General features: G+C 42.8%; 1 protein-coding gene, 1 long non-coding RNA gene and 1 pseudogene across 3 annotated transcripts; all 3 read right to left on the reverse strand.

Annotated features, from left to right (window-relative positions):
• Nucleotides 1-15,200: 15,200 nt before the first annotated feature.
• Nucleotides 15,201-215,662, reverse strand: cacul1 (CDK2 associated cullin domain 1). 2 transcript variants are annotated; one of them, XM_073027865.1, is made up of 9 exons: nt 215,131-215,662; nt 200,050-200,176; nt 177,168-177,270; nt 126,154-126,249; nt 102,630-102,732; nt 55,926-56,015; nt 35,916-36,054; nt 27,604-27,647; nt 15,201-25,703 (listed from the first exon to the last, which is right to left on the reverse strand). In XM_073027865.1, exons 1-9 carry the CDS (start codon nt 215,438-215,440, stop codon nt 25,651-25,653), a joined length of 1,065 nt encoding a protein of 354 aa, XP_072883966.1. In that variant the 5' UTR covers nt 215,441-215,662; the 3' UTR covers nt 15,201-25,650. The 2 variants fall into 2 exon arrangements, with proteins under 2 accessions (XP_072883966.1, XP_072883967.1); XM_073027866.1 differs by lacking the exon at nt 35,916-36,054.
• On the reverse strand, nt 142,431-143,266 carry LOC140715269 (Y-box-binding protein 1-like; annotated as a pseudogene).
• A 63,624-nt stretch (nt 215,663-279,286) lies between the features above and the next one.
• Nucleotides 279,287-288,189, reverse strand: LOC140715110 (uncharacterized). The gene is made up of 3 exons (XR_012096063.1): nt 288,099-288,189; nt 283,608-283,717; nt 279,287-282,717 (listed from the first exon to the last, which is right to left on the reverse strand). It is a non-coding gene; the product is annotated as an uncharacterized lncRNA (long non-coding RNA).
• Nucleotides 288,190-288,358: the final 169 nt, after the last annotated feature.

The raw sequence follows: 288,358 nt of genomic DNA on the forward strand, positions 1-288,358 counted from the left end.
CACAAACAAGAGGTGAGAATGGAGAGATTTAATAGGAACTCAAGGGGCAACAGCTTATCTTTATACACCGATGTTAAGAGATATATGGAATGAGCTATCAGAGGAGTTGAAGGGTCCATGGTTAGAAAAGGTTTAGAAGGTTATGTGGCAACGCCAGTACGTGGGACTAGTTTGGATGGGCATTTTAGTCAGCACAAACCAGTTGTGCTAAATGGCAGAATAATTAGAAACATAGAAAGAACCAAAGAAAAACCTACAGCACAATACAGATGCTTCGGCCCACAATGCTGTGCTGAATATGGACTTACTTTAGAAATTACTTAGGGTTACCTAAAGCCCTCTATTTTTTCTAAGCTCCATGTACCTATCCAGGAGTCTCTTAAAAGACCCAACTGTATCCACCTCCACCACCATCGCTGGCAGCATATTCCACTCACTCACCGCTCTCTGTGTAAAAGAATTTACCCCTGACATCTCCCCGTACCTACTTACAAGCACCTTAAAACTGTGCCCTCCCGTGAGAGCCATTTCAGCCCTGGGAAAAAGTCTCTGACTATTCACATGATCAATGCCTCTCATCATCTTATACACCTCTACCAGGATACCTCTCATCCTCTGTCGCTCCAAGGAGAAAAGGCCAAGTTCTCTAAATCTATTTTCATGTCATGCTCCCCAATCCAGACACCATCCTTGTAAATCTCCTCTGCACCCTTTCTATAGTTTCCACATCCTACCTGTAGTGAGGTGACCAGAACTGAGCACAGTACTCCAAGTCGGGTCTGACCAGGGTTCTATAAAGCTGTAACATTACCTCTCGGCTCTTAAACCCAATTCCGCAGTTGATGAAGTCCAATGCACTGTATGCCTTCTTAACCACAGAGTCAACCTGCACAGCAGCTTTGAGTGTCCTATGGACTAGGACCCCAAGATCTCTCTGATCCTCCATACTGCCAGGAGTCTTACCATTAATACTGTATTCTGTCTGTTACATACCCCGTAACTGGGTCACTTACCAGCAAAGATAGAGAGGTCCGTTGAAGTCTGATGGCACTAATTTTAACAGTATTTATTAGTAAAGATTCACAAAAATAATATCAATGCAAACATACAGATAATATACATTGTCAATACTAAATCTAAAGGTGCGGGTATAATAATGATCAATAAGAAATAAGCTCTATCGTTGTCTAGGGGATAATGAATTGTCCAATGGAAATGTACAGTTCACTGCAGTTCCACAAGCTGCCGTCTTTTGGTTGTCGCTGTGTTGCACTTTGTTGGAGAGAGAGAGAAATAGGAATAGAATGGGAACAGTTACCCTGCGGGTTTTCCAACCTTTATGAGTTCAATCCGTCGGAGTCTCGTTGGGGGTGGCCGTTCACTTGTGGCCTCTCCTTTAGCTAAAGCTGTTCTTCCATGGTAAGGCCGCCAATCCCAGGCAAGGGAAGGACGCACACGAGCCCCCCACCGGCTGTCGCTATTAAACGCTGTCACAGGATTTCTAGCGTGTGCTCTGGTGCGTCTGAGGGGCTGTTCCCACAGACCCTCTTTTTATCCTGACTCACAGGGTCTCAGGTGTCAATCAGGTTGGGGATGATGCAATCCCTCCACCAACCTCCTCCTTGGTTCATTGCCTGGGGCTTTGATGGCATCGTACAGGATGCAATACACAAGTCCGTCTCCAAGGGACAATAGCTGGTATCAATGGGTCCGCCTTTCGGAGGCCAGGACACATTCTAACCCTTTTGTGGATTCTGCATGTCTTTCTCTCATTTCCTGTGTCTCCTGCATTGACTCAATAGTGATCTTGCGTTTCTCACAAAGGAGGGGGCTACCCCGCACCCTTCGGCCCCTCAGATCTTTGGTACATTCATAACATGTCATCATATTTGACCTACCAAAATGAACCATCTCACACTGCTCTGGGTTGAATTCCATCTGCCACTTCTCAGCTGAGTTTTGGATCCTGTCGATGACCTGATGTAACCTCTGACAGCCCTCCACACTATCCACAACACCTCCAACCTTTGTGTCATCAGCAAACTTACTAACCCATCCCTCCACTTCCTCATCTATGTCACATAAAAATCACGAGGAGAAGGAGTCACAGAACAGATCCGAGGCACACCACTGCTCACCAACCTCCATGCAGAATATGACCTGTCCACAACCACTCTTTGCCTTCTCTGGGCAAGCCAATTCTGGATCCACAAAGTAATGTCCCCTTGGATCTCATGCCTCCTTACTTTCTCAATAAGCCTTGCATGGGGTACCTTATCAAATGCTGTGCTGAATTCCATATACACATCTGCTGCTCTATCTTCATCATTGTGTTTAGTCACATCCTCAAAGGCATGACCTGCCTTTGGCATAGCCATGCTGACTATCCCTGATCATATTATGCCTTTCCAAATGTTCATAAATCCTGCCTCTCAGGATCTTTTAAATCAGATTACCAACCACTTAAGTAAGACTCATTGGTCTATAATTTCATAGGGTATCTCTACTCCCTTTCGTGAATAAGGGAACAACATCTGCAACCCTCCAATCCTCCAGAACCTCCCCATCCCCATTGATGGTGCAAGGATCATTGCCACAGGCTCAGCAATCTCCTCCATCACCTACAGTAGCCTGGGTTACATCCCGTCCAGTCCCGGTGACTTATCCAACTTGATGCTTTCCAAAAGCTCCAACACATCCTCTTTCTTAATGTCTATACACTCAAGCTTTACAATCCACTGTACGTCATCCCTACAATCGCCAAGATCCTTTTCTGTAGTGAATACTGAAGCAAAGTATTCATTAAGTATCTCTGCTATCTCCTTAGGTTCCATACACACTTTTCCGTTGTCACAGTTGATTGGTCCTATTCTCTCATGCCTTATTCTTTTGCTCTTCACATACTTGTAGAATACTTTGGGGGTTTCTTTAATCCTGCTAGCCAAGGCCTTCTCATGGCCCCTTCTGGCTATCCTAATTTCGTTCTCAAGTCCCTTCCTGCTGGCCTTATAATTTTTAGATCTCTATCATTACCTAGTTTTTTGAACCTTTCGTAAGCTTTTCTTTTCTTCTTGACTAGATCTTCAACAACCTTTATACACCACGATTCCTGTACTTTACCATCCTTACCAATGCTGAATGTCGCTCAAATATCCCTTGAACATTTGCCACATTTTTTCTGTACTTCTCCCTGAGAACATCCGTTCCCAATTTATCCTTCCAAGTTCCTTCCTGATAGCCTCATATTTCCCCTTACTTCAATTAAACATGTCCCTAACTTATCTGCTCCTATCCTTCTCCAATGCTATGGTAAAGGAGATAGAATTGTGATCACTATCTCCAAAATGCTCTCCCATTGAGAGACTTGACACCTGAGCAGGCTCATTTCCCAATACTAGATCAAGCACAGCCTCTCCTCTTGCAGGCTTATCTACATATGGATTCAAGAACACACCTAACACACCTTCCTGAACACACCTAACAAACTCCAGCCCATCTAAATCCCTTGCTCCAGGGAGATGCCAATCAATATTGGGGAAAATAAAATCTCCCACCATAACAACCCTGTTATTATCACACCTTTCCAGAATCTATCTCCCTATCTGCTCCTCGATATCTCTGTTACTATTGGTCAGTCTATAAAAAACACACAGTAGAGTTATTCTGTGAATAACTACAATCTAAACTCTTTTGCTCTGCAAGGATGCTCAAAAGCCCTGTGAAGCCAACCAGTTGGTTTCCAAGTTAACACACACAAAACACTTGAAGAACTCATCAGGTCAGGCAGCCTCTAAGGAGAGGAATGAACAGTTCATGTTTCAGGTTGAGACTTTTCATTAGGACTGGAAAGGAAGGGGAAACAACCAGAATAAGAAGGTGCAGGGAGGGTTGGAGATGATAGGTAAAACTAGATGATGAGTAAATACAAGTGAGGGTGAGGGAGAGAGTAGGTGAATGGGGAGGGGGAGTGAAGTAAAGAGCTGCAAGGATACACACTATGTATCTTAGAAACAGCTCCTTCCCTTCTGCCATCAGATTTTTGAACTTTCCATCAACACATCTCAATATTTTGCTCTTTTTGCACTATTTAAAAGGTATTTCTTATTGTAACAGTATTTTCATGCATTGTATTGTACTGGTATATCTAAAGAACATATGTCTTTTTACAATATTTTTATTCAGAAGAAAAAACAAGATTTACAGAGTGCAACACATAGATACATCTCAACATAACTTGTGTACGTTCATATATTGTAATAAAACTGATCAAACTGTTATAGCATAACACATAAATGTATACCACTCTGTAATCAAAAATTTAAAGATAGGTCATACATCATAAAAGAAATTTTTTATATAAAAAAGTCAACCCCCTACCAACTACCAAAGAAAAAAGCTGGATGATAATGGATAATTAGAAAAAAAAACATTCACTTAAGAAGAGAAGATAAAAATATACATAAAAGTCTGTGCACTGTTAAACTTTATAAATTGGAAAAGTAATTTAGGAAAGGTTCCCAGATATCATAAAAAGATTGTTTCGAATTTAAGACTGAGCAGCGGATCTTTTCTAAATTTAAATAAGACATAATATCACATAAAGAACATATGTGAGTGGTAATAAATGTGATTCTGTTTCTGAGAGAGAACATGCAATTTCCACACAGGTAGCTACCAAGATCAGGATGGAACTGCAAAGTAGCAGTTCTATGAACTGCACCACAGTGCCACAGAGTGCTTCACACCAAGCCCGACACTGGCGTATTCATTTGATGGCAGACTCTGCACAGCTCAGTCTTCACAGCAAGCCTGGCACTGGCCCATAAAGGCTTCATTTCTTAGTGAGGAGCAATCCCCAGGCTAACCAAGCATTGACTGAGATATTTTCATGTTTTTGATACCTGCTCAAAAATGCTCATCTAGTTGCAAAATCATTTCCCAAGTGGATCTTATATACTTGATATCTGATATGTCCTTTCTTGTTCACAGACACAAGCATTCACTGCTCCCAACTCCATTCCCAGATTCTGACCAGCCAGACTACCCCATATTGGTTGCTATGGTCTTTGCCGAAATTCCATGCCAAAGGTTAGCCAGCAAGACAAAGCAATCTAATAAGCCCCCATTGTGTGGCTGCAAAGCCCAGCCCAGACCAGCATGTTTTTGGTGGCCAACAAGCACCAACATGTCTCCCACCATTCAGTAGAGGGCAGCACATGGGGTCATGCTGGCTGGATGGTTGATGGTGGGCTGAGAGATTCTATGGACACCCAAGAACTGTGGAAGTTAATCCAGTGGAGATTTCTGCTGGATCAACGGAACAACAAACGTGAAGTAAATACCTATCTTCTTGATAGGCTAAATTGGTTAATTCTGCTCCTGTATCTATCTTGATGATGACATCTTGAAAAGTACAGGGAATAAATTCATCCAGGGCCGAAACTCAAAAAGAAGAATGCAAATATAAATAAATAACAATAACTAATGAGAATATGAGATGAAGATAGATAGATAGATAGATAGATAGATACTTTATTCATCCCCATGGGGAAATTCCAACTTTTTTACCAATGTCCCATACACTTGTTGTAGCAAAACTAATTACATACAATACTTAACTCAGTAAAAAAAATATGATATGCATCTAAATCACTATCTCAAAAGCATTAATAATAGCTTTTAAAAAGTTCTTAAGTCCTGGCGGTAGAATTGTAAAGCCTAATGGCATTGGGGAGTATTGACCTCTTCATCCTGTCTGAGGAGCATTGCATCGATAGTAACCTATCTCTGGATGGTGCTATGTAGAGGATGTTCAGAGTTATCCATAATTGACCGTAGCCTACTCAGTGCCCTTCGCTCAGCTACCGATGTTAAACTCTCCAGTACTTTGCCCACAACAGAGCCCGCCTTCCTTACCAGCTTATTAAGATGTGAGGCGTCCCTCTTCTTAATGCTTCCCCCCCAACACGCCACCACAAAGAAGAGGGCGCTCTCCACAACTGACCTATAGAACATCTTCAGCATCTCACCACAGACATTGAATGACGCCAACCTTCTTAGGAAGTACAGTCGCCTCTGTGCCTTCCTGCACAAGGCATCTGTGTTGGCAGTCCAGTCTAGCTTCTCGTCTAACTGTACTCCCAGATACTTGTAGGTCTTAACCTGCTCCACACATTCTCCATTAATGATCACTGGCTCCATATGAGGCCTAGATCTCCTAAAGTCCACCACCATCTCCTTGGTCTTGGTGATATTGAGACGCAGGTAGTTTGAGTTGCACCATATCACAAAGTCCTGTATCAGTTTCCTTTACTCCTCCTCCTGTCCATTCCTGACACACCCCACTATGGCCGTGTCATCAGCGAACTTCTGCACATGGCAGGACTCCGAGTTATATTGGAAGTCTGATGTGTACAGGGTGAACAGGACCGGAGAGAGTACGGTTCCCTGCGGCGCCCCTGTGCTGCTGACCACCGTGTCAGACCTACAGTCTCCCAACCGCACATACTGAGTCCTTGAAAGTGAGATCATTGGTTATGGGAACATTTCAATAATAGGGCAAGTGAGTGTAGTTATACCACTTTATTCAAGAGCCTGACAGCTGAGGGGTAGTAACCGTTCTTGATGCTGGTGGTGCAAGTCCTGAGGATCTTTAATACAATGTTCAGATCTTCTAAAAGTCTAAACCATTTTTTGCTGAATTTTTCAGTACACATATAATTCTGTAACTAAAATATCAAAAATTTATCCTTATAGACAATGTTTCTCTCATAGAAACTGAAAAGGCTAAAAGCAGTAACAAGTGGGCAAAGTGAAAACTATTTTGGTTTCTTTCTCCACATTTTTAACTGATACGCAGAGCATTTTCAGCAATTTCTCATTTTTTCATACTAATGTTACACGTGACCCGTGTCAAAGTCATTTAAACATTCAGTTGAAAGCAATGCTGTTTATGATAAATGTCTAAAGAACACCTGAATCAACAGAATTTTATCTTGAGTTCTGCTCTCCAGATTTATTCCTCTGAAGGAAAATTCAAGATAAATAATGCTCACTTTTAACATTTTCTAAAATAATTCTTAAAGGTTTATATATTTATCTCCTCTGCTCAAATCTTGCCTATTGTTTTGGAATTAGGATAGGACTATGCCCCTTCCTGCAACTCTTCACTCACTCCAATGTTAATTGTCCTCAACCAGTAGTTATCATCTCGATTTCAGTATACACTTCTCTGTAGCCATTTCCAGTCCATCAGTTAGAAACACTATTCAAAATCCACTTCAAAGTATCCAAATAAAATGTTTGTACTTGTAAATAAAATTAGAAAACATAATATTGCACAGGAAAGTTTCTGCAATAAATTGAAATTTTATTTGATCCTTTTAATTACTGCTGGAATTGGATTTATTGAAGCAGCTCATTTCTATGGCTCAAGAATGTAAACAACTGTCAAATGATTTTCAATTACTGAAGAACATTTGGTATCTTGTTTAAAATTGTGAAATTAATTTGCATAGGATCTGGACTCAAATCTAATTTGTAACTTTTATCCTTTCAAATTACCATTATCACTCCTGACCCAAGTCTCACACATTTGGCATTCCTCACTGATAAAATGATAGGAATTTATTTTTACTGTCTTAGAAATTTATAATAGAGTAGACTGTTCACCCCAGCTAATATTCATGTGGGGTGGTGGTGTGGAGATACATCTCTACCAAAGGAGGCGTAAGGTGCTCCTCTCCACTAGCCTACAGCTCACCTTTGAGCAAGGAGTAGCACCTGCTTAGCTCCCAATCAGGGTCACGTGAAGCATGGGAGGAAGTGGTGGATTGCTGTACTAGCAGCTGGTACATATCATAAATCCTGGTTATGAGACCACTGATGCCAGGCAGATAATCTCTGAAGAGTATTTATAATGGCTGGGGTCACCCAGCTTCTAAAGACACTACCCAGAAGGCAATGGCAAACCACCTCTGCAGAAAAATGTGCCAAGAACAATCATAGTCACGATGATTGCCTACATCATACAACACAGCACAAATGATGATGTGATGATGTAGAATATTCATGCATTAAACATTGGACATTCTCTCATTGATTTCCCACTTAACATCCAAACCTACAGTTTAAGGCTCTTCAAACACTCATCCAGGTGAAATGTGGAGAATGTGCCCTCTTTTACCCCCTTTCTCTTTGAGGAAATTATTTTCTACTCATTTCCAGTGTAATCCTAAATATTCAATTATATAACAAGTTCACACTGAATTCTCATTTTAAAACTAAATCAATTCATTCAGGAGCAAAAGCCGACATTCAGGTCAATTAAATGTTTATAGAGAAAGAGTTTACATCTGCTGACTCTGTTAACTAACCAGTTAGCTGGTTATCCAACATATCCAGGAAACAGAAGGCTAATGTCACCACAATGCTGCCCTCTTTCTCATGTCTTCAAAGGGTTTTTTGCCTTGAGGATGCATTTGCAAATAGCTATGAGAAAAGTGCAGGAAAATCTTCTGAAACAATCATTTCCTAATATATTGGACATCACCATTTGAGAGATGTTTCTTTTGTTGATTTCAATTATAAAGCCTGATTTTTAAATTAACAAAAGTGAATTAGATACATTTTACATTACAGGTAGATGTGGAGAATCATCTTGGTGCACATCAAGTAATATTAATTTCCATGTATTGCTATTATAGCCTTCACCAGCACTAGTTCTTTTAAAGGAAAGGTTTTATTTAACAGCTAAGGGAACAACCGAGTGTTTCTTTTGTTTACTGAATCGCGTGACACTGTTAGTTTCGGTGTAGCGGGGTCCCCAGTTTCGCTCCCCCCACCCTCTCATTACGTGAGCCACTCCTGACCTGTAATGGCAGTCTCGAATTAACCCTAACATTAACCCTAACAACCCTTAACCCATAAACTGTTTGTAGTACCAGCCAGCCTCAGTGAAAAAGCCTATTTGCATTAACCTTATCTATACCCCTCATAATTTTGTATACCTCTATCAAATCTCCTCTTAATCTTTGACATTCTAGCAAATGAAGTTCTAACCTATTCAATCTTTCCTTATAACTCAGGTCCTTCAAACCCAGCAACATCATTGTAAATTTTCTCTGTACTCTTTCAACTTTGTGTACATCTTTCCTGTAGGTGTGTGACCAAAACTGTACACATACTTCGTGTAACATGCTGTAAGGTTTCACTGTTAATATAATGGTTTCCCTGTAGCAGCAATGTTTGGGTAATGACTAGAGTTATGACCTCGGCCCCCTCCTTTGTGAGAATCGCAAGAGCCCTAGTCAAGAGGGGGTCAACTGACCCAAGAGGGGGAGAGACGTGCTGAATAGACACAGGAAAATGGGAGAGAGAGAGGGAGACGTGCGGAAGACCGCGTTCTCCCGAGAAGCAGAATAAAGGCGACATTGACTATTGTCTCATGGAGACCACGTGAAAAGCCCTCGGGCAAAGCTGGTTGAGAGAGAGATCGCATCACCTGCAACCTGATTGACACCTGCGATCCCGTGAAGAAGTATAAAGGAGGGTCTGAGGGGGGGGGACAACCCTCAGACGCACCAAGGAGACACCAAGGAAGCACGATACCGATTCCCGTGGGAGCGGGAAGCCATTTTGAAGGAAGCCACATGCATTAGATTCCAAATTTTGAATCTGTGGCTAGAACCAACGGAAGACCGCTTTTAACTAACAACGGGGAAGCCTGCTCCCCTGATTCCAAGGATTTGCTCTGTAAAGACAACGGGCAAGTGTTTATCCTTTCTCAACCATCTCTCTCTCTCCACAACGTGAAACCCCAGCGGTTCCCAAAAGGGAAAAGCCTGCAGACTTCTGAGTGACTCTTTATATTTCAATTGGACTCAGTATTATCCCCTAGACAACGGTAGAGCTTATTTCTGATTGATTATTACTATACCTGTGTTTTGGATTGAGGTTTGACGATGTATATGATCTGAATGTTTTGTATTAACCATACGTTTGTGCCCCTTTATAAATAAAAACGTTTGAAAATAGTAGCATCCGACTCAGCTGATCCCGCTATCTTTGCTGGTAAGTTACCTGGTTACGAAGTTACGTAACACTAGAGATAACAGGATTTGGAATGCTGTTTTTCTTTCTTGAGTCTGGAAAGAGATTTTCAAGGCCTTTTGCCAGGAAGAGATGAGGAGAGGACACGAATGGAGAGAATTGGTAGACCACCAGATGGAGTGGACTTGGAGTGAAGGTCCGAGGGGCAACGACAATCGGAGGAGGTCAATGATGGATGAACAGCTTATCAGTGAGCTCCAACTTTGCGCAATACACTGTTTCATAAGAATTGGCCCTTCTTTTTTTTACTAACCATATAGTCAAAGTAAAAACTATAAAGCTTAATCGTTTAATTGCATATTGTGTACAATTTGTTATTTCAGAGAACGAATTTATAACAGGGGACACATCGCACAGCATCCACCAAATGAGATTTCTTAAGTTTGGATGGGCCAGGGGCTATCACCCCCTAAAATAAGTTGCTAGCCAAAGTGAGAGTTACACCCATACTAGGCCTCACGTCTTATACAAGTTTAACATCATACCCCAACTCCTGCACTGAATACTTTGATTTACGAAGACCAAACGTGCAAAAGCTTTTTTTATGACCCTATCTACCTGTGCTGCCACTTACAACAAATTACGGACCTGTATTCCCAGATCCCTTTGTTCTAACACATTTCTCAGTGCCCGACTACTCAGCCCATTTTTCCAGCTGATCCAGATCCTGCTGCAAGTTTTGATAGCCTTCCTCACTGTCCAATATCCCCCAATCTTAGTGTTATCCACAAACTTGCGGATCCAGTTAATCACACTACCATCCAGATCATTGATGTAGATGACAAACAGCATAAGACCATAAGATATAGGAGCAGAAGTAGGCCATTCGGCCCATCGAGTCTGCTCTGCCGTTCAATCATGGCTGATCCAATTCTTCCAGTCATCCCAACTCCCTGCCTCTCCCCATACTCTTTGACTCCCTGGGACAATGTAGTTCTTCAAGTCTGTTGGTAAAATGTGTAGACTTATCTAAGATAAGTGTGAGGTGGTTCATTTTGGTAGGTTAAATATGACAGAATATAATATTAATGGTAAGACTCATGGCAGAATGGATAATCAGAGGGATCTTGGGGTCCAAGTCCATAGGACACTCAAAGCTACTGCGCAGGTAGACTCTGTGATTAAGAAAGCATTCGGTACATTGGCCTTCATCAATAATGGGATTGAGTTTAGGAACCAAGAGGTAATGTTGCAGCTATACCTGGATGAGGAAGTGGAGGGATGGATTAGTAAATTTGCTGATGACACAAAGGTTGCGGTTGTTGTGGATAGTGTGGAGGGCTGTCAGAGGTTACAGCAGGACATTGATAGGATGCAAATCTGGGCTGAGAAGTGGCAGATGGAGTTCAACCCAGATAAGTCTTAAGTAGTTCATTTTGGTAGGTCAAATATGATAGCAGAATATAGTATTAATGGTAAGACTCTTGGCCGTGTGGAGGATCAGAGGTATCTTGGGATCCGAGTCCATAGGATGCTCAAAGCAGCTGCGCAGGTTGACTCTGTGGTTAAGAAGGCATATGCTGCATTGGCCTTCATCAATCATGGAACTGAATTTAGGAGCTGAGAGGTAATGTTGCAGCTATATAGGACCCTAGTCAGACACCACTTGGAGTACTGTGCTCAGTTCTGGTCACCTCACTACAGGAAGGATGTGGAAACCCTAGAAAGGGTGCAGAGGAGTTTTACAAGGATGTTGTCTGGATTGGGGAGTATGCCTTATGACGATAGGTTGAGTGAACTCGGCCTTTTTTCCTTGGAGCAACAGAAGATGAGAGGTGACCTGATAGAGGTGTATAAGATGACAGGCATTAATCATGTGGATAGTCCGAGGTTTTTCCCTCCAAGGCTGAAATGGCTAGCACAAGAGAGCACAGTTTTAAGATGCTTGGAAGTAGGTACAGAGGAGTTGTCAGGGTAAATTTTTTTTACACAGAGTGGTGAGTGTGTGGAATGGCAACGGTGGTGAAGGCAGGTACGATAGGGTCTTTTAAGAGACTCCTGGACAGGTTAATGGAGCTCAGAAAATTAGAGGGCTATGGGTAACTTTAGGTAATTTCTCGGTTAAGTACCTGTTCGGCACAGCTTTGTGGGCTGAAGGGCCTGTATTGTGCTGTAGGTTTTCTATGTTGCTATCTAAATTCTTCCTTATATAACATACATGGCCCTGAAGGGCTTTACTATGCTCACACTAATAGCTTTTATAAAATTGGGTTTGCTAATAGACTCTATGAAAGAATAACCCAACTCTGCTATCTCAATTTAACCTCAAAACTCTTAGTTCCCTCCACCAAATGTGGGTGACTAAAGTGCAAGCCCCCCAAATCCCTGTTTGTGTAGATGCTGCGTGATTTGTTACCGTTACAAATAAGCACCACAGAATAACAGACTGCATACAATTAAAAGATTATAATTCTTAATTTGACTAAAGACTTAATTGGAAAACCCTAAACATCCTCTGCATAGCACCATCCAGAGACAGAGAAGCAGTTTCAGCGGCAGGTTGCTATCGATGCAATGCTCCTCAGACAGGATGAAGAGATCATTACTCCCCAATGCCATTCAGCTTTACAATTCAACCGCCAGGGGTAAAATATGTTAAAGTGCCGGGGTTAGGACTGAGCTTAAGTTACCATTCAATGTATTTTAGTAAACTATTTAAGAACTTTTTAAAAGCTATTTATTAATGCTTTTTGAGAGGGTGATTTTAGATGCATATCATATTATACTGAGTTAAGTATTGTATGTAATTAGTTTTGCTACAATAAGTGTATGGGACATTGGAAAAAATGTTGAATTTCCCCATGGGGATGAATAAAGTATCTATCTATCTATCTAAAGGGTTAGTAAAAAAAAAGCAAAAATAGAAAAGGGCCCATTTTAAATAAAACAGTCTAGAGTGCACAAGTTGGAGCTCAGTTTGCCCTTCGCCAATCCTCCTCGAATTCCGGCCCAACTCTGGGTCAATTCCTCTGACTTCTTTTCTCGGGTGTCTTCTCTCTTCACCCCTCTCAAAAGCCCCAAGTCCAACCTTAGTGTCCCTCACCAGAGAAACCTCCCTGAATCCGTTCATCCCGATTGGATGGTACACTATCTCTCATCTTCTACAGTAACCTGAACAAGTAGCTTACACTGAAAACAGAAAAGCAGAACAGAAAAAAAACCATATGAACCATGTGAACCAGGGCATTACATTACAATAATGTTCAATTGAAACCTCAGCTTCAATGATGCTTTTAGTGCTTGGTTTATATATGACCTTAATGCCTTTTCAATCCATTAAAAATCATCTTGAATATATCTGTGAAACAAGAAAGGAGATTAGCATACAGATGGAGGGCAAGAACCAAGCAGCAGAAAATAAAGGTGAGTAATTTCAGGCCAAGAAATGGAAAGAACAATGAATGGAAGACAACTGAAATTAAGGATATAGTAGGTAAAAGGTAAATGGGAACTGGAAGCTGAGATCTTAGTAAGTAGATGGAGACAGCAACAAAATATTCACTGCAAAAAGAAAAATAAATACGAAGTAGATAAACAAGGTGAGGAAATGAGATTTTATTTGGACAAGGTGGATAAAAAGCAGAAGCATGATCATAAGTTAGCAAAAATTAAAATTAAAATATGGATTGTGTAGCTTGAGTGATTAGCAAACTGTCCCATAACATTGACAAGGTACCACACGGTAGGCTTATTCAGAAAGTCAGAAGGCATGGGATGCAGGGATGTTTGGCCAGGTGGATTCAGAATTGGCTTGCCTGAAGAAAGCAGAGGGTCGTGGTGGAGGCAGCACATTCAGATTGGAGGGTTGTGACTAGTGGTGTCCCACAAGGATCGGTTCTGGGACCTCTACTTTTCGTGATTTTTATTAACAACCTGGATGTGGGGGTAGAAGGGTGGGTTGGCAAGTTTGCAGATGACAAAGGTTGGTGTTGTTGTGGATAGTGTTGAGGATTGTCAAAGATTGCAGATAGTCATTGATAGGATGCAGAAGTGGGCAGAGAAGTGGCAGATGGTGTTCAACCCAGAGAAGTGTGAGGTGGTACACCTTGGAAGGACAAACTCCAAGGCAGAGTACAAAGTAAATGACAGAATACTTGGAAGTGTGGAGGAGCAGAGAAATCTGGGAGTGCATGTCCACAGATCCCTGAAAGTTGCCTCACAGGTAGATAGGATAGTTAAGAAAGCTTATGGAGTGTTAGCTTTCATAAGTCAAGGGATAGAGTTTAAGAGTCGCGGGGTAATGATGCAGCTCTATAAAACTCAGGTTAGGCCACACTTGGAGTACTGTGTCCAGTTCTGGTCGCCTCACTATAGGAAGGATGTGGAAGCATGGGAAGGGTACAGAGGAGATTTACCAGGATGCTGCCTGGTTTTGAGAGTATGGATTATGATCAGAGATTAAGGGAGCTAGGGCTTTACTCTCTGGAGAGGAGGATGAGGGGAGACATGATAGAGGTATACAAGATATTAAGAGGAATAGATAGAGTGGACAGCCAGTGCCTCTCCCCAGGGCACTACTGCTCAATTCAAGAGGACATGGCTTTAAGGTAAGGGGAGGGAAGTTCAAGGGGGATATTAGAGGAAGGTTTTTTACTCAGAGAGTGGTTCGTGAGTGGAATGCACTGCCTGAGTCAGTGGTGGAGGCAGATACACTAGTAAAATTTAAGAGACTACCAGACAGGTATACGGAAGAATTTAAGGTGGAGGGTTATATGGGGGGCAGGGTTTAAGGGTCAGCACAACATTGTGAGCCGAAAGGCCTGTATTCTGCTGTATTGTTCTTTATTCTTATTTCCACGATTTCTTGATAGACTTGAAATGCAATTCACTTGTTATCATCTGTTTACAATCCTTCATGACATCACATAGATAGCTAAGTAGACTTAATCAGAACTGTCTCAGAAAACAGAGAAACCAGCAATTGTTGTTAAACTGGACAAATGACTATTTTAGCTGTTGACACTACACTAGAGAAATAATGCTTCTAGATTCTATCACATATGATAGAAGCTAAAACTACACAAGTGTGTGAATTGTCACACAATTTATGAATAGTTTTGGAAAGTTAAGAGACCAAACCACAACTCAGATTATGGTAGTGCTCAGTGTCATAAAAATTAATTTAATGTAAAATACAAGCAACACATACATGTATCAAGCTACAGCTTTTGAAAAGAGACAACTAATCAAACATTCTGAAATAGAAATAAATGCAATGACTTATATATATAACATAATTACAAAAATAAATCCTGGTATCTTTGCAGCAAACTGAATAACTTTATTGGAAGAGGGGTACATACCCAAGGTTATGAAGATCACAAACTGACATCCATTACTAAATAATTAATCACTTCTCTTTTGACAAAATAGGTGACTTTACCAAACATCATCATAGTGCAAAAATGAATTTATTTATAGTCATCTTATGCAACATATTGCCTTTCGTTTCTTAAAATGTTTATTAATAAAGTGAACCATTTTCATTGGTTTCCACAGGTTTAATTTTTTAAACTAATTAAACCCATGCACAATTCTGCTTTACTTGCATCAGTTCTCTGCTCCAAGTATATTAAACATGTTAACAGGACTACATTATCAGAGCAACATCTTTATTTGAAGACACACTAAGCAATCCTACTACAGAAATCAAGATTTTCACAGAAACTACTTGAATTATATTTTTTTAATGTTTGAGCACTTTGAATAGAAAAATGTGCAAAGATTTAATTTTTAGTTTTGAATAGCTTAGTTAGCCATGACAAAAGAAAACCATCTCACTGCAACTTAAAACAAGAGAGATAATACACATCATACTTACTTCCTGTGCCCGAATGTCCGAGAAAAGATTGCCAAGTTTGGCGTGGGGAGGAGTCCAAGGGTTTGGGCTCAAACCCTGTTGATTGAAGTACACATATGGTACCAATTTAATTGCACTATTAGAAGAATGAGCCCAATTTACCAATGGCTTGTATTTAACTTGGAAATGCTTATTCATTTCATTCACACAGTAAGTTCTACTTGAATCCAATTTGATAATAACCTTTGTATATTTTCTAATTATTGGAAAAGATAATTACCATCCATGAAAAACAAAGTTATACAATTCCAATACTGGTTTGCCTGGTTCTCCCTCTGCCAGGTGCTTTAGAAAGGGTAGTATCACCACTTCCTCACCCTACATCATTCCATTCAAGTTAAACATCAGACACATGCATGTATTTGTGAAGTGATCACGTTTCATGGGGACATCTAGCTAGACTACTAAACTGGCACAATCTTTGGCTCTGAGGAGCACAATGCTCAAGCCTTACTGTGTCCTCAATCAATGTCCATATTAACAGTCACTAATATCAGCTTAAATGAAACCCTAGGCTAATTTATTGATAAAAAATAGTCTGACTCTTACAAGTAGCCAAGCTTACATCAAATTGAGCAAAGTCTGGATACCGAGCCCAGCATTTTCAGATTTACATCAAACAAGGTACCCATTAAGCAAATGGAAGAGCTCCTGGTGGTCAGCTGGATCACTAATGATCTCAATGAGGAATAATACTAACCTTGACTCAGTACAGCAACAGCTAATTGGAGGTGCACCAGACTGGAAATCTTCCAAATGAGGGGCCGGGTGAAATAATGTCAGAATACCTTCTGGCTGACATTATTCAAATCATTTTTTTTCCAATTTTTGGGAGTACAGCCTTTTACAGATGTGTAGAACACTAGAATATAATGAGCAAATGCTCGAAACAAAAATCCCATGATCAAAGTCAAAATTTATTGTCATCTGCTAAGAAAAACTTCCTTGCAGCAGCATTAGCAACTGCTGAGTTAAGGTTATTCAGTGTTCAGGTGGGGATAAAGCTGGCATATAGACCATAAGCCAAGAAGACATAGGAGCAGAATTAGGCCATCTGGCGCATTGAGTCTGCTCTGCCATTCAATCATGGCTGTTCCTTTTTCCTCTCCTCAGTCCTCAGCCTTCTGCCTGTAACCTTTGACACCGTGTCCAATCAAGAACCTATCAATCTCTGCCTTAAATACAGCCAACAACCTGGCCACCACAACTGCATGTGGCCACAAATTAACCACCCTTTGGCTAAAGAAATTTCTCCACATCTCTGTCCTGAGGCTGAGGCTGTGCACTCTTGTCCTAGACTCTCCCACTATGGGAAACATCCTTTCCACATCTACTCTGTCTAGGCCTTTCAACATTCGAAAAGTTTCAATGAGATCCCCCCCATTGTTCTGAATTCCAGCGAATACAAACCCAGAGCCATCAAACATTTCTCGTATGATAACACTTTCATTCCTGGAATCATCCCTGTGAATCTCCTTTGACCCGTCCATAGCCAGCACATCTTTTCTAAGATCAGGGGCCCAAAATTGTTCCCAATACTCAAGGTGAGGCCTCACCAGTGAAGGTTAGGTTTCCTGATTATACAAACGTTTGTACAATACAGAGCTACACAGAAAAACTGGCTTACGCTTGGGAGCTTAATATGGTCTTTGGACTCATCTCTATCAGCCAAACACTATAAATTCTCTAAGTATAATCAAGAAGCATATTAGAGAATAGGAGGGTCAGTCAAGTTATCCAACAGTTTTTAAGCATATATCACTGAAATACCTTCACGTTGGTGCCTTTCCCTTCTGCATGTTGGGTAGTCTCTTTTAGAAAGGAACTACCTACCCAACATGCAGCTTGGTAAGATTTTCAGAGGTTGCTCATTCATAAGGCATCACTGACCTTTGAGTTACTGTTTGGGTGGTACATCAAGTGGTAACTCGGTGAAATTTTTGGATGAGGGACAAGATCATCATATATTTTTGGGCAAGGTACCTGCTGTGTTCTGCCAGAATTTTGTGTGCTTTTCATTTCCAGCATCTGCAGGATCTTGTGTGTTTGCATTTGTGTGTTTGTTTTTCTTTTTTCAGATGCAGCAATATTGTTACATGCTTGTAACATTTCACAGCAAGATCTACCACTCTGCCCAAGTCATTTTTGAGACGAAGAAATAATTTTCCCCGAAAATTTATAGCCAGATAGAAATGCAGCCTGGAGTATTTTGTGGGATGGGATATGTTAGAGGGTAGAAACATTAGACTGGGACTTGTGGGTCAATATAAATACCAACCTGAAATCCCTGAACAAGATGCTGCATATTATCTTTTCTGTTTACTGCCATGATCATGCTAAATACACACTAAATAGTTAAATCTGACATTTCAAAAAACAATAACTGCTTTGCACAAGCGGTAATTTAACAGTCTTACTACATCTAAAACATCTAGCAAATGATTCCAGAATTTTAGTCAACCTGATTTCTGCTGTGTATTTACAACTAAAATGAGAAACTCATTTCTTAAACGATTGCTGATTTCAGTACAACTGATGTAGTCTAGACCTGCCCTAGATAGGTATATGGACAGGAAAGGAATGGAAGGTTATGGGCTGAGTGCAGGTAGGTGGGACTACGTAACAGTAAGCATTTGGCACAGACTACAAGGGCCGAGATGGCCTGTTTCCGTGCTGTAATTGTTATATGGTTACCCAGACTTCATAAATGAACCTATCAAATATATCAAATTAAAGTTAATTATGTCTAAATAAGCATTGGCCCAATCAATCAGACTGGGACTTTACATGAATGTTCATTTCTATTTATACAAGAAGCACTAGAATTTATGCCTGGAATATATATTTCAACATCAATGATTCCCGTTAAAGTTTTACCAGAAATAGTACAATGAACAAATCATAGGGGTAAGTTTATTTTGTTTATAATGACTGAATTAACAATCAACCCGGAGAAGTGTGAGGTGGTACACTTTGGAAGGACAAACTCCAAGGCAGAGTACAAAGTAAATGGCAGGATACTTGGTAGTGTGGAGGAGCAGAGAGATCTGGGGGTACATGTCCACAGATCCCTGAAAGTTGCCTCACAGGTAAGTAGGGTAGTTAAGAAAGCTTATGGGGTGTTAGCTTTCATAAGTTGAGGGATAGAGTTTAAGAGACGTGATGTAATGATGCAGCTCTATAAAACTCTAGTTAGGCCACACTTGGAGTACTGTGTCCAGTTCTGGTCGCCTCACTAAAGGAAGGATGTGGAAGCATTGGAAAGGGTACAGAGGAGATTTACCAGGATGCTGGCTGGTTTAGAGAGTATGGATTATGATCAGAGATTAAGGGAGCTAGGGCTTTACTCTTTGGAGAGAAGGAGAATGAGAGGAGACATGATAGAGGTATACAAGATATTAAGAGGAAACAGACAAAGTGGACAGCCAGCGCCTCTTCCCCAGGGCACCACTGCTCAGTACAAGAAGACATGGCTTTAAGGTAAGGGGAGGGAGGTTCAAGGGGGATATTAGAGGAAGGTTTTTCACTCAGAGAGTGGTTGGTGCGTGGAATGCACTGCCTGAGTCAGTGGTGGAGGCAGATACACTAGTGAAATTTAAGAGACTACTGGACAGGTATATGGAGGAATATGGGAGGCAGGGTTTGACGGTCGGCACAACATTGTGGGCCGAAGGGCCTGTAATATGCTGTACTATTCTATGTTCTATGTTCTAACATGGGTAATCATAATCTCTTGGACTAATTGAAGGCCCAGGTTTTAGTTTAGCAAGTAGGCTGCACATGACAAATTAAGTCTTTTTTCCAAGGCAGAGGAGCCTGAAACTAGAGAAAATAGTTTTAAGGTGACAAGGGAAAGATTTAAATGGGCCCCAGCAGGACAACCTCCCTCCTCCCTAACACACACACAGGATGATGGGTATATGGAACAAGCTGCTAGGGGTGGGAGAGGTAGGTACAATGACAACATATAAAAATAAATATTTGAACAGGTACAGTTGCAAGAAAAAGTCTGTGAACCCTTTGCAATTACTTGGTTTTCTGCATTAATTATTCATAAAATGTGGGCTGATCTTCATCTAAGTCATAATAATAAACAAACACAATATGCCTAAACTAACAACACACAAACAATTGTACTTTCATGTCTTCATTAAACAAATTGTTTAATCATCTACAATCCAGGCTGGATAAAGTATGTAAACCCTTGTATTCAATAACTGGTAGAAACTCCTTCAGCAGAAAAACCTCCACCAAATTTTTCCTGTAGCCGCTGTTCACCTTGCATGACATAGTATCTCAATTGGGTTAAGTCTGGACTCTGTCTTAACTTCCAAAACACAAATTTTCTTCTCTCTAAACCATTCTGTTATTGATTTATTCTTATCTTTTGGATCATTGTCTTGTTGTATCATCCAACTTCTCTTAAGCTTCAGGTGATAGATTGCTACCTTGACATTCTCCTGTAAAATGTCTTGATACAATTTTGAATTCATTGTTCCCTCAACAACTGCAACCTGTCAAAGCCCTGACACAGCAAAGCAGCCCCAAATCATGATGCTCCTTCCACCATGCTTCACAGTTGGGATGAGGTATTGGTGGACAGCATCCTTTATCCTCCAAACATAGCATTGTGCGTTTCTGCCAAAGTGTTCAACTTTTTATCTGTCTACAGAACATTGTCCCAAAAGCATTGTGGAACATCCAGGTGGTCTTTTGCAAACCTGAGCATGCAGCAATGTTTTCTTTTGGAGAGCAGTAGTTTCTTCCATGGTGTCCTTCTATGAACACTATTCCGTATTCAGTGGTTTTCTTATAGTGGAGACATGAACAGCGACTTTAGCAAGTCCTAGAGATTTCTGCATGCCTTTAGCTGTTTGTTACCCTTGAGTTTTTTTTTCCACCTCCTTTAGCATTGCATGTTATGCTCTTGGTATGATCTTTGGAGGAAACCCATTCCTAGGCAGAGTAGCAACAGTACTGAATTTCCTCCATTTGTAGACAATTTCTCGTACTACAGACAGATGAATGTTCAGGGTCTTAGAAATGCTCTTGTAGCCTTTTCCAGTTTCATGCAATCTCTATAATTCTTCTAAGGTCCTGTGAAAGTTGTTTTGATTGTGGCATGGTGCACATAAACAGATCTTCTTGAGAAGAGCAGACTCTGTGAGTAACCTATGTGTCTTTTTTCCTAGGGCAGGGCACCTCTAGAACCCACACCTCTAATCTCATGTCATTGACTGGAGCACCTGATTCCAAATAGCTTTTGCAGAAGGCATTACCCCAGAGGTTCACATACTTTCTTGAGCCTAGACTGATTGTTTCAATGTTGTACTCAGTATTGACAAGAAGTAGTACAATTGTTTGTGTGTTATTAATTTAGGCAGGTTGTGTTTGTCTATTATGGTGACTTACATGAAGATCAAACCAAACTTAGGAGTAATTAATGCAGAAAACTAGGTACTTGCAAAGGGTTCACAATCTTTTTCTTGCAACTATACATGGATAGGAAATGTTTAGTAAGGATATGGGCCAAATACATTTAAGCATTTTGACCTGCACTGATCTTTTCACTAAAGGACTTAATACAGTGTAGCTTTATGAATCTATGTGAAATATGATTATTAAAATATTTATATTGTTTGCACAGATCATGGCTGTAATGGAATTAACTTAAAACTTCTTTTTAAAAATTAACACCCAGAGCAGAAAGCACAAACTTTAACCTTCCTATTAGATGGGTAACCCCTATACCAAAGCACAACAGTACTAGTTTGTAATAAATCCAATAAAGAATGCATGGGAAACTGACAGTGGTTAATAAAAACTATTGATTTACAGCCCCTTTCATAACCTTAATACAAAATGTTATCCAGACAGTGAAACATTTTTACCATACTCATTGTTAATGCAGGAAATATTAGGTTCAAAGCAAAATAGTATACTCCGATGTAAAATAATAGCAAACAATATGTTTTAATAAAGTGCTGCTTATTAAAGGCCTGGGTGTAATTTCTTTTGCCATGCTCTAAAATAATGTTATAGGATCATTTATATCCATATGGATAAGCAGGCAGAGGCCTCAGAATAATATCAGATGCCAAAGCAGCCACCTCTAACAGTGGACTACTCCCTCAGTGGTGCACATTACCAGGTCAGCTCTCTGGAACCCAAGCCCAAAAGTTTCTGACTGACGCAAAAGTCAAACCAAGCCACAGAATTGCCAGATTCAAATTGAATGTGGCACGTGAACCATAAGACCGAAGATATAGAAGCAGAATTAGGTAATTTGGCCCATGAGTCTGCTCCGCCATTTCATCGTGGGTGATCTGTTTTCCCTCAGCCCCAATCTTCTGCCTTCTCCCCATATCCCTTCATGCCCTGATTAATCAAAAATCTATCAACCTCTGCCTTAAATTTACTGAATGACTTGGCCTCCACAGCTGCCTATGGCAATGATACCATGTGGGATATCTGTTTGGTGAATTTTAGGGCAGGTACAGTACATTATACTACGTAAAGCAGAAAGGTCAAATAGCCTTTTACAGTACTGTAATGTCTCCATAATTGTTATGTAACACATAAGGAGCCCAATCACACTCCACAATTACCACTATTTATATAAAAATTAAAATAGCAAGGGCCCATTCAGAGCCTCAGCTTTGTAAAGGCAAAGTGTATGACAATAAAGAGAACAGATACAGCATGAGAATTCCACAATAACAAAAGTGAGCACTGGACTAGCAAAGATGGGAACAATCATTCTTAGAAATTGCTTTCAAAAGAGTGTTAGAAACTTAGGAAGACCTGGAACAGAAGTAAAGTTTTTCTGTTGGTCTGCTACGATCTTAAGTTTATTCAAATCTACCCAGAAGACTCAAGTGCTCACTTCTGTTGTGTTCACTGACAGCTCCCTATTGTTATGCTCAAAGTGATAACCGAAACTTGGGATATATACCACAATTTTTCATATTAAGAATAGCTCATTCACAAATTTAAAACTCGTCCTATGCTTTAGAAAAGTGAGCAAGTTGAGAGAATTATTAGAGTAGTTGCATCATAGCAATAATTTCAGCATTTGCCCTGCATATCACTATCTACAATGCTCACTAAGTATATTAATTTAACAAGGCTTGTACTCTCAACTCTGCCAACATTTTCAGTTCTTACCCACTTTTAAGATATGGAGAAAAAGTCCCTTTAAATTTTCTTTTCTCTCTGTTTGACTCTTACACCTTGAAGATTCGATACATATGTAAACAGACTGGTGTTTGGATGAGTTATTAAAATGGTTATATACGTGAACGTAAATGTGCCATAATATCCATAATATCCAAAGTCAATTTTGGGTTTTATTGCACAATTGGAATAATCTTTATAGGCAGGTGAGGAAGAGTTGGTCAATTCCCAAGATACTAATCATAATTTCTTATACCTTTTTCCTAAAAAGAATTTTACAATCCTATGAAATCAGCTTAGAAAGTTATACATCAACCATGATTACTATATGTGTAATTAACAGTACACCTTCATTCATGCTTTTCAAAGTTTCAAGTTTTAAGTTTCAAAGTGCATTTATTATCAAAGAATGTATAAATTATACAACCTTAAGATTTGTTTGCTTACAGGCAGTTGCAAAGCAAGGAACCTGAAAGAACCCAATTAAAAAAATAAGACCAAACCCTCAGTACCCACAGAGAAGGAGAAAAAAAACAACAAAACATGTTATATAAAAAAGTGAAGCGAGCAACAACAGCATTCCGAACCAAACTGAGTCTTTAGATCCAAATCCCCAGACAGCTCAGAGTAGGCCCAAAGCCTCGGTATTCAGTACATCATATTAGTGTGGCAAATCACTGCAAAGTTTGCAGGAAGCACAGCATCTGAGGGCAGGCTCACAGCCTTGGCATGACAGAGAGAGAAGCCCCCAGACTATCTGGGCCAGCGTTTTAAATTGTCTGAACTTCGTACTAGGACCTGGGCTCCACTGTCGGTGAATCACTACAGGCCTGGATTTCACTGCTGAAGGAGCTGTTCTCAACCCCTGCAAATAGGCTCGGCACCCAGAACAATCCAACCATGTCTGACTCTCGAGACCCTGACTTTCCAATCTAAATGGGCCAGCATTCAGATTTTCCAAACAGTGGACTGTACCTCATATTAGACCTGAGCTTCGCTGCGGTGAATCGTTCCTTGACATACTGCCAGTCGATTTGCTTTTGACCTAGATTTCACTGTCGAAGAAGCCGCTTGATCTCTCCAATCAGCTCAGTGTTTAGAGCAATCCACCTTCGTACCCAGGTTATTTGGACTGGCATAAGGGCTCCTCTGTCCGTCTTCTCCCCTCCAAATCATTTACTCCAACCAGCAAGGTTCCAACTGCGTCAAACTTGCAGCGCACCAGTAGGGCACACCCCACGAATTCATTTTGCTACACTCACTTTATTGCTTGCAGTGATAGGTTACCACCATTTACTTCAAAAAAAGTGTCATTAGTAATGGTTTTAATTGAATTCTTTTGCTCTTGAACTACCAGTAAGCTGTCGCATGTCTTCAGTAGCGCCATCTTAAACAGGAAGTCCCATCTTAACTTGGCCTCTGCATTCCTTTTCTCTAGATGACTAACCTTAATAGTGAAAATGGGTGAAATTGAAAGCGATCTCAATACATGCAATACCACTTTAATAAACTCAAATTTAAACTAACAAACTGTGCAGGTGAAAAAGTATATATTCTAGAGTCACTTGATCTACCAGATGAGGTGACCATGAAGGAAATAATCTAATAAATAATATGGCAGATCTTTCACACAGCCAAAATAACTTCAATAGCAAGATTAATCATTATGACACTCTGCAATGTTAATTATTTAGTAATGTTAATATAAATTGAGTGGTACTGGACTCAATTAAAACAATGTTGTTGGGTTTTCCTATACAAGCTATGACAATTGCTAAGCAAGCTACATTGAATAATCCTCTCAAACCTTTTATTGGATAAATTATTTTGAGGTCAACATACTTAGGATGTGACAGGTTTTCACAATTGTGCAATAATTATGCCCACAGAAAAAGAATCTCAGGATTGCATGTGGTGAAATGTATGTTCTCTGATAATAAATTTAACTTTGAACTTTAATTTCATCAAATGAAATTGCATGGACATTGGAATTAAATTTAGTTGAGATATTATCAGGATATTTGTTTAATACTTTAGGAGCAATTTGATGAAGATGTGATTCCCGTGTAATAACCAATTCCAGTACCACCTTACCTAGATGTAATGACTTAGAAATAAAAAAAATCAAATTCTGAAAGATGTTGAAAAATAGGGAGTATTTTAGATGACAAACAGCAGTCACAAACATGGTTAAAGTGGGAGAAAACTGAGCTTCTTACAAAAAAAGACTACACCCCATTTTAAAATCATTGGCAGAGTGCTGGATTTTGTTTAAGGGGAACCAGTATGGAAGAGGTCCAGGTAAGGGGACCACATTATGAGCCAGTGGAAAGAGTCTATTAGCAGCATGATCTTCAGGAACAAAAAACTTAAAAGATGGCATCTGTTTTAAGGGCAAGATGAAAACAGGCCTAAGCTTCCATTCTCCTCATTGCGTTACTCCTCTACAGTCCTTGCACCTTCACGTTCAGTCCTTCCAAGGCAATACAAAAAACAGGTCTTCACTATCTGAATCCTCTAGCATTTGCACATGACGATGATAAAGATGATGACCCATCTAAAATAAAATAGGAACAAGTAACAATAAGCACATAACTGACATTTTGTAGTATTCTAATATATCCAAGAGATTGTTCTGATGGAAACCAAATTAACTCAATTGCCAAAAATTTGAGGTTGAAGAAAGATTAGAAATCCAAACTCAAATCGTGCTCAAAAATACAGTAGTTCTCAGAAAGATCTGCTCTATTTTCTATTCAAGTTCATTTGCCAGAATTCTGAATACAGGATCTTCCTGGAACCAGCTTAATGAGACTTTTATGAGTCATTTTTAAAAATTATTTTCTCGATACAACTAAGAATGACATGCCCAGTGCAATTTTATTAACACCAGTGAGGTGAGATTATAAGAAATAAAAAGACATTTTCAATTGACAATCCTCCACCACTGCAAAGTCTTGTCTACTCCTAATAAGACAAGGTATTTACTTCAGTGGTTGGTAAGTTGATGGAGAAGATCCCGAGAAGCAGGATTTATGAACATTTGGAGAGGCACAATATGGTTAGGAATAGTCAGCATGGCTTTGTCAAAGGCAGGTCGTGCCTTACAAGCCTGATTGAATTTTGAGGATATGACTAAACACATTGATGTAGCTAGAGCAGTAGATGTAACATATATGGATTTCAGCAAAGCATTTGATAAGGTACCCCATGCAAGGCTTATTCAGAAAGTAAGGAGGCATGGGATCCAAGGGGACATTGCTTTGTGGATCCAGAACTGGCTTGCCCACAGAAGGCACAGAGTGGTTGTAGACGGGTCATATTCTGCATGGAGGTCAGTGACCAGTTGTGTGCCACAGGGATCTGTTCTGGGACCCCTACTCTTTCTGATTTTTATAAATGACCTGGATGAGGAAGTGAAGGGATGGGTTAGTAAATTGCTGATAACACAAAGGTTGGGGGTGTTGTGGATAGTGTGGAGGGCTGTCAGAGGTTACAGCAGGACATTGATAGGATCCAAAACTGGGCTGAGAAGTGGCAGATGGAGTTCAAACCAGATAAGTGTGAAGTGGTTCATTTTGGTAGGTCAAATATGGCAGAATATAGTATTAATGGTAAGACTCTTGGGGTCCAAGTCCATAGGACACTCAATGCTGCTGCGCAGGTTGACTCTGTGGTTAAGAAGGCATACGATGCATTGGTCTTCATCAACCATGGGATAGAGTTTTGATGCCAAGAGGTAATATTGCAGCTATATAGGACCCTGGTCAGACCTCACTTGGAGTACTGTGCTCAGTTCTGGTTGCCTCACTACAGGAAGGATGTGGAAGCCATAGAAAGGGTGCAGAGGAGATTTACAAGGATGTTGCCTGGATTTGGGAGCACGTCTTATCAGAATAGGTTGAGTGAACTCGGCCTTTTCTCCTTGGAGTGACAGAAGATGAGAGGTGACCTGATAGATGTACATAAGATGATGAGAGGCATTGATCGGGTGGATAGTCAGAGGCTTTTTCTCAGGGCTGAAATGGCTAGCACAAGAGGGCACAGTTTTAAGGTGCTTGGAAGTAAGTACAGAGGAGATGTCACGGATAAGTTTTTTTTTAAAACGCAGAGAGTGGTGAGTGCATGGAATGGTCTGCCAGCGACGGTGGTGGAGGTGGATACAATAAGGTCATGTATAAGGTTCCTGGATAGGCACATGAAAATTCAAAAACTAGAGGGCTATAGGTAACCCTAGGTAATTTCTAAGGAAAGGACATGTTCGGCACAGCTTTGTGCTGTAGGTTTTCTATGTTTCTATGTATTTAGAAATCATGTACTGCACAATCTTAAAGTTTGTAATCTTTTGCAGTGAATGAAAAGGGTGCAAACTGGTGGAAGTTATGTATAATTTACATACCACATAAAGCCATTAGAACAAACTTTGAAAACTCATATTCAAGATTTGAGTTACTCACTGAATATTAGCTCCTCTCCAGCTCTTTTTCGTGATTGGTCCCCTCTAATGAAACGAGAAACCAGAAAATTAACATTAAAAAACCCTCCCTGATCAGAACAGCTCAATCTCTTGTATGAATGAAAATAAATACCATGTTTGCATAAATTAATTGAATACTTGTTATGAGTGCAGCTTTGAGAAATTTGACATCCATTTCCTTATTGAAAGGAAGGACATTGGATACAAATAGAAAGAGAAATGTTGGAAGTGCTCCAGAGGTCAGGCCTATGACATGGCTTTGTCAGTACCATCTTGCCTTCATCCTCCTCCCTCCTAAGACCAGTAGGACAAAAGGGAACAAACAGGTAGTCAACTATTGAAGTGCTAAGGAGTAAAACAAATATAACTGGCATAGGAACCTTGAGTGATGCAACAAGCCTTAAAGTGAGGTATCAAGTTACAAAGGATGAAGAATTGACCCTCACTAAATAACAGTTTAAATATCCATGTGCTCTTGTCATACTAACATCATTTTTAACATTCTCAAATTCATCAAGAACATGAATCTTGCATAAAGTGATGAAACATATATTCTGGTTTGTATTTTCATTATTTCAAAATGACAAATGCCTCACTCACAAACTCTCACTGAGTTAAAAACTAATGTTGCAATCTTGAATAGGATGTACAATCAACTCTTTGTTTTGGCCTAAATATATCACATTTTTAGCAGCTGACTGATGTTCTTCTAAATTATCAAATCTGTAATTGATAAAATTTGGTCAGTCGTTACTTTATTAGGCCCACCAGTACACCTACCCAATAATGTGAATCTCTAATCAGCCAATCATGTGGCAGCAACTCAATACACAAAAGCATGCAGACATGGCCAAGAGGTTCAGTTGTTGTTCAGATCAAACATCAGAACGGGGAAGAAATGTGATTTAAGTGACTTTGATTGTGGAATGATCATTGGTGCCAGACGGTGGTTTGAAACTGGTCTCCTGAGATTTTCATGCACAACATCCTTTAGAGTTTACAGAGAATGGTGTGAAAGAGCCTTGTTAGCAAGAAAGATCTGAGGAAAGTAGCCAAACTGGTTCAAGCTGATAGGAAGATGACAGTAACTCAGGTGTGCAAAAGAGCATCTCTGAATGCACAACACATTGAATCTTAAAGTGGATGACCTACAGCAACAAAATACCACAAACATGCACTCAGGGGGACTTCCGGTAAGATGGCGATTGTTTAGCTGCTCCGAACTTTTGTTCCGTTACTGTCACTACCTTTGCACTAAATGTCTCAATTTTTTAAACCTTAGTTAGGAATTATTTCGGTATCTCTTACTTGCCTGTGAATATATCTAACTTACAATGTCTAGCAAGAGTTCTAAATCCGGGAGAAATGAAGCTATGACCCCTTCGGACGAGATGCTGGTTGCGCTGGGAAAGCTCCGAGACGAAATCTTAAAGGAATTTAAAACCGCTTTCAAACAGTTAGAAGACAAACTGGATCGGATCAATGATAAAGTGGACAAACATGCTGAACACTTATCTCGCATCGATTCGACTTCTGAAGATTTAGAAAGTCGTGTTCGATACTTGGAGACTCTCTGTTCCAGCTTAGAGGAAAAATCTAATAAACTTCTTTCCAAAATGGTGGATCTCGAAAATCGTAGCAGGCGATGCAACCTCAGAATTCTGGGATTATCAGAGGCGACTGAAAAGGGATCGACCGTGAAGTTTTTCACCGTGTTTCTCTGTGAGTTATTCGGGAAAGATTTGCTTCCGAAGCCGCCTGAGCTCGAACGGGCACACAGAGTTTACGTTCCCCCTGGAATTCTGGGCTCCCGTCCACGACCAGTAGTCTTGTGTTTCCATCAATACCAGGTAAAACACAGTCTGATTGTGGAGGCATGTCGCAGAGGTTCTTTTTCTTTCCAGGATACAACCATTCGCTTTGTGGAAGATTTTGCACCCCAGACCTTAAAGATGCGCGCTGAGTTTAAAGGCGTAATGAAAGTGCTTTTTGATCATGGTTTCAAACCTTCCCTTCGTAACCCTGCTGATCTACGAATCAAGCTTAATACCAGGGAATTCAAGTGGTTCAAATCAGCAAAGGAAGCTGAAGCGTTTGTGGCAAGTCTTCCGGCTATCCAGTCACCTTCGGAATCTGATCGGACCTCCTAAAATGGTGGATAAGCACTCCTCGTAGTAAAATTACTTTCTCTGGACTCGGAATTCACTTGAATCACTCAAACATTATTCATTGAAACTTTAAGGGCTGTTGGCAATCTCTCCCGGGATTTGGTGTGTGTGTAACCTATTTTTATTCTTGTATAACTTTACCTACAGAGTTCTACAACTAATTCTAACTTGTTTTGGAGGTTCGAAGTCTTTAGTGAAGGCCTCCCTGTTTGTCGGTTCACAGTTCAACTGCTGATTTATTTTTCCTTTGCTTTAAATATTTATCTATTTTATCTTTTTCTTTTCTTCACCCCTTTTTTCTAATCTCTGAATTTTTCTCTCCCTTTTCTGTAAATGGTTGATAAATACTCATCTTGAATTTATAATTTTCCCCTTCCTCTTCTTTTTTCTTTTTCCTTCTTACCTTTTTTTTCCCCTTTCTCTTACTTTATTCTTCTATAATTTTTCACGGGTAGGTTAGTTTTGGTTTTCTTCTGATTTTCTCTGTATTAAGTTGTATATTTCTGCAGAAGGTGTTCTAATCTGTAGTTATGTTTTCTAGTGCATAAACTAGTTATTATTTGCTATAGTATTTAAACAGAACTGTTGTTAATGATACAGATCTGGAAGTTGTATTTGGGTTAATTTTTTTGGTAGAGCTAGCTACTTGTTTTGGTAGCCGTCTAGTTTTGGGTTGTGCGGGTGGGGTGCATTTTCCAGTTCCAACATCTCTTTATTGCTTAGGACATGTTTATATTTTGACCTTACGAATCAATGTTTACATCTCTGCTCCCAGACTGCTATTGTACTGCTTGACTTTTTATATGCCTGCTGCCTTTTATGCATTAGTAATTGATAATGGCTAGTGCACTTAAATTCGTGAGCTGGAATGTAAAGGGACTGAACCACCCTGTTAAAAGGAGGAAGGTATTCTCACATATTAAACAACTCAAAGCTGACATTGCTTTCCTCCAAGAAACTCATATTCGTTGTTTTGATAACTCCCGGCTTCTGTCAAAGTGGGCGGGTCAGCATTTTCATTCATCCTTTGCCGCTAAAGCTAGGGGAGTTTCCATTCTTATTAACTCAAATATTCCTTTTGAACTCCATAATAATATCTGATACAAATGGCCGTTTTATTATTGTTTCTGGTAAACTATACAACACTAAAGTTGCACTAGCAAACCTGTATGCCCCCAACTTTGATGATGTTAACTTTTTTGAACGGTTTTTTTCCTCACTACCAGACTTAAACTCATACTCTCTTACATTGGGTGGTGACTTCAACTGTTGGTTGGATCCTAAACTGGACCAATCGTCCTCTGTTACCAGATCACCTACTAAATCTGCCTTAGCTATTCAATCGTTTCTCTCTAATTTTGGTATCTCTGATATATGGCGTTTCCTCCATCCTACGGAGAGAGATTATTCTTTTTTCTCACATGTTCACCATACCTTCACTAGAATTGACTATTTCTTACTCGATAACCAACTTATCCCATTTGCCCACTCTTGTGACTATCAGAGTACACTGATCTCTGACCATGCCCCAATTACCCTCTCTCTGAACTTTCCTGGTCTCCCTCAGAGGAACAAACACTGGCGGTTTGATTCAACTTTACTATCGGATGATGATTTCGTAAAATTTATTAAGGACCAGATAACCTTTTATTTTAACACTAATACATCACCTGAAGTGCCATCCCAGATTGTCTGGGATGCCATGAAAGCATATCTGAGGGGTCAAATAATCTCTTACACAGCAAATCTCAATAGAAGATCCCGTGCAGATCGAGCAGACCTCATTAACCAGATTAAAGATTTGGATCAAATATATGCCCAAACTAAGAACCCTGAATTATACAAGAAGCGCGTTGAACTCCAAACTAAATTTAACCTTCTGTCCACTCAACCTGTCGAACGCCAACTTCTCGAAAGCAAGAGCCGCTTTTACATTCATGGGGATAAGTCTGGTAAATTCCTAGCCAATCAGCTGAGGCGTTCCAAAGCCAAACAACATATTACAAAGATCCGGAAGGAGAACGGAGACTTTACATCGGATCATTTAGAAATTAATGACGCACTTAAAAATTTTTATTCTCAGCTTTATTCCTCTGAATCCCTGAATGACAATATCTCTGTGGATCAATTTTTACAGAATCTGAATATCCCCTCACTTTCATCTGATTTCAAAGCCAAACTCAATGCGCCTATATCACCAGAAGAAATATCTTTTGCAATTTCTGCACTGTCCTCAGGGAAATCTCCTGGACCTGATGGGTTCCCTGTGGAATTTTATAAATCTTTCTCCTCAGTTACTTTCAGTATTATCTGACTCGTTTAATTATGGCAAATTGCCACCCTCTTTCAATGAGGCATCTATTATTCTTCTTTTAAAAAAGGGCAAAGACCCAACAGAGTGCTCCTCGTACAGGCCGATCTCTCTGCTCAATGTTGATGTAAAGATCTTAGCTAAAGTGTTGGCTCATAGATTAGAAACCGTTATTCCCTCCATTATCTCTGATGACCAAACAGACTTTATTAAAAACTGTCTCCCTTTTTTTAACATTCGGCGTCTATTTAATATTTTATACTCAGTTCCAACTGGGACTCCTGAATGTGTTATCTCCCTTGATGCGGAGAAAGCATTTGACCGTATAGAGTGGAACTACCTTTTTGCAGTCTTAGAAAAATTTGACCTCGGCCAAAGTTTCATCTCTTGGATCCAATTGCTGTACCTGTGTCCTACTGCTTCTGTTCTAACTAATTTTCAGAAATCCCAAGTATTTAATCTCAAACGTGGCACCCGTCAGGGATGCCCCTTAAGTCCCTTTCTCTTTGATTTGGCTATAGAACCTCTGACGATAGCATTTCGAAATTGTCCTGAATTGACCGGGATTTGGAGAGGGGGTGTTGAGCATAAAGTTTCTCTCTATGCTGATGACTTATTACTCTTTCTCTCAAATCCGTCTACATCCTTACCTCTAATGTTTTCACTTCTTGACCAGCTTAGCCAGATCTCTGGCTATAAACTCAACTTACATAAGAGTGAACTTTTCCCAATTAATAAAGAAGCACAAGAACTAATATTTCGTGATCTCCCTTTTAAAGTAGTCCATAATCAATTTACTTATCTTGGAATTACAGTCACAAGGAAGTTTAAAGATCTCTTTCGTGAAAACTTTGTCAGTCTTTCATATGCTATAAAACAGAGTCTGGTACAATGGTCACCTCTATCTATGTCCTTGGTAGGTCGTATTAATGTTGTTAAAATGTATGTTCTCCCCAAATTTTTATAATTATTTCAATCTATCCCAATTTTTATTCCTAAATCTTTCTTTGATTCCTTAGACTCTATTATTTTGTCATATCTGTGGCAGAATAAGCGCTCTAGAATTAATAAAATCCACCTCCAAAAATCTAAAAAAGAGGGTGGCATGGCTTTACCTAACTTTCACTTATATTACTGGGCAGCTAATATATTTTGTGCTGCCTTCTGGTCTTTCTTCCACGGTCAACCTGAGTGCCCTAACTGGGTGGCAATGGAGTTGAGCTCACTAAAGAATTATCTATATCTGCACTTCTTGGCTCTGCACTCCCTAGCAGTCTGCCCAGATCAATAGCTAATCCTCTGGTTAGACACACTTTGCGTATATGGGCTCAGTTCAGGAAATGCTATGGTTTCCAGGGGTTTTCCGCTTCTAGCCTTGTCGCACATAATCACCTTTTTTTACCTACTACGTACGATTCAGCATTCCATGTTTGGTACAGGAAGGGCATTAGACATTTTGAAGATCTCTTCATTGATAATCGCTTCACTTCTTTTCAGCAGCTCTGCGTTAAGTTCAACCTGCCTAACGCTCACTTTTTCAGATATCTCCAAATCTGACACTTTACTGCTCCTTTAATTCCTAACTTTCCTGAAATGCCTGCGAAAAATGCTATGGACCTATTTCTTTCCATTAGTCCACTAGGTAAAGGTTTAATTTCAATTATCCGAGATAAACTAGCAGCCTTACGACGGGCCCCTGTGGATAAAATTAAAATGGCCTGGGAGCAGGATTTAAATATCTCCTTATCCGAGGAGAGCTGGGACTCAGTTCTCAAATCGGTTAACTCAACCTCCCTTTGTGCTCGCCATTGCCTTTTACAGTTTAAGATTGTTCATAGAGCCCATATGTCTAAATCTAAACTATCTCGATTCTACCCTGGCATTAGTCCGCTCTGTGATAAATGCAAGAGGGGCGTGGCCTCTCTCATCCATATGTACTGGCTCTGTCCTAGCTTGGAGAAATTCTGGAAAGATGTCTTCACTACATTATCGGGTATTCTGAATCAGCACCTAGAACCTAACCCCTTAATTGCTCTGTTCGGTTTTTGGGGCGAGACAGATTTATGTCTGGGTCCGACCAAATGCCGAATACTATCCTTTGCCTCTCTCCTGGCGAGACGCTTGATCCTCCTTAGATGGAGAGATGTTGCCCCGCCCACTCATGCGCAATGGCTTAACGACATTATGGCCTGCTTGGACCTCGAAAAAATTCATTATTTAGTTCTTAATTCTGATCTAAAGTTCCATAAGGTCTGGGGACCTTTTATCGAGTACTTTCATAACCTTCCTCTTGACTAGGGTTTGTTTTTTTTTTCTTTTTTTTTCTTTTTTTCGGTCCCTTGCTTTCAGCTCCCTTTTTTTTCTGGTAGCAGGCATTATTATCCTCTGTTACGAAGTGTATTCACAGTCTGGGAGTTTGACTGTTCGGACTTATACTCTTTATACTCTGTGGTGGTTGGTCTGGAGTTGTTGTTTTTTTCTTGTGTTGTGGGGCTTGGGGAGGACACTAAGCTCACTTGTCTTTAATTTAGGTGCTTTTTTGTTAAATTCTCTTCCTTTGTAGCATATTGTTATTGTATGCTTAATCTTGCTCTGTATTAATGCTCCCCATTGGGATTTGGGGTTTTTAATTTTGTAAAATGTTTTGAAAAACTAATAAAAATTTTTTTTAAAAAAACATGCACTCAGATGCTGCTTTATAAGGTACAGGAAGTACCTAATAAAATGGCCACTGAGTGTATATTCTCTTGCATATTTCAGTAAACTTAAGGAGACTGCAATGTAGTACAATGTTTTAGTTTTAGGATTTATGGCCTTGAGTGCTATGACAGGTGCACTGTGTGTTATTGTTTGTTACTTCCAAAACGTCCTTCTGGCTGTAAGTCTATTACTGCAAACTTTAAGAGGGCTGCATCATTTCCTTCAATTGGTATCCAGTGTACAGAGAAAAATCTGCCTTTGAGGACTGACCCTCACAGAGACCATATCAGACACCTAAGTAACCTCAAGTGGGTTGGGACTGATGTGCAGTAAGTCAGGGTATACAACTGGAAGGTTATGAAGTTTTGCTTTGGTGGTGCAGTGGGGTGGGAGCAGATGGAAGAGGAGATGTGCAAAAGGAAGCAAATACAAGTTTCAGTTTAGCAGGGTCCCAGTCCAGTACCATGTAACAAAAAACATAGTAACCTCTAAGAGTGACCAAAGATGGGGCACTTCCCAAATTAACAGGGACTAATTTTTGTCCACTTTAAACATCCTCTTATTGAATTCTTAGGTTTTCTAAAATTACATTGAAAATGAGCATAAAATCACATTAATGGTAAATTTGGTCACTACAGTAAGGCACATTGCTCATAGCAAAATCACTGAAAGTGAAAAACTCAGGAAACAAACTTTTGGATGGATGTCTCGATTACATCCAAATTATTTCCTGTGATAGCCAGCAAGCTGGTCAATATTACTCATAAACAAATTACCTTTAATATTTAATTGCAAAAATGAATACTGCCTGTAGTTCAAATGGCTAGTGAAGCAAAAAACAGAACAATCATGAATTTATTCTATAATTATGCCAGTATGCAGAAGACAAAAATCAGAATTCCCATCTCCCATAATGGTTGCAGATTTCAAACAGAATAAAAATGTTTTCAAAGAGTGCTGCTGTTATGTGGGAGTTGGCAGTGAACCTGTATAGTTTGGCTTGGCATCACACTGGAGCACTGACACAATAGCACCATGAACAGAGCACACTATCTTTGCATTAATAAGGATTATTATTAATGAAGGATTTGTAGACCAGTGCCCTTATGTTACCTTGCAAAGCCATTCTGTATTAATTCGCGCTGGAGTTTTTGGTCTTCAGCGGCATATTCTGACAGTTTGGATTCCAATGCAGGGGGAAGGATATTTGGGATGAATTTAGAAAAGAGACTTGGTGCCAGCTGTGCCCAATCTAAAAGAAAAATACACTTACAATAAACAAGATCATTATTGAACAGCATAGTCAGTATTAAATGTGATTTGTTATAAAATAACAGCATAAAATGTATTTTTTTCTGGTTTTGCATGAAGACTACATGCCTTTGACAACTTCTCTGAAATAATATGGGTATGAAAAATTCATCAGGTTTCCCCCTCCACATCTCCTTTTGAAATGGAGACAAGATGAAATTCCCATGAATTATATCACATTTCATATTTGCAAACACCTTACTCAACTTAGCGCTTAGAAATAAAGTATGCGAAAAAAGAAAACAAATTCATATAGCTAATGGAATGCATTACATTTCACATGCGAGGCTGTCTACCTTGTAATAACTGAAGAGACAGCCATAATAAAACTTAAGATTTATTTTCTAAATTAATATTGAAACAAATAAAAATAGTAATTGAATACCAATTAGCTACAGGTTTCATAGCTTGAGCAACTGGAAAAAGATGGTTTTTGCTATATGGAGTTTTGCTATATAAAGAGTTATTGTCTCTGAGCTTTGTACTTATCACACTGATTTTGCTATCAGCATCAAGGGTCAAAAAGCCTCCTCTGGTATTGTCATCTCTAGTTTCTATTCTAACTTAACATTAAATGATTCTCCAAAAGATACAAAACATCAAATTCAGTGCATTCTCATTAACACAGCTATTGTAGCAACTGTACAAAGCATGCTTTGCACTGTTCCAAAAAATGCAATAATTTTGAATGAGAGATAATTTGAAATAATGTAAATATTTTAAATGATCAGAAATTCTGCCTGCCTTAGCACAATTAAGACTTCTTTTGGGAATTTAATATTTTGCTCATTTTGCATCCTTCCTCTTTCTGAGAAGCTCACAATTTGCCCTGCAAACATGGGAAGGAATTTCAATGAATTAAGATTGTCATCATGAGTTATTCATTATTTAATAACAGCAAAAAATAAAACAGGTGAACCATAAAAGAAAAAGTAACTCCCAGAAAAGAAAGGGTCATGATCTCTGTGCAGGTTGGGTCTGTGGTGAGGAAGGCAAATGCAATGTTAGCAAGACGACTAGACAAGGATAAAAGCGAGGATGTAATGTTGAGACTTTATAGAACACTGGTGAGACTCACTTGGAGTACTGTGAGCAGTTTTGGGCCCCTTATCTTAGAAAGGATGTGCTGAAACTGGAGAGGGCTCAAAAAAAGAGGTTCAGGAAAATGACTGCAGGACTGATTGGCTTGTCATATGAAGAGCATCTGATGACACAGGATCGGTCCGAGTCAGCATGGATTTACGAAGGGGAAATCATGCTTGACTAATCTGGAATTTTTTGAGGATGTAACCATGAAAGGGAGAGCCAGTGGATGTAGTGTACCTGGACTTTCAGAAAGACTTTGATAAGGTCCCACATAGGAGATTAGTGGTCAAAATTAGAGCACATGGTATTGGGGGTAGGGTACTGACGTGGATAGAAAATTGGTTGGCAGACAGGAAACAAAGAGTAAGGATTAACGGGTCCCTTTCAGAATGGCAGGCAGTGACTAGTGGGGTACCGCAAGGCTCGGTGCTGGGACCACAGCTATTTACAATGTACATTAATGATTTAGGTGAAGGGATTAAAAGTAACATTAGCAAATTTGCAGATGACACAAAACTGGGTGGCAGTGTGAAATGTGAGGAGGATGTTATGAGAATTCAGGACGACTTGGACAGGTTGGTTGAGTTGACAGATGCATGACAGATGCAGTTTAATGTGGATAAATGTGAGGTTATCCACTTTGGTGGCAAGGACAGGAAGGCAGATTACTATCTGAATGGTGTCAAGTTAGGAAAAGGGGAAGTACAGTGAGATCTAGGGGTCCTTGTTCATCAGTCACTGAAAATAAGCATGCAGGTACAGCAAGCAGTGAAGAAAGCTAATGGCATGTTGGCCTTCATAACAAGGGGAGTTGAGTATAGGAGCCAAGAGGTCCTTCTGCAGTTGTATAGGGTCCTGGTGAGACCACACCTGGAGTAGTGTGTGCAGTTTTGGTCATTCTTGCTATTGAGGGAGTGCAGCGTAGGTTCACGAGGTTAATTCCAGGGATGGCAGGGCTGTCATATGTTGAAAGATTGGAGTGATTGGGCTTGTATACACTGGAATTTAGAAGGATGAGAGGGGATCTGATTGAAACATATAAGCTTAAGGGATTGGACATGCTAGAGGCAGGAAACATGTTCCCGATTGGGGGAGTCCAGAACCAGAGACCACAGTTTAAGAATAAGGGGTAGGCTATTTAGAACGGAGTTGAGGAAAAACTTTTTCACCCAGAGAGTAGTGGATCTGTGGAATGCTCTGCCTCAGAAGGCAGTGGAGGCCAAATCTCTGGATGCTTTCGAGAAAGAGTTAGATAGAGCTCTTTAAGATAGCGGAGTCAAGAGATATGGGGAGAAGGCAGGAACGAAGTACTGATTGTGGATGATCAGCCATGATCACAGTGAATGGAGGTGCTGGCTCGAAGGGCCAAATGGCTTACTCCTGCACCTATTGTTTATTCGCTGAAATTCAGAAGAATGAGGGGTGACCTCATTGAACCCTGTCAAATGGTGAAAGGTCTTGACAGAATGATGTTGAGAGGATATTTCCTATGTTGGGAAAGTCTAAGACCAGAGAGGACTGCTTCAGAAAAGAGGGGTGTCCTTCCAGAACAGGGTGAGGAGGAATTTCTTTAGCCAGAGAGTGCTGAATCTGTGGTATTCTTTGCCACAGGGAGCTGTGGAGGCCAAGTCTTTATGTATAGTTAAGGCAGATGTTGATAAGATTCATGATTGATCAGGGAACAAAGAGATATGAAGAGAAGACGGGAGACTGGGGCTGAGAGAAAAAATGGATCAGCCATGATGAAATAGCAGAGCAGACTCAATGATTTGAGTTGAATTGAATTGACTTTATTACTTACATCCTTCACATACATGAGGAGTAAAAATCTTTACGTTACATCTCCATTTATAATAAATAGTATGTACAACAGGATAGTCAATATAACATAGAAATATAGTTGTGTCAATATGAGTTAAGCAGTCTGATGGCCTGGTGGAAGAAGCTGCCCCGGAGCCTGTTGGTCCTGGCTTTTATGCTGTGGTACCGTTTCCCAGATGGTAGCAGCTGGAACAGTTGTGGTTGGGGTAACTCAGGTCCCCAATGATCCTTCGGGCCCTTTTCACACACCTGTCTTTGTAAATGTCCTGAATAGCAAGAAGTTCACATCTACAGATTCATGAGCTGTCCGCACACCTCTCTCACAAAAATCTGAGTCCTGCGATTGAGGGAAGTACAGTTCCCATACCAGGCAGTGATGCAGCCAGTCAGCATGCTCTCAATTGTGCCCCTATAGAAAGTTTTTAGGATTTGGGGGCCCACACCAAACTCTTTCAACCGTCTGAGGTGAAAGAGGTGCTGCTGTGACTTTTTCACCACACAGCTGGTACGTTCAGACCACGAGATCCTCAGCGATCTGTATGCTGAGGAACTTAAAGTTGTTCACCCTCTCAATCCCAGATACATTGATGTCAATAGAGGCTAGCCTGTCTCCATTCATTCTGTAATCCACAATCAGCTCCTTTGTTTTTGCGACATTGAGGGAGAGGTTGTTTTCTTGACACCACTGTGTTAGGGTGAAGACTTCTTCTCTGTAGGCTGCCTCATTATTATTTGAGATTAGCCCAATCAGTGTAGTGTCATCAGCAAATTTAATCAGCAGATTGAAGCTGTGGGTGGTGACCCAGTCATGGGTATACAGAGAGTAAAGGAGGGGCTTAGGACAGCCCTGAGGGGCACCTGTGTGGAGGGTCAGAGGGGCAGAGGTGAAGGAGCCCACTCTTACCACCTGCCAGCAATCTGACAGGAAGTCCAGGATCCAGCTGCACAAGGCAGGTGAAGACCGAGGTCTCTGAGCTTCTTGTCAAGCCTGGAGGGAATTATGGTGTTGAATGCTGAACTGTCGTTCAAGAACAGCATTCTCACATAAGCATCCTTCACCAGATCTGTAAGGACGGTGTGCAGAGCTGTGGCTAATGCATCATCTGTCGATCAGTTCTATTGGTAGGTGAATTGTAAGGGGTCCAATGTGGGTTAGAATGTAGTCCTTGATCAGCCTCTCAAAGCATTTGTTTATTATTGAGGTGAGTGTGACAGGAGGCCAGTCGTTCAGACATGTTACCCTGGTCTTTTTAGGTATAGAACAATGGTGGATGTTTTGAAGCAGGAGAACATTCAATATTGGGAGAGTGAGAGATTAAAAATGTCTGTAAACACACTTGCCAGTTGTGCCACACACATCCTGAGTACCTGTCCTGGGATGCCGTCCGGTCCTGCAGCCATGCAACTGTCCACTCGTTGGATACACCTGTGTACTTCAGCCTCAGAGATGACCAAGCTGAAGGTCTCCTCAGGGGCCCAGTGTTGGCAACATTGAATCAAGTGTAAAAAAGATTTAGCTCGTCTGGGAGAGAAGCAACTATGTTGGAAACTCCACTGCGTTTAGCTTTGAAGTCTTTGATGGTGTGCAGACCTTGTCATAAGTTGCATGTGTTGTTGGTGGAAGTTGAGTCTGAATCTCGTTCCTGTATTGTTCTTTCATTGCCTTGATGGCTTTGCACAGATCGTAGCTACATTTCTTGTGCTGCAGCTGATTACCAGCAATGTAAGCTCTGTGTCGCGCCATAAGTGCTGCTTGCACAGAATTGCTGATCCAGGATTTCTGGTTTGGATAGACCCTGACCAATTTCTGAAGGACAACATTCCTCAATGCACTTCCGTTTGAAACTCATGACCCCATTCGTGAATTCAGAGATATTCTCATCATGGAAGACATTCCAGTTGACATCATCAAAGCAGTCCTGTAGCATGGAGGCTGAATGGTTGAACCAACAGTGGCCACCTCTTGTTTCAGCTTCTGCTTGTACTTAGGCAGTAGCAAAATGCAGGAATGTTCTGATTTTCCACATGGGGGCAAAGGTGCGCTTTTTAAGCATTGCAAAAGGGAGACTAGCAGGGGTCAGGTATGCTTTCCCTGTGTGCTCACCTGGATGTGTTGGCAAAACTTCAGAGAGACCTTATACAGTGATGCTCAAGTCACTGGCGATGATGAAGGCAGCCTCCGGGTGTGCAGTCTCCAGGGTGCTGATGGTCTCATACAGTTGCTTGAGACTCAGGTCAGTATTAGTCTGCAGCAGAATATACAGAGCTGTGATAATAACAGCTGTGAAATCCGCAGGCAGCCAGAAAGGTTCACACAGCAGCACCAGGTATTCCAGATCTGGGGAACAAAAGGATTTGAGGGCATGCATGTTCCAGGGTCACACCAGGCATTACTGACCATGAAGCATACCCCACCTCCTTTAATCTTCCCAGAGAGGTTTTTTGACCTGAAAGCCCAGAACAGGAAGAACCTAGAGAGTTCGATGGCGTGACCGGTATCTCCTCCGTCAGCCAGGTCTCAACAAAGCACAAAACATTACATTCCTTTGTAGCATTCCAATGAGCCAAATGGCCTAATTCTGCTCCTATATCTTATGGTTTTATAAGACCATAAAACGTGAGAGCAGAATTAGGCCACCTGGCCCATCGAGTCTGCTCCTCCATTCAATCATGGCTGAGCCCTTTTTTTTTAAATCTCTTCCTCAACCCCAGTTTCCAGCCTTCTCCCCATAAACCTTTAATTTCATCCCCAATCAAGAACCTATCAATCTCTTCCTTGAAATACACCCAATGACCTGGCCTCCACAGCTGCATGTGGCAACAAATTCCACAAATTCACAACAGTTTGGTAAAAGAAATTTCTCCGCATCTCTGTTTTAAAAGGGCTTCCTCTATCCTGAGACTGTGTCCTCTTGTCCTAGACTCTCCCCACCATGAGAAACATCCGTTCAACATCTACTCTGTCTAGGCCTTTCAGCATTCAAAAGGTTTCAATGAGATACCTCTCATCCTTCTGAATTCCAGCTAGTACAGGCCTAGGGCCATCAAACATTCCTCGTATGATAACCCTTTCATTCCTGGAATTATCCTTGTGAACCTCCTCTGGACCCTCTCCAAAGTCAGCACATCTTTTCTAAGATGAGGGGGCCCAAAACTGTTCACAATACTCAAGGTGAAGCCTCACCAGTGCCTTATAAAGCCTTAGCACCACATCCTGAGTGGTTATTCGTCATTACACATATTTCATATAATTTATGAAAAGCTTTAGTAAGACTTACTCAAAGCTACAGTACAGTATACCCCCATGTTATAGAGGGATTATGTTCCTGGAAAACTATAGCACAATTTTCTGCAATGTGAACTCTTGAAAACATTTTCAAAATTTGTTGTTTCATTTGCACTTCATCTATTTTTTTGTCTTAAATATGTTAAGTGCAAAATTTTTATTCTATATCTCAATTTTTTGTGTAGTGATTTGAGAGCTCTAAGGGAAAACTCCATTTTGCAAACTGCCATGACGGGGGGTACACTGTAATTTCAAAACTATTCTTATTGCTGGAAATTCTTGCAAAATATAGAGGAAAGGTCACCAACTATATTAATTCTAAGGTGAAACATCTATTGAGTCAAGCTCTTAACAGGACCAGTCTTTTCACCTCATAACAGAAGTGGGAGTTTGAATATGGTTACAATTGTCTCATTTCTTGAGGTTCTCAACTAACAGGTTTGGTTTAGGAGCATGAGAAATACTGTCGGTTACTTAGATGGTCACCATCAAAAGAATACTGAACAAGGCTGTTGTCCACTTAACAGAGTACTTTTCTTACTTGCCTGTTCCACTGGATTTAAAATTCATCTCTTTGTCAGAACATTGTAGCAAAAGTATATACAATCCACATGGCATGGATTAGTTAATGGAAAACATTAAGATTATATGGATAATTTTCAGTTTGGCTATTAGGAACTAATGAGTTCTGGAGTTCATCTGCTTACAATGTGACAGACAGGCAGACAGACATACTTTATTGATCCCGAGGAAAATTGCGTTTCGTTACAGTCACACCAAGAATAGTGTAGAAATATAGCAATATAAAACCATAAATAATTAAATAATAATAAGTTAATCTTGCCAAGTGGAAATAAGTACAGGACCAGCCTATTGGCTCAGGGTGTTTGACACTCCGAGGGAAGAGTTGTAAAGTTTGATGGCCACAGGTAGGAATGACTTCCTATGACGCTCAGTGTTGCATCTCGGTGGAATGAGTCTCTGGCTGAACGTACTCCTGTGCCTAACCAGTACATTATGGAGTGGATGGGAGACATTGTCCAAGATGGCATGCAACTTGGACAGCAGCCCCTTTTCAGACACCACCGTCAGAGAGTCCAGTTCCACCCCCACAACATCACTGGCCTTACAAATGAGTTTGTTGATTCTGTTGGTGCCTGCTGCCCCAGCACACAACAGCAAACATGATAGCACTGGCCACCACAGACTCGTTGAACATCCTCAGCATTGTCCAGCAGATGTTAAAGGACCTCAGTCTCCTCAGGAAGTAGAGACGGCTCTGACCCTTCTTGTAGACAGCCTCAGTGTTCTTTGACCAGTCCAGTTTATTGTCAATTCGTATCCCCAGGTATCTGTAATCCTCCACCATGTCCACACTGACCCCTTGGATGGAAACAGGGGTCACCGGTGCCTTAGCCCTCCTCAGGTACACCACCAGCTCCTTATTCTTTTCCACATTAAGCTGCAGGTGATTCTGCTCACACCATGTGACAAAGTTTCCCACCGTAGCCCTGTACTCCACCTCATCTCCCTTGCTGATGCATCCAACTATGGCAGAGTCATCAGAAAACTTCTGAAGATGGCAAGACTGTGCAGCAGTTGAAGTCCGAGGTGTAGATGGTGAAGAGAAAGGGAGACAGGACAGTCCCCTGTGGAGCCCCATTGCTGCTGACCACTCTGTCTGACGCACAGTGTTGCAAGAGCAAGTACTGTGGTCTGCCAGTCAGGTAATCAATAATCCATGACACCAGGGAAGCATCCACCTGCATCACTGGTGAATTGACAATGTACACAGAGATTAAATTTATTTAATGCATGGGAAATGCCACCTCAGATTTTACTAAATTTTTCTTTGATAAGGGGAGTATGCTAGATGTTATCTATGTGGACTTTCATGAGGCCTTTTGACAAGATATCACGTGGTAAGCTGGCCCACAAGTTTGAGCTTATGGCATTGAGGACAGGCTGGCAAATTGGTATCAAAAATTGGCTTAGCAATAGGTGTCAATAATGGAAAGTTGTTTTTTCCATTGGAACCTTGTGGCCAGTGATAGTGCTGCCACCTTTAATGTTAACGTGTTGCATTATGAACAGACAAGGTATGGTGAGGAAGATTACAGATGATCGAAAAAGTGTTAGTGTTGTATATGGAGAGGAAGTTTGCTTAAAGCTGCAGGGTGATGTAGACAAGCTAAAAAGTTAGAGGTGTACAAGATAATGAGAGGCATTGATCGTGTGGATAGTCAGAGGCTTTTCCCCAGGGCTGAAATGTATAGCACAAGAGAGCATAGTTTTAAGGTGTTTGGAAATAGGAGAGGAGATGTCAGGGGTAAGTTTCTTAGCCAGAGAGTGGTGAATGCATGGAATGGGCTGCCGGCAGTGGTAGGAGGTGGAAATGATAGGGTCTTTTAAGAGACTCCTGGATGGCTACATGGAGCTTAGAAAAATAGAGGGCTTTGGGTAAAGCTTAGGTAGTTCTAAGGTAGGGACATGTTCGGCACAGCTTTGTGGGCCAAAGGGCCTGTATTGTGCTGTATGTTTCTATGTTTCTATCCTTGCTCTTGTATTCTAGACCTCTTGAAATGAATGCTAACATGGAATTTGCCTTCCTCACCACCGACTCAACCTGCAAGTTAACCTTCAGGGTGTTCTGCACAAGGTCTCCCAAGTCCCTCTGCACCTCAGTTTCCTGGATTTTCTCCCCCTTTAGAAAATAGTTTGCACATTTATTTCTACTACCAAAGTGCATGACCATGCATTTTCCAACATTGTATTTCATTTGCCACTTTCTTGCCTATTCTCCCAATCTGCATCCTACCTGTTTCCTCAACACTACCTGCCCCTCTACCAATCATATGCAAACTTGGCAACAAAGCCATATATTTCATCATTTAATTCATTGATATACAGCATAAAAAGAAGTGATACCAGCACCAACCCCTGTGGAATACCACTAATCACTGGCAGCCAATCCAGAAAAGGATCCTTTTATTCCCACTCGCTGCCTCCTACCAATCAGCCAATGCTCTAACCATGTTAGTAACTTTCCTGTAATACCATGAGCTCTTAACTTGGTAAGCAGCCTCATGAGTGGCACCTTGTCAAAGGCCTTCTGAAAGTCCAAATATACAACATCCACTGCATCCCCTTTATCTATCCTACTTGTAATCTCCTCAAAGAATTCCAACAGTTTCTTAAGGCAGGATTTTCCCTGAAGGAAACCATGCTGACTTTGTTATACCTTGTCCTGTGTCACCAAGTACTCCATCACCTCATCCTTAACAATTGACTCTAACATCTTCCCAAACACTAAGGTTGGCTAACTGGTCTATAGTTCCCTTTTTGTTGCCTTCCTCCTTTCTTAAAGAGTGGAGTGACATTTGCTATTTTCCAGTCCTCTGGCACCATGCCAGTGATCCAAAAATCCAGTGATTTTTGAAAGATTATTTCCAATGCCTCCACAATCTCTAACACTACCTCTTTCAGAACCCTAGGGTGCAGTTCCTCTGGTCCAAGTGACTTATGTACCTTTAGGTCTTTTAGCTTTTCGATTACCTTCCCGCTTGTAATAGTAACTCCACCCACTTCTCTTCCTTCACACGGTACAACATCAGGCATACTGCTAGTGTCTTCCACAGTGAACAATGATGCAAAATACTCACTTAAATCATCAGCCATCCACTTGTCCCCCATTAAAACTGCTTTTCTTGCTCTTTCCCAAAGCACTGTTCCCTTTACCCCTGTGGCTGCTGCCCTTGCCCTTTCCCAAAGGAGCATCCCTTTTCCCCTGCCCCTGCTGCCCTTGCCCTTTCCCAAAGGAGCATCCCTTTTCCCTTGCCACTGCTGCCCCTTGCCCTTTCCCAAAGGAGCATCCCTTTTCCCTTGCCGCTGCTGCTCCTTGCCCTTTCCCAAAAGCAGTGTTCCCTTTTCCCATGTGGCTGCTTCCCTTGTATTTGAAAATTCTTGGAACTGTGTTGCTGTAATAACCATGGCAAAATACTATAACGTAGCTTAAAGATGTTAAGATGCTTAGAGCATTAGTGTAAGTAGTAAATATTTAGCATGATGGAAGAAGTATTGATCAAGTAAACTGCTTTCTCTGATATATAGTGTTGCTCTGATTGTGCCTAGTTGGAGCTGCATATATCCAGGCAAATGAAGCGTATTCAAAAACATGATGAGCTTGTGCCTTGTAGATACTAAAAAGTTTTTGGAGAACTACTCACCACATGATATCCAGGTTCCGGCCTGTTCATGTAGCTACAGTATTTGGATGACTGGTCTAGGTAAAGATTTGGGTCAGTGATTACGCTGGGATATTGATAAATTGTTGAATGTCAGTGGCAGCAAAGTTCTCTTTTATTACAGGCTGCTCATTGCCTCCTCTGCTATAGATGTTACATGCCACACTAACTCAAACTGGGAGCCATGCTACAAGGTGCTGTCGTCATTGAACATCCAGATTTCCGACAAAATGAAGCAGGAAGATGCAGGTCTGGTTGCCAAGTCCAGGACATTTTTTGCAGTAGGTTCTCAATTAAGTTTCCCAGCCAACCTTGATCAGGCGACAGCTCCCCGCCACGCCCGGTCAGGCGACAGCTCCCCACCACACTCAGGCAAATGATGCCATATCAAACGACAGTTCTGGAACTCTTGCATTTCTCTTTTACATTTGAGAGACGTGGGCTTTGCAGGCTGAGCAAGCGTTTAATTGTCCATCTCTAGATGCCCTTGAGAAGTCGTAAGAGAGATAGCTTCTTAAACTGTTGTGGGCCTTCAAACATAGCTACACCTAAAATGCAGCTTAAGAGGTACAGAAGCCTTGGATACCACACCATCAGCTTCAGGAACAGTTATTAACATATAATCATTAGTCTCCTGAACTGGCATGGATAATTTTATTCACCACTACTCTTAACTGACTCCACAATCTACAAACTCACTTTCAAGGTCTCACATTGTCAGTATTACTTTCATTTGCAGTTTGTCTTCTTTTGTACATTGGCTGCTTGTCAGTATTTATGGGTAGTTTTTCATAAAATTATACCATATCTTTTTCCCTGTTAATGCCCACAAGTAAATCAATCCTAAGGTAGCAAATAATAACATATATGTACACTGATAATAAATGTAATTTGAACTTTGAGGTCAGAAATTGCCCCTCAATGTCTGGTTGCAGGCAGTGCAAAGCAGCTGTACGATCGGGGTTCAATTCTCACCACAGACGGTAAGGAGTCTGTACGTTCTCCCCGTGACCATGTGGATTTCTTCTCACATTCTACAGACATATGGTTAGGGTTAATGAATCGTGGGCATGCTCTGTTGGTGCCAGAAGGGTGGCGACATCTGCGGGCTGGCCCACAATACTCGCTGATTTGATTTGACGCAAACAACACAATATATGTATGTGACAAATAAAGATAAATGGGAGGGGTTGGGAGAGGGGTCGGGAGAGGGAGGGGGTGAGAGGGAGGGGGTGGGAGGGAGAGGGGGGAGGGAGAGGGGGGAGGGAGAGGGGGGGAGGGAGAGGGGGGGAGGGAGAGGGGGGGAGGGAGGGGGGGAGGGAGGGGGGGAGGGAGGGGGGGAGGGAGAGGGGGAGGGGTCGGGAGAGGGAGAGGGAGAAGTTCGCACAGGTCAGGAAGAATTTTAAAAGGGAATGTTTTGCAGGGCTCAGCGTACTTGCGGCGGACCAATCTATTCACGATTCATTAGCAGGAGCAAATAAAAGTACAGCAGGGCCAAAGCGGAGCAGCTACTGTGTGAGTGGACCAGTGTAGGAGTGGGAACTTGATGCTTTGGCAGGGAGGCACAGGTAAATATCAGGTAAGGCTGTTGCAAGGTTGAATAAAACGTCACTCAATTGCAGCTAATTAAATAAGTTTGGGATGTTGCAGAATCAGGTGATGTGCTGTAGCTGCATGATGTGGGAGCTGGTGGATTCCACTGTGGCTCCTGGTGACCACATCTATAAGACCATAACTCTTACATTCTATACCTCTAGAAATGAATGCCAACATTACATTCACCTTCTTCACAATCGACTCAACCTGCAGGTTAACTTTTAGGGTATCTTTCACAAGGACTCCCAAGTCCCTTTGCATCTCTGCATTTTGAATTCTCTCCCCATCTAAATAATAGTCTGCCCATTTATTTCTTCCACCAAAATGTATGACCATACACTTTCTAACATTGTATTTCATTTGCCACTTCTTTGCCCATTCCCCTAAACTATCTAAGTCGCTCTGCAGGCTCTCTGTTTCCTCAACACTACACGCTACTCCACCTATCTTTGTATCATCGGCAAACTTAGCCACAAATCCATTAATACCGTAGTCCAAATCATTGATATACATCGTAAAAAGCAGCGGCCCCAACACCAACCCGAGTAACTCCGCTGGTAACTGGCAGCCAGCCAGAATAGGATCCCTTTATTCTCACTCTGTTTTCTGTCGACCGGCCAATGGTCCACCCATGCTAGTAACTTCCCTGTAATTCCAAGGGCTCTTATCTTGCTAAGCAGCCTCATGTGCAGCACCTTTTCAAAGGTCTTCTAAAAATCCATGTACACCATGTCTACTGTATCTCCTTTGTCTATCCTGCTTGTAACTTCCTCAAAGAATTGCAGTAGGTTTGTCAGGCAGGATTTTCCTTTCAGGAAACTATGCTGGCTTTTGGCTTATCTTGTCAAGTGCCTCCAGGTACTCCATAATCTCATCCCTAACAATCGATTCCACCAACTTTCCAACCACTGATGTCAGGCTAACAGGTCTATAGTTTCCTTTCTTCTGCCTCCCACCCTTCTTAAATAGCAGAGTACCTTTTGCAATTTTCCAGTCATCCGCTACAATGCCAGAATCTATCGACTCTTGAAAGATCATTGTTAATGCCTCCGCAATCTCTTCAGCTACTTTTTTCAGAACCCAGGGGTGCACCCCATCAGGTTCAGGAGATTTATCCAACCTCAGATCATTAAGCTTCCTGAGCACCTTCTCAGTCGTAATTTTCACTGCACAAACTTTACTTCCCTGACACTCTTGAATGTCTGATATACTGCAGACGTCTTCCACTGTGAAGACAAATGCAAAATACGCATAAAGTTCCTCTGCCATATCTGCATCTCTCATTACAATATCTCCAGCGTCATTTTGTATTGGTCTTATATCTACGCTCAACTCTCTTTTATCTACAGCAAGTGTTGGGGGCTCGAGGAACTCCAAGTTGATGACCTGGATTCTGAGCTTCAAACACTGTGGCACATCAGCGAGGGGGAGAGGTACCTGGATTCTCTGTTTCAGGAGTCAGTCACACCCATTAAATTAGCTGCCTCAAATTTGCTCTGTGATCAGGGACAAGAGCGTGTAAATGCAAGTGAAGTGGGTAGTGGGAATCCAAGAGACAGTGCAGCAGGAGTCTCAGCCCTTGAGCTTGTCCAACAGGTCTGAGATTCTTGCTCCCTGTGTGGATGAGAGTGGGGGCTATAGGAAGAATGAGCAACCTAACTGTGGCACTGTAGTTCAGAGAGGAAAGTAAAGCAAAATATAGTGGTAACTGGGGATAGTATAGTCAGGGGAATAGCCAGAGTTTTCTGTCATGAGGAGAGAGTGTCCCGAAGGCTGTGTTACCTGCCTGGGGTCCAGGTTCTGGACATCTTACCTGACCTGCAGAGAAATTTGGAGTGGGAGGGGAAAGCAGCTGTTGCTGTGGTCCATGTGAGTACCAATGACATAGACAGAACAAGGAAACGGGTTCTGCTGAGGGAATTTGAGCAGCTAGGGAATAAATTAAAAAGCAGAACCAAAAAGGTGTTAATCTCTGGATTAGTACCTGAACCACCTGCAAATTGGCATTGTGTCAAGAAGATTAGAGAGTTAAATATGTGACTCAAGGATTGGTGTGGGAGAAGTGGGTTTGAATTCATGTGAGATTGGCACCAGTACTGGGGAAGGAGGGAGTTTCACCAATGGGACGGGCTCCACCTGAACCGTGATGGGTCCTGGTTCCTAGCAAATCGCATAACTGGGGCAATGGATAGGGCTTTAAACTAAATAGTAGGGGGGTGGGTTCAACAGATTAAAGAAGCATGGATGAAGTAAAAGAGGAAGAGTGTGGCTAAAGATAAAGACAAAGCAAAAGATAAAAAAAGAAAAAAGTAAAGAAAGGTCAAGTGCAAAAGAGAAAAAGATACAAGATTTTAAAAGCACAATGAGTGTAAGGGCACTTTATCTGAATGTCTGTAGCATTCGAAATAAGTGAAACTGTGGCACAAATAAGTACAAAGGGATATGATTTAGTGGCCATTACAGAAACGTGGTAGCAAGGTGGAGAGAATTGGGAATTAAATATCCAAGGATATCAAGTGATATGGAAGGATAGGCAGGAATGTAAGGGAGGTGGGGTAGCACTCTTAATTAAGGATGAGATCAGGGTGATAGTGAGAGATGCTACAAGATCTAAGGAGTGGAATGTTGAATCCACCTTCATGGAGATTAGGTATAGTAAAGGGGAAAACAAAATCACTGGTGGGAGTTACTTGAAAAATGTTATTTATGACCAGCAAGTGATAACAGACCTACTCAACTGTAACATCAGCTGATTGTCAAAATCTATGAATTTTCACAGTAAGTTTAGGTACCACGTTACCAACTTCACCACAAAAATATGTTAGACAATTTCATGCCAATTTCAATGGGACCAAAAAGGTGACAAGATGTTTGTAAGAAGTAGAATCTTTGTGGATAGAGTTAAGAAACTACAGGGGTAAAAAGACCCTGATGGGAGTTATATACAGGCCTCTGAACAGGAGCCAGGATGTGGGTTACAAATTACACTGGGACATAGAAAAGGCATGTCAAAAGGGCAATGTTATGATAGTCATTCAAAATACAGGTAGATTTGGAATATCAGGTTGGTGCTGATTTTGGATCCCAAGAGTGAGGATTTGCAGAATGCCTATAAAATGGTGGACCATGCTTGTATTTATTGAATCGAATTGACTTTTTTTACTTACATCCTTCACATACATGAGGAGTAAAAATCTTTATATTACGTCTCCATCTAAATGTGCAATGTGCAATTTATATTCATATGTAATAAATAGTATGTACAGCAGGACAGTCAATATAACATAGAAATACAATTGTATCAGCATGAATTATCAGTCTGGTGGGCTGGTGGAAGAAGCGGTCCTGGAGCCTGTTGGTCCTGGCTTTTATGCTGCGGTACCTTTTCCTGGATGGTAGCAGCTGCTGGAATAGTTTATGGCTGGGGTGACTCATGTCCCCAATGATCCTTTGGGCCCTTCTTACACATCTGTCTTTGTAGATGTCCTGAATAATGGGAAGTTAACATCTACAGAACCACTGGGCTTTCCGCACCACTCTCTGCAGAATCCAGCAATTGAGGGAAGTACTGTTCCCATACCAGGCAGTAATGCAATCAGTCAAGATGCTCTCAATTATGCTCCTGTAGAAAGTTCTTAGGGTTTAGGGGCCCATACCAAACTTGTTCAACCGTCTGAGATGAAAGAAGCACTGTTGTGCTTTTTCCACCACACAGCCGGTACGTACAGACCACGTGATGTGTATGCCAAGGATCTTTTTCCCAGGGCTGAAATGGTTGCCACAAGAGGACACAAGTTTAAGGTGCTAGGGAGTAGGTACCGAGGAGATGTCAGGGTTAAGTTTTTTACTCAGAGAGTGGTGGGTGTGTGGAATGGGCTGCTGGTAACGGTGGTGGAGGTGGATACGATAGGGTCTTTTAACAGGCTTTTAGATAGGTACATGGAGCTTAGTAAAATAAAGGGCTATAGGTAAGCCTAGTAATTTTTAAGGTAGGGACATGTTCAGCACAACGTTATGGGCCAAAGGGCCTGTATTGTGCTGTAGGTTTTCTATGTTTCTAACTTAAAGCTGTTCACCTCCCAACCTCAAATCCATTGAGGTCAATAGGGGTCAGCCTGTCTCCATTACTCCATGTGGTCCTCAACCAGCTCTTTTGTTTTTGTGACATGAGGGAGTTATTCTGGATTGGGTGTTGTGTAATGAACCAGATTTGATTAGGGAGCTTAAGGTAAAGAAACCTTCAGGAGTGAGTGATCATATTATGATAGAATTCACCCTGCAATTTGGCTGGCAGTAGCTAAAGTCAGAAATATCAGTAATATAATGTAAAGGTAATTACTGAGACATGAAAGAGCAGCTGTCCAAAGTTGATTGGAAGGGGACACTACCAGGGATGACGGCAGAGCACCAATGGCTGGGTTTCTGGGATCAATTTGGAAGGTGCAGGATAGATACATCCCAAAGAAGTAGTAGTATTCTAAAGGCAGGATGATGCAACTGTAGCTGATAAGGGAAGTCAAGGCCAACAAAAAATGCAAGAATGAGTGCATATAATAGAGCAAAGATTAATGGAATATTAGAGGATTGGGAAACTTAAAAAACAACAGATGGCAAATGTTTTTCAGATATATAAAGAGTAAAAATGAGGCAAGAGTAGATATTGGACCACAGGACAAGGTCTGAAGGTAGGTAAGTCACCTGCACCAGATGGACTACAGCACAGCATTTTGAAATAGATTGTGGAGGAATTAGTAATGATCTTTCAAGAATCAATAGATTCTAGCATGGTTCTGGAGAAATGGAAAATTATAGTCAGTTAGCCTGACCTCAGTGGGTGGGAAGATGTTAGTGTCAATTGTTAAGGAGGTGGTTTCAGCATACATGAAGGCACATAATAAAATAGATCAAAGACAATGGCTTTCTTAAGGGAAAATCTTGCTTGACAAATCTGTTGGAATTCTTTTTGAGGAAGTAACAAGCAGGATAGACAAAGGAGAATTGGTTGATGTTGTGTACTTGGATTTTCTGAAAGCCTTTGACAAGGTGCCCGCGCAAGGTATTACCAGAAAGCTACTAGTATGGATAGAGCAGTGGCTGATTGGTAGGAGGTTAGAGTGCTAATAAATGGTAGGAGGTCAGAGAGCCTTTTCTGATTGTTTGCCAGTGGATAGTGGTGTTCCACAGGGGTCAGTGCTAAGACCACTTCCATTACATTGTATGTCAATGATTTGGATGACGGATTTGATGACTTTGAGGCAAAGTTTGCGTACAATATGAAAATAAGTAGAGGTACAGGCAGTGTTGAGGAAGCAGGAAGGTTGCAGAGAGGGGCAGAAAATGTTTAGAAGCAAGAAGTTCTTATGCAGGATCTCCTAAATGTTAACTTACAGGCTGAGTTGGTGGTGAGGAAGGTAAATGCAATGTTAGCATCTACTTCAAGAGGACTAGAATATAAAAGCAAAGATGTAATGCTGAAGCTTTATAAGGCCTTAGTGAGGCATTACTTGGGAGTATTGTGAGCAGCTTTGGGCCCCTTATTTAAGAAAGGGTGTGCTAACATCAGAAAGGATTTTTCAACCTGGAGGTTAGTGAAGAAGGCGAATGCAATGTTGGCATTCATTTCTAGAGGTATGGAGTATAAGAGCAGGGATGTGATGTTGAGGCTCTATGAGGGACTTATGAGACCACACTTGGAGTATTGTGTGCAGTTTTGGGCTTCTTATTTTAGGAAAGGATATACTGACATTGGAGAGGGTACAGAGAAGATCCACAAGAATGATTCCAGGAATGAAAGGGTTACCATATGAGGAACGTCTGGCAGCTCTTGGGCTAGAGCTCAAGAGAATGAGAGCTCCTAGAGTTCAGGAGAATGAGAGGGGATCTCATAGAAATATTCCGAATATTAAAAGACCTGAACAGATTAGATATGACAAAGCTATTTCCCATGGTAGGGAATTCTAGGACAAGAGGGCACAGCTTCAGGATTGAAGGACGTCCATTTAGAACTGAGATGCAGAGAAATTACTTTAGTCAAAGGGTGATAAAACTGTGGAATTTGTTGCCACAAGTGGCTGTGGAGAACAAGTCATTGGGTGTATTTAAGGCAGCGATAGATAGGTTCTTTATTAGCCAGGGCATCAAAGGGTATGGGGAGAAGGCAGGGGAGTGGGGATGACTGGAAGAATTGGATCAGCCCATGATTGAATGGCGGAGCAGACTCAATGGGCCAAATGGCCTACTTCTGCTCCTATATCTTATGATCTTATGATTCAGAGGAAGTTCACAAGAATTACTATGGGAATGAAAGGCTTATCCTATGAGGAACAATCGATGGCTCTGGGTCTTTACTCACTGGAATTTAGAAGATTGATGGGGGATCTCATTGAAACCCATCGAATGCTGAAAGGCCTAGATAGAGTGGATGTAGAGAGGATGTTTCTTATGGTGGGGAAGTCTAATACCAGAGGACACAGTCTCAGAATTGAGGCGTCCATTTGGGATGGAGAATAGAAGGAATTTCTTTAGCTAGAGGATGGGGAATCTGTACATTTAATTACCACGGGCAGCTGTCTAGGCCAGGTCAATGGGTGTATTTAAGGCAGAGGTTGATAGGTTCTTGAAGTCAGGACATGAAAGGATATGGAGAAAAGGGGATATGAAAAGATATGGAAAAAAGGATATGAAGAATGGGGTTGAGAAGGAAATGGATCCGTCATGATGAAATGGTGGAGCAGACTCGAAACGTCCTGATTCTGCTGCTATATCTTATGGTCTAAAAACCATTCAGCTTTACAAGCCAAAACAGAATACTTAAATTGAGACCCATGTACTAAAGCTTTACATGTTTTATCTAATTAACCCCTTCAGTAATATATAGTGTACTTGATTAACCAACTTTTGTTTGTGGTTGCTAAGGCCAAGTTGAATGCCAAGGTCAAGCAAGGTGATAATGCAGAATCTTTATAAGACACTAGTCAAGCTGCACTTGGAGTATCATCAATAGTTTTGGGTCCCATATCTCAGAAAGGATGTGTTGTCATTGGAGAGAGTCCAGAGGAGGTTCACCAGGATGATTCCAAGAATGAAGGGGTTAACATATGAGGAGCGTTTGGCAGTTTTGAGCCTGTACTCACTAGATGCAGGGGCTATCTTATTGAAACCTACCAAATGTTGAAAGGACTTAGGGTGGATGTGGAGAGGGCATTTCCTATGGTGGGGGGTATCCAAAACTAGAGGGCCCAGTCTCACAATTGAGGGGCAACCTTCAAGAACAGAGATAAGGGGGAACTTTTTCAGCCAGAGAGTAGTGTATTTGTGGAATGCTCTGCCACAGGCTGTGGTGGAGTCCAAGTCCGTGGGTATACTTAACTTGGCAGTTGATTATTTTCTGATTGGTCAGGGCATCAAAGGATGTGGTGAGAAGTCAGGTGTAAAGGGTTGAGTATGATCCAGGATCAGCCATGACGGAATGGCAAAGCAGACTCAATGGGCTGAATGGCCTAATTCTGCTCCTATGTCTTATGGTCACTTGCAGTATTGCATAAGTATTGCCTGAGGGCAAAAAGCAATAAATTAACCCTGGAAATAAGACTATGATTTAAAAAGATATTATAAAGTGTAAGGGTGCAAGATACAGGAATAAAAGAACTTTACAATTGTGAAGGATAGTGTATTCAGAGCTTCAGAATAATGCTTTGCAACATTACTTCAAAATGTAAAAAAAATCTTCAATGAGCCTTGAATAATGTATTTTTTTAAAACAAAGCAAAAGGCACTTACCAGGTCTAAGCGTATATAAGCCTTTAACTATATTTGCCATGGTTGAAGGAGTGATCTTAAATGGAGTTGACTGAGCTTCTATTAGTAAAGCTGAAACAAATTTTTAAAAGATAATATTAAGTTAAAGGACAACCATTATTCTTAAATTGTAAATTATCCAAATATTTATTCACTGAGTGAAAGAAACCAGTTACATTAATTTTAAACACTCATTCACATCTTGACCTTATTGGCAAGGCTAGAATTTTTAATTCATTGTATGAAAGTGAGGTGCATCTCCTTGATCATAGATGAAGTTATGCCAAGAAGTTTAGACTGCAGCTGTCTTGAAATGCAATAGTAAACTGATTCCAATGTGAAACACTACTGTACTGAAGAGATCAGTTCAAATCAGTTTAATATTGCTTGATGCACTTTTATTGCAACACCAAACAAGGCTGCATTGTAACCTTTCTATTCAGCCATTTCAAATACTACTATAAACTGAATGTTTTCACATTAAAACAACACACGCAAAATCCTGGAGGAAATCCTGGTGGTCATTTACTCTTTTCCATAGATGGTGCCACACCAACTGAGTTCCTCCAATATCTTATGTGTGTTGCTTTGGATTTCCAGCATATGTAGATTTTCTTGTGTTTGTATTCTCATGTTAAAAACTATTTACTTTTTGCTAATCTGTGCAAATTAAGGAGACAATGCCAACTGGGGCATTAAACGGGCAAATACACATTTCATAGCAGTACTCGTCGAGCAAAAGTTATAGATGGAAAAGGCAATTTACTTTGTTTTGTTTATTTCATTCACTTAAGGGATGAGGGCATTGCCAGTTAAGTCAGTATTTATTGCCCATCCCTAGTTGCCCTTGAGAAGGTGGTGATGAGCTGCCTTCTTGAACCGCTGCAGTCCCTGAGGTGTAGGTACAGATACAGTGCTGTTAGGGAGGGAATTCCATGATTTTGACCCAGTGACAATGAAGGAACAATGATATGCTTCCAAGTTAGGATGGTGAGTGACTTGGAGGGGGATTTCCTAGTGGTGGTGTTCCAGGTATCTGCTGTTCTCTTCCTTCTAGATGGTGGTGGTTGTGGGTCTGGAAGGTACACTTTGGTGTGTTGTTGCAGTGCACCTTATAGATAGTACACCCTGCTTTAACTGTTCGTCAATGGTGGAGGGATTAGATGCTTGTGGAAGGGGTACCAATCAAGTGGGCTGCCTTGTACTGGATGGTGTCAAGCTTCTTGAGTGTTAATGGAGCTGTACTCATCCAGGCGAGTAGCAACTATTCCATTACACTCCAGACCCAAGCCTTGTAGATGGTCGACATGCCTTGGGGAGTCAGGAGGTGAGTTACATGCAGCAGGATTTCTAGCCTTTGACCTGTTCTGGTAGCCACAGTGTTGTGATGCCATGATGGTGAATGTCAAGGGACAATAGTTAGAGCCTCTCTTGTTGGGAGATGGTCATTGCCTGGCACTAGCGTGATTCAAATGTTGGCACTTGTCAGCCCAAGCCTGGATACTGACCAAGTCCTGCTGCATTTGGGTATGAACTTTTGTGCGTGGAATGCACTGCCTGAGTCAGTGGTGGAGGCAGATACACTAGTGAAGTTTAAGAGACTACTAGACAGGTATATGGAGGAATTTAAGGTGGGGGGTTATATGGGAGGCAGGGATTGAGGGTCGGCACAACATTGTGGGCCGAAGGGCCTGTAATGTGCTGTACTGTTCTATGTTCTAAATTCTTCACTACCTGAGGAGTCAAAAATGGTGCAGAATATTGTGTAGTCATCTGTGAACATTCCCTCTTCTGACCTTATGACGGAAGGAAGGTCATTGATGAAGTAGCTGAAAAAGGTTGGTCCTAGGACACTTCCCTGAGGAACTCCTGCAGTGATGTCGTGAGAATGAGATGATTGACCTCCAAACACTACAACCACCTTCCTTTGTGTCAGGTATGATTCCAATCATATTCCTAATTCCTATTGACTCCATTTTAGCTAGGGCACCTTGATGCCATTCTCAGTCAAATGCTGCCTTGATGTCGAGGGCCATCACTCTTATCTCACCTCTGGTATTTAACTCTTTGGTCCATGTTTGGACCAAGGAGGTGATGAGGTCAGGAGCTGAGTGGCCTTGACGGAACACAAACTGGGCATCTGGGCACAAACTGATGAGTAAGTGCTGCATAATAGTACTGTTTTAACTATGTACTCTCAAACTCTCTGTATTCATGTTTCATTTATGTTTGCTTAAAAATTAATAAAAAGATTTAAAAAGAAAAGAATAGTACTGTTGATGGCCCGTTCCATTACTTTGCTGATGATTGGGTGGTAATTGGCTGGGTTGGACTTGTCCTGTTTCGTGTGTACAGGACATACCTGCTTTGCCCCATTTCAACTCAGTACAAATCACCTAACAAAGAAAATTTATTCACATCATTTCATGAAATATAGCAAAGCCCATAAGACTAACATCTCAAGCTGTTTTGAAACATGCATGTTTCATAGAAGGGACATAATTTACACCATCACATATCAAATGTTTACAAAATGCTCTAAAATCAAATCATTCATTTTGAAATGCAGCCACTTATAGAAGTAAGTATGAAGTACAGAAATATCTGATATAAAGATGTTGGACATAAAGCTATTATAAAGTTGTCCAGATGGTTGATATTCTGGAAGAATACTTTAGAAAGACAACATATAGGTGATCTGGTCAGCTGGAAGAATAAGTATTAAATGAAATTCAATCTCGAGAAGTGAGATAACACATTTAAGAAAATGCAATAAGAGAAATCATGACAGGGTCACTGAGAGAGCTGTGGAGAAATGAGGAAAGCACGACAGGACACTACAGAGAAATGTGGAAAGGATGATACAGTCACTGAGAAGAGTTGTGGAAATATGAGGAAACATGATGGGTCATTAAAGAGAGATGTGGGTAAACAAGGACAGCATGATGGGATCACAGAGAGGTGTGGGGAAATGAAGACAGGACGTTACAGAAAGGTGTGCAGAAATGAGAAGAGCATGACAGGGGCACTGAGAGAGGTGTGGAGAAATGAAGAGAGCACAATGGGACCTTAAAGTGAGGTGTGGGGAAATGGGCAAGGACAATGGGACGTTACAGAGAGGTTCGGAGAAATGAGAAAAGCACAACAGGACGTTACAGAGAGGTGTGGGAAATGAGGAAAGGACAATGGGACATTACAGAGAGGTGTGGGAAATGAGGAAAGGACAATGGGACGTTACAGAGAGGTGTGGGAAATGAGGAAAGCACAACAGGACATTACAGTGAGGTGTGGGGAAATGAGGCAAGGACAATGGGACATTACAGAGAGGTTCGGAGAAATGAGGAAGGCACAAAAGGATATTACAGCAAAGTGGGGAGAAATGAGGAAAGTTCGACAGGAGCACTGAGAGAGGTGTGGAGAGATGAGGAAACATGACAGGTTATTATAGAGAGGAAGAGAGGTGTGGTAAAACCAGCACAACATTTACATTTCATTGAATTCATAAGACTGAACCCATGTCCACAGTCGGCACTAGAAGCTTGAAATGTTCCAACGATGTCAAGAAGAATTGACAGTTCTTCAAATTCTGTTTCTAAGAATGCAGTTCAACATATCAATGAATGCCTTAATTGAACTAGTTTTAACTTTTTCAGAAACAACAAATTTAAAATCAAAATCTTGCTGCAACACTTTTGAGGGACGCTTTTGTCATAGTTCATAATATCTGAGTATTGATTGTCATTTTTCATTTCTAGAATCTTTTATTGGTACATAATCTTCTACAGCTATAAAATGATACAAAACGTCAACAAATTAATGTGTATACAATTAATAAAGTTGAAGAAAAAAGAGTTGATCGTAATATATAAAAATGAAAGAAAAAATTTTATATAAAAGGAAAAGGAAAAAAAAAGAACCACATCTAACTAAGAAAAAAAACCCACTGACTACAAAAAAATAGGGGGGGAACCCATTAGGAATCAACCCCCGAAGCAATACGTCTTACCATAATCTATATATATATATATATATATATATAAAGAAAAAGTATTATCAACCGCCAATTCATATTTATATAGAATAAGATTGGAAGGGAACCATATAAAATAATTCAAATTAAATGGCAAAAGAGCCCCACCTTCTCTCAAAATCGAATTGGGGATCAAAAGTTCTACTTCTAATTTTTTCCAAACTGAGACATAACATTACCTGAGAAAACCATTCAATTAAGGTAGGGACAGAGGTATCTTTCCATTTTAATAAAATAGCCCTTCTTGCCAATAATGTAACAAATGCAATTACATGTTGATCTGAAGATGAAATACCCTGACCCCTCACCTAGAGGGGGTCAGTTGTGCTGTGAGGATTACATTCCTTGACTTCTCTAGTGCCTTTAACACCATCCAGCCCAAGATCTTAAGGCACAAACTAACGGAGATGGGAGTAGACTCTCACATGGTGGATTGGATAGTGGACTACTTGACAGATAGACCTCAGTATGTGCGGTTGGGAGACTGTAGGTCTGACACGGTGGTCAGCAGCACAGGGGCGCCGCAGGGAACCGTACTCTCTCCGGTCCTGTTCACCCTGTACACATCAGACTTCCAATATAACTCGGAGTCCTGCCATGTGCAGAAGTTCGCTGATGACACGGCCATAGTGGGGTGTGTCAGGAATGGACAGGAGGAGGAGTATAGGAAACTGATACAGGACTTTGTGATATGGTGCAACTCAAACTACCTGCGTCTCAATATCACCAAGACCAAGGAGATGGTGGTGGACTTTAGGAGATCTAGTCCTCATATGGAGCCAGTGATCATTAATGGAGAATGTGTGGAGCAGGTTAAGACCTACAAGTACCTGGGAGTACAGTTAGACGAGAAGCTAGACTGGACTGCCAACACAGATGCCTTGTGCAGGAAGGCACAGAGTCGACTGTACTTCCTAAGAAGGTTGGCGTCATTCAATGTCTGTAGTGAGATGCTGAAGATGTTCTATAGGTCAGTTGTGGAGAGCGCCCTCTTCTTTGTGGTGGCGTGTTGGGGAGGAAGCATTAAGAAGAGGGACGCTTCACGTCTTAATAAGCTGGTAAGGAAGGCGGGCTCTGTCGTGGGCAAAGTACTGGAGGGTTTAACATCGGTAGCTGAGCGAAGGGCGCTGAGTAGGCTACGGTCAATTATGGATAACTCTGAACATCCTCTACATAGCACCATCCAGAGACAGAGAAGCTGTTTCAGCGACAGGTTACTATCGATGCAATGCTCCTCAGACAGGATGAAGAGGTCAATACTCCCCAATGCCATTAGGCTTTACAATTCTACCGCCAGGACTTAAGAACTTTTTAAAAGCTATTATTAATGCTTTTTGAGATAGTGATTTAGATGCATATCATATTTTTTTACTGAGTTAAGTATTGTATGTAATTAGTTTTGCTACAACATGTGTATGGGACATTGGAAAAAAAGTTGAATTTCCCCATGGGGATGAATAAAGTATCCATCTATCTATCTATCCATCTATCTGAATATGATTCGGAACTATTCCAAATAGAACAGTCAATCTATCAGGTTGTAAATTAATTTTCAGAGCTTTAGAAATTGTAGAAAATAAAGATTTCCAAAATGATTTTAATGAAGAACATGACCAGAACATATGTGACAAAGTAGCTACTTCAGTTTTATACCTATCGCAATAGTTGTCTATACTAGGAAATATTTTAGATAGTCTCTCCTTTGTTAAATAATAACGGTGAACAATTTTAAACTGAATTAAACAGTGATTGGCACATATAGAAGAAGAATTTACGTTTTTCAAAACTTGCAGCCAATCTTCATTAACTAAGGTCATATTAAGTTCTCTCTCCCAATCTTGTTTAATCTTTAGTGAGAGGTTCTCTTTTTGTAACAAAAATAAATTATAAATTCTGTTAATGGTACCTCTCACTAAAGGATTCAACTTCAAAATGGTATCCAACAAATCAGATTCTTGCAAATATGGAAACTTAGATAAATATTGTTGTAAAAAATGTCTAACCTGAAGATTTTGCAGAAAATGTGTATGAGCGAGAGAATATTTGTTAATTAGCTCTTCAAAAGTCATCAATCGACCATCACAAAATAAATCTGTAAAAGAACGAATCCCTTTATTTCTCCATAGGAGAAAAATGGGATCAGTTATTGAAGGTTTAAATAAAAAGTTTCGATATAAAAAACTAGACAACTTAAGTTATTTAAAACTTTAAAAATTGCGAAACTGAAACCAAATCCGTAAGGACTGTTTAATAACAGGGTAAAGATTTAAATTTAAATTTGGAACTTTAGAGAGCTATAAAGGTAATGGAGCTCCTAAAGTTGAAGTAATGAAATTGTTCAACAGCTTTTAATTCCAAATCAACCCATAGTGGTTTTTGGCTCTTGTCGAGCAAATACAGCCAAAAACATAATTGTCTGATATTAACAGCCCAATAATAGTCTTAAATTAAGAAGTGCAACTCCACCATCTTTTTTAGATTTTTGTAAATGATACTTATTAATACTTGGTCTCTTATTGTTCCAAATAAAGGAAGAAATAAGAAAGTCAGTTTGATCAAAAAAATTTTAGTTAAAAAGATAGGTATATTTTGGAAAATATATAAAAATCTAGGTAAAATCATCACTTTCACAGCATGGATACGACCTATTAAAGAGAGAGTAAGTGGATTCCATCTAGAAAATAGTTGTTTCATGGAGTCCATTAAAGGAACTATATTAGTTTTATAAAGATCTTTATATTTTTTGGTAATTATAATACCTAAATATTTAAAAGTGTTAACAATTCTAAAAATATCATTATATATAAAAACAGGGGCATTTAATGGAAACAATTCACTTTTATTCAAGTTAAATTTATATCCTGAAAATTTACCAAAATCTTTTAGTGTAAGATTCTAAAAGATTAGAATTGATTCCTCAGGATTCAAAACCAAAAGATCATCTGCATAAAGAGAAATCTTTTTTTAAAAACTTTTTTATTGAATTTTCAAATTGGTTACACAAAATAGAATAGAATAATATCACCCCTCCCCCCATAACATATCCCTGTCTGAAAAAAAAGAGAGAAAAAAAGAAAGAAAGAAAAAAAAGTAAGAAGAAAGACTGTCTGGATATCGGAAGATCCCCACATGCTCCATGGAATTCAAAATAACTTTAACATATGTATTTGTTTCTTTCCCCAGAGGATCAACATCTTTATCATCGGAGCACCTATATATACAATCCTATCTTTTGTAAATAAGGGCACCAAATACTCAGAAATGTGTCATATTTATTCCTTAATTTTTTCAAGTGGAATATAGCTAAAAATTTCATTATTCCAACGACCCATACTTAAGTATGAATCCGATTTCCAAGTAACTGTAATAGACTTTTTGGCTACTGCCAATGCAATTTTTATAAAGTCATTCTGATATTTGTTCAATTTAAGTTTCAGTTTTATCCCTTCAATATCACCTAGTAAAAATAATATTGGATTATGTGGAAGTTGTGTTCCAATAATTTGTTCCAATAAAACTCTTAAATTTATCCAAAAAGGTTGAATTTTAAAACAAGACCAAGTAGAATGTAAGAAAGTACCAATTTCCTGATTACATCGAAAACATTGATCAGATAAGTTTGGGTTTAATCTTTTTTTTTGTGGTGTAATATATAATTGATGTAAAAAATTATATTGTACTAGTCTAAGTCGAACGTTTATTGTATTTGTCATATTTTCAAGACATAGTCTTGACCAACTTGCTTCATCAATTTTAATATTCAAATCTGTTTCCCATTTTTGTCTTGACTTATGAATTCCTTGTTTAAGTGTCTGTTTTTGAATCAGATTATACATAAAAGAAGTAAACTTTTTAATTTTTCCTTTTTGAATTAAAGTTTCAATTTCATTAGGTTTCGGCAATAACATTGTTTGACCCAGTTTATCTCTTAAGTAAGCACTTAATTGAAAATAACAAAAAAAAGTGTTATTTGATATTTTATATTTATTCTTTAATTGTTCAAATGACATCAATATACCTCCTTCCTAACAGTCTCCTATACATCCAATCCCTTTTTGGTACCAATTATATAAAAGTTGATTATCCATTGTAAAAGGAATAAGTCTATTTTGAATCAGGGGTCTCCATGCTGATAAAGATTTCTTTATCTCATCATCAACATTTATCTTATTCCATAAATCAATCAAATGTTTTATTATAAGGGATTCTTTCTTTTCCTGTATCCATTTAGATTCCCATTTATATATAAAATCTTCTGAGGTTTTTTCTCCTATCTTATCTAACTCTATTCTAATCCATGCCGGTTTATCTTCGTCAAAAAAGATGCAATAAATCTAAATTGATTTGCTTTATAATAATTCTTAAAGTTTGGAAGTTGTAAAAGGTCAAATTTCCATGTCAGTTTTTCCAACGATATTCTTGACATCTTACCTTTCCAAAGAAATTTCCTCACACACTTATTTAACTCTTGAAAATACTTCTGCGGCAGATGTATTGGTAATGTTTGAAATAAATACTGTAATCTAGGGAATATATTCATTTTTACAGCATTAACTCTACCCACTAATGTTATTGGTAGCGTCATCCATTTATCAAGATCTTCTTGAATTTTTTTTCAATAGTGATAAATAATTTAATTTATATAAATTCTTTATATCATTATCAACTCTTATACCTAAATACCTTATACCATTTATTGGCCATCTAAATTGAGTTACTAATCAACATTGACTATAATCTCCTTTAGTAAGGGGTAAAATTTCACTTTTATCCCAGTTTATTTTATACCCTGATACTTTCCCATATTCTTCCAGTCCAGAAGACAATATACGCAACGAATGCAATGGGTTTGTTAAATAGATCAAAACATCATCAGCAAATAAATTAATCTTTTATTCCTCCCAGTTAACTCTAAAACCTGTAATATCTGAATCAGTTCTAATTAATTCAGCTAATGGTTCTATTGCCAATACAAATAAGACAGGCGATAATGGACAACCTTGTCTAGTTGACCTTTTTAACTGGAATGGTGTTGAAATTTGGCCATTTGTCACTACTTCAGCATTGGGATTAGTATTTAAGGTTTTAATCCAGTTTATAAAAGGTATTCCTAACCCATATTTTTCCAATACCTTAAATAAAAAATCCCATTCCAATCTATCAAATGCTTTTTCTGCATCCAAAACTACGGCCACGCTCATTTCCTCCCTCTTTTATGCCAAATGATTATGCTAAGTAACCGAGTTACATTATCTGCCAATTGTCTATTTTTAATAAATCCTGTTTGATCCATATGTCTAACCATCTCGACATCACCACACCGTTCCAATTCCAACCTCACTCCTTCCGAATGCTCTGCTCTCCGCTCCCTCGGCACCAATCCCAACCTCACTATAAAACCCGCTGATAAGGGGGGAGCTGTTGTTGTCTGGCGTACTGACCTCTACCTGGTCGAGGCACAGCGACAACTCTCCGATACCTCCTCTTATTTACCCCTTGATCATGACCCCACTAAGGAGCACCAGGCCACTGTCTCCTATACCATCACCAACCTTGGCAGCTCTGGGGATCTACCATCCACTGCCACCAACCTCATAGTTCCCACACCCTGCACTTCCTGTTTTGACCTTCTACCCAAGATCCACAAACCTGCCTGTCCAGGTAGACCTATTGTCTCAGCTTGCTCCTGCCCCACCAAACTCATTTCTGCATACCTTGACACTGTTTTATCCCCCCTTGTTCAATCTCTTCCCACCTATGTTCGTGACACTTCTCACGCTTTGAATTTTTTCAATGATTTTAAGTTCCCTGGCCCACACGGCCTTATTTTCACCATGGACGTCCAGTCCCTATATACCTCCATCCCCCACCCGGACAGTCTCAAAGCTCTTCGCTTCTTTTTGGATTCCAGACCTAACCAATTCCCCTCTACCACCACTCTCCTCCGTCTAGAGGAATTAGTTCTTACTCTCAATAATTTCTCCTTTGGCTCCTCCCTCTTCCTCCAAACCAGGGGTGTAGCCATGGGCACCTGCATGGATCCCAGTTATGCCTGCCTTTTTGTTGGCTTTGTGGAACAGTCCATGTTCCAACTCTATACAGGTATCCGTCCCCTTCTTTTCCTTTGCTACAGCGATGACTGCATTGGTGCTGCCTCCTGCACGCATGCTGAGCTCGTTGACTTCATTAACTTTGCCTCCAACTTTCACCCTGCCCTCAAATTTACCTGGTCCATTTCTGACACCTCCCTCCCCTTTCTTGATCTTTCTGCCTCCATCTCTGGAGACAGTTTATATACTGATATCTACTATAAGCCTACAGACTCTCATAGCTACCTGGACTATTCCTCTTCCCACCCTGTCTCTTGCAAAAATGCTATCCCCTTCTCACAATTCCTCCGTCTCCGCCGCATCTGCTCTCAGGATGAGGCTTTTCATTCCAGGACGAAGGAGATGTCTTCCTTTGTTAAACAAAGGAGCTTCCCTTCTTCCACCATCAACTCTGCTCTCAAACGCATCTCTCCCATTTCCCGCACATCTGCCCTCACCTCATCCACCCGCCATCCCACTCGGGATAGGGTTCCCCTTGTCCTCATCTACCACCCCACCAGCCTCCAGGTCCAGCATATAATTCTCCGTAACTTCCACCACCTCCAATGGGATCCCACTACCAAGCACATCTTTCCCTCCCCCCTCTTTCTGCTTTTTGCAGGGATCGCTCCCTACGCGACTCCCTTGTCCACTCGTCCCCCCCATCCTTCCCACTGATCTCCCTCCTGGCACTTATCCTTGTAAGCGAAACAAGTGCTACACCTGCCCTTACACTTCCTCCCTCACCACCATTCAGGGCCCCAGACAGTCCTTCCAGGTGAGGTGACACTTCACCTGTGAGTCGGCTGGTGTGGTATACTGTGTCTGGTGCTCCCGGTGTGGCCTTTTATATATTGAGGAGACCTGACGCAGACTGGGAGACCGTTTAGACAATAGACAATAGGTGCAGAGGTAGACCATTCGGCCCTTCAAGCCTGCACCGCCATTCTGAGATCATGGCTGATCATCTACTATCAATACCCGCTTCCTGCCTTGTCCCCATATCCCTTGATACCCCTATCCATAAGATACCTATCTAGCTCCTTCTTGAAAGCATCCAGCCTTCTGAGGCAGTGCATTCCAGACCCCCACAACTCTCTGGGAGAAGAAGTTTTTCCTTAACTCTGTCCTAAATGACCTACCCCTTATTCTCAAACCATGCCCTCTGGTACTGGACTCTCCCAGCATCTGGAACATATTTCCTGCCTCTATCTTGTCCAATCACTTAATAATCTTATATGTTTCAATCAGATCCCCTCTCAATCTCCTTAATTCCAGCGTGTACAAGCCCAGTCTCTCTAACCTCTCTGCGTAAGACAGTCCGGACATCCCAGGAGTTAACCTCGTGAATCTACGCTGCACTTCCTCTATCGCCAGGATGTCCTTCCTTAACCCTGGAGACCAAAACTGTACACAATACTCCAGGTGTGGTCTCACCAGGGCCCTGTACAAATGCAAAAGGATTTCCTTGCTCTTGTACTCAATTCCCTTTGTAATAAAGGCCAACATTCCATTAGCCTTCTTCACTGCCTGCTGCACTTGCTCATTCACCTTCAGTGACTGATGAACAAGTACTCCTAGACCTCTTTGTATTTCTCCCTTACCTAACTCTACACCGTTCAGATAATAATCTGCCTTTCTGTTCTTATTCCCAAAGTGGATCACCTCACACTTCTTCACATTAAACATCATCTGCCAAGTATCTGCCCACTCACTCAGCCTATCCAAGTCACCCTGAATTCTCCTAACATCCTCATCACATGTCACACTGCCACCCAGCTTAGTATCATCAGCAAACTTGCTGATATTATTCTCAATGCATTCATCTAAATCGTTTATGTAAATCATAAACAGCTGTGGTCCCAATACCGAGCCCTGTGGCACCCCACTAGTCACCACCTGCCATTCCAAGAAACACCCATTCACCATTACCCTTTGCTTTCTTTCTGCCAACCAGTTTTCTATCCATGTCAATATCTTCCCCCCAATGCCATGAGCTCTGATTTTACCCACCAATCTCCTATGTGGGACCTTATCAGATGCCTTCTGAAAATCGAGGTACACTACATCCACTGGATCTCCCTTGTCTAATTTCCTGGTTACATCCTCAAAAAACTCGAATAGATTAGTCAAGCATGATTTGCCCTTGGTAAATCCATGCTGGCTCGGCCCAATCCTATCACTGCTATCTAGATATGCCACTATTTCATCTTTAATAATGGACTCTAGCATCTTCCCCACTACTGATGTTAGGCTGATAGGATGATAGTTCTCTGTTTTCTCCCTCCCTCCTTTCTTAAAAAGTGGGATAACATTAGCCATTCTCCAATCCTCAGGAACTGATCCTGAATCTAAGGAACATTGGAAAATGATTACCAATACATCTGCAATTTCCAGGGCCACCTCCTTTAGTACCCTAGGATGCAGACCATCTGGACCTGGGGATTCGTCAGCCTTCAGTCTCATCAGTCTACTCATCACCGTTTCCTTCCTAATGTCAATCTGTTTCATTTCCTCTGTTACCCTTTGTCCTTGGCCCATCCATATATCTGGGAGATTGCTTGTGTCTTCCCTAGTGAAGACAGATCTAAAGTACTTATTAAATTCTTCTGCCATTTCTCTGTTTCCCATAACAATTTCACCCAATTCATTCTTCAAGGGCCCAACATTGTTCTTAACTATCTTCTTTCTCTTCACATACCTAAATAAGCTTTTGCTATCCTCCTTTATATTCCTGGCTAGCTTGCGTTCATATCTCATTTTTTCTCCCCGTAATGCCTTTTTAGTTAAGTTCTGTTGTTCCTTAAAAATTTCCCAATCATCTGTCCTCCCACTCACCTTAGCTCTGTCATACTTCCTTTTTTTTAATGCAATGCAATCTCTGACCTCCTTTGTCAACCATTGTGGCCTCTTTCCCCACTTTGAATCCTTCTTTCTCCGGGGGACGAACTGATTTTGCACCTTGTGCATTATTCCCAAGACTACCTGCCATTGCTGTTCCACTGTCTTTTCTGCTAGGATATCCATCCAGTTAACTTTGGCCAGCTCCTCCCTCATGGGTCCACAGTCTCCCCTGTTCAACTGCAACAATGACACCTCCAATCTGCCCTTATCCTTCTCAAATTGCAGATAAAAACTTATCATATTATGGTCACTACCTCCTAATGGCTCCTTTACTTCAAGATTGCTTATCAAATCCTGTTCATTACACAAGACTAGATCCAGAATAGCCTTGTCCCTGGTCGGCTCCCGTACAAGCTGTTCCAAGAATGCATCCTGTAGGCACTCTACAAACTCCCTATCCTGGGGTCCAGCACCAACCTGATACTCCCAATTCACCTGCATGTTGAAATCCCCCATAACTACTGCGACATTACCTTTGCCACATACCAATGTTAACTCCCTATTCAACTTGCACCCAATATCCATGCTACTGTTTGGTGGCCTGTAGACAACACCCATTAGGGTCTTTTTGCCCTTACTGTTCCTCAGTTCTATCCACACAGACTCTACTTCTCCTGATCCTATGTCCCCCCTTGCAAAGGACTGAATCTCATTCCTCACCAACAGGGCCACCCCACCCCCTCTGCCCACATTTCTGTCCCTACAATAGCACGTATACCCTTGTATATTCATTTCCCAGGTCTGATCTCCCTGCAGCCATGTCTGCGTTATCCCAACAACATCATAGTTACCCATTCGCACCTGAACTTCAAGCTCATCCGCCTTATTTCTGACACTTCGTGCATTCAAATATAGAATTTTTAGCCCATTTCTCCTCTCTCTGTTTAAATCGCTGCCTATTGTGCTTAACCCAGCTCCCCGAACTCCCATCGGGCTATACGCCTCATGAATTTTGTTGTCCTTCCTAAATTTACTTATTCTTTCTGCACATTTAACTCCATGTTCCGTCAGACCACCCCTCTGTACATGTGTCCTCCTTATCACTTGTTCCGCCTCACCTTTCTCTACTACACACTTAATATTCCAGAACCGTGTAGTCCCCACCTGTGATTTATTCTTCATCTCGCTATCTTCTTTCGCATTCTGGATCCCTGTCCCCTGCAAATTTAGTTTAACCCCCCCCCCCCCGAGAAGCACTAGCAAACTTTCCTGCAAGAATGTTAGTACCGCTCGTAGGTGTTTCGCTGAACACCTACGCTCGATCCACCAGAGAAAATAGGATCTCCCAGTAGCCACACATTTTAATTCCACGTCCCATTCCCATTCTGAAATGTCTATCCATGGCCTCATCTACTGTCAAGATGAAGCCACACTCTGGTTGGAGGAACAACACCTTATATACCAGCTGGGTAGCCTCCAACCTAATGGCATGAACATTGACTTCTCTAACTTCTGTTAATGTCCCTCCTCCCCTTACCCCATCCCTGACATATTTGTTTGTTTTTTTTCCTCTCTCTTTGCCCATCACTCTGCCTGTTCTCCATCTCCCTCTGGTGCTCCCCCCTCCCCCTTTCTTTCTCCCGAGGCCTCCCGTCCCATGATCCTTTCCCTTCTCCAGCTCTGTATCACTTTCACCAATCACCTTTCCAGCTCTTAGCTTCATCCCACCCCCTCCAGTCTTCTCCTATCATTTCGCATTTCCCCCTCTCCCCACTACTTTCAAATCTCTTAGTATCTTTCCTTTCAGTTAGTCCTGACAAAGGGTCTCGGCCCGAAATATCCTTATAGATGCTGCCGGGCCCACTGTGTTCCACCAGCATTTTGTGTGTGTTGTTTGAATTTCCAGCATCTGCAGATTTCCTCGTGTTTGATCTATATGTATTAATTTTGGTAAATATTTAGATAATCTATCATATAAAATTTTTGCTATTATTTTATAGTCTGTGTTCAACAAAGAAATAGGCCTATATGATGCTGGTTTTAAAGGATCTCTATATTTTTTTGGCAATACTATTAAAATCGCTGTCGAAAAAGATTCTGGAAGTTTATGTGTTCTTTCCGCTTGACGTATTAACTCCATAAAAGGAGGAATCAATAAATCTTTAAACTTTTTGTAAAATTCAGGCAGAAAACCATCCTCTCCTGGAGATTTATTACTCTGGAGTGATTCTAAAGCTTCTTCAACCTCTTTTGATATAAAAGGCATATCTAATCCCTTCTGTTCTTCCGAATTCAATTTTAGGAGAGTTATTTGTGATAAAAATCTTTCTATCTCATTAACATCATTTTCTGATTCCAATTGATATAATTCAGAGTAAAAACTTTTGAAGGTTTTGTTAATTTCTAAAGGTTTATAAGTAATTTTATTTGCTCTTGTTCTAATTGCATTTATCGTTTTGGAAGCCTGTTCTGTTTTCAACTGCCAGGCAAGAATCTTGTGTGATCTCTCACCTAACTCATAATACCTCTGTTTAGTTCTCATAATTGCTTTTTCTGTTCAATATATCTGAAACATATTATATTGTAGCTTCTTATTGACAAGTTGTCTTCGCTTTTCTTCTGTCATATGCCTTTGAGATTCTTTTACTAATTTTGTAATCTCTTTTTCCAGTTGATCTATTTCTACCATATATTCCTTCTTAATTTTAGAAGTATAACTTATTATCTGACCCCTCAAATATGCTTTCATCGCTTCCCATAATACAAATTTATCATCAACTGAATAAGAATTTGTATCCAAAAAAAATTGAATCTGTTTTTTCATAAAATCACAAAAATCTTGACATTTTAATAATACTGAGTTAAATCTCCACCTATAAATCGGTTCCTCTTTTCCGTCATTATCAAAGGAGAATGGTCTGACAATATTCTGGCTTTCTATTCCATATTTTTCACTCTATCCTGAATATTCGTTGATAATTTAAAAAAATCTATCCTTGAGTAAGTTTTATGTCTATTTGAATAACACAAATAATCTCTTTCTCTTGGGTTAATTCTTCTCCATATATCAATCAAATTTAAATCTTCCATCAATGATAAAGTTAATTTTACTACTTTCGATTTTGTAACAGCCTTAGTTGATCTATCTAAAACTGGGTCTAGACAAAAGTTAAAGTCTCCACCTATTAATATTTTATCATGTGCATGAGCCAAATTCAAAAAGGTTTCTTGTATAAATTTTGCATCATTTTCATTTGGTGCATAAATATTCACAAGGGTCCATAATTCCGTAAAGAGTTGACAATGTATAATCACATATCTCCTGGCAGAATCAATTAATACATTTTGTATTTTAATTTGTAACATTTTATTGACCAGAATTGCAACTCCCCTCGCCTTTGAATTAAATGAAGCTGCAATAACATTTCCGACCCAATCTCTCTTTAATTTTTGATGTTCTATCTCTGTTAAATGTGTTTCCTGCAAGAAGGATATATCTACCTTCATTTTCTTAATGTGTGTTAAAATTCTTTTTCTTTTCACCGGTCCATTAAGCCCATTAACATTAAAACTTTTAAAATTCAGTAAGTTAGTCATTATTTTTAACAAGATTACTCCAATCTATAACACTACGTAACATCTCAGGTCTCACAGTTCCTTGGGGAATCTCTTTAAAATTTTCCAAGTTGCTATGTGTCTCCCCTCCCAATCATCCAGGCAAAGAGAAAGAAATAAATGAAGAATAGATTATATAAAAAAAGATAACCCCCTACTAATGTTGCGAATGAAAAAACCCACAACATTACCCCCCTCCGTTTTACGGGTCATGGCTACCACCATGATTACACACATGAACCAGCTCCCCCGTAACAAAAAAAATAAGAAGAAAAGAAACTTTAATATTACTACTCCCGACTAGTATTCCTCAAACTTTTACATTTCTCCCCCATCACATAATTAAGAATATATTTATATATTCTTCTACCCTTAAAGATCCATCAAATCTATTCCCTATCCCAGTCTTCATCTTTAATCCATCTCACTCCCGTAAATTCCCTCCTGTGTCTAGCGAATATTCAAGGATTCTTGTACAAACTACTCTGCCTTCCGATAATCAGTAAAAAATCTTTTTTTTCGTCATCCAAAAAAATTATGAGCGTTGCAGGATAGCGCAGTATCAATTTATAACCATTTTCCCATAAGACTTTTTCACTGGGTTGAATTCCTTCCTCCTCTTCAAAAAATTATAACTTATGTCAGGATAGAAAAGAACTCTTTTCCCTTCTATCATCAATGGCCTGTTTCTCTTTTTGGCACCTTGGGCAGCCGCCTACAGAATCCTTTCTTTGTCTTGATATCTTAAGCATTTTATTAAGATAGATCGCGGATTTTGGTCATGTTGTGGTTTTGGTCTTAAAGCTCTATGTGCCCTTTCAATTTCAATTAACCAATTTCCCTCTTCCATTTCCATGATTTGAGAGTTAGGGGGCAAAAGTTTAAGGGAAACACGAGGGGGTATTTCTTTACTCAGAGAGTGATAGCTGTGTGGAATGAGCTTCCTGTAGAAGTAGTAGAGGCCAGTTCAGTTGTGTCATTTAAGGTAAAATTGGATAGGTATATGGATAGGAAAGGAGTGGAGGGTTATGGGCTGAGTGCGGGTAGGTGGGACTAGGTGAGATTAAGAGTTCGGCACGGACTAGGAGGGCCGGAATGGCCTGTTTCCGTGCTGTGATTGTTATATGGTTATATGGTTATATTTCCAAAGTCTCCAGGATCCATTTTTGAAAATTTTTTATTGGATCTTCTCCTTCTATACCTTCTTTAAGACCAACAATTTTAATATTATTTCACCTGCTAAAATTTTCCAGCACATCCACTTTTACCAACAACCATTTTCTTTCTGTTGTCCAGGCAAGGATATTATCTTCTATCTTGTCCACTCTGTTTTTGGTGTCTTCCGTTATTTCTTCCAACTTTTTAACTTTCTTATCCGTTTTCTCCTGTTTTTTCATAACATTATCAAACATAGTCTTCATGTTTTTAACATCTGTTTTTATTGCTTTTAATTCAATCATTATTTGCACTAAGACCTCTCTTATGTCTCCACGATGTCTTTCACTTTTAATCTCTTCTTGTTCTTCTTCCTCCTTTTCTTCATCTGTATTCTCCAGGGAGTCTGATTCTAACTCTGAATCACTTTCACTTTCAATAGCAGCTGGGACTTGTAGTTTGGCTTGCACCGATTTGCGCATGCCCGCTTCTTCACGCATGTGCAGTTCCTGCTTCTTCTTCTTAAGGACTGCTGCAGTTGCTGCAGTTTCCTGTTCTTCACCGCCAGAGACAGAACGTGCCTCACCGAAAGGAGATCCAACCTGAGTACGAGGTTCCATCGTAGTAGTAGGCCCTTTTTTCTTCCCAACTCGTGATGTCGTCAAAGCAGTAGTTTTCTTCTGCTTCTGTTTAGGAGGCATATCTAAAAATAGTCTTGAGTAGTTTATAAGTAGTTTTCAGAAAATATTTATTAACTTTTCTTCATTTAAGTGGTACTTCACTGATTTTTTACAGGAGCGCTGGATTTCCATGTCTTGATCTTACGTCATCACGTGACGTCCCCCAAGAGATATCTTATGTATGGTTCCATTCATAGAGATACCATGAATATTTTTAGCTTCACGTAGTGTTATGGCCAAAGGCTCCAATGCAAGATTAAATAATAAAGAGCTTAATGGACATCCCTGTCTAGTACCACGAGAAAGTGAATAAAAAGGACCTGAAATTATTAGTAATAACTGTGGCAATAGGATTCTTATAAATCATTTGAATCCAAATATTGAAATTATTACCAAAACCAAATTTTTCTAATACTTTAAACAAATATGGCCACTCAACTCTATCAAATGCCTTTTCTGCATTGAGAGAGATAACACATTGAGGTTGCTTAGATAATGGTGAATATATAATGTTCATCAATCTCCGAACATTAGAGAAAGTGTAACGGCCTTTAATAAAGCCTGTTTGATCCATAGAGATGATTTTAGTTAAAATATTTTCCAAGTGGTTAACCATTATCATAGAGAGAATTTTTGCATCCACATTTAATAGCGAAATAGGTCTATATGATAAACATTCAGTAGGGTCTTTATCTGTCTTAAGGATTAAAGGAATAGATGCTTCATAAAAAAAAGCATCCTTTCTCAAAGGATTCATGAAATATTTCCAAAAGATACGGAGAAAGTAATCTTTCAAATTTTTTGTAAAATCCTACCGAATAACCATCAAGTCCAGGAGCTTTACCTGATTGCATTAATAAAATAGCTTTCTGAATTTCATGCTCGGTAATTGGACCATCAAGCAACTGTTGATCTTCAACAGAAATTTGAGGAAATTTAATCTTATGTAAAAAAAAGCCTTCATTTTGGAAGAATGTGCAGGAAATTGAGATCTATAAAGATCAGAATAAAAATCTTGAAAACTATTAACGTCTTCATGGTTACTTGCTATATCTCCATTATTTTTACGAATCTTTAAAATTTGTCTTTTAGCTCTAGCTGCTCTTAATTGGGAAGCTAACAGCTTATTATTTTTATTCCCAAAAATATAAAACTGACTTTTCAATATAAGCAAATATCCTTCAATAGGATATGTTAATAATAAATTATATTGTGATTGTAATTCTACTCTTCTTTTAAATGAAACAACATTTGGAGAGATTGCTTTGATGTTATCTAATTCTTTAATTTGTTTAGAGATTTTATCTAATTCCATTCTTGTTTGTTTCTTCAGTTTAGCTATATACAAAATAATCTGACCACGTAAACAGGCTTTTAATGTATCCCAAATTACTAACTTTGAGACAGTTCCTGTATTATTAAAGAGAAAAAACTCTTTTATCTGAGTTTCAATAAACTCAACAAATTCTGAACTTTGTAACAAGTGTTCTGGAAAACACCGAAATGGTCTGGTAGAAGCAACATCTTTCAGTTCAAATATTAGGTTTAAAGGAGCATGATCAGAGATAACAATTGCATCATACTCACATTTCTGAACATTTGAATAAAAGTCGAGAGTCGAATATAAAATAGTCGATTCTCGAATATTTATTATGAACATATGAGAAAAAAGAGTATTCTCTATCACTAGGATGCATATGCCTCCAAACTTCAATTAAACCCTAATCAATTAAAAAGGAATTAATAAGTGATGCAGAACGATTAAGGAGTTGATGTTTGGATGATGACTTATCCATTAAAGGATTTAAGCAAGTATTAAAATCACCACCTATTAATAACATATATTCATTTAAATCAGGTAATAGAGCAAAGACAGCTTTAAAAAATGAGGGATCATCAACATTTGGTCCATAAATATTAACCAAAACCATTTTCCTATTATAAATTATTCCTTTAACAATCAAAAATCTACCATTAATATCGGCTATAATATCCTACTGATTAAAAGGGATATTAGAATCAATAAAAATAGAAACACCTCTAATTTTACTCTGAGAGTCTGCATGAAACTGAGAACCCTACCAAGATTTAAGAAATCGATTTTTAATCACATAACCTGATATGTGTCTTTTCCACAAAGATTATATCATGTTGGAATCGGTTAATAATTTTAAATGTTTTCTTATGCTTAATAGGATGATTCCAACCACAGACATTCCAACTTAAAACATTTAACTGTTTAGATATCGTCATGAGACTTTGTATCTAAAAAGAGTAGGTAGATGCATATAAGGATAAAGTAGTCGAAAATGGCTGAGATGAACAACAATAATAAATTTGCATATGCTCCGGGATTCCATAATGGGGATAAAAAAAGAAAAAAAAACCCACCCAAACTACAAAGCCCGGAAATAAGTCGATATCGATCGCCGCAAGCCGCAAGAAAAGCACAGTAAGCAAATATAAACTCCACCTACCTAAATAAAAAAAAATGAAAAAGTAATTTCTGTCTCCCTCTACCGAACATAAAACTCGCTACAGTCGACATATATCTCAATATAATTAAATTGGAAGGAACTGTTTTTTTTTGTAAAACAAAATGACCTTCAATTTTGAAAGTAACCTTCATAATATTAGATAAGGGAAGAAAAACACATCCAAAACAATTCTTGAAATATTTGCACAAAAGAAAAACAATTGCCATCTTTAAATTATCCAATCTACCTTTAAAACGTAAGGAAATCCAAATAATTATTTAAAAGATCTTTACAAAAGCATACAGAACAGAAAAAAAAACAATTAGTTCATTTACATGTTGCAGAGAAAAAATTCTAGATGGTTCAAAATTACCTACAGTCTTTCAACAGTTCTCCCGCTATGTCTTCTGAGGTTAAAACCATCCAAACCAGTCTTTTTCAGAGATAAAAATACATTTTAAGGTAAAGACTTTCTATAACCATCAGATCTTCCAATTTCATCACTCTTTACACCGCGAGACAATCAAACCGTTGTAAATCATCCAAACTTCAGGCTTTAGACTCATCATCAGACTTGTCAGGTCAACAGTTAATAAAACGCAATGCTTCAGCTGGGTCATCAAAAATACGAGCCCCAAAATTTTTGACAAAAAGCCTTAATTTAGCTGGATATTGGAGCGATGGAAAGAGCTTTTTTTGGTAAGCTAATTTCATGGCCGAGGCAAATTCAGCATGCTTCTTAGTAATTTTGCGTGGCAAATCTTCAAAAAAGTGAATCTTCGAACCCTAAAATTGAAACAACCTTTGTTTTCTTGCAAGCTTAATAATGCGGTCTTTGTCTCTAAAACGGAGAAAACGCACAACAATATGTCTGTTTTTACCTTGATCCAAAAGTTTTAAAGCACCGGTTCTGTGAGCCATTTCAATATCCGGAGGTTGTTCACAACCTCCGGAAATAAACACTGAAACATTTTTGCAAAATAATCCAGTGTGTCAGCAAATTCTGATTTCTCTTTTAATCCAACAATTCGAATATTATTCCGACGCAACCGAGCTTCTAGATCAACGATTCGTTGTTGACCCTTTTCCAAATGAGAAGAAAGGTCAGCCACATTTCTTCTAACTTCTTTAAGATCGAGACTCAGAGAGTCAATTTTTTCTTCAAATTTCTCTTTTAGCTGAGTTATTTCAGTGCCGATACTGCTGATTTGAGACTCTAATCTCTTCAACCAAGGGGGTTCCTCTGAGAACTCGTCAGCTGTTTTAGGCTTTCCGTTGCCTGGGTCCGGGTTCCTTTTGGTGCTTCTTAGAGTAGCCATAATTATAACTGTTGCTCTACAGATCCGACTGAATAAAGTTGAAATTTCAAAGTTTAAGTAGGAAAAGGGAGAGATTAAAGGCGGACAGAAACAAACTATGTCTTACATGTCTGTGAGCGGAAGGCGGAGTCTTTGATTGTCAATCATACAACATACTCTTTTCCAAATTCAAAATTAGTTACATCTGAAATAGCAAAAAGGTCAAAAGCTTGGCATTCTCTTAACTCATTGTCAGGAAATTTATTGCCCATGTGATTACACACACATTGAGTGAACAGTATTGACATCAGAACTTATAGATCCAGCAGATTTTTCACTTTGTTACTCCAATAAAAGGTATTGCCATCTTGAAACACTGACAATATAAATACACTGAAGCTCTAAAATGTTTCAAAGTAAAGGTTGCAGTATTTTTATTGGCTAGAAAATTTACAGATTATGCTCATTCACTCATTATTAATGACAGATTATTTCAGAATTATATTAATATAGATTCTGAAGGTATATTAACATAATTTAAAAATTATTTGACATTATATTTTAAAAATTCCAACTGCGCAGCAAAAGCTGTGTGCACAGGAGCGTTTCAGTTACTGCACGGCTATGCACCTGCGCAAATTAGAGGAGACGTTGCTAGATAGGCTGAGGTTGTTTGCCTTGGAATCTGAAGGGAATAAATAGTACTATCCACTTCATTTTGCAACAAGGCCCAAACTGAGAGTACCGGTAACTCATGGAAGGAAAAATATTTTCCTGGAGATCCTGAACTCATTCCCAAAACTGTGGCGGAGGCATAAGACCCCAGCACATTTGTAAAACATTGGATCGATACAGTGATTGAGATACAGCGCAGTGTAGGCCCTTACAGCCCTTTGAGTTGTGCCACCCAGCAACACCTGATCTGAACTTAGCCTAATCATGGGACAATTTACAATGACCAATTAACCTACCAACCAGTAAGCCTTTGGGCTGTGGAGCACCCAGAGGAACCTACGCAGTCACAGGAAGAACATACAAACTTCTTACAGACAGCGGCAGGAACAGAACCCAGGTCACCGGTACTGTAAAGAACATAGAACAGTACAGCACAGTACAGGCCCTTCAGCCCACAATGTTGTGCCGACCCTTAAACCCTGCCTCCCATATATCCCTTCACCTTAAATTCTTCCATATATCTGTCTAGTAGTCTCTAAAATTTCACTAGTGTATCTGCCTCCACCACTGACTCAGGCAGTGCATTCCACGCACCAACCACTCTGAGTAAAAAACCTTCCTCTAATATCTCCCTTGAACTTCCCTCCCCCTACCTTAAAAGCCACGTCCTCTTGTATTGAGCAGTGGTGCCCTGGGGAAGAGGCGCTGGCTGTCCACTCTATCTATTCCTCTTAATATCTTGTATACCTCTATCATGTCTCTTCTCATCCTCCTCCTCTCCAAAGAGTAAAGTTCTTGCTCTCTTAATCTCTGATCATAATGCATACTCTCTAAACCAGGCAGCATCCTGGTAAATCTCCTCTGTACCCTTTCCAATGCTTCCACATCCTTATAGTGAGGCGACCAGAACTGGACACAGTACTCCAAGTGTGGCCTAACCAGAGTTTTATAGAGCTTTATAAAGCATTGAGCTAAACACTACACTACCGTGCCACCCCACATTTCTTTGTTCTACTGAGAATGCCTGCAAGAAAATGAATCTCAGGGACGTACGTGGTGCTGTATAACATACTTTGATAATAAATTTACTTTAAACCTTGGATCTCAAGGCACTAATTCTTATAACAGTGGGGTAGAAGCTGCCCCTGAACCTGCTGGGACATGCCTTCAGGCTTTTGTATCTTCAGCCCATCAGAAGGAGGGAGGAAGGATAAGAAAGAATGTCTGAGGAGGGTGGGGAGTGGGTCTTTGATAATGCTGGCTGCTTTATCGAGGCAACAAGAAATGTAGACAGAGCCTGTGAAGGGGAGGCTAGTTTCTGTGATATGCTGAGCTGTGCCCACGATTCCCACCCCCCCGGTTTCTTGCAGTCACAGGCAGAGCAATTGCCATACCAATTTGTTATGCATCTGGATTGGTTTCATTCTGTGTACCTAATATACTGTTGGCCAAAAAGAATGACAGTCTACAAATCACTGAATTCAAATAAATCAAGGACAGTGGATTCAGGCAGACTAATTGTCTTTGTCTTGTCATGTGCTTGGGGATGGAGGGTGCCATTTTGTGAAGGCACTCTGTTCTCCATGCTGTGAGCCTGAAGCGCTTGGCTTGATCAATGTTTTAAAGAAGATACAAAGATACTTTAGGTAATCTGCTGGACTGGAGTTCATTTCCAAATAAGAAGTTATTTGCAAGACATTCTTTGGTTGGATATAACATGCTGGTTTGTAAATGTTGGGGTTGGTGCCTGCCTGGAGTGATTGGAGGTCATTGCTGATTGAGTACAAACAGCAATAAATTATCAGCTGTCACTTGATGGGAAGGCAGCAACAAATGGATGCTGGCTTGGAGCAGAGCCAATAACAAGGTGTTAAAGGTCAGACACATGACCTGTGGCCAATGAAACTGGAATGCAATATTTGAATTGATAAGGAATGGATATAAAAATGGATGCTTTGTGCATGCTGGCAGCGGTAAGTTTGAAGAATAACCATCGCAGATACAAGCATGAACAACTCCGCATGAAACACACAGTGACTGAATCAGGACTATGAGGAATGTGTGGCAGCATAGACTCCTTTGCCTGGGTAATACCTTTGCTATTATTCAGGAGAGTCAGGGATACTTAGTGGGTGTGCACACTAGGCATTTAGTGCATGAATCCATGTACTTGTTAGTTTAAACAATAAAGGTACTTATTGATAAATACAGATCTCTTTGTGCTTCATTGATCATTGTTACAAGGGCTAATTTTTACAACAGAATTGGCGTCCCTGTTGTGGGCTCGAGGATAAATCTCCTGTTGAGTCAGCAAGGGACTCGAGGCGGACCACATGTGTGAGAAACAGAGAGATCTGGGGACTGGGTAGCTAGTTAGTACTGACCCAGGATGTAAATCTCAGGTAATTCTGAAGGACTTGGATTGTTTTGATTGGAGGGACATTTTGGGGAAATGAAGAACATTTTGGGGAAATGGCTACAATACGGGGAGTATGCTGGACACACTAGCAGTGAAGGTGGCAAACCTGTTTTTATAATACCAAAAGAAAATTGGCAGAAAGGGAATTTAAGTGGCTACTGAAGCCAATAGCGGTCACCTGCCTCATTAAGGAGTTAACATGAAATTGGCAAAAGGCTGACACCGAGTGACATAAGTTAGAAGATGAAAACAAAGGTCTCCAAAAGTAGTTAGTAACCCTCAAGAGAAATGTTAGATTTACAAGATCAAAAAAATATGGATTTGGTGCATATGAATCAACTTCAGCTGAAATACTAGAAATTGGTTCATGAACAAGGTAAACAGGAAGAGGCAGCTAATTTAGACAAGAGCCAGATGGAGGAATTATAGAAACAGTGCAGAGATTTAAAAGCAGCTATAATTGTGATACAGAAATCAGCTTCTGAAAAAAGAAATAACATTAGTGATCATACAAAGTGTTTAAAACAGATACAAAAGCTGCAGGAACTTGCTGCACAGAAAGGAATCATACGTGCTTTTGGATCTGAAAGAGGGGAGGAGAGTAAATATGTAGATACAGATTGTAACGCTTTAGCAGATGATGTGACCAGATATTGGTTATGATAATGATGAAGCGCTTTTTCCTGAGAATCCTCCATCCGCATACAATGCTAAGGAATCATCGGTGCCTATGGTACCACTGCTATCCCCCCCTACCCCCCCACCGTTACTTTCAGAGAGTGAGTAGCTGGTACAGGAAATCAAAGCCAGAATATAACATTCACTACTTTGTTTGGGGTACAGCAGCTGAGAGACAATGGCAAAGACATCAGGATTTGTGGGTTCGAAGATGACCCTTGGAACTGTTTCAAGCAACTAGTCATCAGAGAGTAGATGACGCAGAGGAAAGGAAATTGATCATAATGTGTTTGCAGAGGGGACCCAGTAGATGCGCTAGCCAAATGTTACCAAAGGGAAAATCCCACTGCGTTTGCATTGCAATTATGGACAGTGTTTCAAAGATTATATGGAACAGCATTAGATCAAGACCACTTAGGACCAGAGCTCTCAAACAGATGATGAAGGACATTGGTGTCTCACTCTACTGACTAATCTAAAAAGGTATTAGAAATGTTTGATCACACTGAACCTACACATAATGAGGCATGATACTGAGGAAAATGACAGATTCCAGTAGGTGAATATCAGGATAGAATATGCACTGTGGATAAAACCAGAGGAGCTGAGCAGTAATCACACGGTACTGCAAATCATTGCATAGAACTCAGGGGCATTTGCACAGTACAAGCACGACTACAGAAAGATGGCTCACAGTGTGTGCATACAAGGTCCAGAACCCAAACCACAGGAGCAATATGGGTTTCCCAAAAAAAGCAGAGGAAGATGTCGGTAAGGTAATACAGAGTCTGGTACAACAAGGGGTACTGAGGCCAGTAGCCTTCACTAGTAACTCACCCATGTGGTCAGTAAGGAAACCAGATGGTAGTTGGAGATTGACAATAGACTATTGAGAACTGAATAAACTAATATTGTTAACATAGAACATAGAAATCTACAGCACAATACAGGCCCTTCGGCCCACAATGTTGACCCAACCATGTAACCTATTCTAGAAACTACCTAGAATTACCCTACTGCATAGCCCTCTATTTTCCTAAGCTCCACTTACCTATCTAAGAGTCTCTTAGAAGACCCTACAGTATCTGCCTTTACCATCATCATTGGCAGTGCATTCCATACACCCACCACTCTCTATGTGAAAAACTTAACCCTGTCATCCTCTCTGTGCCTACTTCCAAGCACCTGAAAACTATGCCTTCTCATGTTAGCCATTTCAGCCCTGGGGAAAAAAGCCTCTGACTATCCACACTATCAATGCTTCTTATTAACTTATACACCTCTATCAGGTCACCTCTCATTCTCCAACACTCCAAGGAGAAAAGCCCAAGTTCCAATCCAGGCAACATCCTTGTAAATCTCCTCTGCACTCTCTCTATAGTATCCACATCCTTCCTGTAGTGAGGTGACCAGAAATGAACACAGTACTCCCAGTGGGATCTGACCTAGGTCTTATATAGTTGTAACATTACCTCTCAGCTCTTGAACTCAATCCTGCACTTGATGAATGCCAACATACCATACGCCTTCTTAACAACACTGTCAACCTGTACAGCAGCTTTGAGTGTCCTATGGAGAAAGACCCAAGATCTCTCCGATCCTCAACACTGCCAACAGTCTTACCATCAATACTATATCCTGTCTTCAAATTTGACCAACCAAAATGAAGCACTTCACACTTATTTGGGCTGCACTCCACCTTCTCATCGTAGTTTTGCATCCTATTGATGTCCCACTGTAACCTCTGACAACCCTTCACATTATCCACAACACCCTCAACCTTGTATCATCAGCAAATTTATTAACACACCCTTCTATTTCTTCATCCAGGTCATACATGAAAATCACAAAGAGGAGGGGTCTCAAAACAGATCCCCACAGAACACCAACCTTGATGCACAATACAAACTATCTACAACCACTCTTTGCCTTCTGTGTGCAAGCCAATTCTGGATCCAGAAAGCAAATTCTCCTTGGATCCCATGCCTGCGTATTTTCTGAATGAGCCTTGCATGGGAACCTTCTCAAATGCCTTACTAAAATCCATATACACTACATCCACTGTTCTACCTTCACCAATGTGTTTTGTTACATCCTCAAAGAATTCAGTCTCGTAAGGCATGACCTGCCCTTAACAAAGCCACGTTGACTACCCCTACAGCCCCAACTGTAGCAACTACCCCGGAAACAGTAGATAAACAGAATGAAAAAAATCAATGGCTCACAGTTTCAGATATAAATAATAGTTTTTGGTTTATCCCACAAGAGAGAGCCAATACAAGTTTGCATTAAGTCAAGTCACTTTTTTTTGTCATTTTGACCATAACTGCTGGTACAGTACACAGTAAAAACTAGAACATTTTTCAGTACCATGGTGCTACATGAAACAGTACAAAAACTACACTGAACTACATAAAAACAACACAGAAAAAAAACTATACTAGACTACAGACCTACCCAGGACTGCATAAAGTGCACAAAACAGTGCAGGCATTACAATAAATAATAAACAAGACAATAGGCACAGTAGAGGGCAGTAAATTGGTGTCAGTCCAGGCTCTGGGCATTGAGGAGTCTGATGGCTTGGGGGAAGAAACTGTTACATAGTCTGGTTGTGAGAGCCTGAATTCTTCGGTGCCTTTTCCCAGATGGCAGGAGGGAGAAGAGTTTGTATGAGGGATGAGAGGGGTCCTTCATAATGCTGTTTGCTTTGCGAATGCAGCGTGTAGTGTAAATGTCCGTAATGGCGGGAAGAGAGACCCCGATGATCTTCTCAGCTGACCTCACTATCCGCTGCAGGGTCTTGCGATTCAAGGACAACAGTATACATCTACTGCCCTCATCTCAGGTTCCATAATTCCTCATCTATAATTCACCAGCATTTAGGAGAAGGGTTAAAATGGTTTTCAAAGCCTGAGTGCTTGGTACAATACTACTGCAGACTGAAACCAAGAAGGAACATTATCAACTATTGGCAGAACCGCTGCAATTATTACATGCACTGAGACTAAAGGTAAACCATTAAAAAAAAGCACAGGTGATGAAACAGGTGATGGAAAAAGAGAAACTGATAAGTGAAGAGTAGAATTGGTTATGAAACTGCCTATTCCCCAAGATGGGAAAGGGCTGAGGTCCTTTCTGGGGCTGGTAGGATACTGTAGGGATCACATTGATGGATTTCTCGCTAAGGCAGCCCCTTTAATGGAGTTATTGAAAAAGAATGTGGTGTGGGGATGGAAATCAGAGCACACCCAGGCCATTACAACTCTAAAGAAAGCATTAGCTACTGCGCCTGCTCTAAAAAGTCCAAATCTGAATGAGCCATTCTTGTTGGAGGTGGCCACAACTGACTGCTCTCTGAGCAGTGCTACTGGAAAGTTAAGACCAGTAGCGTATGCTTCACACATGCTCTCAGCAGTAGAACAGGAGTGTATTGTATGTGAAAAACACTTGTTAGCTGTTTCCTGGGTGGTACAACATTTTCCCTACATAGTGGGACTTAATCCACTTACAATATAGACAGAACATATCCCCATACGGCTACTGCTAGATGGAAGGATTAAAGATGGTTCAGTAAGCTAAAACAGAATTATTAGATGGACATTGCTGTTGATATAAAACAAGCATGTACCACCATTATGTTAGTTAGCAACCTGGTGTACCAAGGAGATGAATATGAGTGTTAAGTTATGATAGCAAATTATCCTAAGGGACCTTTTGTATCAAAACAAAAAGGAGGGTATAGGGGCAGATCAGATAAAGTAATGACTGAAAACAAAGATACAAAGGAGAAGAAAAAAGCCTCTTTAAAGATTTTTGCAGAAACTTCTGGGTTGAGCATGGAGTGAGTAGGTGCGTGTGAGTGTGGCTCCCGATTTTTATTGAAAATCTACCTGTTTATCTTTGCCGTATGCTTGAGATAACTGAATATTTAACATTGTGAACAACCTGGGACATTGCTGGACACTGAAATGGCAAATAAAATGCACCTTCGAAGTAAAACTGGGGAAAAAGATAGCGGAGCCTCGAGCAAGAAAGCTGATGTTACGGTTATGGCGATATTGCACAGTGCTGGACCTGCGTTACCTGATTACCTCGAGAGGCTTCATTTAATACTTCTTACTGACATGACACAAGCGGTGCATTCTGCCCTAAAAAGAGAATTTGAAGATGCTTTGTCACCAGTGAATACTAACATGGAACAAATTATGTCTTATTACGAGTCGCACGATGAACACATTCGTGAGGTTGAAGATGGCCTGAATGATTATAGTGACCGACTGGCGAGCGCCAAAGAGTTGCAGAGCAAAAACGCATTACTGAAGGGGAAGCTAGATGACCTCGAAAATCGGTCACGGAGATCCAATTTGGAGTAGTCAGCATTCCTGAAAATTTGGAAGGTTCGGACCCTGTTAAATTTATGACTGAGTTTTTGATGAAGTGCTGGGGACAAATTTCTTCCCAAGGCCTCTCATGCTTTTGTGTGCTCAACAAGCCAGGCCTAAACCATCCGGCTTCCCTGAAGCCAAGCAAACAAGACCAAGAATGTTCCTGGTTCTCTTTCACTTCTTTCAAGATAAGCAACGCATCATCAGTAGACGGAAGCAGGAGCTGTATTTCTGCGGGCATCGGGTTTTTTTCCCATGAAGAAGTTAGAGCGGAGTTGGGGAAAAAACAAGCAGCATTCAAGGAAGTGAAATCCCTGCTTTACGGGAAAGGGGTCAGGTTCAGCCTCTTGTATCCTGCCCAGTTCCGGGTCATCCATGAAGGTAAACAGCATTATTTTGATATACAAGAGGCGGCCAAAGAGTTTTACCATTCGCACTGGGGAGAAGAACAAGAAAAGCAATGACTTTTTTCTTTGGTTATTCATGCAGCATTGAAGGGGCCTCCCGTTGAGGTAAAGTGTTAATTTTCACAATTCATTTCTTTGTTCATTTTTTCCGGTTTAATTTGTGGAATGCGATCGGGTTGAACTGCTATGCTGCGGAATCTGATTAACAAAAATTTTTAACCAGCAAAATGTATATATTTGGGATTTGCATCTCCGGCGTTTAGTTTCCTAGTTTTTTTTGTTTTTAATGCTTTGCTTGACATGTGTTATCTTTAGCATATATATATATTAAAGGTAGAATAAGTGATTGTATAAATTTTAAGCAGGGGAGCCACCCTAGATTAGATTGAAAGTTTTGGTTGTATGGGGAACGCTTTGGAAGTTTTTTTGTTTGGTAATGCCTGCAATCATCCTCAGTTGGGGAGGTAGTTTTAGGTTTCGGGGGTTAATTGTTTTTTCTTATTTGTGTAAAAGGGTGGGGGGAGTGTTTTGGGGGATTACCATGGCAGCTTATTTTTTTGTGTGTTATGGATTGGCCAGACTTTTTATTCATTTTGCATTATTGTGTGAGGCTTGTGCCCTCGCACTGTTTTGGATTGTGGGCCCTGTGTGTCTTTTGATATGGTTAACATGGGTGATGCTGATGGAGGCCACCCTGTGAGGTTTATTTCTTGGAATGTAAAAGTTCGGTGACTAGTGGAGTGCCACAGGGATCTGTCCTGGGACCCCTGCTATTTGTGATTTTTATAAATGACCTGGATGTAGAGGCGGAAGGATGGGTGAGTAAGTTTCAGATGACATGAAGATTTGAGGAGTTGTGAATGGAGCTGAAGGTTGTCGAAGGTTACAAGAGGATATAGACAGGCTGCAGAGTTGAGCAGAAAAATGGCAAATGGAGTTCAATCTGGATAAGTGTGAGGTGATGCATTTTAGAAGGCCAAACCAGAAAACTGAGTACAGGATTAATGGTTAGTTACTTAAGAATGTGGTTGAACAAAGGGACCTTGGGGTCAAATCCATACATCCCTCAAGGTCGCTGCGCAGGTTGATAGGGTAGTTAAGAAGGCCTATGGGATGCTAGGCTTCATTAACAGGGGGATTGAGTTCAAGAGTAGAGAGGTCATGTTGCAACTCTACAAATCTCTGGTGAGACCGCACTTAAAGAGTATTGTGTTCAACTCTGGTCACCTCATTATAGGAAGGATGTGGAAGCTATGGAGAGGGTGCAGAGGAGATCTACCAGGATGTTGCCTGGTTTGGAGAACAAGTCATATGAAGCAAGGTTAGCAGAGCTGGGACTTTTCTCTTTGAAGCGTAGAAGAATGAGAGGGGACTTGATAGAGGTCTACAAGATTAGGAGAGGCATAGATAGGGTGGGTAGTCAGTACCTGTTTCCCAGTGAACCAATAGCAAACACCAAAGGGCATATGTACAAAATTAAGGGAGGGAAGTTTAGGGGAGACATCAGGGGTAAGTTTTTTTTACACAGAGGGTTGTGAGTGCCTGAAATGACTTGCCAGGGATGGTGGTGGAGGTTAAAACATTAGGGGTATTTAAGAGCCTCTTGGACAGGCACATGGATGAAAGAAAAATAGAAGGTTATGGGGTAGTGTGGCTTTAGTACTTTTTTTTTTAAGTACTTAAAAAGTTTAAGTACTTTAAGTTTTTAAGGTCGGCACAACATGGAGGGCTGAAGGGCCTGTACTGTGCTGTAATGTTCTATGGTTCTATGGCTCGATGGTCCTGTTAAAAGAGCTGAAGTTTTCTCTCATCTGAAACAATTAAAAGCAGATATACTATTTCTACAAGAGACACATTTAAGAGTGGAAGACCATAATAGACTCCATAAAGCATGGATTAGTCAGGTTTTTCATTCCAGATTTAATGGCAGGTCCAGAGGGGTGGCAATGTTAATCACCAAAAGAATGCAGTTTACACCATCTGATGTGATCAGTGACCCTAGCGGTCGCTTTATTATAGTCTCTGGATCTCTTTTTCAGATACCTATCATTTTGGTAAATGTTTATGCCCTAATTGGGACGACGCCCACTTTGCAAATCAGGTTTTGTCATTAATACCTAACCTGAATACACACCTGCTAACCTTTTCAGGAGATTTGAACTGTGCTATTGACCAACTGCTTGACAGGTCTAGCTCTAGGGGAACATCTTCTGGTATGGCAAAGGCCTTCTCGATGTTTATGCAACAAAATGGTTATATGGATCCTTGGAAATTTGATTGTACTCGGGAAGTTGCCTCCCTTTTACACGCATATGGTTTACCTCACAGGGTGGTTGATGAATTGTAATATGAGTGTATTCTGGATCATCTGACATGTTGTGGATGCGAGTGGGCCTTCGTCTTGAAGTAGTGTGGGGGTATGGCTGTAAAATGTTCATACTTGTACTTGTGAATTGTTGTACTGTAAATACACTAGTTGCTATGGTATGTTCGGGAAGGGCAGGTGAGGGGAGTTTTGGTTAGGGGTAAGATATAAAAGCAAAATGGAGGAAAATGTAATGCATTACGTATTCTGTATTGTGTCATTCCTTCAATAAAGATTAAATTTAAAAAATTTTTGCAGATGGCTCCTCATCAGTACAGGATGGTGAGAAGAGAACTGGGTGTGCCACATATGTAGTGGATGAACATGGCCAGGAAAGGTACAATATAGCTTTAAAGTTTGCTAAAATCATGAGTGCATGGGCAGCAGAATTAACAGCTGTAGCATATGTGGTTAGCCACCCAGAATGTTTTCCACATGGACCAGTCATACACTGATAGTATGTACGTTTGTAACAGAACATTTGCCTCTGTGGGAAGCAAGAGGGTTTGTTTCAGCTGACGGAAAGCCCCTCCCAACTGCTGCTCTGTTGCGGTACATATTTGAAGAAGCAAAGAGGAAAGAATATGGAATAAAATTGAAAGCCCACTTAAATTGTCCCCTGAGGAGAATAGTAAGGCTAATGAGTTAGCGAAGCAAGGTGAGCAGGAATGGCAGCCGCAAACTGGGGAGATGGGAAGGCAGAAGGAACAACAGGTTAAGGTTATGGATTTCACTGAGGAGCAGAAGAAAATTAAAGAATTTTTTTAAATTAATAGAAGGAGCAGCGTCAGAAATGTATAAAGGGCATAAGGGTGTACATGTTAAGGAAGGAGTAGTCCAATATTAAAGAAAGTTTGTGGTTCTAGAGGGAGTAAGATGATTCACTGATACCATGATTTATGGGGACACCAGGGAGCCAAAAGCACTCTGGAAAAGATAATGGAGGTGTGTTGCTGGCCTAAGATGAAGGACGATGTGGAAAACTATGTCAAGAATTGGTTGACTTCAATATAATCCTGACAGAAATGTGAACAAAGGAGCCCTCTGACGTACCAGACCAGCGGAAGGGCCTTGAACTAATTTGCAGATAGATTATGTTGGGATCCTTACCATCCATGCCAGAAGAGTACAAATATATTTGTATAGTAGTAGGTACTTTCACGAAGTAGGTGGAAGTTTGTATGACGATGACCAAAACAGCCAAAGCCACCACAAAAACATTATTGCAAAGGGTTTTTACTTGCTGGGAATTACCTCGGAGAATAGAGGCGGATCAAGGCACACATTTTACAGCCCAGATAATGCAAAATGCCATGACACTTTCAAGGATTAAACATAGATTTCATATACCCTATAGACCACAGTCTAGTGGAATTATGGAAATGGTGAACCGAACATTAAAAAATATGATGGCCAAAATGATGGTCAGAAAAGTGGGTAAAACAATTGGTAGAGACAGTGAAAGAGGTCAATTATGTGGCAGCCTATCAACAAGGAAAAAAGAAGCAACAGAGTAAAATTTTAGATGACATTGTTTAGTAACCCAGAGGGGATCTGGACCAGCTGGAAAAATGGGCTGAAAAATGGCAGATGGAGTTTAATACAGACAATTGTGAGGTATTGCACTTTGGAAGGAAAAACCAAGGTAGAATGGAGGTAAATGGTAGGGCACTGAGGAGTGCAGTAGAACAGAGGGATTTAGGAATACAGATACAAAATTCCCTAAAAGTGGTGTCACGCGTAGATAGGGTAGTAAAGACAGCTTTTGGTACATTATAAATCAAAGTATTGAGAACAAGAGTTGGAATGTTATGGTGAGGTATAAGGCATTGGTGAGGCCAAATTTGGAGTATTGTGTGCAGTTTTGGTCACCGAATTACAGGAAGGATATTAATAAGGTTGAAAGAGTGCAGAGAAGGTTTACAAGGATGTTGCCAGGATTTGAGAAACTGAGTTATAGAGAAAGGTTGAATAGGTTAGGACTTTATTCCCTGGAGCGTAGGAGAATGAGGGGAGACTTGATAGAGGTATATAAAATTATGATGGGTACAGGTAGAGTGAATGCAAGCAGGCTTTTTCCATTGAGGCTAGGGGAGAAAAAAAAACAGAGGACATGGGTTAAGGGTGAAGGGGGAAAAGTTTAAAGGGAACATTAGGGAAGGGCTTCTTCACACAGAGAGTGGTAGGAGTATGGAATGAGCTGCCAGATGAAGTGGTAATTGCGGGCTCACTTTTAACATTTAAGAAAAACTTGGGACAGGTACATGGCTGAGAGGTATATGGAGGGATATGGGCCGGGTGCAGGTCAGTTGGACTAAGCAGAAAAATGGTTCAGCACAGCCAAGAGGGGCCAAAAGGCCTGTTTCTGTGCTGTAATGTTCTATGGATAATCATTAGTTAGCTTATAGGCCCAATTACTGAGCAAACTTCAGGTGATAATGGCCATGGTAAAATTACGGTTCTGTGGAATCACACTCATATGGATACTGAGTGCGGTAGTAATCTACACAAGAGATATATCGATTGGGGTGGCTACATCAAGCGTTTCTTGAAGGTTGTTTCTATAGTTAAAAATTGTCCACAGGAGGATATAGTACATGAGGAGAGCAGAATGGGAAGGACACTAAGGACACAGGCTATGTTCCCTCTAAGCTGTGTGCGTGCACATACGTTTTTCAACAAGCGCACAAAGGAAATTAATGTGTGCACAAAAGGTTAATTACCTAAAATAATGTATTAATTAATAATTATACTTACTGAAAATAATCTTTTAACTAAATGTTTCTGTTAACTAGTTAGTCCGTTTTTCCAAATACCACAATGCACGTCAGTAATTTATGTCATCTCACCTGGCCTGGTCCAGTTTGTACAGCTGCATCACAGCGGCAGCCATCTTTGGTGGACAGTGTTCATATCGTAAACTTCACATTTTGCGATGAACAAGTTAATGCCTTATGTCTAAAATATCATGATTTTCTAGCTGAAAATACTGTTAGAGTTAGACAGTTTAATGATTTCAAATTTTCAGTGCAAGAAAAAAAATTAAATGCAAACTGATTTCAAACTTTGTTCAAATGGTGGCATTTGTACTTCAAAATGAATACTTTTGCGACCTTGCACACTTGATGGACATTGGGGGAACCTTTCTTGCATCTGGTGCAGACTGTGAGCAAGGTTTTAGCCTAATAAATCAACTCAAAAACAAGCTGAGAAACCGTTTAGGTGAATGTCATTTGGATATGTTAATGAGAATCAAAAGCTATCAATTGGATGTAAGTTCTATTAGTCTAGATAGAGTTTACAAAGAATGGGTAAATGCCAAAGACAGGAGAGAAAAAAATAACTGAGTGACTTAAATATGTATGTTATTTTGTTGTTATTCTGTGCAGTTTTATGTCAAACATTTTTTAAACCTAGATAAACTGTGCCATGTGTGCATTCAGTGCGCACATACTTTTGTCATATGAAAAAAATTTGCACAACATAAGATTTTTGCGTACACTGACTACTAAAAATTAGAGGGAACATTGGACACGGGTAAGAGTTGCTGTCAGGGTCCAGGTCATTTCAGGGTTTTTCAAAACTAATAGTAAATAGGCCACTCCACAACCCCAATTAACTAAAACTGCACCAGAGCCTAAATATAGTGAAACTCAGCATAACACAAATGGGGTAGGATTAGTGTTAGAAGATACAGGGGAGTTTATCACTTTGGTAGCAAGGTACCAGCATGTGCAGGTAATTTTTAAATTAACTGAAATAATGGTGCCTGAATGGTGCTCACCTACAACAAAACGATTATTTACTCACTTCTTGGGAGACAACTAAGCAGGAGTGAGTTTACGCCAATCAAAAACAGAAAGAAGGGAGGACTATTGGAACTGGTGGGAGTAGGTTACGCATCAGGGGTAGCAACAGTCAATACCTCAGATAGAGCAGAAATGGAAAATCAGGTACAATCTCTTCAGCTGAAAATGCAGGACATTACTGAAGAAAATTATTGAGATCAAATGCAAATTAGTCAAATTGTTCGGAGTACATCACAGGTTAATCTGGATTCACTAAGTTTCTGAAACCCCTTCAGAATACAACAAATTTGATAACTGACTGCACAGACCTCATATCTTAAGGAACACATAAAGCGGAGATCTGTGCTACATATACTAGTTGGTTGCTTGCCATGATTGGTACGAATTTATTACAACTTGATGCACATCAAGTACCAAATTGGGTATCAAATGAGCAAATAATAGAATGGATGGGAGAAGAGGTTCCCTTGTGTCATATTAGAAACATAGAAAATCCACAGCACAATACAAGCCCTTCCGCCCACAATGCTGTGTTAAACATGTACTTACATGAAAATTACCCAAGGTTATACATAGCCCTCTATTTTTCTAAGCTCCATGCACCTGTCCAAGAGTCTCCTAAAAGACCCTATTGAATCCGTCTCCACCACCGTCGCTGGCAGCCAATCCCATGCACTCACCACTCTGCGCAAAAATCTTACACCCGACATTTCCTCTGTACCTCCTTCCAAGCACCTTAAAACTGTGCCCCCTGATGTTAACCATTCCAGCCCTGGAAAAAAGCCTCTGACTATCCACACAATGTCTCTCATCATCTTATACACCTCTAATCAGGTCACCTCTCATCCTCCTTCGCTCCAAGGAGAAAAGGCCAAGTTCACTTAACCTATTCTCATAAGGCATGCTCCCCAATCCAGATAACATCCTTGTAAATCTCTTCTGCACCCTTTCTATGGCTTCCACATCCTTCCTGTAATGAGGTGACCAGAACTGAGTGTAGTACTCCAAGTGGGGTCTGACCAGGGTCCTATATAGCTGCAACATTACCTCTCGGCTCCTAAATTCAATTCCACGATTCATGAAGGTCAATACACCATACACCTTCTTAACCACAGAGCCAAACTGTGCAGCTGCTTTGAGCGTCCTATGGACTCAGACCCCGAAATCCCTCTGATCCTCCACACTGCCAAGAGTCTTACCATTAATATTATATTCTGCCATCATATCTGACCTACCAAAATGAAACACTTCACACTTATCTGGGTTGAACTCCATGTGCCACTTCTCAGCCCAGCTGTGCATCCTATCAATGTCCCGCTGCAAACTCTGACAGACCTCCACACTATCCTCAACCCCTCCAACTTTTGTGTCATCAGCAAACTTACTAACCCATCCCTCCACCTCCTCATCCAGGTCATTTATAAAAATCATGAAGTAAGGGTCCCAGAACAGATCCCTGAGGCACTCCACTGGTGACCAACCTCCATGCAGAACATGATCTGTCTACAACCACTCTTTGCCTCCTGTGGGCAAGCCAGTTCTGGATCCACAAAGCAATGGCCCCTTGAATCCCATGCCTCCTTACTTTCTCAGTAAGCCTTGCATGTGGTACTTTATCAAATGCCTTGCTGAAATCCATATACACTACATCTACTGCTCTTCCTTCATTAATGTGTTTAGTCACATCCTCAAAAAATGCAATCAGGCTCGTAAGGCACCACAAAGCCATGCCGAGTACTCCTAATTATATTATACCTCTCCAAATGTTCATAAATCCTGCCTCTCACGATCTTCTCCATCAACTTACCAACCACTAAAGTAAGACCCATTGGTCTATAACTTCCTGGGCTATCTTCTACTCCCTTTCTTGAATAAAGGAACAAAATCCACAACCCTCCAATCCTCCAGAACCTTTCCCGTCCCCATTGATGATGCAAAGATCATCGTCAGAGGCTCAGCAATCTCCACCCTCGCCTCCCACAGTAGCCTGGGGTACATTTCATCCGGTCCCAGCCACTTATAACCATATAACAATTACTGCACGGAAACAAGCTATCTCGGCCCTTCTAGTCCGTGCCGAATGCTTACTCTCACCTAGTTCCACCAACCTGCACGCAGCCCATAACCCTCCATTCCTTTCCTGTCCATATACCTATCCAATCTTAATTTAAGTAACAGTATCAAACCTGCCTCTACCACTTCTACTGGAAACTTGTTCCACACAGCTACCACTCTCTGAGTAAAGAAGTTCCCCCTCGTGTTACCCCTAAACTTTTGCCCCCTAACTCTCAACTCATGTCCTCTTGTTTGAATCTCCCCTACTCTCAATGGAAAAAGACTATCCATGTCAACTCAATCTATCCCCCTCATTATTTTAAATACCTCTATCAAGTCCCCCTTCAACCTTCTACGCTCCAAAAAATAAAGATCTAACTTGTTCAACCTTTCTCTGTAATTTAGGTGCTGAAACCCAGGTAACATTCTAGTAAATCTTCTCTGTACTCTATTTCGTTGACATCTTTCCTATAATTCGGTGACCAGAACTGTACACAATACTCCAAATTTGGCCTCACCAATGCCTTGTCCAATTTTTACATTACATCCCAACTCCTATACTCAATGCTCTGATTTATAAAGGCCAGCATACCAAAAGCTTTCTTCACCACCCTATCCACGAGATTCCAACTTCAGGGAACTATGCACCATTATTCCTAGATCACTCTGTTCTACTGCATTCTTCAATGCCCTACCATTTACCATGTATGTCCCATTTGGATTATTCCTACCAAAATATAGCACCTCACACTTATCAGCATTAAACTCCATCTGCCATCTTTCAGCCCACTCTTCTAACTGGCCTAAATCTCTCTGCAAGCTTTGAAAACCTACTTCATTATCCACAACGCCACCTATCTTAGTATCATCTACATAATTACTAATCCAATTTACCACCCCATCATCCAGATCATTAATGTATATGACAAACAACATTGGACCCAGTACAGATCCCTGAGGCACACCACTAGTCACTGGCCTCCAACCTGACAAACAGTTATCCACCACTACTCTCTGGCATCTCTCATCCAGCCACTGTTGAATCCATTTTACTACTTCAATATTAATACCTAACAATTGAACCTTCCAAACTAACCTTCCATGTGGAACCTTGTCAAAGGCCTTACTGAAGTCCACATAGACAATATCCACTGCTTTACCCTCGTCAACTTCCCTAGTAACCTCTTCAAAAAATTCAATAAGATTTGTCAAACATGAACTTCCATGCACAAATCCATGTTGACTGTTCCTAATCAGACCCTGTCTATCCAGATAATTATATATACCATCTCTAAGAATACTTTCCATTAATTTACCCACCACTGACGTCAAACTTACAGGCCGATAATTGCTAGGTTTACTCTTAGAACCCTTTTTAAACAATGGAACTACATGAGCAATATGCCAATCCTCCGGCACCATCCCCATTTCTAATAACATTTGAAATATTTCTGTCAGAGCCCCTGCTATTTCTATACTAACTTCCCTCAAGGTCCTAGGGAATATCCTGTCAGGACCCAGAGATTTATTTTATATTCCTTAACAGCGCCAGTACTTCCTCCTCTTTAATCATCATAGCTTCCACAACTTCCCTACTTGTTTCCCTTACCTTACACAATTCAATATCCTTCTCCTTAGTGAATACCAAAGAAAAGAAATTATTCAAAATCTCCCCCATCTCTTTTGGCTCCACACATAGCTGTCCACTCTGATTCTCTAAGGGACCAATTTTATCCCTCACTATCCTTTCGCTATTAATATAACTGTAGAATCCCTTTGGATTTATTTTCACCGTACTTGCCACCAAAGCAACCTCATATCTTCTTTTAGCTTTTCTAATTTCTTTCTTAAGATTCTTTTTACATTCTTTATATTCCTCGAGCACCTCATTTACTCCATGCTGCCTATATTTATTGTAGATATCTCTTTTTTTCCAAACCAAGTTTCCAATATCTCTTAAAAACCATGGATCTCTCAAACTTTTAACCTTTCCTTTCAACCTAACAGGAACACAAAGATTCTGTACCCTCAAAATTTCACCTTTAAATGACCTCCAGTTCTCTATTACATCCTTCCCATAAAACAAATTGTCCCAATCCATTCCTTCTAAATCATCCAACTTGATGTTTTCCAAAAGCTCCAGCACATCCTCTTTCTTAATATCTACATACTCAAGCTTATCAGTCTGCTGCAAGTCATCACTACAATCACTAAGTTCCTTTTCCATAGTGAATACTGAAGTATTCATTAAGTACCTCTGCTATTTCCTCCGGTTCCATACACACTTTCCCACTGTCACACTTGATAGGTCCTATTCTTTCACATCTTACCCTCTTGCTCTTCACATACTTGTAGAATGCCTTGGGGTTTTCCTTAATTCTGCCTGCCAAGGCCTTCTCATTGCCCCTTCTGGCTCTCCTAATTTCCTTCTTAAGCTCCTTCCTGTTAGCCTTATAATCTTCTGGATCTCTAACATTACCTAGTTCTCTGAACTTTTTGTAAGCTTTTCTTTTCTTCTTGACTAGATTTGAATAGACTCCATTAGAAGTCTTACACTAACCAACAGAGCACTGTGTACTTATGATGATGGTAAAGGGAGGTTTTATGTTGGTGCAGTATTTCACATTCCCCATCATGGAAGTAATTTAACTTACTCCTTGAAAAGAGTTCACAATGTGGGTAAATATTATGAGAATACTTCAAGATCTTTAAGTAACCCACCAAAACATGCTATTGTTATGAATGGTACCGGGAAAGGAAAAAACTTAATCAGTATGTCATCAAGGGGGAAACTACTGGGCTTGTCCAGAAGGGGTGACAGAAACTTCTGGATTGTGGTTTCAATGCTTACGAGAATTGTTTGTTGTCTATTTTGCCTGTTAATAAAGATTCTTTTCTGCAGTATGCATTGGTGGGATGAACTGGTTATATAGCAACAGCAGCCATAAGTTGTACCAAGGGTTAGAAAGAGTGTCTTTTGGAAAGTCACAATGTTGCAATTGGGGATGTGACTTTAAATTTGACTATTGGAGGATGAACTTTGCCTCAACCAGCAGTGGAGAAGGTGGCGGAGAACCTTGCAATCCAACGAACTGATAGATTGATATTTGTGCGACTATGTTGTTACTAAGTTGCCATTGATTCCTCATTTAACTGCAGACTAGACACGAGTTGTGGAGGAGGCAAAGAAGATAATCCATCAATGGACTAAACATACAGAAGTTATTAAGATGCATGTTGATAAGGCAAATTAAATACCGAGTGACTCAGACTTTTGAGATAAGATTTGGAATTGGGGATCAAATGTTCAAATACATCCATGAGTGAGGATAATATCACATGCAGCTGTACTACTAACTTTATGTATACTGATAATTGTATTGTTTAATGGGTATCAACTTAGAAAATGGAAGTCTGAAATTATGCAAAAGGTACAGGGTAATGATTTTTGTAATATCGAGAAAAGAGTGACCGGTATAAGAATTGTATGAATTTAATAAATAAATATTATAATGTAAGTGCAGCATGTCTACTGGGGATCCATAGCAATCCATGGCAATCCTACAGTTAATCAACAGAATAGAGGAGGATAGTGATCCTAAGAGGAGGGAGATGTTAAGAAAGAACAACAGTCTACAAATCAGCGAATTTGAATCAATCAAGGACAGTGGAAGCAGACAGATTAATTGCCTTTGTTCTTGCTGTGTGCTTGGAGATGGAGGCTGCCATTTTGTGAAGAGACACTGTTCTCCATTTCGTGAGCTTGACGTGCTGGGCTTGATCAATGTTTTAAAAAAGACACAATGATTCCTCAGGTAATCTCCTGGACTGGTTCCAAATAAGAAGTTGAGATGTTCTTTGATTGGATATAACATACAGGCTTGTAAATGTTGAGGTTGGTGCCTGCCTGAAGTGATCTGAGCTTGTTGCTGATTGAAACAAACAGCCATAAATTATCAATTGTCATTCGCTGGGAAGATGGCTTGGAGCAGAGCCAATAACAAGGTGTTAAAGGTCAGACACATGACCTGTGGCCAATGACACTGGAATGCAATATTTGAATTGATAAGAACAGATGCTTCAAGTATGCTGGCAGCGGTAACCATCGCAGATACAAGTGTGAGCGATCCTGCGTGGAACACACGGCAAATTAATCAGGACTACGAGGAATGCCTGGGCAGCATAGACTCCTTTGCCCGGGTAATACCTTTGCTATTCTTTGACTATTCAGGAGAGTCGGGGATACTTAGTGGGTGTACACACAAGGTATTTAGTACATGAATCCATGCACTGAATTTAAACAATAAAGGTACTTGTCTGTAAGTACAGATCTCTCTGTGCTTCATTGATCATTGTTACAAGGGGTAATTCTTAAAACAAAACCATCCTATCAACTTGTGATGATAACGATCTACAGAATTTAGTGCTGGAAAATAGAATTAAAATGGCTCTTTCTTGACCACACAGACATGTTAGCTACTTCTGTCATACATTTTTTATGTTCCTACGAGATTAAAGACTTTTTCAGAAACTGAAGTGAAATTTGGAGCTGAAAATAAGAATGCATTGCCCTCTGGGATCTTTAACATCCATCTGAACTATTAAATCAAACAACCACCTGCAAATTGAAGTTTCATTCAATTGATTACACTACTTTATCATTTAATATCTCCTCACTGGTACATTAAAATGCCATCCTATATTAAGCAGTCAAAGCTATAGTGTATTGAACTCAAGCTTCCAAGTTGTAGTCACAGTGTAACTGTCTCAGACAAATTAATACACCAGACAGCCAAGGAAAGGGTCAATTCACTCCAGTGGTCATCTTTACAACATTAAGGACCCTCTGCATTGCAGCCAAATCTTACTGGAGCTTGAAGATGCAGGACAATCAAACTACCTCATCTGCCAAATTATTTCATATGTTTATATGGCAAAAGTATCCATGTTTTCACTTAATTTGTGCATAATAATTCAGCTACATTTATCAATACATATTTTGTTAACACATCCTCAATCGACTGTAGACTGTATCCTAGTTTTCCTTTCAGTAGAACCACTTCTGTCCATCTTATCTGTACATTGTCTTTAATACAGGCACTTCTCTTCTGAAATGTAATGGACAAAATTGTGCACCAAATTTGGATGCTTTATTTTTAAGCCCTTAGCAAAACCACTAAAGATATTTTCTCAACAATTCTGATATTGTACTCAGTTTTTCAACCTTATCGTAATAGCTTTCTAAAGTTATAATGTGACTAGTATTGTCAAGCTATTATTTCCTCTCAAACTATCTAATACCACGGCTAAACCTTTCACTACTGACTTATTTTTGCCAGCATACAATATTTTACATTTGGTGCCAAATACAATACCGACCCAAATCCATCTTTGAAATACTGAGTACATCTCCTGCTCTCTTTCCTTTCAGTTACAGAGAAAATAAACCTGCAATACAGTGATCAGGAGACTTGTCATTTATTTGGAAGATATCCTTCTTGCTTCTAATTTACAGTGAAATTTAGATCATTTTTGTCACAATAGCAAATATATAGCTAATCTTTTAGATCTAGAGGTACATCAATAAGTGTATGGGACATTGGAAAAAAATGTTGAATTTCCCCATGGGGATGAATAAAGTATCTATCTATCTACACACTAAATGAACAGCAATTTTAGTTTAGAGAAGGAATCCAACTGGTAAAATGGAAGCCAGGTCAAATGAAAGCTCACTAACTAGTTTTCTTTTCTAAATGTGATCTATTTTTGTAGCATAGTAATTTTTATACCTTGCACAGTACTGCTTCCACAAAACAATAAATCTCATGACACATATCGATGATAATGAACCTGATTCTGATTCTGATTCTAATGAAAGAAGCAAAGCAAACTGATACAAGTGATTACATAAACTGAAATATCTAACTTTTTGTTAACAAGGTGGTACTTCAAATTGATGCAAATCCCACAAGTAGTATTACTGCGTCTTGGCAAGCATACAGTGGTATGCAAAAGTTTGGGCACCCCGGTCAAAATTTCTGTTACTGTGAATAGTTGAGTGAGTAGAAGATGAACTGAACTCCAATCCAAGTCATAAAGTTAAAGATGAAACATTCTTTTCAACATTTTAAGCAAGATTACTGTATTTTTTTGTTTTGTACAATTTTAGAGTGAAAAAAAGGAAAGGAGCACCATGCAAAGGTTTGGGTACCCCAAGAGATTAGAGCTCCCAGATAACTTTTACCAAGGTTTCAGACCTTAAATAGCTTGTTAGGGCTATGACTTGTTCACAGTCATCGTTATAAAGGCCAGGTGATGCAAATTTCTAAGCTTTGTAAATACCCTGACTCCTCAAACCTTGTCCCAACAATCAGCAGCCATGGGCTCCTGTAAGCAACTGCCTAGCACTCTGAAAATTAAAATAAATGATGCCCACAAAGCAGGAGAAGGCTATAAGAAGATAACAAAGCGTTTGCAGGCAGCCGTTTCCTCAGTTTGTAATGTAATTAAGAAATGGCAGTTAACAGGAACGGTGGATGTCAAGTAGAGGTCTGGAAGACCAAGAAAACTTTGCGAGAGAACTGCTCATAGGATTGCTGGAAAGGTAAATCAACACCCCTGTTTGACTGCAAAAGACCTTCAGGAAGATTTAGCAGACTCTGGAGCGGTGGTACACTGTTCTAATGTGCAGTGACACCTGCACAAATATGACCTTCATGGAAGAGTCATCAAAAGAAAATCTTTCCTGCATCCTCACCACAAAATTCAGCGTCAGAAGTTTGCAAAGGAACATCCAAACAAGCCTGCTGCATTTTGGAAACAAGTCCTGTGGACTGAAGTTAAAATAGAACTTTTTGGCTGCAATGAGCAAAGGTTTGTTTGGAGAAAAAAGGGTTCAGAATTTCATGAAAACAACACCTCTCTAACTGTTAAGCACAGTGGTGGATTGATCGTGCTTTAGTCTTGTGTTGCAGCCAGTGGCACAGGGAAAATTTAGAAATAGAGGGAAAATTTAGAAAAATAGAGGGAAGAATGAATTCAATTAAATACCAGCAAATTCTGGAAGCAAACATCACACTGTCTGTAAAAAAGCTGAAGCTGAAGATGAAAAGAGGATGGCTTCTACAACAGGATAACAATCCTAAACACACCTCAAAATCCACAATGGACTACCTCAAGAGGCGCAAGCTGAAGGTTTTACCATGGCCCTCACAGTCCCCTGACCTAAACATCATCAAAAATCTGTGGATAGACCTCAAAAGAGCAGAGCATGCAAGACGGCCCAAGAATCTCACAGAACTAGAAGCCTTTTGCAAGGAAGAATGGGCGAAAATCCCCCAAACAAGAATTGAAAGACTCTTAGCTGGCTACAGAAAGTGTTTACAAGCTGTGATACTTGCCAAAGGGGGTGTTTCTAAGTACTGATCATGTAGGGTGCCCAAACTTTTGCTTCAGGCCCTTTTCCTTTTTTGTTATTTTGAAACTGTAAAAGATGGAAATAAAAAAAGTAATCTTGCTTAAAATATTAAAGAAATGTATCATAATTAATTTTATGCCTTTTGGAAATCAGGCCACCTTTTACTTGCTTAGCTATTCACAGTAAGAGAAATTTTGACCAGGGGTGCCCAAACTTTTGCATGCCTTTAGAATTAACCCAAATCTGCCATAAAACAAAGATACAAGAATTATCAACACTACTTACGCATTAAGGTAGGAACGTGCTTTTCTGCAACCTGTTCTGTAAACAATTTTATGAGGTCATCTCTCAAATCTCTGTTAAGTTTGGTTTCAATGTAAAATTTGTTCTGCAAAGTGAGAAAAAAGTTGTCAGCAGGATTCAATGTTGTAAGTAAAGAGAGCAGTTTTGTAAGTGGCTCATTAACATGGGCCTCTGTCTTTTTATGACTGGCATACATTTTAGAAGTTCTGGAAATTTCTGCATGATTTTCTAGCCATCGATTTATCAAAGTTCAAAGTAAATTTATTAACACGGTACATAAACCGTAAGTAACCATATACAGCCAGAGATTTATTTTCTTGTGGGCATACTCAGAAAATCTAAGAACCAAACTAGAATCAATGAAAGACTGCACTCAATAAGATGGGCAGACAATCAATGTGCAAATACAAAAGGATAAAGAAATAGGAATAATAAATAAATAACAAAAACATGAAATGAAGAGTCCTTGAAAGTGAGTCCATAGGTTCTGGAACAGTTCAGTGATGGGGCAAGTGAAGCTGAGTGAAGTTAACCACTCTGGTTCAAGAGCCTAATGGTTGAGTAGTAATAACTGTTCCTGAACCTGGTGGTGTGAGTCCTGAGGCTCCTGTACCTCCTTCCTGATGGCAGCAGTGAGATGAAAGCATGACCTTGGTCATACTGGGTCATGCAGGCATTTCCTTCCTTTAAATGCCTCACTACTTCATGCCAGTCCATTCTCTACTGCCCATGAACATCAGTTTGGCCAACAATAACAGTGATTAATTCCACAGCTCTTCAAGTGTTTTGTTCTCATTTCCCCAATACCATCCAAAAAAGGCATTCAATGTATTGACTCATAGGTTGAGTGACCAGTAGATACTTTAGCATGATGTTTCTTTAGCTTTCTTTAATGTGAAGGCATTAGATATGCAAGATGGAGAGCAATTACTTAACATTCTAATATGACTTTATTTATTGAGATACAGTGCAGAAAAGGCCTTTCCAGCCCTTCGAGTTGTGCTGCCCAACAAGCCCTGATTTAACCCTAACCTACTCACAGGACATTTTATAAACCTACTTACCAGTATGTCTTTGGACTATGGAAGGACACTGGAGAAGCTATATAAACCCACACACACCATGGTTAGGACGTAGAGACTCCTTACAAATGACTCCAGAACTGAACTCTGAACTCCAATACTCTGAACCGTAATACTGTCACGCTAACCACTATACTACCGTGGCGATCTCCACCATCCTGTCTTACCATAGAGTGTTGGGCAAAGAGACTAGAATGTTAGCTAAGAGTTTTATATCCAGGTTCTGAACATTATATCAGGGCATCAAAGGTTACAAGAAAAAGGCAGGAGAATGGGGTTGAAAGGGATAATAAATCAGCCATGATGGAATGGCAGAGCAGAGTCAATCGGCTGAATGGCCTAATTCTACTCCAAGGTCTATGGTTTTGCTTGACTAATCTGTGGAATATACTTAAATCTTGGAAATAAATCCCAAATTGTTGAAGGGGACTTTGCAGGTTCAACTAAATGGGAACTTCCCAAATCTTCTCTAGTGCCTGGGAGAAAATGACAAATTTCTTTGCCCAGATCTTCAGCAAGCCTACTAGATGTCAAGAGACAGATTCTCATTAAAGAGACATTTGAATTTTTATACAATGAAAATTATTTCACTTGTGTAGATATGAAATTTGAATCTGCTTTCCCATTTGCCAAAACTATGTTACACCTTTAACAACTTAGATTCAACATTACTGCACAAACTACGGCTATAACTTTATAGAAAGTGTGCTGACTGGCTGCATTACAGCCTGTACTGGAACACCAATGCCTGAGTGGAAAATCCTACAAAAGTTAATGGATTCAGCCCAGTACATCATGGGTAAAACCCTCCCATTCATTGAGCAAATCTAAATGAAATGTTGCCACAGGAAAGCAGCATCCATTATCAAAAATCTTCACCACCGAGGCCATGCTTGTTTCTTGTTGCTGCCATCGGGTAGAAGGTACAAGTGCCTCACGACTTGCGCCACCAGGTTCAAGAGCAGTTACTACCCCTCAACCACCAGGCTTTTGAACAAAAGGGGATAACCACTCATTTATTTTATGTCCGTTATTTATTGCTATTTAACTAGTATGCCCACAGAAGAATCATCTCAGGGTTGTATGTGGTGACATGAATGTACTCTGATAATAAATTTTACTTTGATTAGAATTCTGATGAAGCCCATGAATGGGTGTGAAAGACTTCACACTAAACAAAGATTAAAAAACTAAAACTAAATGAATTCCTACTGTATAATTCTAGATTTCAACAATCCAGAATTGATTTACCTGTACCATAACACAGATGAAATACTAATGTTTAGTTTTAGAAAGATTAACATCTTGATGTGATTAATTAAAAGTACATGATTGTGTTTAGATATTGAACTCTTTGACCCTATTCTGCTATTCTACTAGAACATGCCCTATTGTACTGCAGGAGAATTAAACAATTTGTAGGAAAATTAACTTAGGTGCACGTAAGGTAATTGGTGCCTAACTAATTATTGGTCTTTCCATGAAATCATATGGTCTTTCCATCGTCACATTAACAACAAACTTTTAAAGACCTAGCAAAGAGAAAGATTTTCATACTTGACTTCAGGGTACTTGCTTCAACATTAAATAGTGGTTTCAAATTATCCTATCAGCAATAGTTTCTTCACTAGTACTTTTAACATTTCCTTCCTTTTGACTACTCAGTACTACAAGTTCTTTTTTAAAAGGCACAAGGTAGGTTGCCAGTTCTACCGGTCTGTTAATGTACTGTAGTTCATAAATTTGACAAATGCGTTCAGACCATCTTGTTCCCAGATATCTGTAAGAACTCCAAAAATCTCATTGGAGAATCTGAGGTGGAGCTTTAAATTCCTAGGTATTATTATTTCAAACGACCTATCCAGGGCCAACACGTAAATGTAATTACAAAGAAAGCAAGGCAGTGTCTCTACTTTCTTAGGAGTTTGTGGAGATTCAGCATGACACCTAAAACTCTGATAAACCTATAGATGTGCAGTGCAAAGTAAATTGACAGCCTGCATCATAGTCTAGAATAAAAATACCAATGCCTTTGAATGGAACTTCCTACAAAAAGTAGTGGATATAACCAGTCCATCATGAGTAAAAACCCTCCCAACTACTGAGCACATCTACATAAAACGCTGTCGCAGGAAAGCAGCATCCATCATCAGGGGCGCCCACCACCCAGGTCATGCTGCCTTCCTACTGGAAGGAGGTACAGGAGCCTCAAGTCTCATGCCACTAGGTTCAGCAACAGTTATTAGCCCTCAGCTATCAGGCTCTTAAACCAAAAGGGATAACTTCACTCAACCTCACTTGCTCCATCATTGAAACGTTCCTACAACCAATGGACTCACTTTCAAGGACTCTTCATCGCATGTTCTCAATATTTATTGCTTATTTACTTATTATTATTGTTTCTTCATTCTGCATTTGCACAGTTTGTTGCCTTCTGTACTCTGGGTTGAACACCCTAATTGGGTGGTCTTTCACTGATTCTGTTAATAATTATTTTTCTATAGATTTGCTGTGTATATCAAAAAGAAAATGAATCTCAAGGTTGTATATGGTGACATACATGTACTTTGATAATAAAATTTACTTTGAACTTTGAAATCGGGCTTCAATGTTTGTATGCTTTTCATGGACTATCAGAATACTGTTCATTTTACTTTATAGAACATTTGCATTTTTGTAATAAAATTGGACACCATTGCCTTTGAAACACATTATGTTCGAGCAAAGAAAGGAATAGAGCAAAAGGATTTTAAAACCGCACTACAGATGAAGACTTCACGATCCAAATCAATTACAAGCAATCTGAAATAATCAACAAGTATTATTTTTTTCTGAGCCTTGCAAACTGAAAGGATTACTAGAGCTTTTGCCTGCAACAGTATTTGGATTCGACACTGACAGGCAAAAGCAGGACTGTGTCAGTTTGGAGTGGGGAACAATAAAGAGCTCATAAGTCAAGCAAAACTATAAATGGAGAAAAAATAAGCTCAAATTCCAACATCTTACAAAAGAAGTTACAATGAAAGTTCACTGGAATTTGGCAATTGTTGAATATCACACTTCTGACTGTCACAAAACCACAATAACCTTCTACTTGGGAATGCAGGAAAACACATAGTCTTAACAGAGATTTAAAATGGTCCAACTGCAAGTCAGTAGTCCTGCAATATTCACTCTATTCTATAAACAATGATCTGATAACACATGGGATCGAAGAGTTGAACAATATTGCCCCTGTGGCCATTCCCCTCAATAATATGTACACTGCTTTGGATACTGTTGAGGGGCTGATCACTGGGGGAAGCTGCAGGGACTGGGTCTTCGGCACTGAGTCTGGTGCAGTAACTCAGAAGGGAAGGGGAGAGAAGAGGACTGCAGTAGTGAGGGGGGACTCCAGTGCAAGAGAAATAGAGACAAGATTCTGTGGACATGATAGAGACACACGGGTGGTATGTTGCCTCCCAGGTGCCCAGAGTCAAGGATGTCTCGGATTGGGTCCATGGCATTCTGAAGGGGGGAGGGTGAGCAGCCAGATGTCCTGATACATATCGGCACCAATGACATAAGTAAGAAAAGGTAGGAGGGGGGGTCCTGAAGAGAGAATTTAAGGAGCTAGGTAGCAAGCTGAAAACCAGGACCTACTGAAAATAATCTTGGAATTGCTGCATGCGTCATGCACCAGTGAGGATAAGAATTGGATGATTTGGCAAATTAATGTGTAACTGAGAAACTGGTACAGGCATTAGGGGCTCAGATTTATGGATCACTCGGATCTCTTCTGTGGAAAGTATAACCTGTACAAAAGGGACAGGTTACACCTAAGCCACAGGAAGACCAAAATTCTTGTGGTCTGTTTTACTAGAACTGTTGGGGAGGGTTTACACTAATCTGACAAGGGGATGGGAAACTGAATGATAGAACTGAGGATGGGGCAGATGGTATACAAGCAGAGACAGTGTATAATGAGACCATCAGGAAGGACAAGCAGATGTTAAGTCAAAATTGTACACCATCTGGTCCAGGTGACTTATCTACCTTCAGACCTTTTAGTTTCATAGAACACAGAACAATACAGCACAGTACAGGCCCTTCGGCCCACAATGCACTGCCGACCCTTAAAACCTGCCTCCTATATAACCGTCCACCTTAAATTCATCCATATACCTGTCTAGCAGTCTCTTAAATTTCACTAGTGTATCTGCGCCTCCACCACTGACTCAGGCAGTGCATTCCACGCACCAACCACTCTCTGAGTAAAAAACCTTCCTCTAATATCCCCCTTGAACTTCCCACCCCTTACCTGAAAACCATGTCCTCTTGTATTAAGCAGTGGTGCCCTGGGGAAGAGGCACTGGCTGTCCACTCTATCTATTCCTCTTAATATCTTGTATACCTCTATCATGTCTCCTCTCATCCTCCTTCTCTCCAAAGAGTAAACCCTAGCTCCCTTAATCTCTGATCATAATGCATACTCTCTAAACCAGGCAACATCCTGGTAAATCTCCTCTGTACCCTTTCCAATGCTTCCACGTCCTTCCTATATTGAGGCGACCAGAACTGGACACAGTACTCCAAGTGTGGCCTAACCAGAGATTTATAGAGCATCATTACCCCGTGGCTCTTAAACTCTATCCCTCAACTTATGAAAGCTAACACTCCATAAGCTTTCTTAACTACCCTATCTACCTGTGAGGCAACTTTCAGGGATCTGTGGACATGTACCCCCAGATCCCTCTGCTCCTCCACACTTCCAAGTATCCTGCCATTTACTTTGTACTCTGCCTTGAAGTTTGTCCTTCCAAAGTGTACCACCTCACACTGTCAGGAAGCTGTCCTGACAAAGGGTTTCGGCCCGAAATGTCAACAGCGCTTCTCCCTATAGTTGCTGCCTGGCCTGCTGTGTTCCACCAGCATTTTGTGTGTGTTGTTGTTTGAATTTCCAGCATCTGCAGATTTCCTCATGTTTGCACCTCACACTTCTCTGGGTTGAACTCCATCTGCCACTTCTCAGCCCACTTCTATATCCTATCAATGTCCCCCTGCAATCTTAAACAATCCTCTACACTATCCACACCACCACCAACCTTTTTGTTGTCAGCAAACTTGCCAACCCACCATTCCACCCCCACATCCAGGTCATTAGTAAAAATTACGAAAAGTATAGGTCTCAGAACCGATCCTTGTGGGACACCACTAGTCACAACCCTCCAATCTGAATGTACTCCCTCCACCACGACCCTCTGCCTTCTGCAGGGAAGCCAATTCTGAATCCACCTGGCCAAACTTCCCTAGATCCCATGCCTTCTGACTTTCTGAGTAAGCCTACCATGTGGAACCTTGTCAAATGCCTTACTAAAATCCATGTAGATCACATCCACTGCACTACCCTCATCTATATGCCTGGTCACCTCCTCAAAGAACTCTAACAGGCTTGTTAGACATGATCTGCCCTTCACAAAGCCATGCTGACTGTCCCTGATCAGACCATGATTCTCTAAATGCCTATAGATCCTATCTCTAAGAATCTTTTCCAACAGCTTTCCCACCACAGACACAAGGCTCACTGGACTATAATTACCCAGACTATCTCTACTACCTTCTTTGAATAAGGGGACAACATTCGCCTCCCTTCAATCCTCCGATACCATTCCTGTGGACAACGAGGACATAAAGATCCTAGCCAGAGGCTCAGCAATCTCTTCCCTTGCCTCGTGGAGCAGCCTGGGGAATATTCCGTCAGGCCCCGGGGACTTATCCATCCTAATGTATTTTAACAACTCCAACACCTCCTCTCCCTTAATATCAACATGCTCCAGAACATCAACCTCACTCATATTGTCCTCACCGTCATCAAGTTTCCTCTCATTGGTGAATACTGAAGAGAAGTATTCATTGAGGACCTCGCTCACTTCCACAGCCTCCAGGCACATCTCCCCACCTTTATCTCTAGTCGGTCCTACCTTCACTCCTGTCAACCTTTTGTTCTTCACATAATTGAAGAATGCCTTGGGGTTTTCCTTTACCCTACTCACCAAAGCCTTCTCATGCCCTCTTCTTGCTCTCCTCAGCCCCTTCTTAAACTCCTTTCTTGCCACCCTATATTCCTCAATAGACTCATCTGATCCTTGCTTCCTAAACCTCACGTATGCTGCCTTCTTCCATCTGACCTGATTCTCCACCTCACTTGTCACCCATGGTTCCTTCACCCTACCATTCTTTATCTTCCTCACTGGGACAAATTTATCCGTAAGATTATTTTTTTAATTTTTTTTTTATTTTCCCAATAATCCTCTCTCTAGTAATGGTAACTTCACACATTTCATGACCCCTGACAGCTGGAAGTGCACAATACTGCTGCTGTCTTCTACAGTGAAGACAGATGCAAAATACTTACGCAGTTTGTCGGCTGTTTCATTGTCCCACTTTACTACCTCTCCAGCATTGTTTTCAATATCTATTCTCTTCTCTCTTTTACATTTTATGTGTCTGAAGGAACTTTTGGTATCCTCTTTATTATTGGCTAGTTTACTTTCATATTTCATCTTTACCTTCTTAATGACTTTTTAGTTACCTTCTGTTAGTTTTTAAAAGCTTCCCTATCCTTTAACTTTCCACTAAAGGAACCCTTACGAGGCAGTGATTGAATTCACCCCGTAATTTGAGAGGAAGAAGCTAATGTCAAACGTATCAGCATTAAAGTGGAATCAAGAGAATTACAAAGGCATGGGAGAGGAGTTGGCCAAAGTTCATTGGAAGTGGCATTGGCATGGATGATGGCAGACCAGCAATGGTTGGAGTTTCTGGGAGCAATTCAGATAGCGCAGATACATCCTAAAGAAGTATTCTATAAGGTAGGATAACCCAACCACATCTGACAAAGGAAGTCAAAGCCAACATAAAAGCAAAAGAGAGGGCATATAATAGAGCAAAAATTTGTGGGGAAAGTTTTCAAAAACCAACAGAAGGCAACTAAAAAAGCTATAAGGAGGGAAATGATGAAATATGAAGCTGGCCAATAATATCAGAGGACAGGAAAAGCTTTGTCAGGGATATAAAGAGTAAAAGACAGGCAAGAGTAGATATCAGATCGCTGAAAATTGATGCTGGAGAGGTAGTAATGGGGGACAAGGAAGGAAATAGAAGACAAAATGAATATGCATGTTGCATCACTCTTCACTGTGGAAGACACTAACAGTATGCCGGAGTTTGAGTGTCAGGGGTTATAAGTGAGTGCAGTTGCTATTACCAAGGAGAACATGCTTGGAAAGTTAAAAGGTCTGAAGGTAGATAAAGTCACCTGGACAAGATGGACTACACCCAAGCATTCTAAACAGATTAAATTAAGAGATTGTGGAAGCATTAGTAAAGATCTTTCAAGAATCACTAGATTCTGGCAAGATTCCACAGAGTGGACAATTGCAAATGTCACTCCACTCTTCAAGAGGGGAAGGAGGCAGAAGAAATGAAGTTATTGTCCAGTTTTCCTGACCTCAGTAGTTGGGAAGATGTTGGAGTCGATTGTTAAGGATGTGGTTTTGGAGTATTGTAGGCACATGATAAAATAGGCCAAAAACAACATGGTTTCCTTAAGGAAAAACCTTCCCTGACAAATTTATTGGAATTCTTTGAGGAAGTAACAAGGAGGACAGACAATGGAGAATCGGTAGGCCTTTGATAAGGTGGCACACTTAAATTGGCAAATTGTTATGTTTCCCCTCTCACTGTGAAATAGAGACATGTCTTTCTCCCTTATTAGGGAGAGAGAGAGCCTGTGGTATGTCAAATACCGGGTGAACAAGTAGTCTTTGGGGTACTGTGAGTCTGTGTCTTTATTGATGCTTTGCTGCACGCTTGAATGCTCGGTGGTGGGTGCCGATGTTTTTATTTGCTGGTAGGAGAGGGGGGATTGTTGCTTTGCTGCTGCTTATGCATGGAGGAGAAGCTGGCGGGGGAGGGCTTGGGGGTTCTAACATTTAACTGTCATTCATTCTTTGGGGGCACTTCTCTTCTTTCGAGGAGAAAAAATATTTCAGGGTGTATATTGGATACAGTTCTCTGACATTAAATGTACCTTTGAAACCTTGCTGAGGCCCAGCAACAACTCTCAAGACACCTCCTCCTACTTACCCCTCAAACAAGATCCCACTAAGGAGCATCAGGCCATTGCCTCCCACACCATCACTGACCTTATTAGCTCTGAGGATCTCCCATCCACTGCCACCATCCTCATAGTTCCATCATCCCCCATTTCTACCTCCTACCCAAGATCCATAAACCCACTTGTTCAGGTAGACCCATTGTTTCAGCTTGTCCCTGCCCCTCTGAACACATATCTGCATACTTCGACTCTGTTTTATTCCCCCCCCCCCCCAGTTCAGTCCCTTCCTACTTACATCTGTGATACTTCACACACTCTGGATCTTTTCAATGATTTCAGGTTCCCTGGTCCCCATCATCTTATTTTCACTATAGATGTCCAGTCCCTACACAGTTCCATCCCCAACCAGGAAGGCCTCAAAGATTTCTGTTTCTTTCTGGACATTAGTCCCAACCAGTTCCCCTCGAACCCCCACTCTCTGTCTAGTGGAACTTGGCCTCGCTATATATAATTTCTCCTTTGGTTTCTCTCATTTCCTTCAAACAAAAGGTGTAGCCATGGGCAGTCACATTGGTGTCAGCTATATATGCCATTTTGTTGGCTATGATTATGTCTTGAAACAGCCCATGTTTCAAGCCTACATTGGTGTCCGTCCCACACTTCTCCTTTGCTACATTGATGTCTGCATTGGTGCTGCTTCCTGCACCCTGCAGAGCTCGATGTCATCATCAACTTTGCCTCCAACTTCCACCCTGCCCTCAAATTTACCTGGCCAATCTCTGAAACCTCCCTCCTCTTTCTTGATCTCACTGTCTCTATCACTGGAGACAGCTTATCTACTGATGTCTATTATAACCCCGCAGACTCCAACAGCTACCTGGATTGTACCTCTCCCCACCCTATTACTTGTAAAAATGCCATCCTTTTCTTTCAATTCCTCCATCTCCGCTGCATATGCTTCCAGGATGAGGCTTTTCACTCGAGGATGAAGGAGGTGTCCTCCTTTTTCAAATAAAGGAGCTTCCTTTCCTCCCCCCGTCAACGTGGCCCTCAACCGCATCTCTTCCATTTCCCACACATCTGTTCTTACCCCATCCTCCCACCACCCTAGCAGGGATAGGGTTCCTCTTGTCCTCACTTACCACCCCACCAGCGTCCACGTCCAGCACATATTTCTCCAAAACTTCTGCCATCTCCAACAGGATCCCACCAAACACATCTTTCCCTCCCCCCACATTACGCTTTCCATAGGGATCACTCACTACGTGACTCCCTTGTCCATTCGTCCCTCCTGTATATCAGTTTGACCCAAAGTAGATTGGAAAACTTCTTCATGAAGAATACAGTGTCGGGAAGTGTATGGTCACGCACATTGGTAGAAGGAATAAAAGCATAGACTATTTTCTAAACGGGAAGAAAATTCAAAAATGCAAATTCAGAAGGACTTGAGACTACTTGTGCAGGATGTCTTAAGTGTTAACTTGCAGGCTGAGTCAGTGGTGATGAAGGCAAGTGCAATATTAGCATTCATTTCAACAAGTCTGGAATATAAAAGCAAGTATGTAATATGGAGGTTTTAAGGCACAGGTGAGGCCTCAATTGGAGTACTGAGAGCAGTTTTGCGCCCTTATCTAAGAAACAATATGCTGACATTGGACAAGGTTCAAAGAAGGTTAACAAAAATGATTCCAGGATTGAAAAGCTTATCATATGAGGAAAGTTTGATGGCTCTGGGGCTGTACTCACTGGAATTTAGAAGATTGAGAGGTGACCTCATTGAGACCTATGAAATGTTGAAAGGCCTAAATAGAGTGGATGTGGAGAGGATATTTCCTACAGTGTGGAAATTTAGGACCAAAAGGCACAACCTCAGAATAGAAGTACGTCCATTTAGAATGGTGATGAGGAGGAATTTCATTAACCAGAGGGTGGTGAATCTGTGGTATTTGTTGCCACAGGCGACTGTGGAAGCCAGGATATTTGGTGTATTTGTGGCGGAGGTTGATAGATTCTTGATAAGTTAAGGTGTGAAAAGTTACAGAGAGAAGGCAAGAGAATGGGATTGAGGGGGGAATGAAGTGGTAGAGCAAACTCGATGGGTCAAATGGCCTAATTCTGCTTATATGGCTTTTGGTCATATATCTAACATAAAATCTACATCCTGCAGTATTTAGACTCTAATTACATGTAAAGTAACAAGTGTAAATTATTTCTAAAATCTGCAGGGCAGTGCATGGCCTCTGATAGAGCAGATTAACTAATAAATATACAGGAAGATAGGTACAACAAATTATCCATTTAGCCTTGCCTTTTATAAGACAGGAGCTGATTCACATCAACTGAACTTGTCCCTTCTGCCCAGCTAATACTTCAACATAAATCTATGTAATCCTAAGAACAAAAATGAGAAATAGACTATGAACTCTTAAACCTGTTCTCTTACAAAGTAAGATTACGGATAAACTCAGACCTTGTAGCCCTTCCCAATACCCATAGTGTGGTAACTCCTACTTTACAAAAAGACCACTCGACAACTTGATGGCCAAAAGAGCATCTTTATCTGGGACGGCAAATGATATTTAAATACAGAGGCTTCCAGGTACCTCGTGCGGCATGGGTGACGGAACTATATACAATGCATACTGGGTGTAAAAAGAACGGAAGTAAAGACCCCACCAACCCCAGATCCCACCTCTTGCTACCAACAGCTTCCCGATTAGTATTAACTTACTTTTAATAATACTCACATTACAACACACAGCACTTAATCCCCTTACAAGTTTAAAAGGTCTATTTCAATTTTGAACATTAATGATGCATCTGTAGTTCTCTGGAGTATAGAATTGTGAAGAGTCTCTACCCCCAAAGAGATTCTTCTTCACATCAGTTATAAATTGCCAACCCCATAATCTGTGATTGCTACATTTGGTTCTGGATTCTCCCCACATTATCTATCCTTAAAACACCCTCAGATGAACTCATCTCTTACGAGGGGTGATTGATAAGTTTGTGGCCTAAGGTAGACGGAGATGAGTTATACAGCTCTCATTACATGCACATGCAAGTCAACTGTGAGTGATTATGCAAAAAGTTTGAAGTTAATAACTTATCTCCTTCTACCTTAGGCCACAAACTTATCAATCACCCCTGATGAGTACACTTTCTGGAGGTCCAAGATTTGTATGTTCCACAACTGCTGGACTAAGTGTGTAAATGTAGGAGGGGATTATATTGAAAAATAAATGTGCTAGGTTTTCTAAAATTAACTCCTTCTACCCTAGGCCACGAACTTATCAATCACCCCTTGTATTCTTCTAAGCTACAGAAAGTACAGGGCCAATCGATTCAATCTTTCCTCATTCAGAAGCTACTCTAGCACTGGCTGCTTTGAAGAGTTCAAAATTGTATGCAATTCACCAAATGTGGCCTCACAGCCCTGTACAGTTGGATCAAGATTTCTACATTTGTATTCCATTACTCTTACAATGAAGTTCAACATTCTACTTGGTGTCTTTATCACTTGATGTACACATACCAAATACTTCTTTCATAACATGACATTAATGATTTAGAGCAACTTCTCAATTTATTTACTGTCATATATTTATATAATTTGGTATATTCAAGTACATTTCATTCTATATAATGATTGACTTATGTATGATTTTTAATCTTGTCTCGTATTGTTATGCCTCTATTGATTTCTCTTTACAATCTATGTAAAGCACGTTGAGCCTGCAATTTAATGTATGAAAGGTGCTATATAAATAATGTTATTGTTATAATATTTCTATTCTTCCTACAAAGTGGGTAACTTCAGATCCCTATATTATACTCCAACTGAATTGTTTTCCCACTCACTGACTATTCTCATATCCTTTTATAGATTCTGTTTCCTCATCACAACTTACTTTTCCAATTTGTTTTGTAGTATTAGCACGTTCAGTTCCAGCAGTTAAGAAAATGAGAACCTCTAAGCAGCTTTGGCAATAGTTAGTTTATCAACCCGCAAATGATTCACTTATCTCTACTCCATTATTTCTGTAATCCAACCAATCCCACTTCAAACTAATGGCTAACCACCTTACAGTGACCTTTATTGTGATACTTTGTCAAATGCTTTTGGAAATTTCAATACATTGCAAAAACTGGTTCCGCTTTAACTACCGTACTAATGGCATTAGAAATAGCTCCAATATTTTGTCAAGTAGATACTAGATTCAAGCACTTTTCCAATGACAGATATTAGCCTAATTAGCCTACACTTAACTGTTCCACAATCCCTCCATCTCTGAATAGCAGTGCTCATTTACTGCTTGCTAATTCACAAAGCTTTTCAAGAATCTGATCAATTTTCAAAGATCGCAACCAATGGACACATAATTTCGACAGCCACTCCTTAAAAATAACATGGTTAAAATTAATGATCTACCTAGTATCAATGGTGGTTTTACAGAAGAGAGATGTACATTTTGAACAAACAAAATATACAACTTTACTCTTATTCCTATGGTATTATGGTGGGGCTGAGAGGTAAATAGATCAGGCAAGATTAAATGACAGAGAAGACAAGATGGGCCAAATGGCTTAATTCTGTTCCTATATCTTATGGTCTACTCCTGAAAGGCCGTCTTCTAATCTTTGGATTATATTCTTTAAATCAAAGTTCAAATTAAATTTATTATCAAAGGAAATATATATAACCATATACAACCCTGAGATTAGTTTTCTTATGAGCAATCACAGTAGAATCAATGAAGTACGGACAAACAACCAATGTGTAAAAGACAACAAACTGTACAAATAAACAAATAATAGCGATAATTAAATAAGCAATAAATATCAAGAACATGAGATGAAGAGTCCTTGAAAGTGAGTCCATTGGTTGTGCGGCGTTTCAATGATGGAGCAAGTGAGAACAGTTCAGCGATGGGGTGAGTGAAGCTATCCCCACTGATTCAAGAACCTGATAGTTGAGGGGTATTAATTGTCCCTGAACATGGTGGGAGTCCTGAGGCTCCTGTACCTCCTTCTTGATGGCAGCATTGAGAAGCTCTGGCTAAAAAAATTCCCCCTCATACCCATTCTAAAAGTATGCCCCTCTACTCTAAGGCAGTGTCCTCCAGTCTTAGACTGTCCCACCATAGGAAACATCCACTGTATCAAGGCCTTTCACCATTTGATAGGTTTCAATGAGGTCACCCCTCATTCTTCTGAATTCCAGTGAATACAGGCCCAGAGCTATCAAACGCTCTTCATTTGACAAGCCATTCAATCCTGGAATCAATTTCATGAACCTCCTTTGAACCCTCTCCAGTTTCAGCACATCATTTCAAAGATTAGGGTCCAAACTTGCTCACAATACTCCAAGTGGAGCCTCATCAGTGCTTTATAAAGACTCAACATTACATCCCCGCCCTCTTGACATTGCATCGCATTTGCCTTCCTCACCACAGACTCAACCTGCAAATTAACCTTTAGGGAATCCTGCGCAAGGACTCCTAATTCCTTTTGCAACTCAGTTTTTTGTATTTACACTCCATTGTCTTTCATAGTCATGCCTTTTATTTCTTCTACTAAAATGCGTAACCATACACCTACTAATACTGTATTTGATCTGCCATGTCTTTGCTCATTTTCCTAATCTGTCTGTCCTTCTATAGCCTCTCTACTTTCTCAAAGCTACCTGCCACTCTACCTATTTTCATATCATCTGCAAACTACAATGAAACTATCAATTCCAACATCCAAATCATTGACATGTAACATAAAAAGAATCAATCCAAACACAGGCTCCCATGGAACATCACTAGTTACTGGCAGCCAGCCAGAAAAGTTCCCTTCATTTTGACTCTTTGCCTCCTCCAATCTGCCACTGCTTTATCCATGCTAGTAACGTTACTGTAATACCATGTACTCATAGCTTGTTACGCAGTCTCATACGTGGCACCTTATCAAAGGTCTTCTGAAAATCCAAGTACACAACATCCACTGATTCTTCATTGTCTACTTCTGTTTATTATTTCTTCCAATAATTCCAACAGATTTGTTGGGCAAAATTTTCCCCTGAGGAAACCATGCTGACTGTGGCCTATTTTAATATACGCCTTCAAGTAGCCTGAGACCTCATCCTAAAAATCAACTCTAACATCTTCCCAACCACTGAGGTTAGACTAACTGACCTATAGTTTCCTTTCTTCTGTCTTTTTCCAGTCTTCTGGAATCATTCCAGAATCTCGTGATTCTTGAAAGATGATTCCTAATAGCACCACCTCTTTCAGAACTCTAGGGTGCACACCATCTGATCCAGGTGACTTAACTACCTTCAGACCTTTCAGTTTCCCAAGAACCTTTCTTCTAGTTAAGGTAATTTCACACCCATTATGCCCGATACCTAGAATTTCCACCATACGGCTAATGTCTTCAACAGTGAAGATATTGTCCGTCATTTTGTTGTCCTCCATTACTACCTTTCCAGCATCATTTTCCAGTGGTCTCATATCCACTCTCACCTCTGTTTTACAATTATGTATCTGAAGAAAATGTAAGTATCGTCTTTGATTTTATTGGTTAGCTTACTTTCATATTCTGATTAAGAAGTTACAGAACCTGGACCTCTGTACCTCCCTCTGCAATTGGATCCACAACTTCCTAACCAGAAGACCACAATCTGTGCAGATTGGTGATAATATCACTTCTTCCCTAACTATCAACACTGATGCACCTCAGTTGTGTGTGCTTAGCCCACTGCTCTACTCTCCCTATTCAATGACTATGTGGCTAGGCATAGCTCAAATACCACCTATAAATTTGCTGATGATACAACCATTAGAACCATAGAACATTACAGCACAGAAACAGGCCTTTTGGCCCTTCTTGGCTGTGCTGAACCATTTTTCTGCCTAGTCCCACTGACCTGCATCCAGGCCATATCTCTCCAAACCCCTGTCATCCATATACCTGTCCAAGTTTTTCTTAAATGTCAAAAGTGAGCCCGCATTCACCACTTCATCTGGCAGCTCATTCCACACTCCCACCACTCTCTGTGTGAAGAAGCCCCTCCCTAATGTTCCCTTTAAACTTTTTCCCCTTCACACTTAACCCACGACCTCTGTTTTTATTCTCCCCTGGCCTCAGTGGAAAAAGCCTGCTTGCATTCACTCTATCTATACCCATCATAATTTTATACAACTCTATCAACTCACCCCTCATTCTCCTACCCTCCAGGGAATAAAGTCCTAACCTATTCAACCTTTCTCTGTAACTCAGTTTCTCAAGTCCCGGCAACATCCTTGTAAACCTTCTCTGCACTCTTTCAACCTTATTAATATCCGTTCTGTAATTAGGTGACCAAAACTGCACACAATACTCCAAATTCGGTCTCACCAATGTCTTATACAACCTCACCATTACATCCCAACTCTTATACTCAATAATTTGATTTATAAAGGCCAATGTACTGTTATGAGTGATGGACAGACCTGATGGACAATGGGGTGCAGAGTTAACCATTCCCCCCCCCCACCCCGAGATCTACGAACTATTGCTGTTGCTGTGCTGCTCGTGAGAGAGAGAGATAAAGCCCAGGCAAGAACATCTGCTACAGATAAGAGAGGGGAGAGAGACTGTTGATTTACTGTATTATGACTCTTTCTGGATTATTTACCTTCCACTACAAGGACTGTACTTTGCTCGTTAACATTCCTCATGAGATAGCAGGAGTGGCCTGATTTGATGGACATGGTCATTCAGAGTTGATGGATAGCTGAGACCCCGTGAGTGGGGATAAAAGACAGGTCTGGAGAGACACCCTTCAGACACCCTTCACCCTACTGACTGAGTGTTGGGAACCCACAGAAAGGTGGGGGCTTCAGAGACCGAACAGGAGATCGGTCAGTAAAACTCAGAGTGTTACAGCAGGCCAGTGGGGACTTGTGCGTGTGTCCACTCATGCCAGAGTGACGAGTCCACCACAGAACAGCGGTCTAGCTGAAGACCAGAGGGGTCATAACTGAATGGCCACAACGACACAACGGATTAAGAAAGCCACAAGAGGTTTGCCTGCCGCAGCAGCTGTTGCTGTTACATCTCGCTCGCTCTCTCTCTCTCCAATGATTTCAATACAACAGCCATTACTACTTCAGCATTTATGAACTGAACTCTATACTTTCCTATGACAATTCATTTACCCCTAGACATCGATACAGCTTGTTTATTATTGATTATTATTATTCCTACACTTTTAGGTTTATTACTGCTAACTTGTTTTATATGTATATTTGCATTTTTGATATTGTATTGTGTAGTTTACTAATAAACACCTTTAGTTTGGTACCACCAGACTCCAACGGATTCTTCTTTCTCTGCTGGTCAGACACCCAGTTATGGGGTATGTAACAGTACCAAAAGCTCTCTTTACAACCCTATCTACTTGTGACGCCACTTTTAGGGAATTATGTATCTGTACTCCCAGATCCCTCTGTTCTACACTGTTGGTAGAATCTCAGATGGTGACTAGAGGGCGTACAGGAGTGAGATATGCCAACTAGTGGAGTGGTGTCACAGCAACAACCTTGCACTCAACCTCAGTAAGATGAAAGAACTGACTGGCAAGTTGATGGAGAAGATCCTGTGAGGCAGGATTTATGAACATTTGGAGAGGTATAATATGATTAAGAATAGTCAGCATGGCTTTGTGAAAGGCAGGTCATGCCTTACGAGCCTGACTGAATTTTTGAGGATGTGACTAAACACATTGATGAAGGTAGAGCGGTAAATGTAGTGTATATGGATTTCAGGAAGGCATTTGACAAGGTACCCCATGTAAGGCTTAATCAGAAAGTAAGGAGACATGGGATCTAAGGGGACATGGCTTTGTGGATCCAGTACTGGCTTGCCCACAGAAGGCAAGGAGGTCGGTGACCAGTGGTGTGCCTCAGGGATCTGTTCTGGGACCTCTACTCTTCATGATTTTTATAAATAACCTGGATGAAAAAGCGGAGGGATGGGTTAGTAAATTTGCTGATGACACAAAGGTTAGAGCATTGGCTGATTGGTAGAAGGCAGCAAGTGGGAATAAAAGGATCCCTTTTGGTTGGCAGCCACTGACAAGTGGTGTTCCACAGTGGTCAGTATTCACATCATTTCTTTTTATGCTGTATTTCAATGATTTAGATGATGGAATAGATGGCTTTGATGCCAAGTTTGCAGATGATACGAAGCTTGGTGGAAGGTAGGTAGTGTTGAGGAAACAGGAAGGCTACAGAAGGACTTAGATTAAGAGAAGGGGCAAGAAAGTGGCAAATGAAATACAATGTGGGAAAATGCATGGTCATGCACTTTTGTAGTAGAAATTAATGTGCAGACTATTTTCTATACAGAGAGGAAATCCAAAATACTGAGAAGCAAAGGGACTTGGGAGCCCTTGTGGAAAACACCCTGAAGGTTAACTTAAAGGTTGAGTCAGTGGTGAGGAAAGCAAATGCAATGTTAACGTTCATTTCAAGAGGTCTAGAATACAAGAGCAGGGATGTGATGCTAAGGCTTTATAAGGCACTGGTGAAGCCTCACCTTGAGTACTGTGAACAGTTTTAGGCTCCTCATCTTAGAAAAGATGTGCTGGCTTTGGAGGGGTTTCAGAGGGGGTTCACAAGGATGATTCCAGAAATGAAAGGGTTATCTTATGAGGAACGTTTGATGGGTCTGGGTCTGTACGTGCTGAAATTTAGAAGGATGGTGGGGGGGGGTCCTCATTGAAACCTTTTGAATGTCGAAAGCCCTAGAGTGAGTAGTTGTGGAAAGAATGCTTCCAATGGTGGGGGAGTCTAGGACAAGAGGGTACAGTCTCAGGATAGAAGGTCAGCCATTTAAAACAGAGATGTGGAGAAATTTCTTTAGCCAGAGGGTGGTGAATTGGCAGAATTTGTTACCAAAGGTAGCTATCAAGGCAAGGTCATTGGGTGTATTTACGTCAGAGATTAGTAAATTCTTAAATGGCCATGACATCAAAGGTTATGGGGAGAAGGTCCGGAAGTGGGACTGAGGAGAGGTAAAAAAATAATCAGCCATGAGGGAATGGCAGAGCAGACTTGATGGGCCAAATGGCCCAATTCTGCTCCTATGTCTTATGATCTAATATTTCCCACTGAGCTGCAAGACAAACAGACAAATCCAAGCCATTCAGAATCAGAATCAAGTTTATTATCACCGGCATGTGACGTGAAATTTGTTAGCTTAGCAACAGTAGTTCAATGCAATACATAATCTAGCAGAGAGTAAAAATAAGTAAATCAATTACGTATATTGAATAGATTAAAAATGTGCAAATACAGAAATACTGTACATTAATAAAAAAAAGTGAGTTAGTGTCCAAAGCTTCAATGTCCATTTAAAAATCAGATGGCAGAGGGGAAGAAGCTGTTCCTGAAACGCTGAGCATGTGCCTTCATGCTTCTGTATCTCTTATCTGATGGTAACAGTGAGAAAAGTGCTTGCCCTGGGTGCTGGAGGTCCTTAATAATGGTCATGGCCTTTCTGAGATACTGTTCCCTAAAGATGTCCTGGGTACTTTGTAGGTTAGTGCCAAGATGGAGCTGACTTGATTTACAAGCTTTTGCAGCTTCTTTCACTCCTGTGCAGTAGCCCCTCCTTACCAGACAGTGATGCAGCCTGTCAGAATGCTCTCCACGGTACAACTATAGAAGATTTTGAGTGTAATTGTTGACATACCAAATCTCTTCAAACTCCTAATAAAGTATAGTTGCTGTCTTGCCTTCTTTATGACAACATCGATATGCTGGGACCAGGTTAGATCCTCCAAGGTCTTGACACCCAGGAACTTGAAGCTGCTCACTCTCTCCACTTCTGATCCCTCTAGGAGGATTTGTATGTGTTCCTTCGTCTTACCCTTCCTGAAATCCACAATCAGCTCTTTCGCCTTACTGACATTGAGTGCCAGATTGTTTTTGTGGCACCACTCCACTAGTTGGCATATCTCACTCCGGTACGCCCTCTCGTCACCACCTGAGATTCTACCAACAATGGTTGCATCGTCAGCAAATTTATAGATGGTATTTGAGCTATGCCTAGCCACACAGTCATCTGTATACAGAGAGTAGAGCAGTGGGCTAAGCACACACCCGAGGTGCGCCAGTGTTGATCATTAGCGAGGAGGATATGTTATCACCAATCTGCACAGACTGGGGCTTTCTGGTTAAGAAGTTGAGAATCCAATTGCAGAGGGAGGTACAGAGGCCCAGGTTCTGCAACTTCTCAATCAGGATTGTGAGAATGATGGTATTAAATGCTGAGGTATAGTCTAATAACAGCATCCTGAGATAGGTGTTTGTGTTGTCCAGATGGTCTAAAGCCACGTGGAGAGCCATTGGGATTACGTCTGACATTGATCTATTGTGGCAATAGGCAAATTGCAATGGGTTCAGGTCCTTGCTGATGCAGGAGTTCAGTCTAATTATGACTAACCTCTCAAAGCATTTCATCACTGTCGTTGTGAGTGCTACTGGGCGATAGTCATTAAAGCAGCCCACATTATTTTTCTTAGGAACTGGTATAATTGTTGCCTTTTTGAAGTGGGAACTTCCGCCCATAGCAGTGAGAGGTTAAAAATGTCCTTGAATACTCCAGCTAGTTGGTTGGCACAGGTTTTCAGAACCTTACCAGGTACTCCATTGAGATCTTCCACCCTGCGAGGGTTCACTCTCTTTAAAGACAGTCTAACATTGGCCTCTGAGGTGGAGATCATAGGGTCATCAGGTGCAGCAGAGATCTGCACAGCTGTAGTTGTGTTCTCCCTTTCAAAGTGTGAATAGAAGGCGTTGAGTTCATCTGGTAGTGAAACATCACTGCCATTCATACTATTGGGTTTTGCTTTGTAAGTAGTAAGACCTTGCAGACCCTGCCAGAGTTGCCGTTGGAGATGTCACCTCCAATCTCATTCGAAATTGTCCTCTGCAAATAATACCCGGTTTTCTGGTACAAGCTTGGGTTGCCAGACTTGAATACCACAGATCTTGCCTTGAGCAGACAATTTACAGGCAGTCCCCGGGTTACGTACGAGTTCCGTTCCTGAGTCCATCTTTAAGTTGGATTTGTATGCAAGTCGGAACAAGTACATCCGATATTATTTAGCGTCAGTTAGTCAAACGTTTGTCTTAGTATATAGCATATATTTTACCTTTCTTTGCATATAAAACACTTAAGAAACATAAGTATTCCAATAATTAAACCACTACATTGCTTAGTAATAATTGTAGCTTTCATCAGGGTAGGGCCTTTCACATGCTCCATTATTCTCACTTTATCCTTTAAAATTGTTCCAATCATTGACCAACTGTAGCCTAACGCTTTTCCAATGACGTTTCACCTCTTTCCAAACGCTTTATTATTTCCACTTTATTTTCAATCGAGATCGTTTCCCGTCAATGGAGAAACACTGTGGGCGGTGGGTCCCGCGCTCCACCTGGTCCTAAGGACCCCTGCACTGAATTCCCCAGGTCCTAAAGTCCACTGCACTGAGTCAGGTTAAATGAGACAAATGGGGGCTATGTTGGGTTTGGGTATTTGATCCTCCACAATATTCCGCATTTAAACTGGAGGTGGCAGTGTGTTTTTTTTTAAATATCGAGTTGCGAGCTCAACATCAACCCAGCATGGATGGGGAGCGGTCTGTCACTGGATCAAACTCGGGAACCTCTGTTCTCAAGCCCGGCGCTGATCTCACTGCGCCACCAGCTGACCAGAAAAGGGAGGGGGGGGTCAGGGTGAATCTTGCTAAGAAAAATACAAGTCAAATACAAAGTTACACACTCAACACAGTTACAATGGCAACAACTTAGAATGGTGGATGGCGTCATGATCCGACTTAAAATGGCGGACGGCATCATGATCCAACTTAAAATGGCAGACGGCGTTCTCCTTCCTCAGTTCGTGTTGTTCATAAGTTGAACATTCATAACTCGGGGACTACCTGTACCTCCTGGTTAATCCACAGCTTTTGGTTTGGGAATGTACAGTAAGTCTTCGTGGGCACATACTCACCAACACAGATTTAAATGAAGTTGGTAACAACTGCAGCATACTAATCCATGCTCGAAGATGAATCCCTGAATACAGTCAAAGCAGTCCTGTAGGCGCTCCTATGCTTCCCTTGGCAATACCTTCTTGGTCCTCATTGCTGGTGCTAGTCTTCAGTCTCTGCCTATACTCAGGGAGTAGAAGTACAGTTCAGTGATCAGACTTCCTGAAATGAGGGCGTGGAATAGCATGGTAGGTATTCTTGATGGTGATGTAGCAATGGTCCAGTGTGTTGTTTCCTCTAGTATTGCAAGTGATCTGTTGATCATAGTTGCTTAGTGATTTTTTCAGACTAGCCTGGTTAAAATCTCCCAAAACGATTGTGAAGGCGTTAGGGTGCTCTGTTTCGTGCATGTTGATCCCATTACACAGATCATCTAAAGCCTGCTTGACATGGACCTGAGGTGGAATGTAAACTGCTACCAAAATGATCGCACAGAACTCCTGTGGTAGGTATAAAGGACGGCACTTTACTGCTAGATATTCCAGGTCTGGCAAGCAGAATTGGGACAGCACTGATATATTTGTGCACCAAGAAGAGTTGATCATGAGGCATACTCCTCCAACTCTGCTTTTGAAAGACTCTATAGATCTATACTGACGCTGTAGTAAACCCGTCGATCTGAATCACTGCATCCTGTACAAAAGGGGTAAACAAAGGACACACGCGGTCCTAATATCCCTCTGATTCAGCACCCTGGCTCTGAGATCATCGATTTTATTCACTAGAGACTGCACGTTCACCAGCAAGAAAGATAGTATAGGGAGTTTAAAACCCCGTTTCTTTAAACATATTTGTAATCCTGATTTACACCTGTACTTCCCCCGAGCTTTCCTCCGTAGGCATTTCCAACCACATCGGTGTTGCTTCCATTGGGTTTAAGCAGTGATAGTTCATTTAAACACATTAAGGCATCTTTGTTGACTGTACTGACCTTGGAAGCAGTTGTGCTTTTCAGCTGTATCAGGCTGAAATGGGAATATTCATTCGTATCTATTGAGAGTACTGCTGCTACTCAAGTTGCGCCTAGGTGGCCCAAAAGTAATTCATGCAGAATTAAATTCATGGCTGGAGAGTTCTGGAGTCTGTAATAGATTCACTTAGAAGAGTAATATCCTTTTGATTAACCAAGTATATGAATAGGTAGAGAAAGCATTTTGCTAGATTTATAAATAGAAAAACAGTCTGCTCCACCCTATTTAATGACAACAGTCTAGGTGCACAGATACTCACCATGTAAATGAACAGAGGCACAATGCTCTGTAGAGCTCCCATGTACTGGCTGAGTGCTGCATTAAACCTCTCAATGTAAGCATCTGGACAGCTGACCTGCAAAAAGTATTTAGGACAGTGTTAAAGTATCATGCATGTCTAAGTAAATTAATATAAGTACATTAATATACAAACCCTGTATTGCTGCATTATACTGTATGTTCTATTTGTTTGATTTGCAATTGATGGTGTTTCAGATAGTGTGGAAGGTTATGAAAAATTAAAGATCTTTATCAGAAGATAAGTGAGTTTAGGATTGGCAAATTACTTTCAATCCAGATAATTGAGGTATTGCTATTATGGAAGATCAAACCAGGTAGGACTTGTGCAGTGACCGATACTGCTCCAGGGAATGTTATGAATCAGAGGAAGTGCAAATGCAGAGTTCACTGGAAGCGATGTAACAGGCAGATAAGTGGTAAAGAAGGCACTTGGTATGCTGGCCTTCATCAGTCAGAGCATTCAGTATAGGTGTAGACATGGTGAATCATATAATATGTTGACAAGGCTGCACGAGCAATGAGTACATTTTGGTTACCCCATTATAAGGAAAGACATTGTTAAACTAGAAAGAGTACATATGAGATTTACCAGGATGTTGCCCGTTTTGGCAGCCAGAGTTACAAGAGGCTGTGTAGACTGGGATTTTACTTTTACAAAAATTTTTCCCATATAAATTAATGGTTCTTCGCTTTATGCCATTTCCGCTTAAGAAAGGTTTCAGAGGAACGCTCTACCTTTGTAAAAGGGGGGGGGGGGGGAAGGGGAACACCTGTATTGGCCCATGACCTCTCCCTCCCAGGAAGGAGAGGAGGAAGAGAATCAGAAACATGTGGGAAGTAGTGCAATGGGCCCCTCTGTGACAACAGAGATCAGGGAGTTCTCTGGTAAGAAGTTGGTAGGATTAGGGGAGAGGCACAGAGAGAAGCCAGGAGAGCCTCTTGTCACATGGTTTTAGTGGGTATGGGATGAGTGGGGTACTGGAGTGAGCCTGTCTAATAGAAATAGGCATTTTAAGGAGGGGGAGTGTCAGCTGTCCCAAAATGCGATCAGTAATGCCATAAGGACAGTACTCGTTTCCCAAAAAGGTAATGAATCATTATGGGATTGGTGCTCAGGATCATGTACCCTTCCCTCCTTGTGTGGAATATAAAACTCCTGGCAGAGTGTAGCATAGTGGAGGAATGGACCAAAGCCCTTTGCCAGTGGGCTCTAATTACAAGGTTATACATTGATAGTGATAGTTGGCCAGAAGATTCTGAACTAACCCATACCAAGATTGTGCATTTGGTTACAGCTGTAGCTCCTTACTTGAAGCTGATGCTATCTTTAATGGGACCAGCAGTCGGGCGTACTGTAAATGCAGCTATTTGATTACTGGAAGGCTTGGAGTACATGAGGGAGGGTCCTTACAGTTGGGTTCACAGATTAGACAAGCGGCTCAGGGGTGGCGGGCTGTGTGACTTTTAAGAAAGTACTTTTGCCATTATTCATAGTTGAGGTCCTGAAGGAACACGTAAATGGAGTACCCATTCTCACCCTCTATGCCACATGAAGGAGCACTGCCGGGGAAGAGAGGGCAGGAGGCTGTAGAGGGAGGTGGGTCATTCTTCAAGCCTTCTTCTGATAAGGACTCCTTTGTTCTCCTAGAATTCCTCCATATTCTGTTCAGGATTCCCTATATCTCTTGCCGAAGGCTCTGCAAAGGATACCAGTGGACCTTCAGTGACAGCAGGGTTGGGAGGGTGGGGTGACACCTTCCCACCCCAGCGCTGTAGAGATAGGGTCTCTCACCCTGCAGCCCTTTTGGAGAGTTACTGAATGCTTATCGTCATAGTTTTCAATACTTAGGGTGGCTTTGATGAGCATTTATTTGACATAAAAGTTTGGTCAAATGTTCTAATATTTGTCTGTAAACAAATGGTTAATGTGCTTACTCATAATTAGTGGCTTCTGCCCCACTTACTGAAACCTTGAACCTACATTCCCCATAACAACAGTGTGCACTTGGAAAGGAGCTGTCAGAAATTATGGTCAAGGTGGGCACATTAGCAACATTCAAAAGCCAGCTAGGTAAATTCAGAGTACATTTATTATCAAAGTATGTACACAGTAGAGATTTGTCTTCTTGCAGGCTGCCACAAAACAAAGAAACACTACAGAACCCATTTAAAAAAACACACGCACACAACAAAGATCATAAAACACCCAATGGGTGAAAGAAAGCACATGGAACATGAACTGCAGTGTCCCCAAAAGTGAGTCCACAGCTATGAAGCCTGTACAGTGCTGAGGCCAGTGAAGCCCATCCAGGAGCCCAATGGCTGTAGGACAACTCTGCTCCTGAGCCTGACGGTATGGGACACAACACTCCTGCATCTTCTGCCCAATGGCAGCAGCGAGAATAGGGGGAGACTGGTCAAATAAAGGCAGGCAGCACTAAACACCTATTCTTTTTCTGCTCTCATCCTTGATTTTAATCTTGCTCGAAGCTTTAAATCGGCATGGAGTAATGGAACCGACCATGGGTTTATGTTCTGCCACCAGGAATTGATGCAGCCACCCACAGCAATGGTTGCCCTGGCCATTGCTGCACTCTCTGCTCCACTCCCATCCACAGTGAGTTCCCCAGGTGATCGCACAAGTGCCGATCATTTAGTCAGTTCAAAATTTCATCCTTAAAAGAGGAATTACAAGTTGCAATTGATCACAGTTCAGAAGTTTATCAAGAAGAGTATCTACCGTAGATTCCGGACTACAGAGCGCACCTGATTAAAAGCCGCTGGCTCTAATTTTAGAAATAAAATCAATTTTTTACTTGTACAGGCCGCACCGGATTTTAGGCCGCACCGGATTTTCGGCCGCAGGTGTCCCACGTTGTAATATGAGATATTTACACAGAAAGATATTACACGTGAGGATTTTTTAACTTTTAATTAAATCCATATGGTAACATAAACAAATACATATTGCAAATGCTTTTTTTCGAACCGTGCCTGTAACGCGGCTACTTTTAAATATACGTTGCGTATACTTTTTTACTGAACAACATTCCAATATCTCCTAACGACTGGTAAAAAATATATATACTGCAGCCTACCAGGAAAAGTTATTGATCGCCTTTAACTTAAAAGCAGCGTTCGCTCAGATCCAAAGCCGCTCCGCCGCTCCCCCCCGTGGTCCCGTTTATCGCAAACGGCATTTTTCCCACAAGACGCGGCAAAACCGGGTGTGACGTCATAGCATCCCGCGATGTAGTACAGAAAACAAATATAGTTAAAACAGTTCTAACTTTAACTAGAAAATGAATTACTAAGCGAAAATATTATAAACTAAATAACTGCCATAAAGGCAGCACAATGCTTTTCTTCGAGTGTTTTCCATGTTGATGAGGGTGAGTACAAATGACTGATTTACAATAATTTAATTGTGAAAGTGCGCTTGATTTATCGTACAATTTCATTGGACCTCTGTGAACTACTCATCAATTTTATTGGTCTACTGTTACGAGGCAAAATGTTTTTGGCGGCATGAAAAAAATCATGTATTAGCCGCTCCGTATTAAAGGCCGCAGAGTTCAAAGCTGTTCAAAATGTGGGAAAAAAGTAGCGGCTTAAAATCCGGAATCTACGGTAATTGTTTTGTGAACTGTCAGTATTTTGTACCTTTACCCTCCCCCAGAAATTCTCATCTTTTTTTAAAAATATTATTCCACCCAAGTATGGCAAAATACAATCATTTCAATTCCAAGTGCCAACTCCAATTCAGCATCCTCAATGGGAAAGCACCAGTGGGAAATGCGAGCCATATAACTGTTGAAGTGTTTGAAAACTCCTCAGTGCAAAAGCAGATGCTGGCTTCACAGAATAGCCCACACTTAGACAAATGTACAGTCAAATTATGCTGGTTGTGGGAACCACCAACATGTAGCCACTCCACCTTAATTCAGTGGAATTCTGTCTTGCTAAGATTCCTCAGCTTTACACTGGGGGGAAAAAAATCACTGACACAAAGGAGGCAAAAATGTCTTTGCACTGAAAACAACAATATTTGAATAGAGATTACCCAATTTTATTTTTGTTAACAATGTAATGCACAATTCTTTTCTTACTGTTTTTTAAGACCACAAGATATAGGAGCAGAATTGGGTCATTAGGCCAATCGATCTGCTCCACCATTTCATCGTGCCTGATTCAAATTTCCACTCATCCCCAGTCTCCTACTACCTCCTGTATGCCTTCATGCCCTGACCAATCAAGAATCTATTAACCTCAGCCTTAAATATAAAGACTTTACCTCCACAGATGTCCAAGGCAAAAAGTTCTACAGATAATGTGACTTAAATCCATAAATTAAATTTCATAGAGTCCTAGAGAAGTACAGCACAGAAACAGGCTCTTTGACTCATCTAGTCCATGACTAACCATTTAGGCTATCTATTCCCATCGACCTGCAGCAGGACCATAGCCCTCCATACCCTCATCATCCACGTACTTATCCAAACTTCTCTTAAATGTTGAAATCAAGCTCGTATGCACCACTTGTGCTGGCAGCTCATTCCATACTGTTACAACCGTTTGAGCGAAGTTTCCAGAGTTCCCAATCTCATGGAAAAGCCTGCTTGCATTTACCCTATTTATAGCCCTCATAATTTTGTATACCTCGATCAAGTTTCCTCTCAATCTTCTAATTTCCAAGGAATAAAGTCCTAACCTATTCAATCTTTCCTTATCAGGTCCTCCAGACACGGCAACATCCTTGATTTTCTTCTGTACTCTTTCAACCTTGTTTACATCTTTTTTCCATTAAAGAGCTTGACTTTATTAACACACACACACCCCCCCCCCCACTGCTTGCAACAGGGACTCTACTTTAAACAGCATCTCCCCTCCTGTCCCACACCACAGCTCCCACCAAAGGACCCCCAACTGGACTACTGCCCATCACAAACTCTTTCGACCGCACTTTCTCCAGATCCCACCATCCTCATTAGCTGACACCACATTTCTAAGTTGAACATGCAGGGCTTCTCATCTTTAGCCAAAAACCAAAACATTTTACCAGCAGGACACATTGCCTTTGCAGAAAACTGCTAAAATGAAATACCTACAGCATGGCAGTAGAAATCTTAACCTGCCATTACAACGAGAACTGAGTAAAAGTAATTAGTGATGGGAGAAGAACGAAGCTAACAAGGATTGATAAACATGGAGCTGGAGAGCACCTGTACCTGATTGTTCACATAGACAAAGAATTGATGTAATAGTCTTGTGGTAAATTCCAGTGCAGGTCTCCCCCCCAATTCAAAGGTAGAGCGTTCCTATGAAACCGTTTGTAAACCAAAATGTCGTAAAGCGAAGAGCAATTAGCATTAATTTATATGGGAAAAATTTTTGAGCATTCCCAGACCCAAAATAAACCTACCAAATCAAACCAAATAACACATAAAACCTAATAACACAAATATATAGTAAAAGCTGGAATGATATGATAAATATACACCCTATATAAAGTAGAAATATTGTATGTACGGTGTAGTTTCACTTATCAAAATCAGGAAGACAGCGAGCCAAAATCAATTTGGAGAAAAAAAAATTGGCACGTACACGCATACGTACGCACAAACACGCATGCGCAAACAACTGCCTGCACAAGGTTTCACAGTCATTGTAGTCTTTCTCAGGGTAAATACACGTATAAAGCAGACGTCTTTTTTTCGTAAAAGCGAAATTCCTCTTCGGTTAGCGAAAACAGGTACTAATGTAGGTCTTTCGTAACAGCGAGTTGTCGTAAAGCGAACGTTCAAAAAACGGGGGACACCTGTAAAACTTAGTAACATTGTCCTGACTGTATTACATTCTGAACTGGATTCCAATTGGACAATTAGCAATGATCCATGAAACTGATGGACAAGGAGTTGCTCAGGAGTAATCCATTCATTTGCCAGATCCATTAAGTATTACAGGCATGAGGCACTGTTAAAGGAATACCATTGCACCTGCTGAGATTTTGAGCATTATCAGTAGTCTGAATCTATCTTCTCACTGCTGTGGCAGTTCTCCTTATTAATGTACATGTTATCAACTAGCTCCAAAGCACTCTATCATTAAATCATTGCATTTCACTGGGAAATGATAAAGATGTTTCCTTTGTCAAAAATGGAATCACTTAGTCACTTGCAATCACTTTCACATAGTATTTTAGTATAAATCAGAAAATACCTGCAAGGAGATCTAAAAACACACATACCTACAGATACAAGAGAAGGTAGTGGAAACAGTTCCCATTCCCATATTGACCTAGCTGAGTGATCTACAGTACAACGATGTGAACACAGCATTTACCAATTTCAGCAACCCTATTTCCTATACTCCCTTTTGACTCTTTCTATTCCCTTTTCCATACCTCCCTTCCCCTCACCAATCAGCCATTATTGTTTCCCTTCTTGGTTCCCAGTATCTTTACCACACATTTGACCCACTGGATCCCCTCCCCCATTTGGCTCCCTTTTCCATTTATCTCACCCTTAATGGCTCCTATTGCACTTTGCAACACACACAAAATGATGGAGGAACTCAGCAGGCCAGGCAGCATCTAGGAAAAGAGTACAGTCGACATTTCGGTCCTACCAAAAGGGTTTTGGCCTGAAACATCGACTGTACTCTTTTCCTAGATGCTGCCTGCCTGCTGAATTCCTCCAGAATTGTGAGTGTTGTTTGGATTTCCAGCATCTGCAAATTTTCTCTTGTTTCCTATTGTCATCTTATCAGATTGGAAGCACTTTTAGCATTTCTGATCCAGCTCATTGCCCACCAGTCTCTGTCTGCACCTTCACCTTCCTCTCCACCAATGTGGCTCCATCTGTCATTGCTCCTCACTCCACCTACTATCCCTTTCTCACCCCTCCCCTTCTCTTGATACTGCCTATCTTCCCTTTCCACTTTCAGTCCTGCGGCAGGATCACCACATACAAAGCATTTTTCTTTGTATTCATAACATTTGTTAACACAAAATGCTTCTTAACATTACATTAAGCCAATTCTCCCTGTGAAAAAGATTAACAGTAGCAATGTTTATTGTCTTGAATAAAATTGTTCTATTTTAGAATCAAAAAGGCCGTCTTCTACAATCTTCCTTGAATATAAAATAGAGCAAGTTAGAGATATTGATGTTTTGGAAATTTGTCCTAATGTTTTGTGATCACTAATCTGGAGTTGTGAATAAATTTCAGTAGAATTGTTTACAATCAGATCCAGGAAAAGCTTTGATTTTACAGTATAACTTTCTCACAGAAAACTTTTCAATATAGTTATTATCATCACATTTATAAATTCAACTCATTGCAATGGCCAAATAACTAGAGTATCATTGATGCCAAGAATTGACATCACTGTCCAGAGAGAGTTACAAGTGGTGAGTTGAAAGAAACACTTTTGTACAATCAGTGATCAGACACTGCTACTTCTGTTATTTATTACAAATATTACTTTTCAAAGAAATTAACCCATAAAACACAGAGACAGCAAAACATGCCCCACCATTCCATCATGGTTGATTTATTTTCCTTTTCAACCCCACTCTCTTGCCTTCTTCCCATAACATTTGACATCCTTACTAAGAACCTATCCAATCACTTGGCCTCTACAGCTGTCCCCAGCTATCAATTCCATAGATTCACCACCTCTTGGCTAAAAGAATTCCTCATCTCTATTAGGCCACAAGACCATAAAATATAGGAGCAAAATTAGGCAACTTGGCCTATCGAGTCTGCTCTGCCATTTCATAGAAACATGGAAAAATTACAGCACAATACAGCAATACAGACCCTTCGGCCCACAATGCTGTGCCGAACATTGTGGGCCAAAGGGTACCTATTCTGGAGTCTCTTCAAAGACCTTATCGTATCTTTCTCCACCACCATTACCGGCAGCCCATTCAACGCACTCACTACTCTCTGCAACGTACTTACTTTAGAAATTACTTAGGGTTACCCATAGCCCTCTATTTTTCTAAGCTCCTTGTACCTATTCTGGAGTCTCTTCAAAGACCTTATCGTATCTTTCTCCACCACCATTACTGGCAGCCCATTCAACGCACTTACTACTCTCTGCAAAAAAAAACTTACTCCTGACATCTCCTCTGTAACTACTTCCAAGCACCTCAAAACTGTGCTCTCTCGTGATAGCCATTTCATCCCTGGGAAAAAGCCTCTCACTATCCACACAATCAATGCCTCTCATCATCTTATATACCTCTATCAGGTCACCTCTCGTCCTCCACTGCTCCAAGGAGAAAAGGCCGAGTTCACTCAGCCTATTCTCGTAAGGCATGCTCCCCAATCCAGACAACATCTTTGTAAATCTCCTCTGCACCCTTTCTATAGTGAGGTCACCAGAACTGAGCACAGTACTCCAAGTGGGGTCTGACCAGGGTCCTATATAGCTGTAACATTACCTCTCCGCTCTTAAACTCAGTTCGATGGTTGATGAAGGCCAATGCACCATATGCCTTCTTAAGCACAGAGTCAACCTGCGTAGCATCTTTGAGCATCCTATGGACTCAGACCCCAAGATCCCTCTGATCTTCCACACTGCCAAGAGTCTTATCATTAATACTATATACTGTCATTATATTTGACCTACCAAAATGAACCACCTCACACTTACCTGGGCTGAACTCCATTCTTCCACTTATCACCCCAGTTTTGCATCCTATCGATGTCCTGCTGTAACCACTGACAGCCCTCCACACTATCCACAACACCTCCAACCTTTGTGTCCTCAGCAAATTTAATAACCCATTCTTCCACTTCCTCATCCAGGTCATTTATAAAACTCATGAAGAGTAAGGGTCCCAGAACAGATCCCTCAGGTACACCACTGGTCACCAACCTCCATGCAGAAAATAACCCGTCTAGAACCACTCTTTGCCTTCTGTGGGCAAGCCAGTTCTGGATCCACAAAGAAAGGTCCCCTTGGATCCCATGCCTCCTTACTTTCTCAATAAGTCTTGCATGGGGTTCCTTATTAAATGCCTCGATGAAATCCATATACACTACATCTACTGCTCTACCTTCATCAACATGTTTAGTCACATCCTCAAAAAATTTAATCAGGCTCCTAAGGCACGACCTGCCTTTAACAACACTGTGTTGACTATTCCTAATCATATTATGCCTCTCCAAATGTTCATAATCCTGCCTCTCAGGATCTTTTGTATCAACTTACCAATGTTGAAGTAAGATAGACTCACTGGTCTATAATTTCCTGTGCTATTTCTATTCCCTTTCTTGAATAAGGGAACAACATCTGCAACCCTCCAATCCTCCAGAACCTTCCCTGTCCCTATTGGTGATGCAAAGATCATTGCCAGAGGCTCAGCAAACTCCTCCCTCACCTCCCACGGTAGCCTGGGGTACTTCTTGTCTATTTAAGAGATGTTTTAAACAAAGGAATACTAGAAATAAGCGAAACGTCCGGATTGTATTGCTATCACCGTTATAAACTCAGTATGATATCTCATACATCACTTTCCTCACTAGATGTGACAATTTAGATAAGGTGTAATTACAATTATCCAGGCATGGAACAATGAATGTAAAGACTGGCCACTGAGTCTACACAATGCAATACTATCCAAGAAATTGCAATGGTAAACTTCTGAAGATGTGCAGAAATTACATCAAGTTTTAAATAGGCTTTTATTTAAACGATTAGCTGGTTTTCTCACATCTTTGGTTTTCAGAAAAAACAAACACAATTATAGGAAATACTCATGCATCATTTGTGGAAAAAGAGATAACATCTCAGGTCAAACATTTTTCATTGGAGCTGATATGGCCACATGGAAGTCGAATCTGGATGAGTCACTCAGAGACCGAATAAGTACAAACTCTTTATTCAAAGCTTCCAGCGCACTTCAGTAAGTTGCTCACACAGGAACAGTCTGTGACTGTTTCTGTTCGGTCCAACAACTAACAGTTCCCCTTACAGAAGGGATATAGTTGCTCAGATACCCCCACACATACCAAGCTGGAGACAGACTTATCTATGTGCTTGACAGTACCGAGAGACAAATTACAGAACAGATATAATGGCCACGTACACAGGACAGGTTGGAGCTGATCCTAATCTATGTGCATGACTGCACAAAGAAACAAGGTTCTTGAAATACAGCTCTGACTTTGGTAGTAGGTTTGGATTTTTTTTCTGTATAACAAAATTATTATATTTCAATATTACAATTTAATTTAATTTTTATGAATACAGGGTTTTGTGATTGTAACTGTATGTTTAATACATGTATTTGGTACTTTTTTTTTCTTTTGACTTATGATACACATCTTTTTGTACTCTGTATTCTTTTATGCAGAAACTAATAAAAATATTGAAAGAGAAACACTAACTCCAGGAAGAAATATGGCTCAGCATGGCTTAGCACATCTGTTGATCGTCAGCAGTTTCTTTCAGAAAAACAGGTTGCTATTGTTTAAATGACCGTGTTAACCCTTTTACAAGCAGTTCCCAGGTTACATACGAGTTCCGTTCCTGAGTCCGTCTTTAAGTCGGATTTGTACGGAAGTCAGAACAAGTACTTCTGGTATTATTTAGTGTCAATTAGTCAAACATTTGTCTTAGTAAATAGTATATATTTTACTTTTCTATGCATATAAAACACTTAAGAAACATATGCATTCCAATAATTAAACCACTGCACTGCTTAGTACTAATTGTAGCTTTCATCGGGGCAGCGCCTTTCACATGCTCCATTATTCTCACTTTATCCGTTATCCTTTAAAATTGTTCCAATCGTTGACCGACTGTAGCCTAATGCTTTTCCAATGACTAATGGCGTTTCACCTCTTTCCAAACGCTTTATTATTTCCACTTTATTTTCAATCGCGATCGCTTCCCGTCAATGGAAGAGAAACACTGCGGGCGGCGGCTCCTGAGGTCCGCTGGGTCCTTAGGACCACCGCATTGAGACAAGCTAAATGGGACAAGTGGGGGCTGTGCTGGGTTTGGGTATTTGATCATCCACAATATTCCACATAGGAATTTAAACTGGAGGTGGCAGTGCCTTGTCCGTAATAGCCTTAACAGAAGTTAGAGAGTAGCTGGCTCTGCTGGCCTGCAGTTAACGTTAACTGATGCCTCTAATCACTACCCAAAATGCTCTTCAAAAATCAAATATATAAAGAAATTTGGAGCCAGTTGATCTACTCTGTTGTGTATGTGGCCATTTACACAACAATATCATTAATAAAAACGCCAGAGACAGGAGCTACGTTAACAGGGTTCTTTACTAATTGAAACTGAACAGAACACATATACAGATCAATACATGCCCAATAGCGCATGCTCAATAACGTGGTACTACGACATAAACTAGCCCCATATTATACAGTAGGCTATATGGTACACTCCTCCCCTTTTATTTAAAAAGTGTATCAACTTTATTTTACGCTAAACAAATACTGTATGTGTACCCTTAAGATACAAACACCCACCTACTATGTAATTATTAACTTAATAATATGAAATATAAGAAAGTAACATAATAACAATAATAATTATTATAACTCAAGTCTTTTGGGGGGCTGGGGTCCTCTGAGTAACATATGTCAATAAACTTGTTTGTTTTAATACAGATTTCCATATAAATCATGAAAAGTTGACCTCTGAGCATAGGGAGTTTCCATGGTCTGCTTCAAAGATGACTTGCCACCAACAAAAGAAGTGGTTGGTGATCTGTTGTCTCTACTAGTTATTCAAAAGTCAGGGCAATCCAATGACTCACAGAAAGATCAGTACTTTACCAGTAATCTTTCACCATTTGGTGCAGCAGTTGATCAAAATCCTGTTGTTCATTCCATTGTTCTTAAGCTGCTGTTAAGTACAGTTTTGCTGATATTAAAGATTACCTGCAGTGCTATCTGTCTACCTCAAGAGGGAGAATTCCTTCAGATGCACATTCAGCACAAGTATGAAAGTACAACAATAGAAACCTTACAGTGTAGCGACCCACTTTCTGCGCAGGCGAACCGGCTCATAAATAGCCCACGCGCGGGGTGAGACTTTGGTAATGCACCTCTGACGTCATTTCCACCCGGAGAGGGCAGGCGCTAGGGATTAAAAGCCAGCGCCACAAAGTTTGAATAAACTAGTCTCAAAACGACTTACCGACTGCGTGTCATTGTCTCTAGCTCTGTATGTAGTACATCACTACATTGGTGACCCCGACAGTCCAAACAGGATTTGGAACAAAGATGACCGACTCTTCACTTGTTCATGCAGTTTCGCTAAAACTGCCGACTTTCTGGACGCTGCGACCACGCGTGTGGTTTAGCCAAGCAGAAGCCCAGTTCCAGATTCGGCAGATATCTTCTGATTCCAGGCATTACTATTACGTGGTGAGCTCCCTTGACCAGGAGACAGCTGCCCAAGTTGTGGATTTCATACAGTCGCCCCCGGAAGAAGACAAATATGAAGCATTCAAAGCGCTGCTCATTGGGAACTTTGGCCTCTCACGCAGATTTCAGTGACCCCCGGAAAGTGGCAGCCCAGGCAGACGTGCTGTGGAAAACCAAGAGGGAGAGCATGGCGTCCGTTGGTCAGATTACCAAGCCACGCGCCCAACAGCAGACGAGACCAAGCCCAGCGGGGGGGGCACACACAAGACAGAGGCAGGAGTGAGGAGGACAGTGAACAGTGGTGTTTCTACCACCAGTGGTGGGGCACAGAAGCCCACTGTTGTCGCCCGCCCTGCAAGGGTCAGGGCCAGGGCCAGGGCCAACTGCCGCTAATGGCTATTGCGGCTGGCCAACAGGACAGCCTCTTATACGTCTGGGACAAACAGTCAGGGCACCGCTTCTTGGTCAACACCGGAGCAGAAATCAACGTCTTACCCCCAACGAGGTATGACACCAGCAACAGGAAGCCAGGACCCACCCTGAGGGCCGCAAACGGCAGCACGATACGGACCTACGGCACCCGCACAGTGCAGCTGCAGTTCGGCGCCAGCCAGTTCACGTGGGACTTCACGCTGGCCGCCGTGGCCCAACCACTCCTGGGGGCGGACTTCTTGCGAGCTCACAGCCTGCTGGTCGACTTGCAAGGGAAAAGACTGGTACATGCCGAGACTTTCCAGACGTTCTCCCTGGGTGAAGCCAAGTTGCCGGCCCCACACCTGGACTCCATCACACTGTTGAACAATGAATTCACCAGAATTCTGGCGGGCTTTCCAATGATTCTGGCACCACAGTTCACAGCAGCCATGCCCAGACACGGAGCACAGCACCACATCCCGACCCAGGGAACACCCCTCCACGCCTGTGCACGAAGGCTCCCCCCAGAAAAGTTCTGCCTGGCGAAGGAGGAGTTCAAGAGGATGGAGGAATTGGGGATCGTACGGAGGTCCGACAGCCTATGGGCCTCCCCTCTGCACATGGTGCCCGAAGCAGCCGGGGGCTGGAGACCATGTGGCGACAACCGCAGACTGAACGAGGCTACAACTCCAGACCGCTACCCCGTGCCACACATACAGGACTTTGCAGCAAACCTGCACGGGGCAAGAATCTTTTCTAAGGTAGACCTCGTCCGGGGATACCATCAAATTCTGGTACACCCTGAAGACATCCCCAAAACAGCACTCATAACCCCGTTCAGCCTGTTCGAATTCCTCCAAATGCCGTTTGGCTTGAAGAACGCCGCACTGACGTTCCAGCGGCTAATGGATGCGGTGGGCCGCAACCTGGACTTTGCGTTCATCTATTTGGACGACATCCTCATAGCCAACCGCAGTCGTCAGGAGCATCTGTCCCACCTCCGCCAGCTGTACTCCCGCCTGAGTGATTTCGGCCTCACGATCAATCTGGTCAAATGCCAGTTTGGTCTCGACACCATCGACTTCCTGGGCCACAGGGTTACCAAAGACGGGGCAACACCTCTGCCCGCTAAGGTAGACCCCATTCGCCACTTTGCCTGGCCCAACACAGTCAAAGGCCTGCAGGAGTTCGTTGGTATAGTGAACTTCTACCACCGTTTCCTCCCCTCAGCAGTCCGTATCATGCACCCTTTGTACACCCTGATGTCAGGTAAAGGCAAGGACATTACTTGGGACGATGAGGCCGCGGCTGCTTCCGTTAAAGCCAAGGAAGCCTTGGCAGATGCCGCGATGCTGGTGCACCCCAGAACGGACGTTCCGACCGCCCTCACAGTAGACGCATCTGACACAGCAGTCGGTGGGGTGCTGGAGCAACTCATCGAGGGGCGCTGGCAACCCCTGGCGTTCTTCAGCAAGCACCTACGACCACCCGAACTCAAGTACAGTGCCTTCGACTGGGAGCTGTTGGCACTGTATCTGGCAATCCGGCATTTCAGGTACTTCTTAGAAGGCAGGCCGTTCACCGCGTTCACGGACCACAAACTGTTGGCCTTCGCGTTCACGAAGGTGTCCGATCCCTGGTCGGCTCGCCAGCAGCGACATCTGTCCTACATCTCCAAGTACACGACGGACATCCAGCATGTCTCGGGAAAGGACAAAGTTGTGGCGGACGCACTCTCCAGACCAGCTATCCAGGCCCTGTCCCTGGGGGTGGACTATACAGCACTGGCGGAGGCGCAGCAGGCAGACGACGAGATGCCCAGCTACAGGACCGCAGTCTTGAGTTTGCAGCTGCAAGACTTCCTCATAGGCCCAGGTGAGAGGACCCTCATGTGCAACATGGCTACCGGCCAACCTCGCCCCATCATTCCGGCAGCCTGGTGGCGGCGAGTTTTCAACTCCATACACGGTTTGGTGTACCCATCTATCAGGACAACCGTCCAGCTGGTCTCCAGTAAGTTCGCGTGGCACAGACTTCGTAAACAGGTCAGCGAATGGGCCAGAACGTGCATGCAGTGCCAAACAGCCAAAGTGCAGTGGCACACTAAAGCCCCGCCGCAGCAGTTCGAACCCACCCACCGGAGGTTCACCCACATTCATGTGGATATCGTGGGCCCCCTACCAGTGTCACGAGGAGCGCGGTACCTCCTAACTATGGTAGGCCAGTTCACGAGATGGCCAGAGGCGGTCCCGCTCACCTACACCTCTGCCGATTCCTGCGCCCGAGTGTTGATTGCAACCTGGGTAGCACACTTCGGGGTAACGGCCCACATTACCTCCAACAGAGGCGCCCAGTTCACCTCCAGCCTGTGGTCGGCTGTGGCAAGCTTGTTGGGAATGCAGCTATACCACACAATTGCCTACCACCCACAGTCGAACGGACTAGTGGAACGCTTCCATCGTCACTTGAAGTCGGCTCTCATGGTCTGCCTGAGAGGACCTAACTGGGTGGACGAGCTTCCCTGGGTCCTGCTTGGACTTCGCACAGCGCCCAAAGAGGATCTGCACGCCTCGTCGGCCGAGTTGATGTACAGCACATCCCTGGTCGTCCCAGGAGAGTTCATACCAGCCCCATGGGGGCAAGAGGAAGAACCCGCAGCAGTCCTGGACAGACTACACGAAAGGCTCAGCAACCTGGCCCCCGTACCGACTTCACAGCACTGACAGACCCCGACCTACATACCCAAAGACCTGCAGAACTGTAAGTTTGTGTTTGTACGAAGGGGCACACACCGGGCACCGCTACAGTGGCCGTACGAGGGGCCGTTCAAGGTGCTCAAGAACAACAGGTCCACGTACGTTCTGGACATCGGGGGGAAAGAGGTTTTCACGGTGGACCGACTCAAACCAGCCCATGTGGACTTGGCGCAGCCGGTCGAGTTTCAGACACCGCGGCACACAGGCAGACGGCCAAACAGAGACTGATCCAGACTGTGGACATTGGGGGGTGTATCGCCGGTTCTGGGGGGGTGGGGGAGGGTTATGTGGCGACCCACTTTCTGCGCAGGCGAACCGGCTCACAAATAGCCCACACGCGGGGAGAGACTTTGGTAATGAACCTCTGACGTCATTTCCACCTAAAGAGGGCGGAACTAGGGATTAAAAACCAGCGCCGCGAAGTTTGAATAAACTAGTCTCAAAACGACTTACCGACTGTGACGTTGTCTCTAGCTCTGCATGTAGTACATCACTACAACAGTTTGTTGCCAGAATTCGCCTCTGTTTTGATGCTGTTTCCCAACTTCTTTGTGAAAAACAAGACACATTGGCTGAGGATTCAAAATATGTTCGTGCAAAAGAAACTTTCCTGCAAAGGATTAAGTGTATGATTCCCAATGGTGGAAAAAATTGGTTCAAGATTTACCTTGTGCGAAAGCTGTTCTGTTTGAATGGAATTGATTTTGTCCTCTAATAAGTTTACCTTCTTCCCCAGCAACCTGGTTTTCATTTATTTCACCACCCTCAGTAATTTCTCCCTGAGTGTGGTTGCTATATTGTGGGCAGCGACCACAGCGACGACGAACAAAGTAAGGTGGGTAACACTGTCTTCTGTAAGGAGGACGATGGTGCATATTTTGATAACCTTGGTTTTCTCCAACTGTTGCTGACTCTGCTCCATCTCCTTTCTCTCCACCTTCAATGTTCTGTTGGTAATTACGTGGTGGACCTTGGTGGCGAGGGTTGCAGCAACAATAACGATTTCTGTCAGTGACATATCGGCTTCCTTGGACTGGAACTCCTCTGAAACCAGTTACATTTGCTGCTTCTACACCCTTTTCACCTTCCACTATGTCAAATTCCACAGTTTCACCACCTTCATCACTGTGGAGGTACTTCCATGGGTTATTCTTTTTTTTATAGCAGTCTGATGGACAAACACATCTTCCTTTGTATCATTCCTGTTGATGAATTCATATCCATTTCATACACTGAACAACTTTACTGTTCCAAGCTTTGTTGCGATGACTTTCTTCTCCCCGGGGAATTTGGGTTTGTCTGGCTGATGCTGCTGCTGCTGTAGCTGTCTTTTGAGAGGTATCAATTTCTCCTGGTACTTCTGCTCTTTTACTTCCAGGTAGTCTTCATCATCCTGCTTATTGGCAATATCTGTCTCCTTGTCGATGCAGTCTAGCTCCTCCTTGTTGTTGTTGTAATAGCAGACAACGGGTGAGAGAAGAGCTGCGGACATCTTCCCCGCCCAGCTGCCCTCCTTTGTTGATATATCTAGTGCCTTGATAGTGTGCCAATCCAACTGGATTTTCCTGAGCCATTCACGCCCCAACAACAGTGGTCCTCCATTTTCCAGTACATAGAGGTTCAGCTGCTGTGTTTTGTCCCCACACTGTCACTTTAATTTTACCTTTGGGATGCACTTTCTGTCCTGTGTTAAGTCTTTAGCAGTAGTTTAGTTCATTTCAGAGGTATGTAAGAAAGCAGTCGTTTGTAGTCGTGTACAGAGACCCCTGTTAAAGTTGAGCCTGCATCCAATTCCATTTTCAGTCTCACGCCTGCCACTTTTTATTCTTCGATCATCTATCTCTTTCACGCTGTGAAGTTGCAGACAAGACAATTCACTTTCATCTGAGTCGTTTTCATCAGAACTGCTTTCTTCAAAACTGCCTTCTCTCATTTTGTGTACCTTGTTGTATTTTCCTTCCTGGGGTTTCTTGTTTCTCTGTATTTTGCCCTTTTCCTGCTGTTTACTAGCTTTGCATACTCTGCCAGCATGGCCGTTTGCCACAGTTCCTGCATGTCTTTAAACCAACAGTCCTCAGGGTCATGTGACCTGTTCCCACAACGGTAATATTTCTTTCCTTCATTTCTGCTCAGTGACATTTTATTTGTGGCATATTCCAGAGATTTTTGTTGCATCTCGAAAGCTCCTCGTGGGGCTATTTCTAATGATATTGAGATGTTTAGCGCTTTCTAGAATGTAAGGTCTTTTTCACACAGGAGCTTCTTCTGTGTGGTTTCACAGTGTATGCCACACACTAACCTGTCCCTCAATGCGTCTGACAGACCAGCTCCAAATTGACAATAGAACCATAGATCATTACAGCACAGAAACAGGCCTTTTGGCCCTTCTTGGCTGTGCTGAACCATTTTTCTGCCTAGTCCCACTGTCCTGCACACACCTCTCATCCACCTCTCATCCATGTACCTGTCCAAGTTTTTCTTAAATGTTAAAAGTGCACCCGCAATTACCACTTCATCTGGCAGCTCATTCCACACTCCCACCACTCTCTGTGTGAAGAAGCCCCCCTAATGTTCCCTTTAAACTTTTCCCCCTTCACCCTTAACCCATGTCCTCTGGTTTTTCTCTCCCCTAGCCTCAGTGGAAAAAGCCTGCTTGCATTCACTCTATCTATAACCATCATAATTTTATATACCTCTATCAAATCTCCCCTCATTCTTCTACACTCCAGGGAATAAAGTCCTAACCTATTCAACCTTTCTCTGTAACTCATGTGATGAGTAAACCAAGTGGAGATGGGGTCCAGAGTTGACCCCCCCCCCCCCCCAGTGAACTATGCTGTTATAACGAGAGAGAGAGAGAAGAAGAGGGGGGAGGCATCCTGCTGCGGGGGAGGGGGAGGGGGAGAGGGAATGATTTAGTATTATAACTTCTTCGCTAATTGTTTACCTTGCTTCAAGGACAATTTCTTTGCCTGCTTGTATGGATTCTTGCTGAGACAGCAAGGCAGGACCAGGTGATGGACAGCTGATGGACGGCCGGTACCCAACAAGGGGAGATAAAAAGGTCTGCGAAGACACAAGCAGACACGCCATGGGACACTGAAAGAGCATTGTGCACCCACGTGAAGGTGGGGGTTTGGAGGATCGAATCGGGGGGGGGGGGGGGGGGGGAATCAATCAGAGGCTCACAGTGTGGGAAGGCAGACCGGTGGAGGCTTCTGTGTGTGTCCACCCTTGGCTGGGTGACAGGCTTACCACTGAAGAATGGTCGTGCCTGGTACGGGGTCACAGTGGGTGACCATAACAGGACAGGAGGGCAACAGAAGGTTTGACAGCAACTGCATGCATATAGATATATTTATTTTTTTCTCTCTCTCTTCCCCCCCCCCCCCAATGTTACACCAGCAACTACCTTGACCTAAACTAAACTGAACTGAACTCTGCATCATCATAAGACTATTCATTTACCCCTAGACTTTTAAAGAGCTTGGTTTTGATTCCTGTTTCCACACTACTGTATATATCATTGCTAACCTGTTTTATATACATTTGCATTTTCTAGTACTGTATTACTTACTTTACTTATAAACACTATTAGTTACAGTAATACCAAACTCCAATGTGTATTCCATTTCTGCTGGTTCGGTAACCTGGTCACGGGGTACGTGACACTCAGTTTCTCAAGTCCCAGCAACATCTTTGTAAACCTTCTTTGCACTCTTTCAACCTTATTAATATCCTTCCTGCAATTCGGTGACCAAAACTGCACACAATACTCCCAATTCGGCCTCACCAATGCCTTACACAACCTCACCATAACATTCCAACTCTTATACTCAATACTTTTATTTATAAAGGCTTATGTACCAAAAGCTCTCTTTACTACCCTATCTACCTTTGACGCCACTTGTAGGGAATTATATATCTGTATTCCCAGATCCCTCTGTTCTACTGCACTCCTCAGTGCCTTACCATTTACCTTGTATGTTCTACCTTGGTGTTTCCTTCCAAAGTGCAATACCTCACAATTGTCTGCATTAAACTCCATCTGCCATTTTTCAGCCCATTTTTTCAGCTTGTCCAAATCCCTCTGCAAGCTTTGAAAACCTTCCTCACTGTCCATTACATCTCCAATCTTTGTATTGTTAGGGTTAATGTTAGGGTTAATTCGAGACTGCCATTACAGGTCAGGAGTGGCTCACGTAATATTAGGAGACCGGAATGCGAGGGAGGGGGGGAAGCGAAACTGGGGATTCCGCTACACCGAAACTACTAGTGTCACGCGATTCAGTAAACAAAACAAACAGGTAACTCGTGAGTGTATGGCATCGGGCCAATAAGATGGACACAAGTGCCCGATATTACCTAATATGTAGCGGGGGGGTTGTGCTGGGGGGAAAAGGGGTATAAATAAGAGCAGATTGTAAGGGGAAGTCGGAACGCGCCTTCTCCAGCGACTCCGTGGATTCGCTGTGCCAGTTACAAATTCTGCAATAAACCCAAGTTTTGTAATATTCCGGTGTTGGTTGTCTCTCTTCCTAAACGAACACAGGGCAGAATTTCAAGCCCAACAGTATCATCAGCAAATTTGCTGATCCAATTTACCATATTATCATCCAGATCATTGATATAGATGTTAAATAACAATGGACCCCAGCACTGATCCCTGTGGCACACCACCAGTCACAGGCCTCCACTCAGAGAAGCAATCCTCCACTACCACTCTCTAACTTCTCCCATTGAGCCAATGTCTAATCCAATTTACTACCTCACCATGTATACCTAGCAACTAAATCATCCTAACTAACCTCCCATGCAGGATCTTGTCAAAGGCCTTACTGAAGTCCAAGTAGTCAACATCCACTGCCTTCCCTTCATCCACTTTCCTGGTAACCTCCTCGAAAAACTCTAATAGATTTGTTAAACATGACCTACCACACACAAAGCCATGTTGACTCTCCCTAATAAGTCCCTGTCTATCTAAATACTTGTTGATCCCATCTCTTATTACTCCTTCCAATGTTCTGAAAATATGCGTAATTCAGCACAATATTCAAAAATGTTTTCATTTTTGCTCTGATTTCATTTATGGAATTTGAATCTTTCAGCAATGACCAGCAGCTTGGGGTTTAAATACTGTTGGAGGGGGTCTACTATTTGCTTGAACATTTTGTCAGCTGGCTTTTCAGGGGTTAACAAGCTCTCTAGCAGGCTATATGTTTTCGTGCCCATTACACTAAGTAAGATGCTGACTTTCTTTTCTTCATTAACACTGTTAGCATCACAATATAACTGTATTCTTTCGATATGTCGCCCAGTCTTCAACGCCACTATCAAATGGTGTATTGGTTCCAATTAACGCCATCCTTGTTATGTGAATTTAGTAGCCCCGGTCCCTTGTTTTCTTTGTGAATCACATGACCTTTCTTTTTTTGCTAGCATCATGAGCATACTCTGGCTTGATGCGTGTATCACTCCTTGTCGCCATTTTGTTTTGTATGAGGCCATTTACACATCAATATCATTAATAAAATCGCCGGAGATGGGAGATACGTTAACAGGGTTCTTTACTAATTGAAACTAAACTGAACACACATATACAGATCAATACACGCCCAACAGCACATGCTGAATAATGTATTACTACAACATAAAATAGTCCCATATTATACAGTAGGCTATATGGTACAAACTCAATAGCAGCAATTTTCAATATACTCAATGTACACAAATGTATACAAATGTACTCAATGATGGTGCATATCAACTGTAGACTCTGTCCCCACTTTGCTCCCATCTTGCTTTCAAGCAGATTCTAGTGTCCACAAGTGATGTGGCGTCAGATTACTTCTGGTTCATAGTTTAGCTCAGTGTTCCAGAGACAGTAAGCTGTTTCACTGGACAATAGAGCTGGATTAACAGACAATGCTTGTAATGCCACACTTTAATGGAAAGTTTGTGGAGATCGGATTTTGCAAATCGTCTCTAAGATGGAGAGGAGGAGATGCTTTTTGATCACTCTGCTGCTGGAGACAGGAGACTACCTTTTGATTGCTGGTAGGATCACTCTGCTGCCAGAGGGGAGAGGCTGCCACTATGCCTGAGGAATGTTAGCCAGGTTTTCTGCATTTTGGATATGGACTTGGCCGATGGACTCTCCCCCCCCCCCCCCCCCCCCCCAGTCTTAAGAGTTTTCTCATATTGTGTCTTTTCGCACGATCTTTCTCATTTTTTGTGTGTGGGGGGGATAGGGATTTGAGGGGTCGATGTGCCTGATTTTGTTATTTTTGTTTGGGGAGAGGGGGATTTGGAGTTTGATGATCATGCTGCTGCTCTTTTCTTTCTTGGCTTCATGGCTATCTGGAGAAGGAGAATTTCAGAGGTGTACACTTGGATAATAAATTAATTTTTGAACCTTTGTTCCATTTACACTGGCTTGCAATCAAACTTCGGAGTTTGTACCCTTTGTCTTTGCAAATCAGCTTGGTGATCCATAGGGCAAGAAATTGAGAAGACATGGATGTGACTCATGCTATACAGAAGTCCAGGTATACTGACTCAGCTAATCAACCTAGATCTCTATTTACGCAACACTAATAAGCAGTCTTTAACTACTGACTTGTGAAAGCAATTGCTGACAGGCTATCATCAGATGTGTCTTGAAGAGTGCAACTAAAAAAAACTCATTCTATTAATATTGCCCATTCAGTCCAATAACATAGAAACATAGAAAACCTACAGCACAATACAGGCCCTTCAGCCCACAAAGCTGTGCCAAACATGTCCTTACCTTAGAAATAACCTAGGGTTACCCATAGCCCTCTATTTTTCTAAACTCCCTGTACCTATCCAAGAGTCTCTTAAAAGACCCTATTGTATCCACCTTCACCAGCCCATTCCATGCACTCACCACTCTCTGCGTAAAAAAACTTACCCCTGACATCTCCTCTGTACCTACTTCCAAGCACCTTAAAACTGTGCCCTCTCATGTTAGCCACCTCAGCTCTGGGAAAAAGCCTGACTATCCACACGATCAATGCCTCTCATCATCAACTTTCTTCCACAAATGGAAATCTATCTAACCCCTAACAAAAGATAATCTTACAGTGATACTGGCCTGCTTTAAATATGGTAAAATCAAACCACAAGTGATACTCACTCACTGGTATCTGTAACTGTGGATATGACATTAAAGAGAGATTGAGTAGGCTGGGTCGACTCATACTAGAATGTAGGAAGCAGAGGAATTACCTTAGACATTTATAACATTAGGAGTGGCTAATACAGTGTAGGGGTGTCTAGAAATAGAGGGTATGAATTTATGTTAATAGGAGAGAAATTTAAATACAGATCTGAGGTCTAAGCTTTTCTACAAGGAAGATGGTGAATCAGGAAGAAGCTGCCAGGAGGTGGTGGAGACAATCTACTTACACAAGCTATTTACATCAATGTAAAGGTTTTCTGACTTTGCACTGATGTAAACTATTTACATTTTATACCTGTGCAGAGCAGATGCCAGAGGACTGGAAAATTGCAAATGTCACTCCACTCTTTAAGAAAGGAGGAAGGCAGCATAAAGGAAATTATGGATCAGTTAGCCTGACATCAGTGGTTGGGAGGATATTAGTCAATTGTTAAGGATGAGGTGATGAAGTATTTGGTGACACAGGACAAGATGGTACAAAGCCAGCATGGTTTCCTTCGGAGAAAATCTTGCCTGACAAATCTGTTGGAATTCTTGGAGGAGATTACACGTAGAATAGATAAAGAGGATGCAGTCGATGTTGTATAGTTGGACTTTCAAAAGGCCTTTGACAAGTGCTGCACATGAAGCTGCTTTCCAAGTTAAGAGCCCATGGTATTACAGGAAATTTACCAACATGGTTAGAGCATTGGCTGATTGGTAGGAGGCAGCAAGTGGGAATAAAAGGATTTTTTCTGGTTGGCTGTCAGTGACTAGTGGTGTTCCACAGGGTCAGTTTTGGGACTTCTTTTAATGTTGTACATAAATGATTTAGATTATGGAATAGATCGCTTTGTTGCCAAGTTTGCATATGATATTAAGATTGGTGGAGGGGCAGGTAGTGTTAAGGAAACAGGTAGGATGCAGAAGGACTTAGACAGATTTGGAGAATGGGCAAGTAAGTAGCAAATGAAATACAATGTTGGAGAATTCATGGTCAGGCACTTGGTAGAAGAATTAATTTGCCGACTATTTTCTAAATGGTGAGAAAATCCAGGAAACTGAAATGCAGAGGGACTTGGGAGACCTTGTGCAGAACACTCTGAAGGTTAATTTGCAGGTTGAGTTGGTGGTGAGGAAGGCAAATGCCACATCAGCATTCATTTCAAGAGGTCCAGAATACAAGAGCAAGGAAGTGATGCTGAGGTTTTATAAGGTACTGATGAGGCCTCACCTTGAGTATTGTGAACAGTTTTGGGCCCCTCATCTTAGAAAAGATGTGCTGGCATTGAAGACGGTCCAGAGGGGGTTCACAAGGATGCTTCCAGGAATGAAAGGGTTATCACACAAGGAACATTTGATAGCTCTGGGTCTGTACTCGCTGGAATTTAGAAGGATGGTGGGGGGGGGGGGGGATCTCACTGAAACCTTTTGAGAGACCTAGACAGAGTGGATGTGGAAAGGATGTTTCCCATGGTGGGAGAGTCTAGGACAAGAGGGCACAGCCTCAGGGTAGAGGGGAACCCTTTCAAAACAGAGATGCAGAGAAATTCCTTTAGCCAAAGGGTGGTGAATTTTTTATCACGTGCAGCTGTGGTGGCCAGGTTGTTGGGTGTATTTAAGGTAGAGATTGATAGCTTCTTGACTTGGACATGGCATCAAAGGTTACGGGGAGAAGGCTGGGAAATGAGGTCGAGGAGGACATAGAAAAAAAAATCAGCCATGATTGAATGGTGGAGCAGACTCAAGGGACCAGATGGCCTAATTCTGTGCCTATGTCTTAAGGTCTATGGTCTTATATTGGATTGCAGGATTATTACCCAACAGCAACTTCAAATCAATATCATTACATTCAAAAGATGGTCAACAGTAGACCTGGTATGGTTTCATCATTTCTCACTGGAGCCAAGAGCCACACCATGCAATACAAAACTGTGTTCTGTCCTTACATACAGTGGCAGTCGAAAATCTGAGAACCCTGTAGAATTTTCACTATTCCTACACAAATATGACTTAAAATGTGATTAGATCTTCACACAAGTCCAAAAACTAGATAAAGAGAACCCAATTAAATAAATAACACAAAAAACATTATACTTGTTCATTTATTTACTGAGAAAAATTATCTAATATTACAAGTATTTGTTGGAAAATGTCTGTGAACCTCTGGGGTAACAACTTCTACAGAAGCTATTTAAATTCAGGTGTTCCAATCAACGAAATTAGATTGGAGGTGAGAGTTGTAGAGGTGCCATACTGCACATGCACACCCACACACGACTCTCAAGAAAAATCTGTTTTTATCCACCATGCCTCATTCAAAACAACTTTCAGAGGATCTTAGAAGAATTGTAGAGACGCATGAAGCTGGAAAGGCTACAAATGCATTTCTAAAGACCTGACTGACTGTCAGTCCAAAGCAAGAGAAATTGTCTACAAATGGAGGAAACTCAGTACTGTTGCTACTCTCCCCCCGGAGTGGACATCCTGCAAAGATCACACCAAGAGCAATGCTGAAGGAGGTGAAAAAGAACCCAAGGGTAAAAGCAAAAGGCCTGCAGAAATCTCTGGAACTTGCTAAAGTCTCTATTCATGTGCCCACACACTGAACAAGAATGGTGTTCATGGAAGGACACCATGGAGGAAACCACTGCTCTGGGACAATATTCTATGGACAGGTGAGACAAAAGTTGAACTTTCCGGCAGAAATACACATTGCTATGTTTGGAGGAAAAGGGGCACTGCACACCAACATCCCAACTGTTAAACATGGTGGATGGATAATTATGATTTGGGGCTGCTTTGCTGCCTCAAGGCATGGACAGCTTGCAATCGTTAAAGGAACAAGACATTTTACAGGAGGATATCAGGATAGTGGTCCGTCACCTGAAGCTTGACAGAGTTGGATAATGCAACAAGACAATGATTTGAAAGTCAAGAGTAAATCAACAACAGAATGGTTTAAAAAGGAAAATATTTGTATTTTGGAATGGCCGAGTCAAAGTACTGACCTTAATCCTATAGAAATGTTGTGGAAGGATCCAAAGCAAACTGTTCATACAAGGAAGCCCATCAACATCCCAGAGTTGAAGTAGTTTTTTTAAAGGAGGAATTGCGTAAAACTCCTCCAAGCTGATGTACAAGACCAATGAACAGTTACCAAAAATGTTTCGTTGAAGTTATTGCTGTACAAGGGGGTCAAACCAGTTACTGAAACAAAGGTTCACATACTTTTTCCAACTAATATATTTAATATTGGATCATTTTTCCTCGATAAATAAATAAGTATAAATTTTCTGTGTTATTTATTTAATTGGGTTCTCATTATCTAGTTTCAGATGTGATCACACTTTAGGTCATATTTATGCAGAAATAGAGAAAATTCTACAGGGTTCACAAACTTTCTAGAACCACTGTATTTGATTTCAGTAAATTGAAATTAGATTAGATTCAACTTTATTGCCATTGTGCCAAGTACAGATACAAAGCCAATGAAATGCAATTAGCATCTAACCAGAAGTGCAAAAGAATAGTATTATTTACAAAATAACTGCGAATAAAAAGTAAGTGTTACAGCCTACAAATATAAAAGTACTGAGACAGTCCAGTATGGGTGTAATCCTGCTTAGTGCTGTGATGTGAGGTTCAGCAAGGTCACAGCCTCAGGGAATAAGCTCTTCCTGAGCCTGCTGGGGCGGGAGCGGAGGCTCCTGTAGCACCTACCGGATGGGAGGAGAATAAAAAGTCCATGGTTAGGGTGAGATGCATCCTTGATAATACTTTTCACCCTGACCAGGCAGCGTTTATGGTAGAAGTTCTCAATGGTGGGCAATTGGGTGCCGATAATCCACTGGGCAGTTTTCACCACCTGCTGGAGTGCTTTGCAGTCTGATACAGGACAACTGCCATACCAAACTGAGATGCAATTGGTGAGTATGCTCTCAATGGTCAACTGTCATATGAATCAGGCTTCAATAACGTATGCAGAATACCTGTGCAAAGTTATGCACTCAATATCTAGCAACCATCTTTGAAAGGCGGCTCAAACCATCCAATGACAAGAATTTCCACTGTAGTGGCTGAAGAAGCTTCTAGGTCTTAATTCTTAAAAAAAAAATGCAACTAAGATTAACCAGGAACCACAAACAGAACTGTTTGACCATTTAAAAAAAAACTTTACCAGTTAAATGCACAAATTAGAAATAAAAACTTAAGTACATATACATTTTGAAAATTTTATCCCATCAATTCTTAAATACAATGCTACAGACCTGAGGCAAACAGTGGCCCAAGCCAGGCCATCAGCCTATAGAAGAAATCGGATTGGGTTCAGAAGAGTTGACCTGAGTGCAGACCACATGCTGCTACCTGCTACTTGGAGGCACTGGAGTTGGTGCCTTCCAGCTGGCACGAAGACTGCATGCAGTGAAACCATGAGTGACTGTCTTGGATATTTCTTTTGATATCGCAAGACCCTGTTGGACATTGATTGCTGCAGGCCTGCTTCCCTTGTTTGGTGGAAAGACAGATAATGAGGCCATGTTGTAGCTAGGACTGGGCTTATCCTCAGGCTTGCGTTGTATCGTGGTGTCCAGGCTCGGTAGGGAGGGGTGGCTTCTGCCAGTGCTGTCCTCCAGTGGTGGATCGGTGGAAGTAAATGCTGGACTGCTGAGAACCATCAGTTTTCAGGACTTGTTGCTCAGGGACTTGGACTAAGAGTTTGTTTTCTTATGTGACTATGTTCTTTCTCATTATTTTGAATCCGTGTGTATGATTTTGCATCTTAAGCCCAGAGAAATGCTGTCTCATTCAGCTATATCCATTCACAAACACTAAGAAATGCCAGGCCATTTTGCCCCACACCATCACCAACCTTATTGACATTAGGGATCTCCCATCCACTGCCACAAACCTCATAGGTCCCGCACTCTCCAACTTCTGTTTCTACTTCCTACCCAAGATCCACAAACTCGCTTATCCAGGTAGACTGATTATTTCAACTTGTTCCTGCCCCACTGAACTGATATTTGTATACCTCAACTCTTTCATCTCCCGAGTTTAGTCCCTTCCTACCTACATCCGTGACAAATCACACACTCTGGATCTTTTTCAATGATTTCAGGTTCCCTGGACCCAACATCTTATCTTTACTATCTAATCTAATCTTTACTAATCTTTACTACAGGACTGCGTTCCTGTACAAGGTTCTAATTCCATAATTAAGTTTGCAGACGACACCACGGTGGCTGGCCTGATCAGAGGGGATAACAAGATGGCCTACAGGGACGAGGTCCAGCACCTGGCCGCATGGTATGCCAATAACAACCTGGCCCTTATCACCCAGAAAACCAAGGAGATTATTGTGGACTTCACGCATGCTAGGAGCCACACTCATGTCCTCATCTACATCAACAGAGCTGTAGTGGAGCGTGTTATCAAGCTTCAAATTCCTTGGTGTCCACATTTCTGATGATCTCACCTGGTCCCTGAACTCCTCCATCCTGATCAAAAAGGCGCAACAGCGCCTTTATTTCCTGTGGAGCATCAAGCAAGCTCACCTCTGTCCCAGGATACTGACGGACTTTTACCGCTGTACAATTGAGAGCATACTCACCAACTGCATCTCAGTGTGGTATGGCAATTGTCCCTCCCCCATATCTTAAATCTACTCTTCAGCTTTTTTTCTCCAGACCTGTTGTGCTAAACATGTACTTACTTCAGAAATTACCTATGATTACCCAGGGCCCTCTATTTTTCTAAGCGCCATGTACCTATCGAGGAGTCTCTTCAAAGACCCTATCGTATCTGCCTCCACCACAGTCGCTGGCAGCCCATTCCACGCACTCACCACTCACTACGTAAAAAAAAAAACACTTACCCCTGACATTCCCTCTGTACCTACTTCCAAGCACTTTAAAACTGTGCCCTCTCGTGTTAGCCATTTCTACCCTGGGAAAAAAACCTCTGACTATCCACAGGATCAATACCTCTCATTATCTTATACACCTCTATCAGGTCACCTCTCATCCTCTGCCAAGTTCACTCAACCTATTCCCGTAAGGCATCCTCCCCAACCCAGGCAACATCCTCATAAATCTCCTCTGCACCCTTTCTATAGTTTCCACATCCTTCCTGTAGTGAGGTGACCAGAACTGAGCACAGTACTCAAGTGGGGTATAACTGGGGTTCTATACAGCTGCAAACATTACCCCTCAGCTCCTGAACTCAATCCCACAGTCGATGAAAGCCAATGCACCATACGCCTTCTGAACCACACAGTCAACCTGCACAGCAGCTTTGAGTGCCCTATGGATATGGAACCCCAGAACCCTCTGATCCTCCACACTGCCAAGAGTCTTACCATTAATACTATATTCTGCCATCATATTTGACCTACCAAAATGAACCACCTCACACTTATCTGGGTTGAACTCCATCCACCACTTCTCAACCCAGTTTTACATCCTATCAATGTACCACTGTAACCTCTGACAGCCCTCTACACTATCCACAACACACCCAACCTTAGTGTCATCAGCAAATTTACTAACCCATCTCTCCACTTCCTCATCCAGGTCATTTATAAAAATCACAAAGAGAAAGGGTCCCAGAACAGATTCCTGAGGCACATCACTGTTCACCAACCTCTATGCAGAATATGACCCATCTACAACCACTCTTTGCCTTCTGTGGGCAAGCCAATTCTGGATCCACAAGGCAAGGTCCCCTTGGATCTCATGCCTCCTTACTTTCTCAATAAACCTTGCATGGGGTAACTTACAAAAGCCTTGCTGAAATACATATACACTAGCTCTACTGCTCCACCTTCATCAATGTGTTTAGTCATATCCTCAAAAAATTCAATCAGGCTCGTAAGGCACGATCTGCCTTTGACAAAGCTATGCTGACTATTCCTAATCATATTATGCCTCTCCATATGTTCATAAATCCTGCCTCTCAGGATCTTTTCCATCAACTTACCAGCCAATGAAGTAAGACTCACTGGTCTGTAATTTCCTAGGGTATCTCTACCCCTTTTCTTGAATAAGGGAACAACCTCTTCAACCCTCCAATCCTCCAGAACCTCTCTTGTCCCATGCAATCATGCAAAGATCATTGCCAAGGTCTCAGCAATCTCCTCCCTCGCCTTCCACAGTAGCCTGAGGTAGATCTCATCCAGTCCCGGTAACTTATCCAATGATACTTTCCAAAAGCTCTAGCACATGTCTATCCATGGCCTCCTCTACTGTCAAGATGAAGCCACACTCAGGTTGGAAGAACACCACCTTATAAACTGGCTGGGTAGCCTCCAACCTGATGACATGAACACTGATTTCTCTAACTTCCGTTAATGCCCCTCCTCCCCTTCTTACCCCATCCCTGATATATTTAGTTTTTTTTCCCCCCTCCTTTTTATTCCTCTCTTTCTGCCCATCACTCTGCCTGTTCTCCATCTCCCTCTGGTGCTCCCCTCCCTCTTTCTTTCTCCCTAGGCCTCCCATCCCATGATCCTTTCACTTCTCCAACTCTGTATCCCTTTTGCCAATCACCTTTCCGGCTCTCAGCTTCACCCCACCCCTCCAGTCTCCTCCTATCAATTCGCATTTTCCCCTCCCCCTCCCACTTTCAAATCTCTTAACTATTTTTCCTTTCAGTTAATCCTGACGAAGGGACTCCGCCCAAAACATCGACAGTGCTTCTCCCTATAGATGCTGCCTGGCCTGCTGCGTTCCACCAGCATTTTGCGTGTGTTGCTTGAATTTCCAGCATCTGCAGATTTCCTCATGTTAGCTCTAGCACATCCTCTTTCATAATGTCTACATAGCATTTCATTCTGCTCTAAGTCATCCCTACAATCGTCAAGATCCTCTTCCATAGTGAATACTGAAGCAAAGTATTCATTAAGCACCTCTGCTACCTCCTCTGGTTCCATACACACTTTTCCACTGTCACACTTGATTGGTCCTATTCTCTCACGTCTTATCCTCTTGCTCTTCACATGCTTGTAGAATGCCTTGGGGCTTTCCTCAATCCTGCTCACCAAGGCCTTCTCATGGCCCCTTCCGGCTCTCCTAATTTCATTCTCAAGCTCCATCCTTCTAGCCTTATAATTTTCTAGATCGCTATCATTACCTAGATTTTTTTTGAATCTTTCATAAGCTTTTCTTTTCTTTGTGACTAGATTTTCAAAAGCCTTTGGACACCATGGTTCCTGTGCCTTACCATCCTTTCCCTGTCTCAATGGAGCGTATCTATGCAGAACACCACGAAAATATCTCCTGAACATTTGCCATGTTCCTGCCGTAAATTTCCCTGAGAACATCTGTTATAGGAATATTAATAACAACACTCTTGGTAGTCTGGAGGATCAGAGGGTCTTGGGGTCAGAGTCCATAGGACACTCAAAGCAGCTGCGCAGGTTGACTCTGTGGTTAAGGCGGCGTACGGCGTATTAACCTTCATCAATCGTGGAATTGAATTTAGGAACCAAGAGGTAATATTGCAGCTATTTAGGATCCTGGTAAGACCCCACTTGGAGTACTGTGCTCAGTTCTGGTTGCCTCACTACAGGAAGGACGAGGAAGCCATGGAAAGGGTGCAGAGGAGATTTACAAGGATGTTGCCTAGATTGGGGAGCATGCCTTATGAGAACAGGTTGACTGAACTCGGCTTTTTCTCCTTGGAGCAACGGAGGGTGAGAGGAGATCTGATAGGGGTGTATAAGATGATGAGAGGCATTAATAGTGTGGATAGTCAGAGGCTTTTTCCCCAGGGCTGAAATGGTTGCCACAAAAGGACACAGTTTTAAGGTGCTGGGGAGTAGGTACAGAGGAGATGTCAGGGGTAAGTTTTTTTTACTCAGAGAGTGGTGAGTGTGTGGAATGGGCTGCCAGCAACGGTGGTGGAGGTAGACACGGTAGGGTCTTTTAAGAGACTTTTGGATAGGTGCATGGAGCTTAGAAAAAAAGGCTATGGGTAAGCCTTGTAAGTTCTAAGGTAGGGACATGTTCAGCACAACTTTGTGGGCTGAATGGCCTGTAATGTGCTGCAGGTTTTCTATGAGAACATCTTTTTCCACTTCATGCTTCCAAGTTCCTGCCTGATAGCTTCATATGTCCCCTTACTCCAATTAAATGCTTTCCTAACTTGTCTGGTCCTATCCCTCTCTAATGCTATGGCAAAGAAGATAGAATTGTAATCATTATCTCCAAAATGCTCTCCAACTGAGAGATCTGACACCTGACCAGGTTCATTTCCCAATACCAGATCAAGCACAGCCTCTCCTCTTGTAGGCTTATCTACATAGTGTCATGACCACAGCCCCCTCCTTTGTGAGAATCACAAGAGCCCTAGTGGAGGGGGGGGGGTCAGTAGACTCAGGAAATGGGAGAGCGACGTGCTGGATGCCTCATCCCCCCCCAGAGATGCAAAATAACGTGACATTGGCCATTGTTTCTTGGAGACACCTTTGTGGATTGGGGACTGGGCTACGTGCACACCCTCGGGCAATGTGGGCTGGAGATTGCATCACCCCACCCTGATTGACATCTACAACCCTGCAAGTCAAGATAAAAGAGGGGCTGCAGGGGGCAGTCCCCTAGCGACGCACCAGAAGGAGACACCATCGCTCCCGTGATAACGGGAAGCTATTCGGAAGCCACGTGCATTCCGTTTCCCCTGGCCTGGGGAGCGGGTGGCTGATAACACCGAAAAGGACTTCAAACTAACAACGGGGAACCAACGTTCCCGATTCAACGGTTTTGCGTCCTAAAAGACTGGGCAAGTTTCTTTTCTCACAAAATCTCTCTCTCACTCTCTCTCTCCAACAAGTGAAACCCAGCGGTCCCCAAAAGGCTAAAGCCTGCATGAACTTGAGAGACTTTTATATTTCCATCGGACAATATTTTTACCCCTAGACAAAACGATAGAGCTACTTCTTATTGATGATTATTACTATACCCGCGCTTTAGATTGAGTATTGACGACGTATATTATCTGAATGTTTGTATTAACCTTACTTTTGTGCCCCTTTATAAATAAAAACTTTTAAAAATAGTACCATCAGACTTCAACGGACCTCTCTATCTTTGCTGGTAAGTGACCCAGTTACGGGGTACGTAACAATAGTGTGTCAGGAAACTTTCCTGAACACACCTAACAAACTTCAGCCCAACTAAACCCCTCAATCTAGGGAGATGTCAATCAATACTGGGGAAGTTAAAATCTCCCACCAGAACAACCCTGTTATTATTGCATCTTTCCAGAAGCTGTCTCCCTATCTGCACCTCAATGACCCTGTTACTACTGGGTGGTCTATAAAAAACACCCAGTAGAGTTATTGACCCCTTGCTGTTCCTACCTTCTACCCAGAGACTCAGAAGACAATCCCTCCATGACTTCCTCCTTTTCTGCAGCCATGACACTATCTCTGATCAGCAGTGCCACACCCCCACCTCTTTTGCCTCCCTCCCTGTCCTTTCTGAAACATCTAAAGCCTGACACTCTAAGTAACCATTCCTACCTGAGCCATCTAAGTTTCTGTAATGGCCAGAACATCATAGATCCAAGTACTGATCTATGGTCTAAGCTCATCTGCTTTGTTCATGATACTTATGTTTTTAATCAAGCATTTCCAGCATTCTGTTTGTGCTTCAGATTTCCAGTTTCTTTTTGATTTTCAAAATCTTACTTTATTGAGCAAAAAAAGCTTAAGAGTCAGAATACACCAGTGAAACAGATTGTTTTGCCCAATCTTTCCATGCCAACTGGGATGCCCATATGCCCACGTCAAACCCAAATACATCTCTAAGTCACCTCTCAGTCTTCTACTTTTCAAGGAATAAAGTCCTGGGTTTCCAAACCTCTCCCCATAATTCAGGCCCTCAATTCCAGGCAACGTTGTCATAAACCTTTGTTGTATTCAGAGAGTAATACAGCATGGAATCAGGCCCTTCTGTCTAGCTTACGCATACCAAACCTGGTGCTCATCAAGCTAGTCCCATTTGCCCACATTTGACCTTTATTCTTCTCTCTCCTATGCAAATGTTTTTAAATATTATTTTGCCCAATTCAATTACTTTCTTTCTCTGGACATTCCGAACAACACAACTCCCTGCATAAGGTTTCCCGTGATTCCCTTTTAAATCTCCCCCCCCCCCCACCTAAAATCTATGCTCTCTAGTTTTTAGCTCTCCTCTTCTGCATATTCAGTCTATCTACACTTTCACTATTTTATACACGTTTATAAGGATAACCCTCAATGCCTTCATTTCAAGGAAAAAGTCCTAGCCTACGCAACCTCTCCATTTAACTCAGGTCCTCAAGTTCTGACAGCATCCTCAGATTTCTTTCCAGATTAATGAGGTCTTTCCCATAATAAGGCAACCAAAACCATACAACATGATACTCCAAGTGCAGTCTCACCTATATCCTGTGTACAAATTAACTGAGCAATATCTTATTCTCATCTTCAAAAAAAAATGCAACTCAACAGTAACCAGCAAAGATAAACCTAAAGGAATGTCTTCATTCAAACAATCAAGTTCAAAATTCCAGATAAATCTAATGCAAATTCTCCATTCTTTTGAATTACATATACATTATTATACTCAGACCCCGCTTAATGATGATGTTCCTCAGAGGGGGTGTGCTAAGTAAATCAGCCCTATGCGGAGTCATCTTAGCATTACATAAATGGACATGTGTGCCTGATTTAAAAACAAATCAAACCCGAGATATATATTGTTTTACATATACACAGTAATTCGAGGAGTAACAAACATGCAAGTAGGCCTAACCCGTACATCAGTGGAGCAGCAGCAGTGGAGGGAAGCAGCTGCTGGTTACATCTTCGATGAGAGACCAGGTGGTGGGTCTTTCTCTAACTCTGGCTTCTTCAAATAGGTTTCAAGATTTGAGAGCCTCAAGTTTCCTCCCCTGAAGCAGTTCTTACTAGCAAGAAATCATGTCGAGAACACCTCTCTTTGCCTTATTGATTTACTCCCAGTCAGGGTCATTATCAATCAACATTGCAAACTTCAGAGAGGCGCCAACTTCAATCTGATGCTCACCAGCTACCAAACGCTGTATTACTTGCAGTTTCACATCTGTGCTAATGCTTTTTCTAGACATCTTAGATGTACTACCCTCACTGGAAGTTGCAAGCCATTTTTCAGACATCATAGTTGAAAACAATGGAATAAATTGGTGAACGAGCAAGAACATTTACACATGCAAGGGAGGCAGAGTGTGAACTAATACATGAACGGTTACAAATGGCTCAGAGTCCATATAAAGTACTCTCATTGGCTGATTGAATGTTTATCGCAATGGCAGCCACTTGAGAAGTTTGTAGTGTTCATTAGAATGAACTTCTGTCATTTAAAAAAATTTCATAAAGAATTGAATAACCACGCTTTTTTTTTAAAGCTATTATTAATGCTTTTTGAGTTAGTGATTTAGATGCATATCATATTATTACTGAGTTAAGTACTGTATGTAATGAGTTTTTGCTACAACAAGTGTATGGGACATTGGAAAAAATGTTGAATTTCCCCATGGGGATGAATAAAGTATCTATCTATCTATCTATCTATCTAACCTATCAGCACTATCCAGTGTACGTGTGTGCGCATGTGCACATGCGTGCACCCCATTTTTATTTATATATATACACACACATATACACACAAAAATAATTCTTACTGCAGCTCATGTTCATTTTATTGTCAAAATATACATGTACAATACAACTCCAATATTTGTCTTCTCCAGATAGCCATGAAAAACACAAGTAAAAGAAAAACTTAGACTCCAGAATCCCCCAACCCCTACCCTGCAGAAAAAACAGCAACAATACAAGCCCCAATTTCCTTCTCAGCAGAAGAAAAACCCAGCAATAATACAATCCCTGACTCCCTCTCCTGCAGAAAAAAAAACTGCAAGGAAACAATCCCTAACCACCTCACTTGCAAAAAAGAACAATGATAGTAGAATCAAAACTCACCCCCCCCCCCCCACAGAACTTACAGATCACCCATCCACCAATCAGCCACAAGAAATGCCAAAAAACCGAAGGAGACCAATACAAAGTACAGTCCAAGTACTTAAATGTCAGAACATTGAACGGTCCTTCTGTGAGTCAGAACTCACACCTGGTCTAAATGGTGGCTTCCTTCAGGAGCGATCTATAACTGGATACAAATATTGGCGGCCTCTCTTGGGAGCACTCACTGACCAGGTCCAAACACCATCGTCCCTGCAGCCTCCATCAGGAGCACTCACTGATCGGGAATGAATGCCTTCAACTTGATGCATCAATCTTCCTCGCCGCTTAGAGATGGAGTCGTTCGTGAGTGTTCTGTCTTTTTTGGGTTCGTGCACTGATCTGGAGGCAGCTCTCCAGACATAGCATAGTGCTGAATCTTTTGATTGAGATCCAAACTACACATCACAGGCAAGAACCATTTCCATGATACAAACAATATATTTTTTTTAAAAGCAGGTGGTGTAGAAAAAGTGAAATAATTTACAAGATTTGCTATCTGAAAAATGTTACACAAGGAATCATTGTTTGCTGGTGCTATCTTGATCGTAAGTAGTTTTTAGCACAAGGTTTTAAATATGTATTGCATTGTGCTGCTCCCGCATAACAAATTTCACAACCTAGCCAGTGATATTAAACATGATTCTCATTCCTGAGCACCATCATGTCTAGGAGGACAAAATAAATACAAATCAAAGAAGATGCTGTCATGATAGTGATGGACATCTGAGCCTACAAGTAATACCCTGGAGAAGTCAGTTGAAAAATAGTCAAATATACACCATGTGAAAATGCTGCAAATTTCTTTCCAAGCTGATGGTATGTGTGTTCTGTACAAGTGCAAGAAAAAACTACCAATGCAGATAACAGTCAGAGGCATCACAAGTAAAACTAAAACAAGGTCTGTTTCACACTTTCTGAAAATAAAAGCACCCATTACATATGTAAATAATCTGCAATTCTTATTTATTTTACCTTATTTAGAGAAACAGTGTGGAACAGCAAGGTGCACTGCCCAGTAACCCACTGATTTAACCCTTGCCTAATCACAGGACAATATACAAAAACTTTGTATATATAAAAAACCTTTGGACTGTGGGAGGAAACTGGAGCACTGAAACCCTTATGCTCATGAGGGAGACATACAAACTCTTTAGAGAGGACACTGAAACTGAATTCCGACTCCCTGAGCCGCAACAGCATCGGGCTAACTGCTATGCTACCATGGCACCCCACTGTATCTTTTTAAAATGTTTCACTCAATATAGATTCAGTTAAATTGAATAAGCAGCTGTATTTAAGTCTTGTTTTGGTCAAACTGTTCTGTAGCCAGCTTTAAACTAGAACCAGTTTGAAAAAGGGAAACAGAGACAAGATGAGTAGTCAAAAGATGCTTTGTTGTGCACTTTTTTTAAACATACTATATACTCACTAGAAAAGTTTTAACAGATGTCCAATGTGGCAGATTTCAATAACGTAGTTTAGGCAAAGATTTACTCTCAATATATTTCTAATACCTTAAACTACTTCATCACGGTGTCAGTTCTACACCTAAATAATGCTAGGGAAGTTTTGGAAAAGAACTGTAACAGACAAGGCACCAGTTAAATAAAAATCACAGCAAAATAGAGAGTGTACACACTGGTATACAGAGTACAGTTAAGGAAAAAATAAATAAAATGAATCACACTACAAGCTGTTGCACAACAGAGATCTGTGATCACAGAATACAACTGCCCTTGAAATCGCCAAGTTATAGAATTCAGATCTTCACTATTGATCGATATACCATTGACCCTCACTATTCTACACAGGCCGTTGGGAAGCAGCCTGGTCGAGGGAAGTGCCTGGTGTGAAAAGTGCTAATCTTTGGCTCAAGAGTCTTCGGCGAGGAGGCTGAGGGAGGAGACTACACCACAACTGGAGAGGGTGAAGGCATGACCGCTAAGCTGATTCAGTGTGCTACGTGCATGATGTGGGAGGTCAGGGACACTGATGGTGCCCCCGGCTGCTACAGCTGTGGAAAATGTGTCCAGATTCAGCTTCTGAAGGAGCATGTTGCAGCACTGAAGAAAGAACTAGATGACCTCAGGTTCATCCGCGAAAACGAGAGTTTTCTGGACAGGACCTACAGTGAGGTTGTTGCACCGAGGATATTGGAAGACAGAAAGAGGGGCGACGATGAGGAAGGAAAAGATGCTTGAAGTACAGGAGACCCCGGGGATGTACCTCTCATAAACAGGTTCACCTTCTTGGAAGCTGTCAGGACAAAAGATACTGACAGTCTGAGACGCGGATAGGTCTGCGAGTCGAAAATTGGTGCAGAAGCAGAGCCGAGGAGTCAGACATCAGGAAGAGCCGTGGTAGTAGGGGACTCCATTGTAAGAGGTACGGAAAGGGGTTTCTGCGGCAACAGGCGAGATTTAAGGATAGTGTGTTGCCTCCCTGGTGCTAGGATCCAGGACATCACGGACCGATTGCAGGGAATCCTCAAGGGTGAAGGTGAACAGCCGGAAGTGGTAGTGCATGTCGGCACAAATGACATCGGGAAGAAGAGGAAGGACATTCTGCAGCGGGACTTCAGAGAACTCGGAAGAAGACTGAAAAGCAGGACTTCCAGGGTGGTTATTTCCGGTTTGCTTCCAGTTCCTCGTGCTGGAGAGGGCAGGAACAGGGAGATAATGGATCTGAATGTGTGTAATGGATCTGAATGTGTGGCTGAGGACCTGGTGCAGGAAGCAAGGATTTACATTCTTGGACCACTGGGGTATGTTTTGGGGTAAGGATAAATTGTACAAAAGGGATGGGTTGCACCTTAATAGGCGGGGGACCAGCATTCTGGCAGGCAGGTTTGCCACTGCAACACGGATGCGTTTAAACTACCGTAAGTAGTGGGGGGGAGGGGATAAACTGGAAATATAAAGAAGGAGTTAAAGGGAAAGTGAAAAGAAGAAAAGTTAAAGGACAACAGAATCAATGGAGCAGAAAGCTCAAGAAGAGATCATACAGTATGGCCAAGTGAAATAGGAATTGATATGAAAGGTGAGGGGAGTAACAAATTAAAAGTATTATATACGAATGCACGAAGTATAAGGAATAAAGTAGATGAGCTTGAGGCTCAGTTGGAAATTGGCAAGTACGATGTTGTGGGAATAACAGAGACATGGCTTCAAGCAGACAGGGCCTGGGAAATGAATATTCAAGGATATATGTCTTATCGAAAGGACAAACAGACGGGCAGAGGGGGTGGGGTGGCTCTGTTGGTGGGGAATGATATTCAGTCCCTTGCGAGGGGGGACAGAGAATCAGGGGATGTAGAGTCAGTATGGATAGAACTGAGAAATTCTAAGGGTAGAAAGACACTAATGGGAGTTATCTACAGGCCCCCAAACAGTAGTCTGGATGTAGGGTGTAAGTTGAATGAAGAGTTAAAATTGGCATGCTGCAAAGGTTGTCATGGGGTATTTCAACATGCAGGTAGACTGGGAGAATCAGAATGGTACTGGACCCCAAGAAAGGGAGTTTGTGGAGTGCCTCCGAGATGGATTCTTAGAACAGCTTGTACTGGAGCCTACCAAGGAGAAGGCAATTCTAGATTTAGTGTTGTGCAATGAACTGGATTTGATCAGGGACCTCGAGGTAAAGGAGCCATTAGGAGGTAGTGACCATAATATGATATGTTTTAACCTACAATTTGAGAAGGAGAAGGGAAAATTGGATGTGTCAGTATTACAGTTGAACAAAGGGAACTATGGAGCTATGAGGGAGGAGCTGGCCAAAGTTCAATGGAACAATACCCTAGCAGGGAAGACAGTGGAACAACAATGGCAGGTATTTCTGGGAATAATGCAGAAGGTGCAGGATCGGTTCATTCCAAAGAGGAAGAAAGATCCTAAAAGGGAGTAAGGGGCAGCCGTGGCTGACGAGGGAAGTAAAGGACAGTATAAAAATAAAAGAGAAGTATAACATAGCAAAGATGAGCGGGAAGCCGGAGGACTGAGAAGCTTTTAAAGAACAGAAAATAACAAAAAAGGCAATACGCGGAGAAAAAATGAGGTACGAAGGTAAACTAGCCAAGAATATAAAGGAGGATAGTAAAAGCTTCTTTAGGTATGTGAAAAGCAAAAAAAAGTTAAAACCAAAATTGGGCCATTGAAGACAGAAACGGGTGAATTTATTATGGGGAACAAGGAAATGGCAGATGAGTTGAACAGGTACTTTGGATCTGTCTTCACTAGGGAAGACACAAACCATCTCCCAGATGTAATAGTGGTCAAAGGAACTACGGTAATGGATAAACTGAAGGAAATTTATATTAGGCAAGAAACGGTGTTGGATAGACTGTTGAGTCTGAAGGCTGCTAAGTCCCCAGGACCTAATGGTCTGCATCCCAGGGTACAAGAAGGTGGCTCTAGAAATCGTGGACGCATTGGTAATCAGTTTCCAATGTTCTATAGATTCAGGATCAGTTCCTGCAGATTGGAGGGTGGCTAATGTTGTCCCACTTTTCAAGAAAGGAGGGAAGAGAGAAAACAGGGAATTATAGACCGGTTAGCCTGACGTCAGTAGTGGGAAAGATGCTGGAGTCAATTATAAAAGATGAAATTATGACACATTTGGATAGCAGTAGAAGGATCAGTCCGAGTCAGCATGGATTTACAAAGGGAAAATCATGCTTGACTAATCTTCTGAAGTTTTTTGAGGATGTAACTATGAAAATGGACAAGGGAGAGCCAGTGGATGTAGTGTATCTAGACTTTCGGAAAGCTTTTGATAAAGTCCCACATAGGAAATTAGTGGGCAAAATTAGGGCACATGGTATTGGGGGCAGAGTACTGACATGGATTGAAAATTGGCTGGCTGACAGGAAACAAAGAGTAGCGATTAACAGGTCCCTTTCGGAATGTCAGGCTGTGACCAGTGGGGTACCGCAAGCTTCAGTGCTGGGACCGCAGCTGTTTACAATATACATTAATGATTTAGATGAAGGGATTAAAAGTAACATTAGCAAATTTGCTGATGACACAAAGCTGGGTGGCAGTGTGAAATGTCAGGAGGATGTTATGAGAATGCAGGGTGACTTGGACAGGCCAGGTGAGTGGGCAAATGTATGGCAGATGCAGTTCAATGTGGATAAATGTGAGGTTATCCACTTTGGTGGCAAGAACAGGAAGGCAGATTACTATCTAAATGGAGTCAAGTTAGGAAAAGGGGAAGTACAACAAAATCTAGGTGTTCTTGAACATCAGTCAATGAAAGCAAGCATGCAGGTACAGCAGGCAGTGAAGAAAGCTAATGGCATGCTGGCCTTTATAACAAGAGGAATTGAGTCTGGGAGTAAAGAGGTCCTTCTGCAGCTGTTCAGGGCCCTGGTGAGACCCCACCTGGAGTACTGTGTGCAGTTTTGGTCTCCAAATTGGAGGAAAGACATTCTTGTTGTTATTGAGGGAGTACAGCGTAGGTTCACAAGGTTAATTCCCGGAATGGCAGGACAGTCATGTTGAAAGATTGGAGCGACTGGGCTTGTACACACTGGAATTTAGAAGGATGAGAGGGGATCTGATTGAAACATATAAGATTATTAATGGATTAGACACGCTGGAGGCAGGAAGCATGTTCCCGCTGATGGGTGAGTCCAGAACTAGAGGCCAAAGTTTAAGAATAAGGGGTAGGCCATTTAGAACAGAGATTCGGAAAAACCTTTTCACCCAGAGAGTGGTGGATATGTGGAATGCTCTGCCCCAGAAGGCAGTGGAGGCCAAGTCTCTGGATGCATTCAAGAGAGAGTTAGATAGAGCTCTTATAGATAGCGGGGTCAAGGGATATGGGGAGAGGGCAGGAACGGGGTACTGATTGTGGATGATCAGCCATGTTCACATTGAATGGCAGTGCTGGCTTGAAGGGCCAAATGGCCTACTCCTGTACCTACTGTCTATTATCCCTCCCCTCTCTCTCCAGTACTAGAAGCTTGTAAGTAGCTGATCACCGAGGCACCTGTAAATCCCAGTTCACTGCAGGTGACCTCTTTCAAGAGTCTTTCAACACACTTCATTTTATATCAGACTACACTGACATCTTCTGGCTTTGTTAGTGTTTTACCAGAAGGCTGTGCATGATGAAAAATCATTTTTCACTGCCATCAACTGTACATTGAACAGCAATAAAAAAAACACTGAGCAAATTAGCATATATCAAATCCGCAGCATGCTGTGTAAATGTTCCTGAAATGTTTAGTATAAAATAAATTCATGAAAAAGCACAGCACTAAGAATAAAAGACCAGATAATGTAATGGAAGTAAGGACTACCTCAAACAAATGATATTACAATGTTCCATAGTACTTACAATTAATGTAAATCAATTCATCTTCATGCAAAAAAATCTCAATGTCTGTGCACCACTTCATAGCCTCAAAGTCTCCATCTATGCAATAACCTAAAGTATTTTCCTCTACACACCCAATCTTGTGATTACAAGGACAAGGAGGATATGGAATCTTCACACATTATGGAGCAATTACAAAAGAAGTACAATAATCTTGAACAAAACCTCTAAATTCACTTTAAATATGTAATTTCAGTAGTGTACATTAGAGTTGCAATGGTGTAGGAGGCTATTCAGCACATCAAATCTTGCCAGTCCTCTGCAGAGCTATGCAGTCAGACATTCTATGGCCCTGCATGTCTAATTTTCCTATTTGGAACAAATTCAAAGCTGTAGTAAAGAATTAATCTGTCAACTTAAAAACTGAATTGAAAAAACTAGTAACCTCCAACTTGTGGAACTCCACAGAGTGTAATTCAACACTCTGAACCTCAGTAGGAAACCCACAGCCTCACTGGGAGGAATAAAATGTAGAAAAAAGTTTCTTTAGCATAAATAAAATGAAACAGTAGTTATTGGGGTATAAAGTAATCATTAAATCCATGCATCCAGCAAGTAAAATTATTCTTAATGACTCCAATGGTAGCTCCTCAACCATATACATGTATTCCTAAACAGCTGAGGGATATTTTGTTAACATGTAGAATTAGACCAAACATTGCAGGATTATCGATAAATGCTTGACGTGCTGCAGTGCAATCCCTTGGAGAGAGGCATTCAGAGAAGCTTAACATACTGAACAAAAAGGAACATTGTCCGACCACAGTCATCAGCCAGTTCTCAGAGGAGAATAATACCTACATTTCATAATGTCCTAACAGCCATTTCATCACAAACGCAGCTATGGTTGCTATTCAATTGAAGCAGCAACCTATTTGCACATGCACAATTAAGCAAATGATTGACAAATGTGGTGTTAATAATGCTTAGAAGTAATATTAATCAAATCACTTGCAAAGGTCATTATGAGAAATATTAAAAGATCCAAATGAACAGCCAACACAGACAAAATGCTGGAGGAGCTCAGCAGGCCAGACAGCATCCATGGAAATGAGTACAGCTGATGTTTTGGGCCGAGGTCCTTCCTCAGGACTGTTCTCCTTTCCACAGATACTGCCTGCCTGCCGAGTTCCTCCAGCATTTTATGCGTGTTGCTTGGATTTCTAGCATCTGTAGATTTTCTCTTGTTTGCAAATGACCAGGCAGTTTAGTGATTGTCACTCCAGGGCAGTGTTTGCACTGTGTGTGAGATGTGGGAAGTCTGGGAGACATCCACTTTCCCAAATAAACACATCTGCAGCAGGTGCACCAAGCTGCAGCTTCTGAGAGAATGTATTAAGGAATTGGATCTGCAGCTTGATGACTTTCAACTCACTCGGGAGAATTGAGGTGGTGATACAAGGAGATAGTCATCCTTAGACTGCAGTAGACAGGTAATCAGATGACTGTCAGGAGAAACAAAGGAAATGCACAGCCAGTACAAATACACCTGTGGATGTTCCCCCTCTATAATACGTACACAACTTCAGATACTGTTGAGGGGAATGACCTAAAGGGGAGGACCACAGCGATTGCGTCTCGGGCAACGAGTTTGATACTGTGGCACAGAAGAGCAGAGAGGTAAAGAAGACTGCAGTGTTAATAAGAAATACCATAGTCAGAGGAACAGTGATGAGATTCGCTGGGTGCAATAGAGACACCCATACAGTATTGTAGGTTTGTAACTAAAACAAAGTGAGGCATTTTCTGTTTCAAAAAGAAAAACTCATTTTATTTAACTTCAAAATCTGAACACAAAGCACGCCAAAAGCCTTTTACATAATTACATCATGTCAGACCAGCCTCTTAAAGAGAAACACCAACTCAATGTCAGTGGTTGGGAATAATGTACATTTCCACCAAATATGTTATCCTACACAGCTCCCCCCAGAATTCACTAAAACCAGCATTGTGAGCCTGGCTTGGATCCTATGTTCTGTGGGTGGAGTAACAGCAGGCGGAATATTGTCAACAAGAACCCAAGAGTGCGGTACACCATATGGGAGGTAGGAATAGGTGAAAAGGAATTGAATTTACTGAGGAGGGTGGAATGCAGTTCAGAGGTCGACAAGGCGGTCATGGCATCAGGAATGAAATCAGCTGGCACTTGTAATGGCTGCTTGCATACCAATTCAGCTACAGATGACTACAGGCCCTCTTTTGGAGTTGTTCTGAGCCCCAGCAGGACTGACAGGAGATGATCAGGCCAACATTCATCTGTCAGGGAAGCCTTTAGAGCAGACTTTAAGCAGCGGTGAAACTGCTCTCATATAGACCTTTGAATTATGGGTGGTAAGCAGTGGTGTGATATAGCCAAACACCGAGATTCTGGGTCATTGCGGCCCAAAGGTCTGAAATGAATTTGAGATTAGTCAGAGGAAATATCATACAGGATGAAAACCAAGCAATCCAGGTACTGATGAACGCCTGTTCCACATCTGCAGCTGTGGTTGCTGCTAGAAGGATGATCTTTGGCCACTTGGTGGTATGGTCCACTATGGTAAGGAGGTGCGTGAAACCGCATGGGTGGGGGTGGGGCAGAAGAGAAAAAGAGGACCCATGAGATCCACATTGGGATGATCAAACCATCACTCTGGACCTCAACAGTCACCAGTGAAATCTGGATATGATGGATGATTTTTCCCCCCCCCCCCACTGATACTCCACACAAGCTACAGTCTTATCACACATCTTTCCCAAGGTTGTGCCACACAAACTTTAGTGCAACCAATTTCTGTGAGGCATTTCAGCCCAGATGCAAGAGGCCATATGGAGTTAAAAAACAGTCCATCTCCAGTTTATAGGCACTATGGAACAAGAGCAACCGGTTGAGACATCACACAGGAGGGAAACCCCAACTTCCCCAAACATAATGTCAGCCAACTGCAGGCGCATGAGTGCTGGTCAGCAAGACTGGACCTCTGGTTCAATAGCTTGGGTCAGTTGCCATGTATGTGTATGGCCTCAACAGATGGCTATGAGAGGCAATCAGATACACCATTACTTTTTCCTTGATACCTTGTATATCAGTTGTAAACTCATATGTAGGCCTGTTGGTGTTGCTACTATGCAGTCCAAAGGTCTGATTTTCAGCCATCAGTTGCACAAGGGATTTGTGATCAATGAATGGTAACGCTCAAGAAGAAAATAGCAGACAGCCATATAGAGACTGAAAAGTTTGTTGTCAAACATGCTGTACTTCCTTTCGAGGGGGACAGAGCTGCCAGCTAAAGGCGGCAAGTAGCTGCCACACGCCTCCAATCAACTACTCTTGCACAGCACCACAGAAAGGTCTGAAGCATCAATAGTAATGGCTATGGGTGCATTGGGGAGTGAGTGAGCCAGTGGGGTCACACTGGAAAGAACATCATCAAATGACCTAGTCATGTCTGCTGACCAATCAAGCACTTAATTAGTGGTATTGCTTTAAGTGCTCTATACAAAGGGGAGCACAAGTTCAGCAGTTTGCAGAATGATGCAGTGATAGAAATCCACCATACCTAAAAACTACTGTATTTTTTTTAAGTAGTGCAGGGGGTTAAGAAATCCATAATACCGGATTTTTCAAAGGGAAGGGTTTCACACATTCTGCAGAGATTCAATGACCGAAAAAAATCAGTGGTTGTCAACCCAAAGTGGCATTTAGCTAGGCAACACGAGTGAATCTGCAGATGCTGGAAATAAATAAAAAGCACAAAATGCTGGCCTGCTGAGTTCTGCCAGCATTTTGTGTTTTTGGCATTTAGCTAGGGTTATTTAATAATCACCCCATGTAGTAGTACTCAAAGCAATGATATATGTTTATCAGATTTGGATGCAATAGTGACAAGTACGACATCCAGATAAACAATAAGAAAATCAAAGTCTTTTAATACAACATTGGTGCTAGAAAGCAACTTGTCTCAGCCCATTAGCTTAACAATGACACTCTTCTCATGGCTTATGTGAGATTCTGGAACAGAAACAAACTGATGGAAGAGATGTTGTTTGCCAGGAGGATTAAAACGGATACTAATGGACTGTCTATTTTTGAAGAAGTCAAAAGTTACTTTTCTTCACACAGCGAGAACAATATTCCAATGGAGAACATAACTGCTTGTACAACTGATGGTGCCGCTTCTATGGTTGGTTGATACAGAGGATTCATCGCCCATCTAAAAAGAATTACACCTTCTGACTTTACTATTCATTGCATCATTCACAGGGAGAACCTAGTAGCTAAAAACTTAGGAGGACGTCTCAATCTTTGCTTTCAGTTGTCATAAAGGTTGTAAACTTCATCAAATCCCATGCCCTTCAGGATCATCTTTTCCGACAGCTGTGTGATGAAAATGAAGAAGACTTCTGGACGCTGCTGCTGCATACCGAGATGAGGTGGCTTTACAAGGGAAACTGTCTTCAACGTTTTGTTACACTCTGGGACACAACAGTTTCCTTCATGTCTGATAAAGAGCATGGAGAAAAACTCGTTGATGCTAAAGTGGACATATTTTATCTGGCAGATATCTTTCAGAAACTTAATTTGTTAAATAAGACCTTACAGGGCAAAAACAGTAACCTCGTAGATTGTAAGGAAGTCATTGTTTCTTTCCTTAAGAAACTCAAAGTCTATTGCCACAATATGGGACGTCGGGAATTTTTACAATTTCCAAACCTGAAGACGATTGCAGAGGCACTGAACGACGATGACCTTACCGTTTATGTGAAACATCTCAAACAAATACACAAGGTTATGCAAGAAAGATTTAATGACCTGTTAAACCTCGGTAACCAGGAATGGATTTTGAATCCATTTGAAGTACAACCCACCCAAGTTGAGGCAGAAATTCAAGAGAGTTTGATTGATCTTCAGTAATATAACTGCACATCGTCAGTTCAGTCAGTTTCAAAAAGATTTTTGGATCAAGAGTGATCTGCCGAATAAATTTACAACACTGTGGGAAAAAGCCCAATGATTTTTTATTGCCTTTCCCTCAACATAGTTGGTTGAGAGCGGATTCGGCAAGGTACTTTCCTTGTCAAAATCCAGGAACAGAATTGATATCGCAACAAGAGGTGACCTTCATCTATCATTGTCTAACTTGGAGCCAGATATCATGAAATTTGCAGAAAAGCACCAAGCTCAAGGATCACATTAGGCCTGATAGATGTTTAATTTCATACAGCCTTTTTTTAAAGTTTTGTCCAGAATATCTGAACGTTCAAGTTTTCTTGGTGTTCAATAGTAAATGATTTTCTGTCTATCTGTTCGTGTTGTATCCCTGTTTGAAAGTGGGGCCCTGGAACCTGAGAAGAGCTCCTAAGAGGGCCGTGGCCAAAAAACTGTTGAGAATCACTGTGTTAGAGGATTGGGAAGCTTTCAAAGCCAACAGAAGGCAACTAAAACTTCACTGAGGAGGAAAAGATGGAATACGCAAATAAGCAGGATAATAATATCAAAGGGGATACCAAAAGTTTCTTCAAGTACATAAAATGTAAAAGACAGGATACTAGACCACTGGAAAATGATGGAGGGGTAGTAATGGGGGGGGAAGAAGACAAGGAAATGGCAAACAAATTAAGTATTCTGCATCATTCTTCACTGAGGAAAGCACTAGCAGTATGGTGAAAGTTCCAAGTGTCAAGGGTTAGAAGTGGGGGTTTTTTCCTCCCATTACTAGGGAGAAGCTTCTTGGGAAACTGAAAGGTCTGAAGGTAGGCAAGACATCTGGACCAGATGGTGTCCACCCTAGGGTTCTGAAACAGGTGGTTGAAGAGATTATGGATGCATTAGGAATGATCTTTCAAGAATCACTAGATTCTGGAAGGTGTCTCAGAAGACTGAAAAATTGCAAATGTCACTCCACTCTTCAAGAAGTGATAGCGGCAGAAGAAAGGAAATGATAGGCTAGTTGTCTGACCTCAATGTTGGGAAGATGTTGGAATTGATTGCTAAGGATGTGGTTTCGGGGTACTTGGAGGCACATGATAAAGTAGGTTGTAGTCAGCATGATTTCCTCAAGGGAAAAAGTTATTTGACTAATCTGTTGGAATTCTTTGAAACTAAAGTTGGTGCTAGAGAGCAACTTGTCTCAGCTCATTAGCGTAACATTTAAATTCTTCCTATTCTAGTGTTTCTATTTTCCTTTACAGGGTGGCTGGGGTCCTGTCAGGATAAAAAATATGGTGAGGGTGAGTTGGGAAACTTGAAATAAAAAGTAACACTTCAGACTGACTGTAACATCAAAATAGTGACTATTGTCTCCCTCTTTTCCCTCTTGCTGTGGAAGTAGTGATATCTGTCTCTCCCTTGTTTGAGAGAGCCAGTGGAATTTCAATATGTTGGAGTAAACAGTTAGTTTTTGATGGACTGTAGACCATGGTGGGTGGAGGGAATGCTGATGCTTTGTGGTAGAGTAAGCAGGGGGAGGGTTGATGCTGCTTGCATGCAGGAAGGCAGCAGGGAGTTTTGGGGTTCTTATGCTTTATTCTGTCATTCATTCTTTGGTGTTTTTCTTCTGTTTTGAGGATATCTGTGGAGAGTAAGAATTTCAGGTTGTATATTGTATACATTTTCTGACATTAAATAGGAGGATGGAACAATTGAAAAAAAATGCAGGATAGAGAAAGGAGAATACGTTGGTGTTATGTTCTTGGATTTTTAGAAGACCTTTGACAAGGTGCCATACATGAGACTGCTTAACAAGTGCAGAGCCCATGGTATTATAAGAAACATTTTAGCATGGATAAAGCTGTGGTTGATTGGCAGGAGGCAAAGAGTGGGAATAAAGGGAGCCTTTTCTTGTTGACTGCCAGTGACTTGTGGCTTTCCACAGGGGTCTGTGTTGGGACTGCTCTTTTTTCATTATAATGTCAATGATTTGGATGACAGAGTTGATGACATTGTGGCTAAGCTTGGAAAAACTACAAAGATAGGCAGAGGGGAAAGTAGTGTTGAAGAAGCAGCGAGGCTGCAGAGGATTTCAACAGATTAGGAGAATGGGCAAAGAAGTGGCAGATGGAATACAGCATCAGGAAATGTATGGTCATACATTTTGGTAGAAGAAATAAAAGTGTAGATTATTTCCTAAATGGAGGGAATGTACACCAAGCCGAGGCACAATGGGACTTGAGAGTCCCTGTGCAGGATTCCTTGAAGGTTAATTTGCAGGTTGAGTCTCTGGTGAGGAAGGTAAAATTGATTTATTATTAAATTATCGATTTACTATTATTACAGTTACTATCCCTCAACGATCAGGCTCTTGAACAAAAGAGGATAACTACACTCATCTACTGAGATGTTCCCACAACAAATGATCTCTGTGGAAGAAAATTCTGGATAAAGGGTTAAAATACTCGAGTTGTTGACAACTTGCACCTTCCTTTAATTAGCAATTGTAACACCCTGGGAAAAGCTTCACTACTAAGGTAATGGGCTTTCTGTAGAAGCATTGTTTGGGTTATGGCTACAGATAATGGGTGCTTTGGAATGTGAGCTGGTCCTTTCTTCAACAAGAGATGAAGAAAGAAGACATTGGAGCAAACCAGTCGTAGAATTCGATCCAGTGGGGGACCATGATTCGATGCAGTCGGACGCCAGGTTGACCGAGGAGTGGTGAATAGGTATCTTGAGAAGAATAGGGCTCCAACTTGTGCACATTGGACTGTTTAATTATAATGAGACCTTATTGTATTTTTCTTTCTTCTCTTTACTAACTCTTTAATTAAGATTCATAAATATAATTCATTTAATTGCATGCAGTGTGCCATCTTACTTCTTGGAACTGAGTTGTAACAGGGAAGCAAATTACACAGCATCCACACAAACCAGGGTTTGGGGTGGGAGAGCCATCTCAATCTCACAGGTTTGGTGGGACCAGAGTGTGTATTCCCTAGACATACGCAACCAAGGAAACCAGGCAGGGTTTCACAAGATACCTAGTGCTGGCCTTAATGCATAACACAGTAAAGCTCATAGTTTGTAGGGCGGACAGTGTGGGTTGCCAAGTTTTTGACAACTAAAAAGTGTGCCTGGCTTTCCCTCACCTGTCAGGTGCTTAAATACAAAATAAATTATACTCTTGTACTTTAATGACTTACTAGGTCTAAGGATTTAATTAGCCTTCTATATACCATAAATAAAGAGTCACTGTTCAGCTTGGGTTCTCAGCACACTTGCAATAATCAATCTTGGTTTCAAGGATTTTCTAACAACCTATCTCTGTGTGTTTTGGGCAGAAAAGGGACAGTCTCTGGCATTTTCATGGGAATTAGTAAAACACCCAGGATTGACTTCTTTTTTAAAAATACTTTTTAACTGATGCAATTGGCTTTGCATGCATGTTTAAAAAAAGGCTGTGACTATTGATCTTTGGAAGACTTGATTATTGTATCGTTAGCGAATCATTGATAAAGGTTTTCTGTAGTCACTTCGAAAGCCATGTCCAATTTATCGGTGATAAACTTTAATTGAATTTCCTTTAACAAATTAATTTCCTTAATAATCTCACTTTAAGGTCTCTATTTTGTTATTTCAATTATTTATTGCTACTTATTTATATTTGCATTTGCAATTTGTCATCTTCTATGCTCTACTTGATCTTTTATTGATCCTGTTTACTGTTACTATTCTATAGATCTGCTGAATGTGCCCATAGGAATACATATATGTACTCTAATAATAAAATCTACTTTGAAACAAATCTTATACACAATACATTATCAGGTTTGCAAAGAAAATAAGACATCCAAAATAATATGTACCTGCAGCTCCTCTGAGATTCGTCTTAAGTGACTGGTTATCTTTGTAATGAGGTCACAGTACATCTGCTCTGAATGTTGCTGGCACACACACTTGTAAACACAACTAAAATTAAAAGGAAAGATAATCTAGCTTTTAGTCTTGACATTGCTCATTAGACAATCTTCCAAAAGCACATTTGATCAAAAAGGAAAAATACATTGTGTATATCTGACACATATTATATTGTTCTATGTCACATCCACCCTTGGAACCTATTCTTGAATCCAGTATGATGCAAGCTGGCTCCTACGGAGTCATGGGTTTGAGAGTTATTACTAGGCAAGACACATCAAAGTTAACACTGGTGAGAGAACATAGAAAATCTACAGCACATTACAGGCCCGTTGGTCCACAATGCTGTGTCAACCATATAACCTACTCTAGAAGCTGCCTAGAATTCCCCGACTGCATAGTTCTCTATTCTTCTGAGATCCATGTACCTATCTAAGAGTCTCTTAAAGACTCTATTGTATCTGCCTCTACCACCTTCGCTGGCAGTGCATTCCACCCACTCACCACTCTGTGAAAAACTTACCTCTGACATCCCCCTTGTACTATTTCTGAACACCTTAAAACTATACTCCTCGTGTTAGCAATTTTGGCCCTGGAAAAATGCTTCTGGCTATTAACACCATTAATGCTTCTCATAATCTTATACACCTCTATCAGTTTACCTCTCATCCTCTGTCACTCCAAGAAGAAAAGGCCAAGTTCACTCAACCTATTCTCATAAGGCATACCAGAACTGAACACAGAAAGATACATCTTTATGTGCCACTCTTTGCCAAAATTGCTAAATGGGTGTGAAATTTTGCCAAAGGCACACCTACTCAGTTATACAGTACAAAATTTACTGCCATCTTTATTAAACATTACCAAAATGCAAGGTTTACAATTTAATGCAAACTGCTAATGTCATCAAGCCTTAACAGTTACACCACAAAAACATTTCTGGCTTTCAGAACGTAACACATTTAAAATAAACAATACACTTAACCTATGACATCTAGTTATCTCAACCAACCTCAAATGGAAAGCATTTACCGTATCTATAGCACTCATAATTTTGTACATCTCTATCAATTCTCATTTCCCTATACTCCAAGGAATAAAGTCCCAATCTATTCAACATTTCCCAAAAACTCAGGTGCTCATGTCCGAGTAGCATTCTTGTAAATTTTTTCTGTACTCTCGATCTTATATCTTTCCTGTAAGTAGGCAAACAGAACTGCACACAATACTCTAAATTTGACCTCACCGATATCCTATCCAATTTCAACATAATATCCCAACTACTGTACTCAATATTTTGATTTATGAAGGCCAAAAGTTCTCTACAGCCTTATCTAACCATGATGCCATTTTCAAGGAATTATGGATCTGTAACAGATCTTTTTGTTCTACTGCACTCCTCAGTGTCTTGCCATTCACCATGTATGCCCCACCCTTCCAAAGTGAAACACATCACACTTGTCTGCATTAAATTTTATCTGCCATTCTCAGCTCATTTTTAGTTGGTCTAGATTCCACTGCAAGCTTTGATAGTCTTTTTCACAGTCTACTACTCCCCTAATCTTGATGCCATTCAAAATAACTAGATTTGTCCTGTAACAAAGCATGCACGCAGGACAAAAATATCCTCCTGTGACAATACAGATTGGGATTGAAGCACATTCCTACATTTCCAGTCCACATCTCTCTGCAACAAGGCTGGCAATGCAGTCCCCTTTAGTTACAATTAAGTCTTTGTGAGATTCAGATCTACAATGTAATACAGGACTGAAAACAAAACTCATTTCAATACTTCGCATCACATCAGCTAGAGATTCATAGAGTTATAAAACACTACAGCACAGAAACAGTCCCCTCAACCTATCCAGTCTGAGCCAAACCATTCATCTGTCTAGTCTCATCAACCTACACCTGGGCTATAGCCCTCCATATCCCTCCCATCCATGTACTTATTCAAATTTCTCTTAAATGTTGAAATCAAATCCATATCCACCACTTGCGCTGGCAGCTCGTTCCACACTCTCATCACCCTCCGAGTGAAGTACTTCCCCCTTATGTACCCCTTAAACATTTCACCAAACTTGTAACCTTTAAATTGTAGTCTCATACAGCTTTGGTGGAATAAGCCTGCTTGCGTTTACCTTATCTATCATCGTCATCATGTGCTAAGTCATTTGACATAGGTGATCACGGCATTTGACCATGATTGTTCTTGGCAAATTTTTCAACATTGGCTTCTGCTGGACAATGGCTTTCTTTACAAGGTGGGGGAGCACAGCCATTATCAATACTCTTCAGAGATTAGCTGCCTGATGTCAGTGGTCGCAGAACCAGGAATTGTATTATGCACCTGCTGCTCATATGACCATCCACTTCCTGCTCTCTGAGGCACATCTCCACTCTATCTATACCCTTCATAATTTTGTATATTTTATCTAATCTCCTCTCGATCTCATTTCAGGGAATAAAGTCCCAACCTATTCAACCTTTCCCTATACCTCAGGTCCTCAAATCCCAGCAACATCCATGTATTTTCTCTATACTCTTTCAACCTTATTTACATATTTTCTGCAGGTAGGTGACCAAAACTGGACACGATAATCCAAATTAGGCTTCAGCAATATCATATACAACTTCAAAATAACACCCCAAATCCTGTACTCAAAACATTGATTTACAGTATGAAGGCCAATGTGCCAAAAGCTTTCTTTACAATCCTATCTATTTGTGAACTTACATTCAAGGAATTACAGATCTGATTTCCCAGATCATTCTGTTCTATCACACTCCTCTGTGTCCCAACACTCACTGTGTAAGACCTACTCTCATTGGTCCACCCAAAGTGCAACACTTCACACTTGTCTGCATTAAATTCCATTTGACATTTTTCCAGCTGGTCCAGATCTTGCTGCAAGCTTTAATAGTTTTCCTCGCTCTCCACTACACTCCCAATCTCGTATCATTTACAAATTTGCTGATCCAGTTTTCCACATTAATCATCCAGATGGTTAACATAGATGAGAAAGAAAGGACCCAGCCATGATCCCTGCAACACACCACTAGTCACAGGTCTCCAGTCAGAAAGGTAACCATCTACGACCATTCTCTGGCTTCTTCCACGAAGCCCCTGTCTAATCCAGTTTACTATGTCGTCTTGCATGCCATGTGACTGAACCCATGTGGGATCTTGTTAAAGGCCTTGCTAAAGTCTATGTAGACAACATTCACTGCCTAGCCTTCATCAATGTTCCTGGTAACTTCTTTGGAAAAACTGTAGATTTGTTAGACATGATCTACCATGCACAAAGATATATTGACTATCCCTAATCAGTCCCTGTCTATCCCAATACTTATATTCAGTCCCTTAGGAAACCTTCCAATAACTTTCCCTCTACTGATATCAGCTTCACTGTACTATAAATCCATAGCTTGTTTTTAGAAACTTTCTTAATCTACAGAACAACATTAGCTATCCTCCAAGCCCATGGCAACTTAACCACAGCAAAGGATATTTTAAATACCTCTGTTAGGCCCTTCAGCTTGCTCTCCATTTCAAAGTGCCCTGGCTTGTGTATCACGTAGACAGCTAGGATGCAATATCTATGGCTGACCCCGACCAAAGGATGTCCTCTTGTAGAACCTCTGTAACTTCTGCACTAGCCTCCCACAGGATCCAAAAGAAAACCTTGTCAGGTCCTGAGGATTTACCCACCCTTATTTGCCTCAAGAAAGTGAACTCTTCCTCCTTTGTATTCTTTTGCATTCCTTACATTTCAAATACTTCAGCTGTTCTACCTGCCTATACCTGCTATGCACCTCTTTTTTCTTAACCAGGGCCTCAATATCTCTCAAAAAAATCAAAGTTCCATAAACCTGTTATACTTGACTCTTATTCTGACAGGAACATACAAACTCTGTATTCTCAAAATTTTGCTTTTGAAGGCCTCCCAGTTATTAAATACCTTTGCCAGCAAACAACCTGCCTGAATCCACACTTGCCAGATCATTTCTAATACTGTACGATCAAAATTGGCCTTTCCCCAATGCAGAATCTCAACCCAAAGCCAAAACCAGGCCTATCCTTCTCCATAATTACTTTGAAACAGATTTCATTATGATCACTAGATGTAAAGAGCTCCCCAACACAAACTTCTGTCACCTGCCTTGTCTCATTCCCTAATAGGAGATCAACTATCACATTCTCTCTATTTGGGATTTCAATGCACTGACTAAGGAAACTTTCCTGAACACATTTGGCAAACTCAATCCCATCCAACCCTTTTACAGTATGGGAGACCAAATCACTATGTGGAAAGTTAAAATCACCTACAATCACAACCTTATGTTTGTACAACAGTCTGCAATCTCTCTACAAATTTGCTCCTCTAAATCCTGCAGACAGCTGAGTGGTCTATAATATAATCCCATTGACTAGTTCACACCTTTCTTACTCCTCAGCTCTACCCTCACGAGGTGAGTTCTTCAGTCTGTCCTGACAGAGCACTGCCAAGAAGTATTTCTCACAGGTCGGCAACGGTTATTTAAAAAGGGAGCTTCGAGGGCATTTGTTCATTGTTTGTGGCCAATCAGTAGCATCAACAGAGCTCTACAAACTAAATAAAAGTACAGAAGGGATAAGCAGAGCAACCATTGTCAGGGGTAGGCTAGTGGCAAGAGTAAAAGCAACAAGCTTTGGCTCAAAAGAGGTGGCGGCTAGAAAGAGATGTCAGCTCTGTGTAAAGGGTCTGTTAAGGTTTCCTTTTTGTGCTTTTTTTCCCCCTCTCTTACTGTACCATTTAAATGGCTGTGGTGTGTTCTTCGTGCCAGATGTTGGGAGAACTGGGAGACCCAGAGCCTCTCATGGAACTACATCTGCGTGAAATGCAGCCAGCTGCAGTTCCTTGAAGGCTGTACTAGGGATCTGGAGCAGCAACTGGATGACCTTTGGCTTGTACAAGAGAGCGAGGATATAATTGATCAAGGTTACAGGGAGGTAGTCATCCCAAAGTTGCAGGAGACAAGTAGCTGGGTGAGTGTCAGAAGAAATGAAAATAGGCAGTTAGACCAGAGCACCCCTGTGGCCATTCCCCTCAAAACCAAGAATACCACTTTGGATACCTTTGTGGGGGATGACCTCCTGGGAGAATGCCATGGTGACAGGGTTACAGGCACTGAACATGAGTCCATGGTGCAGAAGGGAAAATGAGAGGAGAGTGGTAGTAATAGGCGATTCAATAGTGAGAAGATGAGACAGGAGATTCTGTGGACTTGAAGGGACACCCGGATGGTATGTTGCCTCCCAGGTGCCAGGATCAGGGATGTCTCAGTTTGCATCTCAGACAAACATAAGGTTGTCTCAGATTCCACTTTGGAGAGGAAGGGGAAGCAGCCAGATGTCTTGGTACCAATGACACAGGAAGGAAAAGCACAGAGATCCTGCAAAGCGAAGTTACAGCTAGGTAGAAAGCTGAGAAGCAGGGCTTCCCAGTTAGTAATTTCTGGATTGCTGCCTGTGCCACGCACCAGTGAGAATAGAAACAGGATGATTTGGCAGATAAATGCGTGGCTGAGAAGCTGATGCAGGGGCAAGACTTCAGGTTCTTGGATCATTGGGTTCTCCTGGGGGAGGCATGACCTGTTCAAAAGTGACGGGTTCCACCTGAACCCGAGGGGGACCAATATTCTTCTTGACAGGTTTGATAGAGCTATCGGGGAGGGTTTAAACTAACTTGACAGGGGGGTGGGATCCAGACCGAAGGGACTCAGGATAGGACGAACGGTTAAAAAAAGTAAAGAGAGCGTGCAGTCAGATTGTCAGGAAAGGAAGGCAGGTGATGGATCTTAGTTGCAGCCAACAGGCTGAGTATTAAATCATTTGGGATGCAGAATCAAGAAGGACAGCAAATATAGTACTCAAGGTGTTGTATCTAAATGAGCATAGTATAACTAAGGTGGATGATCATGTTGCAATATTACAGACTGCAAGGTATGATGTGGCCATCACTGAACTGTGGCTGAAGGATGGTTGTATTTGGGAGCTGAATGTCCAAGGTCACACGTTATATTGGAGGGATAAGAAGGTAGGCAGAGGGAGTGATGTGACTCTACTGGTAAAGAATGGCAACAAATCAGTAGAAAACGTGAAATAGGATCGGAAGATGTTGAATCCTTGTGGGTTGAGTTAAGAAACTGCAAAGGTAAAAGGACCCTGAAGACAGTTATATACAGGCCTCCCAACAGTGGCTGGGAGGTCAACCATAGGTTACAACAGGAAATAGAAAAGTAGAGTCAAAAGGGCAATGTTATGGTAGTCATAGAAGATTTTAAACATTTAGGTCAATTGGGAAAATCAGGTTGGTAATGAATCTCAACAGAGTGAGTCTGTTGAATGCCTCAAAGATTCCTTTTTAGACTAGTTTGCCATTGAGCCTACTAGGGGATCAGCTGTCCTGGATTGGGTGCTATGTAGTGAAACGGAGACAATTAGGGAGCTTAAGGTAAAAAAAACCCTTTACCTGAATTGTGTAAGATAAGGGAGACAAGTAGGGTAGTTATGGAAACTACGATGATTAAGGTCCGGATATTCCCCAGGACCTTGAGGGAAGTTTGTGTAGAGATAGCAGGAGCTCTGACGGAGATCTTTCAGATGTCATTAGAAACAGGGATTGTGCCGGAGGATTGGCGTATTGCTCATGTGGTTCCATTGTTTAAAAAGGGTTCTAGAAGTAAGCCTGGCAATTATAGACCTGTCAGTTTGACATCAGTGGTGGGTAAATTAATGGAAAGTATTCTTAGAGATAGTATTTATAATTATCTGGATAGACAGGATCTGATTAGGAGTAGCCAGCATGGATTTGTGCGTGGAAGGTCATGTTTGACAAACCTTATTGAATTTTTTGAAGTAGTTACGAGGAATGTTGACGAGGGTAAGGCAGTGGATGTAGTCTATATGGACTTCAGCAAGGCCTTTGACAAAGTTCCACATGGAAGGTTAGTTAAGAAGGTTCAGTCGTTAGGTATTAATGCTGGAGTAATAAAATGGATTCAACAGTGGCTAGATGGGAGATGCCAGAGAGTAGTGGTGGATAATTGTTTATCAGGATGGAGGCCGGTGACTAGCGGGGTGCCTCAGGGATCTGTTTTGGGCCCAATGTTGTTTGTAATATACATAAATGATCTGGATGATGGGGTGGTAAATTGGATTAGTAAGTATGCTGATGATACTAAGGTAGGAGGTGTTGTGGATAATGAGGTGGGTTTTCAAAGCTTGCAGGGAGATTTATGCCGGTTAGAAGAATGGGCTGAACGTTGGCAGATGGAGTTTAATGCTGAGAAGTGTGAGGTTCTACATTTTGGCAGGAATAATCCAAATAGAACATACAGGGTAAATGGTAGGGCATTGAGGAATGCAGTGGAACAGAGAGATCTAGGAATAACAGTGCATAGTTCCCTGAAGGTGGAGTCTCATGTAGATAGGGTGGTGAAGAAGGCTTTTGGAACGCTGGCCTTTATAAATCAGAGCATTGAGTACAGAAGTTGGGATGTAATGTTAAAATTGTACAAGGCATTGGTAAGGCCAAATTTGGAATATTGTGTACAGTTCTGGTCACCGAATTATAGGAAAGATATCAATAAATTAGAGAGAGTGCAGAGACGATTTACTAGGATGTTACCTGGGTTTCAGCACTTAAGTTACAGAGAAAGGTTGAACAAGTTAGGTCTCTATTCATTGGAGCGTAGAAGGTTGAGGGGGGATTTGATCGAGGTATTTAAAATGTTGAGAGGGATAGATAGAGTTGACGTGAATAGGCTGTTTCCATTGAGAGTAGGGGAGATTCAAACGAGAGGACATGATTTGAGAGTTAGGGGGCAAAAGTTTAAGGGAAACACGAGGGGGTATTTCTTTACTCAGAGAGTGATAGCTGTGTGGAATGAGCTTCCTGTAGAAGTAGTAGAGGCCAGTTCAGTTGTGTCATTTAAGGTAAAATTGGATAGGTATATGGATAGGAAAGGAGTGGAGGGTTATGGGCTGAGTGCGGGTAGGTGGGACTAGGTGAGATTAAGAGTTCGGCACGGACTAGGAGGGCCGGAATGGCCTGTTTCCGTGCTGTGATTGTTATATGGTTATATGGTTATAAAGAAGAGGAAGAACTAGAGTTTTTAAAAAATATAAAAGTGGATAAGTCTCCGGATTCTGACAGGATATTCCCTAGGACCTTGAGGGAAGTTAGTGTAGAAATAGCAGGGGCTCTAACAGAAATATTTCAAATGTCATTAGAAACGGGGATGGTGCCGGAGGACTGGCGTATTGCTCATGTGGTTCCATTGTTTAAAAAGGTTTCTAAGAGTAAACCTAGCAATTATCGGCCTACACGAGGAAATCTACAGATGCTGAAAATTCAAACAACACACACAAATTGCTGGTGGAACACAGCAGGCCAGGCAGCATCTATAAGGAGAAGCACTGTCGACGTTTCGGGCCAAGAGCCTTTATCAGGACTAATTGAAAGGAGAGATACCAAGAGATTTGAAAGTAGTGGGGGGGAGGGAGAAATGCGAAATGATAGAAGACGGGAGGGGGTGGGATGAAGCTAAGAGCTGGAAAGGTGATTGGCGAAAGTGATACAGAGCTGGAGAAGGGAAAGGATCATGGAAGCCTTGGGAGAAAGAAAGAAAGTGGGGGGGGGGGGGGAGCACCAGAGGGAGATGGAGAACAGGCAGGGTGATGGGCAGAGAGAGAGAGAATAAAAACAAACAACTAAATATGTCAGAGATGGGGTAAGAGGGGAGGAGGGGCATTAACAGAAGTTAGAGAAGGCAATGTTCATGCCATCATATTGGAGGCTACCCAGCCGGTATATAAGGTGTTGTTCCTCCAACCTGAGTGTGGATTCATCTTGACAGTAGAGGAGGCCATGGACAGACATATCAGAATGGGAATGGGACATGGAATTAAAATGTGTGGCCACTGGGAGATCCTGCTTTCTCTGGCGGACCGAGTGTAGGTGTTCAGTGAAACAGTCTCCCAGTATACCACACCAGCCGACTCACAGGTGAAGTGTCGCCTCACCTGGAAGGACTGTCTGGGGCCCTGAATAGTGGTGAGGGAGGAGTGTAAGGGCAGGTCTAGCACTTGTTTCGCTTACAAGGAAAAGTGCCAGGAGGGAAATCGGTGGGAAGGGATGGGGGGGACGAGTGGACAAAGGAATCGCATAGGGAGCGATCCCTGTGGAAAGCAGAAAGGTGGGGGGGGGGGGGGGGGGAGGGAAAGATGTACTTGGTAGTGGGATCCCGTTGGAGGTGGCAGAAGTTATGGAGAATTATACGTTGGACCTGGAGGCTGATGGTGAGGACAAGGGGAACCCTATCCTGAGTGGGGTGGCGGGCGGATGGGGTGAGGGCAGATGTGCAGGAAATGGGAGAGATGCATTTGAGAGCAGAGTTGATGGTGGAAGAAGGGAAGCCCCTTTGTTTAAAAAAGGAAGACATCTCCTTCGTCATGGAATGAAAAGCTTTATCCTGAGAGCAGATGCGGCGAAGAAGGAGGCATTGTGAGAAGGGGATAGCATTTTTGCAAGAGACAGAGTGGGAAGAGGATTAGTCCAGGTAGCTGAGAGAGTCTGTAGGCTTATAGTAGATATCAGTAGATAAGCCGTCTCCAGAAATGGAGACAGAAAGATCAAGAAAGGGGAGGGAGGTGTCAGAAGTGGACCAGGTAAATTTGAGGGCAGTGTGAAAGTTGGAGGCAAAGTTAATGAAGTCAACGAGCTCAGCATGCGTGCAGGAGGCAGCGCCAATGCAGTCGTCGATGTAGCGACGGAAAAGAGGGGGACGGATACCCGTATAGAGTTGGAACATGAACTGTTCCACAAAGCCAACAAAAAGGCAGGCATAACTGGGATCCATGTGGGTGCCCATGGCTACACCCTTGGTTTGGAGGAAGTGGGAGGAGCCAAAGGAGAAATTATTGAGAGTAAGAACTATTTCCGCTAGACGGAGGAGAGTGGTGGTAGAGGGAAATTGGTTAGGTCTGGAATCCAAAAAGAAGCGAAGAGCTTTGAGACCGTCCGGGTGGGGGATGGAGGTATATAGGGACTGGACGTCCATGGTGAAAATAAGGCCGTGTGGGCCAGGGAACTTAAAATCATTGAAAAAATTCAAAGCGTGAGAAGTGTCACGAACATAGGTGGGAAGAGATTGAACAAGGGGGGATAAGACAGTGTCAAGGTATGTAGAAATGAGTTCGGTGGGGCAGGAGTAAGCTGAGACAATAGGTCTACCTGGACAGGCAGGTTTGTGGATCTTGGGTAGGAGGTAGAAACGGGAAGTGCGGGGTGTGGGAACTATGAGGTTGGTGGCAGTGGATGGGAAATCCCCAGAGCTGATAAGGTTGGTGATGGTATAGGAGACAATGGCCTGGTGCTCCTTAGTGGGGTCATGATCAAGGGGTAAATAAGAGGAGGTATCAGAGAGTTGTCGCTGTGCCTCGGCCAGGTAGAGGTCAGTACGCCAGACAACAGCAGCTCCCCCCTTATCAGCAGGTTTTATAGTGAGGTTGGGATTGGTGCGGAGGGAGCGGAGAGCAGAGCATTCGGAAGGAGTTAGGTAGGAATTGGAACACGGTGTGGTGAAGTCGAGACGGTTGATGTCCTGTCGGCAATTAACAATAAAGAGATCCAGAACAGGCAGAAGACCAGAGCGGGGTGTCCATGAAGAGGAGGTGGGTTGAAGACGGGAGAAGGGGTCATGGGTGGGGTTAGGAAAGTCCTTGCCAAAGAAGTAAGCTTGAAGACTGAGCCGGCAGAAGAAGAGTTCAGCATCATGGCGTACGTGGAACTCACTGAGGTGTGGGCGAAGGGGGACAAAGCTGAGGCCCTTGCTGAGGACAGAGCGCTCTGCCTCAGAGAGTTGAACGTCAGAGGGAATGGTAAAGACCCGGCACGGATGAGAGATGGGATCAGAGGAGGGAAGGGAGGCTGGTAGTGTCAGTGGAAAGGGAAGGGTTGGGGTGAGAGGAAGATGGAGCCGCTGAGGGCCCAGGAGCTGACGATGGGATCTGAGGGAGAGGGGACTGCAGAGTGGTGGTGGGAGAAGGGGAGACGGGAGTCACAATCGCAGCATGTGAAGACCCGGCCTGGAGTTCAAGGCTGGAGTAGCAGTCAGTGGTTGCGCAATCGCTTTGAAGCTGTCTAAGGTCGTCGGAACCCGCGGTGATGGTGCTGGAGTCCGGGTTTTCAATATGCCCAGGGTTGCTGGGGCAGCCGAGATCGACGGCCGGGCCCAGGGCCGCGATACAAAGTCCATGCTCTGGGGTCTGTAGATGGAAGATCTTGCGATCCTTGCAGGACGTGATAAAGTCAAAGAAATGGCGATTGCACGCATGGATCCAACGGAGGATGAAATAACGGACAGGTCCATTGCAAATGGAGAAAAAGATGTCCCGGAGGTGTGGAAGGGATTGTGATAGGGACGCCAGGTACCTTCTCATGGCGGAGAGTGTCGCCCTCAGAGCACAATGGGAGAAACAACGGGAGGCAGAGTCAATTAAATGTGAGTACCTGGGATCCTCAGAAGGTCCAAATTGAGAAGCTCGAAAACGGAAAAAAATTATCGGCCTCTAAGTTTGACGTCAGTGGTGGGTAAATTAATGGAAAGTATTCTTAGAGATGGTATATATAACTCTCTGGATAGACAGGGTCTGATTAGGAACGGTCAACATGGATTTGTGTGTGGAAGGTCATATTTGACAAATCTTATTGAATTTTTTGAAGAAAATGTGGACTTCAGTAAGGCCTTTCACAAGGTTCCACACGGAAGGTTAGTTAGGGAGGTTCAAACATTAGGTATTAATATTGAAGTAGTGAAATGGATTCAACAGTGGCTGGATGGGAGATGCCAGAGAGTAGTGGTGGATAACTGTTTGTCAGGTTGGAGGCCGGTGACTAGTGGTGTGCCCCAGGGATCTGTATTGGGTCCAATGTTGTTTGTCATACACATTAATGATCTGGATGATGGGGTGGTAAATTGGATTAGTAAGTATGCAGATGATACTAAGATAGGTGGCGTTGTGGATAATGAAGGAGGTTTTCAAAGCTTGCAGAGAGATTTAGGCCAGTTAGAACAGTGGGCTGAAAGATGGCAGATGGAGTTTAATGCTGATAAGTGTGAGGTGCTACATTTTGATAGGACTAATCAAAATAGGACATACATGGTAAATGGTAGGGCATTGAAGAATGCAGTAGGACAGAGTGATCTAGGAATAATGGTCCATAGTTCCCTGAAGGTGGAATCTCATGTGGATAGGGTGGTGAAGAAAGCTTTTGGAATGCCAGCATTTATAAATCAGAGCATTGAGCATAGGAGTTGGGATGTAATGTTAAAATTGTACAAGGCATTGGTGAGGCCAAATTTGGAGTATTGTGTACAGTTCTGGTCACCGAATTATAGGAAAGATGTCAACAAAATAGAGAGAGTACAGAGGAGATTTACTAGAATCTTACCTGGGTTTCAGCACCTAAGTTACAGAGAAAGGTTGAACAAGTTAGGTCTTTATTCTTTGGAGTGCAGAAGGTTGAGGAGGGACTTGATAAAGGTATTTAAAATTATGAGGGGGATAGATAGGCTTTTTCCATTGAGAGTAAGGGAGATTCAAACAAGAGGACATGAGTTGAGAGTTAGGGGGAAAAAGTTTAGGGGTAACTCAAGGGGGAATTTCTTTACTCAGAGTGGTAGCTGTGTGGAATGAGCTTCCAGTAGAAGTGGTAGAGGCAGGTTCCATTTTATCATTTTAAAAAATTGAATAGGTATATGGACAGGAAAGGAATGGAGGGTTATGGACTGAGTGCAGGTAGGTGGGACTAGGTGAGAGTAAGCGTTCAGCACGGACTAGAAGGGCCGAGATGGCCTGTTTCCGTGCTGTAATTGTTAAATGGTTATATGGTTATATTGTAGCGATGTACTACATACAGAGCTAGAGACAACGACACTCAGTCGGTAAGTCGTTTCGAGACTAGTTTAGTCAAACTTCGCGGCACTGGCATTTAATCCCTAGCGACCGCCCTCTCGGGAATGACGTCAGAGGTGCATTACCAAAGTCTCTCCCCGTGCGCTGGCTATTTGAGAACTGGTTCGCCTGCGCAGAAAGTGGGTTACCACATAACCACCCCCCCCAGAACCAGCGATACACCCCCTGATGTCCACAGTCTGGATCAGCCTCTGTTTGGGAGGTCTGCCTCTGCGCCGCGTTGTCTGAACCTCAACCGGCCATGCCAAGTCCACATGGGTTGGTTTGAGTCAGTCCACCGTGAAAACCTCCTCCTTCCCCCCAATGTCCAGAACGTACGTGGACCCGTTGTTGTTGTTGATCACCCTGAACGGCCCCTCGTACGGCTGCTGTAGCGGTGCCCGGTGTCCGCCCCTTCGTACAAACACAAACTTACAGTTCTGCAGGTCTTTGGGTACATGGTACGGGGGCCAGGTTGCCGAGCCTTTCGCATAGTCTGTCCAGGACTGCTGCGGGTTCTTCCTCTTGCCCCCTTGGGGCTGGTATGAACTCTCCTGGGACAGCCAAGGGTGCGCCATACACCAACTCGGCTGACGAGGCGTGCAGATCCTCTTTGGGCACAGTGCGAATTCCAAGCAGGACACAGGGAAGCTCGTCCACCCAGTTAGGTCCTCTCAGGCGGGCCATGAGAGCCGACTTCAAGTGATGGTGGAAGCGTTCCACTAGTCCGTTCGACTGTGGGTGGTAGGCAGTTGTGTGGTGTAGCTGCGTTCCCAACAGGCTGGCCACAGCTGACCACAGGCTGCAGGTGAACTGGGCGCCTCTGCTGGAGGTAATGTGGACCGATACCCCGAAGCGTGCTACCCAGGTTGCAATCAACACTTGGGCGCAGGAATCGGCAGATGTGTCGGTGAGCGGGACCGCCTCTGGCCACCTCGTGAACCGATCTACCATAGTTAAGAGGTACCACGCTCCTCTGGACACTGGTAGGGGGCCCACGATATCCACATGAATGTGGTCAAACCTCCGGTGGGTGGGTTCAAACTGCTGCGGCGAGGCTTTAGTGTGCTGCTGCACCTTGGCTGTTTGGCACTGTGCGCACGTTCTGGCCCATTCACTGACCTGCTTGCGAAGTCCGTGCCACACGAACTTGCTGGAGACCAGTCGGACGGTTGTCCTGATAGATGGGTGCGCCAAACCGTGTATGGAGTCGAAAACTCGCCACCTCCAGGCTGCCGGGACGATGGGGCGAGGTTGGCCGGTAGCCACGTCACACAGGAGGGTCCTCTCACCTGGGCCTATGAGAAAGTCTTGCAGCTGCAAACCCGAGACTGCGGTCCTGTAACTGGGCATCTCGTCGTCTGCCTGCTGCGCCTCCGCCAGTGCTGCATAGTCCACCCCCAGAGACAGGGCCTAGATAGCTGGTCTGGAGAGTGCGTCCGCCACAACATTGTCCTTTCCCGAGACATACTGGATGTCCGTCGTGTACTCAGAGATGTAGGACAGATGTCGCTGCTGGCGAACCGACCAAGGATCGGACACCTTCGTGAACGCGAAGGTCAACGGTTTGTGGTCCGTGAACGGCCTGCCTTCTAAGAAGTACCTGAAATGCCGGATTGCCAGATACAGTGCCAACAGTTCCCGGTCGAAGGCACTGTACTTGAGTTCGGGTGGTCGTAGGTGCTTGCTGAAGATAGCCAGGGGTTGCCAGCGCCCCTCGATGAGTCGCTCCAGCACCCCACTGACTGCTATGTCGGATGCGTCTACTGTGAGTGCGGTCAGAACGTCCGTTCTGGGGTGCACCAGCATCATGGCATCTGCCAAGGCCTCCTTGGCTTTAACGAAAGTGGCCACGGCCTCCTCCTCCCAAGTAATGTCCTTGCTTTTACCCGACATCAGGATGTACAAAGGGCGCATGATACGGGCTGCTGAGGGGAGGAAACGGTGGTAGAAGTTCACCATACCAATAAACTCCTGCAGGCCTTTGACTGTGTTGGGCCGGGCAAAGTGGCGGATCGCGTCTACCTTGGCGGGCAGAGGTGTTGCCCCATCTTTAGTAATCCTGTGGCCCAGGAAGTCGATGGTATCGAGACCGAACTGGCATTTGACCGGGTTGATCGTGAGGCCAAAATCACTCAGGCGGGAGTAGAGCTGGCGGAGGTGGGACAGATGCTCCTGACAACTACTGTTGGCTATAAGGATGTTGTCCAAATAGATGAATGCAAAGTCCAGATCACATCCCACCGCATCCATTAGCCGCTGGAACGTCTGTGCAGCATTCTTCAGGCCCAACGGCATTCAGAGGAACTCGAACAGGCCGAACAGGGTGATGAGTGCTGTTTTGGGGATGTCTTCAGGGTGCACCGGGATTTGATGGTATCCCCGGACGAGGTCTACTTTGGAAAAGATTCTTGCCCCATGCAGGTTTGCTGCAAAGTCCTGTATGTGCGGCACAGGGTAGCGGTCTGGAGTTGTAGCCTCGTTCAGTCTGCGGTAGTCGCCACATGGTCTCCAACCCCTGGCTGGTTTGGCCACCATGTGCGGGAGGAGGCCCATGGGCCGTCAGACCTCAGTACGATCCCCAATTCCTCCATCCTCTTGAACTCCTCCTTTGCCAGGCGGAGCTTTTCCGGGGGGAGCCTTCGTGCGCAGGCATGGAGAGGTGGTCCCTGGGTCGGGATGTGGTGCTGTACCCCGTGTCTGGGCATGGCTGCCGTGAACTGCGGTGCCAGAATCGATGGAAAGTCCGCCAGGATTCTGGTGAATTCGTTGTCCGACAGCGTGACGGAGTCCAGGTGTGGGGCCGGCAACTTGGCTTCACCCAGGGAGTACGTCTGGAAAGTCTCGGCACGTACCAGTCTTTTCCCTTGCAAGTTGACCAGCAGGCTGTGAGCTCGCAAGAAGTCCGCCCCCAGGAGTGGTTGGGCCACAGCGGCCAATGTGAAGTCCCACATGAACTGGCTGGTGCCAAACTGCAGCTGCACTGTGCGGGTGCCGTAGGTCCATATCGTGCTGCCGTTTGCGGCCCTCAGGGTGGGTCCTGGCTTCCTGTTGCGGGTGTCGTACCCCGTCCGGGGCAAGACGCTGATTTCTGCTCTGGTGACGACCAAGAAGCGGCGTCCCGACTGTTTATCCCAGACGTACAAGAGGCTGTCGTGGTGGCCAGCCGCAATAGCCATTAACGGCAGCTGGCCCTGGCCCTGGCCCTTGCAGGGGGGGGCGACAACAGCGGGCTTCTGTGCCCCACCGCTGGTGGTAGAAACACCACTGTTCACTGTCCTCCTCACTCCTGCCTCTGTGTTGTGTGCGCCCCCCTGCCGGGCCTGGTCTGGTCTGGTCTGCTGTTGGGCTCATGGCCTGGTAATCTGACCGACGGACGCCACTCTCTCCCTCTTAGCTTTCCACAGCACGTCTGCCCAGGCCGCCACCTTCCAGGGGTCGCTGAAACCTGAGTCGGCCAGCAGCAGATGTATGTCCTCGGGCAGTTGCTCTAGGAACGCTTGCTCGAACATGAGGCAGGGCTCGTGTCCGTCAGCCAGGGCCAGCATCTCGTTCATCAATGCTGATGGCAGCCTGTCTCCCAAACCGTCCAGGTGAAGCAGGCAGGCACCCCGCTCACGCCGTGAGAGGCCAAAGGTCCCAATGAGCAGCGCTTTGAATGCTTCATATTTGCCTTCTTCCGGGGGCGACTGTATGAAATGCGCAACCTGGGCGGCCGTCTCCTGGTCAAGGGCGCTCACCACGTGATAGTAATGCGTGGAATCTGAAGATATCTGCCGAATCTGGAACTGGGCTTCTGCTTGGCTAAACCACACGCGTGGTCGCAGCGTCCAGAAAGTCGGCAGTTTTAGCGAAACTGCGTGAACAAATGAAGAGTCAGTCATCTTTGGTCCAAATCCCGTTTGGACCGTCGGGGTCACCAATGTAGCGATGTACTACATACAGAGCTAGAGACAACGACTCGCAGTCGGTAAGTCGTTTCGAGACTAGTTTATTCAAACTTCGCGGCACTGGCATTTAATCCCTAGCACCCGCCCTCTCCGGGCAGAAATGACATCAGAGGTGCATTACCAAAGTCTCTCCCCGTGCGCTGGCTATTTGTGAGCCGGTTCGCCTGCGCAGAAAGTGGGTTGCCACAATATAACCCTTAGGAACCAGTGATCATAATATGATTGTGTTCAACTTGAAATTTGAAAGGGAGAAAGTCTGATGTAAAATAGTACAACTGTGGCTGACAAGGGAAGTCAAAGCTATTGTAAAAGCAAAAGAAAGGGCATACAACAAAGCAAAAATTAGTGGGAAGATGGAGGATTGGGAAGTTAAAAAATCTAGAGCAACTATAAAAATCATCAGATGGGAAAAGATGAAATATGAAAGAAAGCTGGCAAATAATATCATAGTGGATAGTAAAAGTTTTTTTCAAGCATGTTAAAAATAAGAGAGAGTGGATATAGGACCGCTAGAAAACGAGGCATGGAAAATAATAACAGGCAAGGAAGCAGCTGCGGAATTAAATGAATATTTTGTGTCAGTCTTCACTGTGAAGGACATAGCAGTATGGCTGATGTTGTAGTGTGTGAAGGAAGAGAAGTGGGTGCAGTTACTGTTACCAGAGAGAATGTGCTTAAAAAGCTGAAAGACCTAAAGGTACGTAAGTCACCCAGAACCAGAGGTTCTGAAAGAGGTAACTTTAGAGATTGTGGTAGCTTTAGAAATGATCTTTCAAAAAATCACTGGACTCAAGCATGGTGCCAGAGGACTGGAAAACTGCAAATGTCAATACACTCTTTAAGAAAGGAGGAGGGCAGCAGAAAGGAAATTATGGACCAGTTAGCCTGATCTCAGTGGTTGAGAATATGTTAGAGTCAATTGTTAAGGATGAGGGGATGGAATACTTGATGACACAGGACAAGATGGTACAAAGTCAGCATGGTTTCCTTCAGGGAAAATTCTGCCTGACAAACCTGATGGAATTCTGTGAGGAGATTACAAGTAAGATAGATAAAGGGGATGTAGTCGATCTTGTATATTTGGACTTTCAGGAGGCCTTCGACAAGTGCTGCACATGAAGCTGCTTTCCAAGTTAAGAGCCCATGGTATTACAGGAAAGTTACTAACATGGTTAGAGCATTGGCTGATTGGCAAGAGGCAGCGAGTGGGAATAAAAGGATCTTTTTCTAGTTGGCTGCCAGTGAATAGTGGTGTTCCACAGGGGTCGGTGTTGGGACCACTTATTTTAATGATTTAGATGATAGAATAGTTGGCGTTGTTGCCAAGTTTGCAGATGATATGAAGATTGGTGGAGGGGCAGGTAGTGTTAAGGAAACAGGTAGGATGCAGAAAGACTTAGACAGATTTAGAGAATGGGCAAGAAAGTGGCAAATGAAATATAATGTTGGAAAATGCATGGTCAGGTACTTTTGTACTAGAAATAAATGTGTGGCCTTTTTTTTTAAGCAGGGAGAAAATCCAGGAATTGGAGATGCAGAGGGACTTGGGAATCCTTGTGCAAAACACCCTGAAGGTGCACTTGCAGGTTGAGTCAGTGCTGTGGAAGGCAAATGCCATGTTGGCATTCATTTCAAGAGGTCTAGAACACAAGGGCAGGGATGTGATACTGAGGCTTCATAAGGCACTGGTGAGGCGTCACCTTGAGTACTGTGAACTGGCATTGGAGAGGGTCCAGAGGAGGTTCACAAGGATAATTCCAGGAATGAAAGGGTTATCATACAAGGAATAGGGGAATCTCATTGAAACCTTTCGAATGTTGAAAGGCCTAATCACAGTAGATGTGGAAAAGATGCTTCCCATGGTGGGAGAGACTAGGACAAGAGGGCACAGCCACACGATACAGGGACGCCCTTTCAAAACAGAGAAGTGGAGAAGTTTCTTAGCCAAAGGGTGGTGTGGAATTTGTTGCTACATGCAGCTGTGGAGTCCAGGTCGTTGGGTGTATTTATAGACAATAGGTGCAGAAGTAGACCATTCGGCCCTTCAAGCCTGCACCGCCATTCTGAGATCATGGCTGATCATCTACTATCAATACCCGGTTCCTGCCTTGTCCCCATACCCTTGATTCCCCTATCCATAAGATACCTATCTAGCTCCTTCTTGAAAGCATCCAGAGAATTGGCCTCCACTGCCTTCCGAGACAGTGCATTCCAGACCCCCACAACTCTCTGGGAGAAGTTTTTCCTTAACTCTGTCCTAAATGACTTACCCCTTATTCTCAAACCATGCCCTCTGGTACTGGACTCTTCCAGCATCTGGAACATACTTCCTGCCTCTATCTTGTCCAATCCCTTAACAATCTTATATGTTGCAATCAGATCCCCTCTCAATCTCCTTAATCCCAGCATGTACAAGCCCAGTCTCTCTAACCTCTCTGCGTAAAACAGTCCAGACATCCCAGGGATTAACCTTGTGAATCTACGCTGCACTTCCTCTATAGCCAGGATGTCCTTCCTTAACCCTGGAGACCAAAACTGTACACAATGCCCTGTACAAATGCAAAAATTTAAGGCAAAGATTGATAGGTTCTTGATTGGACATGGCATGAAAGGTTATGGGGAGAAAACCAGGAACTGAGGTTAAGGAGGAGATTAAAAAGAGGATCAGCCTTGATTGATTGGTGGAGCAGACTCAATGAGCCAGATGGTCTAATTCTGCTCTCATGTCTTAGGGTCTTATAATATTTTCCCTGACCAGTAATGCCACCCCTTCCCATCTAATCCATCCTGTTCAATCATGTCTAACTCAATGGAATCTCGGAACACTGAGCTGCCAATCCTGCCACTCCTGCAACCAAGTCTCAATGAAGGTTACAAGCTCATCCTGCAATATTTCTTGCATTGAAATATACACAGCTCAGAACATCACTCCCACCGTTCTCAATGGTTTGATTCCCAACTTTGTATATAGGCTTAACGACATCTTTCTCCACAACCATTCTAATATCTGTTCTGGCACTCTGCTTCCTATCCTGCTGCATATTAACCCCATTTTCCGCACCTGAAGCACTAGCAAACCTTCCCACTAGGATGTTAGACCCCTTCTAGTTCAGGAGTAAACCATCCTTTCTGTACAGGTCCCACCTACCTTGAAAGGAAGCCTAATGATCTAAAAATCATATGCCCTCCCTCCTGCATCATTTCCTTAGCCACGTATCAAATGGTATGACCTTCTTACTTCTGGTCTCACTAGCACGTGGCACAGGTAGCAATCTTGAGATATCAACCCTGAAGATTCTGTCCTTTATCTTAGCACCTAGCTTTCTGAACTCCCTTTTGAGGACCTTGTCACCCTTCCTACCCACGTCATTGGTAGCAATGTGGATCATGATCTCTGGCTGCTCACCCTCCCATTTATGAATGCTGTGTATTCAATCCAAGATGTCCCTGACCCTCCTACCTAGGAGTCAACAAACCATCCGGGAATCTCGTTCTCGTCCAAAGAACATTCTTTGCGTTCCCTTAACCAATGGATACCCTGTCACTACAGCTCGCCTCTTCTCCACCCCTCCCCCCTTCTGAGCTACAAAGCCAGACTCAGTGCCAGAGGCCTGATTGCTGTAGTTTTCCTTCACTAGATCATTGCCCCTCCCACCCCACAATAGTATCCAAAGCAGTATACCTATTGGGGGAATGGCCACAGGAGTACGTTGCATTGGTTGCCTATCCCTTTAACCCCTCCTGACAGTCATCAAGTTACATGCACCCAGCACATTAGGTGTAATACCTCCCTGTATGCCCTGTCTATCACTGCCTCACCGTCATGAATGATCCAGGGTTTATCCAGTTCCAGCTACAACTCTTTAATATGGTCTGTAGTCTTCAGGGACACTAGAAGTCTCCCTGCATTTCCACATCCCACAAGAAGAGCATTCCAATACCCTTTCCTGGCATTCCCACTGCTCTAAACGTACAATAAGAAAGAAAAAGTAACAAAAAAAATCTACACACAACCTACTCCTCTCTTCACCGAGGTCTCACTTAGTCAAAGTCTCAACTCCCCACTCCTTCACTAGCCCACTCATACAATGCCCACTCCACTTAAAACCAACTTCTTTTTAATTGGATCTTGCCAAGTGTCTAATTATGTCAAGTCTCTTCAGGTACTGTTGCGCGCAAAATGTCTGATAAAAAATAAATCAATTCAAATTTCCATAGATTATTGGTAAGCCAGTGAACACCTGCACATACACACTGAAGATGTATAGCTCATAACATCAACTCCATTCCTTTTATTAAAGAAACTGCAACTTAAACTGGCTTGGGATCCAATCCAGAGTCTCAAAAAAAAGTACTATTGAAGAGGATAGCATAAAGTAGTGGTCGCCATTCCGTCGATCGCGAATGACTGGTCGATCTTTGAGACTTTCTCAGTAGATCCCGAAAAAAAATGAAAAATAAATGCACAAATACTGTTGAGAGATTGTTGCAGGGTTTTAGTTCCGTTCTTTCTGCCCAGTGCGCATGCGTGTAGCTCCACCCGCCACACACTTCAGTGGTCCCCAACCACTGGTCTGCGAGGAAACAATATGAGTCAGCTGCACCTTTCCTCATTCCCTGTCACACCCACTGTTGAACTTGAATACACGCGAGGTCATTACTCACTAGAGGTCATCAGTCGCCTAAATGCAGTGACACCCTCGCGCCAGGGATCACTGGTTGGCCTCAGGCAGCCGGCGAGAATTGCCGATGCTACCGGCCTGGAGCGCAAACAGATGGGCGCCGCCTCTGAACCTGTTTAGCACACCGAATGTTCGTGGGGAACCTGGTGCTAAAATATTTGCAGACGACCTAATTCGGGCTCAGGGTTCCGTAAGTATCAGAGCAGCTAACCCGCTGCGATCTACTGAAAGTCATCCCTTGAGCCAAACTTTTGTCGGCCAATAGATCCTAAGGGTGGGGGGGGGAGGGGGCGCGGATGCGTGCCCTGTCGCACTCCTCGCTCGGTCGGTCGATCACTCTCTCTGGACTGCGACCACCACGGCTCCAGTAAGGGAAAAGCCGCACCTGGCCAAGGCATCTGGCAGTGGACGGGCAGGAAGTTGTCTAATGAGGCAATGAAGCACTCAAGACTGCTTCGGTACCTAGAGTCCAAACACTCTACACTTAAAGATAAACCCGTTGAGTTATTTTTCCAGCGGCAAAAACGTGAGCAAGCAGGACAGCAGCTATGTGCTGACAGCCACGAAAACTAAATTGCAGAATAGACTGGACATAAGGAACCTGCTTCGAGTATCGCTGTATTCCAATCGTGTTTAACACCCACCCCCCCCCCCACCCCATCGGCCAGTCCGCAAGAATACTGTCAATATTAAAACGGTCCACGGTGCAAAAAAGGGTGGTGACCCCTGGTGTTCATGCATTATTTCTATTTCTGGGTTGCAGGGTTTTACTTCTGGTCTTTTCTGCCCCGGTGCGCATGCGTGTAACTAATCGATTTGGGGTCTATCTTGCCTTTCACTAAGGCCAAGGTAGGGGATCTTGGGCTTAAAAAGGTTCGTGACCACTAGCATAAAGGGAGAGCGTGCGAGCCAAATAATTTTAAAAAATCTAAATACAAATAAAAAGGCTAGAAATTGCTTGTGTTCATGAGGAAACCAGAGTGGCAAGTTTGTTGCAATTTCATTCCTATGACAGTCAAATTCTAATGGGTCTTCCTCAAACTTCACAAATAGCACAAATCAATACATTTAAAAGTCTGGGCTACATTGTTATACTAGACATTAGAAATTAATTTTCACAAACTGGAATTATTTGATTTAGATCACCTCTTTCCAGAGATTCATTATTGACTACTGCAGTTCTTCTTGCTCTCACCTGTAAATTTGCTCGTAAGAAATAGGGATGCAGTCTCCAGGAGACTGTGTCAAAAGCTGATCAATGGCACTGTCCAGCTTCGGCCAATAAGTACGTTGGTAGTCTTCAGCCGTTATAACATTCATCACTAAACACAAGATAAAAACAAACAATTTACCAAATTCAGCACTAACTTTGAAATATTTAAGAAAGCTAACGATTCTCTTTCTGATGTCTTTATTATTGGGGTGGCAAAAAAATTAAGGGGTCTCCTAAGCTTTCTAAAGGAGTGTAATTTAAAAGAAGTCAAGACATGCAACATACATGATGTCACCTCAACAATGAAAAACAAAGCAGTTATCCAACCCCAACAATCACCAGTGCAACAGGGACTGTTAATGGCACAAACCTGTAGCTAAACCAGACAAAAAAAGCCCCCTCCTGCAAACACATGTGCTACATTACTTAAAAATAGCTTCTGATGAACTTACATATTGAATTACACTATCAACCAAGACTGCAGCTGTTATTTTTTTCCCCTTTACAGAACTGTGACCCAAACATTTAGGGAACTAAACAGCCATTGAATCACTAATTGAATGATTACACTTATCAGTTCCCCACAAACAAAATATTCAGTCACCATGCAAGACACTCATCTATGCCCTATAAAATACTATCACTAACAGAAGACCAATCACTGTCTTTGGCATGTGAAATTCTTGACATCAGGTGATTTTTTTCCCCCCAATACATAAAAGTAGTCAAGAGACCAAATCTAGTAGGAATGCTTTGATATTCTTATTGTCCACGGTGTTCCATGGGACAGCCATAACACTTGAGCAGAATTAAGCCATTCAGCCATCAAGTCTGCTCTGCCATTCCATCATGGCTGATTTATTATCCCTCTGAACACCATTCTCTGGTCTTCTTCCTGTAACTTTTGATGCCCTGATTAAAACCTCCATTTTAAATATACTCAATGACCTGGCCTACACAGCCATCTATAGCAATTAATTCCACAGATTCACCACCCTCTGGCTAAAGAAATTTTTCATTTGTTCTGAATGGACATCCCTCAATTTTGAGGCTTCGCCCTCTAGTCCAAGACACCCACACTATCGGAAACATCCTCTCCAGATCCACTACCTAGGCCTTTCAATATTCGATAGGTTTCAATGAGATCCCCTCCCCCCCCCCCCCACGATTCCTCTAAACTCCAGTAAGTACAGACCCAAAGCCATCAATCAACTGCCATATGTTAACCCTTTCATTCCCGGGATCATTCTCATGAACTTCCTCTGAACCCTCTCCAATGCCAGCATATCACATCATGAAGACCCTGGAGAAATTTGTTCTAGAGCAGCTCCAGCCTACGGTTAGGCGAACTGGAGGGGGTCTAAGTGTGGCCTATCAGTCCCGACTAGGAGTTGAGGATGCCATCGTCTACCTGCTGAACCGTGTCTACACCCACCTGGACAAGCCGGCGAGCACTGTGAGGGTCATGTTTTTTGACTTCTCCAGTGCGTTCAACACCATCCGCCCTGCTCTGCTGGGTGAGAAGCTAACAGTAATGCAGGTGGATGCTTCCCTGGTGTCATGGATTTTTGATTATCTGACTGGCAGACCACAGTACGTGCGCTTGCAACACTGTGTGTCAGACAGAGTGGTCAACAGCACTAGGGCTCCACAGGGGATTGTCCTGTCTCCCTTTCTCTTCACCATCTACACCTCGGACTTCAACTACTGGACAGAGTCTTGCCATCTTCAGAAGTTTTCTGATGACTTTGCCATAGTTGGACGCATCAGCAAGGGAGATGTGGCTCAGTACAGGGCTACAGTGGGAAACTTTGTCACATAGTGCAAGCAGAATCATCTGCAGCTTAATGTGAAAAAGACTAAGGAGCTGGTGGTGGACCTGAGGAGGGCTAAGGCACCAGTGACCCGTTTCCATCCAAGGAGTCAGTGTGGACATGGTGGAGGATTACAAATACTTGGGGATATGAACTGACAATAAACTGGACTGGTCAAAGAACAGTGAGGCTGTCTACAAGAAGGGTCAGAGCCATCTCTATTTCCTGAGGAGAATGAGGTCCTTTAACATCTGCCGGACGATCCTGAGGATGTTCTACGAGTCTGTGGTGGCCAGTGCAATCATGTTTGCTGTTGTGTGCTGGGGCAGCAGGCTGAGGGTAGCAGACACCAACAGAATCAACAAACTCATTCGTAAGGTCAGTGATGTTGTGGGGGTGGAGCTGGACTCTCTGACGGTGGTATCTGAAAAGAGAATGCTGTCCAAGTTGCATGCCATTTTGGACAGTGACTCCCATCCACTCCATAATGTACTGGTTAGGCACAGGAGTACATTCAGCCAGAGACTCATTCCACCGAGATGTAACACTGAGCGACGTAGGAAGTCATTCCTGCCTGTGGCCATCAAACTTTACAATTCCTCCCTCGGAGTGTCAGACACCCTGAGCCAATAAGCTGGTCCTGGACTAATTTCCACTAGGCATGATTAACTTATTATTATTTAATTGTTTATGGTTTTATATTGCTATATTTCTACACTATTCTTGGTTGATGCGGCTGTAACGAAACCCAATTTCCCTCGGGATCAATAAAGTATGTCTGTCTTGTCTATCTTTTCTCAGATAGGGGCCCAAACCTATCTGACAATACTCCAAGTGCAGTCTGACCAATGCATTATATAGCCTTTACATCCTTGCTTTTGTATTCTAATCCACTCGAAATGAATGCTAACATTGCATTTGCTTTCCTTGATACCAACTCAAGCTGCAAGTTAACCTCAAGAAATCCTGTACAAAGACTCCCAAGTCCCTATGTACCTCCTATTTTTGAATTTTCTCCCTATTTTGAAAAATAGTCTATGCCTTTATTCATTCTACAAAGTTGCATGGCATCTGTCACTTTTTTGCCAATTCTCCCAAACCATCCAAGTCCTTCTGCAGACTCCCTGCTTCTTCAAAACTAACTGCCCCTCCACCCATCTTTGTAGTCTGCAAATTTGGCCATACAGCTATCAATTCTGTCATCCAAACCATTGACATAACGTGAAAAGTGGTCCCAACACCAGTCTCTGCAACACTCCACTTGTCACCAGGAGCTAAGCAGAAAAGGCCCCCTTTAGTTCCACTCTGTCTCCTGCCAGTCAGCCAATGCTCTATTCATGCTAGTATCTATACTGTAATACCATGGGCTCTTAACTTGTTAAGCAGCCTTGTGTGTGGCACCTTGTCAAAGGCCTTCCTAAAGTTCAAATAAACATCATCCTGCCATTATTTCCTCTAAGAATTCCAACACATTTGTCAGGCAAGATTTCCCCTTCAGAAAATCATACTGACTTTGATCTACTTTATCATGTGCGTCCAAGTACTCTGAAACCACATCCTTAATAATAGACTCCAACTTCTTTCCAACCTCTGAAGTCAGGCTAATTGGCCTACAATTGCCTTTCTTTTGCCTCCCTCCCTTTTTGAAAAGTGGAGTGACATCTGCAATTTTCCTGTCCTCCTAAACCATTCCAGAATCTAGTGATTCTTAAAAGATCATTTCTAATGCCTCCACAATCTCTTCAGCTACCTCTTTAGAACCATGGGGTGCAGTTCATCAGGTCCAGGTGACTTAACCATCTTCAGACTCTTCAGCTTCTTAAGCACCTTCTCGTTAGTAGCAGCACTGACACACACTTCTGCCCCTTGACACTCTTGCATTTCTTATGTTCTGCTACTGTCTTCACAGTGAAGGCTAAAACAAAATAATTATCCAGTCTGTCTGCCATTTCTTTGATGCCTTTAGCATCAGTTTCCAGTGGTCCGATATCCATTCTCATTTCACTTTTACTCTGTACATCTGAAAAAAACTTTTGGTATCTTCTTTGATTTTATTGGCCATCATACCTTAATATTTCATCTTTTCTCTCTTCATGAGTTTTTTTTTCTTTAAGTGGTCTTCTGTTGGCTTTTAAAAGCTTCCCAATGCTCTACCTTCCCATGAATTTGTGCTGTTATTTGTCCTCTATTTTGTGTTTATGCTGTCTTTGACTTCCCTTGTCAGCCACAGTTGCCTTATCTATACTGATATATTTGATTTTAGCTTCTTCTTCTCAAACTGCAGGATGAATTCTATCATATTATGATTACCACCTAAGCATTCTTTTACCTTAAGCTCCATATTCAAATCTGGGTTATTACATCACACCCAATCCAGAATTCCCATTCCCCTAGTGTGCTCATAAGCTGTTCTAAACAACCATCTCCAGGCATTCTACAAATTTCCTCTCTTAGATTCCAGCACCAACCTGATTTTCCGCAGTCTACCTGCATATTGAAATCCCCCATGATTATCCCAACATTTTGCCTTTTTACATGCCTTTTCTATCTTCCACTGCAATTTGTAGCCCACATTCTGGCTACTGCTCAGGAGCTTGTGTACAACTCCCTTTAGGGTCTTTTTAACCCTTGCAAGTCCTTAAACTCTACCCACAAGGACTCTGCATCGTCCGATACGATGTCTAAGAATTCAGCTTTCTAAGGATTTGATTTTTTTTTATTAAAAGATCCATGCCAACCCCCTATGCCTACCCACCTATCCCTTCAATACAATGTACGCCCTTGGATGTTAAGCTCCCAACCAGGATCTTCTTTTAATCACGCCTCAATAATGCCACAGTGTCATACCTACCAATTTCTAACTGCTCCACAAGATAGTCTACCCTGTATATTGTGTGCATTCAAATATAATACCTTCAGTCCTACATTCACCAACCTTTTTGATTTTGGCCCCTGTTCCACTTCAACTGATCCCACTGACTGCAATTTTACCCTATAATCTGCCTGTCAATCCTCAGTCTCACGACACTGTATCTACATGCATTCCAACAGCCACATCCTCACTCCTATCCCCATTCCTTGCCAAATTAGTTTAAACCCTTCCCAACAGCTTCAGCAAATCTATCCGCAAGGATGCTAGTCACTTTCGAGCTCGGTGTAACCTGTCCTTTTTGTACAAGTCATACCCAACCTGGAAAAGATCCCAATAATCCATAAATTTAAAAACCATGCACCATAAAATATAGGAGAAGAATTAGGCTATTTGGCGCATCGAGTCTGCTCTGCTATTTCATCATGGTTGAACCAATTTTCCTCACAGCCGCAATCTCCTGCCTTCACCCTGCATCTCATCATGTCCTGACCAGTCAAGAATCTTTTAGCCTCTGCCCTAAATACAAGAAGATTTGGCCTCCACAGCTGCTGTAGCAATGAATTCCACAGATTCACTGTGTTCTGGCCAAAGAAATTCCTCTTCATCTCCATTCTAAAACGACACCACACCATTCTGAAGCTGTGTTCTCTGGTCTTAGACCCTTCTCACCATATCCATAGAAACACAGAAAACCTACAGCACAATACAGGCCCTTCAGCCCACAATGCTGTGCCAAACATGTCCTTACTTTAGAAATTACCTAGAGTTACCCATAGCCAATGTTCCCTCTAATTTTTAGTAGTCAGTGTGTGCAAAAATCTTATGTTGTGCCAATTTTTGCCCTGTAACAAAAGTATGTGCGCACTGAATACACATATGGCAGAGTCTGGGTAGGTTTACAAAATATTTGACATAAAACTGCAAGAATAACAACAAAATACATACATATTTAAGTCACTCAGTTATTTTTTCCTCTCCTGTCTTTGGCATTTACCCATTCTTTGTAAACTCTATCCAAATAGATCTTCCATTCAATTGATAGCTTTTGATTCTCATTAACCTATCCAAATGACATTCACCTAAACAGTTTCTCAGCTTATTTTTGAGTTGATTCATTAGGCTAAAACCCTGCTCACAGTCCGCACTAGACGCAAGAAAGGTTCCCCCAACGTCCATCAACTGTGCAAACCGGAACAGGAAAGATGAGGTGACACAAATTAGTGACATGCATTGTGGTATTTGAAAACCCAACTAGTTAACAGAAACATTTAACTAAAAGATTATTTTCAATAAGTATAATTATTAATTACTACATTATTTTGGGTAACTAACCTTTTGTGTGCACATTAATTTCCTTTGTCGCTGGTTGAAAAACATGTGCGCGCGCACACACGCGAACTGCTTATAGGGAACATAGCCCTCTATTTTTCTAAGCTCCATGTACCTATTCAGGAGTCTCTTAAAAGACCCTATTGTATCTGCCTCCACTACCGTTGCTGGCAGCCCATTCCACGCACTCACCAATCTCTGTGTAAAATCTTACCCTTGAGATCTCCTTTGTACCTACTTCCAAGCGCCTTAAAACTGTACCTCTCATTTTAGCCATTTCAGCCCTGGGAAAAAGTCTCCAACTATCCACACGATCAATGTCTCTCATCATCTTATACACCTCTATCAGGTCACCTCTCATCTTTTGCTGCTCCAAGGAGAAAAGGCCAAGTTCACTCAACCTATTCTCATAAGGCATGCTCCCTAATCCAGGCAACATCCTTGTAAATCTCCTCTGCACCATTTCTATACTTTTCATATCCTTCTAGTGAGGTGACCAGAACTGAGCACATTACTCCAAGTGGGGTCTGACCAGGGTCCTATATAGCTGTAACATTACCTCTCAGCTCTTAACCTCAATCCCACAGTTGATGAAGGCCAATGCACCACACACATTCTTCACCAGAACCAACCTGCACTGCAGCTTTGAGTGTCCAATGGATTTGGACCCCAAGATCTCTCTGATGCTCCACAGTGCCAAGAGTCTTACCATTAATACTATATTCTGCCATCATAGTTGACCTACCAAAATGAATCACCTCACACTTATCTGGGTTGAACTCCATCTGCCACTTCTTAACCCAGTTTTGCATCCTATCGATGTCCCGCTGTAACCTCTGACACCCCTCCACACTATCCACAACAACCCCAACCTTTGTGTCATCTGCAAACTTACTAACCCATCCCTCCACTTCCTCATCCAAGTCATTTATAAAAATTACAAAGAGAAGCAGTCCCAGAACAGATCCCTGTGGCACACCAATGGTCACTGACTTCCATGCAGAACATGACCTGTCTACAACCAACTCTTTGCCTTCCGTGGGCAAGCCAACTCTGGATCCACAAAGCAAGGACCCCTTGAATCCCATGCCTCCTTACTTTCTCAATAAGCCTTGCATGGGGTACCTTATCAATTGCCCTGCTGAAATCCATATACACTACCTTCATCAATGTGTTTAGTGACATCCTCAAAAAATTCAATCAGGTTAATAAGGCACGCCTTTGACAAAGCCATACTGACTATTCCTGATCGTATTATGCCTCTCCAAATGTTTATAAATCCTGCCTCTCAGGATCTTTTCCATCAACTTACCAACCACTGAAGTAAGACTCTCTGGTCTATAATTTCCTGGGCTATCTCTGCTCCCTTTCTTGAATAAGGGAACAACATCTGCAACCCTCCAATCATCTGAAACCTCTCCTGTCCCCATTAATATTAGCCTGGGGTACATCTCATCCAGTCCCAGTGCTTTCCAAAAGCTCCAGTGCATCCTCTTTCTTAATGTCTATATGCTCAAGCTTTTCAGTCCACTCCAAGACATCCCCACAATCACCAAGGTCCTTTTCTGTAGTGAATACTGAAGCAAACTATTCATTAAGTACCTCCACTACCTCCTCTGGTTCCATACACACTTTTCCACTATCACACTTGATTAGTCCTATTCTCTCATGTCTTATCCTCTAGTTCTTCACATACTTGTAAAATACCATAGGGTTTTCCTTATTCTTGCTCACCAAGGCCTTCTCATGGCCCCTTCTGGCTCTCCTAATTTCATTCTTAAGCTCCTTCCTACTAGCCTTATAATCTTCTAGATCTCTATCATTACCTAGCTTTTTGAACCTTTCATAAGCTTTTCTTTTCTTCTTGACTAGATTTTCAGCACCTCCACGGTTCCCATACCCTACTATCCCTTCCCTATCTCATTGGAACATACCTACTCAGAACCCCACGCAAATATCCCCTGAACATTTGCCACATTTCTGCCGTACGTTTCCCTGAGAACATCTGTTCCCAATTTATGCTTCCAAGTTCCTTCCTGATAGCTTCATATTTCCCCTTATTCCAATTAAACGCTTTCCTAACTTGTCTGTTCCTATCTCTCTCCAATGCTATGGTAAAGGAGATAGAATTGTGATCACTTTCTCCAAGATGCTCTCCCACAGAGATCTGACACCTGACCAGGTTCATTTCCCAATACCAGATCAAGTACAGCCTCTGCTCTTGTAGGTTTATCCACATATTGTCAGACCTTCCTGAACACACCTAACAAACTCCACCCCATCTAAACCCCTTGCTCTAGGAAAATGCCAATCAATATTTGGGAAACTAAAATCCCCCATCACAACAACCCTTATTATTCCACCATTCCGGATTCTGTCTTCCTTTGCACCTAGAGTTTTGTATTTCCTCTCCATTTAGAAAATAGTGAACCCTTCTTCTACCAAATTACATGACCACACACTTCCCAATACTGCATTCCATCTGCCACTTCTTTGCCAATTCTCCTAATCTGTCCAAGTCCTTCTGTAGCCTCTGCTTCCTCACAATTACCTACTCCTCCACTTATCTTCATATCATCTGCAAACTTGGTAACAATAACCAAATGATATTAAATGTAAAGAAAAGTAATAAGTTTCAAATCAGTTGTCACCTCCAGAAATTTCAAGTTATCTAGAATGGCATAAATCTTTGACTCTGATGGTACCTTATATTGTCCTGAAGCTACCCCACACATTTCATAATAAATGCAATATTTTTGCCAAGGAGTTTCTCTTGCTGAATTTGATCAAAGATTAACTTTCATAAAAGCTTTCAATAAATTAAACATCATTTTAGCTATTTAACTTCTATCAATTTAAAAATGTTGAAAATTAATATTTAGTTTAAAACAGTCACAACATTGTTACAGTGAAATGAATACATATTTTTCTTTCAATCGTAAAATGTGTTGGAATATGAACATAGAACAAAGATGCTTACAGCACATTACAGGTCTTTCGGCTCACAGTGTTGTGTCAACCATGTATTATGGAAACTGCCTAGAATTTTCCTAGCACATAGCCCTCTATTTTTCTAAGCTCCATGTACCTATCTAAGAAGCCCTTAAAAGACCCTATTGTAGCAGCCCATTCCACTCACCCACCACTGTGTGGAAAAACTTACCCCTGATGTCCCCTCTGTACCTATTTCAAAGCACCTTAAAACTATGCCCCCTCATGTTAGCCATTTCAGCCCTGAGAAAAAGCATCTGGCTATCCACACGATCAATGCCTCTCACCATCTTATACACCTCTATCGGGTCACCTCTCAGCATCCATCGCTCCAAGGAGAAAAGGCCAAATACACTCAACTTACTCTCATAAGGTACACCCTTCAATCCAGGCAACATCCTTGTAAATTTCCTCTGCACTCTCTATAGTATCCACATCCTTCTTGCAGTGAGATGACCAGAACTAAATAACCATTGGAATATCTATTATCCTCTAGAATCCATCCCCAGCTTTGCTAAATAACGGACAGCTTAAATTTTGAAGACAGACACAATACAAAAATAAATAGCTCAAATTGGGATTTGAATTGGAGCTGTCAGATAACAACACCTTGGGGGTTTCCAAAACTCAAGTCTAGTGCCATCCTAAACAAAAGTTACTCCAATAAAGGTCCAGTCAGATGAACAGGAGGCAAATGTTTACAATGGGGTTAAAATGTAATTGGTCAGTACATTTACTCACAGATCCCTAGTTCAACATGTCAGTGGCCTTTCAGTAACATTCCAAATTGACAACCTGTGTTTAAATCCAAATAGCAAGTTCACATATTACAATTTTGATTAATTTAGCATTTGCTGCAAAACATGTCCACCTCCTTAAAGATCACCATTTACAATTTATTCTAGTTAAAAGGCAACAATTGTGATGTAATTTTAAATGAATATGAAACTTTGAGAACATTTCTTATCTGTTTGACTAGTGATCATTCTGCATTTAGAATCAGCCTCTGAAGACCACTGGTTTAATTCTGTATTAGCATTTGCAATATCTATACAACAAAATAAATTTTAAAGTTACTGAACTTAACTAACTTTACCAAAGCAAGCAAGATCAGTCTTTTTGCATCAGTCTTCACAGTGGAAGACACTAGCAGTGTGGTGGAAGTTCCAGTTACCAAGGGCCATGTAGTGTGTGAAGTTACCATTAGCAGGAAGAAGGATCTTGGGAGACTGAAAGATTGAAGGTAGTTAAGACACCTGGAGCAGATGGTACATGACAGGGTTGTGAAAGAGGTGGCTGAAGAGATTGTGGAGGTATTAGTAATTATCTTTCAAGAATCACTAGATTCTGGAATGGTTCCTGAACACTGAAAAATTGCAAATGTCACTCCAATCTTCAAGAAGGGAGAGAGGCAGAAGAAAGGTAATTATAAGCTAGTTAGTCTGACCTCAATGGTTGGAAAGATGCTAGAGTTGATTGTCAAGGATGTGGTTTCGGGGTACTTGGAGGTACATGATAAAATAGGCTGGAGTTAGCATGGTTTCCTCAAGAGAAAAATCTTGCTTTACAAATATGTTGAAATACTTTGAAAAAAAAACAAGCAGTATCAACAAAGGAGAATTGGTTGATGTTGTGCACTTGGATTTTCAGAAGGCCTTTAACAAGGTGCCACATACGAGGCGCTAAACAAGCTACAAGCCCATGGTATTTCAGGAAAGATTCTAGCATGGATAAAACAGTAGCTGATTGGCAGGAGGCAAAGAGTGGGAATAAAGGGAGCCTTTTCTGGTTGGCTGTCGGTGACTAGTGGTATTCCACAGGGGTCTGTATTGGGACCGATTGTCTTTACGTTATATGTTAATAATTTGGAAGATGGAATTGTCGCAAAGTTTGCAGAGAATATGAAGATAGATGGAGGGGCAGATAGTTCTGAGGAAATAGGGGTACTACAGAATGGCTTAGATTAGGACTATGGACAAAGAAATGGCAGATAGAATACACTGTTGAAAAGTGTATGCTCATGCACTTTGGTAGAAGAAATAAAAGGGTTGACTATTTTCCATATGAAGACAAAATGCAAAAATCTGAGGCACAAAAGGATTTGGGAGTCCTTGTTCAGGATTTCTTAAATGTTAGTATGCAATACGAGTCTGTGACGAGGAAGGCAAATGCGATGTTAGCATTCATTTCAAGAGGACTAGAATCTAAAAGCAAGGATGTTTATACTGATACTTTATAAAGCACTGGTGAGGCCTCACTTGGAGTATTGTGAGCAGATTTGGGATCCCTTATCTTAGAAAGGATGTGCTGAAACCGGAGAGCGGTCAAAGAAGATTCATGAAAATTATTCCATGATTAAACAGCTTGTCACATAAAGAGCGTTTGGTGGCTCTGAGCCAGTATTTGCTGGAATTTAAAAGAATAAGGGGTGAACTAATTGAAACTTACCGAATGATGAAATGCCTTGATAGAATGGATGTGGAAAGGATGTTTCCTATGGTGGAAGAGTCTAAGACCAGAGGACACAGCCTTTTAGAATGGAGATGAGGAAATTTTTTAGCTAGAGAGCAATGAATTTGTAAATTTGTTGCCACAGGCAGCTGTGGAGGCCAAGACTTCATGTATATTTAAGACAAAGGTTTTTAGATTCTTGATTGGTCAGGCCTGAAGGGATATGGGTGGGGGAGGGGGGAAGGCGGCAGGAGATATGGGCTGAGAGGAAAAATGGCTCAGCCAAGATGAAATGGCAGAACAGACTTGATGGGCCAAATAAATACACAACACTTCACAAAACTCAATTGTCACAGGCTATAGCAGCTCCCATTCAACCAATGTCATTGGGAAATACAGAAAGCAAGGAGGAAATTAAATTTGTCTGGTCAACACTAGAGTTTTCAGATACTAGAAAAATTTATAACCATCTTATTCTCCAAAATATTATTTATAAGAGCTACCACATCCTGGTTTCCTTGTGCATTTTCCTTTATTATACCTCCATGTGCTTTTTGAAAGTTGTATTGAATCTTGTATCAATGTGTTTCAGCTATTATATTCCAGACCATAGCTCAAAAACAAAGAAAAATGTTATTCCCTTATCAATTCAGTGCCCTTTTTGCTCTGGCAGGCATGTCCATTAACTTGAAGGCATAGGAATAGGAAATTAGAGGTCTTCTTATTTTTGCAAAATTTTATATCTTCTAGTTCCATCAGAAGATACAAAAAAAAGCCCCAGTTACTATTTCCATATTACCTGAATGACATCACTTGTCCCTGATATAAATCCAATTAACCTCTTCTAGGCCTTAATCTCCATCCTTAAAAGTAGTATCAGATTTAATTATTAACAAGTTCATGTCTAAACAGTGGTTTATAAAAACGATGGTATTAACTTATTTGCTTTTCTACCTTGTCTCTATTGATAGATACACAAAAAATAAAGAAAGCCTTATCAGCTTGACTTGCCACCTTCAAGGATTTCAGTATGTGAATGTCTGAGTCTTTCTCCCTCAACAAGCTAACCAGTTATTTCTTTTTGCTGTATGATATACACAGTAAAGAGATGCATCTTATAACAAAAATAGATTACTGAGTAATATACAAGCAATTCTGAGTGGCAGAAATACACCACACTATTATCTTACTAACATGCTCCAAATTTTGTAGTTGCTCCACATTGACACAAGACAAAATATAAAATGCGACCAAAAGAACACAACGGCCTGATTACAAGCATCTAAACTTTGATATGAAAAATGCCCTCACTGGATGTGGAAGCTTTCGTCACTTAAAATGTAAAAGCATTTGTACAGAGATATCTTGCAAAGATTTGTGCACCCTTCATCTAAAATGTTAAGAGATGGATAAGGTTTTGTACTTATGTGTCCAAGCCTTTTGAGCAGGTTAAAAAAAAAAAAAAAAATTATATCAAATTTATATTAAGGGAAATGACATTAAATATTTTGCCAAATGTCAAAGAACTTGTTTCATTTCTATAGATTTCTTCTGTTCACCGTTACAAACTTCAGAACATTTCAAAATTCAAAATTAACCCTGACTAAATATTCCCTTCAAACCTTGAACTAGCATTGTTGCCCAAGGTCTAACCCAGAGGCTATAATTAATCTAAGTGAATGCTTCTGTGCAGCTGAGGGAATGAGGCATTTCCAGATGAGAGCAATTGAAATCCAGGAGGATGCTAAAACTCATTCACAAATTTCAAAGAAAACCATGTTCTGGCCAATGCCTTATTCTTACTTGTGGGATTTTGCAGTACCCAAATTGACTGCCATGATTCAACAGTGACAATCTTCCAAAGGATTGCTGCCATCTGTAAAAGACTTTCATATCTTTCAAGATAATGAAATGCACTTAGTTTGTTCTATATTAATGTATACTTTTCCTTTCAAAACTACACTGCTACAAGAAACATTTCACTTTTGTATGCTATAACCCATTTAGCCTATTATATATATTTCAAAGCACAAAATATTACTTGACTACATTCACTGAATCACAATTTTTCTAAAAGCACTTGACTACAAGGCATATCAATTAACTATTTATTTAAATCCCTACATATTTAGGAATTAATGTGTCCAATTAAATTATGAATAATGTAGCAACTTATTCCAAATCAAAGTTCTGTTCTACCAGTTTCCACCAACTATCTCACAAATTCTCCCATTAGTGTAGCATTAAGATTCCAGATTACGATCCAAAAGATTATTCTCCACAAGACATCTGTAAACAAGAACCCCATTCCCACCAAGCTAACTGTTGATGACAGAGTCCACATACAAATCCTTAATGTATGTCAGTGGGTAGCAATCACCTACAGGAACTCCAGACAATTTTCTCTTCCCAAACATACCTAACCTGCTTTCTCACCACACTAACATAAACCTGAAGCAAGTTACAATTTCTCAGCCCAAGGAAATCAGTACCAACTTAAAACTGTAGGATGAAAGGTCTCAGCCAAAAATATCAACTTTTTGTTCATTACCATTGATACTGCCTGGCCTGCTGAGTTCCTCAAGCATTTTGTGCATGTTGCTCTGGATTTCCAACATCTGCAGAATCTCTCGTGTTTAAGTTCAGAATCCTCCAATTCTATATTGTTCAGTACAATAGCGAGTTTTGCAGATGCAGACAAATCTATCCGGGGAACTGCAACTAAACTCTGCTTTCTGGATTCTGCCATTATTATTTCAGTACTTCAATTTCACAGTACAGATTACACATATACCTTTTACAGATAAATTCAATAATTAATTTTAAAATAGGTTGTGTCAAATATTGATAGGATATTTACACATACACAGATAGAGTAAGCTTTAAGATGGTTAAACCTATGTCATCAATACCAGGTCTCAGTTTCAATTATTCACAACACCTGGAAGAAGCAGGGGGGAAAAAATCAAAGTATGCAACAATGCCTCAGTGGCAGCATTCAATACTCCTCCATTTTCAAGAGTGGAGTTTATTCTTTTTACTTGGCAATTTACTGTTACTTCCAATTTGCAAATATTCTAGGCTCGCCTTGGCATTTTATTTTTGTCAGTGAAGAAAGTCCAATACATATAGATTACATTAATCCTACAAAACACCTGTTGACAAAGACATTCATTTGAAATTAAACCAAGCATGTACTATTCCCCCAAGAAAGTAATTAATTCTTATTTCAATTCCTATTGCACATACACGTGAAATGGGAGTTAATGCATGAAAACTAGTTTGAGTAAAAGTTTCAGGTTTATTTAAATCAGAACCTATTTATTCCTTTGCTATTGAGAGTGGCATTTCAGTAACCACATTTTCTACTTCAAAATGATTTGTAATTCTGCTTTATTGCATTGCCCACCAAATAATAAGATACAATATTTAGGGATATACTATTACAGCTGGATGCACAAAAAAATTCAAATAAAAAGCATGGAAAACCCAACTCTAATGGATTAAACTCAAACCATGAATTCCTCATTCGCGTTAACTATCAGTTATTTAACACATATCTTAAAATACACATATTCTTAAGATACTTCTCCCCGTTTCACTTACAGAACTTGGAAGCTGAACTGTTAATATTCAGGGTTACTTTATTGGTCATGGGCTCAGGCTCCCTGTGCGCTCCTGGCCCTCGCTCTTCCCCGTTGACAGACAGATGATGGTGGTGTAGTTCTTTGGGATCCTGTTGTGCTTGCGACATACTGCCTGGCTCGGGCAGAATGAGCTCAGTGTGGCGGTGGCCGTTATGGTGCTGGTGGTGGTTATGGTGATGCTGATAAGCATCCGCCTCCCAGTTGTTGTGATTGTGGTCGTCCATTACCAGTTGCTGATAGCTGGCGTCGTCCTCCATGTTTTCGTCCATGGTGTCAGCTACGTGATCAGGACGAGAGCCAGGAGGAACACTTTGAAGGCAAATGCAGCAGTAACAGTCCCAGACTCGCCTGACCCCGCTACATGAATGCTCCAGTGTACATAAATATGCGCGTCTCTCCCTCTAGTTCTTCTACATTCCAGCGACACCACCCTCACTGGGCCCAAAGGCAGCCCTCCCTTTACGGCTTTCCCCTTGCCGACCGGCCTTCGGTTTTGCGACACTTGGCGACCCGCCGGCAGTGGCGGGCCTTGGAGACGGTAACCAAGGGAAACAGGACTATTGTGAGCATAGACCAGGCTCCGCGTTTTCTGCTCTCCTGTTTATCCGTTCGTGAATTATGTAATATTTGTTTAAACTGTAACAAGCTGATTGCGAAGTGAAAGACTCCATTTGTCGTGAACACGTACGATTTTTCCCGTGTAACCAGGGACGCAGACCCATCTCACAGCGTTAACAATTGCAGAACTGTGGATGCAAATGTAGATTTTCTGTAGCTGCTACATGCCTGAATCTTAATTGTCCTTTTCCAATGCACCTAAATCCAGTCTTTGGAGAGTGAACCCACATACGTAAAGCATCTGGCCCGGATGGTGTCCCTGGCAGCTGGTGGTGTGTAATTTGTGGTCAGGAATATGGAGGAGAAACCCCGAGGTAAATAGAACGGATGGCATTTGACCGTTACGTATTCAAGGTAGGGGGAACACGAGTTCGACAAAGTCACCATCTTGGAGCACTACTGAGAGTTTATCATGAAGCACACACCTCCACCTTTTACCTTTCCTGTAAACCGAGAAGCCTACGGGGTCTGATCGCCCGTATCTGGTGTACCCAGAGAAAGACACGTGAGAACATTTCCTGTTCCTTTTCTCCATCAAGGGACATTTCCATGTCCTATTGCAGACTTGTGATGACCTTCTCACATTTTGGATACCCATTTTTCTATGGATCATTAGGAAATATAGCTATTGTATACTTGGTCCATATGTCAATAACGTAGATAGTAAATAGTTGTGGTTTCAACACTGATCTTAATTGTACCCCATAACTTACAGCTGGCCAACATGGAATTGACCCATTTGTTCAGAATCTGTCCTTTCTGTTAATAAACCAGACATCCGTGCTAATATGCTCTTACCTTGTGCAATAATCCTCTGTGTGACATCCAATTTAGATACTCTGTCTTCATCCATACTGCACATTGTCTCCTCAAAGAACTCAAATTTGTTAAAACTGATATCCCTTTCACAAAACTGTTGACTCTGTTTTACAATGGAATGATTTTGTAACTGTACTACCGCCATATTCCTATAAATGAATTCAAACATTTTCTCTATGATGTTGTGATATGGCATTTAATGGGAATGTTATTCCTTGCCAGTAACTTGTGGTGTTCTTCAGGGGTTAGTGTTGGGACCACTATTTATACTGTATATCAGTGATTTAGATGATAGAACAGATGGCTTTGTTACCAAGTTTGCAAATGGTAGAGATTGGTGGAGGGGCAGGTAGTGTTGGGGAAACAGGTCGGCTGTAGAAGGACTTAAATTAAGAGAATGGACAAGAAAGTGGCAAATGAAATCTAATGTTGGAAAATGCATGGTCATGCACCTTCGTAGTACAAATAAATGTGCAGACTATTTTCCAAACAGGGAGAAAATGCAAAACTCTGAGATGCAGAGGGACTTGGGAGTCCTTATGCAGAATATCCTAAAGGTTAACTTGCAAGTTGAGTCCATGGTGAGGAAGGCAAATACAATGTAGAAACCTAGAAAACATACAGCACAATACAGGCCCTTCAGCCCACAAAGCTGTGCCGAAGTTGTCCCTACCTTAGAACTACCTAGGCTTTACCCATAGCCCTCTATTCTTCTAAGCTCCATGTAGCCATCCAGGAGCCCATTCCACACATTCACCACTCTGCGTAAAAAAACTTATCCCTGACATCTCCTCTGTACCTAATTCCAAGCACCTTAAACTACGTTCTCTCATGCTAACCATTTCAGCCCTGGGAAAAAGCCTCTGACTATCCACACGATCAATGCCTCTCATTATCTTGTACACCTCTATCAAGTCACTTCCCATTCTCCGTCGCTCCAAGGAGAAAAGGCCGAGTTCACTCAACCTATTCTCATAAGACATGCTCCCCAATCCAGGCAATATCCTTGTAAATCTCCTCTGCACCCTTTCTATGATTTCCACATCCTTCCTGTAGTGAGGTGACCAGAACTGAGCACAGTACTCCAAGTGGGGTCTGACCAGGGTACTATATGGCTGTAACATTACACCTCAGTTCCTGAACTCAATCCCACGATTGATGAAGGCCAATGCACCATATGCCTGCTTAACCACAGAGTCAACCTGCGTAGCAGCTTTGAGCATCCTATGGACTCAGACCACAAGATCCCTCTGATCCTCCACACTGCCAAGAGTCTTACCATTAATACAATGTACTGCCATCATATTTAACCTACCAAAATGAACCACCTCACACTTATCTGGATTGAATTCTATCTGCCACTTCTCAGCCCAGTTTTGCATCCTATCAATGTCCCGTTGTAACTTCTGACAGCCTTCCACATTATCCACAACACACCCAACCTTAGTGTCATCAGCAAATTTACTAACCCATCACTCCACTTCCTCATCCAGGTCATTTATAAAAATCACAAAGAGTAGGGGTCCCAGAACAGATCCCTGAGGTCACTGGTCACCGGCCTCCATGCAGAAGATGACCCATCTGCAACCACTCTTGGCCTTCTGTGGGCAAGCCGGTTCTGGATCCACAAAGCAAGGTCCCCTTGGATTCCAATAAGCCTTGCATGGGTTACCTTATCAAATACCTTGCTAAAATCCATATACACTACATCTACGGCTCTACCTTTGTCAATGTGCTTAGTCACATCCTCAAAAAATTCAATCAGGCTCGTAAGGCACAACCTGCCTTTGACAAAACCATGCTGATTATTCCTAATCGTATTATGCCTCTCCGAATGTTCATAAATCCTGCCTCTCAGGATCTGCTCTATCAACTTACCAAGCACTGAAGTAAGACTCACTGGCCTATAATTTCCTGGGCTATCTCTACTCCCTTTCTTGAATAAGGGAATAACATCGGCAACCCTCCAATCCTCCGGAACCTCTCTCGTCCTCATTGATGATGCAAAGATCGTTGCCAGAGGCTCAGCAATCTCCTCCCTTGCTTCCCACAGCAGCCTTGTGTACATCCCATCCGGTCTCGGTGACTTATCCAACTTGATGCTTTCCAAAAGCTCCAGCACATCCTCTTTCTTAATATCTACATTTTCAAGCTTTTCAGTCCACTGTAAGTCATCACTACAATTGCCAAGATCCTTTTCCGTAGTGAATACTGAAGCAAAGTATTCATTAAGTACCTCTACTATTTCCTCCAGTTCCAAACACACTTTTCCATTGCCACACTTGATTGGTCCTATTCTCTCACATCTTATCCTCTTGCTCTTAACATACTTATAGAATGCCTTGGGGTTTTCCTTAATCCTGTCTGCTAAGGACTTCTCATGGCCCCTTCTGGCTCTCCTAATTTCATTCTTAAACTCCTTCCTGCTAGCCTTATAATCTTCTAGATTCATATCATTACCTAGCTTTTTGAACCTTTTATATGCTCTTCTTCTTGACTAGATTTACAACAGCCTTTGTGCACCATGGATCTTGTACCCTATCATCCTTTCCATGTCTCATTGGAGCATACCTACTCAGAACCCCACGCAAATATCCCCTGAACATTTATTTTGTACATTCCCCTGAGAACATCTCTATCCAATTTATGCTTCCAAGTTCCTGCCTGATAGCCTCATAGTTCCCCTTACTCCAATTAAACATTTCCCTAACTTGACTGTTCCTATTCCTCTCCAATGCTATGGTAAAGGAGATAGAATTGTGATCACTATCTCCAAAATGCTCTCCCACTGAGAGACCTGACACCTGACACCTAAATGAATGTTAGCATTCATTTCAAGAGGTCTTGAATGCAAGAGCAAGGATGTGATGCTGAGACTTCATAAGGTACTGAAGAGGCCTTACCTTGAGTATTGTGAACAGTTTTAGGTTCCTCATCTAAGAAGAGATGTGCTGACATTGGAAAGGGTTCAGAATAGGTTCACAAGGATGATTCATGGAATGAAAGTGTTATCATGCAAGGAACATTTCATAGCTCTGGGTCTGTACTTGCTGGAAATTAGAAGGATGAGTGGGGATCTCATTGAAACCTTTCAAATGTTGAAAAGCCTTGACAGAGTACATGTGGAAAGGATGCTTCCCATATTGGGGGAGTCGAGGACAAGAGGGCACAGCCTTAGGATAGAGGGGCATCAGTTTAAAACAGATGCAGAGAAATTCTTTAGCCAAAGGATGGTGAATTTGTGGAATGTATTGCCACATGCAGCTGTGGAGGTCAGGCTGGTGAACGTATTTAAGGTGGAGATTGATAAGTTCTTGATTTGATACAGTTTCAAACGTTACAGGGAGAAGGCCAGGGAATGGCATGGAGGAGGAGAAAAAAGGATCACCCATGATTGAATACCGGAGCAGACTCGATGGGCCAAATGGCCTAATTTTGCTCTTGTGCCTTATGGTCTCAAGAAATATGGCCATTACATTTGTAGTGTTCCAGTCTGCAGTGGGACCTTGCCTGAACCTGAGGAGTAATGGAAAATCATGAATAATACATCTGCCATCTCTGTAACAACATCATTTAAGGCAGTAGGATGCAGACTATCAGCTAGAGGAAACTTGGAAAATAGAACAGTACAGCACAGAAACAGGCTCACGGTGTTGTGCCGACTAGCTAAAAAGCAAATCAAAAACGTCCAAATCTTAATCCCTCCTACCTACACAATGTTGATGTCCCTCCCTCTTCCTTACATCCATATGCCTATCCAAATGTCTCTTAAAAGCCTCTAATGTATTTGCCTCTACCACCAGGCAGCACACTCTAAGCAGCCATGATTTATTCCTCACATCCCCCTTGAACCTATGCCCTCTCATCTTCAATGCATGCCTTCTGATATTAGACATTTCAACTCTGGAAAACAGATACTTCTTTTCTACTCTATCTATCCCTCTCATTATCTTATAAACCTCTATCAGTTACCCCCTCAGTGTCCAGCACTCCTGAGAAAACAACCCAAGTTTATCCAGCCTCTCACGATAGCACATACCCTCTAAACCAGGCAGCATCCTGGTAAACCTCTTTTGCGCCTTCTCCAAAGCCTCAGTATCCTTCCTATATGGGGTGACCAGATCTGTATGCAGTGCTCCAGATGTAGCCTAACCAGTGTTTTATAAAGTTGCGAACATAACCTCTTGACTTCCGAATTCAATGCCTCAACTAATAAAAACAAGCATTCCATAAGTCTTCATAACCACCTTACCAACCTGTATAGCCACTTTCAAGAAGAAATGAACTTGGATCCCAAGATCTCTGCTCAGCAACACTAAGGATCTTGCCCTTAACAGTACACTGTCTCCTTATATTTGCTCTACCAAGGTGCAACACCTCATATTTATCTGGGTTAATCTCTATCTACCATTTTTCTGCCCATATTTGCAACTGGTCTATATCATGCTGTATTTTTGCCAGTCTTCTACACTATCCACAGCTACACCAATCTTGGTATCATCAACAAATTTACTAACCCACCTATCTACATTTTCATACAGGTCATTTATATATATCACAAGTAGCAGAGGTCCTGCACAGATCCCTGCGTAACTCCTTTAATTACTGACCTCCAGCTTGAATAAGTCCCTTACACAACTACCTTCTGTCTTCTATGTACAAGGCAGTTCAGAAACCGAACAGCCAATTCACTGCAGACCTGCGTATCTTAATCTTCTTGATTAGCCTCCCATTAGGGACTTCGTCAAATGCCTTACTAAAATCCATATAGACAACATCCATTGCCCTACACTCATCAATTTCTTTCACCTTGTCAAAAAAACACAATCAAGTTCGTAAGGCATGACTTGCTATGTACAAATCCTTGCTGGCTTTCCCTAATTAAGCCTCAGGTCTCCAAATGCTTTTATATCCTATTCCTAAGAATTTTTTCCAACGATTTCCCTACAACTGATGTGAGACTCACTGGTCTATAGTTCCCAGGATTTTACCTTATTCCCTTCTTAAATAGTGGTACAGCTTTAGCCACTCACTAGTCCTCTTGGACCTTGCCTGTGGCTAGAGAGGACACAAAGATACTGGTCAAGGCCCCAGCAATTGTGTCCTTTGCCTCCTTCAATAACCTAGGATAAATCCCATAAGGCCCTGGGGACCTATACACCTTAATACTCATTAAGAGGCCCAACACATCCTCCTCCTTGGCCTCTAGACACTCAGCATTGATTTCCTCTATATCCTTTTCCTTGATAACTGCTGAAACAAAGTACACATTAAGTACTTCACTTACATTCTCTTCACCCAAGCAAATGTTCTCCCCTTTATCCTTGAGTGATCCCACCCTCTTGATCTTGATGTATGTATAGGATGCCTTGGGATTTAGCTTAATCCTAATTGCTAAAGATTTTTCATGGCCCCTCCTGGCTTTCCCAATTCCCTTCTTTAGTTCTTTTCTGGCTTCTTTATACTTCTGTACTTCGTTTGATCCTAACTTCCGAAGCTATACATACTTTTCCTTTTTCTCCCTGACTAAATTCATCAACTCTCTGGAGATCCAAGGTTGTCTTATCTTTCCATCCCTGTCCTTCCTTCTAACAGGAACATAGCTTTTCTGTACTCTGTGCAATTGATACTTAAACACCCCCACATGTTTAATGTTTACTTGCCAGAGATAAGGTGTTCCTAAATAACTAGACACTAGAATAGTGGTCACCAACCTTTTTAAGCCCAAGATCCCCTACCTCGGCCTTAGTGAAAGGTGAGATTGACTAGTTACACACATGTGCACTGGGGCAGAAAAGACCGGAAGTAAAACCCTGCAACCCGGAAGTAGAAATAATGTATAAACACCAGGGGTACCACCCTTTTTTGCACCGCGGACCTGTTTAATATTGACAATATTATTGCGGCCAGACCAACCGATGGGGGGGGGGGGGGGGGCGCGGGGTTGGTGTTAAACACGACCCAAATACACTAATACAGGTTCCTTATGTCCAGTCTATTCCGCAATTTAGTTTTTGCGGCTCTCGGCACTTAGCTTCTGTTCTGCGCTGCTCACGTTTTTCCTGCTCAAAAAACTCAACGGGTTTGTCTTTAAGTGCAGGGTGGGGTGCTTGGACTCAAGGTGCCAAAGCAGCTTTGAGGGCTTCATTGCCTCGGACAGCCTCCCACCCCGAACTGCAGCCTCCCACCTGCCCGCCACCAGACACCTTTGTCAGGTGAGGCAGGCCGTGGGTAGGGTGAGAGGACAAGGTAAGGGCCGGAGGTCCCCGAGCTGGGGCCGCAGCAGTCGCAGACCGGAGAGAGCAGCTGACCAAGCGAAGAGTGCGATAGGACACGCCCACCCCCCCTTGTAGGATCTGTCGGCCGACAAAAGTTTGTTTCAGTAGATCGCAGCGAGCTAGCTGCTCTCTTACTTACAGAACCCTGAGCCCGAATCAGGTCGTCTGCGAATATTTCAGCACCAGGTTTCCCACAAACATTCGGTGTGATGAACAGGTTTAGAGGCGGCGCCTATCTGTCCACGCTTCAAGCCAGTAGCAATGACACTCCCAGCTGCTGCCTGAGGCCAACCAGTGATCCCTGCCGCCAGGGTATCACTGCGTTTAGGCGACTGATGACCTCGAGTGCGTTCAAGTTCAACAGTGGCCATTACAGGGAATGAGGAAAGGTGCAGCTGACTCGTATTGTTTCCTTGTGGCCCGGTGGATGGGAACCATTGAAGTACACTGTGTAGTGCGGGGGAGCTACATGCATGCGCACTGGGCAGAAAACAGAACTAAAACCCTGCAACCCGGAAACAAACTCTCGACAGTATTTGTGTATTTTTTTTTTCGGAATCTACTGGGAAAGTCTCAAAGATCGACCAGTCGATCGCGATCGACGGGTTGGCGACCACTAAACTAGAATACTACAGCACGGTATAGGCCCTTCGGCCCTTCAACCCATATATTCCTTTAAAAAAGTACTAAACCCACACTACCCCATAACCCTCTATTTTTCTTTCATCCATGTGCCTGTCCAAGAGGCTCTTAAATATCCCTAATATTTTAACCTCCACCTCCATCCCCAGCAAGTCATTCCAGGCACCCACAACCCTCTGTGTAAAAAACTTACCCCTGATGTCTCCCCTAAACTTTCCTCTTTGTACATATGCCCTCTGGTGTTTGCTATTCATCCCCTGGGAAACAAATACTAGCTATCCACCCTATCTATGCCTCTCATAATCTTGTAGACCTCTATCAAGTCCCCTCTCATCCTTCTACACTCCAAAGAGAAAAATCCCAACTCTGTTAACCTTGCTTCATATGACTTGTTTTCCAATACAGGCAACATCCTGGTAAATCTCCTCTGCACCCTCTCCATAGCTTCCACATCCTTCCTATAATGAGGTGACCAGAAATGAATAAGTGTGGTCTTATCAGAGATTTGTAGAGTTGTAACATGACCTCTCTACTCTTGAACTCAATCCCCCTATTAATGAGGCCCAGCATCCCATAGGCCTTCTTAACTATCCTATCAACCTGTGCAGCAACCTTGAGGGATATATGGATTTGAACCTCAAGGTTCCTCTGTTCATCCACACTCTTAAGTAACCAACCATTAACCCTGTACTCAGCCTTCTGGTTTGTCCTTCCAAAGTTCATCACCTCACACTTGTCCGGATTGAACTCCATCTGCCACTTTTCTGCCCAACTCTGCATCCTGTCTTTATCCGCTTGTTGATAAAGTTTAAGGGAATTGGGGGATTCTCAGATTCATGTAAATAATGGGTTAAGTACCGACTATGTCTGTGACTGCAGTGTGTTCCAATGTCTCACAGCTGCTTCTTTGGAGCAAGATAAGGGTTAAAGTTCACACAGATCCACATTAGATGTCTCCTACACGAGGAAATCTGCAGATGCTGGAAGTTCAAGCAACACACACAAAATGCTGGTGGAACGCAGCAGGCCAGGCAGCATCTATAGGGAGAAGCACTGTCGATGTTTCGGGCCGAGACCCTTCGTCAGGACTAACTGAAAGGAAAGATAGTAAGAGATTTGAAAGTAGGAGGCAGAGGGGAAAATGTGAAATAAGAGAAGACTGGAGGGGGTGGGGTGAAGCTGAGAGCTGGAAAGGTGATTGGTGTAAGGGGTTTCTTCTTTATGTTACTGCGTATGTTAATTAAAATGGCTTCTTTGTTATGTTAACTGGTGAGAGAGTGCTTTCTCTCAGCTTGTTTGGGTTATAATTGCTGATAACGAGAATTGTATTCATTTGTTAACAAATTGGGATAGATGTTATTCTTTCTTGTGGGGCTGTAAGCTAGTGTTGCACGGGCTTTTGGGGGAGTCGGAGGGGAGATCGAGAGGAAGACAGACATGCTGAGAGTGCTCTGGTCGATCACTTCGGGTGGTCCCGAGCTATGAGTCGTGGGGTTGGAGCAGATCGCAGGGGAAGAAGGAAGGTCCTGAGCTCCGACTGTGCGTGCATGAAGAAATTGAACTTTGATAAGTCTGGCGCTTATTTTTGTTTTCATTCATTCCTTTTTGTAATGTATCTTTATTAATTTCATGGTCCAAGTAAGATTTATAAAGTGTAATTTGTAAAATGTACATTGTGTGCTGGCTGATGATTGATCTTTGAGGCCGTATCCGGTGGCATTGCACAGCAACCGACATAACCGTGAGACAAGGTTGGGCGGGGGACAGGGTCTCCCCTAGATGCGTACGAGCCAATATGGCTGGGCGTTACATTTGTGGGGGCTGATGTCCGGGATTGAATTTTCAGTAAGCTGTGTAAGTCGCCACGTTAAGTAGTGTGGAAATGGATCGAGATAAGATTGTAAACTGGTGTGAGTTAGAGGACGTACAGGTGAATCTTGCATGCATGCTAAGCGGGGTGGTTTTCTGCATTTCGGAAGATGCGTTAGTGCGGGGGTTGAGTTTGGTCAAAGGTATGGGGCAAGTAGAACTGGTAGCTAGAAGATGCTGTAAAGAAGTGGAGTCTCGCTGGGTGTTGGTTCGTACGAGTGCTGACATCATGACGTTGGATCTGCCAGCGACGGTCAGCGTCCTGGGGGAGGCAGGGCCGTGGGGTCTCCACACCCTCCCAGAGGACGAAAGTGAGGAGACACCGGAGGAGGAGCTAGATGAGACCCCAGGGGAGGTGCCAATAACCAGTAGGGGGAGGACAGAGTGGGAAGGCTTGGCCAGGCCCCGCCCCCCAGCTAGAGGTGAGACCTCCGAGCTAGCAGCCGCCCTTACCTCCCTGGTGAGAAGGGCAGAAGGGCCACGACCGAAGCTGAGAATTTTCTCAGGAGCCAAGCCTACCCCGGAAGGGGAGGATGACTACGATACCTGGATTGAAAACACGTCCCTGTTGTTAGAGGCGTGGCCAGGCTCGGATGAGGAAAAGAGACAGTGATTGGTTGGAAGTTTGAGGGGCGGGGCGGCCGGAGTCGTCCAGGAGCTGAAAGCCGAACAGCCCTCGGCTTCACTGGCAGAGTATTTAGAAGCTTTGGAGGGAGCGTTTGGAATGTCAGGGGATCCCTGGGAGCTTTTAGCAGAGTTTCACAACATGGGGCAGGGTAGAGGGGGAAAGCTCTCAGAATACATATTTCGGCTGGAAAGAATGCTTACTGGGTTGCGGCACCGGGGGGTAGTGAAGGCGGATGAAGAGGTGAGGTTGAGGATGAGTCAGATATTTAGGTGTTCCCTGGAGGAGAACAAGGTGGCTTGAAGTTTCGGGCAGTCCTATAAGAAGAGCTCCCCTCCATCACTCGGGCAGCTGATAGAGAGCTGCGGGAGGAAGAGAGCGCATTGGGCCGAAAAAGGGGCTCGGGCCAATGGGGCGATCCTCAGCGGTACAGGAAGAGGTGGCTGGGTTGAGGACTGAGAAACCCAAGGGGTCCCAGGGGAGTAGGGACCCCCTGTTTGAGGGGATGGACACCCCCTTCGGGGGACGACCCACGCAGTGGGCTGGGAGTGGCAGACGTCCCGGGAGAAGAGGGGCAGTAACTGTGGGAAAGAGGGGCATTTCCGGCGGGGATGTGAGCGGCCAGGGGTGTGCTACAACTGTGGGGAAGAGGAACACTTTTGGAGGGATTGTGAGAGACAAGGAGCCCCGCGGAGGGCAAGCCCCTGGGCGACTAAGAAGGGAGAGGTGTCGGGAAACTTAGGAGAGACTCAGTGAGGGACTGGACTGGAGTCTCTGGAGGAACACATTCCCAGAAATCAGCCAGGGACCACCAAAAGCCCAAGCTTTTATTCCAGCTGAACTGGTGGGACCCCATTCTAGCGTGTGCCTATGGATAGAGGGAATTTATGCAAAAGTCATCCTTGACACAGGATCGCAGGTTACCTTATTGTACCAGTCGTTCTACAACAAATATCTAAAGCACTTGCCAGTAACCCCATTTAATGCACTGAAGATTTGGGGTATAAGTGATGGTGATTATCCGTATGATGGGTACCTGTCAGTGAGATTGGAATTCTCGGAGGTCAATGTGGGAGTGTCTGAAGCTCTTGAGTCATTGGTGTTGGTTTGTCCGGACCCGGTGGAAACAGGTAGCCCTTCTGGTGGGGACTAACTCCCCTCTTGTGCGACGGCTCCTAGGAGCCTGTAAGGAGAAGGCGGGGAGAACTTTCTGGAGACCCTCTCGGTACACCCAGTGTTTTGAGCGGTGTTCGAAGAAGTGGGTGACCCCCAGGGGCTGGATCCGGAGTGCAAACAAGGGACAGTGTGGTGTACTCAGGCGAGGTCTAAAGTGATACGGCCTGGGGAGGTGGCACTAGTGATGGGGACCCCCAGATTACCCGGAGTGCCGGTGGGCGAGGCCCTGTTAGTAGATGCCCCGGAAGACCTTGAGGGGGAGTCCTGGTTCCCGGCTGGGGTGCTGGTGAGACCTGAATTGCAGAGGCTCTCAGTTCTACAGGCACGCCGGAAGGGGGTGATTGTAAGGAACTCAACGGAGAGAGAGAGATCACCTTTAAGCATGGGATGCCTCTTGCGCATTTGTTCCCGGTGATGGTGATGTCTAGCACCCCCGTGAGTCCCATTGGAGAAAAACTATTGGAGAAGTGGGGGCAGCTGACCGAGGAGACCTTTAATTTTGAGGACTCCCCCATACCGCCGGAGTATAAGAGCAGGCTGGTAGAGAAGATGCTGAAGCTAGGGGATGTCTTTTCTCAGGGCAAGTTTGATGTGGGCTGTTCCAAGAGCACTCGTCACTCTATCCGGGTGACAAATGACACCCCGTTTAGCGAAAGGTCGCAGCGGTTGGCCCCAGCAGATGTGGAAGATACACGGCAGCACTTGCAGCAGTTGAAAGATGCAGAGATTATCGAGGAGTCCCGGAGTCCCTATGTGTCCCCCATAGTCGTGGTTAGGAAGAAAAACGAGAAGGTACACATGTGCGTGGACTATAGGACTCTGAACCGGCGTACTATCCCCGATCAGTATATGGTCCCGAGGGTTGGAGATGCATTGGCCTGTCTGAGCGGTGCGCAGTGGTTTACTGTTTTGAATTTGCGGAATGGGTATTACCAGATTCCGATGAGTGAGGCCGATAAAGAGAAGACGGCCTTTATCTGCCTCCTGGGATTCTTTCAGTTTGAATGAATGCCCCAAGGCATATGGGGGGCCCCAGCCACCTTCCAGAGGCGAATGGAGAGGACTGTGGGGGATATGACCCTGCTCGAGGTGTTGGTGTATCTGGATGATCTGATAGTGTTTGGATCTACTTTGGAGGAACATGAGGAGCGGCTGCTGACGGTGTTAAGCCAGCTGAAAGAGGAAGGGTTGAATCTCTCCCTGGACAAATGCCAGTTCTTTAAGCCGTCAGTCGGCTATTTTGGCCACATAATTTCGCGAGAAGGAGTGGCTACTGATCCAGCTAAGATAGATGCAGTGACCACCTGGCTGAGACCCCAGAAGGTGAGCACCCTAAGCTCATTTTTGGGGTTCTGTGGGTATTACCGGCGATTCGTAAAAGGATACGCTAAAATTAGTCTCACCCATTGAACCAGCTATTGTGTGGCTATCCATCTGTGGGGAAGAAAAGGAAGGGGGACCGAGGGCAGGAAGCAGGAGGATACTTGAACTCGGCGGAGCCTTTTGAATTGAGATGGGATGGATGCTCAATGTGAGGAGGCATTCCAATCTCTGAAAATGGCACTGACACGGGCCCCGGTGTAGGCTTTTGCCGATCCCCGGAAGCCGTATGTGCTGCACACTGATGCCAGCCGAGAGGGTCTAGGGGCTGTCCTGTACCAGGAACAGGGCAACGAATTGAGGCCGGTGGCATTTGTCAGCCGAAGTTTGTCGCCATCTGAAAGAAACTATCCCACTCACAAGTTGGAGTTCCTGGCGCTGAAATGAACGGTGGTGGACAAGTTGAACGACTATCTATATGGGGCCAAGTTTGAGGTGAGAACGGATAACAATCCTCTCACTTATATTCTGACCTCGGCAAAACTGGACACTACTGGGCATCGGTGGTTGGCAGCCTTGTCTGTCTATGAGTTCAGCCTGAATTACCGGCTGGGAAGGCGGAACATCGATGCAGATGCTTTATCTCATCGGGAGCATGAGGGGTCAGGCACAGATGAGGAGTGGGAGAGTGTCCCTGCCTCCGGGAGTGAAGGCCATGTGTCACTTTGCGAGCAACGCTGAAGCAGGAGTCCCGATGGGGCCGGATCGGGCAGTGGATCAATTGGGGACTGATGAAGACGCACTACCCACTGTGTACTGTAATTTGATTGCTCTGAGGAACAGGCAGCTGCGGAGGTGAGCCCCCAGGAAGTGGGGGCGGCTCAGCGTGACAACCCGAGCATTGGCACTATCTGGTACGCGGTTAGAAAGGAGGATATGGCCCAGGCGGAGAAGGCGAAGCACGCCTCCGTGCCATTACTACTGAAGGAGCGGCCTCGGTTAAAGTTAAAGAACCAAGTCTTGTACCGGGTCACATCGCCCCCAGACCACCCCCGGCATTGGCAGCTGGTCATGCCTGAGAAATATCGGAAGACTGTGCTCCAAGCACTGCATTGATGATTCCGGGCACTTGGGGGTGGAAAAGACCTATGGATTACTCAAGGACCGGTTTCACTGGCCCCGGATGAGGGGAGAGGTTGAAGAATATTGTAAGAAGTGAGTCGTTGCATCAAGGGAAGACCCTGCCTGCGCAGGTGGCTCTTTTGTCACACTTGCAGAGTGCGGGACCCATGGACCTGGTGTGTATGGATTTCCTGTCTATTGAGCCAGACACCAGCAACACCACGAATGTCTTAGTCATCACGGATCACTACACCCGATATGCTCAGGCATTTCCCACCAAGGACCAGAAAGCGACTACAGTGGCGAAGGTGTTATGGGAGAAGTACTTTGTTCATTATGGCCTCTCCAGCTGGATCCATAGTGATCAGGGGCAGGACTTCGAGAACCGGCTTATCCATGAATTACAGGGTATGCTTGGGGTTGAGAAATCCAGGACCACCCCCTATCACCCACAGGATGATCCTCAGCCCGAGAGGTTTAACCGGACCCTGTTGGATATGCTCGGGACTCTGTAGATTGGTCAGAAAAGTAAGTGGAGTCAGCACATCGGGCGTTTGGTTCACTGTTACAATTGTATTCGCAATGACGCTGCAGGGTACTCGTCTTATTATCTGATGTTCGGGCGGGAAGCGAGGTTGCCCATTGACTTGTGTTTTGGGACTGAAGCAGGTGAATTACCTTCGAAGCCATATCTGAAGTATGTGTCCGATATGAGGAGAGAGTTGAAAAGGGCGTACGAGTTGGCTGAGGCGGCGGCCACCAAGCAGAATCAGAGGAATAAGAGGAGGTATGATCAGAAAGTGAAGTTCGCCCAACTATTGCCGGGAGACCGTATCCTTATACGGAATTTAGGACTACCTGATAAGCACAAGTTGGCGGATCGCTAGGCGGCCACCCCCATGTGGTAGAGAGCCAGATGCCGAATCTACCTGTTTACCGGGTGAGACCAGAGGATGGGAAGGAGCCTGTCAAGGTACTCCATCGCAACCACCTGTTGCCCCTGGGTCAAGAAGTGCAGGTGGATCGAGAGTCCGAGTGGGAGGTTACGCCTAGTATGAGGACTCTGTGAGGGCGCGGGGCAAGGGAAGAGCCCACTGCGAAAGCGACAGGACCGGTCCTCACCTCGGAAAGGGATACTGCTTCGGAAGACGACGATTCAGATATGTGGCATCTGTTCCCGTTCGCTAATTCCCCAGTACCAGAAGAAGAGGCTCCTTGCCATATAATTATGGAGAAGAACAGGACTGGACCTAGAGTTGAGATTTTTGATTGGAGAAAGGCTAACTTTGAGGAGATGCGCAGGGATTTAGAGAGAGTGGATTGGGTCAAGTTGTTTTATGGGAAGGATGTAATAGAGAAATGGAGGTCATTTAAGGGTGAAATTATGAGGGTACAGAATCTTTATGTTCCTGTTCGGTTGAAAGGAAAGGTTAAAGGTTTGAAAGCGCCATGGTTTTCAAGGGATATTAGAAACTTGGTTCGAAAAAAGAGGGAGGTCTACAATAGATATAGGCAGCATGGAGTAAAGGAATTGCTCGAGGAATATAAAGAATGTAAAAGGAAACTTAAGAAAGAGATTAGAAAAGCTAAAAGAAGTTACGAGTTTGGTTTGGCAAATAAGGTGGAAGTAAATCCAAAAGGCTTCTACAGTTATATTAAAAGCAAGAGGATAGTGAGGGATAAAATTGGTCCCTTAGAGAATCAGGGTGGTCAGCTATGTGTGGAACCGAGGGAGATGGGAGAGATTTTGAACGATTTCTTCTCTTCGGTATTCACTAAGGAGAAGGATATTGAATGGTGTAAGGTGTGGGAAACAAGTAAGGAAGTTATGGAACCTATGACAATTAAAGAGGTGGAAGTACTGGCGCTTTTAAGAAATTTAAAAGTGGATAAATCTCCGGATCCTGACCGGATATTCCCCAGGACCTTGAGGGAAGTTTGTGTAGAGATAGCAGGAGCTCTGACGGAGATCTTTCAGATGTCATTAGAAACGGGGATTGTGCCGGAGGATTGGCGTATTGCTCATGTGGTTCCATTGTTTAAAAAGGGTTCTAGAAGTAAGCCTGGCAATTATAGACCTGTCAGTTTGACATCAGTGGTGGGTAAATTAATAGAAAGTATTCTTAGAGATAGTATTTATAATTATCTGGATAGACAGGATCTGATTAGGAGTAGCCAGCATGGATTTGTGCGTGGAAGGTCATGTTTGACAAACCTTATTGAATTTTTTGAAGTAGTTACGAGGAATGTTGACGAGGGTAAGGCAGTGGATGTAGTCTATATGGACTTCAGCAAGGCCTTTGACAAAGTTCCACATGGAAGGTTAGTTAAGAAGGTTCAGTCATTAGGTATTAATGCTGGAGTAATAAAATGGATTCAACATTGGCTAGATGGGAGATGCCAGAGAGTAGTGGTGGATAATTGTTTATCGGGATGGAGGCCGGTGACTAGCAGGGTGCCTCAGGGATCTGTTTTGGGCCCAATGTTGTTTGTAATATACATAAATGATCTGGATGATGGGGTGGTAAATTGGATTAGTAAGTATGCTGATGATACTAAGGTAGGAGGTATTGTGGATAATGAGGTGGGTTTTCAAAGCTTGCAGGGAGATTTATGCCGGTTAGAAGAATGGGCTGAACGTTGGCAGATGGAGTTTAATGCTGAGAAGTGTGAGGTTCTACATTTTGGCAGGAATAATCCAAATAGAACATACAGGGTAAATGGTAGGGCATTGAGGAATGCAGTGGAACAGAGAGATCTAGGAATAACAGTGCATAATTCCCTGAAGGTGGAGTCTCATGTAGGTAGGGTGGTGAAGAAGGCTTTTGGAACGCTGGCCTTTATAAATCAGAGCATTGAGTACAGAAGTTGGGATGTAATGTTAAAATTGTACAAGGCATTGGTAAGGCCAAATTTGGAATATTGTGTACAGTTCTGGTCACCGAATTATAGGAAAGATATCAATAAATTAGAGAGAGTGCAGAGACGATTTACTAGGATGTTACCTGGGTTTCAGCACTTAAGTTACAGAGAAAGGTTGAACAAGTTAGGTCTCTATTCATTGGAGCGTAGAAGGTTGAGGGGGGATTTGATCGAGGTATTTAAAACGTTGAGAGGGATAGATAGAGTTGACGTGAATAGGCTGTTTCCATTGAGAGTAGGGGAGATTCAAACAAGAGGACATGATTTGAGAGTTAGGGGGCAAAAGTTTAAGGGAAACACAAGGGGGTATTTCTTTACTCAGAGAGTGATAGCTGTGTGGAATGAGCTTCCTGTAGAAGTAGTAGAGGCCAGTTCAGTTGTGTCATTTAAGGTAAAATTGGATAGGTATATGGACAGGAAAGGAGTGGAGGGTTATGGGCTGAGTGCGGGTAGGTGGGACTAGGTGAGATTAAGAGTTCGGCATGGACTAGGAGGGCCGGAATGGCCTGTTTCCGTGCTGTGATTGTTATATGGTTGCCCTTCCCCCACTGAGTTAGGTGAGAGGAGGGAGGGTGTTGAGGGGCAGACTGAAATACAACCGGCATTGGGGGGAAAGAGGGTGGAACCTGAACACGAGACAGAGGGCTCTCAGGTGACGAGGGATCCCAGTGAGGGAGAGGGTGAGGGTCTGACAAGTAGTCCCGGGGTGTCCCCAGTGGTGTCTGAGCCGGAAGGGTTGGCAGAGGAGGTACAGAGGTCTCAGAGAAGTAGGCACCCCCCGGAGCGGTTGACCTATGCAGCGCCAGGAGAACCGAGTGTGATCTCTACCGCCCTGGGAAGTTATGCCACAGCTTTATGCACCTGGGTTGGGTTTTGTGTCTTGCAAGGAGCATTGGGGACCTCTGTTAACGTCATGAGGGCATGACTTTTGTTGTGGGGAGAGAGTGTAAGGATTTTCTTCTTTATGTTACATCATATGTTAATTAATATGGCTTCTTGGTTATGTTAACTGGTGAAAGAGTGCTTTCTCTCACAGCTTGTTTGGGTTATAATTGCTGATAACGAGAATTGTATTCTTTTGTTAACCAATTGGGACAGATGTTATTCTTTCTTGTGGAGCTGTAAGCTAGTGTTGCATGGGCTTTTGGGGGAGTATGAGGGGAGATCGAGAGGAAGACAGACGTGCTGGGAGTGCTGTGGTTAATCACTTCGGGTGGTCCCGAGCTATGAGTCGTGGAGTCGGAGCGGATCGCAGGGGAAGAAGGAAGGTCCTGAACTCCGACTGTGTGTACACAAAGAAACTGAACTTTGATAAGTCTGGCGCTTTTTTTTGTTTCCATTCATTCCTTTTTGTAATGCATCTTTATTAATTTCATGATCCAAGATTTATAAAGTGTAATTTGTAAAATGTACATTGTGTGCTGGCTGATGATTGATTTTTGAGGCCATATCAGGTGGCATTGCACAGCAACCGACACAACCGTGAGACAAGGTTGGGCGGGGGACGGGGTCTCCCCTAGATGCGTATGAGCCGATATGGCTGGGCGTAACATTTGTGGGGGCTGACAAAAACCGGAATCAAAAACCGCTGAAGATTTTCTTTTTTAAACCTTTTCAGCTCTACTGGCTGACGTCATGCACCTGCGCAGACTTGCCTCTCCTTTACCCCAAGTAGTAAAACTGCCTTCAATCTGGAAATCCTTAGCCGTTTACCCACAGTCTTTTTGCTCCAATGTTCAGAACAGAGTCGGAGCTGCCCTCCCAGAGTTTCGCTTGACAGAAGACAAGCTCTGTTACAACTGACTACATATTTTTTAGCGGCACTTAATGGACTCAAGCCACAAGCTGCGGGATTGTTTGCTTTTCACCCACTGGAGGAGAGGTGGCTGAGCCATTGCACTCCAGCAGGGGCGGCGTAGCGCAGTTGTGGTGACTGAAGATTTAAAATGGACTGAGGGGTCCAGACTATCTATATATATATATATATTTTTTTTTTTTCTCTCTGTTTGAGTTTTTACTAGTATTTTATATGTGCTTGTATACTTGACTAGTGAGTTAGGAATAGAGTGAAGTGGAGGATAAATGCGTGGCTGAGAGATTGGAGCAGGGGGCAGGGATTCAGAGTTCTGGATCATTGGGACCTCTTTTGAGGCAAGCGTGACCTGTACAATAAGGATAGGTTGCACCTGAATCGGAGGGGGACCAATACCCTGACAGGGAGGTTTGCTAAGACTATTGGGGAGAGTTTAAACTAGAATTGCTGGGGGGGTGGGAACTGAACTGAAGAGATGGAGGAAGGACCAGTTGCCTCACAGAGAGAAAGCTTGTAGGCAGCATAAGAGGAGGATAGGCAGGTGACAGAGAAGGGATACGCTCAGACTAATGGTTTGAGATGTATCTATTTTAATGCAAGGAGTATCATAAACAAAGCGGATGAGCTCAGAGTGTCGATCGGTACTTGGAGCTATGATGTTGTGGCCATTACAGAAACTTGGATGGCTCTGGAGCAGGAATGGCTATTTAGAGTGCCAGGCTTTAGATGTTTCAGAAAGGACAGGGAGGGGGGCAAAAGAGGTGGGCGTGGCACTGCTGATCAGAGATAGTGTCAGGGCTGTAGAAAAGGAGGAAGTCACGGAGGGATTGTCTACTGAGTCTCTGTGGGTGGAAGGTAGAAACAGCAAGGGGTCAAAAACTCTACTGGATGTTTTTTATAGACCACCCAATAGTAAGAGGGACATCGAGGAGCACATAGGGAGACAGAATCTGGAACGGTGGAATAATAAGGGTTGTCTTGATGGGGGATTTTAATTTCCCCAATATTTATTGGCATCTCCCAATAGCAAGGGGTTTAGATGGGGTAGAGTTCATTAGGTCTGTTCAGGAAGGTTTCCTGCCACAATATGTAGATATGCCTACGAGAGAAGAGGCTGTACTTGATCTGGTATTGAGAAATGAACCTGATCAGCTGTCAGGTCTCTCACTGGAAGAGCATTTTGGAGATAGTGATCACAATTCTATCTCCTTTACCATAGCATTGGAGAGGAACAGGAGCAGACAAGTTAGGAAAACTTTTAATTGGAGTAAGGGGAAATATGAAGCTATCAGGCAGGAACTTGGGAGCAGATGTTCTCAGAGAAATGTATGACAGAAATGTGGCAAATGTTCAGGGGATATTTACGTGGCATTTGTATAGGTATGTTCCAATGAGACAGGGAAAGGATGGTAGGGTACAGGAACCATTGTGTACAAGGGCTGTTGAAACTCTAGTCAAGAAGAAAAGAAAAGCTTATGAAAGGTTCGAAAAAAAGATAATGATAGAGATATAGAAAATTATCTTCTTTATCAATCTTATTAATTAAATAAAAGTGCATATATATATATATAAACAAAAGGAGAATTATCTCAAATATCTATATCAATAACAATTCATATAAAAGGTAAAATAAACATTATCAAGATCATACATAGTATTAATCTAATAGTATGTAATAAAGAAAAAGATAATTGATTCTCCTCTTATCCATGAAAAGAAAAAGAAGATAAAGAAACTTTTATAATTTTCATATACATTAAAAAACCCACAAAACAGCCGTGTTATCTGGAAAATCAGGTTTATAAAGATTAAAGTAGAAGTCCAAAAATACCTTATTAATTTCCTGACAATCTGATGTTTCAGTTCTATGAGATCTTCATATTTTCAAAATCTGCCTTCTAGCCATAGTTGCTTTGAGTTGAGCAGCCAATAAGAGATATAGAAAATTAAAAGGCTAGTAGGAAGGAGTGTAAGAATGAAATTAGTTGAGCCAGAAGGGGCCTTGAGAAGGCCTTGGCAAGCACGAGTAAGGAAAACCCCAAGACATTCTACCAGTATGTGAATATCAAGAGGATAAGATGTGAGAGAATGGGACCAATCAATTGTGACAGTGGAAAAGTGTGTATGGAACCAGAGGAGGTAGTGGAGGTACTTAATGAATACTTTGCTTCAGTATTCACTACGGAAAAGGATATTGTAGGGAACACTTAGAGCAGACTGAAAAGCTTGAGCAAATAGATATTAAATAAGAAGATGTGCTAGAGCTTTTGGAAAGCATCAAGTTGGATATGTCAATGGGACTGGACAAGACATAACCTTAGGCTGCTATGGGAGGCGAGGGAGGAGATTGCTAAACCTCTGGCAATGACTTTTGCATCATCAATGGGGACGGGAGAGGTTCCAGAGGATTGGAGGGTTGCAGATGTTGTTCCCTTATTCAAAAAAGTGAGTAGAGATAACCCAGTAAATTATAACCAGTGAGTCTTACTTCAGTGGTTGGTAAGTTGATGAAGAAGATCCTGAGAGGCAGGATTAATGAACATTTGGAGAGGCATAATATGATTAGGAATAGTCAGCATGGCTTTGTCAAAGGCAGGTTGTGCCTTACGAGTCTGATTGAATTTTTGAGGATGTGACTAAACGTTGATGGAGGTAGAGCAGTAGATGTAGTGTATATGGTTTTCAGCATTGCATTTGATAAGGTACCCCATACAAGGCTTATTGAGAAAGTAAGGAGGCATGGGATCTAAGGGGATCTTGCTTTGTGGATCCAGAATTGGCTTGCCCACAGAAGGCAAAGAGTGGTTGTGGATGGGTCATATTCTGCATGGTGGCCGGTGATCAGTGTGATGCCTCAGGGATCTGTTCTGGGATGCCTTCTCTTCGTGAGTTTTATAAATGCCCTGGATGAGGAAATGGAGGAATGGGTTAGTAAATTTGCTGATGACACAAAAGTTGGGGGTGCTGTGGATAGTGTGGAGGGCTGTCAGAGGTTACAGTGGGACATTGATAGGATACAAAACTGGGCTAAGATGGAGTTCATCCCAAATAAGTGTGAGGTGGTTCATTTTGGTGGGTCAAATATGATGGCAGAATATAGTATTGATGGTAAGACTCTTGGCAGTGTGGAGGATCAGAAGGTTTTTAGGGTCAGAGTCCATAGGACATTCAAAGCTGCTGCGCAGGTTGGTTGCGTGATTAAGAAGGCATACGGTGTATTGGCCTTCATCAATTGTGGAATTGAATTTTGGAGCTGAGAGGTAATGTTGCAGCTATATAGAATTCTGGTCAGACCCCACTCGGAGTATTGTGCTCAGTTCTGGTCACCTCACTACAGGAAGGATGTCGAAGCCATAGAAAGGGTGCAGAGGAGATTTACAAGGATGTCGCCTGGATTGGGGAGCATGTCTTATGAGATTTGGTTGAGTGAACTTGGCCTTTTCTCCTTGGAGCAACGGAGGATGAGAGGTGACCAGATAGAGGTGTATAAGATGATGAGAGGCATTGATCGTGTGAAAAGTCAGAGGCTTTATCCCAGGGCTGAAATGGCTAACATGAGAGGGCATAGTTTTAAGGTGCTTGGAAGTAGGTACAGAGGGTCAAGATTACCTGTCAAGGGTAAGATTTTACACAGAGAGTGATGAGTGTGTGGAATGGGCTGCCAGCGACAGTGGTGGAGGTGGATACAATAGGGTCTTTTAAGAGACTCTTGGATAGTTACATGGAGCTTAGAAGAATAGAGGGCTATGGGTAACCCTAGGTAATTTCTAAAGTACCGGTAAGTACATGTTCGGCACAGCATTGTTGGCTGAAGGGCCTGTATTCTACTGTAGGTTTTCTACGTTTCTATGACTGAATTGAATTGAATTGACTATTTCCTACATCCTTCACGTGCATGGAGAGTAAAATCCTTTACATCGCAATGTGCAATGTATAATCATAGAAATTTTTAATACAGTTATAAATAGAACAGTCAATGTAACATGGAAATACACTCAAATCAGCGTGAGTTAATAAGTCTGATGGCCTGGTGGAAGCTGTCCCAGAGCCTGTTAGCCTTGGCTTTTATGCTGCGGTATCATTTCCCAGATGGTAGCAGCTGGAATAGATTGTGGTTGGGATGACTCGGGTCCCTAATGATACTTCATGCCCTTTTCTCACACCTATCTTTGTAAATGTCCTGAATCATGGGAAGTTCACAACTACAGATGTGCTGGGCTGTCCGCACCATGCCCTGCAGAATCCTGTGATTATGGGAGGTACATTTCCCATACCAGGCAGTGATGCAGCCAGTCGAGATGCTCTTAACTGTGCCCCTGTAGAAAGGATTTGGGGACCCAAACCAAACTTTCTCAACTGTCTGAGGTGAAAGAGGTGATGTTGTGCTGGTGTGTACAGACCATGTGAGATCTTCGGTGATGTGGATGCCAAGGAACTTAAAGCTGTTTACCCTCTCAACACCAGATCCATTGATGTCAATAGGGGTTAGCCCATCTCCATTCCTCTTGTAATCCTCAACCAGCTCCTTTGTTCTTGTGACATTGAGGGAGAGGTTGCTTTCTTGATACCACTGTGTCAGAGAGATGGCTTTTTCCCTGTAGGCCACCTCATTATTGTTTGAGATTAGGCCAGTCAATGTAGTGTCATCAGCAAACTTAATTAGCAGAGTAGAGCTGTGGGTGGCAACAAATTCCTGGGTATACAAAGAGTAAAGGAGGGGAATTAGTACAGCCCTGAGGTGCTCCTGCATTGAGAGTCAGAGGGGTGGAGGTGAGGGAGCCCACTCTTACCAAATGTCGGCGATCTGTCAGGAAGTCCAGGATCCAGCTGCACAAGGTGAGGTCAAGGCCAAGGTCTCTGAGCTTCCTGTTGAACCTGGATGGAATTATGGTGTTGAATACTGAACTGTAGTTCAAGAACAGCATTCTCACATAAGCATCCTTCTTTTCCAGATGTGTAAGGACGGTATGTAGAGCAGTGGCTATTGCGTCCTCTGTTGATTGGTTGTGTAGGTAGGCAAGTTGTAGGGGGTCTGGTTTGGGTGGTAGCAAGCTGCAAACGTAATCCTGACCAGCCTGTCAAAGCGTTTGCTTATTATTGAGGTGAATGCAACAGGACACCAGTCATTGAGGCATGTTACCTGGGCCACAAAGCCATGGATTTGCCTAGCGGGAGTCGGGCGTCAGGATGAGGACTGGGCCTCAGACTGCAGTGTCACTTACTATATATGTCCCTGTGTGTATACGTATTCTATATGGGTTTGTTGATTTGTATGCATCAAGCAGTGGCATCGTAGATGGGGGGGGTGGGAGGAGATGGGCCTTGGGACCATTATTATGTGATTGTGATCCTGTGTGTGCTTATTATGCGTGACTGTTGGTAATGTATCTTTGACAATAGACAGTAGGTGCAGGAGTAGGCCATTCAGCCCTTCTTGCCAGCACTGCCATTCACTGTGATCATGGCTGATCATACACAATCAGTACCCCGTTCCTGCCCTCTCCCCATATCCCTTGATCCCACTATCTATAAGAGCTCTATCTAACTCTCTCTTGAAAGCATCATGAGACTTGGCCTCCACTGCCTTCTGGGGCAGAGCATTCCACATATCCACCACTCTCTGGGTGAAAAAGTTTTTCCACATCACTGTTCTAAATGGCCTACCCCTTATTCTTAAACTGTGGCCTCTAGTTTTGGACTCACCCATCAGCGGGAACATGCTTCCTGCCTCCAGCGTGTCCAATCCCTTAATAATCTTATATGTTTCAATCAGATCCCCTCTCATCCTTCTAAATTCCAGTGTATACAAGCCCAGTCGCTCCAGTCTTTCAACATATGACAGTCCCGCCATTCCGGAAATTAACCTTTTTGCATCTTGACCCCATAGTAACACTGTCTCATTTGGCTGAACTCATGAGTATTCATACCTGGTTAAATGACAGTTAAACTTGAATTGGATTGAATAGGACACATCTCTGCCAAAGCCTTAAATATTCAATTAGGTCACCCTTCACTCTTCTGAATTCCAGTCTATAAAGACCCAGAGCCATAAAACCCACTTCATATGACAAACCATTCACTCCTGAAATCACCCCTTTGAACCCTCTCTAATTTCAGCACATCCTTTCTAAGTTAAGACCGAAACAGCTCACAATGCTCCAAGCAAAGCCTCACCTCTGCTTTATAAAGTCTCAACATTATATCCTTTTATATTCTAATTCTCTTGAAATGAAAGCTGAAACCACATTTGCCTTTCTCACCACGGAATCAACCTGCAAATTAACTTTTAGGGAATCTTGCACAAGGATTCCCAAGTCCCTTTGCAATTCACTTTTTTGTATTTTCTCTCCACTTCAAAAATAGTCAACCTTTTCATTTCTTCTATCAAAGTGCATGACCATACACTTCTCAACACTGTATTCCATCTGCTCCTTCTTTGCCCATTATCCTAATCTAAGTCCTCTGTAACCTCTCTACTTCTTGAAAACTACCTACACCTCTATTTATCTTCATATCGTCTTCAATCTTTGCAACAAAACCATCAATTCCATCAACCAAATCATTGACATATAATGTAAAAAGAATCAGTCCCACACAGACATCTGTGGAGCACCAGTAGTCACTGGCAGCCAACTAGAAAAGGTTCCCTTTATTTCCACTCTTTGCCTCCTGCCAATCAGCCACTGCTTTATCCATCCTAGAATCTTTTCTGTAATATCATGGGCTTGTAGCTTTTTAAGCAGCCCCATGTGTGGCACCTTGCCAAAGGCCTACTAAAAATTTCAAATATGGAACATCAACCAATTCTCCTTTGTCTATCCCATTAGTTATTTTTTTCAAAGACTTCCAACAGATTTGTCAGGCAAGATTTACCCTTAAGGAAACCATGCTGACTATGGGCTATTTTACCATGTGCCTCCAAGTAACCTGAGACTTCATCCTTAATAATCTACTCCAACATCTTCCCAACCACTGAAGTCACACTAACTGGCCTATAGTTTCCTTTCTTCTGCCGCTCTCCCTTCTTGAAGAGTGGAGTGACATTTGCAATTTTTCAGTGTTCCAGAACCATTCTAGAATCTAGTGATTCTTGAAAGATCATTACTAATGCCTCCACAATCTCTTTGGCCACTACTTTCAGAACCCTACCCTCTCTCTAGTAATGGTAACTTAATACATTTCACCTTGACACCTGGAACTTCCACCATACTAGTGTATTCCACAGTGAAGCCTGATGCAAAAATACTCAGTTCATACACTATTTCCTTTTCCTCCATTACTACTTCTCCAGCACCATTTTTCAGCCATCCAATATCTTCCTCTTTTACAATTTATGTATCTGAAGCAACTTCTGTTACCCTCTTTTATATTATTGGGCAGCTTACTTTTGTATTCTATCTTTACCTTCTTAATGATTTTTTTAGTTGCCTTCTGTTGGTTTTTAAAAGCTTCCCTATCCTCTGACTTAGCACTTTTTTCCTAACCCTAACCCTTCTGACAAAGGCTTTCGGCCCGAAACGTTGACAGTGCTTCTCCCTATAGATGCTGCCTGGCCTGCTGCATTCCACCAGCATTTTGTGTGTGTTGCTTGAATTTCCAGCATCTGCAGATTTCCTCATGTTTCCATCATGATGATGATCACTTGCCCCTAAGGGTTCTTTTAACTTAATCAATTCTGGTTCATTTCACAACATCCAATTTTCTTTCAGCCATGATTAATTGATTCCTACAACATCATATTTGCCAAATGCAACTGCCAAGTGCATCTTCCTTATTCTGTGCCAATTCCTATATAACACCTAGAGTCCTGTATTCACCTTTTCGATTTTGTCTGCCTTTTACATTGCAGAACATCCTGCTGACTGCAATTTTGTCCTGTCAACAATCTCTCCTCACTACACATTGCCTCTGTTTATAAACTATCTACCAAATCTTCAGCACTATTATTCCACTTTCCTACGATACTTGCTTTGAAATATATGCAGCTCCGGACAGTAGTTGTAACGTGCTCAGCCTTTTTGTTCCTAACTTTATCTGAGGTTCTACCAACATCTGTCCCCACAATGTCTCCACCAACTCTTTTGGCACTCTGGTTCCCATCCCCCCCTGCAACTCCAGTTTAAACTCCACCATGCAATATTAACAAACCTTCCCACTAGGATATTAGTCCCCCTCCAGTTCAGGTGCAAACCATCCTTCTGTACAGGTCCCACCTTCCCTGGAAGAGAGCCCAATGATCCAAAAATCTTATGCCCTCCCTCCTACACCAACTCCTTAGCCAAGTATTAAACTGTGTAAACTTCATTGTTCTAGCCTCACTAGCATGTGGCACAGGTAGCAGTCCTGAGATCGCAACCTTGTAGGTTCTGCCCTTTAACCTGGAACCTAACTCCCTAAACTCCCTATGCAGAACCTCAATACTTGTCCTACCATTGCCATTGGTACCTACATGGACCACGACCTCTGGCTGTTCACCCTTCCACTTAACTATGCTAAGGACTTGATCTGAGATGTCCAGGGCCCTGGCACCCAGGAGGCAACATACCATTCAGGAATCTCATTCTCACCCACAGAACTTGCTGTCCATTCCTCTTAACTAACAAATCCCCTAACACCACTACGTGCCTTTTCTTCCTCCCCCACCCTTCTGATTTTTGCACATTTCCTTAAATTGATTACATATCAGTTCCTCATTGTCCTGGTGGCTATTGGAGGGTTAGTAGTGCAATCCTATCAGTGTTATTGCACGCTTCCTACTCCTGAGTCCCACACAAATAGATTCAGTGTCTAGCCCCCTCCATTATAGCTCCTCTGAGTACAGCTGTGATATTGTCCTTGATTAGTGGTGCCACACCACCCCCGCTTTTATCTCCTCCTTTATCTTTCCTAACACTTGGAAAACTGGTACATTAATCACCTATGTCTGCCCCCTCTTTCAACCAAATTTCAGTAATATCTACAACATCATAGTTTCATGTACTGATCCATGCTCTTAAGTTCATCACCCTTACCTATATAATACTTTTGCACACTAAATGCACACTTCAAAGAATCTGACCCTTCATACCTGCTATTTTAATTTTGATTTTCTGTTCTTTCCCTGACATCTACCTGCTGGTCCAATGCTTCCCTTACTGACCTGATGCTCCAGTTCCTGGACCCCTGCAAAATCAGTTTTGACTCTCCTGAGCAGCATTAGCAAGCCTCCTGGTCAGGATATTGGTTCTTGTTACTCTTTAATCCCTTTAGTTTACTTGGTATCTATTTTCAAATATTTGAAGTTCCTCTTCCCTTTTCCTTGTCAACCTACTCCTATTGGACGTCTTTAGCATCTTTCTCAATGACAATAAATGTAAAAGTTCAAAGTCTTTACTGTTTTCTTATTTCCCATTATTAATTCCCTTTCTCATCTTGCACGAGACCAATGTTTATCGTGGCAAAATAATCAAGAAATTTCTCCATGGGGTCACAGAAATATACAGCACATAAACAGGCTCTTTGACCCATCTAGTCCATGCCGAGCCATTTAAACTGCCTACTGCCATTGACCTGCACTAGGACCTGCACTGTCGGGAAGTGGCCTGGTCGAGGGAAGTGCCTGGTGTGAAGAGTGCTGGTCTTTGTCTCGAGAGTCTTCGGCAAGGAGACTACGCCAGGCACAATTGCAGAGGGTGAAGACATGACCGCTAAGCTGATTCAGTGTGCTACGTGCATGATGTGGGAGATCAGGGACACTGATGGTGCCTCCGGCTGCTACAGCTGTGGAAAGTGTGTTCAGATTCAGCTTCTGAAGGAGCATGTTGCAGCACTGAAGAAAGAACTAGATGACCTCAGGTTTATCCGTGAAAATGAGGGTTTTCTGAACAGGACCTACAGTGAGGTCGTTACACCGAGGATACCGGAAGAGAGAAAGGGGGCGACGATGAGGAAGGAAAGGATGCTTGAAGTACAGGAGACCCCAGGGGATGTACCTCTCATAAACAGGTTCACCTTCTTGGAAGCTGTCAGGACAGAAGATACTGCCAGTCTGAGACGCGGACAGGTCTGCAAGCCAAAAATTGGTGCAGAAGCAGAGCCAAGGAGTCAGACATCAGGAAGAGCTGTGGTAGTAGGGGACTCCATAGTAAGAGGTACGGAAAGGGGTTTCTGCGGCAACAGGCGAGATTTAAGGATAGTGTGTTGCCTCCCTGGTGCTAGGATCCAGGACATCACGGACCGATTGCAGGGAATCCTCAAGGGTGAAGGTGAACAGCCGGAAGTGGTAGTGCATGTCGGCACAAATGACATCGGGAAGAAGAGGAAGGACATTCTGCAGCGGGACTTCAGAGAACTCGGAAGAAGGCTGAAAAGCAGGACTTCCAGGGTGGTTATCTCTGGTTTGCTTCCAGTTCCTCGTGCTGGAAAGAGCAGGAACAGGGAGATAATGGATCTGAATGTGTGGCTGAGAAACTGGTGCAGGAAGCAAGGATTTACATTCTTGGACCACTGGGATCTGTTTTGGGGTAGGGATGAATTGTACAAAAGGGACAGTTTGCCCTTTAATAGGCGGGGGACCAGCATTCTGGCAGACAGGTTTGCCACTGCAACACAGATGTGTTTAAACTAAGTAGTGGGGGGGAGGGGATGAACTGGAAATATAAGGATGGAGTTAAAGGGAGAGTGAAAATAAGAAAAGTTAAAAAGGACAACAGAATCAATGGAGTAGAAAGCTCAAGAAGAGATCATACAGTATGGTCAAGTGAAATAGGAATTGATATGAAAGGAGAGGGGAGTACTGAATTAAAAGTATTATATATGAATGCACGAAGTATAAGGAATAAAGTAGATGAGCTTGAGGCTCAGTTGGAAATTGGCAAGTACGATGTTGTGGGAATAACTGAGACATGGCTTCAAGCGGACAGGGCCTGGGAAATGAATATTCAAGGATATACATCTTATCGAAAGGACAGACCGACTGGCAGAGGGGGTGGGGTGGCTCTGTTGGTGAGGAATGATATTCAGTCCTTTGCGAGGGGGGACATAGAATCTGGGGATGTAGAGTCAGTATGGATAGAACTGAGAAATTCTAAGGGTAGAAAGACCCTAATGGGAGTTATCTACAGGCCCCCAAACAGCAGTCTCGATGTAGGGTGCAAGTTGAATGAAGAGTTAAAATTGGCATGTCGCAAAGGTAATGATACAGTTGTCATGGGGGATTTCAACCTGCAAGTAGACTGGGAGAATCAGAATGGTACTGGACCCCAAGAAAGAGAGTTTGTGGCGTGCCTCCGAGATGGATTCTTAGAACAGCTTGTACTGGCGCCTACCAGGGAGAAGGCAATTCTAGATTTAGTGTTGTGCAATGAACTGGATTTGATCAGGGACCTCGAGGTAAAGGAACCATTAGGAGATAGTGACCATAATATGGTATGTTTTAACCTACAATTTGAGAAGGAGAAGGGAAAATCGGATGTGTCAGTATTACAGTTGAACAAAGGGAACTATGGAGCTATGAGGGAGGAGCTGGCCAAAGTTCAATGGAACAATACCCCAGCAGGGAAGACAGTGGAACAAAAATGGCAGGTATTTCTGGGAATAATGCAGAAGGTGCAGGATCAGTTCATTCCAAAGAGGAAGAAAGATCCTAAGGGGAGTAAGGGGCGGCCGTGGCTGACAAGGGAAGTAAAGGGCAGTATAAAAATAAAAGAGAAATATAACATAGCAAAGGTGAGCGGGAAGCCGGAGGACTGGGAAGCTTTTAAAGAGCAACAGAAGATAACAAAAAAGGCAATACACGGAGAAAAAATGAGGTACGAAGGTAAACTAGCCAAGAATATAAAGGAGGATAGTAAAAGCTTCTTTAGGTATGTGAATAGCAAAAATATAGCTAAGACCAAAATTGGGCCATTGAAGACAGAAACAGGTGAATTTACTATGGGGAACAAGGAAATGGCAGATGAGTTGAACATGTACTTTGGATCTGTCTTCACTAGGGAAGACACAAACAATCTTCCAGATGTAATAGTAAAGGATGAACTGAAGGAAATTTATATTAGGCAAGAAACGGTGTTCGATAGACTGTTGAGTCTGAAGGCTGATAAGTCTCCAGGACCTGATGGTCTGCATCCCAGGGTACTTAAAGAGGTGGCTCTAGAAATCATGGACGCATTGGTAATCATTTTCCAATGTTCTATAGATTCAGGAACAGTTCCTGCTGATTGGAGGGTGGCTAATGTTGTCCCACTTTTCAAGAAAGGAGGGAGAGAGAAAACAGGGAATTATAGTCCGGTTAGCCTGATGTCAGTGGTGGGAAAGATGCTGGAGTCAATTATAAAAGAGGAAATTACAACACATTTGGATAGCAGTAGAAGGATCAGTCCAAGTCAGCATGGATTTATGAAAGGAAAATCATGCTTGACTAATCTTCTGGAGTTTTTTGAGGATGTAACTATGAAAATGGACAAGGGAGAATGCAGGGTGACTTGGAAGGGTTGGGTGAGTGGGCAAATATATGGTAGATGCAGTTTAATGTGGATAAATGTGAGGATATCCACTTTGGTGGCAAGAACAGGAAGACAGATTACTATCTAAATGGAGTCAAGTTAGGAAAAGGGGAAGTACAACGAGATCTAGGTGTTCTTGTACATCAGTCAATGAAAGCAAGCATGCAGGTACAGCAGCCAGTGAAGAAAGCTAATGGCATGCTGGCTTTTATAACAAGAGGACAGCCAGTGAAGAAAGCTAATGGCATGCTGGCTTTTATAACAAGAGGAATTGAGCATAGGAGTAAAGAGGTCCTTCTGCAGCTGTACAGGGCCCTGGTGAGACCCCACCTGGAGTATTGTGTGCAGTTTTGGTCTCCAAATTTGAGGAAGGACATTCTTGCTTTTGAGGAAGTGCAGCGTAGGTTCACAAGGTTAATTCCCGGAGTGGCGGGACTGTCTTATGTTGAAAGATTGGAGCAACTGGGCTTGTATACACTGGAATTAAGGATGAGAGGGGATCTGATTGAAACATATAAGATTATTAAGGGATTGGACACACTGGAGGCAGGAAGCATGTTCCCGCTGATGGGTGAGTCCAGAACTAGAGGCCACAGTTTAAGAATAAGGGGTAGGCCATTTAGAACAGAGATGCGGAAAAACTTTTTCACCCAGAGAGTGGTGGATATGTGGAATGCTCTGCCCCAGAAGGCAGTGGAGGCCAAGTCTCTGGATGCATTCAAGAGAGAGTTAGATAGAGCTCTTATGGATAGTGGGGTCAAAGGATATGGGGAGAGGGCAGGAATGGGGTACTGATTGGGTATGATCAGCCATGATCACAGTGAATGGCAGTGCTGGCTAGAAGGGCCGAATAGCCTACTCCTGCACCTACTGTCTATAGGACCATAGTTCTCCATACCCCTACCATCCATGTATCCATCCAAACTTCTCTTGAACGTTGAAATCTAGCTTACATGCACCGCTTGCTCTGGCAGCTTGTTCCACACTCTCACAACCCTGAGTGAAGAAGTGTCCCATCATGTTTCCCTTAAACTTTTAACCCTTACCCTTAACCTATGACCTCTAGTTGTAGTCTCACCCAATGTCAGTGGAAAAAGCCTTCTTACATTTATCCTATCTAAACCCCTCATAATTATGTGCACCTCTAAAATTTCCTCTCAATCTTTTATATTCCAAGGAATTAAGTCCTAACCTATTCAAATTTCTCTTATAACTCAGGCCCTCCAGTCACAGCAACAGCCTTGTAAATTTTCTCTGTACTCTTTCAACCTTATTTAGATCTTTTCTGTACATAGGTGACCAAAAGTGCACACAATAATCTAAATTACTCCAAATGTTGAAGCATTTGTTTTAAACAGATGCTTAAGACAATGATGTATTTAAGTGCCTTAAACATAATATTTTAAACAGCTTTAACATAACATCCCATCTCCTGTACTCAATATTTTGATTTATGAAGGCCAATGTGCTAGAAAATTCCCTTATGACCCTGTGAACCTGTGATACCACTTTCAAGGAACTATGGATCTGTATTTTGTCAAGTACACGCAACCCTGTAAAAGTATCAGCAGCAATAGAACATACCTGGAGTCTGGTTTTGAAGTTAAACTCTATTTATTAGTAACTACTTAATATAGTAAATTAAACCAGGTAAATCAAAAGTTAGCAATGTTATATGTATATATGTGTGTAAAACTAAAGTTCCCAAACTTATTCAAGCTCAGGTGGCAAGAGTTACAGTCTTACAATGGTATTTAAGAAAGTTCAGTTCAGTTCAATCCACAGAATTTGAAGTGAAAGAGATATTTGTAATCCAAACAAACAGGTGTCGTCAATCTTCCTGTTGTCCTCCAAATCCTCACACGAAGTATCACCAACAGTAGCTTATCACAAAGGGGACCATCTTCAAGGGAACCACCACCCAGACAAGGGTCGACACACCAGTAGATTCCACAAGATTACCCCAATCACACACAACGTGATAGCCACTTATCCAGTTCCACATACGAAATAAGTCCAACAGTGATTTGCCACTGGGGTGCCTTTCTTCATTGAACTACCCCATCCAGACAAAGGGTAAACACACACATGGTATTCAAAGATTTTCCCCTCACCAGGGAACCCACACCTGCGGATTAACTCTGTGACAAACACACTTTCGTATCCGATTGGAAGCAAACTCACCCTCACGGGCTACTTGGAGAGTCCAAACAGTGACTTCTTTGTCACTAGGTTTCTTCTGTTTCAAACCTTCCTCTCCTCTCTCGCTGCAAACTTCTTCTAGTTGCAGTACTTGTGAGAGTCATTTATCAATACTCTGGATCAATCTCAACTCACCCCTTTTGGGCTACTGAAAGTTTAAACTAGCAACCAACTCACTGGTGTCTTCCATTCACCAAATCCAACTTGACTCTGACTGTGTGTCTGTGACTGTCCTTGTAAAAAGTAAACAAGCTGCATAGAAACCATATAACAATTACAGCATGGAAACAGGCTATCTTGGCCCTTCTAGTCCATGCCAAACGCTGACTCTCACCAGTCACACCGACCTACACTCAGCCCATAACCCTCCATTCCTTTCCTGTCCTATCCAATATTTTTTTTAAATGACAATACCGAACCTGCCTCTACCACTTCTACTGAAAGCTCCTTCAACACAGCTACCACTCTCCGAGTAAAGAAATTCCCCCTTGTGTTACTCCTAAACATTTGCTCCTTAACTCTCAACTCATGTCCTCTTGTTTGAATCTCCCCTACTCACAGTGGAAAAAGCCTATCCACGTCCACTGGTCGCAAACTTCCAGTCAGAGAGACAACCATCTATTACCACTCTCTGACCTCTCCCACAAGCCAATGTTTAAACCTCATCTTGAATGCCAGGTGAATGAACATTCTTAACCAACCTCACGCATGGGACCTTGTTAAATGCCTTGTGAAGTCCATGTAGACAACATCTACTGTCTTGCCTTTATCCATTTACCTGGTAACTTCCTCCAAAAACTCTGTAAGATTGGTTAGACATGTTCTACTATACATGAAGCCATGCTGACTATCCCTAATCATTCCATGTCTATCCAAATACTCATATACAGTCTCTCAGAATAGCTTCCAATAATTTTTTGAATACTGATGTCAGGCTCACTGGCCTATAATTTCCTGGTTTATTCTTGGAGCCTTTCTTAAACAGTGGGACAATGACAGCAATCTTTTCATCTTCTGATACCTCTTCTGTGGTCAAGAATAATTTAAATATTCTGCTAGGGCCCCTGCAATTTCTGCACTTGCCTCTGACAGGATCTGAGGGGACAACTTGTCAGGCCCTAGGGATTTATCCAGCCTAATTTGCCTCAAGACAGCAAACCCTTCCTCCTCTGTAATCTCTATAGGGTCTATAGCCTCACTGCTGCTTTGCCTCACTTCTGTAGATTCTGTGTCCATCTTCTGAGTAAATACAGATGCAAAAAATCCATTTAAGATCTCCCATCTCTTTTGAATCCACACCTAGATTACCATTCTGATCTTCTAAAGGACCACCTACCTACAGAAAAGATGTAAACAAGATTGAAAAAGTGCAGAGAAAATTTACAAGGATGTTGCTGGGTCTGGAGGACCAGAGTTATAAGGAAAGATTGAAAGAGGAGATTTGACGAGGACTACAAAACTATGAGTGGTATAGATAGGATAAATAGGCATTTTTCACTGAGGTTGGATGGGACTACAACCAGAAGTCATGGCTTAAGGGTGAAAGGTGAGAAATTTAAGGGGAACATGAAAGAAAACTTCTTCATTCAGAGGGTCATGAGAGTGTGGAATAAGCTACAAGCACAAGTAGTGCATGTAAGCTCAATTTGAATATTTAAGAAGTTTGGATAGGTACATGGATGATAAGGGTATGGAGGGCTATGGTCCTGGTGCAAGTCAATGGGAGTAGGCTGTTTACATGGTTTCAGCATGGACTAAATGGGCCAAAGGGCCTGTTTCTGTGCTGTACTTCTCTATAACCAATTTTGTCCCTTGCAATCCTTTTGCTCTTAACATATTTTCCTTCACCTCTTCTGCTAGGACAACCTTATGCCTTCTTTTAGCCCTCCTGATTTCTTTCTTAAGTGTTCTCTTGCATTTCTTATACTCCATCAGTACCTCATTTGTTTCTACCTGCCAATACCTGCTATGCAACTTTTTTTTTCTAAACCAGGGCCTCAATATCTCTTGAATTTCAAGGGGCCCTAAACTGTTATACTTACCTTTTATTCTGACAGGCACACTTTGTACTCTCAAAATTTTGCTTTCAATGGCCTCCCATTTACCAAGTACAACTTTGCCAGAAACAGACTGTCCCAATCTATACTTGGCAGAACCATTCTGATACTATCAAAATTGGCCTCTCAGATTTAGAATTTCAGCCTGCGTACTGGACCTATCTTTTTGCATATTTACTTTGAAACTAATGGCATTATGAACACTAGGAGCAAAGTGTTCCTCTACACAAACTTTTGTCACCTGCCATTTTTTATTTCCTGATAGGAGATCAAGTGTCATACACTCTTTTGTTGGGACTTCTGTGTACTGATTAAGGAAATTTACCTGAACCCATCTGAGAAACTCTATCCCATCTAGTCCTTTTACAGTATGTGTGTCCCAGTCAGTATATGGAAAGTTAAAGTCACCTACTATAGCAACATTATGTTTTTTTGCAACAGTCAACGATCTTTCTACAGATTTGTTCTCCTAAATCCCGCAGACTATTGGGTGATCTATAATATAATCCCATTAACATGGTCACACTTTTCATATTCTTCAGTTCCACCCATAAAGCCTCACTAGACGAGTTCTCCAGTCTGACCTGACTGTGCACTGCCAAATTATTTTTTCAGACTCGTAACACCACCACCCCACCCACTCTAATCCCTTCCACTCTGGAAATTTCAGTGTGGACTCTGAAATGTTAATTAGCCACTTGAGAGCAGATGAGTTAGATTTTGTTAGTGTGTGATCACATCTTTGATGTGCAAACAATACAGTTTAGTTAAAAGAATGCTTCCCATGCAGCATTCCTAACCCTAACCCTAATGTGAGGTTATGTCCACACTAGACCAGATAATTTTGAAAACACCGGTATCACGTAAAAACAATAGGCGTCCGCACCAAGCGTTTTTGAAAATACCTCCGTCCACATTAAAATGGGTATTTGGGCAAATCTCCTCCTACTGGGTATGCGCAGGACACATCAACAGAAAACAAGTGACATGTTTGGTGTCACATCTCGCTGTGAAAGTGCGCGTTTGTGCAGTTACAGACTAGAGAAACTTAAAAGGAAATTGCCAAATGACAGACAGCTGTTGGCTCTTGCGCAGGAGGACTTAAAACTAAAACAAATACTGGAGTGTATGGAGGCAACCAACAGGGAGTTTACAGACCCGGCTGATGACAAGCATTGAAAAACTGACTAACTCTGTTGCATTAATAAAGCACCTTGTTAAATGTATAAAACATGTCTGCATCAGTGTTATCTTGCATTTCCATACAATGTTTCAGTAGGCTGTTACACATCTATTGTCAGAGAAGTACTTGCATAAATAGGTAAACCACCTTCATACAAACAAGGACAGAAAACAGAGCAAAGTGAGTATACTTACTTATTCAGTAAGTTATGGGTCAAAGTATTTGGTGAATACATTTCTAACTCTAGCAACACACAAAATGCTGTTGAAACGCAGCAGGCCAGGCAGCATCTATAGGAAGTACAGTCAACATTTCAGGCTGTGACCCTTCATCAGGACTAACTGAAAGAAGAGATAGTAAGAGATTTGAAAGTGGGAGGGGGAGGGGGAGATCCAAAATGATAGGAGAAGGCAGGAGGGGGAGGGAGGAAGCCAAGAGCTCAAAACTTGATTGGCAAAAGGGATACACAGCTGGAGAAGGGAAAAGGATCATGGGATGGGAGGCCTAGGGAGAAAGAAAGGGGGAGGGAAGCACCAGAGGGAGATGGGGAACAGGCAAGAAGTGATTGTGAGAGGGGCAGAGAGAGAGAAAAAAGAGGGGAAATAATAAATAAGGAATGTGGTAAGAACAGGAGGAGGGGCATTAACGGAAGTTGGAGAAATCAATGTTCATGCCATCAGGTTGGAGGCTACCCAGATGGAATGTTGTCCCTCCAATCTGAGTGTGGCTTCATCTTGACAGTAGAGGCCATGGATAGATATATCAGAAAGGGAATGGGACGTAGAATTAAAATGTGTGGCCACTGGGAGATCCTGCTTTCTCTGGTGGACAGAGCATAGATGTTCAGCGAAACGGTCTCTCAGTCTGTGTCAGGTCTCACCAACATATAGAAGGCCGCACCGGGAGCACCAGATACAGTATATTACACCAGCCAACTCACAGGTGAAGTGTCGCCTCACCTGGAAGGACTGTCTGAGGCTCTGAATGGTGGTGAGGAAGTGTAAGGGCAGGTGTAGCACTTGTTCTACTTACAAGGGTAAGTGCTGAGAGGGAGATCATTGGGAAGGGATGGGGGGAATGAATGGACAAGGGAGTAACGTAGGGAGCGAACCCTATGGAAAGCAGGAAGAGTGGGGGAGGGAAAGATGTGCTTGATGGTGGGATCTCGTTGGAGGTGGCAGAAGTTACGGAGAATTATATATTGGACCCGGAAGTTGCCATCTGTTCTGAAATTGTTAGGTTGTGTGGGGGTTGCGTTCAAGAAAACAATGAAATGCCACACTGCTGCCATTACTTGTTCCAGCATGTCATGACAGCATTTCTAGAAATCTCTGGTTACCCTGTCCACACTGCTCTGCACAATCGGCGTTTTCAAATTTACACACTCCTAAGGGCATTTTAGAAAAGCTCAATTTTTGGGGGAGGAAAACGCCATTTCAGTGTGGATGGAGGGTCAAAACAAAGAGAAAAACTTCGGTTATGGATTTATCCAGTCTAGTGTGGATGTACCATCAGTTATTTCACAACAACCTCCTATTGTACTAATTGTTTACAGTTCACTTGTAAATACTTGACATGGGGATAGTAGTTTCCCCTGTTATTTACAGGGCCAAAGATGATCAATTTATGTCACTATCTCAGTGAACTGTCCTGGACCCATCATATAAATATAATTGCAAAGAAGCGCAACAGCACCTCTACTTCACCTGACCAGGTGTGAGCCATGGTGACAGGGCCTCCGGCACTAAGTCTGACCCTATGGTGCAGAAGAATGGGATGGAGAAGAGGAGAGCTGTCATCATTGGGGACACTATAGTCAGGGGAGCAGACAGGAGATTTTGTGGACGTGAGAAGGACACCCGCATGGTTTGTTGCCTCCCGGGTGCCAGGGTCCAGGATGTCTCTGAGCAGGTGCACAACATGCTGGTATGAGAGGGAAAGCAACCAGAAGTCATGAAACATGTTGGTACCAACAACACAGGCAGGAAGAGGGATGAGGTCCTGAAATGAGAGTTTCAGGAGCGAGGCAGAAGGCTGAAGAACAGGACCTCAAGGGTGGCGTTCTCAGGATTGCTACCAGTGCTACGTGATAGTGATGGCAAGAATTGGAGGAGATGGCAATTGAATGCATGGCTGAGGAGTTGGTACAGGGGGCAATTTTTGGATCATTGGGATCTCTTCTGGGGAAGGTGGGTCCTGTACAGATTGGATGGGTTGCACCTGAACTCAAGGGGAAGCAATATCCTTGCAGGTAGGTTTGCTAGCATGGTTCGGGAGGATTTAATCTAATTTGCAAGGGGGAATGGGACCCAGAGCTATAGAGCAGTGGAAGAAGTGCATGGAGTAAAGCCAGATCTAACATAGAGGCTTTGAGGAAAGAGAAGCAGAATAAAGGGTGTAAAGGTAACCATAAGCATACAATGAAAACAGGCCATCATGGCCCTTCTAGTCCGTGCCAAACACATACTCTCACCCAGTCCCACCTACCTGCACTCAGCCTATAACCCTCCATTCCTTTCCTGTCCATATACCTATCCAATATTTCTTTAAATGACAAAATCAAACCTGCCTCTACCACTTCTACTGGAAGCTCATTCCACACAGCTACCACTCTGAGTAAAGAAATTCCCCCTTGTGTTACCCCTAAACTTTTGCTCCTCAACTCTCAATTCATGTCCTCTTGTTTGAATCTTCCCTAGTCTCAATGGAAAAATCCTATCCACATCAACTCTATCTATCCCCCTCATAATTTTTAAATAACTATCAAGTCCCCCCTCAACCTTCTATGCTCCAAAGAATAATGACCTAGCTTGTTCAACCTTTCTCTGTAACTTAGGTGCTGAAACCCAGCTAACATTCTAGTAAATCTCCTCTGTACTCTCTCTATTTTGTTGACATCTTTCCTATAATTGTCATAAGTCAGGTGTTGAATCAGGATCCAACTGCAGGACACAGACACTGGAATCCCAGAAACAGGACAAGACAGAACCCAAGGACAGGACAGGATGCAGTCTAGGCAGGGGAAGCAGGACCAGGACAAGGGACTGGTAATAAGGAGCCTGGGGTGGACTCCAAGCCCAAGACTGGACAAGGACCCAGAACCTGGGTCTTGCCTTGGGCTCAGACCCCCAAACCCAGGCGAGGACATGACAAGGCTTGGCTAGGGACTTGAAGTCTTGAGGCTTGGCTAGAGGCTGCACTCCACACCAAGGTGGGGCAGGACCATCCATCAGTTAACAACAGAACAGCCTGACCTACCCAACAGAGACAAAGACAAGACAGATTCCCCCCACAGGGCAACAGCAGAACAGCCAGACTTACCCCACAGAGGCAAGGACAGGAAGAGACACCAAGGAACAACAGACAGTTCCTCCTCTGCATCAGGGTAGCTCCAAGTAACCTTTACAGCCAGCAGCCTTGGCTGGCTACAGAAGCAACCAGATCCCTACCTAGCTCAGAATGGCTGACAGCCACCCAGCTGGCCCAGGAAACAGCTGAATCCATACCACAATGACCACTCCAACTACTACCAGCAAGGCTCCCAGAAACCATAGTTCACCAACACAACCCCAAGGCTGGCAAGAATCCCTTCTAGCAGCTACAGTTATCTTAACCAAACAACCCCCAACCACACACAATACCAGGGCCACTTATATTCCCAGTTCCAATATGAGCCTCAGGTGTTTCTAGTTAAGTCCAACCGCAGCAAGGGACTGCTGGAAAACCCGGAGTCCGCGGACCATATCATGGACTTCGGACTGAACCACCACAATAATTCAGTAACCAAAACTGTACACAATAGTCCAAATTTGACCTCACCAATGCCTTGTACAATTTTAACATTACATCCCAACTCCTATACTCAATGCTCTGATTTATAAAGGCCAGCATACTAAAAGCTTTCTTCACCACCCTATCCACATGAGATTCCACCTTCAGGGAACTATGCACCATTATTCCTAGATCACTCTGTTCTACTGCATTCCTCAATGCCCTACTATTTACCATGTATGTCCTATTTTGATTAGTCCTCCCAAAATGTAGCACCTCACACTTATCAGCATTAAACTCCATCTGCCATCTTTCAGCCCACTCTTCTAACTGGCCTAAATCTCTCCGCAAGCTTTGAAAACCTACTTCATTATCCACAACGCCACCTATCTTAGTATAATCTGCATACTTACTAATCCAATTTACCACCCCATCATCCAGATCATAAGGTAATAAGGTAGAAGGGCTAAAGGGCGTGTACTTCAATGCAAGAAGCATCAGGAACAAAGGTGATGATCTGAGAGCTTGGATACATACATGGAATTATGATGTAGTGCCCATTACAGAGACTTGGCTACCACCAGGACAGGAATGGATTCCCAATATTACTAGATTTCAGTGCTTTAAAAGGGATGGGGGGAGGGGAGGATGGGTGGCATTACAGGTCAGCGATACTATTACAGCTGCAGAAAGGGTGGGTAATGTAACAGAATCCTCTTTTGAGTCATTATGGGTAGAAGTCAGGAACAGGAAGGGAGCAGTTACACTATTGGGAGTATTCTATAGGCCCCCTGGGAGCAGCAGAGATACTGAGGAGCAGATTGTGAGGCAGATTTTAGAAAGGTGCAAAAATAATAGGGTTGTTATCATGAGTGACTTTAACTTCCCTAATATTGATTGGCACCTGATTAGTACCAATGGTTTAGATGGGGCAGAGTTTGTTAAGTGTGTAAAGGATCGATTCCTGTCACAGTATGTTGACAGGCTGACTAGGAGGAATGCCATACTAGATCTAATATTAGGTAATGAACCGGATCAGGTCACAGATCTGTCAGTGGGTGAGCATCTGGGGGACAGTGACCACTGCTCCCTAGCCTTTAGCATTATCATAGAAAAGGATAGAATCAGAGAGGACAGGAAAATTTTTAATTGGGGAAGGGCAAATTATGAGACTATAAGGCTAGAACTTGCGGGTGTCAATTGGGATGATGTTTTTGCAGGGAAATGTACTATGGACATGTGGTCGATGTTTAAGGATCTCTTGCAGGATGTAAGGGATAAATTTGTCCTGGGAGGAAGATAAAGAATGGTAGGGTGAAGGAACCATAGGTGACAAGTGAGGTGGAAAATCTAGTCGGGTGGAAGAAGGCAGCATACATGAGGTTTAGGAAGCAAGGATCAGATGGGTTTATTGAGGAATATAGGGTTGAAAGAAAGCTTAAGAAGGGACTGAGGAGAGCAAGAAGTGGGCATGATAAGGCCTTGGTGAGTAGGGTAAAGGAAAACCTCAAGGCATTTTTCAATAATGTGAAGAACAAAATGATGACAAGAGTGAAGGTAGGACCGACTAGAGATAAAGGTGGGGAGATGTGCCTGGAGGCTGTGGAAGTGAGCGAGGTCCTCAATGAATACGTCACTTCAGTATTCACCAATGAGAGGGAACTTGATGACGGTGAGGACAATATGAGTGAGGTTGATGTTCTGGAGCATGTTGATATTAAGGGAGAGGAGCTGTTGGAGTTGTTAAAATACATTAGGACGGATAAGTCCCCTTGGCCGGATGGAATATTCCCTAGGCTGCTCCACGAGGCAAGGGAAGAGATTGCTGAGCCTCTGGCTAGGATCTTTATGTCCTCATTGTCCACGGGAATGGTACTGGAGGATTGGAGGGAGGCGAATGTTGTCCCCTTGTTCAAAAAAGGTAGTAGGGATAGTCCAGGTAATTATAGACCAGTGAGCCTTACGTCTGTGGTGGGAAAGCTGTTGGAAAAGATTCTTAGAGATAGGATCTATGGGCATTTAGAGAATCATGGTCTGATCAGGGACAGTCAGCATGGCTTTGTGAAGGGCAGATCGTGTCTAACAAGCCTTATAGAGTTCTTTGAGGAGGTGACCAGGCATATAGATGAGGATAGTGCAGTGGATGTGATCTACATGGATTTTAGTAAGCCATTTGACAAGATTCCACACGGTAGGCTTATTCAGAAAGTCAGAAGGCATGGGATCCAGGGAAGTTTGGCCAGGTGGATTCAGAATTGGCTTGCCTGCAGAAAGTACAGGGTCGTGGTGGAGGGAGTACATTCAGATTGGAGGGTTCTGACTAGTGGTGTCCCACAAGGATCAGATCTGGGACCTCTACTTTTCGTGATTTTTATTAACGACCTGGATGTGGGGTTAGAAGGGTGGATTGGCAGGTTTGCAGACCACACAAAGACTAGTGGTGTTGTGGATATTGTAGAGGATTGTCGAAGATTGCAGAGAGATATTGATAGGATGTAGAAGTGGGCTGAGAAGTGGCAGATGGAGGAAAACCCAGAGAAGTGTGAGGTGGTACACTTTGGAAGGACAAACTCTAAGGCAGAGTACAAAGTAACTGGCAGGATACTTGGTAGTGTGGAGAAGCAGAGGGATCTGGGGGTACATGTCCTCAGATCCCTGAAAGTTGCCTCACAGGTAGATAGGGTAGTTAAGAAAGCTTATGGAGTGTTAGCATGGCTTTACTCTTTGGAGAGAAGAAGGATGAGAGGAGACATGATAGAGGTATACAAGATATTAAAAGGAATAGATAGAGTTGACAGCCAGTGCCTCTTCCCCAGGGCACCACTGCTCAATACAAGAGGACATGGCTTTAAGGTAATGGGTGGGAAGTTCAAGGGGGATATTAGAGGAAGGTTTTTTGCTCAGAGAGTGGTTGGTGCGTGGAATGCACTGCCTGAGTCAGTGGTGGAGGCAGATACACTAGTGAAATCTAAGAGACTACTAGACAGGTATATGGAAGAATTTAAGGTGGAGGGTTATATGGGAGGCAGGGTTTAAGGGTCGGCAAAACATTGTGGGCTGAAGGGTCTGTACTGTGCTGTATTATTCTATGTTCCTCGGGAGTCTACAGAGATTCAGCAAGTCAGCAAAAATGTTGGCAAACTTCTATAGATGTGTGGTGGAAGTGTGCTGACTGGCTGCAGTACAGTGTTATGGAAACACCAATGCCTTTGAGCAGAAAATCTTACAAAAATTAGTGGATTCGGCCCGGTACATCGCAGGTAAAACCCTCCCAACCATTGAGTGCATCTACATGAAACATTGCTGTAGGAAAGCAGCATCTATTATCAAAGATCCTCAGCACCCAGACCATGCTCTTCTCTTGCTGCTGCCATTAGGTAGGAATTAAATGCCTCAAGACTCACACCACCAGGTTCAAGAACAGTTACTACCCCACAACCATCAGGCTCTTGAGCATAAGGGGAACTACACTCATTTAAGGACTCTTTGATTTTGTTATTTCATGCTCATTATTTATTGCCATTTATTTATTATCTGCACTTGCACACAAATCACAAATCCATTAATCCCATAGTCTAAATCATTGACATACATCATAAAAAGCAGTGGTCTCAAAACTGACTCCTGTGGAATTCCACTGATAACCAGCAGCCAGCCAGAAAAGGATCCCTTTCTTCCCACTCTATGTTTTCTGCCAATCAGCCAATGCTCCACCCATGCTAGCAACTTCCCTGTAATTCCATGGGCTCTTATCTTGCTAAGCAGCCTCATGTATGGCACCTTGTCAAAGGCCTTCTAAACATCTAAGTACACCACATCTACTACATCTCCTTTGTCTACCCTGCTTGTAATGTCCTCAAAAAATTGCAGTAGGTTAGTAAGGCAGGATTTTCCTTTCAAGAAACCATGCTGGCATTACCCTATCTTGTCATGTGCCTCCAGGTACTCTGTAATCTCACCCCTACAATTGATTCCAACGACTTCCCAACCACTGGTGTCAGGCTAACAGGTCTATAGTTTCCTTTCTCCTGCCTCCCAAACTTAGAAATATAGAAACATAGAAAACCTACAGCAGAAGAAAAGAAAAGGTTACAGAAGGTTCGGAGAGCTAGATAATGTTAGAGATCTAGAAGATTATAAGGCTACTAGGAAGGAGCTTAAGAAGGAAATTAGGAGAGCTAGAGGGGCCATGAGAAGGCCTTGGCAGGCAGAGTTAAGAAAAACCCCAAGGCATTCTACAAGTATGTGAAGAGCAAGAGGATAAGATGTGAAAGATAGGACCTATCAAGTGTGACAGTGGGAAAGTGTGTATGGAACCGGAGGAAATAGCAGAGGTACTTAATGAATACTTTACTTCAGTATTCACTGTGGAAAAGGATCTTAGTGATTATAGTGATGACTTGCAGCAGACTGAAAAACATGAGCATGTAGATATTAAGAAAGAGGATGTGCTGGAGCTTTTGGAAAGCATCAAGTTGGATAAGTCGCTGGGACCGGATGAAATGTACCCCAGGCTACTGTGGGAGGTAAGGGAGGAGATTGCTGAGCCTCTGGCGATGATCTTTGCATCATCAATGGGGACAGGAGAGGTTCCAGAGGATTGGAGGGTTGCGGATGTTGTTCCTTTATTCAAGAGAGGGAGTAGAGAAAGCCCAGGAAATTATAGACCAGTGAGTCTTACCTCAGTGGTTGGTAAGTTGATGGAGAATTTAAAGATCGCATGGATGAACCACAACAATTGTTCATCCCAGTTTGGCAAAAGAATAAACCAGGGAAGGTAGTGCACCCATGGCTGACAAGGGAAATTAGGGATAGTATCAAGTCCAAAGAAGAAACATACAAATTAGCCAGAAAAAGCAGCACACCTGAGGACTGGGAGAAATTCAGAGTCCAGCAGAGGAGGACAAAGGGCTTAATTAGGAAAGGGAAAAAAGTTTATGGAGAAAGCTGGCAGGGCACATAAAAACTGACTGTAAAAGCTTTTATAGATATGTGAAAAGAAAAAGATTGGTTAAGACAAATGTAGGTCCCTTACAGTCAGAAACAGGTGAATTGATCATGGGGAGCAAGGACATGGCAGACCAATTGAATAACTACTTTGGTTCTGTCTTCACTAAGGAGGACATAAATAATCTTCCGGAAATAGTAGGGGACCGAGGGTCTAGTGAGATGGAGGAACTGAGGGAAATACATGTTAGTAGGGAAGTGGTGTTAGGTAAATTGAAGGGATTAAAGGCAGATAAATCCCCAGGGCCAGATGGTCTGCATCCCAGAGTGCTTAAGGAAGTAGCCCAAGAAATAGTGGATGCATTAGTGATAATTTTTCAAAACCTCTTAGATTCTGGATTAGTTCCTGAGGATTGGAGGGTGGCTAATGTAACCCCACTTTTTAAAAAAGGACGGAGAAAAAAACTGGGGAATTATAGACCGAACACGAGGAAATCTGCAGATGCTGGAAATTCAAACAACAACACACACAAAATGCTGGTGGAACACAGCAGGCCAGACAGCATCTATAGGGAGAAGCGTTGTCGACGTTCCGGGCCGAGACCCTTTGTCAGGACCAACCGAAAGGAAAGATAGTAAGAGATTTGAAAGTAGTGGGGGGAGGGGGAAATGTGAAATGATAGGAGAAGACCGGAGGGGGTGGGATGAAGCTAAGAGCTAGAAAGGTGATTGGCGAAAGTGATACAGAGCTGGAGAAGGGAAAGGATCATGGGACGGGAGGCCTCAGGAGAAAGAAAGTGGGGGGGAGCACCAGAGGGAGATGGAGAACAGGCAAACAACTAAATATGTCAGGGATGGGGTAAGAAGGGGAGGAGGGGCATTAACGGAAGTTAGAGAAGTCAATGTTCATGCCATCAGGTTGGAGGCTACCCAGCCGGTATATAAGGTGTTGTTCCTCCAACCTGAGTTTGGATTCATTTTGACAATAGAGGAGGCTATGGATAGACATATCAGAATGGGAATGGGACGTGGAATTAAAATGTGTGGCCACTGGGAGGTCCTGCTTTTTCTGGCGGTCCGAGCGTAAGTGTTCAGCGAAACGGTCTCCCAGTCTGCGTCGGGTCTCACCAATATATAAAAGGCCACACAGGGAGCACCGAACGCAGTATACCACACCAGCCGACTCACAGGTGACGTGTCGCCTCACCTGGAAGGACTGTTTGGGTCCCTGAATGGTGGTGAGGGAGGAAATGTAAGGGCAGGTGTAGCACTTGTTCCGTTTACAAGGATAAGTGCCAGGAGGGAGATCGGTGGGAAGGGATGGGGGAACGAGTGGACAAGGGAGTCGCGTAGGAGCGATCCCTGCAAAAAGCAGAAAGAGGGGGGAGGGAAAAATGTGTTTGGTAGTGGGATCCTGTTGGAGGTGGCGGAAATTACGGAGAATTATACGTTGGACCTGGAGGCTGGTGGGGTGGTAGGTAAGGACAAGGGGAACCCTATCCCGAGTGGGGTGGCGGGTGGATGGGGTGAGGGCAGATGTGCGGGAAATGGGAGAGATGCGTTTGAGAGCAGAGTTGATGGTGGACGAAGGGAAGCCCCTTTGTTTAAAAAAGGAAGACATCTCCCTCGTCCTGGAATGAAAAGCCTCATCCTGAGAGCAGATGCGGCGGAGACGGAGGAATTGTGAGAAGGGGATAGCCCTTTTGCAAGAGACAGGTGGGAAGAGGAATAGTCCAGGTAGCTGTGAGAGTCTGTAGGCTTATAGTAGATAGGCCGTCTCCAGAGATGGAGACAGAAAGATCAAGAAAGGGGAGGGAGGTGTCAGAAATGGACCAGGTAAATTTGAGGGCAGGGTGAAAGTTGGAGGCAAAGTTAATGAAGTTGACGAGCTCAGCATGCATGCAAGAGGCAGCACCAATACAGTCATCAATGTAGCGAAGGAAAAGAGGGGGATGGATACCGGTATAGACTTGGAACATGGACTGTTCCACAAAGCCAACAAAAAGGCAGGCATAACTGGGACCCATACGGGTGCCCATGGCTACACCCTGGTTTGGAGGATGTGGGAGGAGCCAAAGGAGAAATTATTGAGAGTAAGATCTAATTCCACTAGATGGAGGAGAGTGGTGGTAGTGGTAGAATTATAGACCGGTTAGCCTGACATCAGTGGTGGGGAAAATGCTAGAGTTGGTTATCAAAGATGTGATAACAGCACAGTGAAATCATCGGACAAAGTCAGCATGGATTTGTGAAAGGAAAATCATGTCTGACGATTCTTGTAGAATTTTTTGAAGATGTAACTAGTAGAGTGGATAGGGGAGAGCCAATGGATGTGGTATATTTGGATTTTCAAAAGGCTTTTGACAAGGTCCCACACAGGAGATTAGTGTGCAAACTTAAAGCACACGGTATTGGGGGTATGGTATTGATGTGGATAGAGAATTGGTTGACAGACAGGAAGCAAAGAGTGGGAGTAAACGGGACCTTTTCAGAATGGCAGGCAGTGACTAGTGGGGTACCGCAAGGCTCAGCGCTGGGACCCCAGTTATTTACAATATATATTAATGATTTAGACGAGGGAATTAAATGCAGCATCTCCAAGTTTGCGTATGACACGAAGCTGGGCGGCGGTGTTAGCTGTGAGGAGGATGCTAAAAGGATGCAGGGTGACTTGGATAGGTTAGGTGAGTGGGCAAATTCATGGCAGATGCAATTTAATGTGGATAAGTGTGAGATTATCCACTTTGGTTGCAAGAACAGGAAAACAGATTATTATCTGAATGGTGGCCCGATTAGGAAAAGGGGAAGTGCAACGAGACCTGGGTGTCATTGTACACCAATCATTGAAAGTGGGCATGCAGGTACAGCAGGCGGTGAAAAAGAGAAGTGGTATGTTGGCATTCATAGCAAAAGGATTCGAGTATAGGAGCAGGGAGGTTCTACTGCAGTTGTATAAGGCCTTGGTGAGAACGCACCTAGAGTATTGTGTGCAGTTTTGGTCCCCTAATCTGAGGAAAGACATGCTTGCCATAGAGGGAGTACAAAGAAGGTTCACCAGATTGATTCCTGGGATGGCAGGACTTTCATATGAAGAAAGACTGGATCGACTAGGCTTATACTCGCTGGAATTTAGAAGATTGAGGGGGGATCTTATTGAAACGTATAAAATTCTAAAGGGATTGGACAGGCTAGATGCAGGAAGATTGTTTCCGATGTTGGGAAAGTCCAGAACAAGGGGTCACAGTTTAAGGATAAAGGGGAAGCCTTTTAGGACCGAGATGAGGAAAAACGTCTTCACACAAAGAGTGGTGAATCTGTGGAATTCTCTGCCACAGGAAACAGTTGAGGTCGGTTCATTGGCTATATTTAAGAGTAAGTTAGATTATGGCGCTTGTGGCTAAAGGGATCAGGGGGTATGGAGAGAAAGCAGGTACAGGGTTCTGAGTTGGATGATCAGCCATGATCATACTGAATGGTGGTGCAGGCTCGAAGGGCTGAATGGCCTATTCCTGCACCTATTTTCTATGTTTCTAGAAGATCCTGAGAGGCAGGATTTATGAACATTTGGAGAGGTATAATATATATAATACTGAGAAAGTAAGGAGGCATGGGATCCAAGGGGACATGGCTTTGTGGATCCAGAACTGGCTTGCCCACAGAAGGCAAAGAGTGGTTGAAGATGGGTCATATTCTGCATGGAGGTCAGTCACCAGGGGAGTGCCTCAGGGATGTGTTCTGGGAACCTTACTCTTCATGATTTTTATAAATGACCTGGATGAAGAAGTGGAGGGATGGGTTAGTAAGTTTGCTGATGACACAAAGGTTGGAGGTGTTGTGGATAGTGTGGAGGGCTGTCAAAGGTTACAGCGGGACATTGATAGGATGCAAAACTGGGCTGAGAAGTGGCAGATGGAGTTCAACCCAGATAAGTGTGAAATGGTTCATTTTGGTAGGTCAAATATGATGGCAGAATATAGTATTAATGGTAAGACTCTTGTCAGTGTGCAGGTTCAGAGGGATCTTGGGGTCCGAGTCCATAGGACGCTCAAAGCAGCTGCACAGGTTGACTTTGTGGTTAAGAAGGCGTATGGTGTATTGGCCTTCATCAAACGTGGAATTGAATTTAGGAGCCGAGAGGTAATGTTGCAGCTATATAGGACCCTGGTCAGACCCCACTTGGAGTACTGTACTCAGTTCTGGTCACCTCACTACAGGAAGGATGTGAAAACTATAGAAAGGGTGCAGAGGAGATTTACAAGGATGTTACCTGGATTGGGGAGCATGCCTTCTGAGAATAGGTTGAGTGAACTCAGCCTTTTCTCCTTGGAGCAAAGGAGGATGAGAGGTGAGCTGGTAGAGGTGTACAAGATGATGAGAGCTATTGATCGTGTGGATATTCAGGGGCTTTTTCCCAGAGCTGAAATGGTTGCCACAAAAGGACATTGTTGCTGGAGATTTTAACCACGCGAGCCTTAAGTCAGTGCTCCCTAAATTCCATCTGTATGTGGACTTCGCAACAAGGGGGGAGAACGTGTTGGACCTGGTTTACACAAACATTCCTGACGCGTACCAGGCAGAGCCCCGCCCCCACCTCAGTTACTCAGACCACATCTCTGTTATGCTAATCCCAGCATACAGACCGCTCGTCAGGCACTCCAGACCAGTTCAGAAGCAGGTGAAAGCCTGGCCAGCAGGAGCCATCTCTGCTCTTCAAGACTGCTTTGAGCACACTGACTGGCACACGTTCAGGGAGGCTGCAACCAATGGCGACTCTACCAACTTAGAGGAGTACACAGCATCAGTGACTAGCTACATCAGCAAGTGCATTGACGATGTTACACTGTCCAAGACTATCACTACACGCGCTAACCAGAAGCCATGGATGACTGCGGAGGTGCGTGCGCTGCTGAGGACTCGTGACTCCGCCTTCAGAGCAGGCGACAAGGCAGCTCTAACAACAGCAAAGGCCAAACTGTCCCGGGCCATCAGAGGGGCAAAGCGTGCACACACCCAGCAAATCTACAGCCACTTCTGGGACAGCGGCAACACGTGGCGCATGTGGAAGGGCATCCAGGACATCACCAATTACAGGACAACATCACCTGACTGTGCAGGTGATGCCTCCCTGCCAGATGCGATGAATAACTTCTACACCGGTTTTGAGGCGGAAAATGACGTGGCGGTGAGGAAGTCCACCCCTCCTCCAAATGACCAGGTGCTGTGTCTCACCATGGCCGATGTGAGAAGAATCCTGTGCAGGGTCAACCCACGGAAGGCTGCTGGATCAGACAACATTCCTGGTAGAGTGTTCAGAGGACGTGCAGACCAGCTAGCAGATGTTCTCACTGACATCTTCAACATCTCCCTGAGCAGCGCCAACGTTCCAACGTGCTTCATGGCCACCACCATCATCCCCATGCCGAAGAAGTTTTCAGTGTCCTGCCTAAATGACTACCATCCCATAGCACTCACATCCATCATCATGAAGTGTTTCGAGAGGCTCATCGTGATGCACATCAAGACCCTGCTGCCCCCTTCACTGGACCCCCTGCAGTTTGCGTACCGTCCCAACCGCTCAACAGATGACGCCAGTGCCATCACCCTCCACCTGCCCCTAACCCACCTGGACAAAAAAGACACAGACGTTCGAATGCTGTTCATAGACTTCAGTTCAACATTCAACACAATCATCCCTCAGAAACTGATTGGAAAGCTGAGCCTACTGGGCCTGAACACCTCCCTCTGCAACTGGATTCTAGACTTCCTGACTGGGAGACCTCAGTCAGTCCAGGTCAGAGGCGTATCTCCAACACCATCATACTGAGCACGGGGGCCCCCCAGGGCTGTGTGCTCAGTCCACTGCTGTTCACTCTGCTGACCCATGACTCGAAACACATCATCAAGTTCGCCGATGACACAACCGTGGTGAGTCTCACCAGCAAGAACGACAAGTCAGCTTACAGAGAGGAGGTGCAGCGGCTAACGGACTGGTGCAGAGCCAACAACCTGTCTCTTAATGTGAACAAAACAAAAGAGATGGTTGTTGACTTCAGGAGGGCACGGGGCAACCACTCTCCGCCGAAGATCGACAGCTCCTCGGTAGAGATCGTTAAGAGCACCAAATTTCTTGGTGTTCACCTGGCGGAGAATCTCACCTGGTCCCTCAACACCAGCTCAATAGTAAAGAAAGCCCAGCAGCGTCTCTACTTTCTGCGAAGGCTGACAAAGTCCATCTCCCACCCTCCCCATCCTCATCACATTCTACAGGGGTTGTATTGAGAGCATCCTGAGCAGCTGCAACACTGCCTGGTTCGGAAATTGCACCATCTCGGATCGCAAGATCCTGCAGCGGATAGTGAGGTCAGCTGAGAAGATCATCGGGGTCTCGCTTCCCGCCATTACGGACATTTACACTACACGCTGCATCCGCAAAGCAAACAGCATTATGAAGGACCCCACACACCCCTCATACAAACTCTTCTACCTCCTGCCGTCTGGGAAAAGGCACTGAAGTATTCGGGCTCTCACAACCAGGCTATGTAACAGTTTCTTCCCCCAAGCTATCAGACTCCTCAATACCCAGAGCCTGGACTGACACCTTACTGCCCTATTGTCTTGTTTATTATTTATTGTAATGCCTGCACTGTTTTGTGCACTTTTATGCAGTCCTGTGTAGGTCTGTAGTCTAGTGTAGTTTTTTTTCTGTGTTGTTTTTTATGTAGTTCAGTCTAGTTTTTGTACTGTGTCATGTAACACCATGGTCCTGAAAAACATTGTCTCGTTTTTTCTATGTACTGTACCAGCAGTTATGGTCGAAATTACAATAAAAAGTGACTTGACTTGACTTGACACAGGTTTAAGGTGCTGGGGAGTAGGTACAGAGGAGATGTCAAGGGTAAGTTTTTTACTCAGAGAGTGGTGAATGTGTGGAATGGGCTGCCAGCAACGGTGGTGGAAGCAGATACAATAGGGTCTTTTAGGAGGCTTTTAGATAGGTACATGGAACTTAGTAAAATAGAGGGCTATGGGTAAGCCTAGTAATTTCTAAAGTAGGGACATGTTTGGCACAACTCTTAAATAGTATGCCCCCCCCCCCCATCCTTCTAGATTCCAGTGAGTACAAACCCAGAGCTATCAAAGATTCCTCATATGATAACACCTTCATTCCCGGAATTATCCTTCTGAGCCTCCTCTGAACCCTTCCCAATGATAACACACCTTTTCTAAGATGCTAAGATGCAGAGCCCAAAACTTCATAACACTCAAGGTGAGACCTCACCTGTGCCTTAAAGCTTCAGCATCACATCCCTACTCTTGTATTCTAGACCTCTTGAAATAAATGTTAATATTGCATTTGCCTTCCTCACCACTGACTGAACCTACAAGTTAACCTGTAGGGTAGTTCTCTATCTGAGGTGGTGGTGAGTGGCACTGGAGCGCCACAAGGGACTGTTTTGTCTCCATTCTTGTTCACACTGTACTCCTCTGACCTTCAGTACAAATCTGAGTTTTGCCACTTGCTGAACTTCTCTGATGACTCTGCTGTGCTTGGGTAGATCGTAGATGAGCAGGAGTCAAAGTACAGAGGACTAGTGAACAAGTTTGTGGAGTGGAGCGGGAGGAGTCACCTGCTGCTGAATGAGGCCAAAACCATTCATGTGGTGATTGATTTTAGGAGGAAGAGGACTGTGACGAGTCCTGTGTACATTCTGGGAGAAGAAGTTGCAGTGTTCACCTCGACAACAGACTTGACTGAAAAACCAACACCAAGGCTGTTTACAAGAAAGGGATGAGGAGACTCTATTTTCTAAGGAGGCTGAGATCCTTCAATGTGTGTAGCAGGATGTTGGAGATCTTTTACCAGTTGTTGTGGCGTGTGTATTCTTTGCGACTTTATATAGGGAGAGCAGCATCGGTGCTGATGATGCAAAAAGCCTAAATAAATTCATCAAAAAGGCTGGATCTGTCCTTGGCTACAATCTAGACTCTTGAGTTAGTGGTGGAGAGAAGGTCACTAAACACACCGTTATTGACAATCTGGTACATTCTCTCCATGACCTATTGAATAAGTAGCAGAGCATCTTCTCTAACAGACTCATTCAGTTCTGCTGTCACAAACATTGTTACAGAAAATCTTTCCTACCAAATGCAATAAGCATATACAACAGTTATCTCTGTGCAACAGGAGAACACACATCATAGTACAGTAGTCACTGTTTTACTATTTCATACATTATTATTGCATATTATTCCAGATTTGTACATTATTAATGTGTATGTTATTATTCTGTACTTTACTATTAGTTAAGTCTGCACACTGCTAAGTGTGTTTTTAAATGTTCCTGCTGTAATTGATCCCACTTGGGATCAATAAAATTCTACTATTATTATTATTACTTTCTCCCTATCAGATTTCAAGTTTAACTCAATCATTCTGTGATCATCGCCTCCTAAGGATTCTTTTACATTATGCTCCCTAATCATCTCCAGATCATTACATAGCCCTCAATCCAGTACAGCTGATCCTCTAGTAGACTCAACGACAAACTTCTCTAAAAAGCTATCTCATAGACATTCGACAAACTCACTGTTTTGAGATCCATTACCTACCTGATTTTCCTAATTGACTTGCACAACTATCATAACATTGCCCTTTTATCACACCTTTTCTATTGTCTGTTGTAATCTCTAATCTACATCCCAGCATGTTGGAAGGTCCATATATAACTACCATTAGGGCCCTTTCACCTGAAACCCCCTTTTACTAGGCGTCTCTGGAAATGCAGCTCATTAGCCCCTCGCTAATAGTCACTGAATTCCACGGCAAGAAACCCACCATTCACTGGCTTCATACACCTAGAGTGTATATGACTTTGGGCCTGCCAAATCCATGAGATTGGAATGTCTCACCCACCCAACCCCAGTCTGTGTGAATGCTGTGTGATTTACAGCCCTGCAATAGCCTGTCAGCATGAAATAAGAGATTGCACACTGTATACAATTATAAAAAAGTATATTTGTGAACATTAACTAACCAAAGAGTTAGTAAAGAAAAGTAAGAAAAAAAACAAAAGAGCCCATTATGATTAAACAGTCAAATGTGCACAGGTTGGAGCTCAAATCTTCAAAAAGCCATATTCACTGATCCTTGCTAGACCTCTGCTCATTAGCTCCGTTGAACTGTGTTTCCCCACCAGATCAAATCCTATGACCAGTTCTCTCCAGCGTCATCTCTCTCCATCTCCTGCTGAAAAAAGACCAAGACCCATGCTTTCAGTCACAAAGCGGCTCCCCCCAGCCTTCTCCCCATTCCACTTCTGATTGGATGGCCCACATTCTTACACATCCCTTATATCTCTAACAGTAACCCAAACACTGCTTCTCATTTTGCATCCCATCTTGCTCCAAAAGGCTTTAAAGGGCTAAGATAATGTTTACCATCTTCTCCTTTCATCATCCTCCCATTCTTCCTCAAGAGAGGGTAACCACACAGAAGCTAATTCAAAGGGTGACTCACTTTAGAGTAGTCCTTCATGAACCTCCGATAGTACCCACGGAATCCAAAGAATGAGTGTAGGGCGCTCACATTCTTGGGCCTTGGCCATGTGGTCACCACCTCTATCTTTGACAGATCCGTAGCTACTCCATCCCCTAAAACTACGTGCCCAATGTAGTTGACAGATGGCCTACATTTCAGGTGGCCTAACACTTTCAGTAGCCTTGCTTTGTGCTCTTCTAGAGTGGAACTGAACACTATGAGATCATCCAGATACCCCAGCACCTCAAGCAAGTGCACATCCCCAACAGTTTTCTCTCTGACATGCTGGAAAGTATCCAGAGCTCCTGATATGCCCTGGGGCATCCTTTCAATCTGTAAGAATCTGTATACATTTGAATGCCATCTTCTCCTTCTCAGCTTCACTCATGGGTATCTGATAATACCCACTTCGCAATGAACCACTTCGCTCCACTCAGGCAGGCCGGTGTGTCCTTGATCCTCGGAACAGCATACTGGTTTGGAACTGTGCATCAGTTCAGGGTTCGAAAGGCCACACACATTCGTATCTTCCCATCCTTCTTCCTCACCACCACTATGGGGAATGCATAGTGACTATTGGACTCAGTGATAAACCCAGCTTCCACAGATGCTGCCGAACGTCCTCCACTTCAGCGGGTGCCAGTCACTGAGACATTTCTCTGAAAGGGGTGTCTTCTGTCACTCAGATGGTGTGGAGAGTACTCTAAGAACAACCCACAGCAGACTCATCAGCAGAAAAGACATCTTTGAACTTCAACATCTTCTCTGTCAATCTCCTCTTCCAACCTCCAGAAACTGGGGAGTCACCAAAATTGAATGATACAGCTGTCAATTTTCCCTTTCCAAGAGATGGTTTCTCTCCTGCTTGTTTCACATGAAAACTAGACATTGCAGTCACTGGAAAAAGGTGTGCCCTGCCTGAGAGCAACCTCCCTCTCCAGGTTGTCCTGACAATCACTGTCATCCTGTTTACCTGTACAACCAATGGCTTCTGCAGTTTGGGCCTCACCAGTACACAGCAGGCAAACATGACTCCTTTTCGTGGCCTTCAGGACCATCCACCAGGAGGGACTCAGCATCAGGCATTCCGGGAAATTTGGGGTTTCCTGTCACTCTACTTCCCCAAGCCATAACATGATGAGTTTGGACTGAGTGTACCACACAGTTCCTCGTTTGTGCTCATCATCCAGCATTCTCCCTCAAAAGCAACTCTGAACACAGTGAATGGACAAGGTTTTCAGAAAGCTCTCTCCAACTTTCTCCTTGCAGGCTCCCACTAGCTTCCTCACAATAGGAGTATTTGTTCCCGCAAGAATTGAAGCTTCACCCTTTTCACCTGGGTCCAGACAAACCAACACTAACATATTGAGGACCTCAGCTACTCCCACATCTGCTTCAAAAACTCCAGCTTCAACAACAAGTAACCATCATATGGGTAGTCATCAGCACTAAGGCCCCAGAGCTCTAGGGCACTGAGTGGCATCAATGGTAAATGCGTCAAATACTGGTTGTCAAAGGATCTGTACAGCAGAGTAACCTGAGAACCCGTGTCAAGTATGGCTCTAACATAAATACCCTCAATCCGTAGGGATACACTGGAGTTTGGCCGCACCACGCCTTCAAGAATACTGTTTTTCACTTTAGTGTTTTCCTTGATACACTGATTAGAACGTGTTCCCCCTGAAACACTGAGCCATTCCTTTACTGGCTCTTTCCGAAGCTTCCCAACTTCCCGTTCTGTTTAAGTAACTGTGGGCTCACTTTCCAAAAGATTCCCTGTCCTTTACACTCCTGCCTGAAGTGTTCTTATCACCACAGTTGTAACAGACAATACCAGTCGCTCCCTTTTTCAGGGGATCCCATTCAACAGCAGCCACTGCTCAGTGGATCCAGCTCCTTATGGACTTTGTAATGCTTGCTGGCAGCACCCGTTGACAATGGCCAGGATATCTCAGCTCTAAAACCTGCCACGAATTCCTGTAACACCCCCATTTGTGGGACATCAGGGATCACTTCAGCAATAGAGGCTACTGCCAAGGACTACACCCTGCTGACGGAGGCCCCCAGCTCCTCCATTGCATTTTCCTCCTCTCTTACTTCCCTGATCAGTTCAACAAATGAGGAAGGGGGACACATCCTACGAGACATTCGGAGGCTGAAAGCAATCATGCCCTGTGACTGTGCACCCTTCCCCACTTGGTCCATCCTTAATTGTTTGGAAATGCCCCTCTACACCACAAGTAACACAGCTGTCTGTCTAGCCAAAAAATGTAGGCAGAAAGTTTTTCTCCCTTCTCCTGAAACATGTTTTTAACCCCCATCATAAGTTCCATTTGGCTTCCTGTGATGCACTATCAATAACTCTAGGAGACTGGAAGTGAATGATAGGCTTTTATTAACAGCAAAAATGGAGCACTACCATGTTGAAGACTGAAGGAGGAGCAGTGCCCCAACCACCTTTATACAGGGGTCTGTGGGAGGAGCCACAGGAGCAGTCAGCAGAGGGGAGTGTCCAGACAGGTATACATGGTTTACCACATCCTGTCATACCTGTGGTGAACTACATATACCTGTCTGGACACGCCCCCCTGCTGACTGCTCCTGTGGCTCCTCCCACGGACCCCGGTATAAAGGCGATTGGAGACACAGCCCAGGCCTCAGTCTCCAGGATGTAGTGTAGTGGTCACTTGCTGCTTGTTCTTTCTTCCAGCCAATAAAAGCCAATATCTCACCTCACGTCTCCGAGAGTTATTGATGGTGCATCAATTTTATTGGCTGGAAGTTTTAAAACATGGAGAGTATTTTACGTCCGAAAAAATTAGACTTGGACCCTCAAGCTCCAGAAGCAGCACTTGCCTTTGAACTCTGGCTTGCATGCTTCCAATCATACTTGGAAGTGATTCCAGTGACTGAGCCTGCCACAATGTACAAAATCCTCCTTTCCAGAGTCAGTCCGAAAGTATTCTCCCTTATCAGAGACCTGCCGACCTACCAAGGGGCACTGGACGCCCTCAAAAGACAGTACCTGCGGCCGGTGAACACAGTCTATGCAAGACATCGCTTGGCAATGTGGCGGCAGCGGGCCGACGAGTCGAGCGGGGAGTTTCTCCAAGCCCTACAGGCCTGCAACTGCAAGGGACTGATGGCAGAACAGCATGTTGAGCTCCTGGTACGAGACGCCTTCATTACAGGGATCAGGTCAATGTACGTTCGCCAGCAGCTGCTGGAAAATGCCGATCTTACCTTACGCTCGGCGATAGAGACGGCCGACACGCTGGAGGCTGCTCTGCACAATGCTGACGCTATCCAGCCGCGCGATCCCCTGCCGGTTCCGTGGACGCTGCAGACCCCGCCACCCGCGAGCGAATCCACCACAGCTGCTGCCAGTCGCAAGTCCATGCAGTGTTACTTCTGCGGACTCAAAAAGCACCCCCGAAAACGCTGCCCGGCCCGAGAAGCAACCTGCTCCAGCTGCGGAAAGAAGGGCCATTTCGCCAAGGTCTGTAAGTCTAAACCACGAGCGGGGTCAGGCAGCGCCGTGTGTGAGGCATGGGGGCTGCCATCTTGGTCGCCGCCATCTTGCCTGCCCGCCTCGTGTGAGACATGGGGGCGGCCATCTTTGTCGGCGCCACCTCGCCCCGCCCCCGACCCACGGGTGCTTACCGGGCACCAAGACGGCAGTTCAACTCTGGCCTCCGTAACCCTCGACCAAAGTGCCCCACACCAGCTTGCAAGGTCAATGATGGACATCCTGGTGGAGGGGCACAGGACTAGCTGCCTGTTTCACATGGGCAGCACTGAGAGTTTTATTAACCCAGACACGGTGCAACACTGCGGACTCGTGACACGGCCGGTAAGCCAGAGGATCACCATGGCTTCTGGGTCGCATTCCACAGACATCCGGAGGGGGTTGTGTAGCGACATTGGTGGTGCAGAGCACAGAATATCGGGACTTTGCGCTACTGGTCATGCCTCAACTGTGCACGCCTGTGCTATTGGGGCTGGACTTCCAGAGCCACCTCAAAAGTGTGACTATGGCATTTGACGGGCCCCTTCCACCACTCACTGTCAGGAATCCTCAGTTTTGTGGGACTTTGTCATATACCCCGCTACTGACCACACACACACACCGACCCACACATCCCACCCAGCACCATGCCGACAGCTGCGCTACTGACACCACTTGCAGCCTCTCCACCCTCAAGATCCCTCCCCCACTGCTGTTCGCCAACCTGACCCCCAACTGTAAACCAGTGGCAACTAAAAGCAGGAGGTACAGCGCGGGGGACAGGGCCTTCTTTCAGTCAGAGGTGCAGCGGCTGCTCAGGGAGGGGATCATTGAGCCAAGCACAAGTCCTTGGAGGGCCCAGGTGGTTGTTGTTCGGACCGGGCAGAAAAATAGGATGGTTGTGGACTATAGCCAGACCATCAATAGGTTCACGCAGCTTGACGCGTAACCCCTACCCCGCATCACGGATATGGTCAACCAGATAACTCAGTACAAGGTGTACTCAACCATAGATCTGAAATCCGCTTATCACCAGCTCCCCATCCGCCCAGAGGACCGCCCCTACACCGCCTTCAAGGCGGGTGGCAGGCTCTATCACTTCCTGCGCGTCCCCTTCGGTGTCACAAATGGTGTCTCTGTCTTCCAGAGGGAAATGGACCGGATGGTGGACCAGTGCCAACTGAAGGCCACATTTCCCCATCTGGATAACATCACCATCTGTGGTCACGACTGGCCGGATCACAACACCAACCTCCAGCGATTTTTCCAAGTGGCCAAAGCCCTGAACCTTACTTATAACAGGGACAACTGTGTGTTCGGAACCACCCGACTCACTATCCTTGGGTATGTCGTGGAGAACGGGGTCATTGGCCCTGATCCCGACCGTATGCGTCCCCTATTAGAACTCCCTCTTCCCACCACCCTCAGAGCCCTCAGACGGTGCCTGGGCTTCTTTTCCTATTACGCCCAATGGGTCCCCCATTACGCAGACAAGGCCCATCCCCGGTCAAGTCTACCACATTTCCCCTCTCTGCCGAGGCCCACGCGGCCTTCAGCCGCGTTAAAGAGGACATTGCCAAAGCAACGATGCATGCTGTGGACAAGACCATTCCCTTCCAAGTAGAGAATGACGCCTCCGATTTCGTGCTGGCTGCTACCTTCAATCAGGCAGGCAGGCCAGTAGCATTCTTCTCTCATACCCTTCAAGGCCCTGAAATTCGGCACTCCGCGGTGGAGAAAGAAGCCCAGGCCATAGTGGAAGCTATTAGGCACTGGAGGCACTATCTCGCCGGCAAAAGGTTCACCTTGCTGACCGACCAGCGCTCAGTTGCGTTCATGTTCAGCAACCAACAGCGGGGCAAAATCAAAAATGATAAAATTTTGCAGTGGAGAATAGAACTCTCCACCTACAACTATGATATACTGTACCGGCCTGGAAGGCTCAATGAGCCCCCTGATGCCCTATCCCAGGGGAGCGTGTGCCAGCGCACAGCTCGACCAGCTATACGCCCTCCATGCAGATCTTTGCCACCCAGGGGTCACCCGATTTTACCATTTCGTGAAAGCCTGGAACCTGCCGTACTCCCTTGAGGACATCAGGACAATGACCAGGGATTGCCAAGTCTGCGCTGAGTGCAAACCGCACTTCTACCATCCTGAAATGGCGCAACTTATCAAGGCCACCCGCCCCTTTGAGTGACTGAGTGTTGACTTTAAGGGCCCCCTTCCCTCCACCGACCGCAATGTCTACTTTCTCAACATTTTCGACGAGTACTCACAGTTCCCCTTTGCCATCCCCTGCCCCGACACCACAGCCACGTCCATCATAAAAGCCCTGCGCCAGCTCTTCACTCTGTTCGGATATCCCTGCTATATCCACAGTGATAGAGGGTCCTCCTTTATGAGTGACGAGCTGCGCCAGTACCTGCTGGCTAGGGGCATTGCTACTAGTAGGACCACGAGCTATAATCCCTGGGGAAATGGACAGGTGGAGAGGGAGAATGCCACAGTGTGGAAGGCCACACTTTTAGCCCTTAAGTCAAAAGGTTTGCCGGTCTCTCGATGGCAGGAGGTCCTCCCCAAGGCACTCCACTCTATCCGCTCTCTGTTATGTACGTCCACCAATGCCACCCCTCATGAGCGCCTCTTTTCTTTTCCCAGGAAGTCTGCCACTGGGACCACCCTACCGGCTTGGCCGACATCCCCAGGGCCAGTGATGCTCCGGAAACATGTGAGGAGCAATAAATACTCCCCGCTGGTCGAGAGGGTTCACCTACTACATGCGAACCCCCAGTATGCCTACATGGTCTTACCTGATGGGCGGGAGGACACGGTCTCCGACCGCAACCTGGCGCCCACAGGAGCAGCAGACCACTACCCCGAACACTCCACAGTAACAATGAACCCTGTACCCGAGGTGACACTGCGCACACCAAGCCCTACACAGACTCCTCACGACACTCCCATACCGGGCGTCTCGCACATGCATATACCAGGCGCCTCGCTTACGTATGAGGGATCACTGACGCCTAATGGGCTGACACCTCCAGTCAGGCCGGAACCAGCACAACCACTGTCTCCGGTGCAATCCCCACCGGCACCTGTGCAATCACAGCCGGTGCTACGTAGATCACAGCGACAGATTCGACCACCTGATAGACTTAGCCTGTAAATATACTTGTAAGAAACTTCGCCCCATGGGGACTCTCTTTTAAAACAAAGGGGGGTTGAATGTGGTGAACTACATATACCGGTCTGGACACGCCCCCCTGGTGACTGCTCCTGTGTCTCCTCCCACAGACCGTGGCTCCTCCCACGGACCCCGGTATAAAGGCAATTGGAGACACAGCCCCGGCCTCAATCTGTCACTTGCTATTTGTTCTTTCTTCCAGCCAATAAAAGCCTATATCTCGCCACACATCTCCGAGAGTTATTGATGGTGCATCAATACCAAAAACATTTTCTAGCGCTTGCATGTAGCCCACAGAAGTAGCTAAGGGGTTCGCTACCTTGGAGGACCTCACTACTTCAGCAGCCAGACCTTTTAGACTCTCTAACAGTTGCTGACTTTTAACATTATTCAGCATCTGAGAGGTCTGCTCCACCCAAGTCACATGTTCCCTTGGGGGTAGGCTTCACTCCTGAGAACAACATTAGCCTACGATAACTTTGATTCTCTACCGGTGCACTTTGCCATTTATCCACCAGGGATGTAAGGGCTGATACCTACCCAGAATCTTCACCCATCACTGGAGGGTTTATTAGATCTTCCACATCAGACCACTCCTTCCCCTCACTCCACAGAAACGAGAGCAACTTATCTTTAAAGTCTCTGCCTTCAGCTATGGGAAACTCGACTTCCAATTTGGCACTCTTGCCTACACTCCTTGTGGTCGTTCATAATCACATATCTTAATCACTTTCGTGGACAATAGTTTAACACAGGCTTAAAATATTTAAATAGTTTAACACAGGCTGAAACATTCCAGGGGAATACCATGGAGCCTGGGTTACTGGCACTGAGAATAGGTCTGTGGTGCAGAAGGGAAAGAGGGAGAAGAGGGGACCAGTAGTGATAGAGGACTCAGGAGAATAGACAGGAGATTTGCTGGACATGAATGAGACACCCAGATGGTATTCATGCCTCCCAGGTGTCAGGTTCAGGGATGTCTCAAATCATGCCCACAACATTTTGTAGAGGGAGGGAGAGCAGCCAGATGACATGGTACTTATTGGTACCAATGACAGGAAGGAAAAACAAAGAGGTTTGAAGAGAGAATTTAGAGAGCTAGGCAGAAAGCTGATAAGCAGGACCTCCCGGGTAGTAATTTCTAGATTGTCACCTGTGCCACACGCTAGTGAGAGTAGAAACAGGATGATTTAGCAAATTAATGTGTGGCTGAGAAGCTGGTGCAAGGGCAGGGTTTCAGGTTCTTGGATCAGTGGGATCTCTTCTGGGGGAGGTATGACCTGTTCAAAAATGGCGGGTTGGACCTGAACCCAAAGGGGCCAATATTCTCGTGGGTGGATTTTTTAGAGTTGTTGGGAAGGATTTAAATTAATTTGGCAGGGGGGTGGGAACTGGAGTAAAGTGACTCAGGATAGGATGGTGGTAAAAAAGCAAAGATAACATGTAGTCAGACTATCAGGAAGGGCAGGCAGATGACAGAACAAAATTGCAACCAGCAGGGTGAGTATCAGTGCATTAGGGATGCAGAATCAAAAAGGGTAGCAAATACAGTACTCAAAGTGTTATATCTCAATGTACGGAGTGGGTGGATGATTTTGTTGGACTATTACAGACTGTCAGGACTGACTGGCTGAAGAAAGATTGTAGTTCGGAGCTATAAGTCTAAGTACACTTTGTGTTGGAGGAATTGGAATGTAGGCAGAGGGGGTGGCATAGCTCTGCTGGTAAAAATGATATCAAATCAGTAGAAAGATGTGACATAGGATCAGAAGATGTTGAATCCTTGTGGGTTGAAACTGCAAGGGTAAAAGGCTGTTACATAGAATAGCTGGGATGTGGACCAAAGGTTACAACAGTAAGCAGAAAAGGCATGTCATAAGGGCAATGTTATAATAGTCATGGGAGATTTCAACATTCAGGTCGATTGGGAAAATCAGGTTGGAAATGAATCTCAATAGAGTGAATTTGTTGAGTGCCAATGAGATGCCTTTTTAGAGCAGTTTATTGTTGAACCTACTAGGGGATCAGCTAAACAGGATTGGGTGTTATGTAATGAAACCAGAGATGATTAGGAAGTGTGATGCACTATCAATAACTCCAAAAGACTGGAAGTAGAGTAAATACTGAAAGGCTTTTATTAGCAGTAAAACGGAGCACGTCCATGCTGGATGACTGCCCTGGACTGTGGGAGGAGCAGTGACACAATCACCTTTATCCAGGGATCTGTGGGAGGAGCCACAGGAGCAGTCAGCAGAGGGACGTGTCCAAACAGATATACATGGTTTACCACAAAGTGTAAGGTAGAAGAACCCTTAGGAGACAGTGATCACAATATGATTGAGTTCAACTTGAAATTTGATAGGGAGAAAGTAAAGTCTGACATAGCAGTATTCCAGTGGAATAAAGGAAATTACAGTGGTATGAGAGAAGAGTAATCTCGGGATTACTGCCTGTGCCATGCGACAGTGAGAGTAGGAATGGAATGAGGTGGAGGATAAATGTGTGGCTGCGGGATTGGACCAGGGGGCAGGGATTCAAGTTTCTGGATCATTGGGACCTCTTTTGGGGCAGGTGTGACCTGTACAAAAAGGACGGGTTGCACTTGAATCCTAGAGGGACCAATATCCTAGCGGGGAGATTTGTGAAGGCTACTGGGGAGACTTTAAACTAGAATGGTTGGGGGGTGGGAATCAAATTGAAGAGACTAGGAGAGAGAAGGTTAGTTCACAAATAGAGAAAGCAGACAGAAAGTAGACAGTGTGTGAGTTTAATGCTGGTAAGTGTGAGGTGCTACATTTTGGTAGGACTAATCAAAATAGGACATACATGGTAAATGATGAGGCATTGAAGAATGCAGGAGAACACAGTGATCTAGGAATAATGGTCCATAGATCCCTGAAGGTGGAATCTCATGTGGATAGGGTGGTGAAGAAAGCTTTTGGTATGCTGGCCTTTATAAATCAGAGCATTGAGTATAGGAGTTGGGATGTAATGTTAAAATAGTACAAGGCATTGGTGAGGCCAAATTTGGAATATTGTGTACAGTTCTGGTCACCAAATTATAGGAAAGATGTCAACAAAATAGAGAGAGGACAGAGGAGATTTACTAGAATGCTACCTGGGTTTCAGCACCTAAGTTACAGAGAAAGGTTGAATAAGTTAGGTCTTTATTCCTTGGAGCATAGACGGTTGAGGGGGGATTTGATAGAGGTATTCAAAATTATGAGGAGGATAGATAGAGTTGACGTGGATAGGCTTTTTCCATTGAGAGTAGGGGAGATTCAAACAAAAGGACATGATTTGAGAGTCGGGGGGAAAAGTTTAAGGGTAACACAAGGGGGAATTTCTTTACTCAGAGAGTGGTAGCTGTGTGGAATGAGCTCCCAGTAGAAGTAGAGGCAGGTTTGGTATTGTCACTTAAAGTAAAATTGGATGGAGGGTTATGGGCTGAGTGCGGGCCAGTGGGACTAGGTGAGTGTAAGCGTCGGCACAGACTAGAAGGGCCGAGATGGCCTGTTTCCGTGCTGTAATTGTTATATGGTTATATGGTTATGGTTATAATAGTTGGCTAAAGTAAATTGGAAGGAGATGTTGGCAGGGATGACAGCAGAGCAGCAATGGCATGAGTTTCTGGGAAAAATGAGGAAGGTGCAGGATAGAGGTATTCCAAAAACAAATACTCAAATGGCAAAATAGTACAACCATGGCTGACATGGGAAGTAGAAGATAATGTGAAAGCAAAAGAGAGGGCATACAACAAAGCAAATATTAGTGGGAAGACAGAGGATTGGGAAGCTTTTAAAATTCTACAGAGAGCAGCTAAAAGAATCATTAGGAGGGAAAAGATGAAATATGAAAGCAAGCTAGCAAATAATATCAAAGCAGATGGTAAAAGCGTTTTCAAGTATGTAAAAAATAAAAGTGAGATGAGAGTGGATATAGGACCACTAGAAAATTAGGTCAGAGAAATAATAACGGAGGACAGGGAAATGGCAGATGAACTAAATGAGTATCTTGCATCACTCTTCACTGTGGAAGACACCAGCGGTGTGCCAGGTGTTGAAGGGTGTGAAGGAATAAAAGTGAGAGCAGTTACTATACAGGGGAAAAGGTGCTCAAAATGTTGAAAGACCTAAGGTTACATAAGTCACCAGACCAGATGGACTGTACCCTAGGGTTCTGAAAGAGGTAGCAGTAGAGATTGTGGAGGCATTAGCAATGATCTTTCAAAGATCATTGGTGCCAGAAAACTGGAAAATTTAACTAGAGTATTGGCTGATTGGTAGGAGGCAGCGAGTGGGAACAAAAGGATCCATTTCTGGTTGGCTGCCAGTGACTAGTGATGTTCTGCAGCGGTCAGTGTTGGGACCGCTTCTTTTTATGCTGTGTATCAATGATTTTGACGATGGAATAGGCGGCTTGTTTGCCAAGTTGGCAGATAATCCAAAGATTGGTGGAGGGGCAAGTAGTGGTGAGGAAATAGGTAGGCAGCGGAAGGACTTAAACAGATTAGGAAAATGGGCAAAAAAGTGGCAAATGAAATATAATGTTGGAAAATGCATGGTCTGTACTTTAGTAGTAGAAATAAATGTGCAGACTATTTTCTAAATGAGAAAATCCAAAAATCTGAGATGCAAAGAGACCTCATGCCAGACACCCTAAAGGTTAATTTGTAGGTTGAGTTGGTAGTGAGGAAGGCAAATGCAATGTTAATATTCATTTTAGAGGTTTAGACTGCAAGAGTAGATATGTGATGCTGAGGCTTTATAAGGCACTGGTTGAGCCTCACCTTGAGTATTGTGAACCTCAAGGTTTTGTACTCCTGATCTAAATAACAATGTGCTGGCATTGGAGAGGGTTTGGAGGATATTCACAAGGATGATTGAATTGAATTGACTTCATTATTTACATCCTTCATATACATGAGGAGTAAAAATCTTTACGTTACATCTCCGTCTAAATGTGCAATATGCAATTTATAGCAATTTGTAATAAATAGTATGTATAACAGGATTGTCAATGTAACATAGGAATACAGTTATGTCAGCATGAGTTAAGCAGTCTGATGGCCTGGTGGAAGAAGCTGTCCTGAAGCATGTTGGTCCTGGCTTTTATGCTGCGGTACCATTTCCCAGATGGCAGCAGCTGGAACAGTTTGTGGTTGGGTGACTTGGGTCCTCAATGATCCTTCGGGTCTTTTTACGCACCTGTCTTTGTAAATGTCCTGAATAGTGGAAAGTTCACATCTACAGATACGCTGGGCTGTCCGCACCACTCTCTGCAGAGTCCTGCAATTGAAGGAAGTACTGTTCCCGTACCAGGCAGTGATGCAGTCTGTAACGTTCTCGCTCAGGTGTAACGGAACCCGAGTTAAACGTCGAGGTAAACCATTGTCAATGAAGACAGAATCACAGTAAGATTAACCGTTTACTGTTCACTCTTCCACGTTAACGTATGGTGAAAACTGTTGATAAAACAATACAAGATTGGTACAGTATTTGTTTCCTTCTTGATATCACATTTACATTGTAAATACTTGTAAAAGTAAACTACAACTACTACATTACATTAAACTGCAGCATACAGTCAGAATCTATCTACGCCATTGACTGCTTTAAATACACTTCAACACAAACTATCCGCAACTCTTTAACTAACGAAAACATAAACCTTGTCGACCGTCGTTACTTTTAATGGAATCGGCGTCAACATTTTAATTCAACATATCGATTATCTCATGACTTACAGCGTTGCTTTTACTATAATTTCTAATGCATACAGAGACAGTTTTCTTGCGCTGGTCTCACGCATGTGAGCGCCCCCACCCTTGAGTTTATCCCAAACCGGTATTTTCCCACAAGACGTGGCGAAACCGGATGTGACGTCATCACATGCCGCGATATATTACAGACAACGAATTTACTTAAACAATCCTAACTTTAACTAAAAAATGCTAACACACGAATTACTAAGCGAAACTATTATAAACTAAATAACTGCCATAAGGGCAGCACACAGTCCATCAGGATGCTCTCAATTGTGCCCCTGTAGAAAGTTCTTGGGATTTGGGGGCCCACACCAAACTTCTTCAATCGTCTGATGAAAAAGGTGCTGTTGTGCTTTTTTCACACATTTCCCAAGGAACTTAAAAATGTTCACCCCCTCAACTCCAAATCCATTGATGTCAGTTGGGGCTAGCCTGTCTCCATTCCTGCTGTTGTTCACAACCAGCTTCTTTTTTTTGCGACATTGAGGGAGAGGTTGTACCAGGTGCTCCAGATCTGGGGAACAAAAGGATTTGAGGACATGCACATTCTGGGGGTCACACCAGGTATTATTGACCATGAAGCTTACCCCACTTCCTTTACTCTTCCCAGGGAGGTTTTTACACCTGTCGTTCCAGAACAGGGAGAACCCAGAGGGCTCGATGGCATGGTCCAATATCTCATCTGTCAGCCAGGTCTCTGTAAGCACAAAATGAGAGTGAGGAGGTGATAGAGAGGAGTTACAGGCAGGAGGTCACACCTGAGCCATGGGAGACAGACAAGTGGGTCACGGTCAGGAGGGAGAAGGGAAAGAGTCAGGTGCTAGAGAGTACCTCTGTGGTTGTACCCCCTTGACAATAAGTACTCCTGTTTGAGTACTGTTGTGGGGGGACAACCTACCTGGGGGAAGCAACAGTGGCTATGCTTCTGGCACAGAGTCCAGCCCTGTGGCTCAGAAGGGTAAGGAAAGGAAGAGGAAGGCAGTAGTGATAGGGGACTCTATAGTTAGGGGGTCAGACACAGGAATTCTGTGGACACAGGAAAGAAACTCAGATGGTAGTTTGCCTCCCAGGTGCCAGGGTCTGGGATGTTTCGGATGGCGTCCAAGATATCCTGCAGTGGGAGGGACAACAACCAGAGGTCGTGGTACATATTGGTACCAACGGCATAGGTAGGAAAAGGGAAGAGGTCCTGAAAACAGACTACAGGAAGGAAGTTGAGAAGCAGGACCTCAAAGGTAGTAATCCCGTGATTACTGCCTTTGCCAAATGACAGTGAGTATAGGAATAGAATGAGGTGGATGATAAATGCGTGACTGAGGGATTGGAGCAGGGGGCAGGGATTCAGATTTCTGGACCATTGGGACCTCTTTTGGGGCAGGTGTAACCTGTACAAAAAGGACGGTTTGCACTTGAATCCCAGGGGGACCAAATCCCTGGCGGGGAGGTTTGCTAAGGCTACTGGGGAGAGTTTAAACTAGAATTCTTGGGGGTTGGGAACCAAACTGAAAAGACTGGGGAAGAAGCAGCTGGCTCACAAATAGAGAAAGCTTGGAGACAGTATGTGAGGGAGGATAGGCAGGTGATAGAGAAGGGACGCACTCAGACCGAAGGTTTCAGATGTGTCTATTTAAACGCAAGGAGTGTTGTGAAGAAAGCGAATGAGCTTAGAGTGTGGATCAGTACTTGGAGATATGATGTGGTGGATGGGTTCAATGTCTGTTTAGGAATCGGGTGGCAGAGGGGAAGAGCTGTTCCTGAATCGCTGAGTGTGTGCCTTTAGGCTTCTGTACCTCCTACCTGATGGTAACAGTAAGAAAAGGGCATGCCCTGGGTAAGGGGGTCCTTATTAATAGATGCTGCCTTTCTGAGACATTGCTCCTTGAAGATGTCCTGGGTACTTTGTAAGCTAGTACCCAAGATAGAGCTGACTAAATTTACAACCTTCTGCAGCTTCTTTTGGTCCTGTGCAGTAGCCCTTCCATACCAGACAGTTTTGCAGCCTGTCAGAATGCTCTCCACGGTACAACTATAGAAGTTTTTGGGTGTTTTTGTTGACATACCAAATCTCTTCAAACTCCTATAGTCGCTATCTTGCCTTCTTTTTAACTGCATCGATATGTTGGGACCAGTTTCTTGACACCTTGAAACTGCTCACTCTCTCCACTTCTGATCCCTCTATGATGATTGGTCTGTGTTCTTTGTCTTGCCCTTCCTGAAATCCACAATTAGTTCTTTCCTCTTACTGACGTTGAGTGTAAGGTTGTTGCTGTGACACCACTCTACTAGTTGGTATATCTCGCCCCTGTACGCCCTCTCATCACCACCTGAGATTCTACTGTTACTTGTCCAGCAACAATGAATATAGAATTGAGTCAGGTTTCATAAACAAATAAACATTTATTTAATGTTGAACATTCTGCTCAACAAAAATGAAAAATAAACAAACGACTAACTTAACCAGAAGTTAACTGCTATACGGCAACTCTGGAACAGTTCTTAAAGTGGTAAATACTTAAGTCCAAATGATTTATACAATTAGGAGAGACTTTCCTGAAGTAACAAATTCCTTGACGATGTGACATTACTGCTAATTCTAGCTGAAGTATGCCTTGTCCGAAGAATTCATGACGAAGGAAATAAAAACAGCCTAAAGGAACTGACCTTTTTCTTGGTGAATGAACACTGCACAAACCTTCCTACACTTACAGGCAGGGGTTATCTCAGATGCAGGTCACTACTTTCTGAACGAAGATTCAATAAGGTCGATCCTGTATTAAACCGCTGAACTTTACTCGATCCTTCGGGTTCCTGTACTTCACTCTTCACTCTCCAATACTTAGACTTTAAAATTAAATCAAAGATACATCAAACAAAACTGGCAGTGATTGGCAAAACTGCCAGCACAACGAATCTGTATCTTACAATAGAAAGTAAAACTCCACTTTAAAACGAAACTGCGTCATGAGAAAATACGCAGCATAACGCAGTAACTGACAAATTAAACGATGACTCAACACAAAACCTCCTGCGTCACAGCAGGTTTTCCCATTTTATACCTGTTGGAACATGTCATCACGTGACCTCACACATCACCCCCACCATCACAAGACCATTACATCATGTTCACCAGATAATCAATTACATCATGGTCATAAGATAGTCACAAGGTACCCACAGGGTATGTAACACTACCAACTATGGTTATATTGTCACCAAATTTATAGATGGTATTTGAGCTATGCATTGCCACACAGTTATGGGTATAGAGCAGTGGGATAAGCACACACCCCTGTGGTGCACCAGTGTTGATCGTCAGCAAGGAGGAAATGTTATCACGAATCCGCACAGACTGTGGTCTTCCAGTTAGGAAGTTGAGGATTCAGTTGCAGAGGGAGGTACAGAAGCCCAGGTTCTGTAACTTCTCAATCAGGATTGTGGTAATGATGGTATCAAATGCTGAGCTATAGTCGATGACCAGCATCCTGACATAGGTGTTTGATTTGTCCAAGTGGCTGTGTAAAGAGCCATTGAGATTGCATCTGCTGGTTGACCTATTGTGATGATAGGCAAATTGCAATGGGTCCAGGTCCTTGCTGAGGCCGGGGTCATGACCAACCTTTTTAAGCATTTCATCACAGTAGATGTGAGTGTCACCAGGTGATAATCATTAAGGAAGCTCACATCATTCTTCTTAGGCACTGGTATAATTGTTGCTTTTTTGAGGCAAGTGGGAACTTCCGCCTGTAGCAATGAGAGGTTGAAAATGTCCACGAATACTCCCACTAGATGGTTGGCACGCATTTTCAGAGCCTTACCAGGTACTCCATCGGGACCTTCCACCTTGCGAGGATTCACTCTCTTTAAAGACAGCCTAACATCGGCCTCTGAGACAGAGATCACACGATCATCAGGTGCAGCAGGGTTCTTCACAGCTGTAGTTATATTCTCCCTTTCAAAGCGGACATAGAAAGCATTGAGTTCATCTGGTAGTGAAGCGTCACTGCCATTCATACACTTTGTACTATTGGGTTTCACTTTGTAAGAAGTAATGTCTTGCAAACACTTCCAGAGTTGTTGTACATGTGATGTTGCCTCCAACTTTATTCGAAATTGTCTCTTCACACTTGAAATAGCCCTCTGCAAATCATACCTGGTTTTCTGGTATAAACCTGTGTCACCAGTAAGTGCTCCTGTGCTTCCCTTGTCCACACTTTCTTGGTCCTCACTACTGGTGCTGCAGTCTTTAGTCTCTGCTTATACTCAGGGAGTAGAAGTATAGCCAGGTGATCAGACTTCCCGAAGTGAGAGTATGGAATAGTACAGTAGGCATTCTTGAAGATGGTGTAACACTGGTAAAGTGTGTTGTTTCCTCTGGTTTTGCAAATGATCTGTTGATGGTAATTGCTTAGTGATTTTTTTCAGACTGGCCTGGTTAAAGTCCCCCAAAATGATGGCAAAGATGTTAGGGTGTGCTGTTTCATGCATGTTGATCTCATTACTCAGATCATCTAAAGCCTGATTGACATTGGCCTGAAATGGAATGTATTCTGCTACCAAAATTATCCCGTAAATCTCCTGTGGGAAGTAAAATGGATGGCACTTAACTGCTAGATATTCCAGGTCTGGTGAGCAGGATTGGAACAGCATTGATATACTTGTGCACCAAGAAGAGTTGATCATGAGGCATATTCCTCCAGCTCTGTTTTTGAAAGACTCTATAGATCTATCTTGACGGTGTAAAGTACACAGTCAATCTGACTCGCTGCATCTGGTACAGAAGGGGTTAACCAGGATTCTGTGTAACAAAGAATACACACGGTCCTAATGTCCCTCTGATTCAGCACCCTCTCTCTGAGATCGAGTTTATTCACCAGAGACTGCACGTTTGCCAGCAAAATAGTCGGTATTTGGAGCTTAAAACCCCATTTCCTTAAATGCACTTGTATCCCTGAGCTGCAACCACATTTCCTACGTGGAATCTGGCGAGGAGTCTGCCCACAATCAGCATTGTTTCCATTAGTTTTAAGCAGCGATCGTTCGTTGAAACGCATTAAGACATCTTTGTTGATTATACTGACCTTGGAAGCAGTTGTGCTTTTTAGCTGTATCAGGCTGAAATGAGAATATTTAATTATATCCATTGAGAGTTCTGCTGCCACACGAGTTGCCTCGAGGTGTCTGCTTATCTGGTGCCTGGACTCTTATTTAAAGATGTAGTGCTATTCTTACCACTGCTGAAAAGTGAGACTCTCTGGCTGCCAGCTTTTATTTTTAGATAGAAATGTCAGGGCAGCCCTTGGGATCCTGAAAAATCTGGGTCAAATCCTCTACTGAAAAC

The sequence above is a fragment of the Hemitrygon akajei genome, chromosome 23, assembly GCF_048418815.1.
Source record: "Hemitrygon akajei chromosome 23, sHemAka1.3, whole genome shotgun sequence".
NCBI classification, from domain to species: domain Eukaryota; kingdom Metazoa; phylum Chordata; class Chondrichthyes; order Myliobatiformes; family Dasyatidae; genus Hemitrygon; species Hemitrygon akajei.

What these genes read in the sequence shown, in the direction of transcription:
- cacul1 (XM_073027865.1), bottom strand. Translation starts at nt 215,440, where the DNA reads ATGGACGAAAACATGGAGGACGACGCCAGCTATCAGCAACTGGTAATG. An exon ending in GAATCTCAGAGGAGCTGCAG is followed by an intron (nt 126,250 to 177,167) that starts GTACATATTATT and finishes TACTTTTTGCAG; the next exon opens with GTCAGCTGTCCAGATGCTTA. An exon ending in TGGAGAGGAGCTAATATTCA is followed by an intron (nt 25,704 to 27,603) that starts GTGAGTAACTCA and finishes ATTTTATTTTAG; the next exon opens with ATGGGTCATCATCTTTATCA.